The 238,527-nt window shown below is 42.3% G+C and overlaps 1 protein-coding gene across 1 annotated transcript; it reads right to left on the bottom strand.

Moving 5' to 3' along the window:
- Nucleotides 1-64,912: 64,912 nt before the first annotated feature.
- LOC309551103 (putative cation-transporting ATPase 13A4) lies at nt 64,913-214,064 on the bottom strand. Its single transcript, XM_082251549.1, has 30 exons — nt 213,928-214,064; nt 184,627-184,800; nt 184,312-184,455; nt 169,655-169,725; nt 161,755-161,835; nt 160,143-160,212; nt 159,914-160,048; nt 148,491-148,563; nt 147,932-148,063; nt 146,349-146,519; nt 144,666-144,823; nt 139,990-140,178; nt 136,905-136,966; nt 135,857-136,007; nt 135,631-135,714; nt 133,590-133,749; nt 132,797-132,914; nt 107,114-107,238; nt 101,316-101,482; nt 99,442-99,564; nt 99,186-99,265; nt 98,877-98,919; nt 97,011-97,120; nt 94,104-94,200; nt 93,731-93,803; nt 85,705-85,879; nt 79,260-79,447; nt 71,901-71,989; nt 70,025-70,105; nt 64,913-65,492 (listed from the first exon to the last, which is right to left on the bottom strand). Exons 1-30 carry the CDS (start codon nt 213,988-213,990, stop codon nt 65,256-65,258), a joined length of 3,624 nt encoding a protein of 1,207 aa, XP_082107675.1. The 5' UTR covers nt 213,991-214,064; the 3' UTR covers nt 64,913-65,255.
- Between the last annotated feature and the right edge of the window lie 24,463 nt (nt 214,065-238,527).

The following is a 238,527-nucleotide window of genomic DNA, read 5'->3' as shown; positions in this document are numbered from 1 at the left end:
TTTTTTTTTCCAAAGGTATTTGATCACCTCAGAGGTTTTTATTTAATGCGCTATAAACAAAAAAAGCCTGACAATTTTGAAAAAAAAACACACAATTTTTCTTACTTTATGCTATAAAACACATCCAATAAAACAAATGTAAAAAATTTAATTTCTTCATACATTTAGGCCAATATGTATTCTGCTACATACACTGCTCATAAAAATTTAAGGAACACTTTTAAAACACATCAGATCTCAATGGGGAAAAATATCATTCTGTATATCTATACTGATATGGACTGGGCAATGTGTCAGGAAGGAAAGGATGCCACATCGTTCGATGGAAATGAAAATGATCAACCTACATAGGGTTGAATTCAAAGACACCCCAAAAACCAAAGTGAAAAACTGATGCAGCAGGCTAGTCCATTTTGATGAAATTTAATCCCAGCAACTCAAAATAATACTCATTAGTTTGTATGGCTCATACATGCTTGTATGCATGCCTGACAACGTCGGGGGATGCTCCTAATGAGACAACGGATGGTGTCCTGGGGTATTTCCTTCCAGATCTGGACCAGGGCATCACTGAGCTCCTGAATAGACTGAAGTGCAACCTGGTGGCGTCAGATGGACCGAAACATAATGTCCCAGAGGTTTTCTATTGGATCTAGGTCAGGTGAGCATGGGGGTCATTCAATGATATCAATTTCTTCATCCTACGGGAACTGGCTGAATATTCTCGCCACATGAAGCCAGGCATTGTCCTGCACCAGGAGGAGCCTAGGATACCTAATGGCAGTCAGGGTGCCATTGTCTTTGCATCCCTCCATAGATATGCCTTCCCAGACCATCACAGACCAATCACCAAACCATCATGCTGAACGATGTTACAGGCAACATAACATTCTTCAAGACTTCTCCAGACCCTTTCATATCTGTCACATGTGTTCAATGTGAACCTGCTCTCATCTGTGAAAAGCACAGGGCATCAGTGGAAGACCTGCCACTTCTGGTGTTCAATGGCAAATGCCAATTGAGCTCCACGGTGCCGGGCAATGAGCACAGGGTAGAGGATGTCGGGCCCTCAGGCCACCCTCATGAAGTCTGTTTCTGATTGTTTGGTCAGAGTCATTCACACCAGTGGCCTGCTGGAGGTCATTTTGTAGGGCTCTGGCAGTGTTCATCCTGTTCCTCCTTGCACAAAGAAGTGGATACCTGTCCTGCTGATAGGTTAAGGACCTTCTATGGCCCCATCCAGCTCTCCTAGAGTAACTGCCTACTTCCTGGAATCTCCTCCATGCTCTTGAGACTGTGCTGGAAGACACAGCAAACCTTTTAGCAATGGCACCTATTAATGTGCCACCTGGAAGCTTTGGACTGCCTGTGAAACCTCTATAGGGTTCAGATAGTGCCTCATGCTACCAGTAGTGACACTAACCCTAGCCAAATGCAAAATTAGTGAAAAAAGTCAGAAAAAATGAGTAGGGTAAAAAATGTCAGTGGCCTCCACCTGTAAGACCATTCCTGTTTTGGAGTTTGTCTCATTGTTGCCCATGTAGTATACCTGTTGTTAATTACATTAACACCAAAACAGCTGAAACTGATTAGCAACCCCCTCTGCTACTTAACTGACCAGATAAATATCCCAGCAGTTTAATTGACTTGATGCTATACTATTAAAAAGTTTTCCCTAATTTTTTTGAGCAGTGTATTTTTGGTTAAAAAAATCCCACTAAGAGTATATTGATTGGTTTGTGCAAAAGTTATAGCGTCTACTATTTATGGAATTTTTTCATGGAATTTTTCTTTTTTTTACCAGTAATGGCGGCGATCAGCTGCTCATAGCGGGACTGCGATATTGCGTCAGAAAAATTGGACACTAAGGGGTTTATTTACTATAGCACATGGGGGAACAAATGGTCACAAGCGACTAAAATTCATAGAAAACCACTAAATCTCATCAAAAAAGGAATTCGCTATAGCATGAGATGAATACTGAGGTAAATCAAATTCACTATAGGTCACATAAATGAGTCATCGTCTAAATCAGTAGATGTGGTAGAAGCACGTGAATTGCATGTGGAAATAACGTTTAGAGCTTAATCTCATAGAATATATGGTTCCTAAACACGTGGTATATTGTTTGGAGATGATCTGCTTTGAAATTTCTTGAAATATTGTTGTGAAAGCAGAATATGCTTAAAAGTCTGAGAAGAGATAAATTCACCCTGTTTATAGAACACTGTACTGACAAAACTGAGCATGCCCAGACTAGAAAACTAGTCACAAACTTACACTCATTTCATTTTAGCCCGTGCTATAGTGAATTCTGAAATGTATGAATGCCAAACAGTGTAAATTTGTTGTCACCTCAAAATAACTCAACACACAGCCATTAATGTCTAAACCGCTGGCAACAAAAGTGAGTACATCCCTAAGTGAAATTGTCCTAATTGGGCCCAAAGTGTCAATATTTTGTGTGGCCACCATAATTTTCCAGCTCTACCTTAACCCTCTTGGTCATGGAGTTCACCAGAGCTTCATGGGTTGCCACTGGAGTCCTCTTCCACTCCTCCATGACAACATCACGGAGCTGGTGGATGTTAGAGACCTTGTGTTCCTCCACCTTCCATTTGAGGATGCCCCACAGATGCTCAATATGATTTAGGTCTGGAGACATGCTTGGCCAGTCCATCACCATTACCCTCAGCTTCTTTAGCAAGGCTGTGGCCATCTTGGAGGTGTGTTTGGGGTTGTTATCATATTTGGGTTATTTTGAGGGGACAGCGCATTCACACTGTTATACAAGCTGTACACTCACTACTTTACATTGTAGCAAAGTGTCATTTTCTTCAGTGTTGTCACATGAAAAGATATAATAAAATATTTACAAAAATGTGAGGGGTGTACTCACTTTTGTGAGATACTGTATATATATATATATATATATATATATATATATATATATATAAATGTGAGGGGTGTACTCACTTTTGTGATCCCGCCGCCTTCCGCCGCTCTGCCCGGGTCTCCCGTCCAACCAGGAGACCCGAGCAACCAGCCGGCGCGTCCGCTGGCTGAATGGAGTCCCGATCTAAGCCGGAAGCGGCTTCGATCGGGTCTCCGATGACGTAACCCGGAGGCGGCGTCCATGACGTCACGTCCCGGTTACTCTGCTGCAAAAGGCGGCAGATTTAAAAAACGACTGTATTCAAAAATGCAGTTTTCGGCGTTTTGAATACATGGAAGTGTAGTGGTTTAGGCTCTTTTAGACCCTCGATCCCTCCATAAAGAGTACCTGTCACTGCATATTGGTGTCACAAGGGATGTTTACATTACTTGTGACAGCAATAAAAGTGATCAGATTTTTATTTTTTTTAAAAACCTGTGATAAAGTTAAAAAAATAAAAAATAAATAGGAAAAAAAAAAATTTAGCTGCCCCCATCACCGTTAGCTCGCGCACGAAAGAAAACGTATACGGAAGTCGAGCCGCGAATTAAATCGCTGTTCAAACCACACATGTGAGGTATCACCGCGATCGCCAGAGCATGAGCAATAGTTTAAAAAAAAAGAGCTACACTCTAACTCTAAACTGGTAACCGTTAAAAAAATTTAAAACGTCACCTATTGAGATTTCTATTGACCGTAGTTTGTCGCCATTCCACGGGTGTGCGCAATTTTAAACCATAACATGTTGGGTATCTATTTACTCGGAGTGACATCATCTTTCACAATATACAAAAAATGGGCTAATTTTACAGTTTAGTTTTTTTAAATGCAGTGAAATGTGATTTTTCGTAATTTTTCCAAAAAACATGGCGTTTTAAAGACCGCTGCGCAAATACCGCGTGACAAAAAATATTGCAATGACCACCATTTTATTCTCCAGAGTCTTTTCTAAAAAAATATATATAATGTTTGGGGGTTCTAAGTAGTTTTCTAGGAAAAGATACTGATTTTAACTTGTAAATAAATAGGCCTGGGGCTTAAGTGGTTAATCATTGTACTACTGTATATTCTAAGTTTAACTGTGCTCTTGTTGTGCTCTTACTGGGCTCTTACTGGGCTCTTACTGGGCTCTTACTGGGCTCTTACTGTGCTCATCTCGATGGCTTAGTGGGTAGCATACCTACCTAGAAACACTCAGACCATGAGTTCAAATCCCAAGCATGGTATCACCTGCTTAAATTGTAATCAGCAGAGTAAGCTGAAAATAGGTGAATGCCTAATTGCCACTGCCACAACAGCATGGTTGTTCCCATAATTTGCATGGTATGGTATTTAGCAAAAATATTCTAGTGTGGAAACACAATAATCAAACACTAGTCAACACGCAGAGCTTGGATGGGATTTGAGCTCATGATCTAAGTGCTTTTTGTTCATGAGTGCAGACCTCAAAGCCTTTGTGCTGAGCATGATTAGACTTGCATAATAGTTTAGTATGAATAAAGAAAGAACATAGATAATTAGAACTCTATAGTCTCCTAAAAAAGAAATCTAACATTAAATGTATTTTAACATATAACAGATATGTAACTGTAAATGATAAATACATGTAACATCATGGAATAGCAGACATTACTCTGTAATAATCATTCAGAACAGCATTCATTAGCAAAAGAAGAAAATAAACTATGCACAATAATTGTAATATAAATAAATAGCCACACACAAGGTGCAGAACACCCCATGTTTATTGGCATAGCTAAATATTGCAGTGCAGTTCCATATAGGAAACTCGTTGGCATTTGCCACTTATGGAACCGCGACTATGCAGAATTTACTAATGCATATTTGCGTATTTGTACTCACTTTTCTGTTCCTATGTTCACCTAGTTGAGGTCTCAATTGTTTTAATTTGGAGTAATTAAATGTAGAGTTACTATTTCTTCTCCTTATTCTTAGTGAATTAGGCCCTAAGTGACACTTTTGACACTTTTATGGGGACTAGTGATACCAATACAGTGATAATTGCTAAAAAAAAATATACACTGTCACTGTACCAATGACACTGGCAGGAATAGGGGTTAACATCAGGGGCGATCAAAGGGTTAAATGTGTCCCTAGGGAGTGCTTTCTAATTGTGTGGGGGATGCTTTAACTGTGGGAGGACAGAGATCCGTGTTCCTGCTTAGCAGAAACACAAGACCTCTATCTTCCCTTGTCACAGAATGACAATCTGCCCTGTTTACATAGGTAGACCGCTGTTATGCCTCTCTCGGGAACGATTGGCAGGTCACGGCAGACATTGGGTCCCCTTGACCTGCCGATTGGCTCCTGCTGTGTCAAATCACAGTGGGAGTGGGTCACCGGCGGCGCATTTGAGCAAATTAATAACAATGTTTTTTAAATGCTTTTGACAGTCGTGTGCACTCTAATAAATACAATATGGTTCATGAAAGGAAATTCAAGTTGATTTTATGTTTTTTTTGAAATGGGAAAGTGTGTCTTTTTCCAAATGCAAGGGACGCAGGCATTTGTCATGATCACGATTAGCATAATTACATATCCCTGTAGAATGTGCTGACACATTTTTTCAGGAAAAAGATCACTGGCACCTTGCATGTGTGCTACAAAGTAAAGTCAGCAATACATAATGCAAGTGTAAAAGTATATGTTCATTTGCATTTTTAAAACACTGTTGGAGTTTGCAAGACCGGTGGCACCAGTTCAATGTTAGTCTAGCGAACTGAATAAATACTTTAATGGTATGTATTTTAACTCTCTGAAGAAGCTTCTAGGGTATTTCTGCGAGCTTGTTATGGAAAGTCAACTACAAAAACTTAAATACTTTACTGGCATAGAATGAGTTATAAAAAAAAAAAACACATAACCAAGTCAATGCAGGTAAATATTCAAAAGTTTTATCCAAGGGCTTGTGGTCAAATGCCTGTCGAGTATTTAAGGTCTGTCACCAGGTAACGTAGAGGGTCAATTAGTCTTTGTTCAAGACAAATGTGTTCCCGCTTTGTACTGTCAATTTCTTTGGGTTAAGGGTGTAATAGCTTGCAGTAAATTTTGGAAACACTTATTGTTCATCTGCAGGTAATTCCTAAAATTGTCTGGGTTATTCTCCTACAACTGTCTCGGAAGAGACATATCAAAGTACTTCTGACGATTGCGAAGCCATTGCTTGCACTATGTCCTTCTTTTTGGCTTCTTCTTGTTAAGGACATTGTTGGTAGGCAATATTCCCTGGATGGAAATTGAAAGTGCGGGGTCCTACATTTTTTCTGTCCAGTAATCTATTTGGAATGTGAAAATGAGTGAATACACGAAGAATGAATTAACATGCGGAGAGTGCACAAATACACCACAACAATCCGAATGGATATAGTAACAAAAGGGTCACATGCACATGACATCACTTCTGATTGCACGCTAAAACGAAGCTACGCACAAGGGAAGTTGTAAGAGAAAATTTGTCTGCCTAAGTAGCATTCTCTAATGCGATATTAGAGTAGCATGCAAAAAAAGACTAATGATTAGTTGTCCAATTTTTTCATTGTGTGTACTAGGCTCAAGCTTTCCAGTCTGCTAATTAATTCAGGATCTGATAGCTGATTAGATAAATATAAAATATACTGGAGGTCCATCAACTTTGCCCCTTTTATGATTCTTCTTGTTTTTGTTTTTTTGTTTGTCTTTTTTTTTTTTAATCTTTTTGGTCTGAGTATAAATCAGTGTTTGTCCCAAGCAAGCCTAAATTTACTTACTGTTGAGTGACTCACTACTTCTGCTGGAAGTTTTTTTCAAGTCTCATTTGCTCTTTTGTTAAAAACACTTTCTAGGGTTTGGTTTGAACCTTCCTCCTAGTTTGAGTTCATGTCCCGATGTTTTTTTTTTAGCTTCATAATGACCATACTTTATTCACACTCCTAATGTATATAAAGGTTTCAGTCATGTCCCCCTTACCCTTTTTTCCTCTAGACTGTACAAGCTATGTTCCTGCAGTCACTCCTGATATACTGTATTTTCAGACCTTTCACTATATTTGACCCTGTCTCTGGACTTATTCTACTGTATGAATATCTTTTTAGAAGTGAGTGCTCCAGAACTGTGAAGTCTAAGGATAGCCATACATGCTTAGCCTGAGCTGTGGATGAGGGACAGCATTGATTGAAGAACTGCTCACTATTGTATTCAAGTTAACAAACTGCTTGCCCAGGGTGATGTTATCCTGGATTTAAAATCCGGTTTTGTATATCTTAGCCAATGCATTTGGCGGGATGACTCGCTTCATCAGGGCCTCAGATCCTCTCAAATACTGTAACAACATGTATAAGATATGACATCCACACAGGAGCAAGGACGATACCAAATATCTGAATGTTGGAAATATATACTGTAATGTTATAGTGCACCGCAAGGGCCATAGAGAGAAGAAAAAAATGAATAAATAAATATGAATAAATAAATAAAAACAAAATAAAGAAGAGGGGATGGAGTGTGGGGAGGGGGAGGGAAGGAGAATAGGAAAAATAAAAAGAGGGAAAATACAAGAGGAAGGAAAAAGGGAGTGGGAGGGAAAGAGGGAAGGGGGGGAGGGGGGAGGGAGGGAGGGAGGAGAGAAAAGGGGAAAGAAAGATAGAGTCTGAGGGAAAAAAAAGGAGGATGGCAGTGTGGCGGCTTCGACGTGGTCCCTGGCGTGTTTTGGTCTGGCTTTTAGTGTAGTTGGGGTCACTGGACCTCAGTATTGCACAGGCATTGCTTCGGGTCTAGTCGAGGATGCAGCAGAATCGTGACAAGGTTGTGCGGCTTTCGGGTCGCACGGTAGTGGATGGGACCTCAATATTTTTCCATCCAATGTATGCCAACATTTGATAATTCACTGGGTTGGATAAGTATTTGTTTCTATTTATGTATGTGTATAGGTGTAATTTCAATCCTCTTTCATTTATATGATCAATTGTGTATACATATTTTGTTTTCAGTGATGGGTGGTATGCGCCTGGCCCATGTCTCCCCAGCTTATTATGGGCCAGGGGACACCTTTCTTGGTTCGACCGAGGGTTGTTTTCAGGTCGCCCATAACCTGAACATTCCGGCTTCCGGAACGCACACAGTGTAACCGGAAGTAACACACCTTTTTTCCGTGTCGCTTCCATGATGTGCTTCCAGGCTGTGGAATGCACAGTATCCATGACAACAATGCGGCCCAGGGACAGCGACTTGTCCAAAGGCCGCACAACAATCCCACCCTCTACTATTGGCTGGATCCTCCCCTTGGAGAGGTCCACACAACACGTGGTGTCCATTGGCTTAAAGAATTATCAGGAGATGGAATGCACCAGTGGTGAGCACTTTTACTGTGCAGGCCATTGCACTATGATCTTGTATACTGGATCATGTTACAAGTGCTTGTTTATTGGGAATTATGTACATTTTTTACTTTTTAAAATACATTTTGGAGATACAGTTTACACTATGTGGAGCCTTTCTCTATCTTTATGGTCCAATGCACTGTTTTGACACCAATCTATGTGGAGCGGTTGTTACATGTGGAAGAGTCTTCCAGTACCACTCCTGGACACATTCAAAATGTGGTTGAACCAGTACCTGTATGGGTAACTGAGTCCATATGTTCTGGTAAGTAGTCATTTTTACAAGTGGTGGAAGGTTTTCACATTGAGAATTGGAGCACAGAAGGTGGTACGACCCTGTTCTGCGATTATTCACTGCACTGGGATATAGGTTTTCTATTCTGCGGACTTTATTCCCTTGGACTGCACTGTCATTTCATTATTGTATATATATCTTCACATTTTTTGTTCAGTTTATTATGGGATATTTATTTTGGGATTTGGTTTAGCGCTGCACTTTCTTTGATTATATGTTTTTTGCAATGACATGTCCATTGTAGTGCGAGCAACTAGAGATACATTGGAATTAGCGCAGTTTATGCACATTTCACACTCATAATTATCAAACTTAAGTTAATAAATACCAATATTTAGCATAATAGCTTAACCTTCTTACATATGCTAACTGAATTACACCTAAAACTCCCAACAGTTAGTCAGCAATAAATTACAATTACATTAGTACCATCAACTCCTAGTAAGTGATCACCATTAACTGCTTGCCGACCGCCGCAAGTAGATTTACTGCGGCGGTCAGCCCCTGCCAGGCAGAGTGACGTTAATTAACGTCACTAGCCTGGGAGGGTCTGGGGAGCGAGCGCGCGCCCGCGGAGGCGCGCTCCCGCTCCCGCGCGGTCACGCACCCCCCCGCGCGTGTGACCAGCGGACCCGATGTCCGCCGGCCACTCGGCGATCGTCGGGGGAAGAGGGAGAATGTCAGGCAGCTTGTGTAAACAAGCTGCCTGTCATTCTCATCGCTGTAAAGACACTGATTACTCGGATCTAGTATGTAGATCCGTTGATCAGTGTCCTTACAGCTAGAGCCACAGCCAATCACAGTAAGAATCACGCCCCTAGGGACACACACAGCCCCTCCCTCCCAAATAAAGTTAACCCCTTCACTGCCAGTGTATTTTTACAGTAACAGTGCATATGTATAGCACTGATTACTGTAGAAATGTCACTGGTAACCCCAAAAGTGTCAAAAATGTCAGTCAAGGGTCCGATCTGTCCGCCGCAATGTCGCAGTACCGCAAAAAAAATCGCAGATCGCCGCCATTACGCGTTAAAAAAAAAAACAACAAAAATGACAAAAATCTTTCCCTTTGTTAGTAAACGCGATAACTTTTGCGCAAACCAATCAAAATACGCTTTTTGCGATTTTTTTTACCAAACATAGGTAGGATAAAACAAATTGGCCAAAAATGTTAAAAAATTTTGATTTTTACTTTTTTTTTTGGGGGAATTTCATATAAAAAAATGTGAAAAATATTGCTATTTTTGCAAAATTGTCGCTCTTTTTTTGTTTATAGCGCGTGATCAAAAAATCGCACAGGTGATCAAATACCACCAAAAGAAAGCTCTGTTTGTGGGAAAAAAAGGACGTCAAATTCGTTTAGGTACAGCGTCGCACGACCGCGCAATTGTCCGTTAAAGTCACGCAGTGCCGAATCGCAAAATACCCCCTGGTCTTTTAGCAGGAAAATCCTCCGGGGCTTAAGTGGTTAACATGAACACAGCAGAAACCACTATCAAAAGCCTCTATGCACTCCTTTTCTATCCTACTTACCTCTGTAGTGAACCAGTATAAGCCGACCCGAATATAAGCCGAGGCCCCTTATTTTACCACAAAAAAATGGGAAAAATGATTAACTCGAGTATAGGCCTAGGGTGGGAAATGCAGCAGCTACTGGACCCAACTGGACCACCACGAGACCCAAAACAGGGGCTGCGAGCATGGTACAGGAGAATGCAGGGTTGTGGGTATGGTACAAGAGATGCAGGGCTGTGGGCACGGTACAGCATAATGCAGGGCTGCAGACATGGTACAGGAGAATGCAGGGCTGCAGGCATTGTACAGGAAAATGCAGGGCTGTGGGCATGGTACAGTAGAATGCAGGGCTGTGGGCATGGTACAGGAGAATGCAGGGCTGTGGGCATGGTAATGGTACAGGAGAATGCAGGGCTGTGAGCATGGTAATGGTACACGAGAATGCAGGGCTGCAGGCATGGTAATGGTACAGGAGAATGCAGGGCTGTGAGCATGGTAATGGTACAGGAGATTGCAGGGCTGTGGGCATGGTAATGGTACAGGAGAATGCAGGGCTGCGGGCATGGTTATGGTACAGGATAATGCCGGGCTGTTGGCATGGTAATGGTACAGGAGAATGCAGGGCTGCGGGCATAGTACAAGAGAATGCGGGACTGCGGGCATGGTAATGGTACAGCAGAATGCAGGGCTGTGGGCATTAAAAAGGTAGAGGAGAATGCGGGGCTGTGGGCATGGTAATGGTACAGGAGAATGCAGGGCTGTAGGAATGGTAAGGGTACAGGAGAATGCAGGGCTGCAGGCATGGTAATGGTACAGGAGAATGCAGGGCTGTGGGCATGGTAATGGTACAGGAGAATGCAGGGCTGTGGATATGGTAATGGTGCTGGAGAATGCCAGGCTGTGGGCATGATAATGGTACAGAGGAATGCAGGGCTGCAGGCATAGTACAGGTGCACCATGCCCGCAGCACTGCATCTCTTGTAGTATGCCCGCAGCCCCGCATAATGGCAGGTAGTGAGGCTGTGAAGGAGTCTCACTTACCTTTTCCTGAGGCGCCTTAGATTTAAAAATGGCGCCGCCCGGCGCCAACACATCATTGCACATGTGCCGCCGCCGCTCGGGAAAGCTCGTATATGTTCGGCTATTCCCGAGAATAGCCGAACGTGTATGGCCTTTCCCGAGCGGCAGCGGCGCATGCACGGTGACATGTTGGCACCGGGTGGCGCCATTTTTAAATCTAGAAACATAGAAACATAGAATGTGTCGGCAGATAAGAACCATTTGGCCCATCTAGTCTGCCCAATATATCTGAATCCTATGAATAGTCCCTGGCCCTATCTTATATGAAGGATAGCCTTATGCCTATCCCATGCATGCTTAAACTCCTTCACTGTATTTGCAGCTACCACTTCTGCAGGAAGGTTATTCCATGCATCCACTACTCTCTCAGTAAAGTAATACTTCCTCATATTACTTTTAAACCTTTGCCCCTCTAATTTAAAACTGTGTCCTCTTGTGGTAGTTTTTCTTCTTTTAAATATGCTCTCCTCCTTTACCGAGTTGATTCCCTTTATGTATTTAAAAGTTTCTATCATATCCCCTCTGTCTCTTCTTTCTTCCAAGCTATACATGTTAAGGTCCTTTAACCTTTCCTGGTAAGTTTTTTCCTGCAATCCATGTACTAGTTTAGTAGCTCTTCTCTGAACTCTCTCTAGAGTATCTATATCCTTCTGGAGATATGGCCTCCAGTACTGCGCACAATACTCCAAGTGAGGTCTCACCAGTGTTCTGTACAGCGGCATAAGCACTTCTCTCTTTCTACTGCTTATACCTCTCCCTATACATCCAAGCATTCTGCTGGCATTTCGTGCTGCTCTATTTCATTGTCCTCCCACCTTTAAGTCTTCTGAAATAATTACTCCTAAATCCCTTTCCTCAGATACTGAGGTCAGGACTGTGTCAAATATTCTATATTCTGCCCTTGGGTTTTTACGTCCCAGGTGCATTATCTTGCACTTATCCACATTAAATTTCAGTTGCCAGAGTTCTGACCATTTTTCTAGTTTTCCTAAATCCTTTTCCATTTGGCTTTTCCCTCCAGGAACATCAACCCTGTTACATATCTTTGTGTCATCAGCAAAAAGACAAACCTTACCATCGAGGCCTTTTGCAATATCACTTATGAAGATATTAAACAAAATTGGTCCCAGTACAGATCCCTGAGGTACCCCACTGGTAACATGACCTTGTTCTGAATGTTCTCCATTGACTACAACCCTCTGTTGTCTGTCACTCAGCCACTGCCTAATCCACTCAACAATATGGGAGTCCATGCTCAATGACTGCAGTTTATTGATAAGTCTTCTATGTGGGACAGTGTCAAAAGCCTTACTAAAATCTAGATATGCAATGTCTACTGCACCTCCACCGTCTATTATTTTAGTCACCCAGTCAAAAAAGTCTATAAGATTTGTTTGACATGATCTCCCTGAAGTAAACCCATGTTGTTTTTCATCTTGCAATCCATGGGATTTAAGATGTTCCACAATCCTATCCTTTAATAGGGTTTCCATTAATTTGCCTACTATTGATGTCAGACTCACTGGTCTATAGTTGCTCGATTCCTCCCTACTACCTTTCTTGTGAATGGGCACGACATTTGCCAATTTCCAATCTTCCGGGACGACTCCTGTTGCTAATGATTGGTTAAATAAATCTGTTAATGGTTTTGCCAGCTCACCACTAAGCTCTTTTAATAATTTTGGGTGTATCTCATCAGGACCCTGTGACTTATTTGTCTTCACTTTAGACAGCAATCTTAGAACGTCTTCCTCTGTAAAGACACATGCATCAAACGATTCATTAGTCATCCTTTCAAGTGGAGGTCCTTCTCCTTCTTTTTCTTCTGTAAAAACTGAACAGAAGTATTCATTAAGGCAGTCAGCTAGCCCTTTATTCTCTTCTACATACCTTCCGTCCTTTGTTTTTAATTTAGTTATTCCTTGTTTTAATTTCCTTTTTTCATTTATATATCTGAAGAATGTCTTATCCCCCTTTTTCATAGACTGAGCTAGTTTTTCTTCTGCCTGCGCTTTAGAAGTTCTTATAACTTGCTTGGCCTCTTTCTGCCTAATCTTGTAGATTTCCTTATCTTCATTGCTCTGGGTTTTTTTATAATTACAAAATGCTAGCTTTTTATTTTTAATGATTTGGGCCACTTCTGCTGAGTACCACAGTGGTCTCTTCCTTTTTTTGCTTTTACTGACAAGTCTAATGCACTTTTCTGTTGCCTTCAATAATGCACCTTTTAAGTAGTCCCATTTCTCCTGGACTCCATGTAATCCGTTCCAGTCTGATAAGGACTCATTTATGACTAATTTCATTTTTGAAAAGTCTGTTTTTCTAAAATCTAAAACTTTTGTTTTTGTGTGGTGCGACTCTTTCACAGTTCTTATATTAAACCACACTGACTGGTGATCACTGGATCCCAAGGTTTCGCCTACAATGACATCATATACCGAATCCCCATTTGTGAATACCAGATCCAAAATGGCCTCCCTCCGGGTTGGCTCCTCAACCACTTGTTGCAGAGACAACCCCAGTAGGGAATTTAGAATATCTGTACTCCTGGTAGAACTTGCTATTTTGGTTTTCCAGTTTATATCTGGAAGATTGAAATCTCCCATAATGATAACTTCTCCTTTCATTGTCATTTTAGCTATTTCTTCAACTAGTAGATCATCTAGTTCTTTAACTTGACCAGGTGGTCTATATATCACACCTACACGAGTTACTGCATGATTAGCAAACTGCAACGTAACCCAAACTGACTCTATGTTGGCCTCACCAACTTGTATTAGGTTAGATTTAATGCTATCTTTCACATACAGGGCCACTCCTCCTCCTTTCTTGCCTTCTCTGTCTCTTCTGTATAAAGAGTACCCTGGTATGGTTATGTCCCAGTCATTTCTTTCATTAAACCATGTCTCCGTAACAGCCACTAAAGGCGCCTCAAGAGCACATTGGGCTGGCGGGGGGACATTTTTTTTTTTTATGACTCGAGTATACGCCGAGGGGGACGTTTTCAGCATATTCAGCCTATTATATTCAGCTTGTACTCGAGTATACAGTATACAGCAGTTCACTATTTTTAAAATGGATGTTAGCTTTATGCTTTTTTCCACATATAACAACCCTTCTGTCCCCTGTTCCTATTCTGTCTTTCCTTTATTGTGTCTACCCTTGTATAGTTATTTTGCAATCATTCATATCCCAGATTCGAACCTTGATACCTAAACTATGAGCATTAGTGCACATGACATAACAAACAAAATTGCTATGCATTGTCAGATTTTTAGTACCAGAAACATTTACTGTGTTAACTCCCCATCTGCCATGCCCTTAGAAACAATCCCTCTGATTTATTTTTACCTGTCGTGAACAGAAATGTTTCTCATCAAATAAATCCCTGCCTTATTTCCCTAATATAATTATTTCCTTCAGCAATTCACACTTATTTCAGAGCTGCCAAGGTAAGTCACAGGTACCAATGGAAGAAGGTGACCTGCAGACAAGGGCCTTGCGAGTAAAGACTTCCCACAGGGATCCTAGAGACTGTTGCTGTTGGAATCCCCCTCTGGGTGCTAAAAAGTTAGAGGGCTGGGTGTAAGCTAAAGGGGACACTGGCTAGTGTCCTGAAGATACAGAGCTCACTGAGCCTGCTGCTAACACAAGGAAAGGACTTATTCTTCCCATACGAGTGCTGTATGGTTCAGCAGAAGATCTGCTATTCAGTTCCACTAAAGTGAGGCCAAGTGAGAGTTGTCCTCACCTGTACATAGTTGGATTTGGCGTATCCTAATAATCCCTATCCAAGTTCTCCAAATAAAATAACAAAACAAATCCCCTTGACTGGTCATTGAAGACAACGAGTGAAAGTGTGTGTGTGTGTACCTGGCAGCATATGAAAATACTCTGTATCTGGCAACAGAATAATCAAAGGGAGACCCAAGATAGATCCATACAGGGCAGTGCTACACTTACCACCCCTACTACGGTTAGTAGTAGTTAGTCACATTAAACTGGACTTTTCCTGTAATGTTGAAGATGTTTTACTGCTTCAGTTCTTCAGTCCAGTTGTGACTAACTGCTATTAACTATGACATGAACTGAACAAATGACAACCTTTACAGACATACCCCTACTAAAGGTTCTCATGTCTGGTGAGCCCTACATTTACCATTTCACAAAGCACAAAAAAAAGACAATTCCACCATAATACAAGTGCCAAAACAAACATGATATATCTAAATGTTTTTCTAAGGTCATTGCTAACACAATCAATATTAAATTGACTTTAGAAAGACTTCTATAGAACTAAACTGGAAAGGAATTGCCTCATAATCAGTTCTATTGAAGCATAATTTATACATACCTTACAAGATCCATTATTTTAAGAGAGGAGTCACCTACCAAACCAGTTTCATTTTCATAATCAAAAAATAATAGCTGCACAAACATTTGATTGTTCAAGTATATATATCAGATTTCCTCCTTTCAGGTGTTTTTTTTTTCTTCTGTGTTTTCTAGTTCAGAAAAGCACTTGTTAAATTCTTGAGTGCGAATTAGTGCTAAGTCACGTGTACTGTATTTTAACAGCCTAACATCTATAAGCACATTATGAATGCATACCTATCTAATCCTCAAAGCTACACCCTTCTTTCTGCTCATTGCCAAAGCAGGATTTTTGGGAACAACTGCAATAAATAGCTTGACCCTAGACAGCTTATGTTAGAAATAATATGCTTAATTAAAAAAAAAAAAATAATAATAAAACTGTCACTTGCAAAACAATAATTTAAATCTTGTCCAAAAATCTGCTCTCTCTGAATAAACTCAAGCTGTCAATACAAGTGTTGAGCGAACACGGACTGTATTATTCGTGTTCGTACCGAATAATTGGATTTTTGTTACCCGAACACGGACCCGAAAACTTTACTGTATGTTCGGGTTTAAAATCCGTGTTCGGTCATTTTATTTCCGGGTTTGTATGTAATGGCGCGCTTTTAATGGCGGGCTTTCAACAGCCAATCAACAAGCGTTTAACTGGTGTGCCTTAAGCCATCCCAGCCATGCCTACTAATGTATTAGTAGCTGTGATTGGCCATCTGAAGCATGTGACCATGTTTTTATAAGTTCGAGAGCCCCAGCGCGCCGCATCATTCTGCTGTAGATTGGGGAGAGAGCACACATCATACGTGCTGGCTGCTGATTAGGGACAGACAGTGAAAAATTGTATTGTGTCCGAAAAGAATGCAGGGTCAGGTCGGAGTGCAGGCAGGGCGAGTTATTAGGGCATTTTAGGGCGAGGCTGGAGAATAGGCAGGGTCAGTGTTTTACATCGATTTTGCTTTGTGGGGGGTTGGTTGTGCAGTGCCAGTGAAAGATCTTATCGACAACATTAGGGCGAGGCTGGAGAATAGGGAGGGTCAGTGTTCTACATCGATTTTGCTGTGTGTGGGGTGGTGCAGTGAACACAATCTTTTTACCCGCTGAGGAGGGAGAAAAAAGTCTATTTTTATCAGTCAGTTGTGTGCAGCGTTTTTGCTTCAGTGCTGACTGTGATAAGACACTGCTGTGTTCACATGTGCTATTATTGACTGATTTTAAATTTTATACACTTTTGTCTATTCCACTATTCAATATACACCCTTTTGGGTTAAAAAAATAAATCGTGGCATAGTCTGTACTAATCTATTTAAAAATTACAAACTTAAAGGGGAATTTTCTTTTTTTTTTTTCATTTCATAGCCTGCAGCAGAGCTGACTGACATAAAACACTGCTGTGTTCACATGTGCTAGTGATTTTCAATAATCTACACTTTTTTCTATTCCACCATTCAATATACACCGTTTTAGGTTAAAAAAATTAAATTGTGGCATAGTCTGTACTAATCTATTTAAAAATTACAAACTTAAAGGGGAATTTTCTTTTTTTTTTCCCTTCATAGCCTGCAGCAGAGCTGACTGACATAAGACACTGCTGTGTTCACATGTGCTAGTGATTTTCAATTGTATTCCACTATTCAATCTACACCCTTTGGGGTAAAAAGAATTAAATTGCGGGATAGTCTGTATCGGTACGTGTGAGATACACCTTTCCAATTTTTGGGGCTCATCTTACACCGCCAAGGATTGCAGGGTGTTTCAGTTTGCCTCCTGCCTGTTCCGAACTCCTCCTACTCCTCATCCTGCCTTTGGGGTACAAAAAATAGTAATCGGGGCCTAGTCTGGGTCTGTAAATGTGAGATAGATACACCTTTTGATATCATATTTTCTATTCCGCTATTTAATCTACACCCTTGGGGTAAAAAGAATTAAATTGCGGCATAGTCTGTATCGGTATGTATGAGATACACCTTTCCAATTTTTGGGGCTCATCTTACACCGCCAAGGATTGCAGGGTGCTTCAGTTTGCCTCCTGCCTGTTCCGAACTCCTCCTACTCCTCATCCTGCCTTTAGGGTACAAAACATAGTAATCAGGGCCTAGACTGGGTCTGTACGTGTGAGATAGATACACCTTTTGATATCATATTTTCTATTCCGCTATTTAATCTACACCCTTGGGGTAAAAAGAATTAAATTGCGGGATAGTCTGTATCGGTACGTGTGAGATACACCTTTCCAATTTTTGGGGCTCATCTTACACCGCCCAGGATTGCAGGGTGCTTCAGTTTGCCTCCTGCCTGTTCCGAACTCCTCCTACTCCTCATCCTGCCTTAAGGGTACAAAATATAGTAATCAGAGCCTAGTCTGGGTCTGTACGTGTGAGATAAATACACCTTTTGTTATCATATTTTCTATTCCGCTATTCAATCTACACCCTTGGGGTAAAAAGAATTAAATTGCGGCATAGTCTGTATCGGTACGTGTGAGATACACCTTTCCAATTTTTGGGGCTCATCTTACACCGCCGAGGATTGCAGGGTACTTCAGTTTGCCTCCTGCCTGTTCCGAACTCCTCCTACTCCTCATCCTGCCTTTAGGGTACAAAAAGTAGTAATCAGGGCCTAGTCTGAGTCTGTACGTGTGAGATAGATACACCTTTTGATATCATATTTTCTATTCCGCTATTCAATCTACACCCTTGGGGTAAAAATAATTAAATTGTGGGATAGTCTGTATCGGTACGTGTGAGATACACCTTTCCAATTTTTGGGGCGCATCTTATACCACCGAGGATTGCAGGGTGCTTCAGTTTGCCTCCTGCCTGTTCCGAACTCCTCCTACTCCTCATCCTGCCTTTAGGGTACAAAAAATAGTAATCAGGGCCTAGTCTGGGTCTGTACGTGTGAGATAGATACACCTTTTGATATCATATTTTCTATTCCGCTATTCAATCTACACCCTTGGGGTAAAAATAATTAAATTGCGGCATAGTCTGTATCGGTACGTGTGAGATACACCTTCCAATCTTTTGGGGCGCATCTTCCACCGCCGAGGATTGCAGGGTGCTTCAGTTTGCCTCCTGTTCCGAACTCCTCCTACTCCTCATCCTCATCCTGCCTTTAGGGTACAAAAAGTTGTAAACGGGGCCTAGTCTGTGTTTTTACGTGTGAGATACACCATTTTATAAATTTTTTTCTATTCCGCTATTCAATATACACCCTTTTTGAGTGTAAAAAATTAAATTACGGCATAGTCTGTATGGGTACATGTGAGATACACCTTTTTAAGTTTGTTTGGCGCATCTTCTTCCACCGCCGAGGATTGCAGGGCGCTTCAGTTTGCCTCCTGTTCCGAACTCCTCCTACTCCTCTTCCTCATCCTCATCCTGCCTTTAGGGTACAAAAAATTGTAATCGGGGCCTAGTCTGTGTTTGTACGTGTGAGATACACCGTTTTATAAAATTTTTCCTATTCCGCTATTCAATATATACCCTTTTGGAGTGTAAAAAATTAAATTACGGCATAGTCTGTATCGGTACGTGTGAGATACACCTTTTAAATTTGTTTGGCGCATCTCCTTCCACCGCCAAGGATTGCAGGGCGCTTCAGTTTGCCTCCTGTCTGTTCCGAACTCCTCCTACTCCTCATCCTGCCTTTAGGGTACAAAAAATAGTAATCAGGGCCTAGTCTGGGTCTGTACGTGTGAGATAGATACACCTTTTGAAATCATATTTTCTATTACGCTATTCAATCTACACCCTTGGGGTAAAAAAAAATTAAATTGCGGGATAGTCTGTATCGGTACGTGTGAGATACACCTTTCCAATTTTTGGGGCTCATCTTACACCACCAAGGATTGCAGGGTGCTTCAGTTTGCCTCTTGCCTGTTCCGAACTCCTCCTACTCCTCATCCTGCCTTTAGGGTACAAAAAATAGTAATCAGGGGCTAGTCTGAGTCTGTACGTGTGAGATAGATACACCTTTTGATATCATATTTTCTATTCCGCTATTCAATCTACACCCTTGGGGTAAAAATAATTAAATTGTGGGATAGTCTGTATAGGTACGTGTGAGATACACCTTTCTAATTTTTGGGGCGCATCTTATACCACCGAGGATTGCAGGGTGCTTCAGTTTGCCTCCTGCCTGTTCCGAACTCCTCCTACTCCTCATCCTGCCTTTAGGGTACAAAAAATAGTAATCAGGGCCTAGTCTGGGTCTGTACGTGTGAGATAGATACACCTTTTGATATCATATTTTCTATTCCGCTATTCAATCTACACCCTTGGGGTAAAAATAATTAAATTGCGGCATAGTCTGTATCGGTACGTGTGAGATACACCTTCCAATCTTTTGGGGCGCATCTTCCACCGCCGAGGATTGCAGGGTGCTTCAGTTTTCCTCCTGTTCCGAACTCCTCCTACTCCTCATCCTCATCCTGCCTTTAGGGTACAAAAAGTTGTAATCGGGGCCTAGTCTGTGTTTTTACGTGTGAGATACACCATTTTATAAATTTTTATCTATTCCGCTATTCAATATACACCCTTTTTGAGTGTAAAAAATTAAATTACGGCATAGTCTGTATGGGTACATGTGAGATACACCTTTTTAAATTTGTTTGGCGCATCTCCTTCCACCGCCGAGGATTGCAGGGCGCTTCAGTTTGCCTCCTGTTCCGAACTCCTCCTACTCCTCTTCCTCATCCTCATCCTGCCTTTAGGGTATAAAAAAATTGTAATCGGGCCTAGTCTGTGTTTGTACGTGTGAGATACACCGTTTTATAAAATTTTCCTATTCCGCTATTCAATATACACCCTTTTGGAGTGTAAAAAATTAAATTACGGCATAGTCTGTATCGGTACGTGTGAGATACACCTTTCCAATTTTTGGGGCGCATCTTATACCATCGAGGATTGCAGGGTGCTTCAGTTTGCCTCCTGCCTGTTCCGAACTCCTCCTGCTCCTCATCCTGCCTTTAGGGTACAAAAAATAGTAATCAGGGCCTAGTCTGGGTCTGTACGTGTGAGATAGATACACCTTTTGATATCATATTTTCTATTCCGCTATTCAATCTACACCCTTGGGGTAAAAATAATTAAATTGCGGCATAGTCTGTATCGGTACGTGTGAGATACACCTTCCAATCTTTTGGGGCGCATCTTCCACCGCCGAGGATTGCAGGGTGCTTCAGTTTGCCTCCTGTTCCGAACTCCTCCTACTCCTCATCCTCATCCTGCCTTTAGGGTACAAAAAGTTGTAATCGGGGCCTAGTCTGTGTTTTTACGTGTGAGATACACCATTTTATAAATTTTTATCTATTCCGCTATTCAATATACACCCTTTTTGAGTGTAAAAAATTAAATTACGGCATAGTCTGTATGGGTACATGTGAGATACACCTTTTTAAATTTGTTTGGCGCATCTCCTTCCACCGCCGAGGATTGCAGGGCGCTTCAGTTTGCCTCCTGTTCCGAACTCCTCCTACTCCTCATCCTCCCTTTAGGGTACAAAAAATTGTAATCGGGGCCTAGTCTGTGTTTGTACATGTGAGATACACCGTTTTATATCCTTTTTTCTATTCCGCTATTCAATATACACCCTTTTGGGGTGAAAAAAATTAAATTTGCGTCATACTTTGCATATTTGACTGTGAGATACACCCGTTGTATTTGTATACTGTTTTTCTATTCCGCTATTTAATAAACACCCTTTTGGGGTAAAAAAAATTAAATTGCGGCATAGTTTGCATATTTGACTGTGAGATACACCCGTGCGATACTGTTGTTGTTTTGTTCCGCTATTCAATAAACACCTTTCTAGGGCAAGATCATAGATTACAGAAATATGAGGAGACCGTCAAATAGGGGCCGTGGCCTGGGTCGTGGTGCTGCTGGTAGAGCTCCTGTTGCAAGGAGAGGACGTGGTCAATCTGTGCCAGCTACACGCACAAGTGAAACACCTTCCTCAAGTGTGAGTAGGCGACAGAACCTGCCGCAGTATTTGGTAGGGCATCATGCGCCTCTAGAAGTGATGAGGCCAGAAGAAGTACAGGCGATAGTAGATTGGGTTGCTGACAGTGCCTCCAGTTCCTTCACATTGTCTCCCACCCAGTCTACTGCAGAAAGGTCAGAGTTGGCACCTGCAGCCGATGTCCAACCGTCTTTCACCTCACCCCCTTGCAAATCAGGCAAGCAGTCTGAGCCCAAAGTCATGCAGCAGTCTCTTCTTCTTTTTGATGACTCTGTCAGCAGGGTTTCCCAGGGCCATCCACCTAGCCCTGCCCCAGAAGTGGAAGAGATTGAGTGCAGCGATGCCCAAAAACTTATTTCTCAAGATGAGTACATGGAAGGACTATCGCAGCACATCTCCGATGATGACGAAACGCAGGTGCCAACTGCTTCGGCACTCAGAATTGTGGAGACCGACAAGGAGGGCAGGGGTGAAGACTGGGTGGAAGATGATGTGGAGGACGATGAGGTCCTCGACCCCACATGGAATGAAGGTCATGCAGGTGACCTGAGTAGTTTGGAGGAAGAGGCGGTGGTCGCACAGAGCCACCAGCACAGCAGAAGACGTGCCCTAGACACTACGCCTGCTACTGCCCAACGCAGCAAGGGACCGAGCGCACCAAAGCCAGCTCAAAGGAGTTCTCTAGCGTGGAAGTTCTTCAGACAATGTGCTGATGACAGGACATGAGTGGTTTGCACCCTGTGCAATCAGAGCCTGAAGCGAGGCATAAACCTTCTCAACCTGAGCACAACCTGCATGATCAGGCATCTAAGTGCAAAGCACGAGCTGCAGTGGAGTAGACACCTTCAAAATCAAGAAAGGTCTCTGGCTCCTCCTGCTTCCTCTTCTGCTGCAGTCTCGGCCTCTCCGTCCACCTCTGTAGTGATACCGGCACCTGCCACCCCGCAAACAGACGATCTGTCAGCCACACCACCACCTGGGTCACCAACCATCTCCACAATGTCCCGTGGAAGCATTCAGCTTTCCATCTCCCAAACACTTCAGAGGAAGAGGAAGTACCCCCTTACCCACCCGCGATCCCTGGCCCTCAATGCCAGCATTTCAAAATTCTTGGCCTTTGAAATGCTGTCATTCCGTCTGGTGGAGACGCACTGTTTTAAAAGCCTTATGTCGATGGCTGTCCTACAGTACGTCGTGCCCAGCCACCACTACTTTTCCAGGCAAGCCATCCCTTCTCTGCACAACCAAGTGGGGGAAGAAATCAGGTGTGCACTGCGCAACGCCATCTGTGCCAAGGTCCACCTAACTACCGATACGTGGACCAGTAAGCACGGTCAAGGGCGTTATATCTCCCTAACGGGACACTGGGTAAATGCAGTGGCGGATGGGCCAGAGGCGGATAGCAATTTGGCAAATGTCCTTCCACCACCGAGGATTGCAGGGCGCTTCAGTTTGCCTCCTGTTCCTAACTCCTCCTACTCCGCTTCCTCATCCTCTACCGCCTCCTCATCTGGTCAGCGTAACACCTTCACCACCAACTTCAGCACAGCCAGGGGTAAACGACAGCAGGCAGTTTTAAAACTTGCCTGTTTGGGGGAAAAACCACACACAGCGCAGGAGTTGTGGAGGAGCATGGAACAGCAGACAAATGAGTGGTTGCTGCCAGCGAGCCTCAAGCCCGGCCTGGTGGTGTGCGATAACGGGCAAAATCTCATAGCAGCTCTGGGCCTAGCCGGTTTGACGCACATCCCTTGCCTGGCGCATGTGCTGAATTTGGTGGTGCAGAGGTTCCTTAAAAATTACCCCGATATGTCAGAGCTGCTGCAGAAAGTGTGGGCCATCTGTGCGCACTTTCGGCGTTCTCACCCTGCTGCTGCTCACCTGTCAGCGCTGCAGCGTAACTTCGGCCTTCCCGCTCACCGCCTCATATGTGCCTCATATGCGCCTCATATGTGTCACTTACTGGAGCGCGATCGCAAGATGCGCGAGTACAAGCGCACGCTGGCTGCTGGCATTCCCACCTGACAGCGGGCCACAGTGGAAGCACAAGGCCAAGGCAGAGGAGGAGGAGGAGGAGGAGGAAGAGGTCGCCAACGCAACCAGGGCACCGCCAGCACCTCAGAAGGCAGGGTTAGCATGGCCGAAATGTGGAAAAGCTTTGTCAGCACGCCACAACAAACAGCAACACCAGCAGCTCATATGGAACATCTTAGCAGGAGGCAGCATTTCACCAACATGGTGGAGCAGTATGTGTGCACACGCCTACATGTAGTGAATGATGGGTCTGCCCCCTTCAACTTCTGGGTCTCCAAATTGGGCACATGGCCTGAGCTTGCCCTTTACGCCTTGGAGGTTCAGGCGTGCCCTGCAGCCAGTGTATTATCTGAACGTGTATTTAGCACGGCTGGGGGCGTTATCACAGACAAGTGCAGCCGCCTGTCCAGAGACAATGTGGACAAGCTCATGTTCATTAAAATGAACCAGGCATGGATCCCACAGGACTTTTCCGTACCTTGTGCAGAATAGAGATGGATACCGACCTTACCCAGCCATTGTTCTATTTTTGATCTTTCTCACTCTTTTGGGGTGTACCCTCATTAAAAAATGACTGAAAAAAAAGCAGTGTTGGCTACCTCGTCCTCCTCCACCGCCGCTTCCACCTACACCGCCTATAGGTGTGCGCAGCCTATTGCATTAGGGTGTGCACCCCAAAGTTTAAATACACATGCATGTGTTTGCCTACATGTATATGGCCCCGGTACATTACTCTCCCTACTGGCAAAGTGAAATAGAAGTGTGTGGCACTTCTCTTATGGCAGAGCAGGTCCGAGGGAGATCTTTACCATCTCCTCACTGGCAAACAGAGCGATAATGCTAATGTTCCCTAGGTGATTAGGGTGTGCCCAGGCACACCCGGCACACCCTGTGCGCACGCCTATGACACCGCCACATCCACCACCACCTCAACCTCCCTCCTACTCCATATGGGCCTCATCCTTCACAGATGAAGAACATTGTTTTATTTTTCTGTTTTTTTTTTGTTGATTTAAGTTATTTCCCTATCCACATTTGTTTGCAGAGCACTTGCCATGCTCTTAACTACGTTTTGCTGCCATTTGCAGAACTCTAGCCCTTTCCATTGGTGTTTTAGAGGCATTTTAGTGCCTGAAAGTTCGGGTCCCCATTGACTTCAATGGGGTTCGGTGTCCGGGTAAAGTTCGGAAAATGTCCGGGACACGGACCCGGACTTTTTTTTCAAGTTCGGCCAAACCCGCCGAACACGGACATCCAGGTGTCCGCTCAACTCTAGTCAATACGTGAGCAGATCAAACTGCTTTTCTTTCCACTGTGAGCAGCTTAATCTGCAACTTTCCCATACTTTTTTAGGAGGCAATGGATGTACAAGACTATATTCAATATTATGGTGCTGAAATACTTTCATTTATTTTACCATGCTGCAATGATATCTAAACAGAAAAGTAAATAGCAGAAATGTTTTGGCCTATTGTGTGTAGAGAAGGTCTAAGGAGTCATATGAGTATAAGAACTTTAATTATGGCAACCCAGAAAATTGTGTGTAAACAGATTTTTATCTTTAAGGTTGAACTCTACTTATTATATGTATATTGCACATATATCAGTAAACATTTATTCAACTGATCATTCACTCTGTCCTTAACCACTTAAAACCCCCAAATATCATATATATTTTTTAAGCAGAGGCCCTAGAGAATAAAATGGTGAATGTTGCATATTTTTATGTCACACGATATTTGTGCAGCGGCATTTTAAACACAAAAAAAAATACAATTTAATGAGTTTTTATGCGCAAAACATATTATAATACCCAATTGCTAGGTAAAATGTAAAAGATGATGTTACACCGAGTAAATAGATGCCAAACGCTTTAAAATTGCGTATGCAGCAAAACTATAGTACCCACAAATTTCCATAGGTGAAGCTTTTAAAGGCTTTACAGGTTTCCAGTTTATAGTTACACATGAGGTCTGGTGCTAGAATTAATGCTCTCACTATAATGTTTTTGACAAAACATGTATGGTCCGAACACCGTTACCATAAGCATGTGCGACCTCCATAAGCACTTGCCTTTTTCTTTTTACACGGTTTCTTTCTTTCTATTTTTGTATCAAGTTTATTGCTATTACAAGGGATGAACAACATCAGAGAGCATGGGCCATAACAGGTTTTCTTAATGGAGAGATCTGCGGTCTATTAGACCCAGATCTCTGCTCTGGCCTCCAAAGCAGCTTATCAGACACAGATCAGTCTGAACCGTTGTTTTATTGGCCGACACCTGGCCAGTAACCATAAAAACCATACTAGAATTGACAAAATACTTGTTTCTTCTGGTTTCTTCCAGTCCTTGATGATCTCTATGGTCAGCAGGCGGAAACGCGGCTGCAATCCCAGGTTCCCTAGTGGGACAGGTGAGCCCGGGAAAGTGGCGGAAGGCGGCAGGCAGCAGGGAAAGGGACCCCCTCCTGCCACCTGTAAAAGCGCTCCAGTGGCTAATTAGCTACTAAGATTTATTTTACAAAAAATAGAATTTCCGGCAAAAAAATAGATACTGCAATGATGCCTGTAGCTTCAGGCATCATCCCGGTAAAACCACTGCAACTCAAGGATGTACAGAGACATCATTGAGCAGCAAGTGGTTAAATAAAACTTCTATTGCAGGGGTGTCTGTAATCTGACTTGTATCTCACTACACACTTTTAGAAAAAAACAGTAAGCAAATTAAACAAAGAGGAATTAAGGAACACTGCACACAAATGTGTAGGCTGTGCATGCTGTTAGCAATGTTACTGCCACTCATGTGGGTTCAGTTCTCCCTAATAGCTGAAGGCCATATTAATTTACTTGGCCCCCACATTGGAAGGATGAGATCCTTTTACCTGCCAGTTACACTTGCTCCAGCACTGACTACAGAGTCATTTGGAGGGGAACAACACAGAATCCCTTTTCTTCACACAACAGTTCTCTATCTTCAGCCCATAGGCTTGGTGTGAAGCCACTGCACATACTGTATACTGAGAGGACACACATACTGTGGTTTCAGACTAGGTGCCTGAGACCAGTTCATTTTGCAGCACTGTCACTCATGTGAGTTCAGTTCTCCCTAATTGCCGAAGGCCATATTACTTTACTGGGCCCCACATTGGAACACCGAGATCCTTTCACCTGCCAGTGAGACCTGCTCCAGCACTGACTACATTTTCATAGGAACAGCACTGAATCCCTTTTCACCACACAATTATCCATTTTCGGCCCATAGGCCCAGGAGTGAAGCCACTGCATATATACTGAGAGTCCACACATACCATGGTTCCAGACTAGGCCCCTGGGAACAATTCCATTTGCAGCAGGCCCTAAGATTGTGGGGCCAACCCCTCGGCAGGTGCACCAAGTGCCAGATCACCCTACCTAGGGGATCTCTGTCTCCCAGCCACCACTTCTCCCTCTTCTGAGTTGGCTGTACCATCTTCCAGTTACTTTACACACTTCATCACCCAAATGGTTAACTTGAAGGTTCACACCTTGTTCCCAAGATCATATTCACTGTGAGTTCAGGCACTTCTCCCCAAGAATCTGACCAGATGTTTTCTCTCAACCAGTAACACCTTTACTTGTGCATTAACATCCTTTACTGCACAAACAGTTCTTTAACCTAAGGTAAAACTTTTTTTTTTTTAGTTTTGGATTGGCGAGGGTTTAGAACACCTGCCAGTTTTTATTGCTGTCTGTGTCCCTGTCGGAAATAATCACCCTCTCTATTTTTCTGTTTACTGTTATCTTCAAAAGTGAATATAAAAGAAAATCCCATATCTTGGGATGACACCAGAACAGTAGGGGGAAAATCATCCAATGGGGACCCTGATGACACCCTGGGATTCTTGCCCTTTGGAGTGATTTACTCTCATTTCCGGATTACTGTATGGGAGAGGAAGTGAAGGGAAACATCCCCTATGGAACATACACTATATTGCCAAAATTATTGCCTGTTCTGTTCTTCCCAGAGTCAGATGTATTTGTATGCATATGTATCTGTCATGGATGTCACCCTTACTTTGTATTTATACTGCCAGGACACATAGCTCTCCAATCCTATACATACAATCCTCTGCATACATATATATTAATTATTGGAACACCTGCCTTTACACGCACATGAACTTTAATCACATCCCAGTCTTAGTCAAGTAAGTTCCATAAAGACCTTGGATAAGCGAGTTTGGGGTGGAGGAACTTGACTGGCCTGCACAGAGTACTGACCTCAACCCAATAGAACACCTTTGGGATGAGTTAGAGCGGAGACTGCAAGCCAGGCCTTCTTGTCCAACATCAGTGCCTGACCTCGCAAATGCACTTCTTGAAGAATGGTCAAATATTCCCATAGACACACTCCTAAACCTTGTGGACAGCCGTACAAGAACAGTTGAAGCTGTTATAGCGGCAAAGGGTAGGCCCACTCAATATTGAACTCTATGGACTAAGACTGGAATGCCATTAAAGTAAATGTGCATATAAAGGCAGGTGTCCCAATACTTTTGGTAATATAGTGTAGATGGCAAAAAAAAAAAAATTACTGAATGGGATTATAACCCTCCTTTACTCTATCAAAATGAAAAAAAAAAGTTGTGCCTTTACTGGCAACAGGGGGAATCTATTTTTAATCTGCACTGTGAGGACTGTCATTGTGCTGACCATAAAGTAGGCTTGTGTAGTAAGCTGTTAGGACTATATAACATATGCCATGGTGTACACAGTGCAGTCAGAAGGGAGAGTTCATCACTATGTAATGCATAGCACAGCTTGCCGAGTCCGGTGTACAGAAGTAAGTTTTCTTTTTGTTGGTGGTCAGTGGTAAGTGCCCTTTTAAATGTAAGTGGTGGTTGTGCCCTAAAATGTTGGTGGTCAGTGGCAAGTACCCCCTTAAATATTGGTATGCAGTGGTATGTGTGGCCCCACTTGTGTTCAGGTGTCTGAACAACCATTGATGACCAATGATCTTTACTTTTATTAGTGGTTAGTGGTCTGTGCCCCCATTGGTGGTTAGTCATCTGTACTCATATTGGTGTTCAGTGGTCTCTGTCTGTTAGAATATGTGACAATTTATAGGCAGCAAACAGGCAATCGTTAAAGCATGTGCACAACAAATGGGTGGATGGGCAGTTGTAACAATGTGCAGGCAACAAATGGGCAAATGTGACAATACGAATACAATGAACAGGCCATTCTGACAATATGCAGGTGACAAATGCGCTATTTATAAAATGTGGCAACAAAAGGCAATCAGGACATAATGAGGCAATTACAGTATACTGTATGATGTAAAACCAGTGGCATAGTGACAACAAGCATGACAATAGTGACATTAACAGTGAAAATAACAGTGGTAAACTTGGACTCATACTGCTTCTCTCCTTTTCCCCAGTGCTACCCCTCCCACCTCATAGCTGATAGAGGTAGCTACACTGCTTTTTTCTTTTAAGTGCGTGGTGGTTCAAAAAACCTAGAACGTAAAAACTCGTAAGTGTACGAAAAACGTGCATGTGAACACACACTAAAAAGTACACTTAAGGTTGTGCCCTGATCCCTCTGGGGCGCAAGGCTCCTGACAGGGATAAAGGGTTTACATGGTCTGCCTAGCCAGAGGGCCTGGCAGACCCTGTTATTCTAGGCCAGCCGAAGCCGACCCTGAATACTTGCCTTTTTCCCGAAGAGAGACCCCCCAGAGGCAGGGGAGGAAGGAACCTGAGGGCCACACATCCTCCCCCTAGACATCAGGGTAAGCCCCAGAACTCACACCCTTCATCCGTGAGAAAATCACACACAAAAGTGAAAGAGTGACAAAACGTGGGAGAAAAATAAATAGAGGATAAAAAAAATGGCAGTGCCAAATGTGCATTGGCCGAGGCCCTGAGGCCTGGCAGACAAAAAATGTCCCCCGGAATTAGCCAAAAGGTCAGGCCCTAAAAGGTGCAGTGCCAAAGGAAAACAAATTTGGTGGCTGTGACCCTGTGTCTTTTCACACTGTGGGGTCCCACACCCAAGTGTTACTAAGATCACACCTAGACACCGCAGACCTTCTGCCCTCCCGGCCCCTGGCCATACAAGGTAGACCATTCAAATCAGGAGGTAATGAGTCTTCCAGCTTTCCTGGAGAAAATACACCCATGCCTCAACTGCCCGGTGAGCGCCCCAGTTTCTATTCCAGCTGGTACTAACCTTCCAAGCCCCCATCCTCCAGCTTGTTTGCATAGCTGCCACCCAACCTTGGTCAGGTCAGATGACAGCACAGCGCCCCCGCTGGATCACTGATAAAAACAGATTTTTTTTTTCTTTTTATGTCCTCAGTTTATAGGCACAGTAGGCATTGAATCCATAAAACTTGTCACTGTAACCTACACATCATCAAACATTAACAGACATTAAAAATACAATTCACACACCAAAATAGGCAAAAGTACACATCAACAACCCATTCACTTCTAATCCAGAACATCCCGCCCCCTCCTCCTCCATTCCCTGAACATCAAACAGAAAAACCACATGCAGTCTGGCAAAAACCCACTTCAAAGGCTTAGCAGCAGAAGTACACTTCTTTCTGCCGACATATAGGTTCCTGACATCCCAGATGACCTCTTTCTTTCCAAACAACAGAAAAAAACCTAAATCTTTCTGGGATTTCCCCTTCCCTCCCTGTACCTCCTAAACATCACCAAATACTCATTTATCCCCCCCACACCCAAAACCTTCCAGTAAACATTCCTCAAAAATTTTAAGCACTCCTGCGCATATGGACAACCCCAGAATACACGGAACACATCTTCCACCCCTCCACACCCTTCCCTCGGGCACCGTTCAGATCTCACCAGGTCCTGCCCCTTAAGATAAAGCATAGTATATAAACAATTCATCAACATCAACCATGTAATATCCTTCTGTCGATTACTTACTTCACCAACCTTCATATTCCTCCACACCTCCAAACTCTCCTGATCCCTCAAAAAATGAATCTGGTTAGGGAAACACTCACCTCTCACCCATACTTTTAGTTTAGCCTTGTTTACTCCCGAGGCCCCCCAAGCCTCCAGACACACCACAGTTTAACTAGAACCAAGTAATACTGAGGGACGGCCCAGGCAGATGGCCTTCTCAAATCCCTACCACATAGGCCCCACCTAGAAAAAAGCCTCCCTCCCTAATATCTGTCCATATTCATACCCAAACCACCTTTTAGGACCCTCATCACCGTTAAACAATAATGCAATTTAAGAAAAACTCCAATGTCCGGAAACCCATAGCCCCCTTTTCGACTGAGGTCTAAGCACTTTCTCTCCCAACCACACCCCCCCCCCCCCTTAGAAGAACACAGAAACATAAGACAGATCATCTGTCTCACCCAGACCTCAATGCTCAGAAGACCATTGACACATAGAGCAGGATTGGAAGGATCACTGACCTAACCACTACCACCTTCCCTGTCAGGGACAAATCAAGCATCTTCCAGAACCCCGCTTTCTTCTCCACTCTCTCAGCTACTTTCACAAAACTCTCACGTCCTCTCAACTCACGATCAAAACTGACACCCAAGACCTCAATCTTTTCAACACACTGCACCTGACCTCCATCCACTTCCACCTCATGCCCCACACAACACAACACTGCAAAACATCTGCAGCTGCAAACCACCTCTTTGCGCATCATTCACTCCCCTGCACATCAACACCACATCATCCATACATGCCAACACTTTCACACACCTGCCACCACTCCCTGGCACAAAAACACCCCTATACACCTTTTCCTTTCAAATCGCATTCAACAACGGTTCCATAACACATATGAACATTAGAGGCGACAGCGGACATCCCTGTCTTACTCCTGACATCACCAGGAAGCTCCCCCCCAGGGTACCATTGACCAGCACTTTACTTACGATGTCATGAGGCCCCCTGATAATTTTCACCAGCTGGCCCGGAAAACCCCAGGACTTCCAATACCTGGAAAAGGAACTGGTGTGAAACCCTGTCGTACGCCTTCTCCAAGTCGATTGACTCCAGCAGACACACCAGATTATTCAACTGAGCATAGTGCACGACATCCCTCAGTAACACCAGGTTATCAGGAATCCGATGACCTGGAAACCGCACACTCCTGCTGCTCACCAACCACTGTCCCAATCAGACCCTGCCTGCCGCCAACTGGGCCACTAGTCCACATTTAGCAAAGTAATTGGCCACCAATTCCTGATATCTCGCTTGTCCCCTTTTTTATAACTTAGGGTAATTATTCTCTCCCTCAGGGACTCCGGCATACCTCCTCTCTCAAAAACCAGCCTCACTAATTCACACACATCCAGCTTCATCAAATCCCACACCTACAGAAAAACACAACTGTCCAATCCATCCTTACCCGGTGTCTTATTCTGGTTTATACTCCCAGGCATTCTCCTTACTTCCTCCTCAGACACCCCAGCACACAGCGTCTCCCACTCCTCCTCTGCCAACCTCACCTCCACACCTTCACAATACTCCAGCATCTCATCCACTCCAAGACCCTCACATCCACCTTGAAACAAATCCTCATAAAATGCCTGTACCGCCTCCTCCATTTGCTCACCTTTCACTTCCCGACCCTCCACCAGCACTGATTTAATAAGATCACGTCCCTTTAAAGCTTTCTTAAAATAGAAACGTGAGCAGGTCTCACCATCCTCTACCTGATTTACTTTGGCATGAAAGGTTAAATTCTTCCCTTTCTGAACCAAGGTCCTCCTATTCTCTTTCCTTAAGCACTCAATTTCCTTCTCCACATCCCATCCACCCTGCCTCAGTTAAGCAACAACCTTAATCTCTGTATAACCTTTCCCCTCTCCCTCCTCTCTCTCCGTGCCCTATTCACTCTTCAGTTATAGAAAAAGGACTTAATTTGGCCTTTAAGCCAATCCCCCCACTTAAAAAAATCCACAAAATCAACCTTCCTCTCAACCCACCTCCCATAATGCTTCTCAAACTGGTCCAATACTTTCTGATCCTCCAAAAGCATCAGATTTATTTTACATATCCCCTTACATCTCTTCACTCCATCATCAGTTTTGAAACTCCCCACCAAGGCCTGACGGTCCGAAAAAAGAAAAAATCGAATTGTCCCCATCCTTCCCCAGAAATTGCTTCCGAAACAAAAATAAAATAAATGCGTAATTAACAATACCTTTGTCAGAAAAATAGGTTGCAGGTGCTTTACCAGCTTCCCCCTTCTCCACAGCACCATCCTTTAACTTAAAATCCAGGATAATCTGATTCAGTATTGTATTTGTACTATCTGTTTTACTCTCATCCGACCCCTCCCTATCCCCCGAGACTCTAATTACATTAAAGTCCCCCGTCACCACCAAATTTCCTCTTCCCACCAATTGGAATCTCAGGATCTCCAACAACTCCTTCTGTGTAATCTTCTGTGCTGGGGCGTACAGACAAATTAACTTAAAATACTCCTCCCATAACATAAATTTCACACATAATATCCTCTCCGCCAGCACCTCTTCAGTTGACATTACCCTCACAGACGGATTTTTAAACAAAACCCCAACTCCCTCATTCCTATTCTCTGTGGCACTAGACCACACCGCTGGTCCGTGGGACCACTCATCATGCCCTGGTGCATTCAACAGACCACACTCCTGCAGACACAAGACATCACAATCAACCTTTGCCAATTCATTCAAAACAGCCGCTCGAAGAAACACAGCCCCAATCGACCTCATAATCATACTACATATAACGAGAGCCATAATGAGGGTGAAAAACATCCCACAAACCACTTTATACCCCTCCATCATTCAAATTTTCTTGCCGGGAGTCTAAAAAAACAGTATCCTTCATGAAGGAATCCACAGTGATTGTGTCACCCTCAAGATAATTAAGCCCAGGAGAGCTTACCGAACTCATAGGGGATCTCCCCACACTAGAAGGGCCAGCTTCATCAATATCCTGGCTGAGACTGGGTATTTCTAACCTGCCTCCACTGGGACTCGAATCTGTGTCTATATTCCATTCAGGCTTCTTTCTACGCACCTCTATCGCCTGCTCCACCTCAGGAACTGGCCTCTGAGCACATTCTAACAGACTGTTTGTTACAGTCTCTACCTCCTGCTTGGAAGCCTGAATTTCCATTTCCCCTGCCCAGTTAATCAGCTTATCTCCATAAATGGTTTCCTGCTCCTCCTCCACCACCTTCACAAGCATCTCCATAGCCACACTTAAGCTCTCTCCTTCATTCCCCTCCCCCACTCTCAACTTCTCCTCACCCAGCTGATCCTCATTAACACTTCCGGCCTCTGCCTCATTAATACTAATTTTCACTGCTCCCAGCAACCCCTGATACTTCTGTCTGCTTTCCTCCTGAGCAGAAACAGGGATCACAGCATCCGAGGGAGCAGTCAACACACCCCCAATTACACTGGCAGGCTCAGTGCTCACCCCTTCATCCGCTCCCGCACCGCCTTGCCCAGAATCACGGCTCACAGTCTGCCCAGAAAACCTCTACTTTGTGACAGCCTCAGCATAGGAAAACATTTTCGGGCCAACATTTCTTTGACAGTCTTTAACCCTGTGTTCCATGGCTCCACACAGGTCACAGCATTTCTCTGTAGAATCCGCCGCATTATGCCCAGGTTTAAGGCACACACGGCAACAGTGTTTTGAAGGACAGTCCTCTCTTATATGCCCAAACTGAAAGCAGCCTCTGCAATAGCGAGGCTGCACAGTATAAAACAGTTCACCCCTCACCTGCGATGGTGAACGATGGGGAAGAGGGACAAACACCACAGTACCCAGACTCATCCTTCTTAAGTCTAGCCTTAAACCTTAAATTCCCCCTATACATCTCATACGGGTTATAGAGTCTTTCCCCTGACCCAACCTCCACACAATATTTCATCCAAAAAAGTCTCACCATATAGGGCTCAATAAAGGGGTTATAAGAATGGACAGTCATAGTCTTCACTCCTGGATTGAACAACAAAAAAGCATCCAACTTCTTAGTTAAAGCATTGCCAGCCAGATTCTTCTTCAGGAAATTCTCATACGCTGCCTCATACAAGTCCTCTAAAAAAAAGGCACATTATAAGTCCCAGATGCAAAAAAATCTTGTAAGGTGAAGGTATCGCTCACCTTCTGGTTCAGGAGCTTCTGCAGAACATCCACCGCCACTTTCTTTAAACCGACAAGATAGTCAGGCTTAACCTGTAAACACAAAGAGTTCCGCAAATGCACAGAACCTCTTGACATTTTGCCAGCAGCACCGCACCTTCACAATCGCCCTCTCACTAACCTTAGGTAGCATCCCACCCAATAGCAGCAGAGGGTGCAACCTAAGAAAAACACCCACAGGCCGGAAGGGACTGGTATAGTCAAAAACCCTTCAGCCACAACACAAGATCGCAGCCAAAAGGCCGAGAAGGTAGCTACACTGCTGTTGCTACACCTCTCAGCCTATAGCATCACAGCCAGAAGTAACTTCTGGTGACCCAGTGACTCTGCTCTCAAACTGACTCACTGGGTGAGATATGGAGAGTTCCCATCTAAAATGGTTGCTATGAGTATAAACATCTACACACATGCAAGGATGCCAACCAAGCATAACCTAATATTGTATGCCTGTTCTTTCAGAAAATCTTTATTTCAGAAACCCAAACACACTTTTTCCAAGAAAAAAAAAAATAATTTTTATTGAGTTAAAAAAGATATGCAAGTTGCAGTAAAAATCAACCCTCCTCTACACACAGTGTATAGACTAAGGCCTCATGCACACAGACATATGAATTTATGCGCCAAATATGCTGCCAGAGGTTTGCAGAAAAACTGCCTCTACTCTTGTGTATTTACGCATGTACATGTGCATATTTATGCGTGTACTTTAGTGTGTTTTCCGGTGTAAGGCACTTATAAGTGTATCCGTGTAAATTCATTCTATTCGCTAGAATATTCATTTATTCTAGCCACTAGAATACATTTACATGCATAGGTGTTCATGCACATATGCACAAAAACTATGCTTATACATTCCTCTCCAAATACAGATTTGGCGTACAAATATGTACACCCTTGTGCATGACCACATTAAATAACATTGTCCATTCATGGACATAAAAAAATAAAAATAAATTCCAACAGAAGCCCCTATCAGCATAATTTTTTTTGTTTTTTTTTACCCGTGTGCTTCAGCCCTAAGACACATTTTATTTTTAGATAAAAAAAAAAAAGAGAAAAAGTTTTAAAGACAGTGACCGATGAACTAAAAAAAAAAAAAATAATGAGGATTTACTGACCTCTACTGGTAGTAAAATGCTAAATCCCATAAGTAATCATATAGTTGTGTTACATGTTGTAATTTGTTAGAGAAAGTTGGACTGATTGTTATAGAGATCAGTCAATACATTTGTGACTGTTCTGTAATTACTTACAGTATATGGATGACAGAAGCATGTACAACACCAATATTTAGGGCACTATTAAAGATCTCTATTAAAGTGTATATCCAACCAAAATGCATTTTTTATAACTAGTGGTTAGAATGAGAAATTATTAAAAACCCTGTCAGGTATTTAATGTTATCCAGGCATCCATTAGCAACATTTCCTCTTATTCACTTGTAGCCCTACCCCTGTAGAAGCTGCTTGGTAATTTGGGTTCCTCGTTCTGTGCCTCGACTCCAAGAATAACCTCAGCCCTTCTGGCACACCTGGTTGACTGAAAGTTACTGCAAGCATTTATATAAACAGAGTAAAGATACATTTAATGTGGCTATAAATTAGTATCAGCAAATAGACACAAGACCATTTAGTTATAAATTAACTCAATGGAGGAGATTTACTAAAACGGGTGCACACAGACTCCGGTGCAACGGTATATAGTAACCAATCAGCTCCTAGGTTTTATTGCCAAAGCCTAATAGAACAATTTAAGTTAGAAGCTGATTGGTTACTATGCACAGATGCATCAGATTCTGTGTGCATCAGGTTTAGTAAATCTCCCCAAATGTATTGGTACAGGTTAGAATAAATGATGGTTTGAGCATAAATGAAGACAGAAGGTAGGTTCAGATAGATTCTGCTACACAGTATAACCACTATGCCACTAATCACTTATAATAGAGTTCTGTATCACTAGACTGGGATTAATTTATGAATCAGCAAAGTCAGCAATAAACAGAGCATCGCTGCTCTATCTCTCCCTCCTCACTGATTCAGAGACACCAGTGGGAGCCATTGGCTCCTGCTGCTGTCAATCACAGCTAGTGGGAGGGGGGGGGGGCTGGAGGCAACAGACACGCAGAGCCAGCTCAGAAGCAAGCCAGCATGAGTGCCACCATAGCAAGCGACTTTCGTTTAGTGCACTCAGTGGGAGGGGGAACCAGGAGAACCAACAGGGAACCTGAGAAAAGGAGGATCAGGGCTGCTCTATGTAAAACCATTGCACAGAACAAGTACATATACAATGTTTTTCATTTTAAAAAATTCCTTTGCAATCACATTAACTGCAATGTAAATAATAGTTCTATAACTAGTTTAGAACGCACTCTAGGAGAATAGCTAGGATATGGTGCAATGTCCCCTGAGATGCACCTCATAGCATAAGCAATAGGTAAAGGTCTCTGTATAGCAGCTTTAAAGGGACAGGCTTTAGTCCTAACTTTTCTGCTGGCTAGCGTGTTGTACTGTTAATGCACATTAGAATAGCCCCAGTCAAACCTGCAGACAGCAAAAAAGCTACTAAATGGCTATATGGTCAGTTCTTAAATGGCTTGGTCTCTATTTCTAGCAGAAATAGTAAATCCCCACAGCAGCAGCTCACCAGTCCCAGTGATATTCCAGCTCACCATAAAGTCAAACACAGCAATTAGTCCACTCTCTGCCCTGCACCCAGGTGAATCTGGCTGTCTGCACCCCCAAACTCAGCACTCCTGATCCCGCTCGAGCCACCAATATGCAGCAGTGATGGTGCCTCCTGGACAGCGATGTGAACTCTCTGGTCTCCCTCACAGCAAGAAGAATCAGTGCCCTGTACAGCCCAGGAAACTGCATATCTTTCTTCTCTTTGCAGCAATCTCCTCCCTAGCTTTGTAACATTTGTTTTTTTTCCCATTAGTACAGAATGAATATGAGGATATATGCCCCTTACACTGGTGGCCAGTTCAGTGTCTTCATTACTTTGCTTTTACTGGCAAACAATACATATGGCCTTACTGCTTTGAATAGTGGGCATGACCTTATGAGGTATGGTTAAACAGAACATAAGCCTATTTAATGTATACACTGGACGCATATGCCACAGTCCTTCTACCTACAAAATATGCTTGGGCCACAAATGAGTCTTGCAGACACAAATAAAGCTCAAGGCAATAATAATTTTTCAAATATGTAAGAAGAGTAGGATTAACCAAAAAAAGGGAATTTAAAATCCAGTGCAGGAATGCCCTGTGCAGGCCTTGCTGTATGTACATACACGTTGTAAGTCCCTATTAACCAGAGATGTATAGTAACGAAGTAGAACTACTTAAGTACTGTACTTAAGTACCGAAATGCGGTATCTGTACTTTCCTAGAGTAGAATTTTTTTCTCCTACTTCTACTTTTACTTCACTACATTTTTTCGATGATTTCGATACTTCTACTCAAGTATTTTTTTTTTGTGCTGCATAGTTACTCGTTACTTTTAAAAAAATTACCACTGCCAGAACAGTAGATGGCAGGTTGCATAAAGCTCAAAAAAATGTGTATAATGTCATTTGTAAATCAGCGCATACGAAAATAAAGGCTGTGTATAATAAAAGCTGCTATACCAAATCTTTCCAATAAAAAGAAAATATGAAACAAACAAATAAATGGTGCTACAGCGCTTAAAGTGCATCAAGAAACTACTAACAAACACAGGTTAATCATTTGAATAAATCATTTGAAATAATAAAAAACAATATGATGTTCAAACTTTTGACTTCTTTCTTTAATAACTACATAACACAGTACTTGTACTTCTACTTTCAGTACTTGAGTAGAATTTTTTTTTCAAAACTACTGGTACTTTTTACTTTTAGTACTTAAGTAGCAAATTTTTTGAAAAAACTACTTGCAATACTTAAGTAAAAAAAATGTTGAATACTTTAGTACTTCTACTTAAGTAACTTTTTCTGCGAGCACTTCCACTTCTACTCAAGTCACTTTTTGATCGAGCACTTGTACTTTTACTCAAGTAGAAATTTCGAGTACTTTATACAAGTCTGCTATTAACCACTTACCGACCGACTGCTGCAGTTTTACGTCGGTCTTTTGACGCTAAATACCGGGGTTATGGCAGCAGATAGCTGTCATAATCTCAGATTTTTGAACACGGCGGGCGATCAGCTTTCAGATAAGGGTGGTCCCAGTAGCGGATTCACTGCGAGATCACCCTTCCGGTGCGGCGGAAGAGGTGACCCCCTCCGCCGTGTCCCGGCTGTTTTCCCCGCTTTTCGGACCCCCCGACAGCGGGGAAAACGATCCGGTCCCAGATCCTTTGAGACAAGAAGTCAAGTGAGGGCAAGATGGCCCTCACTTGACTCTATGGTCTTGGAGGACCAGAGCGATGTCAAACGTCTTTGCCTAGCAACCGGTTGAAAGGGCCAATTTTTTTTCAACACTTTTTTTTTTCTTTTTTTAGTGTACTTGTGAGGTCTGAGGTATTTTGGACCCCAGATCTCACAATAAAGAGGTCCTGTCATGCCTACTGCTATTACAAGGAATGTTTTGGCTTTAGATATAATTTAGGAAAATTAATGACTGAAAGTAAAATGTTCTACTGCTAACCTTGTTTATTATTATTATATTTTACCTGCTATCCTTCGGGATGGGAACATACAATTTTCACACACAAAAATTTATTTTTAGTCTAGTAATACTTCCATAACATGAAATTGGAGTACAGCCAGACTGTGAGGTACACCTCATTTCACTTGATGAAAAGGTCTTGTGAATCAAGCTGTAATTAGTGTTAAATGGCAGAGGTATATAGACGATATACTGATTATCTGGAATGGACCTGAACACATGATCCACGACCTGCTAAGAAAGATGAATAAAAACAATTACAATATGTTTTTCACAATGAACTACGACAAAAATAAAATCTCATTCCTGGATACCTGGATTCAAAAAAATTCCACTGGCAGAATATCTACTACCCTATACAGGAAAGAGATAGCAGGTAACACAATCCTGCATGCATCTAGCTTCCATCCAATCCCACTCAAGAACTCGATACCCTACAGCCAATTTCTGCATCTGAAAAGGAATTATACGAGCCAAGAAGACTTCCAAATGGAAGAAAATGCACTGACGAACAGACTTCAAAAAGAGGGTATACAAAGACCACATTAAGGAATGCCTTCAATAGGGCAAACAAAAGAGAAAGGGAAGTACTTCTCTTTTTTTTGCCTGCCTCAAAAGAACCCAAAAAAAATGCCAAAAAAACGCTAGCGTCAAAAAAAGAAAAATGCCCAGGTGTGTTTTTGCTGGCATTTTTTGGGGGGTTTTGGAGGCAGGCAAAACATCTGAACTTGTGCAAAGTACCACTATACACAAGTTCAGATGTTTTTCCTGACTACAAAGAACCCAAAAAAATGCCTGCTTTGAAACCGGCAAGGTGTGGAGAGAAGCTAACCCCCTGAGCTGAAAGTTTTCTAATACATACAATCCTTTTTTTTCTGGTTCTGGACATGCTACAGAGCTGAAACTTCACAGGTACACCTTTTAGACCCCCCAGACACAAAATCACACAAAAAAGTTCTTAAAAATTGTCATTTTTGATAAAAAAGCCAATTTTTGAAAAAAAAAAAAAAAAAAAGAGATTTTTTGATTTTTACTTTGGATTTCAGATCTGGGGGGTCTAAAAAAGTGTACATGTGAGGTTTCAGCTCTGTAGCATGTCCAGAACCATAAAAAAAAAGATTGTTTGTATTAGAAAACTTTCTGACAGGGGGTTGACTTCGCTGCTGTAACACCTTGCCGGGGTTTTTGGAGGCAGGCAAAACATCAGAACTTGTGCACAGTACCACTATACACAAGTTCAGATGTTTTTCCTGACTGCAAAGAACCCAAAAAAATGCCTTCTATTAAACCGGCAAGGTGTTACAGCAGCGGAGCCAACCTCCTGTGCTGAAAGTTTTCTAATACAAACAATCTTTTTTTTCATGGTTCTGGACATGCTACAGAGCTGAAACTTAACATGTACACTTTTTAGACCCCCCAGATACTAAATCCAAAGTAAAAATCAAAAAATCTCTTTTTTTTTTTTTTAATTTTTCAATAATTGGCTTTTTTTATCAAAAATGACAATTTGTAAGAACTTTTTTGTGTGATTTTGTGTCTGGGGGGTCTAAAAGGTGTACCTGTGAAGTTTCAGCTCTGTAGCATGTCCAGAACCAGAAAAAAAGATCATATAGGTGTTGAAGTTAAAGGAGGGTCCTGACCCACATCCCTGTTCTACTGAAAAATTATCTTTTTTTTTTTCATGGTTCTGGACATGCTACAGAGCTGAAACTTCACATGCACACCTTTTAGACCCACCAGATACTAAATCCAAAGTAAAAAAAAAAGTGATTAATAGTTAATGGGGCATGACCCAGAACCCTAGGCACTTTTTAGGGGCATTTATTGGGTTTTAGGGCTTAAAAATGGTGTTTTTTGATTACCGAAGTTCGGGTCCCATTGATTTCAATGGGGTTCTGAAATCCGAACCGAACTTTTAGGAAATTCGGGTGTTCTGGTCGAACCGAACTTTTCAAAAGTTTGATCATCCTTAGCAAGGAGTCCGTTGGCCCCATTATATGGCTGCCGTCTCAAACTACAACTCCCAGGATTCTCAGTGCTCTGTATTGACGTCTTTGGGATTGCTTGGCTTTAGCTCTTCCCATGCTAGGGAAGGAGAATGGTGCAGCAAAACATTAGTACTTCAGTAGATGGAGAGAAGAATGAGTGAGTACACCCGTAAGTCAAAATGTCCAAATTGTGCCCAATGTCAATATTTTGTGTGGCCACCATTGTTTTCCAGCAGTGCCTTAACCCTCCTGGGTATGGAGTTCACCAGAGCATCACAGGTTGCCACTGGAGTCCTCTTCCACTCCTCCATGCAGACATCATGGAGCTGGTGGATGTTAGAGACCTTGCGCTCCACCACCTTCTGTTTGAAGATGCCCCCCAGATGCTCAATAGGGTTTAGGTCTGGAGACACCCATCACCTTTACCTCAGCTTCTTTAGCAAGGCAGTCGTCGTCTGTCGTCTAGGTGGTGTGTTTGGGGTCGTTATCATAATGCAATACTGCCCTGCCACCCAGTCTCTGAAGGTAGGGGCTCACGCTCTGCTTCAGTAAGTTACAGTCAATTTTGGCATTTATGGTCCCTCAATGAAACTGTAGCTCCCAAGTGCCGGCAGCACTTATGCAGCCCCAGACCATGACACTCGCACCACCATGCTTGACGGTAGGCAAGACACACTTGTCTTTGTACTCCTCACCTGGTTGCCACCACACACACTTCACACCATCTGAACCAAATACGTTTATCTTGGTCTCATCAGTCCACAGGTCATGGTTCCAGTAATCCATGTCCTTAGTCTGCTTGTCTTCAGCAAACTGTTTGCAGACTTTCCTGTGCATCATCTTTAGAAGAGACCTTCCTCTGGGATGACAGCCATGCAGACCAATTTTTTGCAGTGTGCGGCATATGGTCTGAGCACTAACAGGCTAACCTCCCACCCCTTCATCCTCTGCAGCAATGTTAGCAGCACTCATATGTCTATTTCCCAAAGTCAACCTCTGGATATGGCGCTGAGCATGTACACTCAACCTCTTTGGTTGACCATAACGAGGCCTGTTCTGTTAAACCACTGTATGGTCTTGGCCACCATGCTGTAGCTCAGTTTCAGTGTCTTGGCAATCTTCTTATAGCCTAGGCCATCTTTATGTAGAGCAACAATTATTTTTTTCAGATCCACAGAGAGTTATTTGCCTCGAGGTGCCATGTTGAACTTCCAGTGACCAGTATTAAAAAGTGAGAGCGATAACACCAAATTTAACACACCTGCTCCCCATTCACACCTGAGACCTTGTAACACTAACGAGTCACATGACACTGGGGAGGGAAAATGGCTAATTGGGCCCAATTTGGACATTTTGACTTAGGGGTGTACTCACTTTTGTTGCCAGCAGTTTAGACATTAATGGCTGTGTATTGAGTTATTTTGAGGGGACAGAAAATTTACACTGTCATACAAGCTGTACACTCACTACTTTACATTGTAGCAAAGTGTCATTTCTTCAGTGTTGTCACATGAAAAGATATAATAAAATATTTAAAAAAATGTGAGGGGTGTACTAGCTTTTATGAGATACTATATATATATATATATATATATATATATATATATATATATATTTACTGAATCCAAAAGTAATATACTGTACCGGTAGATAACAGAAGCAAAAGTTGCCAATACACATCACAATTGTGTATAACTCACAATTGTGTATAACATGTAAGAGTGCAATGATTTGCCAGTTTGTAGTGCACATTACACATGCTTAAACCTTGTAAAAACACAATTGCAAATTACAAGCGACTAAGATATCCACATTTCTCTCTTTATGGAGAAAATGCTTCATGACAATTTTTTCACAGATTGAAAAACAGCCTTAAAATTTTTACACAGGTGGCTTTCACATACTGTAAGTGACGGTTCACATATATGCAATGCGGGAACCCTGCAAATCCACTGCGGGTTCCCGCATTGCATTCAACTCACAAGCAGTTCACACTGCCATATGCAAATCACTGGGGTTGTCAATACAAAGTTAACGACCAGGCCCGTTGCTACCAGGCAGGCAAACCAAGCAATTGCTTGGGGCCCCGAGCTGGCCTGGGGCCCCAAGACAACGACTGGTTAGGAATAAATGCAAGGACACTGTGTAAGGCTGTGAGCGCCCCTTTGATCGTCAATGCAGTAAAGTGCAATGACACTGTTATCGGGATCTCCCTCAAGGGGCCCCTCTCTGCCTCAACAGGTTTGTAAAAAGTCTGATAAGATCTGCAGACACAAGAGAGATCCCTGGCCTACCAGCTAGACTTTATGCAGAGCATGGACAGTGCAGACTGACAGCTCCTACTGTATACAGATAGCATGGCTCTAAATGCAATTACAATTCCTGCAGCCAGTGTGGATGAGTGAGGAGCAGATAGCATCAGGGTGAGTAGCTGCTAGGACCCTCTGCTTCTACATCTGCCGAGTGCCGACAGGTCTGAAAACTTCTTTCTTTTTTTTTCTATCTCCCTTCTAATCTTAGTCTTCCTATGTCTCTTTTTGTTTATCTGTCCCCCTCCTCTCTCTCTCTCTCTCTCCTTTCTTTCTTTCTTTATTATATCTATATCTATCTATCTATCTATCTATCTATCTATCTATCTATCTATCTATCTATCTATCTATCTATCTATCTATCTATCTATCTATCTATCTATCTATCTATCTATCTATCTATCTATCTATCTATCTATCTATCTATCTATCTATCTATCTATCTATCTATCTATCTATCTATCTATCTATCTATCTATCTATCTATCTATATCATATATGTAAATATATATATATATATATATATATATATATATATATATATATATATAGATAGATACTTAAACTGTATGGCTATGCTGTGGTTCCTGTAGGCTTTGCGTGTGTGCGGGGGGTCGGGGGGCCTCCGTGTCCATTCTGCTTGGGGCCCCCAAATTCCTTCAAACGGCCCTGTTAACGACACCCCAAGATCAGTTCGCATATCGCAGTGCGAACTGTCAGCTTGGACATGAATCGGATTGCATAGGTGTGAGTTTTGTCTGAATGCGATGCAAATTCAGCCATGCAACCTGTATGGCTGAATTCGCATCGCACAGACATCGCATGTGATTTTCAGAGCAGTGTGCTCCGAATCACATGCAATGGCTTAGCACTGAAGTTTTAAATTATATTGTATAAATGTGTGTTTTCCCTTTATTTTTATGCAGTTGATTGCTAATATGTGCACTTTATCCATGTGTGGCAAAGTTACCTGAAAGTACATGTAGATACTTCTAAAGGATTCCACAGCTATCCTTTAAGGACCTTCAAATCCATACATGCTCCCCCATCAGAGTATTATAGATGTATTCAAATAGCACACCTTTGTAAAACCTCAGAATATCCCTCTGATGACTAACTTAGGTACCATAATATCTCAATTTTATGATCCAGCTCCACCTTTAAAAAGGGGTATTTCCCTCTTTTATACACAGCTCCCATAAATCTGTTAAATTGAATATGATTTTAAAGTGGGAGCACGACTTGGGACTAACTTTCCCAGATTCCTCCTGGCCCGCAGCCATCAGGGCAACCTGTAAGGTCTAGTTCACACCTATGTGTTTTTTGATGATTTTTGCTTTTTGCAGAAACACACTACAGTTCATTTAACATGGTTTCCTATGGTACACAATGCTTTTTTTTCAGCCACTGCATTTTTGGAAAAGGCCAGGGACTTTTTTATACACAAAATGTTGAATTTTGTGCTTTTTTTTGTTCAATAGACTTTAATAGAGAAGCTGCAGAAAAGTATGTAGTGCTCTTTTTCTGCAATTTTGCAGCCATTTTACCACAATTTGCGTTTTGCGTTGTTTTAATCTGCACAACAACAAATTGGCAAAAAAAAGCATAAAAAAATGCAAAAAGCGGTAAAATTGAACACAGCAAAAAGTACTGCGGAAACAATTGAATGCAAACTGAATAGGTGTGAACTGAACCGAAATACACACAGTGTACCATTCACTGAGAAGTGTTTCAAAAATGTTTGCTTCAGTGGTACACTTTAGCAGAATGTGAGCAAAATTGTGGAACAACAGGCTTTCTAATACACATCCTGTGGTACTGCCAGTCAGTCAGATCATACTGGAATCAAGTCTTTAAACTAATCTCAGAATTTACTCCAATACCCCCAGCCCCTTTTGCAGAAATTTCTCCTCTTCGTATTAACATAGACACCTTACAGGACAGGAGATATATAAAAATACCCAGTCTGTCTAATATATCGAGAGATCTGAAACACAAATGTTCCTTGGTGTCCCTTCAGCTTGTCAGCCGCTGAGGACTTCTGGGTTCTGGTGACATCACTTCTTAGTTAGAGCCTCTTGGAGCTTCCCCATCGTGGCTGGCAGCCATCCATCTCCCTGTCCTCGTTGGATGTTTAACTGGAGATCTGCACACTACATCTGCTCTCAACCTGTTAACTTTTCATCACTGCCTGGGAATACTGCTCTGCACCATGTAGGATTTAGTTGATAACTTCAATAAACTTGGCATCTTTATTGGACATTATTGTTTTATGTGGAGCTTCCTTTAGCTTAAGACTGTGTGCATATGCCTTGGGTCCAGTTTTTAGGCTCCATTCACACCTGAGCAAATTGTTTTCAGGCATTTTTTAGGCATTTTTTGCAGGCCTTTGGAGCAGGCATTGACATCTAACCAAAAACGCTTGTATTCTGCCAAAAAGAAGCTCATGTACTTTTTTGAGCTTCAGGCATTTTGCTTCAGGTGACAAAACGCTCATATGTGAACAAGGGCCATTGAAATGAATGGGATCTTGCTTGTTGGGCACTTTGGAACTTCAGAGATGAGCATTTTAGGAGCTGAAAATGCTCAGGTGTGAACAGGGCCTTTTATTCCCCATACATAAAACAGTTTTCTGAGTTTTTTACACTGGAGCACCTGTCTAGTTTTCTTTCTTGCCATTTATCTGTTCCACTACCCTAGTGGCCACTTTCAAGGCTGCCTGGAGCTATTTGTGTACCTGGCTGTTGTGATAATCATTTACGTGCTTGTTTTCAGCACCCAGCTTTCTGTTTAGTTAATGGAATTGTGCCTTAAGCTTGTTAGTCTCACCTATAGCCCTCCACTGTTACACATTGATACTCTACAGCAATAACTGCTTTACTCACTTTTTTTTTAATTCTTTTTATTTTGATATGTGCATAAAAACAAACAATCAATATGTCCTTTCTTTTTTTTTTTTTTTTTTTTAATAAAACTTTATTCAAAACCAATGAGCGATACATAAAGAACGCAGGAAAAAGGAGAGCAACACATTTTTACAGTTAGTAAATTATCATGGGATTAACATGCAGCGCTACTAATTGGTACATTAGGCGAAGATAACCGACAGTAATCCAATTCAAAAGAAACTAGAACCCTAGTTGGATGGATCATATCTATGTGTCTTCAACAACATCCTATGTGTCAAGGATTAAGGTGTGGGGGATAACAGGGAACAACAGATAGGGAGGGGGGGGGGGGTGGGTGGATGATCCAGCACATTTATGTCCACAACATTAAGAGACTCTACCCGGGGGGGAATAGGTGAAAGAGCAAGCAGACAGAGTCGGTCTCTCGTCCCGGGGTAGTGATTCCAGGTAATCCTGCCACTTGTCATAGAATCGATCAGAGGAGGACTTGGATTTAAAGTCCGTGTTGATATGGTCCATGGTCACAAGGTGTTGAAGCTCACGGTGCACCTGCGTGATGGATGGACCCGGCTGAGAAATCCAATGTCCCATGATGACCCTGCGTGCTACCAGCAAACACGTAAGTATCCATACTCGGGGATACGGGACAGGGCGACTAGTCCAAACCTGGAGTTGTTTGTCCCAATAACCAAAAATGAGGAGAAGAGGGTCTTTTGGTAGATGAATAAGAGTCACCCGTGCGATAAGGGAGAGCACTTGGTCCCAGAAGGTGGATATGAAGGAACAAGCCCAAAATCTATGTTGCAAATTGGGTCGGTATTCCGCACAGAACGGGCAATTGCTGGCATTGGGATCATCCTTACAGGGAAGGAACGGGATGTAGGCCCTGTGCAGGATCTTTAATTGCGTTTCTCGCCATGTCTCATTGGGGGTTAAACGTAGAACGCTGCGGTATCCCTGATAAAGTTTGTTCACCAAGTCCTCTGTTGGAAAGGCTCTAGCCCAGTGGGCCGCTGTGTCGCCAGCATGATGAGACGAGACAAGCCGTTGAAAGGGTTTATAGAGTGCTGAGATGCTGTAGGACCCATCAGCCAGTACCGGATCAAGTAAGGGATCATGGAATCTCTTGAGCGCGCGTTGGCGCGAGTCCCGGAGGAAACTTTGACATTGCAACAGGTGAAAGATATGTGTATGCGGGAGTTCGTATCCTTCCAAAACTTCTCGTATTGGGCGAAGCTGGCCCGTGATGGGGTCACATAAGTCCGAAAAGTATTTCAGCCCCTTCTGTTGCCAGAGATCAGGGAACTGAGAGTGTAGTCCCGGGAGAAAGGCAGGATTTCCTTTGATAGGCAAGAATTTGGAAATATAGAAGGGGAGCCCCAGGCATTTCCTGGTCTCTCTCCATGCAAGTACCGTGTCTCTCAACAGTATATTATGTTGAAGCCTGTGCGGCATAGCTTTCCATTTAGTGTGTAAGAGCGCCGCCAAGGAGTATGGGGCAGACATTTGTGTTTCCAGGTCGTTGTTGGAGTAGTGGGATGAGTCGGTAACCCAGTCCAGTGCTATCCTAAGAAGGCATGACAAATTATACATCCTAATATTAGGAAGATTTGCTCCCCCATCGCTCCTGGGAAGACTTAACTTAATGCGGGAGATACGTGGTCGCCTGCCCTTCCATATAAATTTGGAAATAGCGCGGTTAATTTGCTTTGTATCAGAGTGTTTAAGTAGAAGCGGAACAGTTTGCAATGGGTACAGTAACCGGGCGAAGCTGACCATTTTCACCAAGTGACATCTTCCCAAGAGCGAAAGAGGCAGATCCATCCAACTATCTAATTGCTGGTATACCTTTTGGAAGAGAGGGGGGTAGTTTAGGGTATAGATAGAGGAAGGTAGTTTACCTATCTTGATCCCTAAGTACGTGATGTGAGACGCAGCCAATGTGAAAGGGGAGGAGGGGGCCCAAGGTGGTTTAGGAGCTGAACCCAAGGGGAGGATTTCGCTTTTTGCATAGTTAATTCTGAGGCCCGAACACAGCTTGAATCGATCAAACGTGTAAATTATGGTTTGCATGTCTTTGGCTGGATTGCTGGTAAAAATCAGCACGTCATCCGCAAAAAGAGAAATACGGAGTTCCCGTGTCCCAACCCGAATCCCGTGTAAAGGAGCAACCTCTAAGAGATATCTGGAAAGGGGTTCTAACGCCAGGTTAAAAAGCAACGGGGACAAGGGACAACCCTGCCTCGTGCCTTTGAACAGCCTAAATTCCTCGGTGAGGGACCCCGCTACCCACAATCTGGCCGCTGGAGAAGTATACATGGCCCCGACAATGTGAGTAAAGGGCCCGAAAAACCAAAGGTCTGGAGCACCATGGAAAGCCATTCGAAGCTCACATTGTCGAAGGCCTTCTCCGCGTCCAGAGTAATGATCGCAAGGTCCGACAACGAGCGATTCTTGGCCTGGTCCAAAGCTAGGAGGACCTTCCGGATGTTGGAAGCAGCCGACCGTCCCTTGGTAAATCCGGATTGGGCCGGATGTATCAGGGAGGGCATCATCAGTGCCAACCTGGATGCAATGATTTTTGAAAGGATCTTTACATCTAGATTTAGAAGGGAGATCGGACGGTACGAGCCGGGTTCAAGGGGGTCTTTTCCTTTTTTGGCAAGGAGTTTTATGGTAGCCTGATTGCCCGTGGGGGGATACGAGCCTCCTTGCCATATCGCCAAATAGACTTCCAGGAGAGTGGGACCTACAGCTTCCAGGGCGGATTTATAAAATTCCCCAGTGAGCCCGTCCGGACCTGGGGCCTTGTTGGGGGCTAGCCGTTTAATAGTAGATTGTATTTCTGGGAGGGTCACAGGAGCGTTTAGCACTTCCAGCTGATCAGCTGAAATCTTCGGAAGGGTTATGCTGTCAAGGAAGAAATGGGCCTGGGTGGGATCGAAAGGGTCTAGGGAGTATAAAGATGCATAGAATTTTTGCATGATTGACTTCACCCCCGATGGTGTGGAGTCAATTCTTCCCGAAGGGTGTCTAAGAGATGTAATATGCGTGGGTTTGTAGGGGGCCTTACACAATCTCGCCAGCAGTTTACCCGCTTTGTTTCCATACCTATGCAACGTGGCCTGAAAGTGAGCACGCTTAATGGATTCTAGTTTATCTGCCCAGGCGTCAAAGGCTAGTTTGGCCTGAGCCCACTACTGTCTAGATACAGGGGAGTCCGCTAACAGCAGAGCATGTTGAGCTGATTGTAGACGCGCACTGGCCTGTAGGTAACATTTGGACGTCGATTTCTTATAAGCAGAGGCGTAGGATATTATTCTGCCCCGTAGGTACGCTTTACCCGCCTCCCAGAATAAATTTGGGTCAGTTTTGTGGGATGCGTTGTCCAAGGCATATTCAGACCAGGCCTTAGCCACATAGGCGTGGAAAGCAGGGTCGTTTTGTAGATAACCTGGAAATCTCCACAAGTGGGATTCGGCTTGCCTATCAGGGGGATCGAACGACAGGGATATGGGGGCGTGGTCGGAAATAACAATGTCGTGAATTTCTGTATCCTCAATTCTGTGGATGGTAGCGTCTGAGCAAAAAAAGAAATCTATCCTCGTAAACACGTTATGAGGGTGGGAGTAAAAGGTGTATTCCCTATCTGTGGGGTGATGGAGACGCCAGATGTCTGTGAGGTGAAGGGAGTCAACCAGGTTCACCAGGGGAGACATGGCAGAGGTCAGGGGGAGAGCACCCCTTCGGCTCTGAGAGGACCTATCCAGTAGGGGGTCGAAGGTATAGTTAAAGTCCCCGCCAATCAGGTGCGGAGAGTCGGGGAATGTCAGAAGGTGCTTAGAGAGTTTTCGAGCAAAGCCTTGGTCAGGGACATTGGGGGCATACACGTTGGTCAGGACCAGATCCTTATCATTTAGTTTGAGATGAGCAGTCACAAAGCGACCCTCATCATCTGAGACAAGTGATAGTATTTCGCAGGAGAGGCTTTTATTGATTAGGATTAACACGCCCGCTTTACGCCCAGATGCCGGTGAGCCCAGGACCGTACCCACCCATAGTTTTTTCATTCTGGGAAAATCCTCTAGGGGTAAGTGGGACTCTTGGAGCAGTGCAATGTCGGTTTTCATCCTTTTTAGGTGACGGAGAACTTTCATCCTCTTATTAGGGGACCTAAGGCCCCTGACATTCCATGACACAATCTTCATGGAGGGTCAGGAGGCACCGGTGGTATTGCTGAATTAAGATACACGTTATTCCCGAGTAAGGCAGGGGGGGCAAGTGTAGGACGTGTGAACATGATAGTGGAGAGGTTAGCAGAGGTAAAGCTGTGGAGCCGTGTTTGGTTAGGTGCCAGACACAGGACCAGCTGGGGGGGGATGGGGGGGGTGAGCTCAAACAGGGAAAGAGTGAACCAACAGACAGGAACAAATATCAACAGCGACTTCTCTTTTTTCCGCATGCTGTAACTGGGAGAGACGGCACAGCCCCTGGCAGTGGCTCAGCAGGTCAGATCAGTGACCAACCGATCACGTCCCCGGAAAAGCAGGCGAAAGCGACCGGTGGGCCCACGACAGAGGCCTCCCCGTATTCCCCAGCGGCAGCATGGCACACATACAATAAAAAACATGGTCCATAAGGTCAACAAAGTGCACAATTATGTATAACATTAAAGCAGAACATTATTTCGCTGCGGAGCAGTGATATTACCCGGCAGGACAGGGGTCCGATAGGGAGATCAAACGGCTGCAGAAAAGTGCCTAAAAAACAAAAGTAAGATAGTACCTATATGGTGGAGCCTACACCAGAAAAGAGAGTCCTCGTACAAGGTCGGAGAGGGGTCAGCGGTGAGGAGTAGAACGGAATCCAGTGACCACGTCGGAGTACTTCTGTCGTTTAGGCGATTCCTTGCGTGGACTCATTTGAAGTAGAGGGCGCGGTGCTGCGGAAGGCTTTGCGGCCCTTGAACTGTGACCATCCACATGGAGAGAGCGCAGGAAAGGTTCCGCTTCCGATGGATCATGAAAGGACAGCTGTTCGCCGGATGGTGAACGTAGCCGGAGGACAGCGGGGTATGCTAATGTGAACTTGATTTGGGCTTGGTGTAGCTGGGAGCATACTGTCTGGAACGCTTTTCTTTTCTTTGCCACTTCCACCGAATAATCAGCAAAGATTAAAATTTTTACTCCATCGACCTGAAAAGCCTTTGTTTGTCTGAATTTTTGTAAGATGGCCGATTTATCGGCGTAATTGAGATATTTGGCAATGATCGGTCGCGGGGTGGATCGTTCAGAGTTGTGCATCCCTATGCGGTGGGCTCTTTCTACCACACAGACGCCTTGAAGACCCAGAGCCTCAGGTATTTTTTTGGCGCACAGTTCAGGAATCGCGGACGGGGGCATAGATTCAGGCACCCCGATAAATCTGAGGTTACTCCTACGGGCCCTATTCTCGAGGTCCTCCAGCTTTTGAAGAATAAGGTGGTTCGTTTTGTCTTGAGTTTGCTCAAAACTCTGAGACTGGTAGAGTTCCTCTTCCACACTAGCCACCCGGGATTCCACCTCTTGCAGCCTATGGGAATGGTCTTTCAGTTGCTTCTTAATCTCCTGCATGCCTTCAGCCACAGCGCTTTGTACAGCTGCCGTTATGGTTGGTTTAAGCAGCTCTACCACAGCCTGTGCTATGTGAGCAGTGTGCGGGTCTCCCATTAGGGGCAGTGAGGAGACTGGGGGGGCCGCAGTGTCCATGTTTGCAGTATCCGCCTCTCCAGGCGGGAGGGCCGAGACCGCGGCCTCGATTTGTGCCTGGCCCGGCGGTCCGCGCGGCACGTTTTTTTCCAGGAATTTGTCCATAGCGGCGGAGCCAGAGGGGCCGATCCGTTGTTCGCAGGTGTGGGAGCTTGCCGCCGGACCTGGGGAGGCGATCGGCTGGTATTAAATGCAGGTTTTGTGAGCCTGCCGCGGGAGCCGAGGGGATCTGCGCCTACAGCATACGGCGCCGGAACCGGAAGTCCCAATATGTCCTTTCAACAAAAGGAACAAAACAAAATTACATAATAAAAAACTGTTCAAGTATCCAAATGGCGGCCTGTTTACTTTATATTCATAACCTCTTTATGCTAATACATATCCATGTCCTGGCGTGCCTCAACCCCTCGCTCCATTTCAATCATCAATTCAATACCTCAACATCATAATATTAATAAGCAAAAAATTTGGGGGAGCATACCCATGTATTTCTAAAGCTGGTGCAGCTATGAACCAAAAGACATGTATACTAAAAAAGAATAGCGCACACATGCAAAAGAAATTACCAAATTTGAAGACAATCCATAAATAAAAATGGGGATTTGGTCCCACCATATGGCCATATAGTGCTCAAGCCCACCACTACGTCAAAGTACCCCATTATCAGTGGGTCCTACACTATCCATGAATAAGAGATGAATCCAGCCCTTCTAACCCTTGGAGACAACACTCCTTGCTGGGAAAGATGTGCAAATGCACTACAGGGGACTCCTCCTATATCCACTTGATAGTGGACACTGATGGAGTACAGGTGTGTGTGGGGGGTGGGGTGGGTTGCTCAACCTCGGTAGTCTGGTCAGACCGAATACATAATAAACAAGCAAAAAATTTGGGGGAGCATACCCATGTATTTCTAAAGCTGGTGCAGCTATGAACCAAAAGACATGTATATTAAAAAAGAATAGCGCACACATGCAAAAGAAATGACCAAATTTGAAGACAATCCATAAATAAAAATGTGGAATTTGGTCCCACCATATGGCCATATAGTGCTCAAGCCCACCACTACGTCAAAGTACCCCATTATCAGTGGGTCCTACACTATCCATGAAAAAGAGATGAATCCAGCCCTTCTAACCCTTGGAGACAACACTCCTTGCTGGGAAAGATGTGCAAATGCACTACAGGGGACTCCTCCTATATCCACTTGATAGTGGACACTGATGGAGTACAGGTGTGTGTGGGGGGTGGGGTGGGTTGCTCAACCTCGGTAGTCTGGTCAGACCGAATACATAATAAACAAGCAAAAAATTTGGGGGAGCATACCCATGTATTTCTAAAGCTGGTGCAGCTATGAACCAAAAGACATGTATATTAAAAAAGAATAGCGCACACATGCAAAAGAAATGACCAAATTTGAAGACAATCCATAAATAAAAATGGGGATTTGGTCCCACCATATGGCCATATAGTGCTCAAGCCCACCACTACGTCAAAGTACCCCATTATCAGTGGGTCCTACACTATCCATGAAAAAGAGATGAATCCAGCCTTTCTAACCCTTGGAGACAACACTCCTTGCTGGGAAAGATGTGCAAATGCACTACAGGGGACTCCTCCTATATCCACTTGATAGTGGACACTGATAGAGTACAGGTGTGTGTGGGGGGTGGGATGGGTTGCTCTACCTCGGTAGTCTGGTCAGACCGAATACATAATAAACAAGCAAAAAATTTGGGGGAGCATACCCATGTATTTCTAGAGCTGGTGCAGCTATGAACCAAAAGACATGTATATTAAAAAAAAAATGGCGCGCAAATGCAAAAGAAATTACCAAATTTGAAGGAAATTACATCGTCATTTCCTGTTTGACGATACGTGTAAGGCGCAGTGGACCGGACGCCAAGCACGCGGTATGCCGCAGCTTTTAAAACTTATTCATGCCTTTTATCATCAGATTCATGTGAGTGTTACTTCTCTTTTAACAATAAAAGTCCTATGCGATCTGCACTATGTTTTTGTCCATTCCTTCTGAGGTAATCTGATACTGGGGAAGTGGAGATTATACAAGTGTTTACAGATATACAGCCTGGAGGGAGCATACTGTTTTGCCTGCACAGTTTGGTTTTCTGCTCAGGAAGTTTTATATCAGCTACTTGGAATGATCCTATCACCTTGATTCATACCTGCTGTTTTTGACTTCTCTTTATGGGGGTCAAACATTTCCGGTAAGAGTTTTCTCTGAACATCACGTGTTTGGGTGTATTCATCTGACCTTTACCACTGGTGATTGGGATCCCCTTTGAAGCTCCTTTGCCTCTACTATAAGGATTTTTTTTGGACATTTTTATATTGCTTTTTAGGACTTTTTATCATTAATTTATTGATTGGCGCTGCTTTTTATGCTCTATTTGTTTTCTATAGGTTTTTGTATATTGCCTACGTGGCTGGCTGCTTTTCTATCCATATTCATTTATGCATTATTTTTGTATTTATCACTAAGCGCATATATCACTCTCCTTTTAATGCATTGCATAAAGTCTACTTGGAGAAAGATATGATTGATGTAGCATATAAAGTTGTATTAACCTATTATTTGCTGCTGGTGATACCTATAGATGGGAAGAGCATGCTTTTCCCAAACTTCATCAGTTAAATTGGGAATTATTTACTGCCATTTTATTCTTATTGCCAAGGGGTTCATTCCTGAGTTAAGCCCCATACACACGTACCGATCGTCGGTCGAACGATCGGCCGTCTTTTGTCCAGGGCTGTCGTGTCTGTTGAAAACTGCAAAAGACTGCACACGAATTTTGTCAGCCAACAACAGCCGACTGCAGAAGTGATGTCATGTGATGGTTAACTTTCCGTGTGTTTTCTCTTCTCTGAGCATGCCCAGTCTTGCAAATCTGCTGTCTGTCGGCCAAATTCTGTACTGACTGGCGAACAATCGGCCGTTCTGGTGTCGGCATACAAAAATTTTAATGCTTGCACGACAGATTCTGTTCGGCCGAAAGTGCGCTGTCGGCTGTCGGAAGCATCATACTAACAAGCCGAAAATCGGCCGATCGTTTGGCGGCCGAACAGTTTCGGCCGACAATCGGTACGTGTGTACGGGCCTTTAATCCTACTTAAGTGTGCATATATCTCAGAAATCAGCCCCTTAGGGCTTTGGGATTTCAAAATACCAATCATTGGATATCTAGAGATTTTGGGTCCCAGACCACCAAATTGTGCTTGTAGTGCATGTCGCAGCTGTAAGTATCTATACAGTGAAGTATGTGGTATATCATACTTCATTTGTATATCTGAAAAAGAGTACATGTGAGTTATATCATACAACCTCTTGTACCACCTGCCCCACCCTTTTAGATTGTAAGCTTTTCTGAGCAGGGCCCTCTTAATCCTCTTGTATTTTATTGTGTTGTAACTGTATTGTCTCCCTCTAACATTGTAAAGCGCTGCGTAAACTGCTGGCGCTATAGAAATCCTGAATAATAATATATCTGCCAAGACTAAAATCCCCTTATGTTCCCAGAACTGGTACTCTACCAATTGTTTCAGGTGGACAAACATTGGGTTTCGCCATAATGGGAGATCTATGTTTATCTGAGTATTTTCTTCTATACGTTTTACCTCTCTCCCTATTGTACGGGCTAAAGTTAACATTGGTATTTGCTTGCATTTTAGCTTATTCAAAGGAGCTTCTAGGGCTATAAGTAAGTTATAAATTTGTAGAACATGAGCCAAATGTGATTCCCAAATGTGGTGTTACTGGTATTATCCATCCTGTGAAATGTTTAAGCTGGCCAGCGAGGTAATACCTATGCATATTAGGGAGTGCTATACCTGCTTCTGTTTTGGATCTCTGAAAGGTGGTTAATTTTATTCTGTTTATACCCTTTCCCCAAATTAATGTAGTAAATAGAGCATCGATTTGTTGAAAAAAAAAGTTTTAGGAACTGGGACTGACATGTGTGTAAAAATATATAGACATTTAGGTAATAAAACCATCTTGATTAAATTTATTCTACCTGCAACTGAAAGTGGTAATTTAGCCCAGGTAATCAATTTAGTTCTAATTGCTGTCATGAGTGGCTTCAGGTTTGCCTGTAAAGCTGCTTGTGGTGATCATGTGATATTTATTCCCAAATATTTAAAGGAGGACACCATCCTTAATAGATTTGAGACCTTGCTTAGCGTAAGTAATTGTGGCTGTAATGGCATAAGGGAGGATTTTTGCCAATTAATTTTGAGGCCTGAATAAGAACCAAATAATTCTATAATTTTACACCAGTATATTTGTTGAGGTCAATTTGGCACACCAGGACACAGTGACTTTCAAGAGCAGAGAAAATAAAAGATAAAAAAAAATTATGAAAATGTATTCAACCATTACCAGAAACAGGCTGCTCCTGTTGGTTCACTGTTAAACTGATAGGCCAGATGTTTAGTATTGTTTAGTATTGTTTAGTATCTGATTTTGTAAAATTCCTTGTCTCAATGCTTCCATCCAGCATGTTAACTTGTTGAAAGTGCTGTGCCTTGACTTTCTTCCTTTCTCTCTCATCTGTTCTGTAAATGTTTCCATTATGTACCACCTATTTAAACTTTAATAAAAAATAATTGGAATTAAAAGATTCCACAGATTCCTTTGTTCTGGTTTTCGGCTATCTTCATTGGCTAGCGTGGTATGGCGTCCCTTCTGTGGATGCACAGGAGCTAGTCATTCTGGCAAAAAGGGATTGGTCCAGCCACTGTAAGTTGAGCTGCACATGTGGATGTTTTGTCTTAACTTTGTTAGTGTGTACAAGTTTGCTTCATTGGTTGTTAGTATGCAAAATGCAGACAGGCAGAGTCATTGCAACCACTGTTGCAGTGCACTCCATGGTCAGTCAGCTGGGAGGAGTCAAGGAGGAGGAATTTTCCTGTGATGTGAATGGAGCCTGATAGTAATGTTGAAAGAATAGTTTTGCATCAGGTCTGCCTCTATTATGATTGACTGTGGTGGTGCAGTGAGTGAATCCATAGCCACTTCATAAACAGCTAGTGGTTATTGAATCTGCCCACTGCAGTGCGCTATCAATTACAAGGCAGGTGGACCTAATGGGAAATTTTCTTTCAGAGTTCTCCAGGTCTACCTCCATTGTGATCAGCAGCGGACTGCAGTGGGTGGATTCTGTAGCAGCTAGTGGGCTGTCTAATGGCTATGAAATCAGTTAATTGCTGTTCACTGTCAATCACAAGGGAGGTAGATCTGATGGAAAACTAGTCCCGCAAATTTCAGAATCAGGCTCTTCCCACCCCCCAACAAACTTGTCAGGGGATGCCCCTGTGTCACAGGTGCACTGACTGAGCTCAGAGCTTAGTAATGCTGAGCCTCAGTGCCAGGCGCCTCCTGGAACAAATTTAAGGAGTTGTAAAGGCAGAAGGTTTTTTATCTTAATGCATTCTATGCATTAAGATAAAATATTTTCTATGTGCAGCGGCCTCCCCAGCACCCCCTAATACCTACCTGAGCCCCTTCTCAGCCCAGCGATGTCCACGAGTCCCTCAGCCATTCGAGACTCTCCCTCCTGATTGGCTGAGACACAGCTGCAGTGCCATTGGCTCCTGCGGCTGTCAATCAAAGTCAGTTAGCCAATCAGGAGAGAGAGGGGGAGGCCAAACCACAGGTATAACGGGGCCCCAACGCTAACCTGCTGAAGAGCTAGGACTAAACACTACCTCCTAAAAGCTGCTACACAGAGAACTTTACCTATTGGTTATGCTAAAAGGTACCCCCTAGGTGACATTGCATCACACCCTAGCCATTCTTCTAGAGTGCATTCTAAGATAGTTATAGTATTATTATTCACATTGCAATTAATGTTTATAGGCACTGTTTATTACTGATGTTGCTGATTTATGTGCTTATTCCAGCCTAGTAGTACAGAACTCTATTCTAAGCTACTTTGGCATAGTGACTATACTGTCTACCCGACTGTCTCTTAACCTACCTTCTGTGTGCTCATTTATGCTCAAACCACCATTTACTCTAACCTATACCAATACATTGAGCTAATTTGGGACCAAACAGTCTTTGCCTAATTCCTAGTGCTAATACACAGCCAAGTTAAAGGTATCTATACTTGTTTTCTTAAAAGGGCTTGCAGTAACTTTCATTCAACCAGATGTGTTAAAAGGGCTGAGGTAGTTCTTGGAGTCAAGGTGCCAAAGAGAGTCCCCAATATACCAAGCAGTTCCTGCAGGGATAGCACTACATATAAAATAGAGTATGTTAATAAAAGCAAATGAACTTATTTGCGCAGTAAGGTCTTGTTCACATGAGCTTCGGCTTGTATAAAAGCATTGTGTACAGGAAGCTTTTGTAAAGTATTTGTAAAAGTTTTAGCAAGCTTTGAGCAGAACCTTTAAAAAACTTTCAGCATGGACATGTTAAACATGGATCTTAAGGCTCAACTGAAGTATATATTTCAATCTATCTTCATGGCATCTAAAAATTCAGGGTGCAGCAAGACAATAAATGATCATAGTCTAGCCATTTTTTCTTTGTAAAGCACCCCCAGTACCAACCTACAATCCATTGCAAAGTCTGGAAAATGCTCTCTGTGTGAAAACAGCGGTATGACATGTACTTTGCTTAGTTAGTTCTACAGCTCCAAGCTTTGTTCTGGTAACAAAGGTTTCACCAAATAGGTGAAAAAATGCGTAGAGTAGGGGAAGGCTAAAACAGCTATTTATTGCTGTCCGTATTCCCAATGCAGATTTTCCCTTGCTTTCTGTTAGGCAAAAGATCACCTCAACAGTAAATGAGGGTACATTTTTGTAGTGGAACACTGGATAGCTGCAAAAACATAACGGTTCTAATCCTTCCCACTCCAAAACCCTTAAAAAAATGTCTGTATTTAGAATTTAAGGCTGGGTTTACACCATTGTTTGCTTCAGTTTGCACAGTGTTTTGCTAGGGTGCTATTTATTCCTGATGGCACCCCCACAAACCTTGTCAATGAACCTGTTTTGCGGTGGACAAGAAGTCAGAGTAACACACTATGATGCATTATGGTGCATTGCATTACAAAAAATACTACATGCACTATTTTTAGAGCATTAGGAGCCTATTCAAATGAATAGGCACTAGTGGTAGTGCAGCATGTGGTAATGTATACAGATGTGTTAAACCAGCCTAGGATCTACATTTGATATTAAAAAATGTTAATAAAAAGCTGTTATTGTGGGAGCTCGTATAAAATTAAATTCATTTTTTTTTACATTTAATATCCTCATACTAGACCTGAAGTTTTCTTTAACCACTTTACCGCTGAGTACTTGAATAGTACTGCGGCAAAGTGGCTCGTTCCCGTCTGACGACGTAGACCTACGTCGCCAGACTCCTCCCCGCGCTCCCGCTGTTTTCATTCACAGCGGGAGTCGGGCCAGGGGAGGAGCAGCGGCGATCGCCGCTGCTCTGCCCCGATCGTCGGGGATCTAGTGTGGAGATCCGCCCGCCTGTGTAAACACAAGCGGGCGGATCTCCTCAGTGACAGGGAGTGACAGATCGGACTGTTCAGCATAGCTGGACATCCGATCTGTCCCTGTCTCACTCAGTCACCTCCCCCCCCACATGTCAGTAAGCACCAGGCATACATTAACCCCTCCCTCTCCAATAAAATTAACCCCTTCCCTGCCAGTGTCATTTTTACAGTAACAGTGCATATATATAGCACTGATTACTGCAGTAATGTCACTGGTACCCCCAAAAGTGTCAAAAATGTCAGTCAAGGGTCCGATCTGTCCGCCGCAATGTCACAGTCCCGCAAAAAAATCGCAGATCGCCGCCATTACTCGTTAAAAAAAAAAACACCAAAAATGACAGAAATCTTTCCCTTTGTTAGTAAACGCAATAACTTTTGCGCAAACCAATCAAAATACGCTTATTGCGATTTTTTTTACCAAACATAGGTAGCAGAAAACAAATTGGCCAAAAATTTTTAAAAAAAATGGTTTTTACATCTTTTTTGGGGGGAATTTCATATAAAAAAATGTTAAAAATATTGTTATTTTTTCAAAATAAACACTCTTTTTTTGTTTATAGCGCAAAAAGTAAAAATCGCACAGGTGATCAAATACCACCAAAAGAAAGCTCTGGTTGTGGGAAAAAAAAGACGTCAATTTCGTTTGGGTACGGCGTCGCACGACCGCGCAATTGTCAGTTAAAGTTGCACAGCGCCGAATCGCAAAAAGTGGCCCAGACGTAAGACAGCAAAATGCTCTAGTGGTAAAGTGGTTAAAAGTCTAGACCAGCTGCCATTCCTTTAGGATGGGAGCTAAAAAGCTCAGACATCTTCACAGCTCCACCACAGGTTGTGTCTCCCTCTGCCATTTGTTTGACAGTCCAGGAGGGAGCTGTAATATGATTGGCTTGCTGTACAGGGAAAGAGGAGTGTGAAAGAGAGAGTAAAAGAGGTTGGGTGTGAAGAAAACCCGGAAGAACCTGTACAAGAAAGGTATTGTGTGGCCATGGAGAGAGGGGGAGAGTGCTGGGCAAGGAGGAAGAGAGTGAACCCTGAGTCACAGGGGATCAGAATGTGTCCAGGCTGGTACCAAAGAGATCCACACATGACCTGACCTGAAGTGCATGGTATGCGTTATGGGGTCGCCCCATTACCATTTGTATCAGACCCTCATCTTGAATAAGGGTCTGGAATAGATGGATGGAATCCCCAACCACGTTGTTTGCAAACAGAACAAGATTGATGGTAATTTAAACACACTTTTTTATTGTAAATGTCAGTTTTATAGTAAATGAATAACAAAAGAAGGAGGAATGGACCCCTACCAGTATAAAGAGTGGACTTTGAAGGATGTGGGGTTGTCACTTGTGATGAGCACACAACAACAAATCATACAGTATATAAAGGTATATTTTATTATACAAAAGTTGTTTTAAAATCTTAATATAAAAAATACATATACAAAGAGAAGCAGCAAACCACCTCATTGTATGTACAGTGTATACATTGACAACTAGTTATTGAGGAAACTGAAGGTCCGTCGCGTTTTGCAGAACGCACTTTTGTTTCCACCTCGCTTCCTCAGGGACCCTCAATATTAACAAAGTTGTCACAAAAACTTGGAAGAAAAGAGAAAAACACATTATGCATATAAGATCGTATCACATATACAAACTTTCTATCTCTGCTGAGACCATAGCTGTGCTCACCAACTCCACAATAGAGAAACCACTGAGCCATGCAAACATGTATGGTACACACCGGGGTTGTATGGTGTGATGGACACTGGACCGCGCTTGCAACAATCAGACGAGTTGGGTGAGAACCAAGTACTGAAGCAGAGAGGCAATGTAAACTGCGCCACTGGATATATCAGGAGTCCCAACTCTAAAAAAAAATAGTAAATAGAACATAGGTAGTCAATGAAGTCAAACATAGAATGCAGCCAACCCCACATACAAGAAAAACAAACTCAAAACTATCGCCTCCAAACTGTCACCCCAAACTATCGCCCCCCCCACCCACATATACCACACAAACCTAATGTATCATCACAATCAACAATTGTATAGGGCCAATCATCCCAACATGCCACCCCCCCCCCCCCCCCCCAGCTTAATTCCACTCACCTCAAAAGTAAACCCCAATACAGAATAACAGACATATGTTCAAAACATACATTCAACCAAAGAACCTCCTCCCAACCACCACACATACACCCCCCCCTTTCACCCATTCCCCCCCTTCCTAATTGTCCTAACATATAATTAGTTCTGATCAAACATACCTAACATACACCCCAATCCATACTCCCCTCCATGGCATCCATGCAATGCATAAACCTAGCAGGGGCCCAAGGGCAGGTCCAGCCCACAGCCCGGGCAGTGCTGCACATCAGAACAGGAGACTGCTAACCCATTTGTGGAAAACCAACCCCCATCACGTCTCCAACAGCACACAATGGCCCCTACCATAAGCAAACCAGGGAAATCCCCTTCCTGCTAAGTACACATTCATAATGACAATATAGTATAATATAATAGTGTGCCTGCACTCTGAGTCTTCCGGGTCGGCTGACTGTAGGACCAGCTTGGACCGCAACATAGACAGTGCGTGATGTCGCCAAACAAGCGGAAGGGAACCACAATGCATTTCAGAGCATGCTCGACGGCCCCACTGGGCATGTGCACTCCTTTTTCAAGTGTCCAAGCTGGTCCTATAGTCAGCCGACCGGTAAGACACAGAGTGCAGGCACTCTCCTCGCCTCCAGCCACCATCTCGGCTCCGGCTTTGGATCCCGGACACACCACACCATGCCACCACCAGATCCTTTTATCTGATGGGCTTTTAGTCAACTACTCCATGTGAGTGTGTATTTGTCAAGTTTATATGTATAATAAATACTACTGCACTTAGAGGAGCTCTTTCTGTCTCTCCATTGGTTTAGAATTGGGGTCAGTTTTTATTTTTTTTTATATAGGGGAGTTTGTTTGTTTTGTATGTGGGATTGGCTGTATGGTATGTTTGACTTCATTGGCTAGCTAAGTTCTATCTACTATGATTTTTACGGTTGGGACTCCTGATATATCCAGTGGCGCAGTTCAAAGTGCTTCTCTGCTTCAGTACTTGGTTCTCACCCTAACACATCTGATTGTTGCAAGTATAGTTCAGTGTCCATCAGACAGTACTGCCGGGTGGATATATACGGTCATTATACAACCCCAGAGTGTACCATACGTGTTTGGATGGCCTAGTGGTTTCTCCATGCTGGAGTTGGTGAGCACAGCTATGTTCTCAGCAGAGATAGAAACTGTGTATACGTGATACAATCCTATATGCATAGTGTGTTTTTTCTCTTTTCTTCTATGTTTTTGAGGAGGTTTGCGGCTTCTCTTTGTATATGCATTTTTATATTGAGATTTTAAAATGACTTTTGTATAATAGAATTAACCAATATAAATGATTGACTGTTGTGCACTCATCACAAGTGACAACCCCCACATCCTTCAAAGTCCACTCATTATACTGGTAGGGGTCTATTCCTCCTTCCTTTGTTATTTATTTCATATCAGTATTAGGATGTGGATGTGGGACGTTGTCTCTGGAACTAGTAAACCCTAATTTAGTCAGTTTTGTATTAGTAGGTTGTATACATTGAACAGATGCACCACTTCAGGAGCAGAGGCAGGGCTTCCCCCAGGCATGGTATTTAAAGTGTAAGGCCACCCTAAAACTAAAATCCCTGCATCTATAGACCTTCACAATCTATGATTAACCTATCTAGCCCTGTAAAGAAGAAATCAGTAGACATACCATTTTTGAAGCTGATCCGATCCAGTCTCCAGCAGGGGAAGCTCAGCAGAGGACACGGCCGACGAAATGGCTGTGAAATGGATGGGGAGTGACATCACCCATAGACTTACAATGGAGCTTCCGTTGTTGGACGTGTCCGCTGCACCCACCTCCACAGCGAAGCTGCGGCTGACAGATCAGCGTGGGATCGGGTCGGATTGGCTTCAAAAAAGGTACGTTTACTGATTTCTTTTTTACAGGGCTAGATAGGTTAGCGTTAGATCGTGGAGGTCTGAAGGTGCAGGGATTTTATTGTTAGGGTGGACTTCTACTATGTTTGCCAAACCTACCCCAAACTGAGGTACTTATCACTAGTTTTGAGGGTGAGCACTCCAACATGAAATCAAGAGCCCCACCATCAGCAAACGTATTTGTTATTCCACTGGTCAGTGGTTAGATAGGGCCTGTACACAGCAACTAGGCTGCACTGTTTTTATTTGCATTACCTTAAATTACAAGGGTTTTCACCTCAGTTACAACAATTGTTAGTGTGTTAAATATGTTCCCTTATATTTCATAGGCAGCGAGGGGAACAAACAGTATTTACTTTGCCGCAATAACAATAATACTTGTTCCAGTATTTGATAACAGTCAATCCTATAATTGTTGAATCTGTTCAATGAACATTTCCCTTTTTAGGGCTTGTTCCAGCTTTAATAAAGCTGGCTACACATTATACAATGTTCTTGTTCATTTTCCTTTAGATTCGACTTTGTGATGCAAGGGCCTGCCTGATTGCATACAATTTGAAAGTGTTTAGGTTTTATCTCATATTATATGGTTTTGGTAAATCTAAAGGAAATCTGTACAAGAAAATTGTATAATGTGTAGCCACCTCAAAGCCCACGTCATCACTACTGCTGTGTTGGTGAGTTGTCAGGTCCATTTAAGGGCGGGTCACCACTAAAAAGAACCCCACTAGCAGCACTAGAAAAAACATTGGTAATATTTATAGAAAAGTGATCTCTTACTAGAATGGTTGTAGCTGATAATCAGTGTTCAAGTAAGATTCTGATATTTTTAAAAACATTCTACTGACATTACAAATGTTTGATAAATGTTCTTATAGGTAAAAGAAAATTATCCAGCATAATACCAAATGTCAAATTTAAAATTTACTTTTTTAATGAAAAACAACTTAATAATTCATGTATCTCTACTTTTAGGGCATCATTGTTTTTAGGCCCAGGACCAGAATATACGACAATTGTGATGGATACCACATAATCACAGTTTTGTTAGAGAGTTATGTAAATGCACATTTGCACAGACATTTCATTTTTATTTTCTTTAGTAAATGTCAAATGCTGAGATCAGTGACCCATTGACTTTAGAAAATCAAGCCCAGTATGCTGAACATGTAGAATGACAGCTGATATTTTAACATTATTTAATGTTAGTAGCATAATATTTCATGGGTAGCAGCATACTTGGATCTTGTAATTTACTCTCCACACTACAGCTGTATAGATCCCTTTACTGCCTTCTTTATTTCTTCTTCCTTTAACATCAATGTATCCCATTCCTTCCATTTGAAACAACTTCTTCATGCTCATAGGCTGGGTTAGTGTACATTTTAGAGTCTCCATTGGTCAGTTTATTGTTCTCATACACTGTGTCTCCAATGGGTGGCCACTCTTTTTCCTCCTCCAGTATAGCTCTTAATTTTTTGTAGTTACTTCCAGGTTTTAATTTTAGACATTTCTTCAAGGCCAGCCAGAGGGCTCTGTTATCCAAAATAAATTCCTAGAAAGAGTATTGAAATATATGGTGTAAATATAGTAACTTTGATTATACACAGTTTACATGTCTTAAACGATTTTTTGATTTACAGCCAAACCATACATTGATTTGTCTTGTTCTGTTTAATTGATTGATTATTGATTTAAAAGCAACTGCTGGTATTTTAGTTTTAGATAGGTTAACATTTAATGAACTGTAAATCATAAAACACTAAACATTAAGAGTAGTCCATCAGTGACAAACAGTTGATATAAAGACATGCTAAAGGTACAATTTATTGTTAGTTATAGCAAACAAGCAGCTTAAAATTCATTTCTACAGTTCAGAATTAAACATAAATCAAGAAAGCTGATTGTTTGCTTTGGCCAGACAGAAATTTTACCTTTAGCACTTTCATCCAGCTTCCTGTTACAATAGAGGCTCTGCCCAAATTTTCAATAGGGCTCACAATTCTCACACTTAGTGAAACTGGCTGGGCATTACAAAAGTAAAGGAATACAGCCACAACAAGTAGTTTCAGTTTCTGCTAAATTGCAAATGGCCACACATTGCTTTAACAGTAATGATGGGCCAAACACCCCCCTGTTAGGTTTACACCAGAACATCTCGAACAGGGAAAAAGTTCTAGCGAACATGCGAACTCTATTAAAGTCTATGGGACACGAACATGAAAAATCAAAAGTCCTCATTTTAAAGGCTTATATGCAAGTTATTGCCATAAAATGTGTATGGGGACCTGGGTACTGCACTGGAGGACATGTATAAATGCAAAACATTTTTTTTTTAAAAGATCATTTTTACAGCAGCAGTGATGTTATTAATGCTCAAAATGAAACAATAAAAATGAAAAATTCCTTTAAATATCATGCCTGGGTGGTCCCCTTAATGTGCCTGTAAAGTGGCAAATCTGTACGATGTATGTAGCCTGTTGCAGCAATACTGACATTTCTAAAGGAAAAAATGTCATTTAAACTTGCTTGTGGCGGTAATGTATTGTCAGCTCCCAGCAATACAGAAAAAATAAATAAAAATAAAAACAGCATAGGGTCAACCCCCCCCCCCCTCCCCCAATCCATACCAGGCCCTTCGGGTCTGGTATGGATTTTAACCACTTTAATACAGGGCACTTCCCTCCCTTCCCGCCCAGGCCAATTTTCCCCTTTTAGCGCTGTTGCATTTTGAATGACAATTGCGCGGTCATGCAACACTGTACCTTCACCAAATTTATGTCATTTTCCCCCCACAAATAGAGCTTTCTTTTGGTGGTATTTGATCACCTCTGCGATTTTTACTTTTTGCTAAACAAATAAAAAAAGACCGAAAAGTTTAAAAAAAAAAAAAAAAAATTTTGTTTATGTTATACAATTTTGTAAATAAATAATTTTTTTCCTGCACTGATGAGCACTGATGAGACTGCACTGACAGGCACTGATGAGGAGGCACTGATGGGGTGGCACTGATGGGGTGGCACTGATGGGGTGGCACTGATAGGTGGCACTGATAGGCGGCACTGATATGCGGCACTGATAGGCACTGATATGTGGCACTGATAGGTAGCACAGATATGCAGCATTGGTGGGCACTGATAGGCGGCACTGCTGGGCACTGATAGGCGGCATTGATGGACACTGATAGGTGGCACTGACGGGCATTGATAGGTGGCACTGACGGGCACTAATGGGCACTGATAGGCGGCACTGGTGGGCACTGATGGGCACTGATGGGCGGCACTGATCGGCACTGACAGGCGGCACTGATGGGCACTAATGGGCACTGATAGGCGGCACTGGTGGGCAATAATGGGCACTGGTGGGCGACACTAAAGGATGGCAGTGATGGGCACTTGTGGGCAGCACTGATAGGGAGGACACTGGTGGGCATCACTGATGGGGAGGGCAATGGGGGGCTCCCTGAGCCCTGATTGCCATCCCTGGTGGCCATAGTGGGCATCCCTGGGGTCATAGTGGGCATCCCTGGGGTCATAGTGGGCATCCCTGGTGGATCTAGTGGCATCCCCCCCCGAGGGTCTGCACTGGTAATCAATGATCTGATTACCAGTGCCGACCCCCCCCCCCCTGTCAGGGGAGCCGCCGATCGGCGCTCCTTTACTCGTGCCTGTCAGGCACGAACTAAGGAAAGCCGATCAACGGCTGTTCCTATTTACTATGTGACCAGCCGTGATTGGACACGGCTGATCACATGGTAAAGAGCCTCCGTCAGAGGCTCTTTACCGAGATCGGAGATGCAGGGTGTCAGACTGACACCTCGCATCACCGATCGCCGCTCTGCGCGCCCCCGGGGGGCGCCCAGAGCGGAGTTATCCTGCCGCCGTCATATGACGTCCGGTCAGGATAACTCAACCACATTCCCGCCGTCAATCTGTAATAGGGCGGGCGGGAAGTGGTTAAGGAAAACGCCACGGCCAAAAAAAAAAAAAAATGGTGTGGGGCCCCCCCAATAATCCATACCAGACCCTTATCTGAGCAAGCAGCCTGGCAAGCCAGGATGGGGGGGGGGCGAGCGCCCCCCCCCCTGAACCATACCAGTCCGCTTGCCCTCAACATGGGGAGGGTGCTTTGGGGTGCCCCCAAAGCACCTTGTCCCCATGTTGATGGGGTTAAGGGCCTCTTCCCGACAACTCTGGGCTGTGATTGTGTGGGTCTCCCATTATGGGATACACAAGCGTAATGAATTACATTAATCTCTAAACTATGGTCCTCATTTACTGTTTTTTAGATTTATACTGCACTCTGACAGTGCTCCTCCCGGTGTGGCTGCTCTGTGACTTTCTGGCTATGCCACGTCTGCTCCAGTTATCTTTGACGGACCATTTATATACAATGTTTTATTTGGCAGATCCATTTGTGCAATTGGGTCCCTTTTGATGTACCCCTTATGGTTCGGGGACTGTTTTTTCATACAACAGAATTAATGCACTATATAGCCTTGTACCCCTGAAGAGGAAAAAACGTTGACTTTTTGAAACGCGTTGGGTGTCTATCTCTGTTACTAACAGCTCACTTAGGCTACGTTTGTACAACTATTCATATACAACCGCATTGTTTTAACTTTGTGTAAGTTATATGCAATAAAATTTGGACTCTTTTTAAACTGACTTTGATCTATGCCCTAAAAAAATCCCACCAGAGGAGGTCTTGTACACATATTACACAGTACACAGACTTACGTTCGGCTCGAACATCAAGCCCATCCCTATTTAACAGTGACTTTATTCAAACCCCTCTAATATGAGTACTAATGCAGCCCTTTCAATCTCTCCACCTCCAGCCTCCATGTTTAGGCTATTATGCATAATAATGCTAGTGTGATACTAAGGATAGCCAGTTGTCTAGGATTGGAGAGAGACAGCACTAGACAGTTGGCCTAACGGCGCAAAAATATAAATCCATTCCTGCACGCATGCCCATATCTTCATAAATATGCATGCTGAGTATTACTCCATTTTCTATACTTTAGTAACTTATAATTAAATGTTATAGATGAGATTATAATTTAAATATATTGCTCCTTGATTATATAAGAATATCCCAAAGTGGCAAAACAGAGTTGGCGACTTTCAGATACAAACAATCAAAAACAGGTTTTGAGCATCTCAAAGAGATACAAAACTGGTAATTATAAAGTTGCTTTATGCATAGAATGTTAGTAGAGCATGTTAATTACACAAATTTAAATAATACAACCACAATTAAAATGGCATTAAAATAAAGATATCATATTTTGGAAACCCTGCCTGTCTGCTCTTGTAAATTAACAGGGTGCACACTTAGGAACAGGCTGGTGCGGAATGTCATGCAAATAATCCCATGCAAGTGCATATCCTGCTTTCCACATTAAGTTCAGTTTTGGTAAATCATGGTAAACCGTCCATGCTATTTAAGATTGATTGCCCAGGGAACAAGCTTAAGACCTAATATAACAGTGTCTACTGTATTTGTGGTGGAAGCTAAAACCTGAATTGTAAAGGGTGGGGACACCTACCATAATTAATAAAGACATCAATATTGAAGTCACAGAAATAAATATGCAGTCTGATAGACTTTATACTAGCAACCTCAACTTTCATACTCTTTCCTACTTTCCTGTTATGGCAGTTGCGCATGTTGGGTAAATATGATCATGCAGCCCAATAAATACCAGAGTTAGCTTGATATGCCCTCTCTTTCTTTGCCTGTACAAGTCTGTGTAAGGACAAGGCTATTACTCTGCTATTCCAGCAAATAGTACTGGAGATTGAGGTTGGGAAGCAATATTTTTAGAGAAAAGGATATTAAGACTATGAAGAGACTTCAGTTGGGCTTTAAGGGCTCACTTCAATTAGTTTGTTCAGTAATAAAATTAAGAGGAATAGAATAGAAAGTGTTTTTTTTTTTTTTTTATTCCTAAGTATCCAACGATATATCATTGAATGGTAGATGATTAGGCCTACAAGAGAATACTCAAAGCTAAAATCTATTTTCATATTAGTGTAATATTCTACATACTGTAAAAAATTAGTTCACAGTGATACTCACCTCCACCACAAATGATACCACAAGACAAATGACCAGCATGACCAACATGTGGATTCTCCAGCTGGTTGGTGTACAGACAAGCTAGGGAAAAAATGATAATATTAATTTTCAGCAGACATTCATCAAGAGGTATTATTGACATGAAGACAGTAGTCAAATCCTGTCCCTACCATTAGAATACGATGTATCACACTCTCAGCTTCACCATGCACAGATATTTTAAAATCTGCAGGAACACATTCTAAGAGCCAGCAGTCTGAGAGTGATTAACACTGGGGCAGTTAACCCTTTACACACACAAACAGTAGCTGCCACCATATGTTGCAATAGAAACATGTGTCATTCACAGTATTTGCTTTAACCACTTGCCGACCGGGCCATAGCCGAATGATGGCTACAGCGCGGTCGACTTATTCTGGGAGGGCGTACAATGACGTCCTCCCAGAATCGCGCTTTCCGTGGGCCCCCTGGGGCATGCACACAGGAGTGTCCGTGCTCGCTGGGTCCCAGGGACCCGGCGCATCACGGATCGTGGTAAAGGGCCAATGAAAGCGGCCCTTAACCACGTGATGCTCCGTCCAATGACGTCCAATGCATTAGACCCCAAAGCAGATCCATCGTCAATCAGGCGACATACCACCAAACTCGAAAAAAAAACCTCCAACCTTATCGAAACTCCCCGCTGAATGCCAGCTCCTCCGCCAGACATCTCTTAAATAGGTAAGGGGGGGAGACATCCGATGACATCAGTGGATGACCTCTCCCCCTTGTAATGTCATCAATCCAACATGCCCCAGTCCGTGATGTCACAAGGTACGTGCATGCTCAGGTAAGGGTCTGGAATGGATTTTGGTGAGGACCCTACCCTGTTTTTATTTTTCTCCTTAGAATCCATATCAGACCTGAAGGGCCTGGTAAAGATTATGGGGAACCCCGCGCAATTTTTTTTGGAGTTTTCTATTGCCAGCATTCTTTTGTTTACATTCATCTGTCAGCAGGGAAGCCTGCTGACAGCTGATGAGTCATTGGTTATTAAGGACTTGGCGGCTTCCCAGCCCGCTGCTTAACAACCAGCTATTCTTCACACAGAATTCAAATCGATCAATCATTTTTCGACCGATCCGAATCTGAATTGTTCCGGAAATTTGGAATTTGTTAGAAAACAAATAAACAAAACTAAATTAAATGAAACTAAACTAATTCTGAAAAGAAATAAACTAAATGAAATTAGAAACATAACGAATCTAAATAAAACAAAACTAATTTTGCCATTCTGCAAATGTCTATGAATAGATTTTTGCTCTGGTATTAAAAAACACCAGATCAGAAATTACTACTGCTTTAAAAAATAATTAAATTATAGAACTTCATTAGGCTTTCCAGGCTCTGGACTAAAGCTTTTTATGATAATTTTCCATTTACGACCAGGCTCAATAAATGGCTGTGTAGATCCTAGCTAAACAGGATTTTTGAAATGAACACTCTTCTGCTAAAGCTGGCCATAGACAGGTTTTATTGTTCCCTCCTGCCAGGGCATTGTTTTTCGACAGCAGGACAAATTGGGCAAAGTCGAATGAATGATTGACATCTGTCAACCAGGGGACATCACACAATGATCGAAATTCAGTCAGTCACTGCTGAACCATCCAAATTTTGATCTATCTTTGGCCAGCATTACAGAGTTTAACAGGATTTATAATTTGGATAACAGGATTTGCGTATGAAGCTGTCTTGTGAATTTTGAAGAAATTAGGGTGGCACTGTGTTCTGTGTGAATCCCCTTTTTCGCCACTTAGTGTGGAGCTTTTTAGATTTCATTACCATCACAATAGAACATTCAGGTAAGACATTACTTATTTTGTGATAATACACCTACCTCTAAAACAACATACATATTCTTGAAGTCAGCAAAAATGAAGAATAGGGTGAGAGTAAATTCTACCACTAATGTAGCCACAAAAATATCTGCAGAGAGAAATGGTGTAAGTCACTGTGTTTCATATTCAGTGCTAAAAGAAATATGAACAAATGAACAAGGCAATCCAAATTCAAAATTTACTGTTTTCAAAATACAACAATTCAAAACACGATGGATAGAGCAATTTACAAAAAAAAAACAAAATTAAATTGAAGACCACCATCTACCTTTCACTTTGCAATAGAGTAAACAAGCGCTCAGACTGTCTCACAGGGATGGTAGGTGCACTTTATGAATGATTCTTAATATTCAATCAAGGAAAACAACGTGGGCAGATATTGCGCACATCAGTGTTTTTACAATGATAATAAATTTACTGATGGCTACACAGGTACTCTTCATCTCATCTGCCACATTTATTATCACAGATATGAATAATGTGTGAACAGTCATAACTGTTAACAGTACTGCAAGCGTCAATATTTTGTGCAGGTATCATAGACATGCACCAACTTTTTAATTTGATATAAAACAGAGAGTTTTTTAGAACTTCCGGTTCCGGCGCCTGATGAGCTAGGCGGCTGTAACGGCGGCTCCGGGAAACATCAGACTAAAAGATCCGGCTTACTAGCTCCCGCGATCGGCGGCTCGCACCTCTTCCACCTCCTACACTTCAGGGGACACACCAGGTATGGACCGCTTCGTAACCCACGGCGCTCCGAGCCCTGGAGAGATCCGCTCGGAGGCGGACTCTCCCGCCTCACATGCAGCCAACATGGCCGCGGCCACCTCTCAACAACACGCAGGCTCCCCGGCCCCCCCGGTTCCTATGGCTGCGGCTCTCCCATGTTCAGAGGATCAATACACTCGCATAGCCCAGGCAGTGGCCGCTCTGATGCTGCCCACCATCACAGCTGCAGTGGACAAGGCTGTCACGGATGGCATTACACAGATCCGCAGGGAGGTGGGGGAGCAGGCTCGGAGGCTCACAGACTTAGAGCACAGACTATCTGAGGTAGAGGACGAGGTCCAATCAAATCTATCCAATGACCAAAAAACGGCACAGACTCAACAATACATATTGGATAAGCTGGAAGATCTCGAGAATCGCTCGCGCAGAAATAACTTGCGAATCATAGGAATCCCCGAGTCTGTTACAGCTGCTACTCTGCCTGACATGTGCTCAAATCGCATTCCCCAGGCACTGGGGATTACAACACCATGCACAGTAGAAAGAGCACATAGACTGGGTCCGCCTTCCAATGATAGGCGCTCACCGCGCCCGGTGATCGTGCGTTTTCTAAATTATGCTGACAGGAATGCCATTCTTAAATCGTACCGCAATGCCAAAGCGTTGCAATTGGAGGGCCACAAGCTGCTTTTATTTGCGGATTATTCGCAAGAAGTCGCAAGGCGACGAAAGGCTTTTCAGCCACTCTGTTCCGCACTGTACCATAAAGGTATTAAATTTACCTTGGCCTACCCTGCGACATTGAGATTTAATACCCCTGCGGGAGATTCTAAGTCTTTTACACACCCTGACGAGGCTTCTGAATTCCTCCAAGCGCACATGCAGGTGGCTATGGAGACCCAGGATTCGTTCCCTGTCTCCCCTTCTTTGGGAGCCAGGGACGCACGTAATCCACGGAAGGATTCATCTAAAAGAGCAAGATATGCGCACAAATCAAATGGAGACCGTCAGCGCTGACTGGATACATGATGCTCCCTCATATGGGATGTGTCACTCGAAATACATTGGCTCTACTACCCCCCAGGATTGTGGTTAAGGCTTTTGACATAATGCCCGGATGACCCCTGCTCTGTAACCTGCTCCTGAGTTCTCATTGTTAGGGCGTTGTTATCCTTCCTCCTATGATCCCTTCCTGGGGTAAAATTAAAATTAAAATTCTTGGCTTCTTCACAGATTTTGCAGTTTTCAAGTGCTCATACCTGATGTTAGCTTCATGTTATCTTATTGATTTATCTTTGTTTTTACTGGTATATGGTTTTCTTACCACTTGTTGTTTCTTGTTGCAACCAGCATCTCCCCACACTTGCCTTGCCGGACGGGCCTTACTGGACACCACTCAGGTTCCAGTGAGGTTGCGGCCGTAGCTACGCGGAGGTCCCAGAGTTTTTATCTGGCTCGCCATGTCTGGACCCGGCGACTTCCGGTTCTCCCACAAGAGGGCTTTGTCGCGGGAGCTGGCCCATTGCCTGCTAGTTCCGGTAACGCCGTGCTGGTGTGATGCGGCTTGTCAGGAAGAAAGCGAAGTCCCAGACTTCTATGGTACGTTTATTTGTATTTCTTTTGCTTTATATCCTTATTATATGTTCGTTTTTTATTGGGAACACCTATCTGTGTCTATTCCGGCAGAAGACAGGCTCTACTACTAAGATTGGCACTCACCCTAGGCCACGGCACCACGCAGACTCCCTCCCCTCTCAGCTATTATTAACCATGCAACTATGTATTCCCCTCCTGTTTGACCCTCCTTGATGTCAAAATAATATCATGGAACGTCAAAGGGCTCCGCTCCCCCCATAAGAGAATGGCGATACTACGACACTTAAAAAGACTAAAGGCAGACATTGCCATTTTGCAGGAAACTCACCTCCCTTCCTCTGATTTCCATCGTATGCACAAAACTTGGGTAGGACAGGTTCGCGGATCTGCGGCAGTCAACCATAAGGCGGGGGTTATTACACTGATTCACAAAGGCCTGCCTTGTGAAATTGTTGCAGAACATACTGATAACGAAGGCAGGTTGCTCACTTTGACCCTTAAGATCAGAGACTCCACTCTGGCTTTAGCAAATGTGTATGCCCCAAATTCCCCCTCCAAATCATACTTTCAATCTCTTACCTCCTCCCTAGCCCCCATAGCCCACCTCCCTCTTTTGGTGGGGGGGGACTTCAATTCGGTGATGGATACCCTAGAAGACAGGTCTAGGGATCAGGGCAAACTTTCCTCCCATCAGTTACAGCCACTTTACCTACCTGATTTTGCGGCTTCTCTAGACCTGACTGATATCTGGCGTCAAGCCAACCCGCTAGGCAGAGAATACTCATTTTTTTCCCACCCGCACGATAGCTTATCTCGCATTGACTACTTTTTCTGCAATCGCTTTTCCCTCCAGAGGTCATCCATTCCCCTAATTGGGGACATGGCGATTTCGGACCACGCTCCAATTTCTCTTGTATACTCCGATTCCCGCTCGCCTAATCCCACTAGAACATGGCGGTTCCCCTCCTTCCTGGCCAAAAACGTAGAATTGCAGTCCCTTCTGAAAAAGGTCTGGACAGACTTTTTGAACGACAACGCGCAACATGCACATGATCCGAATCTCCTGTGGGAAACGGGAAAATCGGTCCTGCGAGGCCACATAATCGCTTTTAGTACGGCTTATAAAAGACAGACCTCAGCCCGATACCATCAAGCCAGCGACACTTTGAGACGAGCACAAGCTAACCTTTCCCTCTCTAACACGTTTACTCATAGAACTGAATGGAAAAAAGCGAAACAAGACTTTGACCATTGGGCTGAATTGTCAGAAAGTTTTCGGCACTCCCTTCAAGACCTTGCACTACACAAATTTGGTAATAAATCCGGGAAACTTTTAGCTCAGCTTTGTAAATCTCAATACACCCCAACGCACATAGCTAAAATCAAAAATTCTAGAGGCGAGATTTGTGTATCACAGGAGGACATCTCTCAGACGATGCACGATTTCTACTCCTCCCTGTACGGCCCAGAACACATTGACCCACAGACGGCGGACACTTTCCTGGGGGGAATTTCGCTCCCCAGGATGGCTCCTGCTGCCCTATCAGAGCTCAATGCCCCCATCACAATTGAGGAGGTCTCCGCTACTATCCACGCTCTCTCCCCTGGCAAATCACCCGGCCCGGACGGGTATACCTCTGATTTTTTTAAACTTATCTCGGACGTAATCTCCCCGACTTTGACGGCGGTGTATCAAAATATCCTAAATGGCGGTCCCTACCTACCCTCTGGTTACCAAGCCCATATTAAACTGATTCCTAAACCAGGCAAGGATCCTCTGGAACCTGGATCTTACCGACCCATATCTCTTTTAAACCTAGATTCCAAACTACTCTCAAAAATCATCGCAAACAGACTGGCGAAAATTATGCCGGACATTATCCACCCGGCTCAAGCCGGGTTCACGAAAGGACGCTCGGCGACCTCTAACATCAGGAAAGTCCTTTCTGTACTGGAAATGGCAAAATCAAACCCTCTACATGACATGGCCATTATTACGCTAGATGCAGAGAAGGCCTTCGATAATGTCAACTTCACGTGGCTTTTTAAAGTGTTGGGTGAACTAGGATTCGACGGGCCTTTTCTGCATCTCATTAAATCTATGTATTCTTCCCCTAATGCTATGGTCATCACGAATGGCCACTCATCTGCATCCTTTTCCCTTTTTAAAGGAACCCGACAGGGCTGCCCCCTTTCCCCCCTGTTATTTAATTTGGCCATTGAGCCGTTATCCCGTTTGCTGACAGCTCACACTGGTCTACACGGTGTGCGAGTGGGAGATCAGGAAGTGAGGTCAGCCATGTTTGCCGATGATATCCTCATCTTCACCTCGAATCCTGCCAAAGACATCCCTCTAATCCATAACATCTTTACAACCTTCCGTTCTTGCGCGGGACTGAAAATTAATTTTTCCAAGAGTGAAATACTGCCTCTCGGACGAACTGATCCACCCCCCTGGGCGTCGGAGTCCGTATTTAAGATTACCAAAAGTCACATTAAATATCTTGGAATTAACATAGGTAAAACCCCCTCATCTATATACACTTTAAACTTCCCACCGGTACTTAAGGACATCACAAAAAAGTTGGAAGCGTGGTCTGGGTTGCCATTGTCTTTGTTGGGTAGATGTCATCTCTTCAAGATGATGTGCTTCCCAAAACTCCTATACCCATTGCAAACGATCCCACTATTATTAAAACACAAAGACACACAACTCCTATATCAATCACTCCAAAAGTTCCTCTGGAGGGGAAAGCGACCTCGAATTGCTCTCAAAAAATTGTTTCTACCAAAATGTGAAGGTGGGGCAAACATCCCCGATATCAGACTTTACAATGTAGCCTGTCTTCTCCGAATAGGTTTAGATTGGGTGTCGGGCCATTCCCACTTCTCAATTTTAGATGTAGAAAAGCAAATGGTTGCCCCTTACACCCTGGGGGCTCTCCTGCACTGCTCCCTTTCAGCTCTGCCAGCTACACTCAAAAACAACCTGCTCCTCAGAGACACTATAATTGCCTGGAGAGAAACGTGTAAATATCTTAATTTATCTACCAGATTTTCAAGATACCTACCCATAGTAGGTCATCCTATGTTCCCTCAACCTCTCCAATATGCTCCATTCCTGCGCTGGACTTTGCTCGACCTAAGGAACTTTGCCCAACTTTTTGATACATCCTCCGGCCGCCCTCTCCCCCTGCAGGAGATCTGCTTCAAGTTCCACATTCCGCTTTCTGATTTTCTCCATGTGCATCAGGCCATTACCTTTGCTTCCCATCTCTGCCGAGATCTCGCCAAGAGCCTTAAACCCTCTCTATTGGACACACTCGTGGGCATTCCCAAGCCAAGTATTTCTAACATATACAAGCCACTCCAACGCCACCGTCTTCTGCAAAAAGCATCGCCATTTACATCACCTTGGGAAAAGGACTTTCACTTTGCAAACCTGTCATCCTGCATCCTGGCAGGATACAGGTCTACTTGCTCTATCATAACCAATGAGTTCTGGAAGGAACAGCAACTGAAAATAGTCCACCGGGCTTATTCTCCCTTCACTTTCTCCCCCACCGCCAATGCTCCGCAAAAATGTGCATGGTGCTTGACTAACAGACCAACTTTATCTCACAGGTTTTGGTCCTGTCCCGCCACATCGAAATTCTGGAAGGAGGTGGAAAGATATGCCCAACGGATCACAGGCCTTACACCGACTGGACACCCGCTTTTACTGCTGTTTGGTTGCCTAGATGGTTGTTCACTGGGCTTAGCCAAGACCCAAACCGAAATTCTTTCCGCAAATAAAGCTTGGCTGTCTACCTACTACATGGTAGCCAGGAGAGCCATACTTCATAACTGGATTAATTACAGCCCTCCTACCCTGCAAGAGGTCACTTCGGAACTTACGAAGCTCCTCAATAGAGACACCATCGATGCTCGGATTTTCACAGGCCTCAATAGTAAATTCTTCATGAAATGGGACACATACATCACTATCGAATACCCAACATACTCCTGCTCCTCCTGGATAGACTCTTTTTTCCAAGCAACTCTTTCAAAATCTTTATCTGACTCCAGTCTGCCTACAAATTCATCTACACCAGCCATTCCGCAATGCCCTTAACTTACTGTGTTATAGCCCTCATACGTTGCCCATCTTTGAGTCTGAGATGGACTTTAATACGCTTGCCGGTAGCTGATGAGTGACTTTAGCCTGAGTGCCCCTAACCTGTTGTGCCCTAAAGTGTGGGTGCAATCCATCGTGCACCGGCACTTTACACGTTCATGATGTAGAGTGCTCCTGGGAGTGCCATTCCCGTCTCTATTTCACCTATATGGGACCCTAGGAATGCAACATAATGCTTGATATTTTGGTTACTTTTCAGGTGTGATTGCGTTCCTCCTATATTTCTTCATAGGTTCCCACCTTACCCTACCACCTTACCTTCTCCCCTCCTCGTTATTACTTGCCTTGCCTTTCCCAACCCTTCCCTCCCCCCCCGCCTCTTCTTCTACAGTCCTAACTTCCAATATCCCTCCTCCTCCATTTCTCCCCTTACCCCCCCCCCCTTTTCACTGCTATCCTTCCCTAATCACTATGGTAATTTGTTTGGATTTATCAGTCTTTTCTGGTTCTCTTGTTTTAAATAGCAGTTTTCAAGTCAACCGTTTAGATGTTGTTTTGCTGAACCTTGGCTATTCTGTTATTTTGGAAAATTTCAATAAAAACTTTATTTGAAAAAAAAAAAAAACAGAGAGTTTTCAAAATGTGGGACAAATTATGTGCAGGTCTAGGAGAATTCAATGCAACACAAAGAATGTCAAACGAGAACACTCTGTGCAGCAATGTATATGGTACACAATCTACAAAACTGTTGCAAAAGTTGTTGCGTGGCCACAGATTGCTAATGCAAACATTTTGCCATGCGCCAATTACACAGCTCCCTGACAGTCTTACAAAACCAATAGAAAACACTATGACCGTTAATGATTGCTATGATGGTTGATCGCATTAAAACCAAAGCCATCAATGAACTCACAATTCGTATACAGTGGTTTACGAAATGGTTTTCCCTTAGAGAAGATGAAGGCTAAGATGACCAGGTGTACAGCAGTGAGGAGCCACAATGTTGTGTTCGTAAAGCTATTATAATTCTTCGTAGATCTTTTGTGTATTAGTATATAAGTAAGATTTTCGTTCAAGCTTTTATTCCCTGGATAACAGGCACTGCAAAAGAATTAAATAATAGTTAATAATTTAATGCATGTAGGTTAGTAAAAATATCTTTGTTAGTAACTGTATACATGAAATGCTACCATAAAAAATGAATGCCGCTAAATACAGAGTTTAAATAATAATAACAATAATAATAATGACCAATTAAATAAAATATTTGGGGCTTTTAAATGGTGCAAAAACACACAAAAAATGTTTTTATATAGAAAATTCAGGTATATTTTTTTATTGATACAAAATATAAAAATATCAAATGTAAAAAATTACATTTTACATATTGCTGAACAGTAGATCCAATACACTCAACATGTTTCGCTATCACATATTAGCTTCTTCAGGAGATGATTGGAAACTACAAATGTAAAATATCACAGGTCACCTGGGGAGAATCCTATGACAGAGATTAGTGCTAATGCACAAATTGGAATGTTTTAAGAAAAACCTAGGCTTTCTATTCATAATCCTGCCTGTGGAGGGACATCAGCAGGGGAAGGTATCGGACCACCAAACAATCCTTCACTTTCAATACAGGATACAGTAGGACCACAATCCAATCATATCTGACTATTACAGGTAATGACAAATCTTCCTCCTGATGTAGGGACTGACCACAGGAATTCCCATTGAGTCACTAGGTGTCTCTCATTGCACTAATCCTCCTCCATGGTTGTTGCCACAATTTTTTTGTGATTTTTTTGTGTTTTTGCACCATTTAAAAGCCCCTCGTCTTTCATTTAATTGATCATGTTTAATTGAGGGGCATGGTGCTGAATGACCTTCAGACCCCCATCTCTTTTTTTTTTGATCAATAATAATAAGTAAACTGTTTTCAAAGGATTTGTAATTCTGTTTAGCTAGTCATATGATCCATATATCCCTTGCCAGACAATGCAGCCAGGTCTTTGACTCCTCTGCAGATTGCACCGCAAATGCTGCTTGGTATTGAACAATGAAGGAGAAAGAGAACCTAGATGAGGTTTGATTAACAACACTGTTCATAGTAATAGAGCCCTAGAGATAAAATACATATATGACACATGTTTTACCTGCTGAAAACATGTTTGTATTTTGTCTATTTCTAAAATCTACACAGATCTGCTGCACAGCACAAATCTGTCTGGCAGGGGAGGGAACCTGATCTTTCATTGCTGCAGTTTCACTGTGCCTAAACAATGAAAGTAACATACTGATGAGCTAATTTCTCTGTCATTCCGCTGTATCCTCCTATCAGCATGCTTGTTGCACTGCTGCAGAATTGACTGTTTCCTTGTACTGCTACTCCCTCCTTCAGTCTAAGCCCTGCTGTACAGGAATTGCAAGATGCTAATACCTAGTCAAATTAGGGTTCTTACAATGCCCATATTTGAAAAAAGATTATATTTACTAATGTAAATTATACAGCATATATAAAATATACTGTGCTGTAAAGAAAAAAAGTTTTCAAAAATATATATTTTGTTTATTTTTAGCAATTTACAAAATGCAAAGTGAGCAAACTAAAGAAAAATCGAAATCAAACCAGTATTTGGTGCCCTTTGGCTTCAAACCAGCGTAACCTCAGGTAGGAGTCTAATGTCACTACTTGTTGCCATGTGATCCACCCTAAGGTTTCATCTACCGGTAGACGAAACATCAGAGCAGAACGCACAGCAACAGGTTGTGATGTCAGACCCCTACTGGAAGTGAAACAATGGAAGTTATACTAGCAGGGATGTGGTGAGATGCCGAAATATTCAGTTCACAAACAGAGGGACCTAACATTGAATCACTGTTTGGGACCTTTTAGATGGGCTTGTTTTTAATTATGCTTGTGAGTAGTATTCTAATTGTGGTATGAATAAATGCAGTCTTGTTTTACAATATTACACTATTGGAGTTTTTTTTTATTTTTTTTTATTTTACATGAGCAACCAATGGAACCCCTTATTGGGGAAGAGGAGCAGAGATTGAAATGCTGCATCTATTCAAATGAGCTCATATCATTAGTTTGAGAGGCATTGAGAGTCTGTGAGTGGATTTAAAAACTGGCAAGTGGTGTCTATCACATTATAATGATTGAAGAATATGTTTTTGGATGAACTCGCACAAGGCTGACATGACACTGGGAAATATCACTGGTGTACCAACATTATTAACCTGAATGGACACTTATTTAGATGGACATTAATATATAAGTTGTTAATGGTGTACTTGATTTGTTTACTTGATTTGATTTTTCATCACTTCTTTTGTTTGTAAATTACCACTGTGCTGCCTCATATTCAATCTTACTGTGTTTTGATGAATATGATACAAATGAAGACATGTCATGCTTACTTCCCTTCAACATCAGAAGATGTCCAGCAGTGCAATTAGCACAAAACTGGTGGAAACCAGTGGGACCCAGGTACACTCATCTATCTGGAAAAGTCTGACCAGAAGCAGTTTCAGGTCAAAATTGTGGCCAAAAAGCCATACCTCTGACATGGAAACAAGGCTATGCAACTCAACTGTCGTTGAAAAAATTGGAACTGGGGTACAGAAATATGGCAGCAGGTGTTCTGGACTGATGATGGGTCAAAATTGTATATATTTGGCTGTAGCAGGAGGCAGCTTCTTTGCCGAAGGGCTGGAGAGCTGTACAATAATGAGTGTCTGCAGGCAACAGTGAAGTATAAGGGGGAATCCTTGCAAGTTTAGGGTTGCATTTCTGCAAATAAAGTTGGAGATTTGGTAAGGAAGGATCAATGGTGTCCTTGATATTAAAAAATACAGGCAGATATTTATCCACCATACCATCAGGAAGGTGTGTGATTGGCGACAAATTTATTCTGCAGCAGGAAAATGACCCCAAACATACAGTCAATGTCATTAAGAACTATCTTCAGTGTAAATAAGAACAAGGGGTCCTGGAAGTGAAGGTTTGGCCCCCACAGAGATCCAATCTCAATATCATCGAGTCTGTCTGGGATTAGGAATGATCGAACTTTTGAAAAGTTCAGTTCGGCCAGAACATCCGAACTTCCCGAAAGTTCGGCCCGGATTTCAGAACCCCATTGAAATCAATGGAACCCGAACATCAAAAAAAAAGATAATTTTTCAGTAGAACAGGGATGTGGGACCCTCCTTTAACACCTATATGATCTTTTTTTCTGGTTCTGGACATTATACAGAGCTGAAACTTCACAGGTACACCTTTTAGACCCCCCAGACACAAAATCACACAAAAAAAGTTCTTAAAAATTGTCATTTTTGATAAAAAAAGCCAATTATTGAAAAATGTTTAAAAAAAGAGAGATTTTTTGAAGTTTCAGCTCTGTAGCATGTCCAGAACCATAAAAAAAAAGATCGTTTGTATTAGAAAACTTTCAGCACAGGAGTATGGCTTCGCTGCTGTAACACCTTGCCGGTTTAATAGAAGGCATTTTTTTGGGTTCTTTGCAGTCAGGAAAAACATCTGAACTTGTGTATAGTGGTACTGTGCACAAGTTCAGATGTTTTGCCTGCCTCCAAAACCCCCCAAAAAATGCCAGCAAAAACACACCTGGGCATTTTTTTTTTGACGCTAGCGTTTTTTTGGCATTTTTTTGGGTTCTTTTGAGGCAGGCAAAACATCTGAACTTGTGTTTAGTGGTATATATACACACATAATTATATGTATATAGACACCTAGCCATATATAGGTGTGATAGTAGCAGAAATATATTACTGTAAATGATTTCATTAGCGCAAGCATATATTTCTGCTACTATTACACCTATATATGTCTAGGTGTGTATATAAATATATGGATGTGTGTATATACACCACTATACACAAGTTCAGATGTTTTGCCTGCCTCAAAAGAACCCCAAAAAATGCCAAAAAAACGCTAGCGTCAAAAAAAAAATGCCCAGGTGTGTTTTTGCTGGCATTTTTTGGGGGTTTTTGGAGACAGGCAAAACATCAGAACTTGTGCACAGTACCACTATACACGAGTTCAAATGTTTTTCCTGACTGCAAAGAACCCAAAAAAATGCCTTCTATTAAACCGGCAAGGTGTTACAGCAGCGAAGCCATACTCCTGTGCTGAAAGTTTTCTAATACAAACAATCTTTTTTTTCATGGTTCTGGACATGCTACAGAGCTGAAACTTAACATGTACACTTTTTAGACCCCCAGATACTGAATCCAAAGTAAAAATCAAAAAATCTCTTTTTTTTTTTTAATTTTTCAATAATTGGCTTTTTTATCAAAAATGACAATTTTTAAGAACTTTTTTGTGTGATTTTGTGTCTGGGGGGTCTAAAAGGTGTACCTGTGAAGTTTCAGCTCTGTAGCATGTCCAGAACCAGAAACAAAAGGATTGTTTGTATTAGAAAACTTTCAGCTCAGGGGGTTAGCTTCTCTCCTCGGTTTTCACACCTTGCCGGTTTCAAAGCAGGCATTTTTTTGGGTTCTTTGCAGTCAGGAAAAACATCTGAACTTGTGTATAGTGGTACTGTGCACAAGTTCAGATGTTTTGCCTGCCTCCAAAACCCCCCAAAAAATGCCAGCAAAAACACACCTGGGCATTTTTTTTTGACGCTAGCGTTTTTTTGGCATTTTTTTGGGTTCTTTTGAGGCAGGCAAAACATCTGAACTTGTGTATAGTGGTATATATACACACATAATTATATGTATATAGACACCTAGCCATATATAGGTGTGATAGTAGCAGAAATATATTACTGTAAATGATTTCATTAGCGCAAGCATATATTTCTGCTACTATCACACCTATATATGTCTAGGTGTGTATATAAATATATGGATGTGTGTATATACACCACTATACACAAGTTCAGATGTTTTGCCTGCCTCCAAAACCCCCCAAAAAATGCCAGCAAAAACACACCTGGGCATTTTTTTTTGACGCTAGCGTTTTTTTGGCATTTTTTTGGGTTCTTTTGAGGCAGGCAAAACATCTGAAATTGTGTATAGTGGTATATATACACACATAATTATATGTATATAGACACCTAGCCATATATAGATGTGATAGTAGCAGAAATATATTACTGTAAATGATTTCATTAGCGCAAGCATTTATTTCTGTTACTATCACACCTATATATGTCTAGGGGTATATATACAGACATATATGTGTATATATATACCCCCTATACACATGTTAAGATGTCATGTCTGACATCAAACATGTCCTCAAAAAAGCACTGGCAGTGGCAGCCCCTGCAGCATAAAAAATGCTTGGCTGGTGAGAAGCCATATTCCAGTTCCGAAGCAACTCAGAGAAATGATCATTTCTCTATAGCGGTCACCCTGCTATGGAAGGGTTTTGTCACCCTGCCATAGCAGTCACTGCCAGTTAACCCTACACTACACTACGGCCCCCTGACACTTAACACTTTCCCTACAGAAACTAATTTTTTAAGCTAACTTAAGTGTAAAGGAGCACTCTAACTACACTAGATATCCCTTTCCTCACACTAATAAATGGCTAAATGACACTTTTAAAGTAAAATTAACAGAACTGCTTCCACTCTCTTCCATGTCCAGTATAACAATGCTAGGAATATGGCGGGGGCGATCTTATATACTGGGGGGCGTATTCACTAATGATTGGTCTAGGGACCCCCTAGTCACTCCAATCACATTCCTAGCATTCTCCTGCCCCCTCAATTGGCTTTTGCTAATGGTTCTGGTCCAATCACAGGCTTTTAAAGCCCATTTCCTGAAGCATTGCATTTTGGTCGGTTCTGGTTGCCGAATTCCGAACTTTTTGGGCAAAAAGTTCTAAATTCGGCCGAACCTCGAACACCCAATGTTCGGGCCGAACCGATGGTCGACCCGAACCGTTCGATCATCCCTATCTGGGATTACACGAAGAGACAGAAGGATTTGATGCAGCCTATACCCACTGAAGATCTGTGGTTAATTCTCCAATATGTTTAGAACAACCTACCTGCCGACTTTCTTAAAAACTGTGCGTAAAAGTATACCTAGAAGAATTGATGCTGTTTTGAAGGAAAACTGTGGTCACATCAAATATTGATTTGATTTGGATTTCTCTTCTGTTTCTTTATTCTCCATTTTGTTAATTGATAAAAAAAAAAAAAAAAAAAACTAATATCACTTCTGTTTCTGAAAGCACTGTATATGTTTGTCAAGAGTCATGACAGAAATATAGGAACCCAATTCCTAATTTATGTAAAGAAATCGAAGATATACCTATTACTGTTAGAATCCATTTTATTATTTCATATACAAAAATGTAGTTAAAAGTTTACCTATAAACATCATCTGTGCTGTACCATGGCTGCTCCTGGATTATAAGAAATGCATATGTCTGCATGGCTATCGTAAATAGAACATTGTACATCACTGAAAACAGCATAGATGGAGAGATCAGCTGCCCTGGTGGTCTGTATGGTGCCAGTTTATGGTATGCAGGAGTTGAACTCACTGAAAAAAAGGACAGGGTAAGCAGAGATTAGCAGCTGCTTGTGTTCTAGGAAGTCTACTGTACTTGCCTATTGTAATACAAAAACTTCCAGTCATAAGTCTAGGAACACCTAGGAAATTCATACAAAGTTATAACAACATGAAAAATATTGGTGGGGACAGATCTGTTGACCTGTTATAAAGGTTATGCCTCTTATGATAAACAGCAGGCAGTGGGCAGATCCATAGCAAATAGACAGCCTGTTATTGGCTATAGAATCCTCCCACTGCCTTCTGTCAATCACAAGGAGAGAACGGATCTGATAGGGGACTATTACTCGGCTTTCCCATCAGGCTCTACCCTATGTCAGTGTCACTGAATGCTAGGAGCATCTTTAACAGTCAAGGACAGGTGAGAAGGGGAGGAGGTAGCAACAGCAAATATGCCACCAGTTATGCAGTCTGTCTGTCTCTGTACAGTTGATGGTAATTACATCCAGCTTCATTATCTCCGAATTGGAGGTAATTATTTTTGAATCTGGTGCATGATTAGCGCCATTTTGTAAAAGTGGCCTTAATAGGAGCTACCTAAATCTGCAATATATGTTGATAAAGATACCGAAATGGGCTGAATAGATGTTGGAACCTAGCACAGGCCATTGTCAAGGTTTATCCCAGTAGAAAAGTGTTGTTAGCATTTTATTGACCACCCCCCCCCCCTCCACACACATACTGTTTTCTATGAACACACACCTCAATAACATAAAAACTGCAAAATCTTTACTTTAGGTGAATTTCAGAAAAAAGTGGCATTTATTTAGAGGTCATACAGCCCATTACAAAATACTGATTTTAGAGTAAGGGCTGGTTCACACCATACGTGCATGAAAACTGATGAGAAAACCATGCAGATTTCACTTGCAGAGACATGCATTTACATCAGTTTCCCATCACTTCACATCAGTTTTCATGCGCATTTCAGTGAGTTTTTATGCATGTTGACATCAGTTTTCATGCACATCAGTTTTGTGCCCTGTGTGTATCATGTCAGATTCCTGCACAGAAAAAATCTACATGTGATACCAATGTTGTGGTGTGAACAAGGCACATAGAGAACAATTGTTTTTTTGTGCCCTTGCAGAATGCGTGAAGAAAAACTTCCCTGCACATGGTGTGAACGAGGCCTAAATAGATATGTTTGCTCTACTCTTTTACAGGAGAGCTATTGTCACGTACCTGGGAGGAGTCTGAGTTGACGAGGTCGGCCTCTCTTATATCTCCGGCCCAGACCCCACTGAAGGTGAGACAGAGGGTGTCAAAGGCCAGGAGGGACACGAGTGCCTGTGGTTGTTGATGGATCAGGATAGGCTGCTTGTCCGGATCCCGGAAACTGGAACATGCAATGAAGTATGGAACAGGTGCAGCAGATAGCCAGGCAAGCACTCGGGTAGTTCTGAGAGAAGAGGTTTGAGACAGAGTCAGAGTAGTAGGAAAGCCAGGGTCATCAACAGGCGGTGCAGCAGGGTACCAAATCGTAAGCAGAGCCAAAGTCAGGGACAGAGCCGGGTCAGGTTTAGCAGAGAAGCAGAAGCAGAATCCAAGTCCAAGTTCAGAACAAGCCAGGTCAGCAACAGGGAAGCATACAGGTATCATCAGGTCACAGGAAACAGCTGAAGATCAGTCAGCACAGGAAACAGGATTGAACTTCCTTTAAATAGCCTGTCTGGCGCCACGCCCATTAGTCATTCTTCTGGGAATAGCCTGTGCACGGCCACGCCCCAGACGTCTCACAGGGATTCCCTGACATTGCCCCCCCCCTTAAGGGCAGCCTCCAGATGCCCAACATAGACCGTTTTTCAGGATGTTGAAGAAGGTAGGCTCGTAGCAATCGAGGAGCATGGACGTTTGAAGCAGGTTCCCAGGAATTATCCTCAGGGCCATAGCCCTTCCACTTGATAAGAAGCTGTGTCCGACCACCCCTTCTTCTACAGTCCAGAATAGACTCCACCTCAAATTCTTCATTACCTTCGATCAAAAGGGGAGCAGGAACTTCAGATCCACGATCTGGGAAGGGGTTGGGAACTGCTGACTTCAGTAAAGAAACGTTGACACACGGGATGGATCTTCAGATTACCTGGTAAGATTAATTCGAATGCCACAGAATTGATCTTCTTCCTGATAGAAAATGGACCTAGGTATCTTGGGCCAAGCTTTTTTGAGGGTCACTTTAATCTCAGGTTTGCTGTAGATAGCCAGACCTTATCCCCCCGTTTTAAATTCAAATTCCCTCTCCTTCTTTTATCAAAAATTTTTTTATTACCAGCATGTGCCTTCAAAATGGTTTCCCGCAAAAGCTGACTGTTGGCATTAAGAAAATTTAGTCTTTCTTGTACAGCTCGTACAGCAGATTCCATAGGTAACTCAGGTAGGAAGGAGGGGTGATATCCATAATTGGCATAGAAAGGAGACTGCTTGGTGGCGGAATGGACGGAGTTATTATAAGCAAATTCCGCTAAAGGGAGGAGTAACACCCAGTCGTCTTGAGAAAAAGAAGAGAAGCACCTTAAATATTGTTCAAGAGTTTGGTTTGTCCACTCGGTCTGTCCGTTTGTTTGTGGGTGGTAGGCAGAAGACAAGCAAAGTTCAATGTTTAATGCTTCACATAAAGCTTTCCAAAACTTGGAAGTGAACTGCACCCTACGATCAGAGACAATGCTGGCTGGAATGCCATGCAATCTCACCACTTCTTTGATAAAGGTGGAGGCAGTTTCGGAGGCAGAGGGAGTTCCTTTCAGAGGTATAAAGTGTGCCATCTTGGAAAGACGATCAACTACGACAAAGATTGTGGTAAACCCTTCAGATGGAGGAAGTTCCACAATAAAGTCCATAGAGATCATACTCCATGGTTTTTCAGGTACGGGGAGGGATTCCAACAGGCTCCAGGTCTTGGCCCGATCAGACTTGTTTCTGAGACACACAGAGCAGGATCTGACATAGTTTTTACAGTCCTTTAACCAATCTGGCCACCAAAAGGAACGGGAGACCAAATCAGAGGTTTTATGGATACCAAAGTGTCCAGCCAGAAGATGATCATGACACTTCTTAAGAATGGTGACCCTCAGTTGTTCGGGAATAAAAATTTGTTCCTTGTGGAAATAAAGTCCATCCCTCTGCTGGAGATGCAAGTTCAGAGGAGGTGGGGAGTTTGCAACTGTCCCCTTGATCTGTGACATCAAGTCTGTTTGCAAGAGTAGGAAATTCTTAGCTGGCAAGATGGTGTCAGGTTCAGGAGGTAGAGCTGGTTCAGGAAACATGCGAGAAAGGGCATCAGGTTTGCAATTCTTAGAGCCCGGACAAAAAGTTATATGGAACACAAATCGAGAGAAGAAAAGTGCCCATCTTGCCTGTCGAGGTCTTAATCGTTTTGCGGTTCTTAAATATTCTAAGTTCTTATGGTCCGTAAAAATAAGGATAGGGTGTGCAGCCCCTTCCAGTAGGTAGCGCTATTCCTCCAGGGCAGCCTTTATGGCTAACAGTTCACGATCTCCTACGTCATAGTTCCTCTCAGAGGAGCTTAATTTTCTGGAGAAAAAGGCAATAGGGTAAAGTAGGGACTTGGCTCCTTGTCGTTGGGACAGTATAGCCCCGACCGCATTTTTCAGAGGCATCCACTTCAAGTACATAGGCTAAAGCGGGATCTGGGTGTTTTAAAATGGGAGCGGAAGTAAACAGAGTCTTTAATAGTTCAAAGGCGGCTTGAGCCTCTGGAGTCCATTTGAATGGGGTAAACCGTTTGGTCAGCTGTGTGATGGGGGCTATGATGCCAGAAAAGTTCTTTATAAACTTCCTGTAAAAATTAGCGAAGCCCACAAAGCGCTGTACTGCTTTCTTGTCCTCGGGGGCAGGCCATTCCAGTACGGCAGATACCTTTTGCGGGTCCATAGCAATGCCATCCGCAGAGATAATGAGTCCCAGAAATTGGATAACCTGTTTTTCGAACTCACATTTCTCCGCCTTTGCGTAAAGACGGTGTTGGCGAAGTCTGTCCAGTACCTTCTTTACATGGTTTCTGTGTAGGTCGAGAGAACTAGAAAATACAAGGATATCATCCAAGTATACGATGATAAACAAATCAAGATAGTCCCGAAATATATCATTAACAAGATGTTGGAATGGGGCTGGGGCATTACAAAGACCGAATGGCATGACCAGATATTCGAAATGCCCAAAGCACGTTCGAAGCGCGGTTTTCCATTCATCTCCTTCACGAATTCTGACTAGGTTGTAGGCACCCCTCAAATCAAGTTTGGAGAACACCTTTGCCCCTTGTAACCTCTGGAAAAGTTCGGGAATTAGGGGAAGAGGATAACGATTCTTGACAGTTATTTTATTGAGATCGCGATAATCCACACAGGACCTAAGGGTATGGTCCTTTTTCTCAACAAAGAATATGCCCGCTCCTGCGGGTGAAGTGGAGGGTCGGATGAATCCTTTTTCCAGGCTTTCATTAATGTAGTTACGGAGAGTCTCTAATTCGAGCTCAGAGAGAGGATAGATCCGGCCAAAAGGTATTTCAGCCCCTGGCAACAGTTCAATGGGGCAATCGTATGTACGATGGGGAGGAAGAGAATCAGCGCTCTTTTTATTGAAAACATCCAGGTATTCGTGGTAAACTGTGGGTACCAGTTTCAAGACTTCGGGGTCCGGATGGATACCAAGGAGAGAGGTAACAGTAAGAGACTCCTCAGGAACACAGTGTGCCCGGCAGTAGGGAGAAGAGAAGGAAATCTCACCCATGACCCAATTGATGCTAGGGTTATGGGCCTTCAGCCAGGGTATACCAAGAATGACAGGAAACATTAGTTATGTTATAACGTCCAGGCAAAGGAATTCTTGATGACCAGAGGAGGAAGAGCAGAAAATTGGAGCCGTCTCTTGTGTCACTGGACCAGACTTGATACCAGAGCCATCAGCCAGGTGAACAACAAACCCTTGTTTCTTGGTACAGAGAGGTAGATTGTGTTGGGCTGCAAATGTCACATCCACAAAACAGCTACAGGCCCCAGAGTCTATAATAGCAGGAACAGAGATAGTCTTTTCAGGAAGTTTCAGATGGCAAAGCAAGGTGAGATGTGTTTGATTAGTCCCGGGTGGATGCATCATAGAAATCCAGTTAGAGGGGGTTCTGCAAGGCCTCACAGGACAAGTCTGAATGTGGTGACCGACATCGCCACAGTAGAGGCAGAGATTAGAGCGATACCGTCGAAGACGTTCCGATGTGGACAGAGGGGATCTCTGGAAACTCTTTCGTGAAGGGTAGTGAGGTACCTCTGGGGGGTTAACGGTAATGAGAGGAGTATCAGCCCCAAACTCCGGGCGGACCAAAGGAGCCTTGTTAGTTCTTTCGGCTTGCCTCTCACGTAGCCTCCGGTCAATCTGGATGACAAGGTTCACCAGGTCTTCTAAGGCCGTTGGTACCCCCACCCTGGCAAGTTCATCCTTTAGGGCATCAGACAAACCAAGACGGAACTGATGATGGAGGGCCGAATGGTTCCACAGAGTATCGGCACTCCATACACGGAAATCTGTCACATAATCCTCCACAGGCCTTAGGCCTTGCTTTAACTTGCTAAGCTTTGATTCAGCAGTCAGATGACAAAAAGGATCTGCGTATAGCTGGGACATGGCAGAAAAAAAAGAATCCATGGTTGTCAAGGCTGGATCGTGTTGTTCCCGAAAATGGAAAGCCCAGGATTGAGGCTCATCCTGAAGGAGCGAGATAATGAACCCCACCTTGGTATCTTGTGAAGAGAAGGTTCGAGGCAACAGGGAAAAATATAGTTCACAAGAATTACGAAAAGTCCGAAATTTTCTTCAATTTCCAGAAAAACGTTCAGGAATGGGAACCCGAGGTTCCGGGTGGAAATCCGCTGCACAGGATGTGCTGGGCTCCATCAGAGAAGAGTCATTTTTGCGGGCCGATAATTGATCTTCGATGCAATCCAATTTTCCTTGCATGCTTTGTACCATGTGGGATAGTGCAGAGATCGATCGGCAAACGTTCTCCAGTGGAGAGACCTCCCTTTCAGACTCCATAGTTGGCTGACTGATACTGTCACGTACCTGGGAGGAGTCTGAGTTGACGAGGTCGGCCTCTCTTATATCTCCGGCCCAGACCCCACTGAAGGTGAGACAGAGGGTGTCAAAGGCCAGGAGGGACACGAGTGCCTGTGGTTGTTGATGGATCAGGATAGGCTGCTTGTTCGGATCCCGGAAACTGTAACATGCAATGATGTATGGAACAGGTGCAGCAGATAGCCAGGCAAGCACTCGGGTAGTTCTGAGAGACGAGGTTTGAGACAGAGTCAGAGTAGTAGGAAAGCCAGGGTCATCAACAGGCGGTGCAGCAGGGTACCAAATCGTAAGCAGAGCCAAAGTCAGGGACGGAGCCGGGTCAGGTTTCAGAATCCAAGTCCAAGTTCAGAACAAGCCAGGTCAGCAACAGGGAAGCATACAGGTATCATCAGGTCACAGGAAACAGCTGAAGATCAGTCAGCATAGGAAACAGGATTGAACTTCCTTTAAATAGCCTGTCTGGCGCCACGCCCATTAGTCATTCTTCTGGGAATAGCCTGTGCACGGCCACGCCCCAGACGTCTCACAGGGATTCCCTGACAGCTATGTATGAAGGAACTTTCATGATGCCAGGTTATGCGTGTTTAGGTTACAAATCATCTTCTGCAGCTAAAAGGCAAGCTTCAAGTTTTAAAGAAAGAGAAAATCAAGAGAAAATGAACAAGTATCATGCCATTCCTAACCTCTTTTTAAAAATGCTAGTTGCTTGACTTTCAGTTTCATTCTTCATTACTGACCCCCAAACAAGCATGATACACGTGATGTTAGAGTGAACTCCAAACTACTTATCAGCATACTTGTTCCGGTGTCATTCAACCTGGAAGACTGAGGACATACTGTGAAATGTGAATTCATTAAGCCCTTTTTAAACATCGTCATGTGAGCCCAATCTAATGCCCCATACACACGCATCGATTAATGGCCGGGAATTTTCGGCCAACATCCGATCTGCCGTTTTTCGGCTTGTTAGCATGATGCTTCTGACAACCGACTCCGACTTTTCGGCCGAAAAAAATCTGGTGTGCAGGCTATAAAATTTTTGTTGGCCGTCAACACAACGGCTGATTTTCCATCAGTCAGTACAGATTTCGGCAGACAAAAATCTGATGAGCAAGACTGGGCATGCTCAGAGAAGAAAAAACAAACGGAAAGTAAACCAGCACATGACATCACTTCAGAAGTAGATTTTTGTTGGCCGAGAAAATTTGTGTGCAGTCTAGGCACATTCCAACCAACAAAACACCACTCTGGACCAAAGTCGGACGATCGGTCGGCCGATAATCGTTGCGTGTGTATGAGGCATTAGCATTAGCAAATGACCGCCAACTGCCAGAGAACAGGCGAAGAGGAAAAAGACCCAGCACATCCCATGACCAACCTGGAGACATCTAAAGGTGACGATAAAGAAAATTAAAAAAAAGAAAAATATACCGTGGAGCGGCTGAATGCAAAGTTGGGCCAAAAATGTGTGAAATTTCATTTAGTACAACAGCTAGTTAGTGCCTGGAAATCCCAAAAGTGGAAATACGTTTTTTTTCTTGAGCCAAAGCTTCATAAAACATTTTTTCCCCAAAAGCACAGGTAACTATCAATCAACATTACAGTACTGGTATTCTTTATGACTAGAAAAGTGTTAAAAAATAGAAATATTTCTCCAAGCAACTGTATTCTATGTGTTCCCTTCTATATTCTTATGTACATAAAAATTAGTTATTAATGTATGTCAGTTGTACTCACTTGTAAGGAATATTACAAACATGATGGCAAAGTCATGGACAAGGAACTGATTGTTTCCAAAGATATTTTGTTGCTGAAAAAGCACAGAATACATCAAGAAATGTTACTAGCAGTACAATCTCTATTGCTCTCATTAGTTATAGAGGGGTTTATTTACTAAAGCTAGAGGGGGCAAAATTTGTCACAATTCTGCAAAGAAACCAATCATTTTACAGGTTTTATTTCTAAAGCTTAAATAAACAAGCAGAGGTTAGAAGCTGATTGGTTGCCCTGCAGAGTTGGGACTCATTTTGCCCTTTCTAGCTTTAGTAAATAAACCCCAGAGTGACCATTTTTTTCTATGTTCCATTGATAGTAAAAATGAATGCCTTACCCAGTATAGCAGCAGTGTGTTGATATATTCGATTAATCCAAACATAGACATGTATTTAAACATGCAGAAAGATGTTACAAGTGCAGCTCGTCCTTCCCTGAAAAAAAAAAATAGTCACCGGTATAATCATCAACTATCAAAACTACAGTATTTCCAGATATACAGCAAGTAGTTTGCCGAAGGCAGCTTAAACAAAATTTAGGATATAGCCACACAGGGGGATTTTCATATCCGCAGTCTGGTCAGATCCCACCAACAAGAGGATCTTATGTAGGAAGCAGGATGAGGGTAAGCTCCTCATAATACTACAGTAGGCATGTAGACCTAGTATGGTGTGCACTCCTCCCGGGACCCCCCAAAAGTTATAGGATGTGCAATGGTGTGTGTGGAGGAGAAATAATATACCTGATCTTTTCTGCAGTGAAACCAGAAGCATTTTGCCCTAAGCATTTCCAGGTTTCGGGTTGTCATCTGACAGCCAGCTGCTGCTGTGTTGGGAGCTGTTTAGGGTTTTTCTATCCCCAATCAGTTCAAGAACAGTGCAGGAGAGACATAACATACCCCTGATGTCCCCATAGAGACAACCTGTCTCTGTACAATTCTATCACACATGTGTCTTATCAGCCCCCTTATGCTGTGCTAATAGTCAAGTGAAGGTAAAAAAATTAAAAGTGAAGATAAAAAAAAATTAAAAAGCTGAAAAAAATCAATCAAAAAATGTTTAAGGCTCGGTTCACACTATTGCGATGCGGGAAGGCTGCGAATTCGCAGCCTGTTCCCGCATCGCACACGCACCCCCGGCAGTTCACACTGCCATATGCGATCCGCTGGGGGTGTCAATGTAATCTTAACGACACCCCCAGTTTGATCGCATATCGCAGTGCGATCGTGCAGTTCGCACAGGATCAGATCGCACAAGTGTGAACCGCTGTGCGATCCGATCCTGATGCGGCAGCAAAAATGCCTCCTGTGCGTCTTTGCTGCGGGTGCGGTGCGAATTTAGCCATACAAACTGTATGGCTAAACTCGCACCGCACAGCTGATCGCATGTCATGTCGGAGCAGTGCGCTCCGACATGACATGCGAACCCGGCACACGCAGAAGTGTGAACCGGGTCTAAAAGCCTCTCAGTGCTCACTGAAGAGATATAATTATATGGCCATTGTGTATGGTTTACTCTAAACTGATGTGCTGCAAAAAATGTTAATGCTTTGCCTAGAGAGAATACATTTTGTGGGTGGCATTGACATGTTTGGTATCTAATTACTTGAAACAATCTCATATTTTACATTTTAATAGAAAATGTGGATGTTATGTGTTTGTATGCACAAAAATGTATTTTAGTAATTTTTTAAAATAAAAATATAGTTTGATAAACAGCTGCACAAATATCATATAACCTAAAATGTTGCATCTATTATCTTTTTATTTTACAAGTTTCTGCTTTCAGAGAATAAAGATCAAAAATTGTCATTTAAATGTGTGTGTGAAAAATAAAACCCCAGTCAAAACCATTCTGTGGATACCCTTCTAAGCTTTTTTCATTGTCTCATTCTCTTCTTATATTTCAGTGACAGTGTGGTTAAAGTTCTAACAATTCCCATTCTCTGCTAGAAAAAAAGAAAGAAAGAAAGGAAAAATATTGTTTTGTCTTTCTTGGAGATCTCTAGGACAGCAAATTAAGTGAAATCACCCAGCAGGAATTTTGTAATGTTTTTGTTTTGTGCCTTTTTTGCATGGCTTACTTGCAAACTTTTGTTATAAAATAGTATGGGTAGGGTATCCGAAGACATACCAATGCAAAAAATAAATAAAAATACTGATTTATGGGTCTATGGGGAGACGGTTGTTTATTGCAGCTTAAAGGGCAAAATTTAAAATAGACAAGACCTTAAAAAAAAACATCTTTGGGTATACATGAAAGCTGTATATAAGGTTTCAGAATTGTATGTTTTAACCCTTTAAAAGTTTGTTTACAGGTAGCACTACTGTAGCAAAATGTCATTATCTTATCTGGCCATTCACATCACCCAGCATCCCTGGCCGGTTTGGTTACAAACAGAAGCCAGTCAAGGATCTGTCATTCTGCAGTGGTAGTCTGGAGTGATGGAAACATTGTCGGGCAACAGGGAAACATTATTGCGTGGCAGGGAATTATCATTGGGTGGCAAGTTGTAATGAATGATGTAGATCTGCATTTCAAGACGATGTGATTGATGTTAGATTTACATATGAGGACTCTAACTACTGTAGGGGAGAGAGCTGGATAGCTGGATATCTGGGTCATCCCCCATGTCCTTTCTCTCAAAAGGGATATGACAGTTTGGGGACTTATCAGAATCTAGAAGCCTCCCTTATAATAATGGGACCCCAGATATCCAGCCCTACCCCCTACAGGAATAGGTATTAGGTGCATTACCCCTTTTAAAGCATTTCCTTAAAAAAGTAAATAAAGACACCCACACTGTGAAAAGGTCCACCCTACACAAACAATAGTGTCCCATATTATAAATCCAACACAAGTCACATCCAGAGTTGTATATCCTAGTCAATTATGATGATGCCTGGCCAGTTTCTGTTTTTAAACACACCAGCTGGTATCTGTCATTTAGTAGCAGCAGTGCTACCTTCTCTAAACGAGAATACCCATCCTGAATTCCAAGAAAAATTATCCCTTAGGCTCTGACTTAGTAAAGCCAAAATAAAACAGTGAGACAATAATATTTCATTATATAGGGATTCCATTTTTTTATTTTTAACAAGCTGCATGTAAAAAAGCAGTAACAGTAAGCTGTAAAGGCAAATTGTTGAGGTCTAGGTTAATATAAGTAAAGTGCTGGCTCATCCTTTAGTTTCTTACTATGTGATAAATAAGTTATGTTAGTGACTTGCCAAATAAATACTTACTTTAACAGTTCAGAAACACATTGGATATTTGTGACGTGAGAGTTAAAAGGTGCAGCCACAGATGCTTCTTGTACTGATAGAGAAACCCCAGCATTTGCCATCTTCAAAGCCTTTAAGTAAATGTAATAATCATTAATAAATTAATAATGTGTTGAAAAGCAGGCTGATTTTGGCCTAGACCATATACAATAAGTATCACTAAATCACAGTACACATACAGTGCATACAAGCTTGCTGACAGAATGCACATTTCCAAACTTTTGCTATTGGACAACTCTGTTCAATTTGATTCCTCAAGCAAAGTATCCTAAAAATGTCACCTTGCATTAAAATAAAACTTGTGCCATCATAGGATACATTTTATTCATGAGGACACATTGTGCGAGAAGGATAACAGTGGTTCAGCTTGGCCCCATTTATATCTCATACCTGAGGGTCAGCTTATGAAGCTGACAATTACTGTAGTAGCCAGTGCTACTAAAGTGATAGCCACAGTCTCCTGTGCTGAGCAGCTTCCCCTCTGCACACTGACCAATGTGGGTCACTCATTCTGCACCGCCACCTGTCACAGAATGACTTGTAATTTTTCAGTGAATACACAGTGTTCTTTGATTTGACGAGGCGGAAGTCACAACATTACCACCCCTCCTTTCCACCTTGTCAAATCAGAGAATGTCTTGTATTCCTTAAAAACAAATGTTCTGTGAATGGTGGCAGTGCAGACCCTCAGGTATGAGATATGCATACTTACATTGGCCCAAGCTAGATCACATGATCACAGTAAGTATGTAAAAAGATCCTACCTGTAGTTCAGATTTAAACTATGCTCTACAGCAGTGTTTCTCAACCTTTTTTCAGTCAAGGCACCCTTTAAAAATATTGACTATCTCAAGGCACCCTTTAAAATTATGGACATTCTCAAGGTACGCTTTAAAATTATGAACAGTCTCAAGGCACATATTTATAAAATGTAAAAAACTATTCTAATAATTTTACAAATTGTGGCAACATGGACACTAAACATTACAGGTGATTTATTCTTCCAAAGCTAATACACTTTTGTACACTGGTACAGACTAGTATTCCAGTATTTCTCCTCTCCCTCCGTTTTTCACCATCACTCAACTAATTTGACCCCAGTGCTGATGGAGAGGGGCAGGGGAGGGTCAAATAAGGATGCTGTGCATATGATCAACACCCTTCGTATCAACACTAATGACATCACTGGTTGTTAGGATGCCGGTGGCAGGAAGGTTGAAATGGTGCACAATAAAAACCTGTGGCTTTGTGTAACTAAAAATTAGGGTTCATCCACTTGCTGGCTTGTATACATGTTTGGACAATGTTTAGGTATGTTGCCAAGGCACCCCTGAAGAAACCTCGAGGCACCCCAGGGTGCCTGTGCACCTTGGTTGAAAAAGGCTGCTCTACAGCTTTGCCATTTCTGAATCTAGACTTCCAAATATTTTTTCTATATTCACAAAAACCTCTCCTTACACAAAAATAATACTGTAGATGAAGGGTTGGACCTATTGTTTAGGCCTGTTAGTGTTGGTAATCTAAAGAACATGATGTCAAAGTTCCTGTTGATGCACAGTAGTGAAAATGCTGGAACAAATTTCCAAATAAATGGTTGTATGTGGAACAGAAGAGGATAAGAAAAGAGCCTACTGAGTTCCTAATGGAAGCTGAATCTGACCAAGTGGCATGAAGGTTAAAGGACATAAATGTACTATATGGAGCAATAATGATGGATAATAAAGGGTGGCTGCAGACTTTGAGTAAGTGCCCTGTACAGTATGTAACCACCCATGATTCAATTTACTAAAAAAAAAAGTACTATATAAATGCATATAGTATACTTACAGCACAGTCATTGGCTCCATCTCCACACATTCCTACATAATAACTGAAAAAATATAATTGGTTAAATATTATTACACTTATCATTTTGCAGAAAAAGAAAAACAGTCACAATCATTTATAAAATCATATATTATAAGTCTTTTACTATCAGGCTGAATTTCATTACATACGTTAAATGGACTGGAATCTCTGTGCTTTCAGATAATTTTATATACATACACTAAATAACATTTATATACATTCACTAAATAACATTATTTGAATTATTAAATATAGTTTTTAGATTTACAAATATTTTCTAGTACTTACTCTAGCTTTCGGAATTCATCTATAATTGCTGATTTTTGTCCAGGAGACATTCTTGCAAAAACTGTTCCATTCATCAAAATCTGAAAGTAAAAGAAAACGTATGAAATGTTGGACTTTATAAGTATTGGCTTTTAGCCAAAATGGGATCTTATGCTATGTAGTAAATATACATGCATTGTTTGATTAAATGTATTGCAGTAGTAGGCACATACACATAAACATACATAACACACTTACATAATACAGAAACACTTACTTTCGGTAACAAATCTGGAAAATATTTCTCTAGATTTTCATAGGTTTTTCCATTCAGTGAAAAATGGTAATTATTGCTCTGTTTTTTGGCAGCCAGTATATTATCAACATCAATACTAATATCCTGTCATTGAAAAAAATATTCATGTTATATCAGTCAAGAAATAAAAAAACACAACTGTTTCCTATTGTGATACAGTGGCTAGGCTTTCACATTTTTATTTTTATATACAGTAAAAATGTATATCCACACAAAGCCTTAGTATTCAGAATGATTACTTATTAACTAATAATAAGTGATATCATTTTTCAATTATGTATTTAAATATATGTAGCACCCTACAGGTAGGTGCTAGGTAAATGCATATTGGGCTTTGTCTGCCTAACAGCAGGGCCATAATTTCTTTTTAGTAGGGTGTCATGGTTTCCAGGTGTGTCTGCTGAAGGGGGAGTCTCCCCACTGGCTCTGTGAGAAGCTTTTCATAGGGCAGTGGAGGAAACCCAATCAGGGATACTTTCAGGCTTGTAACTACCCCAGAAGGCAGATTCTGCCGCAAAGGATTCTGGGAGTGGGTATAAGTTTGAAGGAGAGAATGACTCATTGTCTTTGGCTGGAAGCAGAGTCCCAGGATGGAGAGGACGGCTGTCTCTCCTCCTGTCAGAGGAAGTGGATGTCTCAGGTGCTGCCTGAGAATCCAGAGAGTGCTGAGATGAGCTGAGGGGGATCCGGTGTGCCGAGAACCTGCCAAGAGCGAGAGGGGTCCAGTCCAAGGAAAGCCTACATGGGTCTTGAGTACTGAGGATTGCCCCTGGGGGTCTGCCTAGAGTCAGTGGGGTTCATTCCGGAGAAGGTTCTAGGATCCAAGTGTCAGCTAGTGGAAAAGGGGGTACCTAGTCAGAGGACCCTGAAGTGGTAGAGGGGGGTAACTAGGTTGAGGACCCTGAAGCACTAAAGGGGGCGCCTGCAGTTTGGGCCCTGAAGAGTTAATGCATAGTGTGAGTGTATCAGTTGAGAGTTGCACCATACAGGATTTCACAACAAGTTACCTCAAGCCAGAGGAAGGCAGGAGGGGGTAGTCAGTGACTTTTGAGTGCAAGCAGTGTCAGAAGTCCCTTATGCTACAGTCCTGGATCTTCTGGACTTAAGTCGGAGTTCCAGCACAGCTTTCAGAGTTACAGTGTGTTTCAAGTGTCAGTCAGCGTTGGCTAGCGTCGGCTGGCGTCAAGAGAGCACCAAAGGGCATTTTTCTACAACAGTCCCAGAATTGTATATAGTTGAGCCAAAGGAGTATCCCACTCATTCCCTTCTCCCATCCCCTAAAACTACAATAAAACAACCAAACAAAGATGCCGGAGTTGTCAATGTGTCAGTTCTCACACCCAGGGTCGCAGCTCACATGGGCTGGAGAGGTAACCGGTAACGATGGCAGACCCCCATCATTCCACAGGCCTGGAAATCTTGCTACATATACAAGGAGGAATACTAATATTTCCTAAATTAGACCTCACCTCTCTTTCTCTCTCTCTCCACTGCACATTTCCGGTCACAAATTTATACAGTATATGTTTAAAGTAATATAGATCCTCAATGCTTGATTAGCATAATTGAGGGTTTTTATACACAATATTGGAGAGTGCCAGCTTAGTGTCTACATCAGGTCCTTGTAGCTTTTATTTACTTAATTAAATAATTATCTTTTTTTATCAATAGTAATACTATACTGATATTTGAAGTGATACTTAATTACAGAAACCTTACAATTTTAGAATATCATCAGAAGCAAGTTACTCTTACATAACATAGGATCAAAAAATGTGTACATCCTCGAAATACATTAAAGAAGAAAATGTTGATTTATAGAATAATTTTGATACCTGAATAGTTTTATTTTGTCCAGTCTGTGGGTACTCCATAAGTTTCCAGGTGACAGATGCTGAAGAACACCCCTCAGGTTTACATGCTTCCACTAGAATCACTTGACTGTCATCAGGAATCATGGCACAGTTTTTGGCAACTGTGGTTGCTGTTTGTATGTTGTCCCCTGAATGAAAATTATATAATCACAAAACTTATTAAAAAAAACTTGTTAAAAAAATTCAACCCTATCTTCATATGAACTCCATACTATGATATATATTAGACAAATGCTATATGTTTTTATATGTTAGATGGACAATACTTCAAAGTAAAGTGTATAAAAGTACAAGTATTAGTTAATATGCATAGGGAAATTCGCCAGGCTTAGATCTAGAAAATTAGTGGGTACCTTGAACACCTTAAAAATGTATGGGCATATGGGCATATAGGCATATAGGCATATAGGCATCACAGTGGTGTAGTGGTTAGCACTTTCGCCTAGCAGCAAAAGGGCCGCTGGTTCGAATACCAACCATGACACTACCTGCCTGGAGTTTGCATATCCTCCCTGTGCCTGCATGGGTTTCCTCTCACACTCCAAAGACATGCTCGTAGGTTATTTAGATCCTGTCTAAATCGGCCCTACTATGTGGGTTAGGGACCTTAGATTGTAAGCTCCTTGAGGATAGGGACTGATGTGAATGTACAGTGTATATGTAAAGTGCTGTGTAAATTGACAGCACTATATAGGTACCTGCAATATATATATATATATATATATATATATATATATATATATATATATAAGCAAATATAAGGTGTTACCCAATGACAGAACAATCAAGTCAAGAAAAAAAAAATGGAGTGTAAAAAATACCCATTTCTCAAAGAGTACTTGTTTAGGCAGCATTTCCTTATCTATTCTTAGGTGCCTCAAAATCCTGCAGGCTGGCCCATATGACAAGCCACATGACTGGACTGGATAAGGCAGTGTGATGTATGATAGGAAAATGTAAAGTGCTGACAAATTAGAAACAGTGACCAGTCATATTTCATTTTACAGTCAATCTAAATGTAGCAGACCAAATTTACATACATACCCCTAGGGGATTGGGCATCCAGTTTGTAAATACAATGTAGTTCTCACTGTGACAACCTGTCAAGAAAGTTCCCATCTCATTTGGCCTGTTATATAGCAATGAAACATAGCTGGGATAAATTATAATTTGCTTCTGCAAAATACATTGAACTGGTGAGAAAAATCCATACAAGTAAATGTCACTTCTGTATCTACTGATGAAAGCTCTTATTGTTTAGACCAACATAACCTAGCCCACATAGGCATTTCAAAAAAGATATGACTTTGGATGAGCAATAGTTAGAGCCAGTCATTTTATTTGTGCATGATGTATATCAAATTTAAAGGAACAATTCAAAAAAATAATTTACAAAATGGCAACTACTTTTTTGCCAAATGGATTAGTCTAGCAACCCTTCGGAAAGGGCAGCAAACAAATCAATGTCATGTGATAAAGTTTGTTAAAAAGTAAACTGAAGAAACACCTCAGGGACCACCTATCCTCTGTAATGCTCAATGCTCAGTCTGTTCAAGTGACAGTCACCTGACCAGCACTTCTGTGGTCCTCTGCTATAGGTGCTCTAAAAATCTACACAATCAGTTGGTTCATTACTTCCACCTCCAAAAGCCATATTCTTATTCAGTCACAGGACATAGTGTAATTTTGGAATGAAGCATGAACATTTTAATCACATAGGCAAAAACAAAATCCCAATTAAATTATTTTACAATTGTAGCTCATCCAACAACATGTATCTTTTAAAATGCCCATGTGGGCTAAGTTATGTTGGTCAAACCACATAGGAAATAAGAGCTTTCATCAGTAGACATAGAAGTGACATTCATGTATATGAGTTTTCATCACTGGTTGCAAGGCATTTTGCAGAAGCAATTTGTAATGCATCTAAACTTCTTTTAACTCTTTTCATAGGGTAGCATTAAAGAACATGTAGTAAAGGCCAAACAAGGTGGGGAGCTTCTGGACAGGCTGTCATAGCAAGAACTACATTGAATGCACAAATTGAACACCCTATACCGTGGGCACATTAATATTAAGTGTGATTTATCCGTTTTCTGTAAATTGGGTCTGCTATATTTTAATTGATCATAAAATTAAATATTGCATTATGATCACTGTTTTTAATGTGTCAGCACTAGGGCTGAACCAATGTTATGGGACTTTGGCTGCCCATTTGGGAAAAATAGGGAGCCGAGCATCATATACAGAAGCAGTATTTCTACTGCTTCTATATATGACAGCTTCCCTCAGACAATCATTTCTAAGGAAGCAGAGGACGCTGGTGCCTGCTGCAACCACTTCTGTCACTGATACATTGCTTAAGCAAAGGGGCGGGGAAGCAGGGACATCAATGCCCAAAAAATGGTCACAAGCTAGATATGCTCAATGATGTCACTATCATCCCTGGTCCCCTGGGAGGACTCTCAGCTTTTAGTGTTGTTATAGGATGTGCTACAACAAAAGTGAAATTTTACCTGTAGCACCCTCCCAGGTAGGTGCTAGGCAAACTATAAAGGGTTTTTTTTCTGCTTATCAGATGGGTCTTGATTGTTCAGCTAGGCTGTCATGTGTTCCCAGGTGTGCCTGTTGAGCTTGGGGAGTCTCCCCACTGTGTCCAATGGGGACTCTCATAGGACAGTGGAGGAAACCGACCAATAGCACACCAGGGCTTGTATCTATCCCAGAGGGCAGAATATGCCGCAATGCATCCTGGGATGGGATATAACTCTAAAGGGGAGCACATGACAGAGCGTCTTTGGTGGGAAGCAGAGTCCCAGGAGGAGGGTGACGGCTGTCTCTCCTCCTGTCAGTGTGAGGAAAGTGTCCTGGGTGGTCGGCCTAGAGGACAACAGGTTGAGCTGAGCTGCAGAAAGGGATCCAATGTGCTGTGGATGAAGTGGAGTTGTTGGGGCAGATGTTTCCAGGAAAGCAGTGTCGTGAGAACTGTAAACTGCCCAGGGGTCTGTCTAGGACAGGGGACCACTCTAGAAGGTCAGAAGGATCCAGGAGCCCGCTAGTCAGTAGAGGAGGCTTAGAAAAGGGGGTGCCAGAGTCTAAGCCCTGAAGAGAAGTCTGTAAAGAGGGTGTCAGTGAGGGCCCTGAAGAGTTAAGAGTTGCAGCAGTGTTTACAAGTAGCTACCTCAGCCAGGAGGGCTAAAGGGAGCAGTAAAAAGGACTTTGTGTCACCGGGGAGTTTCAAAGTCAGTTAAGTGTTAACAGACAGCAAGTCAGTGTTAACAAGCACCAACCAGCATTCAGCCGACATCAAGTCAGCGTCAAGAGGCATTTTTACTTTGTCAATAGTTGAGCCAGACGAGTATCCCACTCCCATCCAAGTTCCTAAATAAAAACAAAACCCAAAGATGCTGGACTGCTTCCTGTCTCAGTGCTCACACTTGGAGAACATGCTTAAATGTGCTGTTGTTGCTAGCGGTAACCCTGGCAGAACCACATCCAGCAAAACGGCTGAGAATCCTGCTACATACCGGAGAAAAATTATACTGTTTAAATTGCCAGCAAATGCCATTTCTTTCTTTTTAAATAGCCAGAAGAAAAGTGTCATTCACCAGCAAAATAAAAACATTTTTCCTATAAAATGCCAATGCTTTAAAAAATATCTTTGAAGTTAGCTGAACCCTGCTTCATTTATTTTTTGAGTGTTGCGTCCATCACCGTAGGCAGTTCTGTGTCTTGGCCTAGGCCAACAAGGCCCAGGCCTTGGGCGGCACTTTGGGAGGGCGGCAAAAAAGCCCCCCAAAAGGTCCTCCCGAGTCCCGGCTCCTGCGGCCACCTCCCGCACACATACAGTCCCGTCGGCTAGTGGCTTGTAGCGCAATATTTGTTATTATGGGCAGTATGGGGCGTAACTGGTGACTGGCCAGACTGGCTGCACTTAATTCAACTTGCGGAGGAGGACCCTAATGCTTCACCTACCCTCCTCTGTGCGGCATTCTTCTTACACATTGCAACTTCTCCCCCGGGGCAGGGTCTGTCTGTGTCGATAGGAGGAGAGAAAGGAGGTTGAGGGAAACCCCAGGCCAGGACAGCAGGTATGAATCATGATTAATAAGTTACTATTACTCCAATTAAATATAAAGTGCTTAATATGCAATAAATTATTATACAGATCATAATTGTAATAAAGTGTTCAATGCTACAAGCTCATTAAACAGTCCACAGTCAGTGAAAATTCATGTAGTGAAATCTTTGCAGTACATACATTTTCACTATACGTGGACTGTTTATTGTGTTTGCATTGATTCCGACATGCATGGAGCACTTTGCAGTGCATGAACTTTTACTGAATGTGGACTGTTTAATGAGTTTGCATTGATTTTAGCATGTGCAAAGTGCTCCATGCTGAAATCAATGCAAACTCATTCAACAGGCAACATTCAGTAAAATGTCATGTACTGCAAAGTGTTCCGTGCTATAATCAATACATAACTAATATACACTAATAAGCTGTGATATTATAAAACTGATGAGGCTGTACTGATTGCCACTGATGAGGCAGCACTCTTAAGCTGCACTGATAGGGCTTTACTGATATGCTACACTGATGGGCACTGATAGGCTGCAATGGTGGCCCCTAATGAGGCTGCACTGATGAGGCCACTCTGATGGCCATTGATGAGGCCACACTGATGGCCACTGATGAGGCTGCACTGATATGGCAGCACTGATGGGACTGTACTGATTGGCACTGATAGGCTGCACTGATGGGCACTGATAAGGCTGCGCTAATGGGCACTGATAGGGCTGCACTCCTAATCCGCACTGATAAGGTAGCACTGATGGACACAGATAGGCTGCACTGGTGACCCCTGATGAGGCTTCACAGATGGCCACTGATGAGGGTGGGTCCTAAACAGGAAGGGGTGTGGCCTTGACATGAAGGGTGGGTCGTATTTAAATTAGGGGGTGCACGAGTTTAGTCAGGCCTAGGGCAGCACAAAATCGAAATACACCACTGTCCGTAGGTCCTCTCCAGGACATAATGATACTCTGTTCATTTGCCTATTTCCTGCAAACCTAACTTGTTGTTTACATACCCCTTAGGGGGAGCATCATCATGCAGGTTGAGCTCCCACATGAGTCCTGGAGACCTGCACTGCCAGAAGAATAATAGGAAACCGTAGTAAGCTTACTGGACCAGCAAGAAGACTTCAAGGCAAAAGGTTAGTATAGAGGTTCAAAAAGAAAAAAACAGGGGGCCTTTGGGGGGGGGGGTCCTCACACATAATGTCTGGTACCATAGAAATATTTATTAAATATAAATAAATGCACACCCGTGTGTGTTCCTTGTTCTCAGACTCTGCTTTCAATTTGACAAAGTAATCATAGGGTTCTAGTCAAGTTAACTAAAAGTGGTCTCTCTGTCTCTTAGCATCCTATCCTATTAGCATGTTCCTTGTTATTATATGAATTGATTGACTCCCTGTGTTGGTTCTTCCTCTCCCACTCTGATCTTTGCTGTACATTCAGATACCCACACTCGCATTTAAATCATACATTGAATGATCTAATAATGAATACAGAAGGAAGTTCAGCTTTAAGCACCACTGAACTATATCTAAGTAACGTATATATACACTAGAAAACGCATCACCGTTATGATTTATGCCTTGTTTTACTTTTGCAACAATGCCTGCCTACTCAGCAGCAAATAATGTCTGTTCCTTATAACCTGTAACTTATGCAATGGAAATTTTCACCTGTGATCATTACAGTCCTGATATTGGCTGCATTGAGTTCCTCAAGGATTGGTTTGGTCTCTGGTTTTAGACGATTTTCTAATATCAGCAAACCAAGAAACTCCATGTCACATTCAACGTCTTCCCTTCAGGAACAAAAATAGATTTTATTGGAGGTTTGGAGATTAGAAGATGTTTTATAACATTTGATAAGATAAAATTATAAACAGTGGTTAAATAAATGTTTTAGTCCTTTTATGCAGTACATCAATTCCAGTCTACACGAAGCAAAAAATGTTTTTGTTATTGTAAATTTAAATGTATTACTCACTTGCCACAAAGTATATAAAACTGCTTTGTATGCACTAAATGCCTTTGCTTTTTTTTTTTTTTTTGTTTTTTTTTGTTTTTTTTAAACAACCACTGACGGAAAGAGGGTAGATCCGGGTTTCCCCATTTGACTGGAATCAGAGCTTTTGCCGCATTGAGTAAATGTGGTAAGATGGATTGTTTATATGATTTTAGGGACTGTGTGGTACAATGAAATAAAACCGTCCATGGGTCTCTCGATAAGTAGGAGCCCATAACCTTCGTGATAGCGTCCAGAATAGTTTCCCAATATACTTTAATTGGACACTGCCACCAAATATGTGCATGTGTTGCCACCTGACCACATTTTCTCCAACAGAGGGGTGATTGTGCTGGAAACATAGCGTGCAGTTTTGATGGCGTGTAGTGCCATCTCGTTAACAATTTATAATTCACTTGTGCTGTTTTAGTTGAAAAGGATGAAGACACCGCCATCTGGAGAATCCTGGCCCTCTGATTATCTGACAGAGGTAAAGCCAAATCATTTTCCCATTTTGCCAGATATCTCAGATAATCTGGATAGTTCATACACAGCAAGCTTTTATAAAAAACAGATATAGCATGCCAAAGTGGTTGCTGTGTATGCAATATCACTTCGACAGGGTTAAGATCTGATATTTCAAGTATCGGCTGTGGGAGAGAGCCTAGGAAACTCACCAGTTGGCCGTATCTCCATCCATCCATCTGTGTTGCTTCCTGTGGGTACATGATTTCTCTAAGCGTTTTAATTTGATTCTCTTTAAATACATGATATATACGGAGCTCCTCTCCTGGCTTCCACTGTCTAAAACCCTTATCCGTAAGACCTGGAATAAACAAGGCATGGCCTGTTATCGGCATAAGGGGTGAATTATAGGCCCACTTACATTTTTTATGTATTGAGTCCCATATAGCCAATGTAGATATAGTAATTTGCGAAACTGTAGGCTGAAATGACCTATATTTATTTGGGATCCATGGGGATCTAGATAAGTCTTCTCCACTTAAATCACGCTCAATCTCTACCCAGAGTTTATAGTTGTTCGTTTTAACAAGGTCCGCTATTCTAGCTAATGCTACTGCCTGATAATATAGTTTTAGTTGGGGAAGGGCAAAGCCCCCTTTTGTTTTGAGACGATAAAGGGTCGCTTTAGCGACTCTGGGTGGTTTACCCTTCCATATAAACTTTGACAGTAACTTTGAATAGTTGAGAAAAAGCTCGTTGGGACTCCCAATGGCAGCATCTGAAAAATAAACAAAATTCGAGGCAATATAGACATTTTAATTATATTGATTTTTCCCAACCACGAATGTGGAATAGATGACCACCGTTGGAGCAGATCTTTAATTCCATTTAACAATGAGATATAGTTATATCTAGTGTTGAGCGAACACGGACTGTATTATTCGTGTTCGTACCGAATAATTGGATTTTTTGTACCCGAACACGGACACGGACACTTTACTGTATGTTCGGGTAAAAATCCGTGTTCGGTCGTTTTATTTCCGGGTTTTGCATGCTTTGGCGCTCTTTTCATGGCGGGCTTTCAACAGCCAATCAACAATCGTTTAACTGGTGTGCCTTAAGCCATCCCAGCCATGCCTGCAAATGTCTCAGTAGCTGTGATTGGCCGTCTGAAGCATGTGACCAAGTCTTTATAAGTTCGAGGCAGCCGCAGCGGCGTCATTATGCTGCTTAGATTCAGGGACAGAGCACACATCAACGTGCTGGCTGCTGATTAGGGAAAGATAGGCAGGAAAAAACCATTTGTGTCCGGATAGAATTGAGGGACAGGTCGGAGTGTTTAGGCAGGGCGAGTTGTAGGCATTTTAGGGATAGAGTCTGCTGAATTATATAGGGTCAGTGTCTTCTACAAACTACAATCGATATTGCTGTGTGGGGGGTGGGGTCTGCACTCAATCCTGATCTACGATCTCTTCTCAATCCTGTTAGGGACAGAGTCTGCTGAATTTTAGGGAAACTGTGTTCTACAAACTACAATCGATATTGCTGTGTGGTGTGGGATTGGAGATAGGCAGGTGTCAGTGATCCACATCCATTTTTCTGTGTGTGAGCTGCAGTGAACACAATCTTTTTGGGCTGCAGTGAACACAATCTTTTTGGGCTGCAGTGAACACAATCTTTTTGGGCTGCAGTGAACACAATCTTTTTGGGCTGCAGTGAACACAATCTTTTTGGGCTGCAGTGAACACAATCTTTTTGGGGTGCAGTGAACAAAATCTTTTTGGGGTGCAGTGAACACAATCCTTTTTGGTGTGCAGTGAACACAATCTTTGTGGGGTGCAGTGAACAAAATCCTTTGTGGGGTGCAGTGAACACAATCTTTTTGGGGTGCAGTGAACAAAATCCTTTTTGGGGTGCAGTGAACAACATCCTTTTTGGGGTGCAGTGAACACAATCTTTTTGGGGTGCAGTGAACAAAATCCTTTGTGGGGTGCAGTGAACACAATCTTTTTGGGGTGCAGTGAACACAATCTTTTTGGGGTGGAGTGAACAACATCCTTTTTGGGGTGCAGTGAACAAAATCCTTTTTGGGGTGCAGTGAACAAAATCATTTTTGGGGTGCAGTGAACACAATCTTTTTGGGGTGCAGTGAACACAATCTTTGTGGGGTGCAGTGAACACAATCTTTTTGGGGTGGAGTGAACAACATCCTTTTTGGGGTGCAGTGAACAACATCCTTTTTGGGGTGCAGTGAACACAATCTTTTTGGGGTGCAGTGAACACAATCTTTGTGGGGTACAGTGAACAGAATCTTTGTGGGGTGCAGTGAACACAATCTTTGGGGGGTACAGTGAACACAATCTTTGTGAGGTGCAGTGAACACAATCTTTGTGGGGTGCAGTGAACACAATCATTGTGGGGTGCAGTGAACTCAATCTTTGTGGGGTACAGTGAACACAATCTCATACTGAAGGTTTGAGGGTGCTGCCTGTTCCATACTCCCCCTACTCCTCATCTAGCCTTTTAGGGGTACAAACAATAGTAATTGGGGCCTAGTGTGGTTGTGTACGTGTGATATACATACACTTTTTTGGGATCATATTTTCTATTCCGCTATTTAATCAAAAACCTTTGGGGATCAGTTAAATTGGGGGATAGTCTGTGTTGGTACGTGTGAGAGAGATCCACCTTTCCAAGTTGTTGGGGTTCATCTCATACTTCTGAAGGTTTGAGGGTGCTGCCTGTTCCATACTCCCCCTACTCCTAGCCTTTTAGGGGTACAAACAATAGTAATTGGGGCCTAGTGTGGTTGTGTACGTGTGATATACATACACTTTTTTGGGATCATATTTTCTATTCCGCTATTTAATCAAAAACCTTTGGGGATCAGTTAAATTGGGGGATAGTCTGTGTTGGTACGTGTGAGAGAGATCCACCTTTCCAAGTTGTTGGGGTTCATCTCATACTTCTGAAGGTTTGAGGGTGCTGCCTGTTCCATACTCCCCCTACTCCTAGCCTTTTAGGGGTACAAACAATAGTAATTGGGGCCTAGTGTGGTTGTGTACGTGTGATATACATACACTTTTTTGGGATCATATTTTCTATTCCGCTATTTAATCAAAAACCTTTGGGGATCAGTTAAATTGGGGGATAGTCTGTGTTGGTACGTGTGAGAGAGATCCACCTTTCCAAGTTGTTGGGGTTCATCTCATACTTCTGAAGGTTTGAGGGTGCTGCCTGTTCCATACTCCCCCTACTCCTAGCCTTTTAGGGGTACAAACAATAGTAATTGGGGCCTAGTGTGGTTGTGTACGTGTGATATACATACACTTTTTTGGGATCATATTTTCTATTCCGCTATTTAATCAAAAACCTTTGGGGATCAGTTAAATTGGGGGATAGTCTGTGTTGGTACGTGTGAGAGAGATCCACCTTTCCAAGTTGTTGGGGTTCATCTCATACTTCTGAAGGTTTGAGGGTGCTGCCTGTTCCATACTCCCCCTACTCCTAGCCTTTTAGGGGTACAAACAATAGTAATTGGGGCCTAGTGTGGTTGTGTACGTGTGATATACATACACTTTTTTGGGATCATATTTTCTATTCCGCTATTTAATCAAAAACCTTTGGGGATCAGTTAAATTGGGGGATAGTCTGTGTTGGTACGTGTGAGAGAGATCCACCTTTCCAAGTTGTTGGGGTTCATCTCATACTTCTGAAGGTTTGAGGGTGCTGCCTGTTCCATACTCCCCCTACTCCTAGCCTTTTAGGGGTACAAACAATAGTAATTGGGGCCTAGTGTGGTTGTGTACGTGTGATATACATACACTTTTTTGGGATCATATTTTCTATTCCGCTATTTAATCAAAAACCTTTGGGGATCAGTTAAATTGGGGGATAGTCTGTGTTGGTACGTGTGAGAGAGATCCACCTTTCCAAGTTGTTGAGGTTCATCTCATACTTCTGAAGGTTTGAGGGTGCTGCCTGTTCCATACTCCCCCTACTCCTAGCCTTTTAGGGGTACAAACAATAGTAATTGGGGCCTAGTGTGGTTGTGTACGTGTGATATACATACACTTTTTTGGGATCATATTTTCTATTCCGCTATTTAATCAAAAACCTTTGGGGATCAGTTAAATTGGGGGATAGTCTGTGTTGGTACGTGTGAGAGAGATCCACCTTTCCAAGTTGTTGGGGTTCATCTCATACTTCTGAAGGTTTGAGGGTGCTGCCTGTTCCATACTCCCCCTACTCCTAGCCTTTTAGGGGTACAAACAATAGTAATTGGGGCCTAGTGTGGTTGTGTACGTGTGATATACATACACTTTTTTGGGATCATATTTTCTATTCCGCTATTTAATCAAAAACCTTTGGGGATCAGTTAAATTGGGGGATAGTCTGTGTTGGTACGTGTGAGAGAGATCCACCTTTCCAAGTTGTTGGGGTTCATCTCATACTTCTGAAGGTTTGAGGGTGCTGCCTGTTCCATACTCCCCCTACTCCTAGCCTTTTAGGGGTACAAACAATAGTAATTGGGGCCTAGTGTGGTTGTGTACGTGTGATATACATACACTTTTTTGGGATCATATTTTCTATTCCGCTATTTAATCAAAAACCTTTGGGGATCAGTTAAATTGGGGGATAGTCTGTGTTGGTACGTGTGAGAGAGATCCACCTTTCCAAGTTGTTGGGGTTCATCTCATACTTCTGAAGGTTTGAGGGTGCTGCCTGTTCCATACTCCCCCTACTCCTAGCCTTTTAGGGGTACAAACAATAGTAATTGGGGCCTAGTGTGGTTGTGTACGTGTGATATACATACACTTTTTTGGGATCATATTTTCTATTCCGCTATTTAATCAAAAACCTTTGGGGATCAGTTAAATTGGGGGATAGTCTGTGTTGGTACGTGTGAGAGAGATCCACCTTTCCAAGTTGTTGAGGTTCATCTCATACTTCTGAAGGTTTGAGGGTGCTGCCTGTTCCATACTCCCCCTACTCCTAGCCTTTTAGGGGTACAAACAATAGTAATTGGGGCCTAGTGTGGTTGTGTACGTGTGATATACATACACTTTTTTGGGATCATATTTTCTATTCCGCTATTTAATCAAAAACCTTTGGGGATCAGTTAAATTGGGGGATAGTCTGTGTTGGTACGTGTGAGAGAGATCCACCTTTCCAAGTTGTTGGGGTTCATCTCATACTTCTGAAGGTTTGAGGGTGCTGCCTGTTCCATACTCCCCCTACTCCTAGCCTTTTAGGGGTACAAACAATATTAATTGGGGCCTAGTGTGGTTGTGTACGTGTGATATACATACACTTTTTTGGGATCATATTTTCTATTCCGCTATTTAATCAAAAACCTTTGGGGATCAGTTAAATTGGGGGATAGTCTGTGTTGGTACGTGTGAGAGAGATCCACCTTTCCAAGTTGTTGGGGTTCATCTCATACTTCTGAAGGTTTGAGGGTGCTGCCTGTTCCATACTCCCCCTACTCCTAGCCTTTTAGGGGTACAAACAATAGTAATTGGGGCCTAGTGTGGTTGTGTACGTGTGATATACATACACTTTTTTGGGATCATATTTTCTATTCCGCTATTTAATCAAAAACCTTTGGGGATCAGTTAAATTGGGGGATAGTCTGTGTTGGTACGTGTGAGAGAGATCCACCTTTCCAAGTTGTTGGGGTTCATCTCATACTTCTGAAGGTTTGAGGGTGCTGCCTGTTCCATACTCCCCCTACTCCTAGCCTTTTAGGGGTACAAACAATAGTAATTGGGGCCTAGTGTGGTTGTGTACGTGTGATATACATACACTTTTTTGGGATCATATTTTCTATTCCGCTATTTAATCAAAAACCTTTGGGGATCAGTTAAATTGGGGGATAGTCTGTGTTGGTACGTGTGAGAGAGATCCACCTTTCCAAGTTGTTGGGGTTCATCTCATACTTCTGAAGGTTTGAGGGTGCTGCCTGTTCCATACTCCCCCCTACTCCTAGCCTTTTAGGGGTACAAACAATAGTAATTGGGGCCTAGTGTGGTTGTGTACGTGTGATATACATACACTTTTTTGGGATCATATTTTCTATTCCGCTATTTAATCAAAAACCTTTGGGGATCAGTTAAATTGGGGGATAGTCTGTGTTGGTACGTGTGAGAGAGATCCACCTTTCCAAGTTGTTGGGGTTCATCTCATACTTCTGAAGGTTTGAGGGTGCTGCCTGTTCCATACCCCCCCTACTCCTCATCTAGCCTTTTAGGGGTACAAACAATAGTAATTGGGGCCTAGTGTGGTTGTGTACGTGCGAGATACATACACTTTTTTTGATCATATTTCCTATTCCGCTATTCAATAAAAACCTTTGAGGATCAATTGAATTGCGGGATAGTCTGTGTCGGTACGTGTGAGAGAGATCCACCTTTCCAAGTTGTTGGGGTTCATCTCATACTTCTGAAGGTTTGAGGGTGCTGCCTGTTCCATACCCCCCCTACTCCTCATCTAGCCTTTTAGGGGTACAAACAATAGTAATTGGGGCCTAGTGTGGTTGTGTACGTGCGAGATACATACACTTTTTTTGATCATATTTCCTATTCCGCTATTCAATAAAAACCTTTGAGGATCAATTGAATTGCGGGATAGTCTGTGTCGGTACGTGTGAGAGAGATCCACCTTTCCAAGTTGTTGGGGTTCATCTCATACTTCTGAAGGTTTGAGGGTGCTGCCTGTTCCATACCCCCCCTACTCCTCATCTAGCCTTTTAGGGGTACAAACAATAGTAATTGGGGCCTAGTGTGGTTGTGTACGTGCGAGATACATACACTTTTTTTGATCATATTTCCTATTCCGCTATTCAATAAAAACCTTTGAGGATCAATTGAATTGCGGGATAGTCTGTGTCGGTACGTGTGAGAGAGATCCACCTTTCCAAGTTGTTGGGGTTCATCTCATACTTCTGAAGGTTTGAGGGTGCTGCCTGTTCCATACCCCCCCTACTCCTCATCTAGCCTTTTAGGGGTACAAACAATAGTAATTGGGGCCTAGTGTGGTTGTGTACGTGCGAGATACATACACTTTTTTTGATCATATTTCCTATTCCGCTATTCAATAAAAACCTTTGAGGATCAATTGAATTGCGGGATAGTCTGTGTCGGTACGTGTGAGAGAGATCCACCTTTCCAAGTTGTTGGGGTTCATCTCATACTTCTGAAGGTTTGAGGGTGCTGCCTGTTCCATACTCCCCCTACTCCTCATCTAGCCTTTTAGGGGTACAAACAATAGTAATTGGGGCCTAGTGTGGTTGTGTACGTGTGATATACATACACTTTTTTTGGATCATATTTTCTATTCCGCTATTCAATAAAAACCTTTCTAGGGCAAGATCTTAAATTACAGAAATATGAGGAGACCGTCAAATAAGGGCCGTGGCCTGGGTCGTGGTGCTGCTGGTAGAGCTCCTGTTGCAAGGAGAGGACATGGTCGATCTGTGCCAGCTACACGCACAAGTGAAACACCTTCCTCAAGTGTGAGTAGGCGACAGAACCTGCATCAGTATTTGGTAGGGCATCAAACGCCCCTAGAAGTGATGAGGCCAGAACAAGTTGAGGCGATAGTAGATTGGTTTGCTGCTGACAGTGCCTCCAGTTCCTTCACATTGTCTCCCACCCAGTCTACTGCAGAAAGGTCAGAGTTGGCACCTGCAGCCAATGTCCAACCGTCTTTCACCTCACCCCCTTGCAAATCAGGCCAGCAGTCTGAGCCCCAAGCCATACAGCAGTCTCTTATTCTTTTTGAGGACTCTGTCAGCAGGGTTTCCCAGGGCCATCCACCTAGCCCTGCCCCAGAAGTGGAAGAGATTGAGTGCAGCGATGCCCAACCACTTATTCCTCAAGATGAGTACATGCAAGGATCATCGCAGCACGTCTCCGATGATGACGAAACGCAGGTGCCAACTGCTGCGGCGTTCAGCATTGTGGAGACCGACAAGGAGGGCAGGGGTGAAGACTGGGTGGAAGATGATGTGGAGGACGATGAGGTCCTCGACCCCACATGGAATGAACGTCATGCAGGTGAACTGAGTAGTTTGGAGGAAGAGGCGGTGGTCGCACAGAGCCACCAGCACAGCAGAAGAGGGAGCAGGGTGCAGAAGCGGAGCGGCCGTGCCCTAGACACTACGCCCGCTACTGCCCAACGCAGCAAGGGAACGAGCGCACCAAAGTCAGCTCAAAGGAGTTCTCTAGCGTGGAAGTTCTTTAGAAAATGTGCTGATGACAGGACACGAGTGGTTTGCACCCTGTGCAATCAGAGCTTGAAGCGAGGCATGAACCTTCTCAACCTGAGCACAACCTGCATGATCAGGCATCTAAGTGCAAAGCACGAGCTGCAGTGGAGTACACACCTTCAAAACCAAGAAACGTCTCTGGCTCATCCTGCTTCCTCTTCTGCTGCAGTCTCGGCCGCTCCAGCCACATCTGTAGTGATACCGGCACCTGCCACCCCGCAAACAGACGATCTGTCAGCAACACCACCACCTGGGTCACCAACAACCATCTCCACAATGTCCCGTGGAAGCGTTCAGCTTTCCATCTCCCAAACACTTGAGAGGAAGAGGAAGTACCCCCCTACCCACCCGCGATCCCTGGCCCTGAATGCCAGCATTTCAAAATTATTGGCCTTTGAAATGCTGTCATTCCGTCTGGTGGAGACGCACAGTTTTAAAAACCTTATGTCGGTGGCTGTCCCACAGTACGTCGTGCCCAGCCGCCACTACTTTTCCAGGCAAGCCATCCCTTCCCTGCACAACCAAGTGGGGGAAAAAATCAGGTGTGCACTGCGCAACGCCATCTGTGCCAAGGTCCACCTAACTACGGATACGTGGACCAGTAAGCACGGTCAGGGGCGTTATATCTCCCTAACGGCACACTGGGTAAATGCAGTGGCGGATGGGCCTGAGGCGGATAGCAATTTGGCGCATGTCCTTCCACCACCGAGGATTGCAGGGCGCTTCAGTTTGCCTCCTGTTCCTAACTCCTCCTACTCCGCTTCCTCATCCTCTACCGCCTCCTCATCCGGACAGCGTAACACCTTCACCACCAACTTCAGCACGGCCAGGGGTAAACGACAGCAGGCAGTTTTACAACTTGCCTGTTTGGGGGACAAACCACACACCGCGCAGGAGTTGTGGAGGAGCATGGAACAGCAGACAAATGAGTGGTTGCTGCCAGCGAGCCTCAAGCCCGGCCTGGTGGTGTGCGATAACGGGCGAAATCTCATAGCAGCTCTGGGCCTAGCCGGTTTGACGCACATCCCTTGCCTGGCGCATGTGCTGAATTTGGTGGTGCAGAGGTTCCTTAAAAACTACCCCGATATGTCAGAGCTGCTGCAGAAAGTGCGGGCCGTTTGTGCGCACTTTCGGCGTTCTCACCCTGCTGCTGCTCGCCTGGCAGCGCTGCAGCGTAACTTCGGCCTTCCCGCTCACCGCCTCATATGTGACGTGCCCACAAGGTGGAACTCCACCTTGCACATGCTGGAAAGACTGTGCGAGCAGCAGCAGGCCATAGTGGAGTTTCAGCTGCAGCACGCACGCGTGAGTCGCTCTGCGGAACAGCACCACTTCACCACCAATAACTGGGCCTCCATGCGAGACCTGTGTGCCTTGTTGCGCTGTTTTGAGTACTCCACCAACATGGCCAGTGGCAATGACGCCGTTCTCAGCTTAACTATCCCACTTCTATGCCTCCTTGAAAAAACAATTCGGGCGATGATGGAAGAGGATGTGGCACAGGATGAGGAGGAGGAGGAGGATGAAGAGGTAACATTTCCAAGGCTTTCAGGGCAGTCATTCGCAAGGGGCTCCGAGGGTGGGTTCCTGCACACGCAAACGCCAGGGACGCAATTGTCCAGCAGGGGCACAGTTCTGGAGGATGAGGAGGATGAGGAGGAGGAGGAGCTGGAGGAGGAGATGGAACCATGTTCACAGCAGGGTGGCACCCAGGCCAGCTCATGGCCATCACTGGTGCGTGGCTGGGGGGATACAGAGGACACGGACCATACACCTCCCACAGAGGACAGCCTTTCGTTGCCTCTGGGCAGCCTGGCACACATGAGCGATTACATGCTGCAGTGTCTCCACAACGACCGCCGAGTTGCCCACATTCTAACTTGTGCTGATTACTGGGTGGCCACGCTGCTGGATCCCCGTTACAAGGACAACGTACCGTCCTTAATTCACTCACTGGAGCGCGATCGCAAGATGCGCGAGTACAAGCGCACGCTGGTAGACGCCTTGCTGCTGGCATTCCCATCTGACAGCGGGGCCACAGTGGAAGCACAAGGCAGAGGAGGAGGAGGAGGAGGTCGCCAACGCAACCAGGGCACCGCCAGCACCTCAGAAGGCAGGGTTAGCATGGCCGAAATGTGGAAAAGCTTTGTCAGCACGCCACAACAAACAGCAGCACCAGCAGCTCAGATGGAACGTCTTAGCAGGAGGCAGCATTTTACCAACATGGTGGAGCAGTATGTGTGCACACGCCTACATGTAGTGAATGACGGGTCTGCCCCCTTCAACTTCTGGGTCTCCAAATTGGGCACATGGCCTGAGCTTGCCCTTTACGCCTTGGAGGTGCTGGCGTGCCCTGCAGCCAGTGTATTATCTGAACGGGTATTTAGCACGGCTGGGGGCGTTATAACAGACAAGCGCAGCCGCCTGTCCAGAGACAATGTGGACAAGCTCACGTTCATTAAAATGAACCAGGCATGGATCCCACGGGACTTTTCCGTACCTTATGCAGAATAGCAATGGATACCGACCTTACCCACCCATTGTTCCATTTTTGCTCTTTCTCACTCTTTTGGGGTGTACCCTCATTTAAAATTTGTGAAAAGAAGCAGTGTTGGCTACCTCGTCCTCCTCCTCAGGGCCAGATTAATGTAGGGGCTATTGGAGCTGCAGCTCCAGGCCCCTACCTTTTATATAGGCCCCGGGTTGGCCATATTCACTGTTACCGCTCTTCTGTCACTTGTAAACACAGAAGTCTGGCTTCTATGCTCGCTTCCCCAGGCAGCACCCTCAGAACCTCCCCACACAGCGTGAAGGCCGGACAAGGAGGGACAGTTGGCGATGCATGGATGTGTTTATGGGCTTCAGAGACAGCATCCCATGTTGAATTAGGCATGCATGGCTGCACCCTTCCTCCTCTGGGTGCATGGCAAGGCACGGCCCTAAGGCCCTTCAAAATCCTCAGCACCAAGCCCATGATGCTGTTAATCCGGCCCTGGTCCTCCTCCACCGCCGCTTCCACCTACACCGCCCATAGGTGTGCGCAGCCTATTGCATTAAGGTGTGCACCCCAAAGTTGAAATACACATGCATGTGTTTGCCAGCAGGGAGAGTAATGTATCGGGGCCATGTACCTGTAGGCAAGGAGAAATAGAGCAGAGCAGGTCCCAGGGAGATCTTTCCCATCTCCTCACTGGCAATGCTATGTGCCCTAGGTGATTAGGGTGTGCCCAGGCACACCCAGCACACCCTGTGCGCACGCCTATGTCACCGCCACATCCACCACCACCTCAACCTCCCTCCTACTCCATATGGGCCTCGTCCTTCAGAGATGAAGAAGAACATTGTTTTATTTTTCTGTTTTTTTTTGTTGTTTTAAGTTATTTCCCTATCCACATTTGTTTGCAGAGCACTTGCCATGCTCTTAATTACGTTTTGCTGCCATTTGCAGCACTCTAGCCCTTTCCTTTGGTGTTTTAGAGCCATTTTAGTGCCTTAAAGTTCGGGTCCCCATTGACTTCAATGGGGTTCGGTGTCCGGGAAAAGTTCGGTAAAAGTCCGGGACACGGACCCGGACTTTTTTTTAAAGTTCGGCCGAACCCGTCGAACACGGACATCTAGGTGTCCGCTCAACCCTAGTTATATCTATACAACATTGAAACTCTGGGGGTTAGAAAAACACCCAGATATTTCAGACTTTTTGTTTGCCAACGAAAGGCAAAAGATGATCTGAGTAGAGCGACATCCGAAGGGGACATGTTTACATTCATTATTTCAGACTTATTCATATTGATCTTAAAGTTAGAAACCAGCTGATAATCCGATAATGCTGAAATTAAGTTAGGTAGGGAAACGTGAGGATTCTGGATGAAAAAAAGAATATCGTCCGCATAGGCGGCATATTTATGTGTAGACTGTCCTATTTGCACCCCTTGAATATCTACATTGTTTTTAATTGTGGCCAAAAAAGGTTCTAGAGACAGAACAAATAATAATGGGGACAAGGGACAGCCCTGTCAGGTTCCGTTATATAGATGAAAAGTATCGCTAACTGAGCCATTGATTTTTACCCAGGCTGTTGGAAAAGAATATAATGCTAGTATCCTATTCAGCATCCTAGTTCCAAGTCCCAGGTTTTGAAGAGTAGCTTTTAGGTAATCCCAGTCCACCCTATCAAATGCCTTCTCAGCGTCTGTTGAGAGAATAAGGGTGGACTGGGAGCTTACCTTAACATAATGAATCAGGGAGACAGCTCTTAATGCATTGTCTCTAGCTTCTCGTCCCTGTACAAAGCCCGATAGCTTGAGCGAGACCCATTTGGGTATCAGTGGCATAAGGCGATTGGCTAAGACCTTCGCCATTAACTTAGCATCACCATTTAACAAGAAGATAGGGCAATAACTAGTACAGCATGAGGGGTCCTTATCAGGTTTTGGCAAAACCACGATGTGAGCTTCCAGTGTTTCCTTTCCGAAGCTGAGGATGGTCAGATACAGAATTAGCATATGCAGTTAAATGGGGGAGAAGAATTGAACCAAATGTTTTATAGTAATTTATGGTAAAACCATCTGGTCCCGGTGCCTTCCCTATAGGTGTAGTTCTCAGAGCCAACACAAATTCTGATTTATTAAGGTCTTCCTCCAATACCGACAGCACCTGAGCAGATAATTTCGGAATTTTAGCCAAAGTCAGATAGGAATTAATTTTTTCTAATTTAGTTTCTTTTGAGGTGTATGGCACACCCCCTTGTACATTATATAGGTCTGCATAATATTCCTGAAAGACTTTGGTAATCTCCGGGGTAGAGTGTACCCAAGTGCCCACCCACGTCTTGACCCGGGGTATAGAAGAGGAAGTATGTTTAGACTGTAAAGAGCGGGCCAATTGCCTGCCGGGCTTATCCCCCCATTCATATATTACGCGTGAGATCTTATGTGCATGGTTCTTTACTTCAAGGTCAAGGAGCGACCGGAGTTCATCTCTTTTATTTTCCAGTACCTCTAAATGTTTAACCAATAAAGAATGTTTATGTTGTGTTTCCAAAATTTTAATCTCAGACAAAAGTTTTTCCATTTGTTGAGACCTTTCTTTTTTTTTCGGGCCTCCAGCTCTAATAAGTGACCCCTTATACTAGCCTTATGGGCTTCCCACACAACTGAGGGTGATAAATCATCACTGTTATTTTCTTTAAACTATTGTATCAAAAGAGAGGATATTGAAGCCACATCCGTTGGGTTTGCCAAAAGTGAGTCGTTCAATCGCCACTGATATTGTTTCCTTGTTACAAATGGTGGTACCAATGTAATTTGTACAGGTGCGTGATCTGAGATTGTAAGCTGGCCTATAGATGCTGCACGCACCATTGGAAGGGAATGGTGGTTTATAAATATAACATCAATGCGAGAGTATAGATTATGTGTCTTAGAAAAGTATGAATAATCCCGGATTCTTGGGTTTAGAAGACGCCATACGTCCATCAATTGAAGCTCATGTAATCTCTTTCTAATAAATGACAGTTTTTTAAAAGATATGTCTGAGTGACCCTGTGATGTATCTACTAATGGGTCTAGTGGTAAGTTAATATCACCCGCCAATACTAAAACCCCTTTCGTAAATGTCGCTATTTTAGCAAGGATTTTTGACATAAATGATGTTTGATGGACATTAGGGCAGTAGATATTCACAAATGTGTATATGGAGGAACCAATAGTCCCCCTCAAAAGTAGATATCTACCCAGATCATCTGCTTGCATCTCCTCTAACTGAAACGCTATGTCTTTACTAAAACCTATAGCCACCCCTTTAGCTTTATTGGCATCCGATAAGCCGTAATACCATTTTGGGAAAAAGGGTGAGGACAATCGCACCGCCGTCTGATGTGTTAAATGTGTTTCTTGTAGATAAACCACAGAACCTCTCAGTTTCCTTAATTCCCGCATAACCAGGTGACGCATAGTGGCAGTGTTTAAGCCTCTTACATTATATGAGATTAAATTTAAAGTTGCCATAGCCTTAACCAATATTTCATTTCCTCCATATAGTATACCTTTTCCCCGTCGCCAAATAGTACATCATTACATCTAGTCAGACAAAAGCCTAGGACATAATAACCAACACTGGAGAGACAAAAAAAAGAAAAAAAAGAAAACAACAACAAATAAAAAAAGAAAAGAAAAAAATAGAAGCAACAACCCAATCAAAATCCAAAAAAAAGGGTAAAGGGGAGGGGACACGTGTAAAATGCACGTGTAAAGTATGGTCCCGGCGGGTCGGAACGCGTCCGCGTGGACAGCCCCAGCACCCATAAACAGCTGGGCACAGCATGCTGGCCACCCGGGTATGGCCCATCCCACCATGGCCAGGGCGTGGTGCTCCATCAACCTGCATGGAGCAAGCAAAGTCCCTAAAAAACATGTGGCTGCCTATCCTATATTCACATCATTTATATTTTCCCTGTATCCACCATAGAGTAGAAAAAAAAAAATTTCTCTCACCCTCCCTCTCCCCCCCTCCTCTTTACATGGTGTCTCCACTTCCCATATCCATCTCTATATATCCTTCATAAACACCTCCTATTATGTAAGGTCAGAATACCAACAAGAAGGGATAGGAGGGATAAAAGAGAAAAAAAAAAGGGGGGGGAAGTGAGAAAGAAAAAACAAACAGGGAAAAGGCGAATACATGATAAAGTGTGATATTAATTACAACACTATGCCATTAGAGCCAAGGTGCTATTTCCAGTAACTACGAAAGATCTTTCAATCTCCAGAACAAGAGGAAAAAAAAATTCCTTCTTTTCTCTTTCCTTTTCCTTCCCCCAGGAAGAGGTGAAAATACCAAAAAAAAAAAAAAAAAAAAATATATATATATATATATATATATATATATATATAGATGTGGGGCAATCACTACTCAAAGTTCCTAATCTCCTTATTCTGCCCCCAACTACAGTCCACAGCAGCCCCTGATATCCCCAGAAAAAAAAGAAAAAAGGTTCTAGACGGGTCCAGGAGGCTCTATGCGATTCCTCTTGGCTGAAGTCTTCTGCCATGAGGGGTCCAAATGAGTCCCAATCTATGGTATGTCATCTTGCCATCCTGGAAGTTCCAGGATCTTTAGTTGGAAAGTCTGACAAAGGGTTTTGACATCTTCAGGGAATCGCAGTGTGCAAGATTTACCCTCTTTGGTCGCTGTTAAGCGGGCCGGAAATCCCCATCGGAAATCCCCATCTATATGTAATTTCATTAACTTTAAGGATCTCCAATAGTGGTTTAAGATTTTTCCTACGCTCCAGGGTGTCTTTAGCCAAATCCTGAAAAATGAGCAAGGTGGCACCTCCAAAGGTTACAGGGGGAACGGTACGTAGTTTAGCCATAATCTTACTCAAAGAAATGTAACCGACATAATATGTCCTTGGGAGGCTCAAATGGAAGATTGCGTGGACGAAATGTCCTCCAATTTATAAAGAGTAGACCTGTGTGCTGTGGCTAATTTGATTACCGACTGCTGCAGTTCTTTAACAGCCTCCTCCTGGGTATCATGACGGCTTTCAGACTCCTCCACCCGTTTTAAAATGTGGGACATGTCAGCTCTGACTGCACCCAGCTCCTTTTTAATGGATCTTTCCATATTGTAAAACATACCCGCTATCTCCTTCTTCAAATCCTGCATAAAAGCTGGCATCTCTGTACTGTTATGCACTCCTAAGCCTCCTGAATCTCCTATATCCCCTTCCAGCTTCTCCATAAACTCTGAATTAGACAGATTGGACGAATCAGACGATAATACTGAAATACTTTCTCCTGCCTGTGGTGGGTGAGGAGAATGAGGGGAGCAAACACGTACCTTGCTGGTTTCCCCAGTGATGTTACTTGTAGCTTCTGTAGCTTCTGTAGCGTCTGACTCCGTCGTTTCCAGGATCAGATATCTTGTTATCAGGCTGGTGCTAGAGCTGGAGCTTTTAGGGAGTGGTCCTTGCGGCTTGCCGGGCTTGCCGGACTTCTTTGTTCTGGAGGAGGGAGAGCGGGTATCGCTGACGCTGCCGATGCTGCCGGTAGGGCTGGATCGGGTGGAGTGGGTGAAGCGAGTCAGGTAAGTCTTGAGACTTTTCGTAGCCTTCGCTGGCATCGCTTCCGATCAGCAGCCGCATACAGAACCCGCTTAGACGCGGCTTCCCCGCGCCATGCACATACCACGCCCCTTCCGCCGGAAGAGGGAAAAAAAATGCCTTTGCAAATCTAGTTATTGTCTTGTAAAAGTAGTGGTCACATTATCACTGTACAGCACATAGCCTGTGCAGAGAGCAGAGCTGTGAAAGGGACCCAGTAACCTAACCCACTACAGGCTGCCTGCAGAAAAACTACAGGATGGAGTTGCATACAAGACCAGTCACCAGTCATTCTGTATAAACTGCTTGTAAGCAGGTGGTAGTACAATTCCTTCTTTGGCCACTAGGTGGCACTTCCCCTAATAGATATATAGTGAGTCATAGGGTAGGTAGAGTTGGGGTGGAGAAATAGAGAGAAGAGGTCCTTGTGCCCTGCATAGAAGAGAATCAGGGATAGGACATTGATTGCCCAACCTGGGAAGGTGCTCATGACTGCAACCATAATGGTGAGAAGTTATAGACTAGTGCTCTAAAGATGTATGCCCTGAAGTTAATTGAGGTGAAATGTCTACCTTGAAGCTATAGAATTAAAGCCATTAATCGTTACAGTAGTTGGACCTGCTCTATCCTAAGAACTTGTACATGGTCCTGCTGAGAAGAATTTGGAGTGAAGAGTCAGGCATAGTAATGTACATGTGTCTGTGACTGCACAATATTTGGCTCCCTCTGGCAGTGATGACTCAAACTAACGTGAAGTTAAAGCAAGAGGCCTGTTAGTTGTGCCCATGAATGGAATGTTATGCCCAGGTGTGGATGGCCTTGCCTACATTTTGGGATAGTCGACAGGATGAAGCCAAATGAAGCAATAGCAGTGTAAGCCACATGATCTCCCTAGTCTCCTCAGAGGGTCTGGATCCTCCAGGCCGATATGGATAATTAAAGTCACAGTCCTTTACCTTGGGTATGTCTCACTACTCAGACAACATCCTATTATGGGTAGGGTTGAGCGAACCCGGACTGTATTGTTCGGGATCGTACCAGACTTTTGGGTATTCGGAACCCGGACACGGACCCGAACATTTCACTGTATGTTTGGGATACTGTCCATTGTTCGGTAATGTTATTTTGATGTTTTGGCACGGTTTTAATGTTTTGGCGCAGTTTTAATGGCGCGGTTTCAACAGGTGCAAGGCAGCCAATCAGCAAGCGTTTAACTAGTGTTCCCTTAGAAGCCATCACAGCCATGCCTACTAATGGCATGGCTGTGATTGGCCAGTGCAGCATGTGACCCAGACTATATAACCTGGAATCACATAGCGCCGTGCATCACTCTGTAATAACTATACTAGGGAGAGGTTCCTGATGCTGTTTCTGAGGGAGAGATAGGAGATTATTGTAGGGGCAGGCTGGAGATTGCGTTCATGGAAATAATTGGAAGAATCTTCTTTAATCAGACAGCGATCTACATTGATTTTATTTTGTGGGTGGGTGCAGTGCACAATCTTTTTGCCCTGAGGGAGAGATAGGAGATTACAGTATTGTAGGGTCAGGCTGGAGATTGCTTTCAGGGAAAGAATAGGAAGAATCTTCTTTAATCAGACAGCGATCTACATTGATTGTATTGTGTGGGGGTGCAGTGCACAATCTTTATGCCCTGACCTGAGCCCAGTGAGGAGGAGGAGGGAGAAAAAAAAAAAACTTTTATCAATCTGTTAGGTGGGTGGCGTGTGGTGTGTCGCGGCCATGTAATACAAGCTCAGGGCATATGTGTCTACTTAATCTGCATTTAAAAAAGAAAAAAAAGTTTTTTTCTTCATATTTTACTTTGACACATATTTTGTTTAGACACTGCTTTTTCTAATCTGCTCTTCAAAAAGCACCAATGTAAGGGGAAAATAATTATTTTTCAGTATTTAGGGAAAGAAAATATTTTTCAGTTTTTCATTCAAATGGGTTTTTTTTTATTCAATAGCGGAATAGAACAACAACAGTATCCAACCTGTTCGTAGGGATGATCGAACTTTTGAAAAGTTCGGTTCGACCAGAACACCTGAATTTCCCAAAAGTTCGGTTCGGATTCCAGAACCCCATTGAAATCAATGGGACCCGAACTGCGGGAATCAAAAAACACCATTTTGAAGCCCTAAAACCCAATAAATGCCCCTAAAAAGTGCCTAGGGTTCTGGGGCCTGCCCCAGGGACTGTGAATCAGGCAAGAAAAGTTCTTAAAAATTGTCGTTTTTGATAGAGAGCCAATTATTGGAAAAATGATTGAAAAAAAAATGAGATTTCTTTGAATTTAGTGTCTGGGGGGTCTAAAAAGTATACCTGTGAAGTTTCAGCTCTGTAGCATGTCCAGAACCAGAAAAAAAATATTTTTTTCTTAGAATTTCAGTAGCGCAGGGATGGTGTTACCCTCCTTTCACACATGGGCGTTTTTGTTTCAGGCGTTTTTTGAAGGCGTTTGGAGACACACACACACACATACATACATACACATACATATACATATATCTATATATATATGTATATATGTATACCCCTAACCCAGAATCTGCATAGTGCGGTCACCCTGGCATGCCAGAGTCAGGTCACCCTAAACTACACTACGGTCACCCTGACATGGCAGAGTTCGGTCACCCTGTCATGGCAGAGTCAAGTCACCCTAAACTACACTACGGTCACCCTGGCATGGTAGAGTCAGGTCACCCTAAACTACACTACGGTCACCCTGACATGGCAGAGTTCGGTCACCCTGACATGGCAGAGTCAGGTTACCCTAAACTACACCACGTCACCCTGACATGGCAGAGTTCGGTCACCCTGTCATGGCAGAGTCAGGTCACCCTAAACTACACTATGGTCACCCTGACATGGCAGAGTCAGGTCACCCTAAACTACACTACGGTCACCCTGACACTTAAAATTATCCCTACAAAAACTAGATTATTGAATCTAACTATAGTGGTATATAGTACCCTAACTAAACTGCATATCCCTTTCCTCACACTAAAAGAACAGCTCCATACAGCAGAAGATAATTGCAAAATGACACTGGAGCTTTACAAGCAGCAGGAGAAACACAAATGCTTCCACTCTCTTCCACAGCATCTGTATTACAGTGCTAGAGGTTTGGCGGGGCTATGTTATATACTAGGGGGCGTATTCACTCCTGATTGGCCTCTGGACCCCGTAGTCACTCCAATCACATTCCTAGCAGACTCCTGCCCTCTCAATTGGCTTTTACTGACGTTTCTGGGCCAATCACGGGCTTTTAAAGCCCAGTTCCTGTCCCATTGCATTTTCGGCGGTTCTTTTGACCGAATTCCGAACTTTTACCGCAAAAAGTTCGGAATTCGGCCGAATTTCGAACACCCAATGTTCAGGTCGAACCGATGGTCGACCCGAGCTGTTCGATCATCCCTACCTGTAAGGCGTGCGCTGTGTAGCAACCATGTAATGCAAGCTCAGTGCATATGTGTCTGCTTAATCTGCATTTAAAAAAGAAAACAACTTTTTTCCTTCATATTTTACTTTGACATACATTGTTTAGACACTGCTTTTGTAATCTGCTCTTCAAAAAGCACCAATGTAAGGGGAAAATAATTATTTTTCAGTATTTAGGGGAAAAAAATATTTTTCAGTTTTTCATTCAAATGGGTTTTTTTTTTTATTCAATAGCGGAATAGAACAACAACAGTATCAAACCTGTTAGGCGTGCGGTGTGTAGCGGCCATGTAATGCAAGCTCAGTGCATATGTGTCTGCTTAATCTGCATTTAAAAAAGAAAAAAAACTTGTTTCCTTCATATTTTACTTTGACATACATTGTTTAGACACGGCTTTTTCTAATCTGCTCTTCAAAAAGCACCAAAGTAAAGGAAAAATAATTATTTTTCAGTATTTAAGGGGAAAAAATTATTTTTCAGTTTTTCATTCATACTTTACTGTGACACTGTCATACAGCGTTTAGACACTGCTGTTCAAATCTGCTCTTCAAAAATCACCAATTAAAGGGAAAAATAGGAATGTTTCATTCATACGTTACAGCGAGATACACCCATTGGATACTGTTGTTGTATTCCGCTTATCAATAAAAACCCATTTAGGGGAAAAAAAATTTATTGCGGCCTAGTCTGCATATGTCACAGTGAGCTACACCCATTGGATACTGATGTTGTATTCCACTTATCAATAAAAACCCATTTAGGGGAAAAAAATGTAATTGCGGCCTAGTCTGCATATGTTACAGTGAGCTACACCCATTGAATACTGTTGTTGTATTCCGCTTATCAATAAAAACCCATTTAGGGGGAAAAAAATTAATTGCGGCCTAGTCTGCATATGTTACAGCGCAACAAGGACACAGGTATCGCATGGAGGCCCAGTTATTGGTGGTGAAGTTGTGCTGTTCCGCAGAGTGACTCATGCGTGTGTGCTGCAGCTGAAACTCCGCTATGGCCTGCTGCTGCTCCCACAGTCTGTCCAGCATTTACAAGGTGGAGTTCCACCATGTGGGCACGTCACATATGAGGCGGTGAGCAGGAAGGCCGAAGTTACGCTGCAGCGCTGACAGGCGAGCAGCAGCAGGGTGAGAACGCCGAAAGTGCGCACAGATGGCCCGCACTTTCTGCAGCAGCTCTGACATATCGGGGGAATTTCTAAGGAACCTCTGCACCACCAAATTCAGCACATGCGCCAGGCAAGGGATGTGTGTCAAACCAGCTGGGCCCAGAGCTGCTATGAGATTTCGCCCATTATCGCACACCACCAGGCCGGGCTTGAGGCCCACTGGCAGCAACCACTCATCGGTCTGCTTTTGAATTCCCCTCCACAACTCCTGCTTGGTGTGTGGTTTTGCCCCAAACAGGCAAGTTTTAAAACTGCCTGCTGTTGTTTACCCCTGGCTGTGCTGAAGTTGGTGGTGAAGGTGTTACGCTGACCGGATGAGGAGGTGGTAGAGGATGAGGAAGCTGAGTAGGAGGAGTTAGGAACAGGAGGCAAACTAAAGCCCACTGCAATCCTAGGTGGTGGAAGGACATGTGCCAAACTGCTATCTGCCTCAGGCCCAGCCACCACTGCATTTACCCAGTGTGCTGTTAGGGAGATATAACGTCCCAGACCATGCTTACTGGTCCACGTATCCGTAGTTAGGTGGACCTTGCCACAGATGGCGTTGCACAGTGCACACCTGATTTTGTCACCCACTTGGCTGTGCAGGGAAGGGATGGCTTGCTTGGAAAAGTAGTGGCGACTGGGCACAAAGTACTGTGGGACAGCCACCGCCATAAGGCTTTTAAAACTCTGCGTCTCCACCAGACGGAATGACAGAATTTCAAAGGCCAGGAATTTTGAAATGCTGGCATTCAGGGCCAGGGATCGTGGGTGGGTAGGGGGGGTACTTCCTCTTTGGGAGATAGAAAGCTGAACGCTTCCACGGGACATTGGGGAGATTGTTGTTGGTGACCCAGGTGGTGGTGTTGCTGGCAGATCCTCTGTTTGCAGGGTGGCAGGTGCCGGTCTCACTACAGAGGTGGATGAAGAGGCCGAGACTGCAGCAGAAGAGGAAGCAGGAGGAGCCAGAGACCTTTCTTGGTTTTTGAGGTGTCTACTCCACTGCAGCTCGTGCTTTGCACTTAGATGCCTGGTCATGCAGGTTGTGCTCAGGTTGAGAAGGTTTATGCCTCGCTTCAGCTTCTGATTGCACAGCGTGCAAATCACTCGTGTCCTGTCATCAGCACATTGTCTGAAGAACTGCCACGCTAGAGAACTCCTTAGAGCTGGCTTTGGTGTGCTTGGTCACTTGCTGCGTTGGGCAGTAGCAGGCGTAGTGTCTAGGGCACGGCCGCTCCACTTTTGCACCCTGCTCCCTCTTCTGCTGTGCTGGTGGCTCTGTGTGACCACCGCCTCTTCCTCCAAACCACTCAGGTCCCCTGCATGACGTTCATTCCATGTGGGGGTCGAGGACCTCATCGTCCTCCACATCATCTTCCACCCAGTCTTCACCCCTGCCCTCCTTGTCGGTCTCCACAATTCGGAATTCCACCGCAGTTGGTACCTGTGTTTCGTCATCATCCGAGATGTGCTGCGATGGTCCTCCCATGTACTCATCTTGAGACATATGTGGTTGGGCATTGGTGCACTCAATCTCTTCCACTTCTGGGGCAGGGCTAGGTGGATGGCACTGGGAAACCATGCTAACAGAGTCATAAAAAAGAAGAAGAGACTGCTGCATGACCTGGGGCTCAGACTGCTTGGCTGATTTGCAAGGGGGTGAGGTGAAAGATTGATGGTATCGGCTGCAGGTGCCAACTCTGACCTTTCAGCAGAAGACTGGGTGGGAGACAATGTGAAGGAACTGGAGGCACTGTCAGCAACCCAATCTACTATTGCCTGTACTTGTTCTGGCCTCAACATTTGTAGAGGCGCATTAGGCCCTGCCAAATACTGCTGTAAGGTTCTGTCGCCTACTCGCAGCTGTGAAAGGTGTTTCACTTGTGTGTGTAGCTGGAACAGATCGACCATGTCCTCTCCTTGCAACAGGAGCTCCACCAGCAGCACCTCGACCCAGCACTAACATGGTGGATCAGTATGTGTGCACACGCCTAGACATACAGAATGAAGGGTCTGCCCCCTTCAACTTTTGGGTCTCCAAATTGGGCACATGGCCTGAGCTTGCCCTTTACGCCTTGGAGGTGCTGGCCTGCCCTGCAGCCAGTGTATTATCTGAACGTGTATTTAGCACGGCTGGGGGCGTTATCACAGACAAGCGCAGACGCCTGTCCAGAGCCTATGTGGACAAGCTCGCGTTCATTAAAATGAACCAGGCATGGGTCCCACAGGACTTGTCCGTACCTTGTGCAGAATAGACATGTATACCGGCCTTACCCAGCCATTGTTGTATTTGATCGTTCTAACTCTTTTGGGGTGTACCCTAATTTAAAAAGAAATAAAATTAAAAACAAAAACCAGTGATGGCTACCTCGTCCTCCTCCACCGCCGCTTCCACCTACACCGCCACATCCACCGCCACCTCAATCTCCTACTCCATATGGGCCTCGTCCCCCTCCTACATCATTAAAGATTATTATTTTTTATTTTTCATTTTTTTATGCTATTTTAAGTTATTTCCCTATCCACATTTGTTTGCAGATCACTTGCCATGCTCTTAAGAAGATTTTGCTGCCATTTGCAGCCCTCTAGCCCTTTCCATGTGTTTTTTAGAGCCATTTTAGTGCTCAAAAGTTTGGGTCACCATTGACTTCAATGGGGTTCGGGATCAGGGTAAAGTTCGGGTTAAGTCCGGGTCACGCACCCAGACTTTTTTAAAGTTCGGCCAGACCCGCCGAACCCGGACATCCAGGTGTTCGATCAACTCTAATTATGGGTCTAGGGACCACTGTCTTCTTTGTTTAGTTGGGGACCAGTTTGGCTTGGATGCATTGGATGCTGAGACTGCTTCTCAACCCTTTGAGAAGCTGTTCTGCAGAGAAAATTGGGATCTTCCCATGGACTGCACCTGCTGCTAAGCTTCTGGAATATGTTATGTCAGTGTCATAGAAATCACTTGCGGATCGGACTGTTCTAGTTTAATTTCCAAACATACTTTTCACACATTCAATTCAACAATCATTTCTAATGTGCAAATGAAAAGTGAATAGTTTTTGATACAAACTGCATGACATTCCTGGAAGCCTGGAACATTATAAATGCTGCACTTGGCTTAAATTCAGCCAGATTACTTATGGCTCGTTTCCACTGAGCGTTATGGTATGGTTCGGTACGGTACGGTATGCAATTTTTGCCGTTTCCATTGTGAATGGTACCCTAATTCCGAACCGTACCGTACCACTTTTTTGGTACCCTTTCGTTGGGATACCAAGCACATTAGTACCGTACCAACAGGGTGGAGCTACACTCTGTAGAACTTTGATTGGTTGACAGAGAATCGTCCATCACAGCTTTCTGGCTACACCACGCCTATCATGAAAGGGTACTATTGGAAGTGGAAACGCAAGGTGTACCGTTCTAAACCATACCGTACTAAACCGAACCATACCGTACCACTCAGTGGAAACGAGGCATTAGGCACTAAGATCCTTTGAGACAGCTTAGAGAGGATTTCCACCTTGTAAGTGGAGTAAGGCTTGTTTCACTTGTTTTATACAATAACAGCATTTGTAATATATTTTTATATTCCTGGATGAAATTTTATAACAGGCAGCCAACCCTAGCTAGCTGCCTGTTATAACATTTGGTACAAAATAATCAAGGCTAGATTAAGGGAAACTGATGCCCTAAGCATAGTCTGGCAATGGTGCCCTCCTCAGCTCCTCCATTGCTTAAATGACAAGACAGCCCCAGGACAGCCCTAGGCTACAACCCACAACTATAATAAATAAAATTTTTTTTTATTTATTTAATAAATTGTGCATGGATCAAGGTGCATTACAGCCTGGTGGGAGATGAAAGTGAAAACCTATGGGGCCAAAAAAATTGTTGGTCTTTAACTTACCTTTCAGTACTCTCTAAATCATCCCTATTGGCATTCCGAAGAATTTTGTATGCTACTCCAATGACTCTTAACCCTTGAAATGTGTAGATTTCCAAATTCTGTAAAAATTCTTCTGGAACTGCAAAGAAAATCACAAGGATGTGAATTTTAACTAAAACAAAAACTAGTCTAAGCTTTATTACACGCTTAATTTCATAGTACACAGTAGATTTTTGCATTTGTATTTACCTTGAAATTTGAGTTCTAGATTATTTACATTTTACAGCTTACTTATGCTATGTTTCTTTAAAATAATCACTTAGTATAGTAAACACAGAAAATGTTTTGAGACTGAGAATAGAAAATGTTTAACATAAAATTTAAAATGCACAAATGCATCTCTTGTAAGTGACTGGTTAGTTGCATTTATATTCAGTGTATAAAAAATAGTAACACTTTGTTTTCTAATCTTGTTTTGAGATACATTTGCACACAGAGCATGGTTCAACATTTTCCTAATGAAACTGGCTACTCTATTGGAAGTGACTTTCATGGTAATCATAAGAGCCACAAGCCCCTTTCGGCAATGGCCTAGTGGGATGAAATACAATCCTCCACAGGTGGGTGTTGGGGTAAGGAGAAATGTTTATTAGTAACTTTTAGTAAAAGATTGAATTCAAATGTTTTAATTGTTAAACACGGTAGATGCCAGTGCTACAAATAATGATTACATGAGTGTATAACACCTTATTTTTATATTGTTACAAATGCTATTTTAAGCCTAGTAACATTTAAAAAAATACATAAAATCTACCTGTTTCTGGCCTGCAGAAACGGGCCACCATCTCTGGAGCTCCCTTCATGTAAACAGATAATTCACCATCACCTCCTATAACCTCAGTAATTACAGACATACGTTGCATGGATGAAGAGAATGGGTACTGGAACAAAACATTCACTCCAAGCACTGTGTTCTAGGAGGAATGAGATAATGTACATTATTTTCAACAAAGTATTACTTTCAACAACCAATATTTGATCTACTCTGAGAGTTCAGTCAAACAATACCTGAGCAGAAAATAAACTTTGGATGTGATGCAATGCCCAGTTAATATTAAGGTTTGTATGAAAGAATATTGTTAACTAAAACTCATGATTCTTTACCTATTTTGTAACTGTGATCTGTCTTAAACACTGAAAGCAGGGGTGTAGATAAGGGAAAAACATAGGGGGGTTCAGCCTCTCCCTTCCCCCCACCTTTGAGCATCCGCTGCCACCTTTCAGACAGGGAGTTCCAAATGGGGGAGCTAGGCAGTACAGAGCAAGGGAGGCTCTCCTTAGCTCCTCTTCAGCTTAGGTCACATGACCCAAGGGAGGACTTCTCACTCTGAATTGCCTTATCCAATGAGTGTATTACAAAATGCTATAAATAATAAGAAAAGAGCTTTTAAAAAATATAAATATGAAGGAACACTATCATTGTTTAAATGTTACAAAGAATATAACAGAATATGTAAAAAGGAAATCAAGACCACAACAATTCAAAACAAATAACAATTGCAAAAGATAGTAGGACAGACCCCAAAAAATTCTTCAAATATTTTAATAGTAAAAAGGTTAGGTCTGAGCATGTAGACCCTTTACAAAATAAATGCAAAATGTATTAAATCCCTCCTTCAGCTCTGTGTATACAAAGGAGCATGAAGGAGCTCATGTCCATAATGGGAATGGTATTGACACAGCCCCAAACGATCCACAATTGCTCAAAATGTATATGGTCCAGAAATATTTAGACAGATAAAAGGTGAATAAAGATCCTAGACCAGATGGCATACAGCAACGAATCCTAAAAGAATTGAACTTTGTCATTTCAAGGCCATTGTTTCTAATTTTTAGGGACTCCTTATTGACTGGAATAATACCACTAGATTGGCATAAGGTACCTATATTTAAAAATGGTTTAACGTCTTTACCAAGTTATTCTATTGTTGGGAAGATACTGAAGAGTTTAATAAAAGACCACATAGATGAGTTCTTAGTGGAAGAAAATATTTTAGGCAACAGACAGCAGAGATTCATGAAAGACAGAAGTTGTCAAACAAATCAGATTTTTTATTATGAGGAGGTAAGTAAAACCTTGGACAGAGGGGTGGTTATACGTGGTATACTTGGATTTTGTAAAAGTGTTTGACACAGTTCCCAAGGGAATGGAGACAGAAAAGAAAGGAAGGCATAGCTGAAGAAAGTTCCAAAGAAAAGTGATTAACCTGTAAGCGTAAAGGGGTCCCCTGCTCTATGCACCTGATTTGTTGAAAGCCAAGCTACTCAAGGAGCTACATAGATTCCCAATCAGCCAACCAGTTGTAGAGGAGGGTGTATCTACACACAGAATGTTTTTCTGACTTCTAGCCTTGTGGGTTGTCTGAGAGTCAGGCTTTGAGAGTATGGGAGCACCTAGTGCAGAAGTAGATGCAGGAGAAATTCTGACACCTTAACCAGAGTGTTCAGAGCATCTGTATGGAGATCAGGCCTATGCAGGACATAGGTTTAGATTCTTGTGACAAGCATAACAACTGAAACGAAGGAACCCTTGCCTCTTTGAAGAAAGCTATAATTTTTTAATGTCTGTTACATTCCTGTCTATGCATGGCAGTGAGGGTCTCAGACATTTGCCACAGTAAATGTTTTACCTCATTGACTAAAATAAAAGAAAAGCCACTTTTCAAAGTGAAAATTCACTTTGAAAGGTAACATGACCCTAATTCTTTGGTGAATCAGGGGCACTATTTTGTCTTTAAATTACAATAGATTTGGTGTTTACACTCAATTTTGTTCAATTACATTCAGAGACATACATTATAGGATCCAGGCTGAGGTCGTACAACCATATTCTGGGTTGAGGATTCCTCATTATCACATGTACCAGCATCTTCTAATACCTGTGTAAGTGAAAAATGCATTCAATTAGTGGTACTATTTACGTTTTTTACTTGTGTGTAAATATATATATATATATATATATATATATATATATATATATATATATATATATATATAAAATGTTTATACTGTTCATATTACCCAGCCAGTAGCTTCAAACATTTTCAAGTCCAGAGGATCCCCTTGTAAATTCCCATCAATCATGATAAGAGAGTGACAACTTGCCATTGCTCCAAACAGGGGCCCCCAGGATAGCTCACTCATCTGGTCATGCATAAGAATTTCCTGGAAACTGTGATCAAAATAACAAATAATGAAAAATCAAATAAGCTAGTATTGGTATAAAATTCTTAAGCTTTTAGGCATGCTAATCCTCCCTTTCAGCAGAGATCACCTTACTTAACACCTCAGCTTTGAAAAAAGCTTTGAAAAGATGGTTAACATAACATTGGATTAATGTTACAGTATAGGTTTAATTTAATGACACTTAACCACTTCCAGCCCAGAGGCCTTATATGTACAGCCTAGGGAGCAAGTGGTTATACCAAGATCATGGCTGCAATTCCTGATCCAGAGATATGCATCTCCTAAAGGTTATATCTCATTATCTGTGAATCACCGCCTACTCCTCTGATTAAGCCCAAAAGTAGATGTTAGCCTCATGGATGGTTTGAGCTGGCAACATTGTAGTCTGTATAGCAATTTATTGGTGACTAGTTACAAAGGAGTGGCACCGGTCACCATTAAATTGCTATACCGACTAAAGTTTTGTTGGCTCAATCCATCCATTTGTCTTGTTTTGGTTTGTATGGACACAATGAGCCCAGGCACCTGTGTGTGGATCTTGCAATCAGATCGGGTGTTCCTCATTGTGTGCGCTACTCCTCTCAGACTTCAATCAATAGATGTTAGCCTTATAGATGACTTTAGGGATTTGGTTTAGGCAGCACAAACCAAGAGGCAGGGATGGGCAGGGGCATCAGGACACATAACTCGGGGGAATACTAATATCTAGATTGATACAGATAATTTTTCTTATTATGTCCTAACCTTCCCCCTCCTCCAATCTTTATATGTGTTTTTCCCTGAATAGACCTATAAATCTTTCCAATATTCCAGCATTGTCAGGTGCTATGTACAGTAAGCGGCAATGAAGCATCAAAAAAACAAACATTCATATGAAACCTACCAAGTTCCCCCTGATGGTATAATACCCATTAAATCAAGTCCATCTTCTGTTAAAGTGCCAGTCTATATGGAAGTCAAAAAATAGATTAGTGCTAAAATGAAAAAAAAAGTATTATAAATATTGTTTAGTAGTTCCATTTGACATTTTTTTTATTACCATTATTTGGTGATAGCGTGATTTTGTAATATTAAACTTTGTTAAGGATGATTTTTCATGGAGTGTAACCAAAGTTGGACAAATACTTAAATTGCAACCTGTTAGAATGCAATCTACCTGACAACATAATCGTTCGCACATACACACCAATGTCAGCATTTATTGGCCATCAATAATGGTTTTTATACTAATCTTTGAGTACATGAAAAATAGCAAAAAATAGCAAATCTGTTTTTTTGCAACGTTTATTTGTACCTATCAAGTCATGGATTTTTTTTTATGTTAAATTACAAGCATACTATGTAAATGGATACCAGAAAAGTAATAGAATAGCATATTAAAGATATACTGTATTCTAAAGCTGAAGTTTAGTTAAAATTATTTTGGGAACATAGCACCAAGGATGGAACGTACCTCAAATGAAGTGAGTCCTAAATCTTGCTGGCTGCTGATTACTGTAAAAATCCTCCCTTCAGTGATGCGGGACACTCCCCACAGCAGAGAACTTTTGGTGCTGCCTGAGTTAACTTCTAAGGCTATAACAGTGAATGATCATTCTGCTGTCCCTCCTCTTTCACCCCACTCATCCAGTCACAAAACTCCTTATATTATCTTCACAGAATGCAAAACATTCTGTGAATGGGGGATGAAGGACAGGATCCCTTTCCAACATTCACATGATTCTTTGTGAAATATAATAAAGAGTTTAGGGAATGGAGGAGGAGAAGGGACGGGTGGAAGAGAAAGGGTGCATGAGGACAAGAAGTTCACCACTGTAAGCGGGATCTGGTATCACTAAAGGCAGGATTTGTGCAGTAACCTCCAGTCAGCAGGATGTAGGACTCACATAACTATTAGAGGTAAGTTTTGTCCCTGGTGCTGTATGCTCAGAAACATTTTTTAAACCTCAGCTTTAAGTGAAGGAAGAAGGTTTTACTTCCCAGAAATACTGACCATGAATATACAATATAGAACAAATTATGAACTGGCACATGCTATCTACAAACAATACCTCTCATTGCTCACTGGAGCAAATACAGGGAAAATGTGAACTAAAAAAAGTAATAAAAGAAGAGTAACTGGGCTCCAAAATTAGCAATATTGATTGATTTCAATAGTAATTGCTAAAAATAGTTTCTTTGAAAATAACTTGCCAGAATAGCAATATGGGATCTGCCATAGCCGACATGTTTTTAAAGATACAGGCTTTGGGTCCTTGTTTTACAGAGTAAGTCGCCAACCCAATACAAGCAGACATCCTGTAAAGTATCAGAGTACACGATAAAGACTTACTTTTTGATTTTTCTTTCAGGTTGCAATATACAGCATATTCCAATCTAAAGTGTATCTTAAAGTGTACACAAAACCAAACTTTGGGTTCTAGGAACTGTAGAAACTGTATAAGACCCCCGTCAGATTTTTTAGATAGTTAGCACAGAATAGGTTTCCAGGTCGGTCAACCTTAAATTGATGAATTTCAGATTATCTTATGTAATAGAGACAAAAGTGAAAATGACTAACAGAAAGGATGAAACTCCCCAGCAGGGACACAGAGCAATATATACCCTATTTTTTTAACCCTTTCACACACCATCAGTCAGTGTGGGTTTACATATACTTTAGCTAGCTTTAGCACTAGTAGAATTTTGAACAAACATTTCAAATAGTTGCACAAATATTCGTATGAAACTTTTTGTACATTTCATGACTGTATGAATAACGTTCGAAAGTAGTTTAAAATTATGGTTCCTTTTAACATTTGAATTTGGAATATAATTTCACAAACAAAAATCGCATACGTTATTGGAAATTGGTAATTTGAGAAACATCTACCATCCTGCTTTTTCTAAACACTGTGGTAAAAAATGAACATCAATATGACACAACTAATGATTAGAACATCAAACAAAGGTTCTCAAAACCAAAAAGTTTGAATTTAATTATTCTAGGCTATAGCAAGGTTAAGGCATTTACACTTGAGCTGAGTATCTTTGGTCATTTTTACAGGCTCTTTTTTAGCGTTTTACAGGCATTTTCATAATTTTTACTTAAGCTTTTTTTTTTGTTAGTCAATGTTAGCTACTAGGGAGGTGGAAGGACGTGGGTGTTTTTTCAGGTGTCCCTATTCAGGCCAAAAATTCATGAATCTTGAAGCTCAGAAAAAGCTTGAAGCTGAGAAGAAGCTCATGTACTTTTTTGATCTATTGTACAAACTTCAAGCTACAAAAAACACTACAGGTGTGAACAGGAACAAATCATGGGATTTTGGATACTGAGCTTTTTGGAACTTCAAACTTTAAAACACTAAGGCTCCGTTCACATGTAGGCGTTTTGGGGCGTTTTTGGGGAGTTTATCTGCTCTAGGATCAGCTCTCAAAACGCCCAACAAGACAAATCCTATTCCTTTCAATGGCCCCTGTTCACATCTGAGTGTTTTGACGCTGTGAGCAAAACGCCCAACGCTAAAAAAAGTACATGAGCTTCTTTTTGGGCAGATTACATGCGTTTTCCATTGGTCTCTATTCAATCTAAAAACGCCTGCACAAAAAACGCCTGTAAAAACGCCTGTAAATCGCTGTAAAAATCGTGGTAAAATCGCGGTAAAAACGCGCGAAAACGCTACGCTCAGGTGTGAATGTAGCCTCACTATTATAAGTGTGGTCATTTTTTTCTACATTGGAGTTCACCAGTCCTTCTTATCATGATTGCTAAATGGTATAGCTCCAGTGTCATTTACATCCCAGTTCCTACCAACATCATATTGTTAGATTTCAGAAAGTGAAGCAATTCAAACAAAAGCAATGGGATTGTTATTAATTCACATTGTGTGCTGTTGATATCTTTTTTAAAGTAGTAATGTTTTTAAAGCACTAATATGTTTTTTTTTTTAAGTAGTAATGAACTATAAAGATATATTTTTCATATTTACTTTATCAAAACAGAACAGGTTAAGTTGTCCACACATGTTTATTCTGTCTGGACTGATGCAGAAGATGCTCTTCTTCTTTAGTCGACTTTGAGCGTATAGAATCCCAACTGTCAAAGCTGCTGGAATGATTGGACAAATTGCAGAGGTCAAAAGTACTAGAGATTCCACAATTATTCTCCAAGCAGAAACCTACGATCAAAGAAATATATTTAAAACATTTACTAATTGAAGATGGTCAAGGACAAAGGTTCTCAAAGTGCTTATTGGACTATGTATATGAAGCTTTATTTTAGGCCTCTCTTTTTTTTTTGGTCAAATGCACAGTAGTATAGATGATTTATGCCTAAGGTGAGTTACTGAAGGCCAGTTTTTATACTGGGTTGACTGAGTTGCACAGAAACACCCAGCCAAGTTCAGGGTAAATGAAAGACAGTAATTACAAAGCAATCATGCACCTCCCCAGTCAACAAGACCTTATTTATTTAACTAATGCAAAAGATCCAGCTGGTGAAAAATTTGTAAAAGGTTTAAAAGCAGGTAATGGGTGTGCCATGTGTTCCTATGTGCCAGGGTGGCATTTGAGTGAGTTAAGATATGGATTTTTCACATAAGAATTTTGTGGTTGCTGAGAATATGCTAAGGTAGAGAATGTCATGGTAGGAAAAAGTGAAACATTTTTACAGAACCATAATCAAATGCATTGTTGTCTATGACGCAATACACACTGCTGTGTAAATATCAGTACAGCAGCGCTGGGTCCAGAGCCATGAAAAAAAATATAACTTTTTACATTTAAATACAGTATTTACCTCTATGCACTTGTATACTGAAGTACATGCACACAAAGGGTACAGGTGTATAGACATAAATTACAGCACTGGCTGAATATTTAATTACCGTGTTCCCTCCCACTTGGCTACCTCTCACTGCCTCCTCTGATACTTGCTGGAAGAGAGGGTTGGAAAGAGAAAAGGTTGTTTCGAGCGCCTGGATAGGGGGGTGGCACAATTACTGAGACTGATCCCCCATGGCACCTTTGCAGTGCAGCCGGCTTCTCTTCCTCGCCCTCCCACCAGCTTTCAGCTGCTGCAGGGGGAGTGCCGCAGGGGGATTGGATCTAGTAATTGTGCCACCCCCCTACTTCCTGCCGCTCCCACTACCCCCTTCACTTTCCACCCCCCTTCCAGCCGCTTCTATTTACCTGTGTGCCCCTCTGCATTACTGCCAGCTTTTCCTTCTCTCACCCCCACCGGCTGCAGCTGCTGTGGGGCACAGGGAGATTGAGTTCAGGATGTAAAGCCGAGGGGGGAAGTCAGTAAAATATTTACTAGCTCCTTCATTTCCTAGTTGCCAACAGTGAGATATCAACACCAATCGCATAACTGAAGCATAGTAAACTGTGCTCACTGTGTTTCAGTTTTGTTAAGAGGAAGCCACTGTACAGAGGGCTTCCTGTTCATTAATCTCCAGTCCAGCTGTGGCTGTGGAGAAAGGAAATGAAGACTTTGTGTCCTCAATTCCTTTCTCTGTCTTAAAAGTGAGACATTAATTGGACTGCAGATGTCAGCCACCAGTGGGGTTCATGCAAATGGAGATGCCTGTTAGGCTTGGTTCACACCCACAGGTTCGACCAAGGTCTGCCGCGTTTCTGGGTGCTTTTTGTACAAAGGGCAGCCCATTTATTTTTAAATGGGCAGCCCTACCAGTGGAAAAAAACACAAAAGAAGCTCTTGACTCTGTTCCAAAAAGTGCACTGTACTAAACCACATGGTGCTGTGGTACCATACGGGTTTGCACACACAAAATGCCTGCATTTGCAGATGCGTGGGGGAGCCATTACAATTATTGGCACCACTGTAAATCTACTAAATGGCAGCTCATTTCTATGTGTGTCAGATTTAGGCTTACTCTATAGGGAGGCAGTGACTGTACAAACCCAGCTGTAGCTCCTAATTTGACAGGTGTTCAGGTGTAAATGAGCAGCCCCAAATGTACACTGGCTGTGTTCGGGCTATACAATTGCACCCATACACCTGGGGGAACTCTTTTGGCTGTATGAGGCCCCAAAATTTTTAACAGCAGCACTGATTGTTGGCATTGTCGGTACCGAGACCTGCTTGCAGAGGAGCAGGCTGGAGAAGGCTGTGAGAGCAGGAAGGGGTAAGAGCAGAAATGCCCCCCTTGGTGATCAGTGTCAGATCTCCCTCGGTGATCAATGTCTGCTCGCCTCCTTGATGTTCTGTGTCTGTAGCCCACTTTGGTGGTCAGTGTCTGCGTCCTTCTTGGTAGTCATAGTATGCGTCCTCCTTGGTGGTCATTTTCTGTGGCCCCACAGGGGTAGTAGCTCTTTCTCAATTACCACCAAGGGGTAAAAAAGGAGTTAAGAGGTAAAAAAATTGGGTAATAAAATCCACCTCTCTCAAGAACACTATCAAGAGCAGAGAGCAGCAACATGCAAGGAAACGGCGCAAAGCAGAACAATCTGGGAGCTAAAAGAGGGTTTACTTGTGTATATGCATACGAACTTTCATGCGCATTTACACAAGGTCTTTATGCAATATCTTTACTTAGAATCTTACTATTGACAAGTTCCTGACTATAAAGATCAGTAAATTTTTACATCCCTGTGCAAGGGGTCTTAGAAAACCAAGATGATATGATTTATTAAAAATATATTGTGCACTTGTTACTGTAAACCAGGGATCTCCAAACTACAGCTCTCTGACTGTTGCAGAACTATAGGTCCCATGAGGCATTGTAAAACTCTGACATTCACAGACATGTCTATGCATGATGGGAATTGTAGTTCCTGGACAACTGGAGGGCCATAGTTTGGAGAATTTATTAAATTATGATGATTGGATACACCAACTAGATTATAGGCAGTCACAAAAATCCTTAATAATATATATGTAAGGGGTGCACTGGAGTTCATTTACTAAAAGTGTTGAGGCTATTCACTTTGCAAAGTTAAAAATGTGGGGGGGGGGGGAGGATTTTTACCAACAAATGATTGAAGGATTGAAGTCAGCCTAGCTTCACCTCATTCACTGAGCTACAAATTAAAAAGGTACCTTGCTAAGTGAACAGCCTGTTCTTTAGTAAATTAACCCCATTAATCCTTAATTTACAAATGATTGTGTGAACCACCATACATCATTAGGGTTTTTTAAATATGATTTAATGTTAGTCAGAAATCATAATTGCCTAATGATCCCTATACTGTAATTCATAACAGATACACATTTTGACAAATAATTACAAAATAAAGACAACAATTTTCATACTTACAATTTATAGAAGACAAAAGATACATCACTAATTTAAAAATAGAAGTAGAAATCATTTTTTTGAAAACAGGATTTAAAAAAAACAGGCAGAAAATATGATTATAAATTGACCAACAGAATCAACTACATATGGGGCTTGCTTGATGTAGTTGTAATGTCTATAGCCTGCATAGCACAGGCTGACAAACACAGACAGGCACAACTTGACACAGACATGACAATTTAGCATAGATTTATAGACAATGGTGGGCAACTGCCAACTGTAAAAAGCATAGGTTAATAAAATCACTGGTTAATTTGGCTTTGACCATGGTACATCAAGCTGTGACCCCTTTGGTGAAGGCAGAGTTTTCTTCAAAGTTTTGGGTGTGGCCCTATCCCCCTTGCTGACACACCATATAAACTTTAAAAATAATACTTGTGGTTGGAAAAAGTTACATAAAATAGCTATCTTTAGTTGAGTTTCTTTGGTGCAGGGGAAACTCAACAAGATCCTGGAGAATGCCAAGAACTCCAAATTTTAAAAGAAACTGCTGCAGCATAGAGCAGGATTGTCTGCTCAGCAAGATTGAAGCTACTCACCATTTCCCAGGACCTTGCAAGAAGGGGGATTACATCACCCCCTTTTTACTTTACCTAGGTGTTTTTTTTTTTTAAGTTTTATTCCGTGCTTCAGCAAGGGAGAAGGGACCACAATTAAAAAAAATTAAATAGAACAGACCTTGATGTACTTCCTTTTGCTTATCAGACAGGAAGTGAGCAAAAATTAGTAAGAGAGACACAGCCAGAAATAAAAACCTGACAAGGAGGCTTTCCCTACTTTAAAGTATGCTAGTATTTCTATATTTTCTGTCAAGAATATACAGTTTTTGAAAATTAAAGCATAAAAGCTTATAGCTGGCCATACAAAATTTGTCTGGTTCAGCAGGACCCGGGCAAAATTTAGATCCACGTATGGTCAGGCTGGTTGTTCAGAAGTCTATCTTCTGTACAACCTCTGTGTTGGAAAATTTCTGCACGATCAGTACCACCGATGATAGCTGGCAGTGCTTATCAGTGTATTCTGAGAGAGAACAGAAGTCTCCCCATTGTCTACAATACCTCAGTGGGAGTAATTTCCCTATCCAGACACTTAGTGAATTGATGGGTTTTTTTTTCTGTTTGACCTACTGAAAAAAAAATGAATCATGTAAAAGCTTCTTATGTCAGAGATGATAATGCTTATGCCTAATTTTATTCTTTCTTCTCAAACAGAAACTAAAGAAAATTCTAAAATAACATAAATTGGAATACCACTGACATCCCTCGTATTCTGCTGCAAAACAAAAAAGTAAGTATATATATATATATATATATATATAGTTATATATAGTTATATTGTAGTACCTTTCTCATTGCAAATATGATGACAGCATAGACAATGCCGACAACAGCAAGAAATCCCAAAAATATGAAAAACCATTTTACATCTCGGTGTAGTTTGAAGTTCAGAGGTTTGGGATACAATATAGATCTCACCATGTCACCTTTAGTTGTGTTAAATCCTAGGATAAATTAGAGTTAAGAAAACATAGTATTATTTAACAACAGAGTTAATATTTCAGTTTCACCTATGTATTATACATTTAATATGATATGCATATGAAATACACACCTCATATGTGCATTAAATATTTATACACAAAATGAATAATGCGTTTTTATATTTTTATATTTACTCAAACAATTGTCAGCTCAGCATTCTCTGTCATAGCAGTAGTGCCTTAAAAGTCTTGGCATAGTTGACATCTACACAATTGCTTTTGTGGTGACAGCTTACAGAGGTATAAATAATGCTATTGGCAATTTGGGAACACCGCATTTTCACTGTTTTACAGCAATTAAAAGATAAAGGGACGATAAATCTGAAAGTAAATGGTAATTATGGAAGTGGGTGCTATCACAAGTTTTGGACATTGTTCAAAGCAGATGTTTTTATTTTAGTCATCTGATTTCCTTTTACTTCATATTCCTTAGACACAATGAAAGCGATAAGAAACCTCTCCAGAGTCAAATAAATTAGACAGTTTTCTCTATGACAAGTGTCATCAAGGGAAAGTTTTTCCCTTTTCTGACAAATTAAAGTTTTTGGTTTCACTTCACTTTTGTCTTACTAGGACGCGTAGGAATTTATTTACTAAAACTCTAGAGTGAAAAATCTGGCATACCAGTCAGCCAGTCAGAAACCAGTCAGCTTCCAGGCTGACGTTAGGAGCTGATTGGTTACCATGCACAGCTAAGCCAGATTTTGCACTCCCCAGTTTTAGTAAATGATCCCCATAGAGACCAGCAAGGATACAGGCAGCAAAAATACCTGACAGCATTCCTAATCCTTCCCTACCCTATCCAAAACTTAAAAAAAAAACAGTTTCAGATTTAGATACAGTTTAATTAATCATGGATAATTTGATAGTTAGGCCTGCCGGTTCAATAGAAACTGCTGATCGTCTTTCTGTCGAAGGGGCATGACCAAAAAAGTTTTGCCAATCAGCTCTTGATCAGTGCTCTCAGCCAACGGCTGGCGGGATTTTCTAGCGGGGGGGGGGGGGTCCCCTGTCAGAACACAATAGAGCAGCAGGAGAGATCACTGTACTTATGTCAGATAGATAGTACAGCGGCTTCTCCTGAGCCGTCAGTTTTTTTTTTTTCAGCCCTGCTGGGTTTAAAGAAAAAAAAAGTACTACTAGTGTGTATGAGGCTTTGGAGTTGCTAGATTATCTGCGGTTAGTCATTGTTAATTATCAACTTAATCAGCAATCCTGTGCAGTCAGTTGCAGATACAGAAAAATCACGCCAATGCAAAAAGCAGTACAAGTCAATGTATTGAAAGTACACTCAACAGTCTTGGACAGTTTTCCATTATGTATAGTCAGGCCTATGTCTGTATGGCAATAAACAAAACCGTCATAGAACTGGACAGTTTAATCTTTGTTTAATATTTGTCAGCTAAATCAATGAGAATGTGAGTTTTGAGTACTCAGCTCCATTTTTCATTTAGATATTCTGGCAGTACTTAAAACCCAGACCTACCAGTCCTTAACACTACAGCTCTGGCAGGTCCTTGCGCAGTTGATTCTGCCCTTATAATTTCTGTTCCACAGAATAAGACGTGACGCTTATAATCTTCTCCACTGTACTGTTTCCAGGGCATTGTGTTATCCGTGTGTGGCAATTGCGTTTTTGTTACAGGAATGCATTCCCCTATAAAAACCCAGAAAAATAAGGATTAGGCATAGGTTGCAATGTGCAAAGATCTGCCCAGACAAGCTAATAAGATTTCATCCTCAATTAGTTTAAACACCAGGTGTATAGACATATACACAGCATTATTACATACAAGCAATTTTATCTTTAAGGCTCCGTTCACATCTAGGCGTTTTGGGGCGTTTTTGGGGCGTTTTTCTGCTCTAGGATCAGCTCTCAAAACGCCCAACAAGACAAATCCTATTCATTTCAATGGCCCCTGTTCACATCTGAGCGTTTTGACGCTGTATACAAAACGCCCAACGCTCAAAAAAGTACATGAGCTTCTTTTTGGGCAGATTACAGGCGTTTTCCATTGATCTCTATTCAATCTAAAAACGCCTGCACAAAAATCGCGGTAAAAATCGCGGTAAAATCGCGGTAAAAAACGCCGCAAAAATCGCGGTAAAATCGTGGTAAAAAACGCGCGAAAAACGCTACGCTCAGGTGTGAATGTAGCCTCAAAGGTTTTGCATTTTTTTCCATCCAGATATGAGATGGTTAAGAACTGCCTTGGAGGGTTAAATTAAGATTTTGGTTTAGAATGAGGGTTAAATGTTAGGCCCCTCTCACACAGGCGGACGGCTCAGATCCGCCTGTCCATCTTTCAGGCGGATCTGAACGGATGCCCCATGCATTTCAACGGGGCATCCGATGTCAGCAGAGACATGTCCGCTGACATCCGATCCAATGTGATCCGTCAAATCTGGACGGATGGAAACCCTATTTTCCATCTGTCCAGCGGATCAGATCGGATGGGATCGGATGATAACAGACAGACGGTCCGTTCCCATCCGATTTCCCCGTAGAGAACAGCGGCCATCTGACAGCTCTGTCTCCGCACACACAGCGCGGAGACAGAGCTGCCATCCGCCTGCTCAGCGAGGGATCGGCGGATCGATCCCCCGCTGAGAAAAATGGAGTCCACCGACGGACTCCCCTGTGTGAAAGGGGCCTTAGGGTTAACTTGATGTTGGAGATACTCTTGTTCAATTTGTGTGTTTATCAGCACCAAAAATCCGCATACCGATAACTATTAGTGCTAATCTGCCTTTTCTTGAAATTATCGTACTGTGAATATAGGTTGCAGCGGATATACAACTAGCATGAAAAAATCAAAATGGTGGACAAGTATGCATTACCTGTCGATGTGTTTTATAAATAAATATATAAAACTAACACTCTGGGCTACCAGTTTAAAGTACATAACATTTTTTTTTTTTTTTTGTTTTTTTTTCATGATTGAGTTGATATTTAATGGAATTAATTACAATAGCTTTGATAGTATATACCCTACCTCTTTAATGTAGCACAAGTGGACCCAAACAGAAGCATTGTACTGTATTTGTCCTGTAAATAGGATTACCCACCTGTTAACATGCCTTCATTCACAATGCATGTCCCATTGATTAAAATGGCATCACACGACATGAAAAAGTTTTTGCCGGATAGAATAATAATATCTCCTGGTACTAGATTGCGAGATTCTATTTGGCTGTATTCTAAAAGAAAATAAACCATAAACATTGCTTAAGAAGAAAATAACATTTATGTAAGGTTCTTCTTATATAAAAGTGTATACTTTATATTAGTTCACCTTCTTATAGTCTGCATTATTCATTTGCAAATGATCCAACTGCAGAAATGCAAACTAGGAGAATATTTTTAACCACTAATACTATATAAACTATCACCCTAAAAATGCAAAATGAACAGTAGATATATACTTAGAAATACAAATAAAACAATGAAATGTTTCATAATACATCAGTTATTTAACTATTTAGAAGGTTATCATTTTTGTAAACACCATTTATGTAAAGGAGAGTATACTTTTGTTATAGCATTCCTGCACTGATGACTGTACTGCTATATACCTTAATTTTACACCATAATATTCTTGGTTCAAATGAGCAATTCTTAGCTTACCTGCATCTCTACGACTCACAGTCACCTTCATATTATTATGAGCTTTCACCAAATTATCTAGCTTTGTGGATTGCTGTAAAATGTAATTATAAAATGCATTTCAATATTAAAAATATTAATACAAATCTGAAAATAATGAATTCACTTTATAGGCATTGTACACGTTCAAATGTTTCCATTGTTTTAACTAGGTATATTCGTGTAGTTTTTTTTCTTGTGTCATTTGTTTGTGTTTCCTTGTAATGAAGGGTTCCTGTGTCGCAGCTGCAGTGTTGTAGTCTCAGGGCTGTTCAATTTCCCTATGTCCATGTATTAATTCAGCTACTCTGCACCTATGTTCTAAAGGGACAGACAACTTCTGGTTCCAGGTCACATAGAGTCAGTTGCATGGCTTGCCATTTCTTTTGTGTTGCAGTACAAATGTGGGAGTGCTAATGTGGTGAATCACTGCAAGGTGAGCTCTCTGTTATTTGCAATACCTGTTTGTCTCTGTTTTAGATCTAATTGCTGTTTAGCTCTCACTTGCAGAACACTAGACTGAGAGACCCAGGGATTGAGGGATATGTACTTTCCTCATAGGAAATGTCAGTTCTCACACTACAGACAGAAGTCATATAATAACCTGTGCAGTGTCATGCCATATGCCTCATGTTTCTACACAAACAGAAATGTCTGACACCACAATGCATAGATGTCTATTGTGCCTTTAGGTAGGAAGTAGTACAATGAGGTTCCAAATATTTTTACTTCTTGTATTTTGTTGATGTACATTACTAAAACCAAGAGAACAGAAACAAAGGCAGCCAATCACAATTAGGTTGGAGATTGATTTTAAGCCCCAACATTTTTAAGGATGTCCAAAATTTTACTTGTTTTAAACAAAAACAAAGGCATTCAGCAATGAGAGTGACAAGCAACTATGGAATTAAGCAAGATGTGATTGTGATCAATACAATCTGTTCATTTTCCCTAATAAAGGAAACAATTCTCTCATTACACGTATAACAAGTAAAATGTTGCACAAGTTCAGATGTGAAATCTTAGTGGCCTCACATGCTCTGTGATCAATGATGGGCAAATATCATAGATACCTAAGAAATCATCCAACTCTAACCAACCTCAGCTGGAGGCAAGAAATACAACAAAAAGAAAAGGGGTGCACCGACCTAGTGCATTACCACTAAAACCATTTATTAAAATATTAAAAAGTATACATTATACTCACAAAGCAGGTGTGAATGAACACACATCAACATAATGTACATAAAATCTCCAAGGTAGCCAAGGTCCCACACAAGGCTGAATGACATGCAGTGTGCCAAGGGGGCTCGACCCTGAAACGCGTCAGCCCAGCCACAGCAGCCCCATGCGGCACACTGCATGCCATTAAGCCTCGTGTGGGACCTTGGCTACCTTGGAGATTTTATGTACATTATGTTGATGTGTGTTCATTCACACCTGCTTTGTGAGTATAATGTATACTTTTTAATATTTTAATAAATGGTTTTAGTGGTAATGCACTAGGTCGGTGCGCCCCTTTTCTTTTTGTTGTCTTTTTCCCAGTTGGTTCTGGATACCCTTGATCCTGAGGGGGCAGCAAGACCATAGGCTTTATCCAACCGAGTCTGAAGTATCTCCCTTCCCTCCGTCATATTTCACTCAAGCGCAGGAGAATTGTTCTACTACTGGAGGCAAGAAATACACCTGGGTGAATATTTTTTTTAAAGATCTGTGATATCTATGATACATTATTGTTTACTTAATCTTAAATGTTTATGCCTTATGAACTAATTGAGGTGGAGCTAAAAGAGAATTGGTTCACAGGTTTTGGAATGCATTTGCAGTTAAGTCATATGTGACTACTCCTAGGAAAGGATTATTTAATAATTAAAGCTCCTCTCATATCATTAAAAAGGTGACACCTAATCTGTCAACCATACTTTTGAATTAAACCTGTCATAAGAGAAGTAAGAAGGCTATCATTACCGATTTCCTTCAGAAATTGTAAGTTGTCTGGCTGTTATTCTGAGGCTTTGATGTCAATACTTAATTAGTCACTGACCCAAACAAGTATACAGATCAGGGAAGACACAGAAACATCAGAAGATACTCATTCCAAGCCTGTGATTCAGAAAGTGCTGAAGCCAAATGGGCTTTACTAAAGGCAAATATGCAGTTCGCTTTGAAAGGGAATTAGCACTTCACAAGGGAACTTTCCCTCTGCTTAGTGAATCTAGTTAAAATTCACTTTGGAAAGAATACCAGAACACATCAAAGAAAAATAAAAAAATAATATTTTTGTTTTGCACATTATTGAATGATAGAAGTCAGCTGAGCTTTGCCTCTTTTACTAACATAGGGGAAAATTCCCTTGCAAAGTTAACAGATTGTTTTGTTAAACTTTCAGTGCGAAATAGAAATACATTTTTATTATTACAGGTCAAGAATTGTGAACTTTGAGGCCTCCATTGACCTTGCTACATATTGAGTCAAAACTCTTTCAGTTTGAAACACACATTGCGTCCATTGTTGAGATGGTTTTGTTTGCATGTACTTTGAGATAAAAAGCTGTGTTATCTGCCCCCCGAAAGGAAAATGTGTTTGACAAACTTTTAAATACAATACTCAGAAAGACAGATAAATAAATCGCTTATCACAGGTGGATCGGCCTTTGGGGGAAAAGGTTTACATAAGACATCCTTCCCCTGGTCTTGAAACACGAAAAACCAGAGAGGTCGTAAAACTTTATGTTCAGGCCATGACTCACACAATGGGCGAAACTCAATTTCAGGATAACACCTGTGTTCACCCATCCACAAGCAGGATAAGCTATTGTCTATATCATGAGGAGACAAACAAACGGAAACGGACAAAGACTAGAATCTGTCATTTATTTACCTAAACACAAACAGGGGGATAAAGTTGTTGAAATCTACACGGAGTCACATAAACATTGTCACTTAGATTGATGAGAACTGCAAATCTCAAAATGAATTTCAGAAAATCATAAATTGATATCTTTGCCCCATCATATACAAAAGGTGTTATGGAACTATGATGTTATGACAACCTCCTACTGAGAAGTACATTATATTCTATCATATAGTAGTGTCAAAGGGTCAGACATTTCGCCCATATTTTATAATCCAGTCCCCATATCATGAATGTACTGTTGTTAACATAATAATGCCTAAATGGATAATATATTATGATCAGAAGTAACCATGTATAGGACAAGTTACATATACAAGCTGTTGTGTATCAATATATATATAACCGTATATTTTTCGATATAATTCTTACTGCTACTAATTGAAGTCTTGGGTTAAAGAGTAAAATCCAATATATATATATATTACATAAGAGATATTAAATATGAGAATGGTGGTATCCAGATTAATCTTTATTCAGATACCTGGTGGATTAAATGGACGTCATAGATGAGAGCATGATTACATTTATGTTTTTTATAATAGTCTTAAATGGAGAAATCTTTAATTAATTTTAATATACTGGTTAACCAAGAGGTGTCACCCTATGACATCACCAGTTAATGAATAAGATGTTCCAACCAATAGGAATAATGTTCCTCCCACTGGGTTTGGCTTATGATAATTTTTACTGCCCTTTTGTTCAACACAAAATAAAAAGGAATCAGAGATGTAATAGACAACACAACGGACACAACACAACACAACACACATCATATCTTGCCCAATATACATCACACTTACAACATACACACTACTAACAGCCATGCACAGACTCATCTACACAGACGACTCCATTTCAATCTGCCATGTATCTGAACCTTTGAGGGACGCCAAACAAAGCTCCTCCCTAATTGGCCACCATCTTGGAAATGCAGCCATCTTAAAGGAACCTGGTAACTACTACTCTAAGCTAAGCGGCCATTTTAAATATGGTAATTATGCCTTGCTGTTATTTGATTATTATTCAATATTGTTTATGTACTTCCTTAAATGTTTTACATTTCGTATTTAAAGGGTAACGAAAGTACAATCCCAGCCGTATAAACCATATGTAGATTTTTCTCTAAAGAGATGATTTTTGTTTTTATAACATTTTTAATATCAGATTAAGCGCATTATTTGCGATTTTACGTCTTCCGTTTTGCATGGCTTATTCTCACTTCATCTGCAGTGGAATGACTTTCGGCCATGTGATTCGCAGACTATTGTGGTCTGATTATATAGAATATTAATTTATGGTTCATACTACACCTGGGAAATACATAATCTTGCTTTATTTTACTTTCATCGTTTAGCTAAATATCACATTGCATTTATCGTTTTAAGTTGGTATTTTATGTAAGGTTATCTCTTTGTGTCACTCAAGTATGATCATTTATGGTGAAAATATGTCTTGCGAATAAATATTCTTATATATATATTCCCTACTGTAGACTGCTTCACTAAGATTGGTATATGCTTTTAAAAAGAAATTAACTGATATAAAAAAAAGAACTTGGGAAAATTGCGTGGTATACTATGAGTGTCTGAACAAAATTAATTGGGTTTTTTTTCTTAGATATTAAATTATTTGCCGTAATCGGCTGGAGGCACTGCGTCATAATTCTATTGATAGTTCAGACACCGCCTTTTAGTAATAAATTAAAAATAGTCAAATTTTATACCAAAACGCACAACATATTAAATGGAGGCACTGCTGAGATATCATTGATTTCTTACATATGCCAATCATAATTTTGATCATGGTGACATAATTAATAACTTTGCAAAAAAAAAAAAAAAAAGAGAATTTTTTTTTTATAATTTTTTTTTTAATTATTTAATTGTGAATATTAATAGTAATGCCCTAAAATGTCTACATAAGGTAAGGTTCACGCTGCCAACTCTGGCTAGATGTTAATCCCACAGCCCCAGTAGATTCGGCACAGATCTAGAATATGTAGAGACACCTCTCTGAGTCTAAAATGGTGGTGTATGTATAGGCTAGTTGGAGTCATACCAAAATCCTCAGAAAAAGTCGGGCCAAAAATGGGCACCAGACGTGGGTAGGGGAAAACCTGATGTATGAACTCACCGAAAGCTTCTCTAACCCCAAAGACGTCAGGAAGCGTGATCACATACTTTTAGAATCATGGCCAATCTTACTGTATCTCTGTGAGGAACTGCACCATAAGGCTCAGCAAAAAGGAATTTAGTAAAGTTCTAATCTCCACTCCAAATAATAAGAAGTGAGATAAGGAACCTCCTTGAGCAGGTGAAAGTGACCTCTATTGGGACACATAGGTTAAGAGAATGTAGCACGAAACTGTAGGAAAAAGTAGAACTGTGGCAGAAGTTGTATTCAGAAAGCTGTAATATAAGCAACCATTTGAAAGAGCAATGTAAACGATTAATGCAAGAAGTAGGAAGTTTTGAGCAAGGAAATGTTTTTTTTTTATTAGTGGAAGTTGCCAAGTAACCAGCAGTTGAAAATTAAGTTGCCGAGTAACCAGCAGTGGAAAATTTATAAATAAATAAATAAAAATAAAAATGTAACAGTTCCAGTAAGGACAGGAATTCATAAATAAATAAATAGGAAAGTTCAAAAAGGTTATGGTGTCCATACAAAAGGGTACTGCTTATCAGTCCTGCATTATAAATAAAATGAAGTAATTAATTAGACCCAGATATGACTCCCAGTCTGATGGTTAAGACCCAGACAAGGGGGGGAGAGTTAGGCAAAGAGTCCACGTCCTACCCCAGCCATATTCCTAAGATAGGAGGGCAGAAATTGGGCAGCCATACATAACTAGGTATGAGTCATATCGGGTCACCGCAAAACGACTAGCACCCCTAAAAAGATACCATACACCTCTAGAATTTAAAAAGTTTGTTTTAAAAAGAGTACTGTCCCGATTTTTATTAAGACAGGGTCCTTAGATATTACTAATCATTTTGAGGCCTATGAAAACAGCCTTTCTGTGTTGTGCCTCAAGGATGTAATTTAAAAGTCGGCCCACACATAAAAAAAAAAAAAATCCTTAACGCTGCTAGAGCTGCTATATATAATTTAAAAGGTACACAGCACCAAAGCCCACTGAATTTTTGCTGTACTGTACTCAAAAGTGCCTAACACCCTTCAATGGAGGAGCCTGAGTACAACTATCCAGAATTTAAAACCCTGTGCTTTGAGGCATCGGCCAGGTACAAAAAAAAAATAAGTTTGGCCAGGGACTACAAGTTGGGGTGTTCACTGGAATGGTTGGTAAAAGAGAGCGACAATTTGCACTCCATCCAACAGACCAGTGAATACAAAGAAAGGCATGAGCCTGTCACCAAAATTGTGGCAGAAACACACCTTTCTCCCCAACCTTAACAAAAAAAAAAAATAAATAAATAAATAAAAAAACAAAAGGAGCAAGATTTTATACCGGATACCTCAAGGAGGACACCGGACACCCCACCAATAAGGAGGGGGGAACAGAGGCCATTTTAGGATTTCTTTCCAAGGGGACAGGGCCCAAGGTTTAAAAGAATCTCCAGGGAGCATCCCCAAAGAGCCCAATTCACCCTTGAGGATGGAAATCCTCGCTATGCCAAATATCCTCAACAAAAGGGGGGACCCCACAAATAAATAGGGATTTGCCCTATCTTAGGGCTCCTCAAAACCCTCGGGAAGATGAAGAGACATTGAGGCCCAGACCCCTGCCAGAACCGAGCAAATGGTTCTGAGGGGGATCTGTCCCATCTGTCTGTACCCGAGAGACAAAGGCACCGCAGGAAGCGGAGCCAAATAAAAAAAAAAAAAAAGCCAATAATTCTATTTCTGAAAAGATTTTTCAGCAGAGTAGATGCCAAGGTGGATCGGATGATCACTTGGTTCACTCAGGGCACTGTAGCCCGAACTAAAATAATTCCTCTTTAGGAACAAATCTTGTGGCCAGCCAAAGGCCACAAAATCCTTAAATGCCCAAATAGCAAGGGATCAGAGGGACACACTGAATGGATGCATAGGAGACAGAGGTTCTAACACCATTTTATCCCCAGGTCACAGTATTGAGGATCCTGAAAATCCCTGCCAGGGGGATCTTGGTTGTTAGATAATAACTACTCTCCTATTTTTCAGTGGTCACTTCATCCCTCTGACTCAAACAGGTCGCTCAAAGCGGGCACATTTCGAAAAATCGCCAATGGCGGTGATACAAGGAGGATCAAACCCTAATGACGTAATGAAGTCAAGAGATTAAAGGTGGTATTACGGTAACCAAGAAAAATCCTCAATGTCAGGTAGTTTTGTTGCCTACCATGAATTGCATTGATGCCCCAAAGGGGGGATATTATATTTTTTTTCCTCCCAAGTAGAAGGTAAATTCTAACAAAATAGTATATCACTGTTCAATTGTTCAATGTGTGGTATCCATGGTGATGAATACGTCCCCATGTTAATGGGCCCCAGAAGTCAGTCTCCCCTGGGAAAGGTTGCATATATAGTCTCACCATCCATGGTGGTCAGATAAAAGGCTGATCACACAATGGAATAAAAGGAGGACTCTGAGGAAGCTCAGGATACCAACCTCACATTGAAATCCCAACTAAAAGTTATGGCTGAAAACTGTATGTATCATTTTCTCATGGAATCCATTTCCCTTTATAGGACTAAAAGATCCAGGAAGTAAGCAGAAAACCGAGAGTCTGATGTGTCTGAGACACCCAAAGGGGGGTACAGTGTGAAGGACCCCGGGATACCCCTGATGGCCAGTCTACCAAGACGAACCCGTCAAGACAGCCAAAGGCAAAAGTGCCCGGAGAAATCCACATTCCACTGGCCAACAGATGATAACCCTTGGATCCACACCTCACTCGGAGTCACCATGCTTGTTTACTGAAGTCACTACACCTACTTGCAGGTGTCTACACCCCATTCAACTATTCCATACCTATCTACAAAGCTGTCAAAGTCCGATTTAAGCCCTATTTCTTCAAGAGTCTGCCTTGGAAAAATGTTTCAAATGGCTACGGCATTTTTTTCACACTTTTTCCAAGGAGGGGGGATTTGTTAAACTTTCAGTGCGAAATAGAAATACATTTTTATTATTACAGGTCAAGAATTGTGAACTTTGAGGCCTCCATTGACCTTGCTACATATTGAGTCAAAACTCTTTCAGTTTGAAACACACATTGCGTCCATTGTTGAGATGGTTTTGTTTGCATGTACTTTGAGATAAAAAGCTGTGTTATCTGCCCCCCGAAAGGAAAATGTGTTTGACAAACTTTTAAATACAATACTCAGAAAGACAGATAAATAAATCGCTTATCACAGGTGGATCGGCCTTTGGGGGAAAAGGTTTACATAAGACATCCTTCCCCTGGTCTTGAAACACGAAAAACCAGAGAGGTCGTAAAACTTTATGTTCAGGCCATGACTCACACAATGGGCGAAACTCAATTTCAGGATAACACCTGTGTTCACCCATCCACAAGCAGGATAAGCTATTGTCTATATCATGAGGAGACAAACAAACGGAAACGGACAAAGACTAGAATCTGTCATTTATTTACCTAAACACAAACAGGGGGATAAAGTTGTTGAAATCTACACGGAGTCACATAAACATTGTCACTTAGATTGATGAGAACTGCAAATCTCAAAATGAATTTCAGAAAATCATAAATTGATATCTTTGCCCCATCATATACAAAAGGTGTTATGGAACTATGATGTTATGACAACCTCCTACTGAGAAGTACATTATATTCTATCATATAGTAGTGTCAAAGGGTCAGACATTTCGCCCATATTTTATAATCCAGTCCCCATATCATGAATGTACTGTTGTTAACATAATAATGCCTAAATGGATAATATATTATGATCAGAAGTAACCATGTATAGGACAAGTTACATATACAAGCTGTTGTGTATCAATATATATATAACCGTATATTTTTCGATATAATTCTTACTGCTACTAATTGAAGTCTTGGGTTAAAGAGTAAAATCCAATATATATATATATTACATAAGAGATATTAAATATGAGAATGGTGGTATCCAGATTAATCTTTATTCAGATACCTGGTGGATTAAATGGACGTCATAGATGAGAGCATGATTACATTTATGTTTTTTATAATAGTCTTAAATGGAGAAATCTTTAATTAATTTTAATATACTGGTTAACCAAGAGGTGTCACCCTATGACATCACCAGTTAATGAATAAGATGTTCCAACCAATAGGAATAATGTTCCTCCCACTGGGTTTGGCTTATGATAATTTTTACTGCCCTTTTGTTCAACACAAAATAAAAAGGAATCAGAGATGTAATAGACAACACAACAGACACAACACAACACAACACACATCATATCTTGCCCAATATACATCACACTTACAACATACACACTACTAACAGCCATGCACAGACTCATCTACACAGACGACTCCATTTCAATCTGCCATGTATCTGAACCTTTGAGGGACGCCAAACAAAGCTCCTCCCTAATTGGCCACCATCTTGGAAATGCAGCCATCTTAAAGGAACCTGGTAACTACTACTCTAAGCTAAGCGGCCATTTTAAATATGGTAATTATGCCTTGCTGTTATTTGATTATTATTCAATATTGTTTATGTACTTCCTTAAATGTTTTACATTTCGTATTTAAAGGGTAACGAAAGTACAATCCCAGCCGTATAAACCATATGTAGATTTTTCTCTAAAGAGATGATTTTTGTTTTTATAACATTTTTAATATCAGATTAAGCGCATTATTTGCGATTTTACGTCTTCCGTTTTGCATGGCTTATTCTCACTTCATCTGCAGTGGAATGACTTTCGGCCATGTGATTCGCAGACTATTGTGGTCTGATTATATAGAATATTAATTTATGGTTCATACTACACCTGGGAAATACATAATCTTGCTTTATTTTACTTTCATCGTTTAGCTAAATATCACATTGCATTTATCGTTTTAAGTTGGTATTTTATGTAAGGTTATCTCTTTGTGTCACTCAAGTATGATCATTTATGGTGAAAATATGTCTTGCGAATAAATATTCTTATATATATATTCCCTACTGTAGACTGCTTCACTAAGATTGGTATATGCTTTTAAAAAGAAATTAACTGATATAAAAAAAAGAACTTGGGAAAATTGCGTGGTATACTATGAGTGTCTGAACAAAATTAATTGGGTTTTTTTTCTTAGATATTAAATTATTTGCCGTAATCGGCTGGAGGCACTGCGTCATAATTCTATTGATAGTTCAGACACCGCCTTTTAGTAATAAATTAAAAATAGTCAAATTTTATACCAAAACGCACAACAGTTTGCCCAAAGAGTCAGTATGAAACGTAGGCAACTGCCATCTTTAGAAGGAGCTGAGCTTCTGAGCCTGAGCTTCAGCAATAGGGATGACCTGAATATTCCTGGGTTTCAGTTTGAAGCAAGTTCACAGAATGGGAGTTCAGAAGTAAAGAGCTAAAGCGTAAAGTAAATAAAGTAAAGAGTAAAGTAAATGGACTTTTAAGGTGCCCCAAGAAATATACAAATACCAAAGATAATTTTATAAAATAAGAGGGAATATGTACTCCACAAAATGTATATGTTTAGATTGTTAAAACTTTGAAAAATAAAAAAAAAACATAAAAACCTCTCTACATAGTGAATTCCTCTCTGATTTGCATGGGGTCCCACCCAAATTTCATAAAAGGGCATGAATTTTAGGGGAAACCCTATGCAAAATGCTAGAAAAAAATATGGAGCCCCCCCCCCCCAAAAAAAAACATTTATAGTGGACTATTATCCAAGCCTGAAATCTGGCAGGCCAGGAAAATTCTAACCCATACAAGGCTATGTGCCCCCATGTTGATGAGGAGAAGGGCCTGGTCTGGCCTGGTGGTTACAAGCTCCCCTATGTTAAGTTCACACAAAAATATGAACAGTAAATAAAAACACTGTTTCCCTTGCCATCACTCCCCCTGGAAATCAATCTGCAGCAGAACCCTTTTCAAAGGTGTCGGTCAATATCACTGCCCAGATATGGCCACATAGCCATGTCTGGGCAAAAATGTCAGTCTCTATCCCTGCCCCTTTCTTTACATGGCCAAGGATCCTCGATCAGCAAATGAATAAGGTCAGGTGATGTCACTGGTTGCTAAGGACATGGTGGATCACTTACAGTTGCAATTAACAGTATAGTAGCGGTAGAATGAATGCTACTATATATGACCATTGGCTTCCGCCGAACAGGCTAACATTTTGGCATTTGGACAAACACACAAAAAAAAAAATCATTCGGTCCAAACCTGGGTTCTGACTGAACTGGGAGCTCATCCCTAGTCAGCACTGGCAACCTTCATGATTTTTTTTAAATACAGTTTTCTAATAATTTTCTCAAATATTGCTGTAGTATTTCTGAGAAGACATAAATGTGATAACATTTACCTGTCTGAGCTCCATAAGAGATATTGTTATAGTACAGATACATAGGAGAAGGATTGCAATGGCATAACCCAAATAGCCCTCAGCCAGCCACAAGACCACCGTGAAGAACTGGTACAAATAGAATAAGTTTAACACCTGTGCACAATAAAAAAAACATAGAAGTAAGACCATGAAAAGAAATAAAACACAAACATCGCAATAATAAACTTGAATACCAATGTGTACACACCTTATTAATTAATAATTTCCAGAGCGGTGCAACTTCAACTTCAATAGTGTTATGTCCACACACTAATTTCCTACAAACAGTAAAAAAAAAAGAAAAGAACATTATAAGATATTTATTTAATATTCAGCATTATATAAATTAATTCCAAACTAGTATATTCTAAACCACATGATATTTAGTTAAAGCTGATTTTATCAATTATTTTGGGAAGCAAAAAATATTAAGGTTTATGGGAGCTGATTACAAACTATAGAGAAGCAAAACATGATATTGATCTTTATATCAACCATTTACAATTCAGTCTCAATTTTTCTAGCACAATCAGTAAGTCTGAGTGCCGGTTCACACTGATGCGGCTGCGGCGTTCGCATGTAATGTCGGAGCGCACTGCTCCTTCATTACATGCGATCGGCTGTGCGGTGCGAGTTTAGCCATACACTTTGTATGGCTAAATTCGCACCGCACCCGCAGCAAAGACGCACAGGACCCTTTTTTGCAGCCGCATCAGGATCGGATCGCACAGCGGTTCACACTTGTGCGATCCGATCCTGTGCGAACTGCAAGATCACACTGCGATATGCGATCAAACTGGGGGTGTCGTTAAGATTACATTGACACCCCCAGCGTATCGCATATGGCAGTGTGAACTGCCAGGGGTGCGTTTGCGATGCGGGAACAGGCTGCGAATTCGCAGCCTTCCCGCATCGCACAAGTGTGAACCGGCACTTACAGTCCCTTAAATGATACATCCTCTCCTTTGTATTAAAATGCTTGGTCATAACTGAGATTTAAAGTGGCTGTAAACAAAGTATGTTCCATGTTAATATAAATGACACCCTCAGAAAAAAAAAAAAAAAAAAAAAAAACCAAGAAAGAAATGCAATCAATAAATAAATAAATACAATTCAATGTAAATATCATATATAAAACTAAAATGTTTACAATAATTTGATTGCAGCAGTTTGGTTCTCATCAATACAACAAGACCCAAACAGTGAGAATGGCTATAGCGATTTTTATATCAACCATTTAAATTTCAGTTTCAATTTTTCTAGCATAATCAGTAAGTGTGACAATCCCTTAAATGTTACAAAATTTCCTTTCCTTGGTTTTCTGGTATGTTATAATGTATTTTACTAGATTATGTATTAGAGTCTCTCCCATCTAATGAGAAAGGCAAAAGTGGACAGAAGTGGTAAATCTACTAAAGTGATTAGTAGAAACAAAAATGAACCTAACCATTTTTAGTTCTCAGATTAGACTGGTGCTAACCACAAAGTTACCTGTGTCACCCAGTCTGGATGAAATAAACTTTATGTTATGGTTCTGGGTGGTGATATAGATCATGGTAGGTGTTTCTGAATGATCTGCATTACATTTTAACAACTTCTTCACTGGGGAAGTGTAGAGAAAATCATTTAAAACAATTAGCCAAGAAGTGGTGAACAAGTCCAGTTCAGATGTACTGTACTTGATCCTGTCACATCACTTCTTGAGGGCCCAGTCTTGACATTATTTTCAAGCAAACAACTATAACTGTTGCCATGTAGCTCAGTATACAAACATATCTATACTACAATGAAAAGCAAGTAAATAGCAAGGGACTGCTCACCTAATATCTTGCTCTTCTCTAATAAGACCAGATCCGTACTTTGAATGTAGGCTATAGCAGGAGTGTTCATCCTCCAAAGTTCTGAAATTCCACAAACCATTGCATTGAAATAGGTTCTATGTATATGAGCTTTTTTTTTACATAGGCACATCAAAAACTATGAGAATGTGTTCCTCTACATTTAATCTTGTTTGAAATTCAGTAGTGCATTAACTCAATAGTGAACGAAGAACAGCAAAGTATACAAATAAATACAATTTTCTAGCATGACACCAAACTTCACATCAAATACATATTTTTAAAGCAAATTCGGTATTTAAGTTTTGAAATCAACGCAGAATCAATGCTAGTCACTGTGGGGTGGATTTACTAAAACTGGAGAGTGCAAAATGTGGTGCAGCTCTGCATAGAAACCGATCAGCTTCCAGGTTTTATAGTCCAAGCTTAATTGAGCAAGCTAAAGTTAGAAGCTGATCGGCTACCATGCAGAGCTGCACCAGATTTTTCACTTTCCAGATTAAGTAAATCAACCCCTGTGTGCTATGCATGTGGGTGCATTAGGTCAGCTAACCTAATAGGTCAACTTAGCAGATGAAGAATAAAGTGGCAGAATTTTACTGACAATAAGCATATGTTGCAGTACCAATGGACCAGCCATGGGTATAAGTATTAGTATACAAACGTAAACATAATAGGATGTAACAGGTGATGGTAGCATGCAAAAAACGTTGACAGTTCTTAAGGAAAAATACCCTTTTTCCACAGAAGGAAACTGCTTAATGTGTTACTAAACCCAGGAGCCTGCATTCACTATATCTGGTCTCCCACAGTACACAGAACATGGAGATGCAATTGTTTTAGCAAATATAAACTGCTAAATACCTTTTCTCATCAGCAGTTAGAGCAGTCTTGTGACTTTGATCAGTGTCTTGTTAAAGCTTGTAGGAGGAGTTTTCATTCTCCCCTGGCTGCCCTTTGAGACTGCAGGACCCCCGACCCTCTGTCAGGACAGTGCTGATTGGCCCTGTGCTAATCACATGCACTCTCCCAAGAAAGAAAAAAACTAGCAATACACAACAAACTAAGCATGTGCAGCTTGTCCTCTGACTCTGTTTTATTAGGAGATGTATTGGGGACAGACGAATAAGGGAGGATCAGAGAAGACAGGATCAAACAGCCTTATTACACAGTGCAGAGGATTAACCCCTTAGGTACCACAGTGAGTATAACAAGAATGCTTTACTGCATATACAGACTGATTTTACTGTTGTGGGTTTGGTAAGACTTTAAATGTTGGCCATTAAAATAATATGACTAGGTAAACATAACCATTATATCTTCATCACAACATTTCTTGTGACAAATTACTTTTTTTTTGTATTAAAACAACTTTATTGCAACTGTTTTGACCACACATTGAATACTGTCCCCTATTGAACATCACCATTCATCTCACAAAGGGCTTGTTTAGACTTGCTTCAAAATATGGCATTGAGCAGGCTTTTTAAAAGCATTCTAAATACAAATCAAAGAACCTATCACTAAATAAAATGATTACCTTATAGTCCTGTTTACATGTTGTGTTTGCTTAAAAAATGATAACTCATATGACTTCCTTGGTGCTTCAAAGCATCTCCAAACCCTTTATAGAAGTCTATGAAAAAGTTTGCTTACAGCACCTGAAGCTTTTGGGCTTCAGCTTTAGCTTTGCTTTGGGGGTATTACAGGTATGAGATATCCCAGAATGCACTGGGAAACCAACAAGGGAATCAGAAAGACATCATCATCAGTCACTTCAGGATCATGTATATATATTCTGGAAGTGTCTGGTGCAGACGTCACATTTGGTGTGCAGCGTGGAGCAGTAGGAAGGTGAGCGGGATCCAGACCGGAGAGAGCAACTATCAGATGACACTTGTGGTGTGCAACATGGGAACACTATAGCAGAAAGTAAATGGAACTGGAGAGTGAGGACTGAGTGGCAGAGGATCAGCAGAGCTGAGGAATAAGAGCAGGAGAAACTAGCAGATGTCACACGTGGTGTGCAGCATGGGGGCAACATAGTAGGTGGTGAGTGGGGACTGGAGAGAGAGAAGGATCAGAAAACCAGATGATCAGCAGAGCTGGGGGTTACTACTAAGTGTGGGCTTAGCATAGCTGGGAGTTACTACTGAGCAGGAGATCAGCAGAGCTGGGGGTTACTACTTAGTGTGGGCTTAGCATAGCTGGGAGTTACTACTGAGCAGGAGATCAGCAGAGCTGGGGGTTACTACTGAGCAGGGTATCAGGAAAGCTGGGGGTACTACTGAGTGAGACATTAGCAGAGCTGGGAGTACTACTGAGCAGGAGATCAGTTGAATGAGGGTGCTATTAAGCTAGCGGTCTGCTGACTGAGGGTACTAATAAGCTGTGGATCTGCTGAATGGGGATACTGATGAGCTGGAGTTCTGAAGAACAGGGGTACTAATGAGCTTGGGTTCTACTGGGCTCCTTTAAAACAAACTGAAAAGCAACACACACACAGGGCCTTTGCCAAGCTACACTAAAGCTTCAAAAAAGCATCACTGAAGCATCACAGAATAATCACAGGAGCATCATCAAAGCATCACTAAAGCATCACCAAAGCATCACCAAAGCATCACTGAAACATAAAAAAGCAGTTTGAAGCAGTAGGTGCTTTAATGTGTGGAAGTCGAAGCAAGTGTAAATGATCCCTGAAGAAGAAGGCTGAGAGGCTGAGTTAGCTGCCAAGCAGGCATCTGAATGGATCCTGACATTAAAGTCAGGATCCTTCCAGTGCCTGGAGTGGCTCTGTGATGTCAGCAAGCAGCAGGCCTTAATTCCACTGTTGGAGGAATCTGGGTCACAGGAGTGCAGAAAAAAAGTCCAGAAGAGAAGTATGGCCAAAAAAGCTTTAGCCACACTTTTCTTTTAAGGCAATCAATATGGTCTTTGATGCATTTGCTTTTCAGTCCAGTAGCTTGGATTCACATTTGTCAAGGCCCCTTGTCACTTTTCTCACTTGAGCTGTGAGCTGCTTCTCTTTCTTGCTGTTATTTACTCACTCCCTTCAAATGACTTGACTCACTGTGCCGGCAGAAGCTGTAAACTGTCTCTATTTTATCTGCCAAAATCATGCTTGCTAGTAGCCCAAAAACTCTGATAGGAGCTGTCCAAGTGCATATACTGTATGAACTAAGGGTAGCAATTCATTTGGCCTAGTTTCACCCCAGGCCTTTACAGGCCTTCATCCTTCATTCTTAAAGTGAGAAGTTGGCTTTTTGGACAGGTGATTTGCCTATCACTGAGGCTTAGGAGTCCAGCTCTGGAGCAAGGAAGTCCTCTATTCCTGTTGGTTCATGATCAGTCTGCGGAAGAGGCCTAGACTACATTGATTACAGGGGCCTTGATTGTCTTTGATGTCTTGTTTCCAAAAGTAACATCAATTTTCAGGTGGATACACGGTTTTGTTGTAGAAAAAAGATAAAGATAGATTGGTATCCTTGGGAAAAGGTCAGGCTCCAGCTGTTAGGGGACGAGCTGGAGAAGATTGGCTCAAAATCCTGGCACACTTGTCAATGCCCAGCATGATCACAATCATTTACAGTAAACAGATGTTCATTCACGATGCACGGTTGTGCTCAGTGACATGTGCAATTGATCTTGGCACCCTCTGGCCTTCATAAGGATGACAGTTGCTCACAGACTTTGCTGATTGGTCTTAAGCCCCCTGTATATATACAATGATACCAATCCAGGTGTAATTTGAATCTGCCATCCATATCCCGGGTACAATTTAGAAGCTCGTATTCACAGAAATAATTCTAAAGTTTTTAAAAGAGTCCAAACACTAAACCAGCAGGAACATTTTTGGCATATTCAATGCCCAAGGCATTTCTCAAAGTAGCCATCCCAATGGCCTACAGTGGTATTAAACATTTTTTATATTGCAGCTCACCAATTCTTAGATGTGGTGGGTGCATTCATTTTCTTTTTAAGGCTCTCTTTCCTTTATTTTCACCTGGTGATCCTGCCAGTAAGTCTGATGTTTTTCAACAGAACAAGCTGTCTTACAGATGAAGCAGTTATTGTCGACATTACTAGTAAAAACAATAAAAATGACATAAATCTTTCCCGTAGTTAGTAGACGCGATAACTTTTGCGCAAACCAATCAAAATACGCTTATTGCAATTTTTTTACCAAAAATTTGTAGCAGACAACAAATTGGCCTAAAATGTTAAAAAATTTAGATTTTTACATTTTTTTGGGGAGAATGTTTTATAGCAGAATGTGAAAAATCTATAATTTTTTTTCAGAATTGTCGCTCTATTTTTGTTTATAGCGCAAAAAATAAAAATTGCAGAGGTGATCAAATACCACCAAAAGAAAGCTCTATTTGTGGGAAAAAAAGGACATGAATTTTATTTAGGTACAGCATCGCATGACCGCGCAATTGTCCGTTAACATAATGCAGTGGCGAATCGCAAAAAAAAATTGGCCTGGTCATTGAGGGGCAAATCCTTCCGGTCCAGAATTGGTTAAAGTGGATGTAAACCCTCACATATACCTAGTGAAGTGAACAGCCTCAGAAGATACACAGAGATGAAACAAATGTCCCTACTTACGTTTTATTTGTATATCTGCGTTCTTCAGGTTTCTACACTGTTTAGAATGTGAACATCGTGTTCAAATGTTTTCTTCCTGTTCCAACACTGGGTGTGGAGTCTTGGCATACACTGTGTGACAGCTGATTGAAATAAAGGCACCCGCCCCCCCCCCCTCCTTCCACATAGCCAGAGGAGGGAAGAAACATGCAGAGCTGGACTGTGAACAGACTAGCCCTCTGCTAATCTATCTCTATGCACCCATCCCGACACAAACTTCCAGCTGCTTTTATTTCCTGTGTGCTAGAACTTGTCTGAAGTTATCATTCTGATAACAGAGGAATAGAGAAGCAGAAAGACACTGGACTTAGGGCTTTGGAGATCGATAAGTAAACACTACAGGTATATGTGCCCAGGTCAAATTTCATAAATGGGATTTGCACCCACTTTAAGTATTAGTCACCAATGTTACAAGGCTTTCCTGTCACACTACTAACAAATGAGAGATATTTTATTCTCTCAGAAAGAGCACCAACAGGAAAATGAATACGTTGAATAAACAAATCAATCTTTTCAGATTAACATACATATAAACAACTTAAGTAATTATAGCGTACATTAAATGGCACATAATATAATAGCAGAGAGTGGATTAAGACCTTTACATTCTTGTGTTAGGGCGTACCATCTTTGTTGAGAAAAACAATACTACTGAATTATGTACAGTGCTGTGAAAAAGTATTTTCCTACTTCCAGATTTTTATTTTCTTGCATGTATGTCACACCTAAATGTTTCAGATCAACAAAGATAACCCGAGTAAATAGAAAATGCATTTTTTAAATTATGATTTCATTTATTAAGGTAAAAAAAAGCTGTCCAAACCTGCCTAGCCAAATGTGAGAAAGCAATTGACCCCCACCCCCCCCCCTTTCTATGTCATAAATTAAATTTGATTAACCACATTTTTTGAAAAGCTGAGTTAAATTTTACTTGCTACACCCAGGCCTGATTACTGCCAGACCTGATGAATCAAGAAATCACTCAAATAGAAGCTGAGAAGAAGATCTCAAAAAGCAAAACATTCAAGAACAGAGAGAAACAAAGTATTTGACATGCATCAGTCTGGAAACGGTTACAATGCCATTTTCAGGGCTTTGGGACTCCAGCAAACTATGGCGAGAGCCATTACCTACAAATGGAGAAAACTTGGAATAGTGGTGACCCTTCCCAGGAGTGGCCAGCTTACCAAAATTACTCCAGGGGCACAACAATGACTCATCCAGGAGGTCATAAAAGAATCCAGAGCAACATCTAAAGAACTGCAGGCCTCACTTACTTTCTTTAAGGTCAGTGTTCATGATTCAACAATAAGAAAGAGACTGGGAAAAATGGCATTCATGGGAGATTTCCAAGGTGAAAGCCACTGCTGACCAAAAAGAACACAAAGGCTCGTCTCACATTTGCCAGAAAACATCCTGATTATTCCCAAGACTTTTGGGCAAATATTCTTTGAACTGATGAGACAAAAGTTGAACTTTTTGGAAGATGTGCATCCCGTCACAGCTTGTATAAAACTAACATAGCATTTTATAAAAAGAATATCATACCAACAGTCAAACATGGTGGTGGTAGTGTGATGGTCTGGGGCTGCTTTGCATATAATTTGTCATTTGTCATAATACTTGCCATAATTGATGGAAACAATGTATTCTGCATTTTACCAGAAAATTCTTAAGTAAAATGTCCAGCCATCAGTTTGTGACCTCAAGCTCAAGTGCACTTGGGTTATGCAGCAGGACAATGATCTGAAAAACATCAGCAAGTCCACCTCTGTGGCATGACCTTACACAGGCCGTTCATGCATGAAAAAAAATCCATTGTGTGCTAAAATTCCTCCACAACAATGTGAAATACTTATTGGCAGTTATGCTTGATTGCAGTTGTTGCCACCAAGGGTGGCACAACTAGTTATTAGGTTTAGGGGGCAATTACTTTTTCACAGACAGGTTTGGGCAGACTTTTTTTCTTAAAAAATAAATCATCATTTAAAAACTGCATTTTGGATTTATTTGGGTTATCTTTTTGTAATATTACAATTTGTTTGATGATCTGAAAAATTTAAGTGTGACAAATATGCAAAAAAAAAGAAATCAGGAAGGGGGCAACTACTTTTTTACAGCATTATACATAGAAATAATTTTAGCTAAATGTCATTTCAGAGTGCTACCCGATAATGTCTCTTTGGGACTGACATTTTCAACCACTTGAAGTTCCTCAGTCAATTCCCTGCATTAAACTAAAAAAAAAAAAAAAAACATAATCGACTCACCCCTGTCCCTAAACACTTACCTGACAGATTTACCAATTCAGCACTGTCCTGACTGCAGCACAGCCCTTCTCACTTATATAGCTTACCGGCACATTGTGTGTCTATGGACACACAGCCTGAGTTGGGATCGTGCCCACATGGCTGCTCCCTTAGCACCTGGCTTGGTGAGGGGGCACCCAGAAGAGAATAGGTGCAGACAGCATCAGAGCGGGACTGAAAAATGAGGTAAAAGACTACTCTGTGCCATATCGTTGCACAGAGCAGGAAGGTATGTCTTTTTTATTCTAATTAAAAAATAAATAAATAACAATAATAATAACCTATAATATAACTTTAATACCATACAATGTGCAAATGACAAAAAATCTTCTACTTGTTGACCTCCTTTTTAGTTTTTTTTGGCATTAACTTGCTTCCAAGTTAAACTGAGTTGATTCTGAGTTAATTTGACCTGCTTTTGCATTCATTTTGATTTGTATTGAGAAGAAAACAGTTCAGTTAAAACTAGAAACCTTTGGGTTGCTTTTTTAAAGGTTGCACTTTGCAAGGGGATTTTTTCAAGAGCTTGGAGAATGTTGTGAATTTTTGCTTTGCAAAAAATAACCAATTATGTGCAAGGAATATAAAATAAAACAGCATTTTTGCTTGCACACAATTGGATGAAGGAAGTCAGTGCAGCTTCACATCATTCACTAAGATATGGGGGTAACTTGCTTGCAATGTGCAACTTCCCTTGCTTTTCAGTTTTAAAAGTCAATCTGTTATTGGACATAGGATGAAAAATGCATTTCTTTGGAAAAAGTTATTTGTTATACCATTTTAATAGAACTGTTGAAGAACTAAAAGGTAAAGTCTTAACTGACTCGTAGTCAGCAAGTGTGCACTACAAACCAGTGTACAAAGTCCCATTTCAGAAAATATCATTTTAAAGGTGGAATGTGTTCTTTACATGTTCTTAAACTTACCCAATTTTCTGAAATTCTTTTTTGTAGGTGTCCCATACATATCGAATCTTCTGTACCCGAATGAATTTTACCTTTAGAGAGATATTTTAATTTTAGCATTAAAGCACCTGCATGTAAACGTGACAAAAAATAACTGATCCATTTACTCTAATGTATACTGTATTGGTAGGTGTGGTATCCATGGATATTTATATCCACAACATATATTAATCGTCTAACATGATGTGTCACATGTTGGTAAAATGTCTAGTTACTGTACTGGGTGTATCAGTACTCTTGTTCTACAGAGGGTAATAAAACCCTCTATCGTAGCTTAGTAATAGGTAGATTGTACAATGTACAATATAACACTGACTTATTGGCTTTTGTAAAGCTTCCAGTGGCTTACCTCATTGGTCAGTGTAGTGGGATTCTGATATTACCCATATGTTTTATAATATTGATAATAATTAGCACCTGCCTTACCATAACTATTATGATGATGAGGATGATTATTATGAATATTATTATTTTACTTATAATAATGATAAACAGGTTAGTTTTATTCTTGCAGGATATCTCACTTCATATTACAGTATACTCTAAATATAAAAGAAAATAGTCTTCTAACTGGAAGAACAAACTTCATAGAAATGAATTAAAGTCTTGTGCCTGTAATACATGGAGAAACCTACCATATGTACTAATTACCTGGCATAGAAAAGGTTCTCCCATGAACTTTGATGGACACTTTGAAAATATAATCTGAATGGGATATGCTTTGTAGAATATATACACTGGGAAATATTTTGCTATTAGTATTGTACAATGTATTGCAGTGAAAAAAGTAGTAAGAAGTAATTAAATCAAGGGAGTAGTCATGGGTGCTAATATGCACAGAGTGTGATTAACATCTTTCTAAAAAATGGGAACAGGAAGACATCTACACCAAGAAATGGCCTCAATTAAAATTATAAAGAAATACATTGATGGGGCATTGCCAAGATGCAGGGACTATAACTGAAGCCTCTACTAGTTTACCATTGGATGTGGTTGGTCTATGTGATGTGCGCCCCCTAATTTTGCTATTGTGGTTGTTCCATGGATTTTAACATGCTTCTGGAGAGGCTGGAACCCACTGTGGGAAGAGAACAATTGAAAGGAGACATGGAATAATTTTTACACATAGTCATTATATGGTACTATTGTTCAGTTTGGTATAAGAAGAGCCTGAAAGCCTATATTCTTTCCTGTTGTGCTTATCCCCAGCTAGCCGTATAAACCTGTATCATCTGGGAATGGCCTGCCTTCAAATCCTTCATTATTTCTTCTTCATTAGGCTGAGTTGGGTTATTGTGACACAGTAAAGCCTTTATTAACTCAAGCAGTGCATACCTGCATTTTTGTGCATTGTACCAAGATCAGCCAAATGGAAGAAATGGTTCAACTCCCATGGAGAGCATTTTATGCTCCTCTTTGCATTATATATGAAAATATGTGTGTAGTAAGTATAAGGTGTAAGTGTAATAAGAAAAAAAGTGTGTAAGTCTGACTGCTTGGTTAGAAATGTATGTCAATTGATGTAAACACATGTAAACTCATGGTGTTTTTAGTGGGGATTACCATTGCCTGGAACCCCTCTAACATTTACTAGCAATCATCTCTATACTTCCTTATGCTCATCTTTCATATATGTTAAGTCTTTCTTAAATGAATCTGCATTCATAGCTTCCCTTCCTATTAGGAAAGTCAAACAAACTATACAGTAGATATATGTTTCTGGACATGCATGCATAGACAGGTAGCAGTACATTTACACATTTAAAAGGGAGTCATCAAGAATGATAGAACTGGCAGACTCTTCCTATGATTATTCTATTCAAAAGGCCAATGCAAACTGTAATGAGAAAAATGTTTATTGGTCAAATGGGCAATTGTTTATTTTCATAAGAAACAAGGGTTCTAAACACTACATCTGGCCTAATTGTTTTTTTTTTTCTGTAACTGCAGGTAGGGTCTTTTCATCTTGTTTAACAAGCTTGCATTCTACACCTGTCTGCGCAAAACTTATAATTACATTTAATTATTAGTCAGCAATATTATTTACACTAACTACTGTGAGAAAGTGTTTAGCTGCACTGCATTTTTTTCTGTCCCAATAGTCATAGTGCCAAGAATAAGTATCCTCCTGACAACTGAAAGGATACCTTCTTTTCTATGTTCTTGTATCCCTACATAAAGGTAGATGGGAGGAAAAAGATCAGGAACTTGAAAATGAAGGAGGGATGGTTTACAGTGTATTGGTGTATTTTCTTGTGGCTAACAGTGAGCAGTTTGTTTTTCTATGATGTTTCCAATATCTCATTATACCTGAGACAAAGGTCAGTAACTATATACTCTATTGGATTGATTGTGTTGGTTGGTTCTGCAGCATGAGCAGTTAGAATATTTTCAGCACTGCCTATTTTCACAACAAATTGACAATTAAAAATGGGAATATACTATACATTGTGTTGTGACCACGATTTTTCCCATTCCTTTTGTTTGTTTTATTGTTACAACAAGAGTTCTTGCAAGAAACAGGCCGATATATGAGGTTATGGTTAAGCAGATACTAAATTTAAGCTTTGTCCAAAAGAGTAAGAAAAAGTTGGAAATGGCTGGGAAGCTTTAGATTATTCTTTATATCAGTTATTTGAAAACATTAGGTAACCATCAAGTAATGGTATTCTACATTAGTGTTTAAATGCATCCTAATAATGAAGGAGGTGGGAATCAGATGGTGAGCACTCTATAGCATCTTTGGAATCTTTCTTTACAAAGTACTGCATTTGTTGCTGAAATGGATAAATGGAAACTAAACTGATGTAAGCTTATGTCAGTGCATGCAAAAGCATTTGCAGTAAATCGACATACAAAAACACATAAAAACTATGGTTGTAATCTACCAGCACCACGTAATCAGTTGGCACTTAATAAAAAAAGAATAATATTATTTTATCTTGCTTGATACCACAGCTAAATGGTCTAGTTAATGATTCTGAGACTTATTTTATTGTATACTGCCATAACGAGTACCTGGCTAATATGAGAACAATCTGGGCAGTCCTTCTACAGTGTTGCATTCTTCTGCCAAGTAAATCTAGTTTGTCTTGCTGGCAAACAAAGAGCTTCTTAGTACCTGCTCATACCATGCCAAGATTTCCAATTCATATTAGGTTTAGCCAGGTTACAGCCCAATATCTATCCACCTGACACAATTATACTTGAATGCTTGAGCTTGTCATAAAAGCTTTTGTTGGACTCCTATCTTAGAAAAACAATCATTCATGATCTTTACCTTGGTATTGAGAAAACAGTGTTTTCTGGCATGCTCTTATGTTGCATACACTTGATACGAAATAGTAACAAATACTTTGTGACCCTTATCTACACAGATTTCTTGGACAAACAAATCAGATAAAACACCTCAGATTAGCAGTCGCTACACTACACTGTACAATTGTCTTCTGTGCTTTTTGAAAGAACTAGGGCACCCCGAGGAGAGCAATGATGCAAATGGTGGGTGTGATTAAATTGTGCTAACAATGGGGGGACCTAAAGGGATATGGTTAAAAGAAAAATCTAAGCCTACTCTGCTCTGGGTTAGGAGTAAGTAATGCTTAGATTGTAGGGGACAGGAGTGCATATCACAAAGAGTGCAGGGTCCAAGGATATGTAATGCACAGGGTACATGAGTCAGGAGTATGTAACACACATAAAGCAGAGGTCAGGAGTAAGCAACACACATAGTGCAGAGGTCAGGAGTACCCACAGAGTTCAGAGGACGGCAGTTTGTAACATACAGTGTTCAAGGGTAAGTAACTCGCAGTATGCAGGAGACAGTAGTAAGAAATGCAGCAACTAAACTAAGAAGCATGGAGGAAAGTGTAGCTGAACTTATTTTATTTTCCCTTGAGAAGAGATGATTGGGGGGATACGCTCACCATGTATAAATACACAAATTACGATATACAGTAAAATTGAAGGAGAGTTATTGATTTTAACTTCCTTGCAAAGGAGAAGGGGGCACTCATTGTATCTGGAAGAAAATATGTTTAATCTGCACAAACGAAAATGCTACTTTACAGTAAGTGCTTTGAAAATGTGGAATAAGCTTCCTTAGAAACCAGTTAAAGGCAGCTTAGTAAATTGTTTCAAAAAGCTGGATGCATACCTAAAATGCTTAGCATAAAACTGGATATTAGAATTCATGATAATAACACCAGTGATAGTTGATCCAGGCAATATCCAATTGTCTTAGGGAATCAGAAAAAAGTTTCTTTTCCCCTGTTGGAGCAAATTGGACCATGCTTTATAAAGGTTTCTCAGTCTTTCTCTAGATCAATTTTGGTTACTGTTTATGGAGGGTTTTCTATTTTTTTTCCCTGTGCAAAAAAGAGATAGCAGTGTGGGATCTTCATTAGAATAATGCAGTAATTTAATTCATAAAAACAAATAGTACATTTATGTAGCACCCTACAGGTAGGTACTAGGTAAAGTATAGTGGGCCTTGACTGCCTAACAGCAGGGCCATGATTTCTTTTGTTAGTCAGGTTGTCATGGCTCCCAGGTGTGACTGCTGAGAGGGGAGTCTCCCCACTAGCCCAGTGAAAGGCTTTTCATTGGGCAGTGGAGGAAACCCAACCAGGGACACATTCAGGCTTGTATCTACCCCAGAAGGCAGATTCTGCCGCAGAGGTTTCTGGGAGGGGGTATGAGCCTGAGGGGGAGGGGCGCATGACTCAGCATCTTTGGCGGGAAGCAGAGTCCAGGTAGGGAGAGTACGGCTGTCTCTCCTCCTGTCAGGGGAAGCGGGTGGCCTGGGAATCCAAAGAGAGTGAAGCTGAGCTGCAGAGGGATCCAGTATGCCGAGAACCAGCAGAGACAGAGAGGGGTCCAGTTCCAGGAAAGCCTACAAAGGTTGTGAGTACTGTGGACTGCCCCTGGGGGTCTGCCTAGTGTTAGAGGGAAACCTGTGCTTTCTACCAAGAATGTAATATGTAAATGTACTATTTGTTTTCTCAAATAAATTACTACATTGTTCTAATGAGGATCCTGCACTTCTTTCTCTTTGTAGTTTAGGCTAATGGAGGTTACGCCACTCCTGCTGGGCTTAGACCAAATAGGGTTTGTTATGGGCTGCCAAGCTCCTGATGGGACTAGGAAAATGATTAACCTAATACAATTTGCAGAATTAATAAAAAAACAAAGTGTATTCCTGGCACTCAATGCCGAAATGGCTTTCAACAGAGTGCACTGGGGGTATTTATCCCAGACTCTGTTGAAGTTTGGACTTTATGGTCCTATCCATTTGGCAATTATGTTGCTGTACACTACCCCTACAGCCAGAGTCTACAACTCGGGCATGCTTTCTGCCAACTTTCCACTAACAAATGGTACTCGACAAGGTTGCCCTCTCTCTCCACTGATTTTTTCCTTGGCCATTGAGCCACTAGCGGAATATATTAGATCTGATCCATCCATTCGTGGTATCAAAGTGGGCCTGAGAGAACATAAGCTGGGTCTCTGCGCTGACGATATTATCTTAACAATAACCAAACCCAATATTTCTCTTCCCGCTATACAAAAAGGTCTCTCCTGGTTTGGAAAAATTTAATATTACAAGGTTAACATAAAATGTTATGCTCTTCCAGTTAACGTGTCTAAGACACAATGTGTACTACTAAGTCAGCTGTATCCATGCACCTGGGACTCCACGTCAATTACACATTTAGGCATCCAATTAACGTCACTTGTATCAAACCTATACAAAGTAAACTGACCCAACCTTCTTGAGTAAGTCTCAATTGAAATAGCACAAGTAAATAAAGTCCAACTCTTCTGGGTGGGAAGAAGAATAGCGGCATACAAAAGGCAAATGCTGCCTAAATTGATATACTATTTTAGGTCTCTCCCTGATATACTGTTTTAGGTTGCTCCCTATTTACAAGTTAGAAGATTTAGTAAATATAGATACTACCGACGCATATAAAATGCTCCAGATAAAGCAATTTCAGAAAAAGAATGAAGTACAGTCTATATCAGTACCTCAGAAAATATGGAAATTTCTGACGAGCAAGCTTTATAAAATGCCAAAAGGAATATATTTTTTGTATAAACAGTGCAACCATAATTTCCTAGGAAAAAAGTCAAACTCTATGCTAAGATGGGAACAGGAAATCAAAGGTTCTCAATTACACAATGGCTACAAGCCATTAAAATAAATAATAAATCATCCGCATGCATGGAAAATTGGGATAATTCCCAAAAAACCCTGCATAGGTGGTATATGACCCCACTAAGAATCAATCTTATGCATTCTGAATCCTCCCCACTCTGTTGGAGGAATTGCAATAAAAAGGGGAATTTATTACACATACTATGGAGCGGTGATATCCTTTGAGGATTCTGGACAGAGGTTTTCCTTCTCATTTCAGACCTCACGGGAGTGCGGGTACACTCTATGCCAGCTCTAGCCATAATGCCAGAACTGTGGTAGCAGATAAACTCTTTGCCGCTCGAATGACAATCGCTAAAGAATGGAAATCCCCTTATCCACTAAAACTAGAGTCAGTTGTCTTTAAAAATCAACATGCAATGTCTGATGGAAAAAATGTTAGCGTATAAAGATCAAAGAGCACACATCTACCATAGACGTTGGGATATATGGAGAGACCACAACCTAGCCTTGGTACAATTGTGAATATAGTGTATGCTTGCTAGCTAGTATTTGGGTTAGATAGAAAAAGAACAAGGAACAATTATTTTGTTACCTATTTGTTTCAGGTGGCACAGGTTCTTCTTACCTTCTTAGGGTCCTTTCACACGGGCGGTCCAATCAGATCCGCCTCTCAGTTTTTTAGGTGGATCTAATCGGATCCTCCATGCATCCCCATGGGGCAGCGGATGTCAGCGTAGACATGTCCGCTGACACCCGCTGTCATCCGCATCCGATCCTGTCCGTGAAATCCGGACAGATGTAAACCCTATTTTCCATCCGTCCAGGGGATCGGATCGGATGGGATTGGATGAGAGCAGACAGGCGGTCCGCTCTCATCCAATTCCCCACACAGTGCGGAGACGGAGCTGTCATCCGCCAGTTCAGCGGGGATCGGCGGATCGATCCCCGCAGAGCACGGTTCGCAACGGAATGTGGACCGTGTGAAAGGACCCTTAGACTTAGAGAGAGTAATAAACATGGGAATTTAACACTATCAACTCTCAAGAACTTACAGGAAGGTAGTAGCAGCATAAGGTACAGCAGTCTTGCCTGTTCACAGTGAGGACCCATTAGGGGTGATAGGCCTAGTGACTAGGGTTGAGCGGACACCTAGATGTCCGTGTTCGACGGGTTCGGCCGAACTTTAAAAAAAAGTCCGGGTCCGTGTCCCGGACTTTTACCGAACTTTTCCCGGACACCGAACCCCATTGAAGTCAATGGGGACCCGAACTTTAAGGCACTAAAATGGCTCTAAAACACCAAAGGAAAGGGCTAGAGTGCTGCAAATGGCAGCAAAACGTAATTAAGAGCATGGCAAGTGCTCTGCAAACAAATGTGGATAGGGAAATAACTTAAAACAACAAAAAAAAACAGAAAAATAAAACAATGTTCTTCTTCATCTCTGAAGGACGAGGCCCATATGGAGTAGGAGGGAGGTTAAGGTGGTGGTGGATGTGGCGGTGACATAGGCGTGCGCACAGGGTGTGCTGGGTGTGCCTGGGCACACCCTAATCACCTAGGGCACATAGCATTGCCAGTGAGGAGATGGGAAAGATCTCCCTGGGACCTGCTCTGCTCTATTTCTCCTTGCCTACAGGTACATGGCCCCGATACATTACTCTCCCTGCTGGCAAACACATGCATGTGTATTTCAACTTTGGGGTGCACACCTTAATGCAATAGGCTGCGCACACCTATGGGCGGTGTAGGTGGAAGCGGCGGTGGAGGAGGACCAGGGCCGGATTAACAGCATCATGGGCTTGGTGCTGAGGATTTTGAAGGGCCTTAAGGGCCGTGCCTTGCCATGCACCCAGAGGAGGAAGGGTGCAGCCATGCATGCCTAATTCAACATGGGATGCTGTCTCTGAAGCCCATAAACACATCCATGCATCGCCAACTGTCCCTCCTTGTCCGGCCTTCACGCTGTGTGGGGAGGTTCTGAGGGTGCTGCCTGGGGAAGCGAGCATAGAAGCCAGACTTCTGTGTTTACAAGTGACAGAAGAGCGGTAACAGTGAATATGGCCAACCCGGGGCCTATATAAAAGGTAGGGGCCTGGAGCTGCAGCTCCAATAGCCCCTACATTAATCTGGCCCTGAGGAGGAGGACGAGGTAGCCAACACTGCTTCTTTTCACAAATTTTAAATGAGGGTACACCCCAAAAGAGTGAGAAAGAGCAAAAATGGAACAATGGGTGGGTAAGGTCGGTATCCATTGCTATTCTGCATAAGGTACGGAAAAGTCCCGTGGGATCCATGCCTGGTTCATTTTAATGAACGTGAGCTTGTCCACATTGTCTCTGGACAGGCGGCTGCGCTTGTCTGTTATAACGCCCCCAGCCGTGCTAAATACCCGTTCAGATAATACACTGGCTGCAGGGCACGCCAGCACCTCCAAGGCGTAAAGGGCAAGCTCAGGCCATGTGCCCAATTTGGAGACCCAGAAGTTGAAGGGGGCAGACCCGTCATTCACTACATGTAGGCGTGTGCACACATACTGCTCCACCATGTTGGTAAAATGCTGCCTCCTGCTAAGACGTTCCATCTGAGCTGCTGGTGCTGCTGTTTGTTGTGGCGTGCTGACAAAGCTTTTCCACATTTCGGCCATGCTAACCCTGCCTTCTGAGGTGCTGGCGGTGCCCTGGTTGCGTTGGCGACCTCCTCCTCCTCCTCCTCTGCCTTGTGCTTCCACTGTGGCCCCGCTGTCAGATGGGAATGCCAGCAGCATGGCGTCTACCAGCGTGCGCTTGTACTCGCGCATCTTGCGATCGCGCTCCAGTGAGTGAATTAAGGACGGTACGTTGTCCTTGTAACGGGGATCCAGCAGCGTGGCCACCCAGTAATCAGCACAAGTTAGAATGTGGGCAACTCGGCGGTCGTTGTGGAGACACTGCAGCATGTAATCGCTCATGTGTGCCAGGCTGCCCAGAGGCAACGAAAGGCTGTCCTCTGTGGGAGGTGTATGGTCCGTGTCCTCTGTATCCCCCCAGCCACGCACCAGTGATGGCCATGAGCTGGCCTGGGTGCCACCCTGCTGTGAACATGGTTCCATCTCCTCCTCCAGCTCCTCCTCCTCCTCATCCTCCTCATCCTCCAGAACTGTGCCCCTGCTGGACAATTGCGTCCCTGGCGTTTGCGTGTGCAGGAACCCACCCTCGGAGCCCCTTGCGAATGACTGCCCTGAAAGCCTTGGAAATGTTACCTCTTCATCCTCCTCCTCCTCCTCATCCTGTGCCACATCCTCTTCCATCATCGCCCGAATTGTTTTTTCAAGGAGGCATAGAAGTGGGATAGTTAAGCTGAGAACGGCGTCATTGCCACTGGCCATGTTGGTGGAGTACTCAAAACAGCGCAACAAGGCACACAGGTCTCGCATGGAGGCCCAGTTAAATTAAATAGCGGAATAGAAAATATGATCCAAAAAAAGTGTATGTATATCACACGTACACAACCACACTAGGCCCCAATTACTATTGTTTGTACCCCTAAAAGGCTAGATGAGGAGTAGGGGGAGTATGGAACAGGCAGCACCCTCAAACCTTCAGAAGTATGAGATGAACCCCAACAACTTGGAAAGGTGGATCTCTCTCACACGTACCGACACAGACTATCCCGCAATTCAATTGATCCTCAAAGGTTTTTATTGAATAGCGGAATAGGAAATATGATCAAAAAAAGTGTATGTATCTCGCACGTACACAACCACACTAGGCCCCAATTACTATTGTTTGTACCCCTAAAAGGCTAGATGAGGAGTAGGGGGGGTATGGAACAGGCAGCACCCTCAAACCTTCAGAAGTATGAGATGAACCCCAACAACTTGGAAAGGTGGATCTCTCTCACACGTACCGACACAGACTATCCCGCAATTCAATTGATCCTCAAAGGTTTTTATTGAATAGCGGAATAGGAAATATGATCAAAAAAAGTGTATGTATCTCGCACGTACACAACCACACTAGGCCCCAATTACTATTGTTTGTACCCCTAAAAGGCTAGATGAGGAGTAGGGGGGGTATGGAACAGGCAGCACCCTCAAACCTTCAGAAGTATGAGATGAACCCCAACAACTTGGAAAGGTGGATCTCTCTCACACGTACCGACACAGACTATCCCGCAATTCAATTGATCCTCAAAGGTTTTTATTGAATAGCGGAATAGGAAATATGATCAAAAAAAGTGTATGTATCTCGCACGTACACAACCACACTAGGCCCCAATTACTATTGTTTGTACCCCTAAAAGGCTAGATGAGGAGTAGGGGGGGTATGGAACAGGCAGCACCCTCAAACCTTCAGAAGTATGAGATGAACCCCAACAACTTGGAAAGGTGGATCTCTCTCACACGTACCAACACAGACTATCCCCCAATTTAACTGATCCCCAAAGGTTTTTGATTAAATAGCGGAATAGAAAATATGATCCCAAAAAAGTGTATGTATATCACACGTACACAACCACACTAGGCCCCAATTACTATTGTTTGTACCCCTAAAAGGCTAGGAGTAGGGGGAGTATGGAACAGGCAGCACCCTCAAACCTTCAGAAGTATGAGATGAACCTCAACAACTTGGAAAGGTGGATCTCTCTCACACGTACCAACACAGACTATCCCCCAATTTAACTGATCCCCAAAGGTTTTTGATTAAATAGCGGAATAGAAAATATGATCCCAAAAAAGTGTATGTATATCACACGTACACAACCACACTAGGCCCCAATTACTATTGTTTGTACCCCTAAAAGGCTAGGAGTAGGGGGAGTATGGAACAGGCAGCACCCTCAAACCTTCAGAAGTATGAGATGAACCCCAACAACTTGGAAAGGTGGATCTCTCTCACACGTACCAACACAGACTATCCCCCAATTTAACTGATCCCCAGAGGTTTTTGATTAAATAGCGGAATAGAAAATATGATCCCAAAAAAGTGTATGTATATCACACGTACACAACCACACTAGGCCCCAATTACTATTGTTTGTACCCCTAAAAGGCTAGGAGTAGGGGGAGTATGGAACAGGCAGCACCCTCAAACCTTCAGAAGTATGAGATGAACCCCAACAACTTGGAAAGGTGGATCTCTCTCACACGTACCAACACAGACTATCCCCCAATTTAACTGATCCCCAGAGGTTTTTGATTAAATAGCGGAATAGAAAATATGATCCCAAAAAAGTGTATGTATATCACACGTACACAACCACACTAGGCCCCAATTACTATTGTTTGTACCCCTAAAAGGCTAGGAGTAGGGGGAGTATGGAACAGGCAGCACCCTCAAACCTTCAGAAGTATGAGATGAACCTCAACAACTTGGAAAGGTGGATCTCTCTCACACGTACCAACACAGACTATCCCCCAATTTAACTGATCCCCAAAGGTTTTTGATTAAATAGCGGAATAGAAAATATGATCCCAAAAAAGTGTATGTATATCACACGTACACAACCACACTAGGCCCCAATTACTATTGTTTGTACCCCTAAAAGGCTAGGAGTAGGGGGAGTATGTAACAGGCAGCACCCTCAAACCTTCAGAAGTATGAGATGAACCCCAACAACTTGGAAAGGTGGATCTCTCTCACACGTACCAACACAGACTATCCCCCAATTTAACTGATCCCCAAAGGTTTTTGATTAAATAGCGGAATAGAAAATATGATCCCAAAAAAGTGTATGTATATCACACGTACACAACCACACTAGGCCCCAATTACTATTGTTTGTACCCCTAAAAGGCTAGGAGTAGGGGGAGTATGGAACAGGCAGCACCCTCAAACCTTCAGAAGTATGAGATGAACCCCAACAACTTGGAAAGGTGGATCTCTCTCACACGTACCAACACATACTATCCCCCAATTTAACTGATCCCCAAAGGTTTTTGATTAAATAGCGGAATAGAAAATATGATCCCAAAAAAGTGTATGTATATCACACGTACACAACCACACTAGGCCCCAATTACTATTGTTTGTACCCCTAAAAGGCTAGGAGTAGGGGGAGTATGGAACAGGCAGCACCCTCAAACCTTCAGAAGTATGAGATGAACCCCAACAACTTGGAAAGGTGGATCTCTCTCACACGTACCAACACAGACTATCCCCCAATTTAACTGATCCCCAGAGGTTTTTGATTAAATAGCGGAATAGAAAATATGATCCCAAAAAAGTGTATGTATATCACACGTACACAACCACACTAGGCCCCAATTACTATTGTTTGTACCCCTAAAAGGCTAGGAGTAGGGGGAGTATGGAACAGGCAGCACCCTCAAACCTTCAGAAGTATGAGATGAACCCCAACAACTTGGAAAGGTGGATCTCTCTCACACGTACCAACACAGACTATCCCCCAATTTAACTGATCCCCAAAGGTTTTTGATTAAATAGCGGAATAGAAAATATGATCCCAAAAAAGTGTATGTATATCACACGTACACAACCACACTAGGCCCCAATTACTATTGTTTGTACCCCTAAAAGGCTAGATGAGGAGTAGGGGGAGTATGGAACAGGCAGCACCCTCAAACCTTCAGTATGAGATTGTGTTCACTGTACCCCACAAAGATTGAGTTCACTGCACCCCACAATGATTGTGTTCACTGCACCCCACAAAGATTGTGTTCACTGCACCTCACAAAGATTGTGTTCACTGTACCCCCCAAAGATTGTGTTCACTGCACCCCACAAAGATTCTGTTCACTGTACCCCACAAAGATTGTGTTCACTGCACCCCAAAAAGATTGTGTTCACTGCACCCCAAAAAGGATGTTGTTCACTGCACCCCAAAAAGGATGTTGTTCACTCCACCCCAAAAAGATTGTGTTCACTGCACCCCACAAAGATTGTGTTCACTGCACCCCAAAAAGATTGTGTTCACTGCACCCCAAAAATGATTTTGTTCACTGCACCCCAAAAAGGATTTTGTTCACTGCACCCCAAAAAGGATGTTGTTCACTCCACCCCAAAAAGATTGTGTTCACTGCACCCCAAAAAGATTGTGTTCACTGCACCCCACAAAGGATTTTGTTCACTGCACCCCAAAAAGATTGTGTTCACTGCACCCCAAAAAGGATGTTGTTCACTGCACCCCAAAAAGGATTTTGTTCACTGCACCCCAAAAAGATTGTGTTCACTGCACCCCACAAAGGATTTTGTTCACTGCACCCCACAAAGATTGTGTTCACTGCACACCAAAAAGGATTGTGTTCACTGCACCCCAAAAAGATTTTGTTCACTGCACCCCAAAAAGATTGTGTTCACTGCAGCCCAAAAAGATTGTGTTCACTGCAGCCCAAAAAGATTGTGTTCACTGCAGCCCAAAAAGATTGTGTTCACTGCAGCCCAAAAAGATTGTGTTCACTGCAGCTCACACACAGAAAAATGGATGTGGATCACTGACACCTGCCTATCTCCAATCCCACACCACACAGCAATATCGATTGTAGTTTGTAGAACACAGTTTCCCTAAAATTCAGCAGACTCTGTCCCTAACAGGATTGAGAAGAGATCGTAGATCAGGATTGAGTGCAGACCCCACCCCCCACACAGCAATATCGATTGTAGTTTGTAGAAGACACTGACCCTATATAATTCAGCAGACTCTATCCCTAAAATGCCTACAACTCGCCCTGCCTAAACACTCCGACCTGTCCCTCAATTCTATCCGGACACAAATGTTTTTTTCCTGCCTATCTTTCCCTAATCAGCAGCCAGCACGTTGATGTGTGCTCTGTCCCTGAATCTAAGCAGCATAATGACGCCGCTGCGGCTGCCTCGAACTTATAAAGACTTGGTCACATGCTTCAGACGGCCAATCACAGCTACTGAGACATTTGCAGGCATGGCTGGGATGGCTTAAGGCACACCAGTTAAACGATTGTTGATTGGCTGTTGAAAGCCCGCCATGAAAAGAGCGCCAAAGCATGCAAAACCCGGAAATAAAACGACCGAACACGGATTTTTACCCGAACATACAGTAAAGTGTCCGTGTCCGTGTTCGGGTACAAAAAATCCAATTATTCGGTACGAACACGAATAATACAGTCCGTGTTCGCTCAACACTACTAGTGACAGTAACAAAGGTAAAACCAATAATTGTTAACTATTTTCCCAAGACCTGACAAAATATATCTTCTGTTTTGTTGTATCAATATACCTGTGGCACTAGTTTATTTGTGTTAGTGAATGATATTCATGAAGTCACTACTATAAATGTAATAATTTTTGTTTGTTATTCAAATACTCAATAAAAACAAAATGGTTATAAAAAAAAAAAGGAATCGTTTTGACCCAAGTCCATTTCATGCAGAAGCCAAAGACTGTCAACTGTATTACCAGTATTAACAATTGAGATATAATAAAAATCATTAGTATTGCTGAGTTCATACATGCTATTAAGGAATTATACAATAACTTACTTTAAGATCTGGTCTTCTTATAGCTCTATTTACTGTGGAGTTTTCATCAGACATGATGGAACATGGCGACCCACTCAGCAAATCTTTAAACTCATCTAACATAAACCAGCGTACTTTCTTCCTAGTGTATTTCTTCCTTTCATCCTAGATAAAATGGTGGAAATGCAGATGGGGTGAAATGTCTGGTAACACTGCCAACAATAGAAAGCAATGAGATTATATCTAGTTGGTGTATATAAACAGCATTTGCAGTTAAACGCTCATAATAGATTGCAGTTTTATATACCTGGACATGGAAATAGAAAATGTACTTACAGTTGTTCTGAGTAAAACCACATTGGCTTTCTCCAAAGAGGATGGAACACAGTTCGCCCACACACTCCACTCTGGCTTCCAATAAAAGAGCAATAGAAGAATCCCTCCTGACAGGCAGTAACCAATCACACACAGGACAATCCAAAGTATGCTCACTCTATAGCCAAAAATTTCCTATTGTCAAAACACAGTACACAGAAAGATTTAATTCTGAATCAAAAATAACCATAACCAACCACAATAAATATGTAACTGTTTTAAAGAGTATCTATATACCTGTATACAAAACCAGCTAGCTGCTAATTGTTGGTACAATTTTAAATATTAGCACTAGTGTTTGGCGAGCAGTTCAGATTGAACATAAGTTTGGCCCAACACCCAAATTTGCGGGGAGCTCGTGGGATGTTCACCTGCTGAGCACCCCACAATGCACTGCATGCTGGTCCACTAGTGAGCACTGGTCAGGTTCAGGGCACAGAGCACTGTCAGAGCCCTGACTGGACAAAGTCACGATGACTTTGCCCAATCATGGCTAAGTTCTCATAGTCACACACCACACTATAAAAGGTTCCTCCCCACAGGAACCTTTTGCAGTGTGTTGTCAGAATGGAGCTAGATAGAGCAGGGCTCGGTTAGCTTCTAGCTAGTTAGTGTCAGTGTAAAATGTCAGTTGAGTGTTAGTGTAATATTAGTGTAGTGTGTCAGTGTAGTGTGAGTATAGTGTAGTGTCGGTGTAGTGTGAGTATAGTGTAGTGTGGAGTATTTGGTTCCACTTTATTGCATGCTGTATTTGTCCATCTACACAAGTCCTAAAGGCATCTTATGGTGCTGGGCAGGACTTGATTTGTTAAAAGTTTAAAAAGAGCACAGGTTCACTTTAAAATAAAAAGCTGTGTCAAAAGCTTACAGTGCATATCACTGATTTATACATACAGTGCATATTATGGGCATGATATTTTTGTATATGGACCGTCCATACAGCCACTAAGTCTTTACTGCGTCAAATTTCTCTTTGAGGTCAGTCCTGGGAAAAAAGGTTTAGGGACAAAGAGAAAATCCCAAATAGCCTCATCCCACCAGAAGTCTCTCTTGGCCTCTATGTTCAACATGACCTCCCTAGGAGCGTATGGATAAATATAGCCATACTTCATAGCTACCTTGCGTTGCATCCATCGCTGCATTCTTGAGAGCCTGGGAAGGGTCTTCCTGTTGCCTCTTCCAGGCAAGTTACCTCTCTGTTGATCAGGGAGCTATACGCTTCATTTTGGTCCTGACTCCTGAGCCCGGGCATAGTTTGTAGGAGGGGTGAGGTCTGGGACCCTTTTAGTGTAGGCCTCACAAAACCCCAACTTTTCTGCCTGCTCCCCTCTTTCAATGGACTCCTGAGTCTCTTTATCAGGCACATTACTGGTTACAGGGCTTGGTGAGCTGCTCCCAGCTTCAGAACCCTAATCCCATTCCATTTCATCCTCGGATCTCCAATCATCAATCCCTTCCTCAAAAGATCCGTACTTATACTGAAAGGAGAAAGAACCCCAGCTTCTTCCTTACTACTCCGACTGGTCGGTGAGGCCTTAAAGGCCACAGGCCATTTTTGCTGAGATATAGGAACACGGGCAGACCTTCTTTCTGCTGCGGTGGATTCCTGTGCATCCTCTGGCCACCTCCCGGCCTGCTGAGCTAACTAAGTCTCCTGTACTAACAAAGCTGGACTACTGTCAGTCTGCATGGTCTCCAACTTCATCAGCACTCTGATCATGCCCCTCCCGCCTCCGCGGAGGAAAATGGACTCCGTACCTGTCACTTCCTGAGTGAGCCCCGACACCCAAGCCACACACATCTGCCTGGGCCGGCCTTCACTCTTCTCCGCCTGCAGCAGCACGTAGCCGCAATGCCCACACTGACTCCATGCTTGCACCTTCTTAGTGACTCTCTCACACTGAGGACATACCGTGCCAAGGTACTCCAGACCTCCTCCTGTGCACAGCGCCAGTCTTCCTTCAGGCAGCATCCATATGCCCGTGTCCCATACGAAAATGGGGTTCGACTTCCCGGTCTGCTCCTGGATCTGCCCAGCAGGTTCTCCGCCAGTGGGTGAAGCGATCATGGCTGCGCACTTTCCCTCTCCAAGCAACTCCATGGTGCTTCTCCTCGCATGTGTCTCCCTCTCAGCCACACCCGAAGGGGGGAGTATTATTTGGGCTCCCCTAGTCACTCCTGATTGGCTGGGCGCGACCGACGTCTCAACCCATACTCCTGGTTTGGCGGTCGCTCCTCCTGCCAGGCAGTGCCTTCTGTTCTGGATCGCACTTTCCCACGCGGTGCAACAACTCCTCCCATGCCATGCCCTCTCTCTCTAGCCTGCAGGGAAGTTGCTGCAAAGCGGACCATGCCCCTCGCCAGACATGCATCCACTCTTCTTACTTGCAACAGGGCCCCAGCTGCGCCTCCCTCTCCTGGAGACAGCTTTCCCTCTTTGCCAGGCAAGAGAATTGTCCCGCGGTCACATGCACGGTCAACAGTCCTCTCCCCGGAACATGTGCAAGTGAGGCCCATCATACTGTCTCTGAAGATAGTCCCACTGCCCCTCCCGGCATGGCTAACTGCAATCTTCACAGTATCACTGCAATTGCTGTATACAACAAATGTCCCGCTGTCATAAGCATGGTCAACATCAGTCTATATAGCCTGCACACACACCTGGCCCCTGGCACCTTGCTCCTCGTGCCCCTGGTCACCATTTTCTTTGTCCACTCCTGGACATTTCTCTGTTAAGCAGCTGCAGCTTTTATTCACTGGCATACACCTCTTCCCTGCTCTCCAATACTTGATAGCAGAGTACATCTCATAACTGAAGTGGAAGGTTCCCGCCATTTTGCAGTATTGACTGGAACATTTCCATTGCCACGGGCAACCTTCCATGTGCACATCAATCTTCATCCCACTCTCCCTGTCTCCTGCAGAGCTGACCTCACACTTGTCTTGGGTTTTGGAGTAAAGTCCCGGGCACAAAAATGGAGATTTTGACTTTCTGTTGTGGCCGTTGCTGTTAGCAACCAGCCTGGTAACCCAGGGGGAAATCCCGGACAAGCCCCCAAATGTAGCAGGATTCCCAGCCATTTTGCAGTATTGACTGGAACATTTCCATTGCCACGGGCTACCTTCCATGTGCACATCAATCTTCATTCCACTCTCCCTGTCTCCTGCAGAGCTGTCCTCACACTTGTCTTGGGTTTTGGAGTAAAGTCCCGGGCACAAAAATGGAGATTTTGACTTTCTGTTGCGGCCGTTGCTGTTAGCAACCAGCCTGGTAACCCAGGGTGAAACCCGGACAAGCCCCCAAATGTAGCAGGATTCCCAGCCATTTTGCTGGATATGGGTCTTCCTGGGTCACTGGGTGCAACAAAAGTACCTTTGTGCATGTTTCTTAAAGTGTGAACACTGAGACAATGACCAGTCCAGTATCTTTGGGTTTTTTTGTATTTATTGAGAACTTGGATGGGAGAAGGGAATGAGTGGGATACTCCTTTGGCTCAACTATGCACAATTTGCTAGGTACAACTGTGAAATGCCGATTGGCACTGACTTGACGCTGGCTAGATGCCGGTCAATGCCGGTTGACGCTGGTTAACGCTGGCTTGCTGCCTGTTAACTCCAAACTGACTTTGGACTGATTTCTTGCATAAAGAAGTCCTCTTTAAGCTCCCTTAAGCACTCCTTGCTGAGGTAGCTACTTGTACTACTGCTGCGCTGCTAAACACTTCAGGGCCCGCACCAGCACCCTCTTTCTCTCACTTAACTTCCGGGCTTAGACACTGGCACCCCCTTTCTCTAAGCCTTCTCCACTCGTTAGCTGGCTCCCGGATCCCTCTCACCTTCTGGAGTGGTCCCCTCTCCTAGGCAGACCCCTGGGCGGTTTTGAGTACTCACAACACTGTTTTTCCCCAAAATTTTTGCCCAGCAGCTCCACTCGGTCCACAGCACTCTGGATCCCTCCTCCGTCACCCTCCTCCTGGGACTCTGCTTCCCACCAAAGACGCCCTGCCCCCCTCAGACTTATAGCCCATCCCAGGGTGCATTACAGCAAACTCCGCCCACTGAGCCCTGGTGTGCTATTGGCTAGGTTTCCTCCACTGTACAATAAGAGCCCTCATTGGAAACAGTGGGGAGACTCCCCAGGCTCAACAGGTCACACCTGGAAGCATGTGACAGCCTAACTAAATGATCATGCCCCCCTAAAATGCAGACAGGGCCACCCATTTGCTCTCTCCTAGCACCTACCTAGGAGGGTGCTACAATTCTAAATTAATTACTTTGTTTACACCTACTGTATCGCCTTCTGGCAAACATAGTATTGCTTGACAATTGTCAGAAAAGCAAATGCACAGAGCCAGGACCTAAAGCTGTATTAAACCCAAAAGACATTTATTATATTGCAGGTTGCAAATTTTCAAATGTGATAGCTGCATTATTTTACATTTTTGGTTTTGAGTTTAATACTGCTAAAAATTTAACATTAGGCACATTAAGCCTGTGCCTGCAGACAGTACAAACTAAGGGATGACTTTTCCTATATACGCAATTTTTCTTTTATTATCAGCAGACATACAACCATGTCATGTACAGCCATGGCCAAAAGTTTTGAGAGTGACACAAATAATAATTTTCACAAAGTCTGCTGCTTCAGTATTTTTAGATCTTTTTGTCAGATGTTACTATGGTTTACTGAAGTATAAGTACAAGCATACGTGTAGTTTTGCATATGTTTCATAAGCGTCAAAGGCTTTTATTGACAATTATATTAAGTTTATGTAAAGAATCAATATTTGTAGTGTTGCTCCTTCTTTTCAAGATCTCTGCAATTTGCCCTGGCATGCTGTCAAATCAAATTCTAGGCCACGTCCTGACTGATTGCAGCCCATTCTTGCATTAACAATGCTTGGAGTTAGTCAGAATTTGTGGGATTTTCTTTGTTCACCCGCCTCTTGATAATTGACCACAAGTTCTCAATGGGATTAAGGTCTGGGGAGTTTCCTGGCCATGGACCCAAAATTTCAATGTTTTGTTCCTTAAGCCACTTAGTTATCACTTTTGCCTTATGGCAAGGTGCTCCATCATGCTGGAAAAGGCATTGTTCGTCACCAAACTGTTCTTGGATGTTTGGGAGAAGTTGCTCCCAGAGGATGTTTTTGTACCATTCTTTATTAATGGCTGTGGGCAAAATTGTGAGTGAGCCCACTCCCTTGGCTGAGAAGCAACCCCACACTTGAGTGGTTTCAGGATACTTTGATGTTGGCATGACACAGGACTGATGGTAGCGCTCATTCAAACCAAATAAGAGTTTACCAATTCTAGAGACAACGTTTCACATCCCAAAATTAACCACTTTAAGACTGGAAGGATTTGCCCCCTTCCTAAAGAGGCCCTGTTTTGCGATTCGGCACTGCGTTACTTTAATGGACAATTGCGCAATTGTGCGACGCTGTACCCAAATAAAATTGATGTCCTTTTTTCCCACAAATAGAGCTTTTTTTTGGTGGTATTTGATCACCAGTGCGATTTTTATTTTTTGCGCTATTAACAAAAAAAGAGCGACAATTTTGAAAAAGAAAAAAAAAACATTATTTATCACATTCTGCTATATGACATTCTCAAAAAAAAAATTTAAAAATCGAAATGTTTTAACATTTTAGGCCAATTTGTTTTCTGCTACATATTTTTGGTAAATAAAATCGCAATAAGCGTATTTTGATTGGTTTGCGCAAAAGCTATTGTGTCTACTAACTACAGGAAAGATTTATATAATTTTTATTGTTTTGTTTTTTACTAGTAATGGCGGTGATCTGCGATTTTTTTGCGGGACTGCGACATTGCGGCAGACAGATCTGACACACTTTTGGGGGGACCAGTGACATTACTACAGTAATCAGTGCTAAAAATATGCACTGTTACTGTAATAATGACACTGGCATGGAATGGGTTAACATTGTGGGTGATCAAGGGGTTAAATGTGAGCCTAGGGGAGTGATTCTAACTGTGGGGGAGCGTGGCTTCTGAAATGACCATAGAGAAATGTGATCCTAAATAGAAGGATCACATGGGCTTTATGATCATTCCAAGGAGAAGAACGGTCAGCTGTGTTTATAACAGCTGACCGTTCTTCTCCCTCAGCGGGAAACGATCGCGGATGTCAGGCGGCAATCGGAGCCACCTGTCTGCTGCATCGGCTTCCCTGCTGACGGTGGGTGCTCGCCCCCTATCCTCATGCTCGCGAGCACCGTACATGTACAGCGATTTGCCTGGGAGCGCCTGCCTGCCGCCGTATAATTGCGAGGATGGGCACTAGTAGAGTGTAATATTGTGTTTCCAGCAGTTTCCTTGCGATATAGAGTGGTATATAAAGATCCATCCGGATTTAGAAAAAGGCTAATATCCAAAAAGAGAATAGATTGTGTGTCAAATTGCATTGTAAATTTTAGATTAAACTGGTTTTTAGCTAGAAAAGTCATGAACTGTGTAAGTTCAATAGGGGTCCCCGTCCAGACGACCAGCACATCGTCGATGTAGCAATGCCACAATCAAATGTGGCAAAGATAGACTGAAGCAGCGTCGTCTGAGAAGAGGGACCTTTCCCAACCCCCCAGGTACAGGTTGGCATACGATGGGGCACAGCACGTCCCCATCGCAACCCCCTGCACCTGGAGGTGTGTGGTTCCACTGAAAACAAAGATGTTGGATTTGAGGACATGGTCCAACAATATGATCACAAAGTCTGCCAATGGCCAATTTCGAACAATCCTGTTCCCGAATAAAAGTGGAAATAACTTCCACTCCTTTATTGTGGGGTATACTCGAATACAGAGCTTTGATATCGATAGCTACTAGTAGTGCTCCTTCTGGAACAGTTAGGTCTTTAACAACCTTCAGAAGTTCCAATGTGCCTTTAAGGTAAGAGGGTAATCTTACTACATGAGGTCTAAGCTGCCTATCCACAAATCTACAAGCCATTTCAGTTTGACAGCCAATACCCGAGACAATTGGACTTCCAGGGGGTTTGTGCAGACATTTGTGCACTTTTGAGAGGGAACAAAATGTGGGTGTAATAGGCCATTTCACTTTTAAAAATTTATAGAGATCTTGGTCAATTATATGTTGATGGTATGCATCCCCAATGAGAGACCTAAAATGTGTTCCCATGTCATCAATTAGGTTCTGGGACACCACCTTGTACCATTCTGAATTTGACAGGAATGTAGTGCATATGTTCTTATAATGACCTCTGACCATACCGACCACATTGCCCCCCTTGTTGGAGGGTTCAATAACAATCTGGTCATTATGGATAAGGTCATCAAGGGCCCTCCATTGTAATGATGTGAGATTGGGGGTAGGATATGATCGCAAGGATTCGTTATCTATTTCTTTCACTGTTTGTTTCAGAAATGCCCATACTGCAGGACAGGTCTGAAGTTTAGGATGTTTTTAGATTTAGCTTTGAATTTCACAGGGCTTGGCTGGGGGTGTGAGTCCTCATAACTTGAAGAAGAGGAATCTGTCTCTTGGTTTGTTTTGCTCTGTTCATTCTCATCTAGGAGTTGGATCAGTATTTTTAATGCATTTTTTAATTTAATTTTTAATGGACTTTGAAATCTTTATACATGTCCTCATCTCGAGTAAAAGCTGTTTCTCGCTCCTTGTCAAATATGTATTTAAAAGTCAAGTTCCTTGCAAATAGATGTAAATCCTTGACTAGTTCGAACTTATTAGGTCTTTGAAGGGGGCAAAATCTTAAGACAAAAAAGAATGACCGCACTTCTGATGAATTTTCAAGGAAAGGAGTATCTTTATTCCACATCAATCAAATGGCAGGTACAGGTACACACTGTGATTGCAGGACAATCGGTGGACGCGTTTCACGACTGGATATGTCGCTTATTCATCACCAAATTCATTCTGGATGTGTACCGACCATATATACTCCCCATACATGCAGCTGGCAACAATTAGAGTCATCAAACTAGTTGTCCCTCCCATCGGTCAGCTGTTGGGAATCCATGGCCGGATTGCACAGGCAGAATGACCCCAGCAAATACAAACTTGAACACACTTGTGCAAAAAAAACACATTTTACATTTTCATATGTGTATAAATAGAATAAGTCTTCTAGTAATAGAGTGTTGAAGTGAAAAACAATCAAGAATAAAAAACAATCCAAAATGGACAACATATTCAATATTAGTGATGCATTTTATCATATATCATGTCTGATATATGTATATCTAATATAGATAAAAGAATATGTGTGGAAAGCTTTGTGAAAGTGACTTTAAAGTGAAAATGGTGATTATTATCATAAAAAGATAAAAAGTAAAAGTGTATATTGTTGAAATAATTATTTGTTATATGTAAAGTGTCACAAAAAATCTTGATTTCTAAAAAATTAATTAATCTGACCGATATTTAAAAAATATGTGTAAATGAATGAATAAAGTGTATTTCAGAAAGGGAGTGACATGGAAGCAACTCCTATCTGTATTTTCTGCCCAACAATCATATGTGAAACAGTATAATGATGTGGAAAATGAAAAAAAGAGGAAAAATTTCTTCCTGCATAAATTGCCGTGTGTATGTCTCAAAAGTACATTTTCCATGAAGCACATATGGGTGAAAAACACTAAAAAATATATCGATAAAAATACATGAGAAAAAATTCTCTCGTATATATGGTCCATGCATATTCGAGAAGCAAAATAATGATCTCGGCATGTGAACAGACACGCTTAGTTCACGATATCCAATGTGATATGTGTAAAAAATACATGGTGCATGATGATAAAGCCAGTGTTCCTCTCAGTAGCAATATGTATCAATTTAAATGTTACATTAATATATCATGACAACACATTGCTATATTAGGAACAAATACAAACACTGGTATACACTTGCCTTCACTATGCACTTAATATATCATGACAACACATTGCTATATTAGGAACAAATACAAACACTGGTGTGCACTTGCTTTCTCATGGACTGAAATTTCCTATATAGTGTTTAAAACCAAGTTCTCTCTCTGTATAAAAACCTCCAAAGAAGGTTTTCAAAAAAAGAAAGAAAAATTATTTGGGAAAAAAAAAGAAATACAAAACAAAAACAAAAACGGGTACGGTTAACTATATATCTATTGGCTGAATCTATCTAAATATGGTTTTCCATTTGTGTTGGAATAGTCAACCATTATTATAGAAAACCCGATATGTTAAAATCGGCCAGTGTATGGGCAAGTGTGGGAATTAGTCTCATCTAACTCAATCTGAGCAAAAAAATAGATAAATGTTATATGTCCGCTATAGATGCTGACATAACCCACAATTCCCAAAAGCAGGGGAAAGAAAGTTTGGAAAAGAACCTCCAATATGTTGTTTTAATCTGTATTTTAATATTTTAATATTAAGGATCCGTGACAGTAAGGATGACCTCGGAACATGCAGCCGAATGTACCAGACAATGTATCACTGGTAGATCTATATACTATACGAGCATACATGGTCCGAGGTCACTATCCTAACCGTCATTGATCCTAAGAAAAACTTTTAAGTGTCATCAAAGCTCTTATGTGTATATAAACACATCCTGGCTAAGTAGAAACAAAGATCCGATATTTTTTAGAAAATTAATTGTCACAAAAATATCTGGTATAGTATTACCAAAACAGGGAAATATGTGTTTATTATATTTTGTGTTTTTACTGTTTGTATTATGATTATAATGATCATTATACTGAACAAAATTTAATGCTAATTAATGTTAAGTATAAAAATGTGTTACGTCCCACTCAAAATTCATACCTTTAGGTAATCTTGTGTGGAGTTTAAATATCCAGAAAACTTCACGTTTGCAAAGTATCTGGAAAGTATCTCCTCCTCTTTTAGGTTTTAGGATTTTTTCGATAACCTGTACCATGACCAGTGAAATATCTCCTCCATGCAAGTCATTAAAATGACGGGCGACATTGGTCGATTTAAGACATCGTATGTCACTTAGATGTTCTCTAAACCTGTCTTTGAGTCTCCTAGTTGTTCTTCCGACATATTGGGTCAAACACTTTTTACAGGTGATCAAATATATAATATATTCAGAATTACAGTTGAAGAACTTATCTATTTTATAAATCCTACCACTAACCGTGGATTGAAAATGGGGACTTTTTAGAATGTGGGGACAGGTGACACAATCCTGTGCCCCACATCCATAATTTCCTCTGCAATGTAACCACGTAAGCGATGGAGGGATTTTTTTATTTTGATACATACTAGGGGACAATACATTTCCCAAAGTGGCCGCTCTTTTTGCCACAATATTGAATCCCTTCCCCAGGATTTGGTTGCATATATGGTCTAGATGTAAAATAGGTAGGTGTTTTTTAATTATAGATTTTATGTTGTTAAATTCTAGACTATATGGTAGTACCAATGTAACTAAAGGTGTAAATTTATCTTTCTTATTTTTTCTTTTTCTTTTATCTTGATTGCTGGGGGGACTCTTTTTCACCTGTGCAGTGTTTGAATCAGATTTCTGGTTTGTGGGTGCAGTATGGTTAGGTGCAGTAAGTTGTAAGAGATCGGTGCGATTTCTCCCGAGAGCTATTCGATAGGCTCTGTCCAGCATCCACCTAGGATAGCCTCTTTGGAGAAAGCGTTGATATAGGGAATATGATTCCTCTGTAAAGGTGTTACTGTCACTGCAAATCCTCCTAAGCCTCAAAAACTGCCCCACAGGGATCCCTTTTATTGTGTGGAGAGGATGTCCCGATCTGGCATGTAATAGGCTATTGCCCGCCTGAGGCTTTCTATATAGAGAGGAAACAACTTTTTCACCTACATGGCTTAAAGTTATGTCCAGGAACGTGATTTTATCGGGACTGGAGACACCCGTAAATGAGAGGTTCAGGTCATTACTGTTCAAAAACGATATAAATAATTCAAAATCAACAGACCGGTGGCAAATAAATAGTAAATCGTCAATGTAGCGACGGTATAGAAGAATATTATCCCGGTGTGGATTACTACCTCCAAAGATGCGGGACCTCTCCCACCAACCCATATAAAGATTGGCTAGGGAAGGTGAGAACTTGGCTCCCATCGCTGCCCCGCATCTTTGGAGGTAGAACACACCATCAAAAACAAAATAGTTATGTGTCAATAAATAATCAAGAACTTCAATCAAAAAAGCCTGTAAATTCGATGACAACTCCGTATAAGTTTCTAGACTATAGCCCACCGCCTCCAAAGCTAGAGTGTGTGGAATAGAGGAGTACAGGCTGGACACATCACATGTGATCCAGCTGTATTCCCCAGACCACTCAAAAGAATCCATAATTTTTAACAAATGGTTTGAGTCTTTCAAGTAGCTTGGAAGGACCTGTACTATGTGTTGGAGTTGTCCATCCATCCATTCTCCTAGTCGTTCGTTCAGGGAGCCAATGCCCGATACAATGGGGCGTCCATGTACTGGATCCAACCCCTTATGTATCTTTGGCAAATGGTGAAAAATTGGGTTAATCGGAAACTCTGGAATCATATTTTCAAATTCCTTGATGGAAAAAGCACCTAAAGCTGCCCCTTTCTTGACAAGTTGTTTTAGGACATCTTTAAATTTATTGGTTGGATCACTTTTTAAAGGTTGGTATGTGTTAGTGTCCATTAGTTGTCTCATGGCTTCCGTTTTATATTGTGTTTTATCAAGGACAACTACGGCTCCCCCCTTGTCCGCATTTTTGATGATGATGGAATCATCCTCCTGTAGCTGTTTCAACGATTTCCTTTCATTCAAGGACAAATTGTCTGCATTGATGTTAACATATGTAGGTAAATCTGAAGCCAGTTTAAAAATGTCCTTTTCAACTAGTTTTTGAAACTTGTCCATTTCAGTCGATCGGGATTGTATAGGGTAGAAAGATGATGGTATGTTTAAATTAACCCGTTGTGTTCCCTCATCCCTGTCGGGGTATGATAGATGTGATTCATGAGTTAACTCCTCCAATTCTGAAACAGCACATTGTTCACGAAACGATAGAGTTGGAGAGTGTATTTGATTAATATCGGGAGGATTAGAATCCAGGTCGATTTCCTCAATCATGTTTTCTTCTGAGTCCACAAAGAAATGTCTCTTTAGTGTTAGATTTCTAACAAATTTGTTAATCTGTAGTGTAGTATCAAACGGGTCAAAATGAGTGTGGGGACAAAAATTAAGCCCTTTAGATAATAAAGATGTTTCATCTAATGTAAGACTCCGCTGAGATAAATTTACTACATTGTTCTGCATCACTTGCGATGTGTCCTCAGGTTGTATTGGCCATTTGAGGTGTCGCCGGTTCTTCTTTCCTCCTCTCCTTGTTTTGGTTTTCTTGATATTTTTTTCTTTTTTGTTGCATTTCTGCCCCTTCTTGGTTCGTTTTTTGACTCATTAAAGGATCCAACATGTGATCTAGGTGTTTGTGTATAGTCAAGGGATGTATCGGATGATGTATAGGCTACTGAAGTGTCAGTGCCCGTAGCCTCAGGATCCGAAAAGCTGACTTTTTTCTTCTGGTAGTGGCGATTCCAGGTGTTAGTTTTTTTCCAAATATATACATTATTTGTCTCATAGTCAACTCTGTCTCTTGACAACTTTTCCTTTTTACCGCTGATCGTGTTGGTTTCCAATTTATTTATTTTGTCGTTTAATTTGAGATCCAAATCTGTAAACAAAGGGTTACTTTTTAGTGGAGTGATTTCTTCTTGTAGTTTTGAGATTTCATCTTGTAACCCTTTGAGTTCCAATGTTTTGGATTCCACTATGAGCTTCATAAGTTTGAAGGAACAATTAGAAAGTGTGTCAGTCCACTGCTTTTTCAGCTCTTCATTGAAGAGGTCGAATGTGGGAAACTTCTTTATTCGTAAACCTCTCGGGATACGCTCCAGGTCCAGATATTCATTGATAGTGGTCTTTTCCCAATACGCTTTTGTTTCTTTCACCATGAGTTTTTCTAGTTTGTAGAACAATGGTTTTATAGAGACTGAGCTGTCCTCCTTTGTTTGCCTTAAGGTTGCCTTCTGAGGGGATTCGTGTTCAAGTCTTCATTCTTTTTTGTCTGAAGCTATCCTGGATTGCGGATCGGACCTGCACCTGATCCTAGCCTCACCTGGAGCGGTCTACCCTGTTTGGACTTTGCCTATTCTTCGGCAAAATCTTAAACCAAATTTGAGGACATCCATTTTGTCTTGAGACAAATGATGTGTATACAGATTAATCACATCTAACGTGGAAAAAACTAAGTTTGAATATGTAGGAGTCCAGTGTTCCTGTTTTTTTCTCCTCTATAGGTGTCTGTGCTGGTGAGAGTGGGGGCATCTGTGTCAAACCTAAATGGAAGTCACTTAGATTAGTAGAATGTGATCCTTTATTGGATTTGGGAATCACACCTAATTCATGGTGTGCAGTCAAATTAGTGCCTAATTCACCCCCAAGCATGATGGTAGGTAGCCCTCACCTTTTCTTCTCCAGACAAGTTTTTTTCCGGATGCCCCAAACAATCGGAAAAGGGATTCACCAGAGAAATTGACTCTACCCCAATCCTCAGCAGTCCAATTCCTGTGGCTTCTTTGCTTCCTTTCCTGACACTAGGCCATCCTCCAAAACTCTACGCCTCACTGTGCATGCAGATGCACTCACAGCTGCCTGCTGCCATTCCTGAGCAAGCTCTGCCCTGGTGGTGCCCCAATCACACAGCTGAATCAACTGCAAATTGCCCTCATAAAAACTGAGGCAGCAGACTTTGTGAAAATTAATATTATTCTCATTCTCAAAACTTTTGGCCACAGCTGAATGCTTATATAGATATGGTCAGAATAGGGCAGAGTTGGATCAGAACAATTACAAAAGGATTTGTGTAAAGGGGGTGATCCTAGTAGATGCTATGAACTGGGTGAATAATTGTTTTTGGATTTATATGTCCCAGATCTCACCTCAGCATTTGTGAGGAAGTCCAAAAAGAATTGGCTAAAAATGTTGCTATCTGATAAAATATATTGAGTTAAAGTAGAACTATAGGCAAAACTTTTTTTTTCATTTTTGAATAGTGTAAGTGAGGGTTATAACCCCTATCAGATTTTGTTTTGCCATCTGTGTCCCATTGTGGAGCTTTCCCTTCATTTCTTGTCCCATTGGCAAACAGGAAGTGAGAGGAAATCTCTGTAAATCAAGGGAATTCCTTGGGGACCCCCAGACCACCAGAACTAGTGTACCCATTGGAAGATTTCCCCTCTATTACTTTCCTGGGGAAAACCCAAAATTTGGGAAATTTATTTTACTTTCACTTTCAATGATAATGAAATCTAATTAATGTGGCACACACTTAAAAAAAAATAAATAAACTGACAGGTGTTCTAATCCCTTTCCACTCTATCGAAAACTAAAAAAAACGTTTTGCATTTAGTTATACTTTAGGTTGGATTTCTATAAAATTCTGAAAGTTTGTGGGATCACCTAAGATTCAATGCATTCCTAAAATGTAAACAAGGTATATGAAATGTGGATTTTTTGTTAAACCTAGCCAAATTTCAAAGCTAGAAAAACATGGTTCACTCAAATTGTACAAACAGTCCATTAGTGTTACCTACAACTATGTAGTATAACAGTTTGCCTCACAGGGTATAAATTTAATAAATTATTTAGAAAGGCCATCATGCTACATAGTTATTAAATCCAAGGGAGATTGCATAGACATTGTATAATCAAATTGCAATGCGTGTGCCCCTTCTTAATATAACATACTTCTCATTATGTTTTCTTTCAAGCAATTTCCTTACGTATTTGTTGTAATACACTGCTCAAAATTAAAGAAACACTTTGAAAACACATCAGATCTCAATGGGGAAAAACCTTATGCTGGATATCTATACTGATATAGACTGGGTTATTTGTGGGGATTGAAAGCATGCCCCATCGTCTGATTGAAATGAAAATTATCAAAATAAAGAGGGCTGAATTCAAAGACACCCTGAAAATCAAAGTGAAAAAATTATGCAACAGTAATAATGTCCATTTTGCTGAAATTTCATTGCAGCAACTCAAAAAAGTACTCTTTGTAGTTTGTATGGCCTCCACATGCTTGTATACATGCCTGACAATGTCAGGGCATGCTCCTAATGAGATGACGGATGGTGTCCTGGGGTATTTCCACCTTAGATCTGGACCAGGGCATCACTGAGCTCCTGAACAGACTGAGGTGCAACCTGCCAGCATCGGAATGACCAAAACATAGTGACCTAGAGGTGTTCTATTGGATTTAGGTCAGGCACGCCTGGGGGCCATTCAATGGTATCAATTCTTTCATCCTCCATGAACTGGCTGCATACTCTCACCACATGAGGCTGGTCATTGTCATGCACCAAGAGGAACCCAGAACCCACTGCATCAGCGTAGGGTCTGACAAGGATTTCATCCCAATACCTAATGGCAGTCAGGGTGCTATTGTCTAGCCTGTGCAGGTCTGTGTGTCCCTCCATGGATATGCCTCCCCATACCATCACTGACCCACCACCAAAACAGTCATGCTGAATGATGTTACAGGCAGCATAACATTCTCTAAGGCTTCTCCAGACCCTTTTACGTCTGTCACATGTGCTCAGGGTAAAACCTGCTCTCATCTGTGAAAAGCATAGGGTGCCAGTTGAGGACCTGCCAATTCTGGTGTTCAATGGTAAATCCCAATCAAGCTCCATAGTGCCAAGCAGTGAGCACAGGGCCCATTAGAGAACGTCAGCCCTCAGGACACCCTAATGAAGTCTGTTTCTGATTGTTTGGTCAGAGATATTCACACCAGTGGCCTGCTGGAGGTCATTTTGTAGGGCTCTGGTAGTACTCATCCTGTTCCTCCTTGCATAGAGGAGCAGATACTGGTCCTGCTCATGGTTTAAGGACCTTTTACAGCCCTGTCCAGCAATCCTAGAGTAACTGCTTGTCTCCTGGAATCTCCTCCATGTTCTTGAGACTGTGCTGGGAGACACAGCAAACCTTCTGGCAATGGCACGTATTGATGTGCCATCCTGGAGGAGTTGGACTGCCTGTGCAACCTCTATAGGGTCCAGGTATCCCCTCATGCTGCCGGTAGTGACATTGACCCTAGCCAAATGCACAACTAGTGGAAAACATTCCGAAAAGATGAGTAGGAAAAAAAATCCCAGTGGCCTCCACCTGTAAAACCATTCCTGCTTTGGAGGTTGTCTCATTGTTGCCAATCTAGTGCACCTGTTGTTAATTTCATTACCATCAGGGCAGCTGAAACTGATTAACAACCCCCTCTGCTACTTAACTGACCATATCAATATCCCAGGAGTTTCTTTGACTTGATGCTATACTCTAATTAAGAAGCGTTCCTTTAATTTTTTTGAGCAGGGTATATTTTAATTTTAGTAGGAAGTGACATCACTTCACGTCTTGCATGTGTGTTCTCTTCTTCACTTTGTCTTCAGTGTGTGTTGGAAATCAATTACTTAAAGTTTTACTAAACCCAGGACCCTGCATTCACTTTATCTCCCACAGTACACAGAACATGGAAATGCAATTATTTTAGAAAATATAAACTGCTAAATACCTTTTCTCATCAGCAGTTAGAGCAGTCTTGTGACTTCTATCAGTGTCTGGCCGAATACTGGTTAAAAATTGTGGGAGGAGTTTGCATTCCGCTCTGACTGTCCTATGAGGCTGCAGGACCCTCTGACTGACTAGACAGTGCTGATTGGCCCTGTGCTAATCACATCCCCCACCCCCAAAAAAAAAATCTTTTGCAAAACACACCAAACTGAGCATGTGCAGAGTGCCCCTAAGGCTCTATACCAGGCATGTCCAACCTGTGGCCCGGGGGCCCCATGCGGCCCAGAACCACAGGCAATGGGGCCCACTGCCCCCTGACAATTTGTTTTTTTGCTGGGTAGGAAGGAAGTCGAGTCGGGGGCACAGCCACAGAGGTTTCCAACTAACTGTAGGCAGAGGCTGCCTCGGAGGGGATCATCCACTAGTTGTGTTAAATTAGCGCTGGGGGGGGCGTCAGCGCAGGAAGGGCGCAGCAGCGTTTTATTACTTATATACCTTAACTATAGTATATATTTTATATGCGGCCCGAGAAAATTTCTCTACGCTCAATGTGGCCCAGAGAAGCCAAAAGGTTGGACACCCATGCTCTATACTATCAGCAGATGAATTAGGTACTGTGGAAGAAGGGAAGGATCAGAGAAGACAGGATCAAACAGCCTTTTTACACAATGCAGAGGATTAACCCCTTAGGTTCCACAGTCCACAGTGAGTATAACAACCATGATTTATTGCATATATAGACTGAATCTACTGTTGTGGGTTTAGTAAAACTTTAATCCTCACTTGCTTTGTATGCAATTCATTTTTTTTGTACAGGAAATCCGTGGCATCTGCAGGTGCACATACCAGGTTCAGCAAAGTTGTCTGGTTGACAGGTAAAAAATAATGCATATATTGCTCAATGGCTGCTTTATTTGTATCAAGCTGATGTGCATTTATAACTTCATTGAAAAAGGTATTCCTTAATTACAATGATGCAAAAAAAAAAGAAAAAAATCTGATTCAGTGGCATTCAATTTATCTAAAAATGATCCTGAAAACATTTTCATGTGCAATGTATACCATGTCATACACATGTACATCATAGCCAGGTTTGGATGTCTGCACTACCAAATGAACGATCCTGAGAAAAGGTTGTACACTATGTAAGGCCCATAACAAGTCCCTTTCCATTATGTATGGAATATTACATTATGAAATGCTATGCAAATGTGAAAAAGGAAGTACTGCACTAATTACAAGGTGTCAAGTCCAAGAATTGTTCTATCTTCGTCAGTCGGGAGCCTACACCCTTTCATATACACATCCTTCAAGTTTATGTTCTTTGTCTTTACCACAAGTGCTCTGCTCTGTATGATTTCTTTGTTCTTCAATTGGGATTCCCACAGTTCAGTGCGAGTGTTCTGTTTTTTGTTAGGCAATTGACAACAATCTAGTTTGTTTTTGGTGCACTGGAATCGATTTTAGCTTAAAATCATAAATGGTGAATTTATATTGATTTTTAAACCACTATGTAGTCACATTATGGTACTGTGCTCACATTCCAGGATATATAGATTAAAATCAGAGCGCACAAACATGGGATTTTATATTGAGCAATGAGCACTCATACACTAAAAAAATGATTTTTATACAAAAATATAATTTTATTCGTACCTCTGTGTTCTTTAAAATCATTTGGGCATATCTATTTCCCAATAAAAACAAACTGTCAAGTTGCACTTTGAGAGATTGTTACTTGGCAAGACAGTTTTGCTGTGTAAATGCAATGAATTCATATCATACAATTATATATGGAGTATATTTGATTGCCAAATATCACGTTGTCCCTCTCCCCTTATTCATCTACCAGTCCTACTGCTTTCCTTCTTCAAACCCAATAAAGTCATTATTACTGCCCTTTTCTATCCAGCTGCCCCAACACACACTTTCACACTCTCATGCATCTCCCCTCCCATTCACTTTTTTACAAATTAATAATTATCTTGAGTTTATGAGACTCCTATGTGTAATGCAGTAATTATGGTGTGTTTTTCCAGCACAAAGGACTGTGCCAAGTGCAACAATGAGGTTTAATTGTCCTTTTGCCTTTTGAGCCATGAGGTCACTGTTTTGAAGGGGGCACGCTGGTCACTGTGCATTAAAAGGGGGCACACTTTTCACTGTGCATTGAAAGGGGGCACGCTGGTCATTCTGCACTGAAAGGGGGCATGCTGGTCACTATGCATTAAAAGTCGGAACTGGTTACTAAAATTTACTGTATATATATATATATATATATATATATATATATATAAAACAAGGAGTTCCACTTCATTCCACAGCCCATCTAAAATGTAGAAGCAAATATTAAAGTTGTTTAAAAAAAGGGATGATTTAAAATGAATTGTTACTGTTTGGATAACATCTAAAAAAACAATGCATCACTTTTATACTACACAGCAATTATAAAAATTTAGACATTTCATATTTTAAAAATACTTTCAATTTATATCTTTTATGAAAGAGTTATACCTAAAGTAGTTGTAAAGGCTGAAGGTTTTTTTACCCTTATGCATTCTATACATGTGCCCGCACAGCCCCCCAATACTTACCCAAGCCCCACCTCAATTCAGTGATGTGCATGGGAGCAACGGCTCTCCTGGGTCTCTGTTTCCTCATTGGCTGAGACAGTGCAATATGGCACTATTCATCATTCACGGGAGGGGAAGGGGTGGGTAATATGTTGAAAGAAGAAAAAATGGGTATCGCAGTTTGTTGTATATGGAGCTGCGTAGCCACAGACCAGTCAAGGTGCCCATGCTGACCCATGTCCACAGCTAAAAGTGCCCGGTCCCCCCGGAGCAATAGAAGAAGGTGGCCTAGTCTGATGAACTGTTTTCTACATCATATGGACGACTGGGTGCGTGTGTGTCACTTACCTGAGTTTTTTTACCCTAATGCATTCTATGCATGTGCCCCCACAGCCCCCCCAATACTTACCCAAGCCCCACCTCAATTCAGTGATGTGCACGGGAGCAACAGCTCTCCTGGGTCTCCCTTTCCTCATTGGCTGAGACACAGCGGGGGGGGATCCTTATTGGCTCCTGCTGCTGTCAATCAAAGGAAGTAAGGAACAGAGCGCACAGATCTGAAGAAGGAGGCTACGCCTCCGAAACGTTGTCCTTAGCAACCCCATGCAAGTCATGCTCTGGGTCCCGATCGGGGAGTCTCGCTCTGCTCAACCGCATTGTCAGTTTCTCTGAGCGGCTATAGCATCCGGCTCTTGGAGGGTGTGCGGCGGCGGCTGGACCGTGCGCAGGCTCACCACATCGAGTCTCCTTGAGTAATCCGAGGCGGTTGGCTTAGCCGTACGATACTCACTGACTAGTGCAGGATGAACAGCTGAGCCGCCGAGGCTAGGAGGAGAGAGCCCTGTAAACATCATCGGAGGATATTTATTTCCATGCATGACTTCCTATCTGTTTGTGAGTACCTGTTTTTATGGCTTCTATTAACTTCAAATAAATGGTGTTACACTAGGGCGGTGTGCGCTCTGTTCCTTTGTTTTTTGTACAGCTGCTTTGCCTCATATCCCATGGAGGGTTAGGAGAGCTGCCACGCTTCATTCATGTGTTTCACCACAGGCCATATTACAAGATTCCCCAGCTTGAGAATCAATCTCCAGGATCTGCGCAGGGACTGGTAATGTGTGTTTTCCCAATCAAAGGAAGTGAAGAGGGAGCAAGGGGCAGGCCTAAGCTGTGCTCTATGTGTTTCATTGATGTGTTTCTCAGGTGCCCCCATAACAAGCAGCTTTTTATGGGGGGAGGAGCCAGAATCACCAGAGGGGGACCTGAGAAGAGGAGGATCTGGGCTACTCTGTGCAAAACCAGTACACAGATCAGGTAAGTATAACATATTATTATTTAGAAAACTGAGCCTTTAATGTTACTTTAAATCTGCATTAATGGGGGTCGTGGCCAGGATGTGAGCCTGAATGGACGTGTGGCTGCAGAGCTCCGTGATCATCCATATCCATCCTCCTACTCTAGGGCGATTCTGTCCCCGCAAATTGGCTGGCAGGTATGCTCTTCTCCTCCGGATCCTCCTGGTTCTCCCGCCATGTCGGCCAAAACTAAGGGTAACCTGCCTTAAGACCCGAAACCTCCGCGCCCGGGAAAGGGGCGGGTCACATGTTCTCCCGGCGCCATCTTACCTGTATCCAATACCGTCCGGGCGGGACGCAGGTCAGAGGCCTTGGCAGGGATGCCTTCTTCCCCTGTCTCACAGACACCAGAGCAGAGCTCCCCTGCACCTGCGGACGTGACGGTGGAGGCAGCGGCAATCACGGCACCTATCCTTGCGGCCATTGAGGGCTGTAAAGCGTCCCTAATGCTCCACATTGACAGTGTGGCTTCTAAATGTACACTGATCCGCCACGACCTGGATAAAATCAGGGGCAGACTGACTGAAGCAGAAGGGCGGATTGGTGAGGTGGAGGACCGCCAAGGCTCACACTCAGCCCAGCTCGCGGACTTGCATTCCCTGGTCGCCACGCTTACTAACAAAGCGGATGATGCTGAGAACCGGCAATGCCTCAATAACGTACGTGTGGTGGGCTTGCCGGAGGGGGTGGAGGGCAACCACCCTGAGACATTTGCCTTTTTCAAATCACTGCTGCAACTGAACAACCTTCCTGCCACTTATGTGGTTTAACGGGCACATCGGGTGCCCACAGGCAGGCGCCCCTCTGGTGCTCCTCCCAGACTGTTCCTGGTCCGGCTGCTGAACTACCGGTACCGGGATATTATACTGGCTGCGGCCAGGAAACGTTGGGAGTTGCCCAATGAAAATACCAAAGTGATGCTGTTTTCTTCTGAGGTGCAGAGACGCCGTAGATCCTTCAATGATGTGAGATGTCACCTGCGGGAAAGGAACATCAAGTACAGTATGCTGTACCCCAGTCGGCTGTGGGTGGCACATCAGGGAACATTGCACTTTTTTGAGACCCCTTCGGATGCTGGTGACTGGATTGACGCCCTGGGCGCTGCTGCCTGATTGCTGCCTACTCCCTAGGTTTTCTCAGATGCGTGATGTCCTGGATACTGTAAGACCGTTCCTGAAATGACTCCTGCTTTTTCCTTTCATTTTTGTCTATACTCTGCTTCTCCTGGACTTGTTTCTCATGGGTCCTAGGACCTTGTCCCTTCTTACCTGCGGGGGAGGGGTGCACCTATATCCTCCTTTAGCCCTTATGTTCTTACTGACTCACCACGGAGCTCGGGTGGACTGTGTTTTTTTTTCCTTTTTGCCCTATATTTTTTTTTTGTTTTTTGGCTATTTTTTTGCCTTGTGTTGCTCTCTAGCCATTGCTGTAGGCTGGTGGACAATTTTTGACAGACTGTTTTTTACTTTTTTCTTTCTCTGAACTCTCTTGGGTTTTTTTTTTAGTGGTCTGAGGGGGTGGGGAGCGGGGGGGTTCCTTGGGGGGGTCTTTTTGAACTTTTTACCACCTTTATGGGCCGTTGAGGGCAAGCCCTCTATTTATTTGTGAGTTATGGGATCAGGTTGCGTGTATATGTTGTGGGTTTGTTTTACACTGTGGCAGGGGGGGTCTGGGGTGGGGGGGGGGTTCTTGATGGTAGTGCAGTGGTTCATGTCTCTCCTCGGTCTGGGTGCTCACTCTGGATTTTCTCCGGGGCGCGCGCTCAGTGCTTGGGTGTCTTCCCCCTTGCCTGGGGAAAGTTGATTATTACTTTTAATTTTTTGGATGGCGGGACCCGTGGTTGAGCTGGTGTCTTGGAATGTCAGAGGCCTGAACGACAAGTTCCGCCGGGCCCTGATGTTCCAATATATCAAATCGGTTAAACCCCATCTCATTTTTTTGCAGGAGACGGACATGGATGTTAGCAGGATACTGGCTTTGCGCCGCCCCAGAATACAGCGGACACTGCACACTACTTACTCCTCCTATTCTAGAGGTGTGGCTATCCTTATTAGCAAAGCGGTCCCCTGCACCATACATCAGGTTATCTCTGACCCTAAGGGTCGCTATTTGATTGTAATTGCCGACATTCACTCTTGTACAATGGTTTTGGTTAATGTCTATGTACCCCCCCCCCCCCAATTCCAGGGCTCTGTATTATGCAAATTGTTAGATAAGCTGGCTCCTTTCATGCACCTCCCCCTGATTGTGGCCAGAGACTTCAATGCCATTCTGGACGCATCCCTGGATTCTTCCAATCCTGCTAGACCCGCCTCGGTGGATCTGGTGATGTTGGCGGATATGGCATCCCTGACTGAGTTGTGGAGGTGGAAGAATCCAGGTAATAAATGTTTTTCTCACTTGTCCAAGACCCACAGATCTTCCTCCAGATTGGATATGGCCTTTGCTAATGCCCCCATGTTACGGCTCGTCAGGGGTGCCAATTATCTGGCGGGGGGTCTGTCGGACCATACCCCCTTGGCAATTCATATGGGTATGTCGTCTGGTCCTCGAGGGGGTGCATGGAGGCTGAGCCCTGGCTGGTTAGATTTGGAGTTAGTAACCTCTCAGGTCTCCCTGACTATTGAGGGATACTAATAACGAGTCCTCGGCTGATCCTCCAGTGGTTTGGGACGCCTTTAAGGCTTTTCTAAGGGGCCAGTATGTCTCAGCAATTAAACATGCCCGGATGCAATTTAATTCTGTACTACAGAAATTACAGGACAGGGAACGAGCATGCGAACAGGCCCACGCCTCTGATCCTTCCAATACTACTTATGTGGCACTGTTGGAGGCTCGGCGCCACCTGGCTTTGCACTTCACCAGTCTCACGCACACGTCTTGGACTAAACAAGCGGAAAATCTTTTTGAGAGGGGGGGACAAGAATGGCAGGCTTCTGGCAGCCCTGGTGGCTGATCACAGGGTAAAAACGAATATTCCGTGTGTCAGAGATGATGTGGGCCAGGTTGGCACCACCCAGGAGGGTCATGGATGCTTTTGTATCCTATTACACACAAGCATACTCGCCCATTCCCCCATACCGGCTGCAGGATCTTGAATCCCTTCTCTTGACTTTGGCTATTCCTACCCTTTCAGAGGAGGAGAGAGATGGCCTGGAGGCGGACATTTCAGCTGAGGAAATTGAACTGGCAATAAAAGCCTTTCCACCGCGTAAGTCCCCTGGCCCTGACGGGCTCTGTGTGGAGTTGTATAGGGCTCACATGGACGTGGTGGTCCCCTTCAGAGGCTCTTTCATTACTGTTTGGAGCAGGGGGTCCTCCCGGCTTCCCTTATGGAGGCTCAAATTGTTTTGATACCTAAACCGGGGAAAGACCCCCTGGAAAGTTCATCTTACCGGCCTATCTCTATCCTTAACCAAGATCTTAAAATTCTGACTAAAGTACTGGCTACTCGCCTGGCTGGTGTAATCACATCGTTGGTGAGTATTGACCAGACTGGATTCATCCCCCAGAAGTCAACTGATACTAACCTACGCAGACTGTTTACCCATTTACAGGTTGATCATGCGGCGGTCGGGGCTCGGGTGGCCGTTTCCTTAGATATGGCAAAGGCCTTTGATTCTGTAGATTGGACTTACCTTCTGACTGTCCTGCATTTTATGGGCTTTGGGGACAAATTCCTTAAGTGGATGGCCCTGCTGTATAATGCGCGACGGCTGCCATTCGTATTGGGGCGGCGGTCTCGGGGCAGTTCAGGATTGGGAGGGGGACTCATCAGGGGTGCCCTCTTTCCCCATCCCTGTTCACCCTAGCTATAGAGCCGGTGGCCATGGCACTGAGGGCATCCAGGGAGGTGCGTGCTCTGGAGGTGGGAGGGATTAGGGAGTGTATAGCTCTATACGCGGACGACATTTTGCTGTTCTTGCAAGACCCTGGGCAGTCCCTTCTTGCGGTTTACGAGCTGCTCTTGATCTTTGAGAGATTTTCGGGCTTCGGGTCAACTGGGAGAAGTCCTGTGTCATGCCCATAGATCTCGGAGCCAGGTCTCAACTTACTCCCGGGTGCCGTTCCCTTGGGTCACTGATTTCAAATATCTTGGTGTCCGGGTCTCCCCTAGGGTTACTGACTATATGCCCCTTAACCTTGCTCCACTACTCATGAGGGTCAGGGCACAGTTGGATGCATGGAAACAGTTGCCTCTCTCTCTGATAGGATGCATTAATCTTATTAAGATGAAGATTTTGCTGATTTTTCTTTATTTGCTGTGCAATTCTCCCGCCTGGGTCCCTGATTCCTATTTTAAGCGGGTGCATAGCATGTTTGGCTCCTTCTTATGGTCTTCCGCTCACCCTCGGATAGGGCTTAGGGCTCTTCAGGAACCGATTGGTCAAGGGGGTCTAGCGCTCCCAGAGTTCTCTAAATACTATCTGGTCGGTCAGATGGTGGTGGTTAGGCGATGGCTTCTTCGAGACGATAGTGATGCAGCCACGGTCCTTGAGGCGGTGCTTTTGGGACCGTATGAGAGCTTACACTATTTGGTATACAGAGGGACTAGAATAGCTTTCCCATTGACGAAATCAATGAGAGCTAGGATTCGGGCGTGGGATAGGGTGGGATCCTTGACTACACTTGATGCACAGGACTACTCCCCTGCTACGCCACTCTGGAATAATCCCAATCTGTCGTACTTCCGTATGCTTCCTGACCTGGTGATCTGGGCGAGGGTTGGTGTCAAACAGCTGAAGGATGTTGTGGGAGGAGGGAAGTTACTTACCTTTGACCAATTCAAATTTAAATATGATCTGCCCAATAGTTACTTTTTCCGGTTCTTGCAACTGAGATATGCCTTCTCAGCACAGTTTTTGTTAGGTACGGTGTCCTTGACCCGCTCTCCTATGGAGGACCTACTCCTCGATGAAACACTGAAGAAACCCTTATCGGTGGTATACAAGTAACTTTTTGGATGGAGGCCACCGGCGCTGGTGCCGTGCAGGGAACGATGGACTGCGGTGGTCCCCGACTTACAGGGGGAGGACTGGGATGACATCTGGGAACTGCCCTTTAGTATGCTGATCTCGGGAACGATACATTCAGTTCAAAATTGTACACAGGGCCTATTATATCCCGGCTAGGCAGTTCAGAATTTACGGATCGGGCTCTGCAGAATGCTGGAGATGCACGGCGTCCCCGGCTGACTTTGACCACGTGTTTTGGCTCTGCCCATTGATACAGGACTTCTGGAGGGGAGTCGTTGGACTCCTTAGTAGCCTGCTGGTGCTTGCGGTCCCCTTGTCTGTTTCGGGGTGCTTACTGGGACTGGTGGAATGCATTGCGTCTCGCCGATATCAGAGGGCTTTGCTCTCGGTTGCCCTATTCTATGCGCGTAAAGCTATTCTTCTACACTGGAAAAAGAACGCTGCTCCTTCCCTGTCCTTCTGGAAAGAACTGGCTAATAAAGTATTTCCATTATATAAGGCTACCTACTTGAGCAGAGGATGTCCCCACAAATTTGAGAAGATCTGGCAGTGTTGGCTAGACGCTTTGGAGTCTCTCACCTAATGTGCGGCTGAGTGCCCTGGAATTTACAGTGGGGGATTCCATGCATGGCTCAGTTTTTCTGATTGATGTCCTGCTGTACATTTGCTTCTCCTGCTTCTTGGAGTGTTCCCCTGGGGGGGGGGGGGGGAACAATGCAGAAAATATCTGTCAAATTTCCTAAATCCATATATCAATGTGTTTAAATTGCCTGGCCCTAGCTGGTGAATTAGTCCAAGAAGCTTCTGTATTTCCAACTCCCTTCTGCACTGCCAAAAACCTATATTAGAGCCTATTAGATCCTAAATACCCCATCTTAAACTTGCATAACTCCTCTGCATTACATGAACCCCTTGCGACCATTACATGGTTTCTGTAATATGAAATAAACTACTTTTCATTAGAACAGCAGTGTAGTCTTTATTTTTTAAATGCCATCATTATGGATCTGTGTGCTTAAAATGCAAGAGAAATACATAATATATTTTATAAATATGTCTTTAGTTACCTTTACCATTTATATAGGAAATATTGTAATTTGCACACTGCAAAACTTTATAGACAGAGATAAAACTATTTAGCATTTTGATAATATTAAAGTGTTACTAAACCCAGGAGCCTGCATTCACTATATCTGCTCTCCCACAGTACACAGAATATGGAAATGCAATTATTTTAGTAAATATAAACTTCTAAATAAATTTTCCCATCAGCAGTATATAGCAGTCGTGTGACTTCTAAAAGTTCCTGATAAAGCTTGAAGAAAGAGTTTTCATACTGCACTGAGCTGTCCTATAAGGTTGCAGGGCTCCAAACCCTCTGACTGGACATGTCTGAACAGTGCTGATTGGCCATGTGCTGATCACATGCAATCTCCCCAAAAAAAAAAACCTCTCTAGCAATACACACGATAACTGAGCATGTGCAGCTTGACTCCAAAGGATCTGTCTTATCTCTGTTTTGGAGTCAGTGGAAGAAGGAGAGGATCTGTGCATAAAAGATCAAGCTGCCTTTTTACACAATGCAGAGAATTAACCCCTTAAGTTCCACAGTGAGTATAACAAGCATGCTTTACTGCATAAACTGACTGATTTTACTGTTATGGGTTTAGTAACGCTTTAAGTACAGATTATTAACAAATGTTTTGTTTTTATGGATGTAATTAGCATTCAATGCTTTGTATCATTGGATTCTTTGACATTTTGCCACAATATATGATGCTTTAACCACTTGCCGACCACCCGCCGCAGTTTTACTCGTGAATTGACGTAGGGGTACGTCGGTTCACAGTAGCGCTCCTGGGGGCGAGCGCACGCTGCAGGTAGCATGCTCCCGCCCCCACTAGGCAGCGGGGATGATGATCAATGGGACTGGTGGCTGCAATTGCTGCCGGGCGCCCGCAATCGCTCCCCGCTGAGAGAGAAGGACGGTCAGCTGTTGTAAACACAGCTGACCGTTCTTCTCTCTGAAATTATCTCAGAGCGCCTGTGATCCTTCTATATAGGATCACAGGTCTCTATGATCATTTCACAAGCCCATCCCCCCACAGTTAGAAAACACTCCCCAAGGCTCACAATTAACCCTTTGATCACCCACTAGGTTAACCCATTTCCTGTCAGTGTCATTATTACAGTAACAGTGCATATTTTTAGCACTGATTACTGTAGTAAGGTCACTGGTCCCCCCCAAAAGTGTCAAAAATGTCAGTTAGAGGTCCAATCTGTCCGCTGCAATGTCGCAGTCCCGCTAAAAATCTCTGATTGCCGCCATTACTAGTAAAAAAATAAATAAACAAAAATGACATAAATCTTTCCCCTAGTTTGTAGATACAATAACCTTTGCGCAAACCAATCAAAATACGATTATTGGGATTTTTTTTTACCAAAAATATGTAGCAGAATACAAATTGGCCTAAAAGGATGAAAAATTTTGATTTTTAAATTTTTTTTTTTGGGGGGGGGGACATTATATAGCAGAAAGTGAAAAATATTGGGAGGTTTTTTTTTTCAGAATTGTTGCTATTTTTTGTTTAGAGCGCAAGAAATAAAAATCGCAAAGGTGATCAAATACCACCAAAAGAACGCTCTATTTGTGGAAAAAATAAGGACATCAATTTTATTCTGGTACGACCGTGCAATTGTCCGTTAAAGTAGTCGAGTCGCAAAAAAATGGCCTGGTCATTAAGGGGGCATATCCTTCAGGCCCAGAACTGGTTAATTGATGGATGATATGCAGAGCTTTCATTTGATCTGATCTGTTGTACAAAAGAGTTATTGTAGAGAAAAAAAAAGGCTGCATGTGCCACATTTTAATGACTTTTATTAGCCCTCTCATTTGGCTCTGGGTTCAGTCCCGCTGTTGTGTGCACTAACAAGTGTCTACAGCAGACCAGAAAAGGCATGACATTATTCAATAATCATCTGTTTGGTGCCTTGTTTGACAGCAGACAATACATAATCTAATTCCCTTTTTTTTTTTTTTCATTAATGGACACAGTGAGGCCATCCTCACCAAGTGGAAGAAGTGAGTAGATTTGGATGCACTAAATCATTTCTTGACAGGCTGTACCCATGGCAGAAGTAGCTGCCATAACTCCCTATCTTGTCCTACTTTGCTTCCAATTTTCAATTTGCATTTTTTTTTTCTGCAATCAACTTTGAAACACTTGCAATTATACAAGGTAGCCTATTATTAGATTGCAGAGGGATAAACTGGTCAGAATTTACAGACAGCTATACATTGAAGCCGAGCATGTAATGTTCTAATATGGTTTATTTAAATAACAACTTCTACATCTTCACTTTCTGATACATTACCTGCTTATGTAACAGGTGCCAGGGGAAAGGCATTGATATACATTACCTGCTTATGTAACAGGTGCCAGGGGAAAGGCATTGATATACCTTAACAAGCATATATTTTAGTGTATTTTTATGATCAATAAAGGAAAGTGTACCAGTCCCTATCCAATCATATTGGTAATCACATTTAAATATCAAAAATCCTATATTCACTATGTAGACTTTTTTTTTTAATTAACCACCATTTATTATTTATTGTTTCATTTAAAAAATTAAAAGTGCTAAGAAAAACATTACTACATTTCAATACGTTTCTCGCAATTGCATTTCTATCTCTTAAAATGAGTCCCCTGTCAAATGTTATTTAATAATAACTAAAAACAAGGTGGGAAATAAACTCACCATCTCATTCTCTTCTCCTGCACTAATAATTGCACGGTGGTCTTTGGGTAATTTTGACTTCATCTTTGAGGGTAGATGTTGCCTCAAATAATGAAACTCCAGGCAGTGACAGGGATTTAGATCCCTATTTATAACATCATCCAGTGCCTCTATCTTTCTCTATTTTTTTACGCATTGTACACACCTATTTAATTAATTCTAAGGAATGACTCACTACAGATCTATCGTCACCTAGGTGTTTATCTTACTGTTAATGCCAGAGATGTACCTACCCAGCCATTGTATCACACATTCTAGCTATGTACATAGCATAAGTACAATAGCCTGTGTATGTATGTTTGCACTCCAAAATAACTATGCAAATCACTCGGTAAACTGCAATCCATTAATATGCCAGAGAGGTAATGCAGCCAATAAACATCAATCTGTGGGTTTCATATTTTGTATGTAGGGGTTAATTTTATCATGATGAAATTTACCGGTATTGAGATTCTATTGAAGCGGCTGTTACAAAGGATAACTGCACAGAAAAAGTAAGATAAATGTGCGGCTTTTATTAATTATCACAAGGGTCGGGTTTTTTTTAGCAATCTGTAAAACATTTTCAAAGTTCTGTTAAGTGAAAGTAATACTTCCTAGTGTCTGATAACCATCTGGCATGCCATGTAATAATAATATAGCTCTGGTGCATTACTGCTGGTAGCCAGCTGACAATCAGTTTTAGGATTATACTTTTTTGCATGCATGTTCCTGTAATGAAAGGGATGTATGGCCAAAGCTTTTTTGGCTATACTTTTCTTTAGGGTCCCAGGAATGCACTTACGTGTACTTGTGCTCAGGTTCGCCATCACTGGAGAAGGCATGAGATCACATTTGGCATCCAGATCAGCATAAACAGTATCAAGACCACCTCAAGTGCTGCAGTGAGTAGTAAGTTTAATCTACTGATCTACATGAAACTGCATTTATGGCAGTGATGCTAGTCCTTGACCGACTGGATATGCACTGTCGAAAAGAAAAGGAGGATGGTAGCAGAGGTGACAAAGGTGGCTTGCAGAATAATTATTCTTTGTAATGTTCTTCTGCCAGCTATTGTTGGGTCCCCTCAAGAGTGTCGGTAAAGACAGTCCCAGTTAACATACATGCAGTATAGGTATACAGTACCTATATTGCATGTAGGTTAACTGAGACTAAATAAAAATTACATAAATCTTTTCCCTAGTTTGTAGACATATTATCATTTGCACAAACTAATCAAAATACGCCTATTGGGAATGTTATATAGCAAAAAGTGAAAAATATTGTTTTTTTTTTTTTTTCAGAATTGTCTGTCTTTTTTTGATTATATTGCAATAAATAAAAATCGCACAGGTGATCAAATAAGACCAAAAGAAAGCTCTATTTGTGGGAAAAAAGGACATCCATTTTATTTAGGTACTGCGTTGCACGACTGCGCAATTGTCCGTTAAAGTAACGCATTGCCGAATCACAAAAAATGACCTGGTCATTAAGGGGCAAATCCTTCCGGTCCAGAAATGGTTAATGCAGTCAGGATGTTATTATATTCATATTGTCAAAACACTAACCGAAGTGTCATTTTTCTTAAAGTTGCAAGGATTACTTTCTTTTAAACAATTTTTCTCAGTACAACAAGCTCTTAACCACTTAAGCCCCGGAAGATTTTACCCCCATTCCGACCAGGGGGTATTTTACGACTCGGCACTGCGTGACTTTAACTGACAATTGTGCGGTCATGCAATGTGGTACCCAAACGAAATTTACGTCCTTTTTTTCCCACAAACAGAGCTTTCTTTTGGTGGTATTTGATCACCTCTGCGCTTTTTATTTTTTGCGATATTAATAAAAAAAGAGCGAAAATTTTGCAAAAAAATGACATTTTCAACTTTGTCTTTTAAAAAATATCCAATATACTCAATTTATGTATTTTTTTTTGGCCAAAATATATTTAGCTACATGTCTTTGACAAAAAAAAATTCAATGAGCGTATTTTTATTGGTTTGCGCAAAAGTTATAGCGTCTACAAACTATGGTGTAAATACAGAAATTTACGCAGCTTTAATTTTTGACTGCCTATCTCATTTCATGAAGTGCTAAAATGGCAGGGCAGTACAAAACCCCCCCAAACTACCACTTTTTGGAAAGTAGACATCCTAAGGAATGTTCTGAGAGGCATGTTGAGCTCATTGAATATTTCATTTTTTTGTCACAGGTGTTTGAAAAATGACTAAAAATTTTTTTTTTTTTTTTTTTACACAAAGTTGTCATTGAAATGATATATTGCTCACACATGCCATGGGTATATGTGTAATTACACCCCAAAATATATTCTGCTGCTTCTCCTGAGTACAGGGATACCACATATGTGGGACTTTTTGGGAGCCTAGCTGTGTACGGGACCACAAAAACAAATCCCCACCATCAGAATTTCAAAGGGCGTACATTTTTCATTGCATTTTCTCACTACCTCTAACGGTTTAGGAGGCCCTGAAATGTCAAGATACCACAAAACCCCCCCAAATGACCCCATTTTGGAAAGTAGACACCCCAAGCTGTTTGCTAAGAGGCATGGTGAGTCCATGGAATATTTTATATTTTACCACAAGTTTTGGGAATATTACTATTTTTTTTTTTTATTTTTTTTTTTTACACAACGTTGTCACTAAAAGATAAAATTCTCACACATGACATGGGTATATGTGGAATTACACCCCAAAATACATTCTGCCACTTCTCCTGAGTATGGGGATGCCCCATGTGTGAGACTTTTTGGGAGCCTAGCTGTGTACAGGACCGCGAAAACCAATCAACACTCCCAGGTTTTCTAATGGCGTAAATTGTGCATGTCACCTCTGCACTACCTGTCACAGTTTCGGAGGCCCTAAAATTCCAAGATAGCACAAACCCCCCCCAAATGACCCCATTTTGGAAAGTAGACACCCCAAGCTATTTGCTGAGAGGCATGGTGAGTCCATGGAATATTTTATATTCTGCCACAAGTTCCGGGAAATACATATATATATATATTTTTTTTTTTTTTTTTCACAAAGTTGTCAGTAAATGAAATATTGCTCACACATGCCATGGGTATATGTGAAATGACACCCCAAAATACATTCTGCTGCTTCTCCTGAGTACAGGGATACCCCATGTGTGAGACTTTTTTGCAGTCTAGCCGAGTACAGGTCCCCGAAAACCAGTCCCCGCTTTCAGGCTTTCCAAGGGCGTAAATTGTTGATTTCACTCCTGACTACCTATCACAGTTTCGGAGGCCCTAAAATTCCAAGATAGCACAAAACCCCCCCAAATGACCCCATTTTGGAAAGTAGACACCCCAAGCTATTTGCTGAGAGGCATGGTGAGTCCATGGAATATTTTATATTTTGCCACAAGTTCCGGGAAATATATATATATATATATATTTTTTTTTTTTTTCACAAAGTTGTCAGTAAATGAAATATTGCTCACACATGCCATGGGTATATGTGAAATGACACCCCAAAATACATTCTGCTGCTTCTCCTGAGTACAGGGATACCCCATGTGTGAGACTTTTTTGCAGTCTAGCCGAGTACAGGTCCCCGAAAACCAGTCCCCACTTTCAGGCTTTCCAAGGGCGTAAATTGTTGATTTCACTCCTGACTACCTATCACAGTTTCGGAGGCCCTAAAATTCCAAGATAGCACAAAACCCCCCCAAATGACCCCATTTTGGAAAGTAGACACCCCAAGCTATTTGCTGAGAGGCATGGTGAGTCCATGGAATATTTTATATTTTGCCACAAGTTCCGGGAAATATATATATATATATATATTTTTTTTTTTTTTACACAAAGTTGTCAGTAAATGATATATTGCTCACACATGCCATGGGTATATGTGAACTGACACCCCAAAATACATTCTGCTGCTTCTCCTGAGTATAGGGATACCCCATGTGTGAGACTTTTTTGCAGTCTAGCCGAGTACAGGACCCCGAAAACCAATCATCGCCTTCAGGCTTTCCAAGGGCGTAAATTGTTGATTTCACTTCTGACTACCTATCACAGTTTTGGAGGCCATGAAATGCCAAGACAGCACAACCCCCCCCAAATGACCCCTTTTCGGAAAGTAGACACCCTGAGCTATTTGCAGAGAGGCATGTTGAGTGTTTTGCAGATCTCACTTTTTGTCACAAAGTTTTGGAAATTGAAAAAAGAGGAAAAAAAATGCATTTTCCTGTTTTTTCTTCATTTTCCAAAAAAAATTAGAGCTGCAAAATACTCGCCATGCCTCTCAGCAAATAGATTGGAGTGTCTACTTTGCAAAATGGGGTCATTTGGGGGGGGTTTGTGCAATCTTGGCTTTTTATGGACTTCAAAACTGTGATAGGTAGTAAGGAGTGAGATCAACAATTTACGCCCTTAGAAAGCCTAAAGGTGCGCATTGGTTTTCCGGGTCCTGTACGCGGCTAGACTGGCAAAAAGTCTCACACATGGGGTATCATTGTACTCAGGAGAAGCAGCAGAATGTATTTTGGTGTGTCATTTCACATATAACCATGGCCTGTGTGAGCAATATATCATTTACTGACAACTTTGTGTAAAAAAATAAAAAAAAATAAAAAAAATTTTTTTCCTCGAAACTTGTGGCAAAATATAAACTATTCCATGGACTCACCATACTTCTCAGCCAGTAGCTTGGAGTGTCTACTTTGCAAAATGGGGTCATTTGGGGGGGTTTTGTGCCATCTTGAAATTTCAGGGCCTCTGAAACTGTGACAGGTAGTCAGGGGTAAAATCAGCAATTTACGCCATTAGAAAACCTGAAGATGTGGATTGGTTTTCGGGGGCGCGTACACAGCTAGGCTCCCAAAAAGTCTCACACATGTGGTATCCCTGTACTCAGGAGAAGCAAAAGAATGTATTTTGGGGTGTCATTTCACATATTCCCATGGCATGCATGAGCAATATATCATTTAGTGACAACTTTCTGTAAAAAAACAACAAAAAAAAAAAAAAATAATAATTTTCCCGAAACTTGTGGCAAAATATAAAATACTCCATGGACTCACCATGCCTCTCAGAAAAAAGCTTTGGGTGTCTACTTTTCAAAAAGGGGTCATTAGGGGGGTGTTTGAACAGTTCCGGCATTTTATACTCAATCTTATCCACACATCACCCACTCTTCTAACCACTTGAAAACCAAGCCTTTTCTGTGCCTTTTTGTTTACATGAAAAAATATTTTTTTTTTACTAGAAAATTACTTTGAACCCCCAAACATTATATATTTTTTTAAAGCAGAGGCCCTATAGAATAAAATGGTGGATGTTGCAAATTTTTTTGTCACACGGTATTTGCGCACAGATTTTCCAAACGCAATTTTTGCGAAAAAAATACATTTTTTTTTAATTTATTGCACAAATACACTATATAATTCCAATTTTTTTGGTAAAATTTAAAAGATGATCTTATGCCGAGTTCATAGACACCTAACATGACATGCTTTAAAAATTGCGCATGCCTGCGCAGCGACAAAAACGTATGTACATTTTTGAAAACCTTTAAAAGTCTCTACAGGTTACCACTTTAGACTTACAGAGGAGGTCTACTGCAAGAATTACTGCACTCGATCTGGCGATCGCGGCGATACCTCACATGCATGCTGCAATTGTGGTTTACATATGACACTAGACCACCGCTTGCGTGCGCCATTGCGCGCAAGCACCGGGGGTAAGGGGGGGGGCTCAATTTTTTTTTTTTTTTTTTTTTTCTTTTGCTTTTTTATGTTATTTTGACACCTTTCCTTTAATTTTTTTTTTTTTTAAATCATTTTTATTGTTATCATAGTGAATTTAAATATCCCCTATGATAGCAATCTGTAGTGACAGGTACTCTTTTTAAAAAAAATTGGGGTCTTTTAGACTCTAGATCTCTCCTCTGACCTTAACGCATCTGACCACACCAAAATTGGTGTGATAAAATACTTTCCCAATTTCCCAATGGCCCTGTTTATTTCTGGCGAAACAGAAGTCATAAAATGCTCGTAGCCTCCGGCATCTTAGGCCATAGAGATGATTGGAGCCATTCTCATCTCCAATTAGCTCTATGGTTAGATAATTGAACCACCGGCTGCACTCTCGGGTTAACCGGTGGGACAGGAGAGCCAGAGAAAAACCATGGAAGGCTGCGGAAGGCGGCGGTGGGGGGGGGGGGAGGCCCCTCCCACTGCATGTAAAAGCAGTCTAGCGGCCAATTACCTGCTAGAATTGCTTTTACATGTAAGCCGACCGCTGGCTGTAAAAAACGATACCAAGATGATGCCTAAATCTGCAGGCATCATCCTGGTATAACCACTCAAAGTCCAGCAACGTACCAGTACATTGCTGGTCCTTGTTTGGCATATAGGTTTTTTTTTTTTTCATGCAGCCTGTGGGCTGAACGGAAAAAAAGAGAACCTATCAGAAATCAGCACAGGAATAATGCGTAGTATTACTCATCATTAACCGCCCAAACAACCACCCACTGAATTTAATGATGGGTATACACGACACTATCCACGTATACCAAAATAGGATTTTAACTGCAGTGCTGAAATCAGAAAATCACCACAGCTGCTATCAGCAAAGGTATCCATATATGCTGAGCGCAAACGCTGTTTGTGTCAGAATATATAAAATCAATGCGTGGTAGCCGACGAGGGACCTGCAAGAGAAACAGGTCACAAAAGAATGAAAAAACAAACAAAGGACATTGAAAAAAAGTATAGTAGGAAGGAGTAGAAGGACATATAAAATGACTGACAACAACAGTTTTTGGATTTTCATCATTAACCGCCCAAACAACCACCCACTGAATTTAATGATGGGTATACACGGCGCTATCCACGTATACCAAAATAGGATTTTAACTGCAGTGCTGAAATCAGAAAATCACCACAGCTGCTATCAGCAAAGGTATCCATATATGCTGAGCGCAAACGCTGTTTGTGTCAGAATATATAAAATCAATGCGTGGTAGCCGACGAGGGACCTGCAAGAGAAACAGGTCACAAAAGAATGAAAAAACAAACAAAGGACATTGAAAAAAAGTATAGTAGGAAGGAGTAGAAGGACATATAAAATGACTGACAACAACAGTTTTTGGATTTTCATCATTAACCGCCCAAACAACCACCCACTGAATTTAATGATGGGTATACACGGCGCTATCCACGTATACCAAAATAGGATTTTAACTGCAGTGCTGAAATCAGAAAATCACCACAGCTGCTATCAGCAAAGGTATCCATATATGCTGAGCGCAAACGCTGTTTGTGTCAGAATATATAAAATCAATGCGTGGTAGCCGACGAGGGACCTGCAAGAGAAACAGGTCACAAAAGAATGAAAAAACAAACAAAGGACATTGAAAAAAAGTATAGTAGGAAGGAGTAGAAGGACATATAAAATTACTGACACCACAACAGTTTTTGGATCCTTTTATTTTTCTTTCTAACTGTTCCTTTACTTCTTGATTTGGGAGGGACTGCGATCATCTGCGATCTTCTCTTCCAGCTTGGGTCTCTCAAAATGTCGATGGACATCCAACATCCTTCGAGACCCTGTGTTTATGTGCCCTACACTGTGTCGTGCTGTACCCTACGCTAATAATCCACTAGTGTATGGTAGCGCTCGAAACATTCCCCGATGCAGAGACCAGGTTGGTCAGGACATTTGGGACAATAATAACGGGTGTCACGCCTAAATCCGCGCTTGCTACAGACACGACATCTTCTTTGGGGCCATCTTTGGGTAGGGGTACTCGGGAGGACATGTGAAAAATGCCTCTCATGCAGCCGGCTCACTGCATCTGGAAGGGGAAGTTGGGCAGGCATGCCTCCTGGGTACAGGTAGGCAAGGATGATCTCTTCCTGGAATTCCCGGAAAGATCCAGTTCGTCCTGACGCCCTGTATAGGACAAAGGCGTTCAGCATAGCCAATTGGTATAGGTAAACAGACACTTTTTTGTACCAGCGTCTGGCTTTACGGGCAACTAAATACGGCGCCAAAAGCTGGTCGTTAAGGTCCACCCCTCCCATGTTAAGGTTATATTCGTGGACACAGAGGGGTTTCTCCACAACGCCAGTTGCCGTAGGAATTTGGATCGTCGTGTCTGGGTGAAGGGAGGACAGAACATAAACATCCCGTGTATCCTTCCACTTCACCGCAAGTAATTTGTCCGTTTTCAAGCAGGCTCTCGCCCCCCGACTAAGACGGGAATCTACAAGCCGTTGGGGGAAGCCCCGGCGATTAGGTCGCACGGTGCCACATGCGCCAATTTGTAAATCAAGAAGGTGACTAAATAGTGGCACGCTTGTATAAAAGTTGTCCACGTACAAATGGTACCCCTTTCCGGATAAGGGTGACACCAAGTCCCAAACGATCTTACCGCTGCTCCCTATGTAGTCTGGGCAGTTGGGGGGCTCCACACAGCTATCTTTTCCCTCATAGACCCGGAAACTAACTGTATAGCCTGTGGCCCTGTCACACAATTTATACAGTTTGACCCCGTACTTGGCACGCTTGCTGGGGAGGTACTGTTTCATAGCAAGGCGGCCAGTAAATTTAATCAGGGACTCGTCAACGCAGACAACTTGTTCGGGGGTAAACAAGGCTGCAAACCGCTGATTGAAGTGGTCTATGAGGGGCCGAATTTTGTGGAGCCGATCGTATGCAGGGTCTCCCCGAGGACGACAGAGTTCATTGTCGCTGAAATGCATAAATCGCAGAATTTGCTCGTATCTCGTCCTGGACATAGAGGCAGAGTACATGCGCATATGGTGAATTGGGCTAGTGGACCAATATAGCCGCAATTCACTCTGTTTAGTTATGCCCATGTGGAGGGAAAGGCCCAGAAAGATCTTAAATTCGGAAACCGTTATAGGTTTCCAGCCGAATTGTCTGGCAAGGTGTGAATTTGGGTTGGCGGCGATGAACTGTTGTGCATACAAATTTGATTGATCCACAATAGATCTGTAAAGATCTTCCGTGAAGAACAGCTCAAAAAAGTTCAGGGGCGTAAAACCAGCTGTCTCCACGTGGATTCCAGGTTGGGCGGTGAATGGGGGAAGTACTGGCGCTGTAGTATCGGTGGGTTGCCAATTAGGAAATGCCAGCGCATCAGGGAGGGCACTATGGGCTCTACGGGCCTGTCTTCGAATACGCGGTGGCTGCGGGCCACTACTTGTGCTAGCCACCGCACCAGCTTCAACTGCACTTAGGGGACTCGCCACGTCACCAGGTCTTACTGCAGTGCTGGTTGTACTAGGTCCAGGTTGTACTAGGCCGCTGGCGCTTGCCAGGTCGCCAGAAGGATGAGCGGCACTAGTACCCACACTCTGCTCCATACGAGCACCCTGCGATTCCTGCATCACAACAACTTCAGAATGGGGTCGGGTACGCCTGGGTCTAACAGGGACCCATCTGTCGTCGGAGCTATCTGTCAGGGAGCCGCTGCCGTCATCAGGTTCATATACTGACACTAATTCGGTCATTGTAGCTTCCCCTTCGCTATCAGATGACTCGGTCAGCATATAACTGAGAAGCTCTTCATCCCTGTACGAACGTTTGGTCATTTTGGCAACTAAATTTACTCGTACAGTGATGCGACTCACAGGTAATAAAAGCACCTGGTTGTCGAAGACTATTTCAAGCGCTACAAAAAAAACTGCTAATGCTAGCAGGGATCAGGCCTGACTCTGCTAACACAGCGGTTTTGTGTCTTGTGTTTTTTTGCAAGTGACAGTAATCTATTGATTACTACACTTGCCTGGGTGAAAGGGTTAAACGCAGGTGCTGGCCGGAATCAGTACTGATCGTGCAAACACCGCGTTTTGGGAACCCTAAACTATGGGGGCGCTAGTATAGTTCTGATCAGATCAGATATTGATCTGTTCAAACACTATACTAGAAATGGAAGTGTAGGTGCGTGCGTGCGTGCGTGCGTGCGTGTGTGGCAATCAAGGGGTTACTTCTAAACTATGCGCTGGGGATCTGGGGGGGGTGGCGGGGACCCTAAACCTCCTTTGGGAAAGAAACTAGCTAGCTAGCGCAACCTCAAGTCACAATGACACCAATACAAAATACAGTAAAAACAGTATATTATGTGTGTATTAGTGCTAATGTGACAGAGGGTGTAGGGGTTAACGGGATGTGATCAGGGGGGGATCAGGGGTTTAAATCTTTATTGGAAGGGACTGGCGGGTATCCTAAGGATAAAAGGAACGGTGGCAAGCGCTAAACCTGGTCACAAGTCACACTTATACGGGTATATAGAAAATGCTATATACTGTATACAGTGTGCGTTGTGGCAGGGGGTGTAGGGGTGATCAGGAGGGGATCAGGGGATTAAATCTTTATTGGGCGGGTGGGGGGGACCCTAAACCTGCTTGGGACACAAACTTAGTCGCCTGCGCTAATTCTGATCACAATGACACTAATACAAAAATACAAAAACACAGTATATTACGTTTGTATTAGTGCTGATGTGACAGAGGGTGTAGGGGTTAACTAGCGGTGATCAGGGGGGGATCAGGTGGGATCAGGGGCTTAAATCTTTATTAGGGGGGGGTGGCGGGTAATTCAAGTGGAAAAAGGGGGGTCGCAAGCGCTAGACCTGACCACAAATCACACTTATACGGGTATATAGCAAAATGCTATATACTGTATACGGTGTGTGTTATGGCAGGGGGTGTAGGGGTGATCAGGGGGGGGTCAGGGGCTTAAATCTTTATTGGGCGGGTGGCGGGGACCCTAAACCTTCTTGGGACAGAAACTTAGTCGCCTGCGCTAATTCTGATCACAATGACACTAATACAAAAATACAATAACACCGTATATTGCGTTTGTATTAGTGCTGATGTGACAGAGGGTGTAGGGGTTAACGGCGGTGATCAGGGGGGGTTCAGGGGGGATCAGTGGGTTAAATCTTTATTAGGGGGGGGTGGGGGGTAATTTGAGTGGAAAAGGGGGGGTCGCAAGGGCTACACCTGTTCACAAATCACACTTATACAGGTATATAGGTATATGCTATATGCTGTATATAGTGTGTGTTGTGTCAGGTGCTGTAGGGGTTAATTGGGGGGGCGATCGGGGGTGAAATGTGCCTATCTAACTGTGTGTGGGTGTGCTTGGTGCAGTACTCACAGTAAGATGTGCTCTCCTCTCACGCTGGATCCGAAAAGACCGTTGTGGGGGGAGGGCACATCTCCTCTAAGCCTGTGTTTACATTTCACAGGCTTAGAGGATGATCTGATTGGGCAGGACCGATCAACAGGTCCAGACCAAAAATGATTGGCCTGGACCTGATGACTGATCGGTTCTGAACCCAATCGAGTCATCATCGGCGGCGGGGACGCGCGGGAGCGCGCACAGGGCCGGCAAATTGTGCTGACGTAGGCCTACGTCAGTTTGCCTGGCCGGGGCTGAGTGCCGACGTAGATCGTCGTGCGCCGGTCGTAAAGTGGTTAAGGGTTATAGGAAGAGTCAGTTGTCCCCAGATAACAGGAGACCTATTTCAATTCCTTTATTAAAACAAATTTGTAATATAACTTCTTCAGTTTGTTTTTTAGAGTATGAAGCAGTTCTATTGAACACAGCTTTCGTTCTCGCTTTCTTAGGTTCAATGCGCATATCAGAACTGCTTCCACGTAATAAGTCTACTCTAGTTAGTCTTTTATTTAGACATGTGGTTAAATTAGATTCAGTAGTAAATTAGTTTCTTCCATCTTCTAAAACAGATACGTTTGAGAAGGGTAAGTGGATTTCTTTGTACACTTGTGGTGATCAGGACATTTGTCCGTTAGCAATTGTCAATAAATATTTAGCTGTTAGACCTAATGGTGAAGGAATGTGTCTTTTACATGCTGACTCTACTCCACTTACAAGGTATCAGTTTAATTTTGTACTTAAAAATTGCATGAAAAAGTTGGGTTTGCAGTATATGAGAGTCCCATTCATTCAGAATAGGAGTGGCTACAGAGGCTGGGAGGATGGGACTAAATTACTCTTATTATTGTTGTTACTATTAAGAGATTAGGGAGATTTGAGTCTCAACTGTTTTTGTTATATGCTAGACCCAACCTTTACTTTTGATATTATAGGTTCTACAATAATTATATAGATCCTTGGTCATTCTTTTGTATATTGGGCTAATAAGTGAGACAAGCTTCTTTGCTACACTACTAATTTATCTCTGGATCATGAGGAATTTCAAATCTTTTGGAAAGGCATCTGTTGTCTTTGTTGGGCTAATTTATGTTTTCATTTTTCCAGGTTATGTGAATTATAGCCAACACCTGATATTTCTATCGTCCATCTTGGGGGGGGGGGGGTGACATTGGTAATGTAAACACAAATTTAATGCTTAGAATGAAGTTAGACTTACATTGCTTTAAATTATCTTCCCCAAATACCAAAATCATATTCTCAGAGATAGTTCCAAAACTCTTATGGTTAGGCGATACTGAATTAAAAAAGTTGGACAAGATTAGACAACGCATAAATAGAAGGATGGAAAAATGTATGCCACTCATAGGTGGTATTTCATATAGACACTTTCTAGAAGGAAGTTATAATGGTTTATATATAGGGTTGAGCGAACACCTAGATGTCCGTGTTCGACGGGTTCGGCCGAACTTTAAAAAAAAGTCCGGGTCCGTGTCCCGGACTTTTACCGAACTTTTCCCGGACACCGAACCCCATTGAAGTCAATGGGGACCCGAACTTTAAGGCACTAAAATGGCTCTAAAACACCAAAGGAAAGGGCTAGAGTGCTGCAAATGGCAGCAAAACGTAATTAAGAGCATGGCAAGTGCTCTGCAAACAAATGTGGATAGGGAAATAACTTAAAACAACAAAAAAAAAACAGAAAAATAAAACAATGTTCTTCTTCATCTCTGAAGGACGAGGCCCATATGGAGTAGGAGGGAGGTTGAGGTGATGGTGGATGTGGCGGTGACATAGGCGTGCGCACAGGGTGTGCTGGGTGTGCCTGGGCACACCCTAATCACCTAGGGCACATAGCATTGCCAGTGAGGAGATGGGAAAGATCTCCCTGGGACCTGCTCTGCTCTATTTCTCCTTGCCTACAGGTACATGGCCCCGATACATTACTCTCCCTGCTGGCAAACACATGCATGTGTATTTCAACTTTGGGGTGCACACCTTAATGCAATAGGCTGCGCACACCTATGGGCGGTGTAGGTGGAAGCGGCGGTGGAGGAGGACCAGGGCCGGATTAACAGCATCATGGGCTTGGTGCTGAGGATTTTGAAGGGCCTTAAGGGCCGTGCCTTGCCATGCACCCAGAGGAGGAAGGGTGCAGCCATGCATGCCTAATTCAACATGGGATGCTGTCTCTGAAGCCCATAAACACATCCATGCATCGCCAACTGTCCCTCCTTGTCCGGCCTTCACGCTGTGTGGGGAGGTTCTGAGGGTGCTGCCTGGGGAAGCGAGCATAGAAGCCAGACTTCTGTGTTTACAAGTGACAGAAGAGCGGTAACAGTGAATATGGCCAACCCGGGGCCTATATAAAAGGTAGGGGCCTGGAGCTGCAGCTCCAATAGCCCCTACATTAATCTGGCCCTGAGGAGGAGGACGAGGTAGCCAACACTGCTTCTTTTCAAAAATTTTAAATGAGGGTACACCCCAAAAGAGTGAGAAAGAGCAAAAATGGAACAATGGGTGGGTAAGGTCGGTATCCATTGCTATTCTGCATAAGGTACGGAAAAGTCCCGTGGGATCCATGCCTGGTTCATTTTAATGAACGTGAGCTTGTCCACATTGTCTCTGGACAGGCGGCTGCGCTTGTCTGTTATAACGCCCCCAGCCGTGCTAAATACCCGTTCAGATAATACACTGGCTGCAGGGCACGCCAGCACCTCCAAGGCGTAAAGGGCAAGCTCAAGCCATGTGCCCAATTTGGAGACCCAGAAGTTGAAGGGGGCAGACCCGTCATTCACTACATGTAGGCGTGTGCACACATACTGCTCCACCATGTTGGTAAAATGCTGCCTCCTGCTAAGACGTTCCATCTGAGCTGCTGGTGCTGCTGTTTGTTGTGGCGTGCTGACAAAGCTTTTCCACATTTCGGCCATGCTAACCCTGCCTTCTGAGGTGCTGGCGGTGCCCTGGTTGCGTTGGCGACCTCCTCCTCCTCCTCCTCTGCCTTGTGCTTCCACTGTGGCCCCGCTGTCAGATGGGAATGCCAGCAGCATGGCGTCTACCAGCGTGCGCTTGTACTCGCGCATCTTGCGATCGCGCTCCAGTGAGTGAATTAAGGACGGTACGTTGTCCTTGTAACGGGGATCCAGCAGCGTGGCCACCCAGTAATCAGCACAAGTTAGAATGTGGGCAACTCGGCGGTCGTTGTGGAGACACTGCAGCATGTAATCGCTCATGTGTGCCAGGCTGCCCAGAGGCAACGAAAGGCTGTCCTCTGTGGGAGGTGTATCGTCCGTGTCCTCTGTATCCCCCCAGCCACGCACCAGTGATGGCCATGAGCTGGCCTGGGTGCCACCCTGCTGTGAACATGGTTCCATCTCCTCCTCCAGCTCCTCCTCCTCCTCATCCTCCAGAACTGTGCCCCTGCTGGACAATTGCGTCCCTGGCGTTTGCGTGTGCAGGAACCCACCCTCGGAGCCCCTTGCGAATGACTGCCCTGAAAGCCTTGGAAATGTTACCTCTTCATCCTCCTCCTCCTCCTCATCCTGTGCCACATCCTCTTCCATCATCGCCCGAATTGTTTTTTCAAGGAGGCATAGAAGTGGGATAGTTAAGCTGAGAACGGCGTCATTGCCACTGGCCATGTTGGTGGAGTACTCAAAACAGCGCAACAAGGCACACAGGTCTCGCATGGAGGCCCAGTTAAATTAAATAGCGGAATAGAAAATATGATCCAAAAAAAGTGTATGTATATCACACGTACACAACCACACTGGGCCCCAATTACTATTGTTTGTACCCCTAAAAGGCTAGATGAGGAGTAGGGGGAGTATGGAACAGGCAGCACCCTCAAACCTTCAGAAGTATGAGATGAACCCCAACAACTTGGAAAGGTGGATCTCTCTCACACGTACCGACACAGACTATCCCCCAATTTAACTGATCCCCAAAGGTTTTTGATTAAATAGCGGAATAGAAAATATGATCCCAAAAAAGTGTATGTATATCACACGTACACAACCACACTGGGCCCCAATTACTATTGTTTGTACCCCTAAAAGGCTAGGAGTAGGGGGAGTATGGAACAGGCAGCACCCTCAAACCTTCAGAAGTATGAGATGAACCCCAACAACTTGGAAAGGTGGATCTCTCTCACACGTACCAACACAGACTATCCCCCAATTTAACTGATCCCCAAAGGTTTTTGATTAAATAGCGGAATAGAAAATATGATCCAAAAAAAGTGTATGTATATCACACGTACACAACCACACTAGGCCCCAATTACTATTGTTTGTACCCCTAAAAGGCTAGGAGTAGGGGGAGTATGGAACAGGCAGCACCCTCAAACCTTCAGAAGTATGAGATGAACCCCAACAACTTGGAAAGGTGGATCTCTCTCACACGTACCAACACAGACTATCCCCCAATTTAACTGATCCCCAAAGGTTTTTGATTAAATAGCGGAATAGAAAATATGATCCCAAAAAAGTGTATGTATATCACACGTACACAACCACACTAGGCCCCAATTACTATTGTTTGTACCCCTAAAAGGCTAGGAGTAGGGGGAGTATGGAACAGGCAGCACCCTCAAACCTTCAGAAGTATGAGATTGTGTTCACTGTACCCCACAAAGATTGAGTTCACTGCACCCCACAATGATTGTGTTCACTGCACCCCACAAAGATTGTGTTCACTGCACCTCACAAAGATTGTGTTCACTGTACCCCCCAAAGATTGTGTTCACTGCACCCCACAAAGATTCTGTTCACTGTACCCCACAAAGATTGTGTTCACTGCACCCCAAAAAGATTGTGTTCACTGCACCCCAAAAAGGATGTTGTTCACTGCACCCCAAAAAGGATGTTGTTCACTCCACCCCAAAAAGATTGTGTTCACTGCACCCCACAAAGATTGTGTTCACTGCACCCCAAAAAGATTGTGTTCACTGCACCCCAAAAATGATTTTGTTCACTGCACCCCAAAAAGGATGTTGTTCACTGCACCCCAAAAAGGATGTTGTTCACTCCACCCCAAAAAGATTGTGTTCACTGCACCCCAAAAAGATTGTGTTCACTGCACCCCACAAAGGATTTTGTTCACTGCACCCCAAAAAGATTGTGTTCACTGCACCCCAAAAAGGATGTTGTTCACTGCACCCCAAAAAGGATTTTGTTCACTGCACCCCAAAAAGATTGTGTTCACTGCACCCCACAAAGGATTTTGTTCACTGCACCCCACAAAGATTGTGTTTACTGCACACCAAAAAGGATTGTGTTCACTGCACCCCAAAAAGATTTTGTTCACTGCACCCCAAAAAGATTGTGTTCACTGCAGCCCAAAAAGATTGTGTTCACTGCAGCCCAAAAAGATTGTGTTCACTGCAGCCCAAAAAGATTGTGTTCACTGCAGCCCAAAAAGATTGTGTTCACTGCAGCTCACACACAGAAAAATGGATGTGGATCACTGACACCTGCCTATCTCCAATCCCACACCACACAGCAATATCGATTGTAGTTTGTAGAACACAGTTTCCCTAAAATTCAGCAGACTCTGTCCCTAACAGGATTGAGAAGAGATCGTAGATCAGGATTGAGTGCAGACCCCACCCCCCACACAGCAATATCGATTGTAGTTTGTAGAAGACACTGACCCTATAATTCAGCAGACTCTATCCCTAAAATGCCTACAACTCGCCCTGCCTAAACACTCCGACCTGTCCCTCAATTCTATCCGGACACAAATGGTTTTTTCCTGCCTATCTTTCCCTAATCAGCAGCCAGCACGTTGATGTGTGCTCTGTCCCTGAATCTAAGCAGCATAATGACGCCGCTGCGGCTGCCTCGAACTTATAAAGACTTGGTCACATGCTTCAGACGGCCAATCACAGCTACTGAGACATTTGCAGGCATGGCTGGGATGGCTTAAGGCACACCAGTTAAACGATTGTTGATTGGCTGTTGAAAGCCCGCCATGAAAAGAGCGCCAAAGCATGCAAAACCCGGAAATAAAACGACCGAACACGGATTTTTACCCGAACATACAGTAAAGTGTCCGTGTCCGTGTTCGGGTACAAAAAATCCAATTATTCGGTACGAACACGAATAATACAGTCCGTGTTCGCTCAACACTATTTATATAGAAATGATGGTGTACATTTATCTTAGATAGGGTTAGATATTTTCAATTTAAGATTACAAACAAGTATCGAAATGGCCATGGTAATGGGGTAGGCTGGACTTGAGATGTCAAGTCAGGTGTGTGTGGAGGATTTGTGTTATATTTATTTTATTGGAGTTTGAGTCCTTTATGACTGAGCTATTATGTTTTGAAGTTTTGCAGTTTAAAAATAAATAAAAATGATTAAGGATTGAAGTGAATATTAAAAATATGTTAATTTATTTAATAAATCCACACCAATAAATGTGCCGCGGCCAATATTTTGCCAACAAACATTTGTGTGTCTCTTTTATTCAATAGTTATTTTGGTATTTGGGAGAGGGAATAAGGTGCGGCCTGCATTCCCAAGACTGTGCATGATCAGAAACAATAAACAACAAAAAAAAACCTTTGTCGTACGAGACATAAGAATTTTCGTTCATCGGTTTCGATTTGCTGGGTAACAACGAGGAAAATCGGATGATCATTCGCCTGATTTTCTTATAGTGTGTACCCTACTTAAGGCCTCCGTCAGAGGAGCTTTGCCATGCATAGATCTAATTCCTGTGGCAAAAATGAGCTGATTCTTGAGTGTGGGATGAACGGTGTATACAGAAAGCTGCAACTGCTCAGCCTTTCTAGAGACATGTACAGTATAAGTATAACTCGTGATTACCTGCAGTTAGGTATGGAGGTCCAAGCCTGGACTCAGGCAGATGCATTCAGGTTCATACATCTGTGAAAAGTAAAAAATATGTCATATATTTATCATAGTGATAACCATTTTTCAAAAGATATGTTTGCCTGTTTATAATATTTTTAGAAATGGAACAATTTCAGTGGTGTACTTTCCATTTTACCTGACTATAGTTGTATATTCTACAATGCAATTAAATGATTTTCAGCTTGGTAGCACCACAAAGCCCTGCTTTTCAGTGCAGGACCCAACATTTTTTTGCAGCTTCAGTTAATTGTTTGATAAGTAAAAGTCTTGTTTCTCCACACCCCACGTGACTGTGCAGTTTGGAGAAGCACCATAAGGATTTCACCACTCTGTTGTTTATTTTTTTCCCAACAATTTGGCTCCTTGTTTGCGTCACAACACTACAGAGCTACTGAATGACTCCTTGTTCCAATATTTTTTCACAATCCCAGTCAGAAAACACCAATAAAGGCACCTGCTAGAGGTCGCAAACAAAGGCAAACCTGTGTTTTAGGATTTAGATAGAGTGGTGAGGTGACAGACGCACAGTCAAGTTTTAATTGCTATCTGTGTCCCTGGTAGGGAGATTAAGTGTCATAACAAATATTATAGCAAATAAGAATTAAAGCAGTACTAAACCCAAACCCAACAAATGTAATATATTGCAACTTACCAATTATTAGATGTAAACATAGATAGCCCAAAACATCTACTTCATGCAAACTCAAAAAAAAAAAAATCACTTTTGTATTTGATAGAAACTAAGAGTTATGCCTCGTACACATGTACCGATCGTCGGCCGAACGATCGGCCGTCTTTTGTCCGAGGGCTGTCGTGTCTGTTGAAAACTGCAAAAGACTGCACACGAATTTTGTCGGCCAACAACAGCCGACTGCAGAAGTGATGTCATGTGATTGTTAACTTTCCGTGTGTTTTTTCTGAGCATGCACGACAGATTCTGTTCGGCCGAAAGTGCGCTGTCGGCTGTCGGAAGCATCATACTAACAAGCCTACAATCTACAGCCTAGAATCTTTTCGGCCGACAATCTGCACGTGTGTACGGGGCATTAGTAAGTGATAATCTGCCTAGGACTTCTACAAAAAATAAAACTTGCAATAAAGTCTTTCTTAACATCTTATTTTCAGTTTAAAGGGTAACTCCACTTTTGTGGGGAAAAAAAATAGCAAATAAAGAAAAAAATAATATAGCGTATACCAGGGATCCTCAAACTACGGCCCTCCAGCTGTTGCGGAACTACACATCTCATGAGGCATTGTAAAACTCTGACATTCACAGACAGGACTAGGCATGATGGGAATTGTAGTTCCCGAACAACTGGAGGGCCATAGTTTGAAGACCCCTGGCGTATACAATTGCGACGCAAGTCATATTGTAATTGAATGTTAATAAAAATTACCTTTTCTTTTCAATCTGCAGCCGCTGTAGTTTTTTAAAAATGTAATTAAATATGTCTACGTGGAGTTGTTCTGTACACAGAATGTGTACTGAACACACCCAAAAAAACATAATTTCCTGCTTGTGTGATTGACTCACCAGTTTTCCCAAAAGTCTGTCTAAGATACAAGTCAGATTTCAGGCTTCCCCTGCAACAAAAATGTCATTTTTGGTGAGATACTCCCATTAGGAACACTTGTAAAGGGATGCAGGCCCAGCAGATTTCCTCCTTATTGCTCTGCAGCTGCACAGCTGATTGATAGTTATGAAACCACTCCCATTAGACTCAGCCAGCACAGGGGCACAGGTAAACAAACAGGGATTTTTTTTCAGAATAACAAAAGGTAGGAATATGCAACAAAGGTTATTATAATCCTTGCAATGTACATAGATCACCCTGTGGGGAATGTTTTTTTCTCAACAAAAGTGGAATTACGCTTTAACTTAAAGTGGTTGTAAAGGCAGAAAGTTTTTTAAAAAAAAAAAAAAACTTCTATATGCAGCATTCCCCCTCGGTCCCACTAATACTTACCTGAGCGCCATCTCTATCCAGCGATCTTGCAAGAGAGCCTCGGCTGTCGGCCTACTCTCCCTCATTGGCTGAGACTCAAAGTCAGTGAGCCAATGAAGAGAGAGAGGGAGCGTAGCTGCGCCATGTCTCCATGTCTGAATAGCTGTGGCTCGGGTGACCCCCATAGCAAGCTGCTTGCTACGGGGGCACTCAGCAGGAGGGAGGGGCCTAGAGCACTAGGGGGAGACCCTGGAAGAGGAGCACAAAGCAGGTAAGTATAACATGTTTGTTATTTTTAAACAAAAAAAAGAGATTTTAACATCACTTTAAGACCCGATTCACACTAGCGCGACTTGTCAGGCGACTTGTCAGCCTGACAAGTCGCGCTTCCTCGCGGTCCATTGACTGCTACAGGACCCGTTCTAATAGGAGCGACACAAGTCGCTCCGACTTAGAAAAAGGGTCCTGTACTACTTCGGGGCGACCTCGGAGAGACTTGCATAGACTTCCAATATGTGAAGTCCATGCAAGTCGCTTCAAAGTCGTGGTGCATGGGAATGCACAAGTCGCCCCCGAAGTAGTAAAGAGTCGTGCCGCCCCAGTGTGAACCGACTCAAAGTTTTGCAAATGTTTGTTTTGTTTTTTTAACATTAAATTGGTTGTAAAGGCAGAATGTTTTTTTACCTTAATGCATTCTATGCATTAATGTAAAAAAAAAAACCTTCTGAGAGAACTTCCCCCCAGCTCCAATGAGCCCCATCTCGATAAAGCAATGTGCATGAGAGCAGCAGCTCTTCCGGGTCTCTCCCTCCTTATTGACTCACACAGCAGTGGAAGCCATTGGCTCTTGCTGCTGTCAATTACAGCCAGCGAGCCAATGAGGAGAGAGCGGGTGCGGAGGGGGGGCTGGGTTATGCTCTGTGTGTGAATAAACAATGTCCATTTACAGGAGCACTGCTGGGGGGGGGGGGGGCCTGCTCCAAGTGCCTCGTATAGCAAGAGGCTTTCTATTAGGGCACTTGGCAGGAGGAGGAGCCAGTGCCGCTGATGGGGGACCCAAAAAAAGGAGGATCGGGTCTGCTTTCTGCAAAACCATTGCACAGAGCAGGTAAATAAAACATGTTTCTTATTTAAAAAATAAGAAGCAACCTTTAGTATTTGAAAAAATATATATACAAAGTATATATTCCTCGTGCCAATGGAACTACAAGGGTGGTTTACGTAAATACAATTGTATGAACCTAGTGACCTAAAAAACAATATACTTTGCAGCTGCTGTATACAAAATAAGTAATGAAATAAAATGGTCTTATAGAAGACCAAATACAGTGCTTGCTAAAAGCAGTGGGTGCCAATAACTATATCGCTCTCTATAAATAATACAATTTCAGTGTGAACTAAACATCTATTAAAGTGATTCAACACATATCCATCAAAAAGGACCAAAAGAAAAAAACTCCCTCTAGTGGATACTTATATAAATTAATACATGGTGAATAGACGTACAAATACATCCAAATATAAATACTAAAATATTTTGAATATTTTAAATATTGTCAGAGAAAAAGTCCAAAATATATAAAGTGACTTCAGTGCTCAAAAAAAATGTGGGTAAATGTCCTTAGTGACAAATAAATCTTCAAATCCAAAAGTGCAAGTGCTCTGGTGTGATTTGTCGTGACATCAAATCCTTTTGTGAATAGGTAAACTGGATCACTTACCAGATTAAGTGGGTTCTATATACCATATGGCACTAGAACCTTTCACGCTTGAAAAGCCCCCTGGGCTTAGTAGATTTCCCCTTGGGTGGTCCTATGAGCTGCTGATGGCTCTTCTAGGCTCCAGGGTACTCGATTAATGTTGATATGTAAGAGGAGAGGGTTGCAGGAAGGGAATTTGCACAATTCCCCCATCAACACGGATAGTGCTGATAGGGCAATCCCCCCTGCTGAGCTTTTGTCTGCCCCGGGTGGGGGGGGGCAGGGGAGGGGCGGGGGAAGACGCCCTGCTCGGAAAACACAGTGATTATTGCTAGTGTCTATAGCAGCCACTAGCAATAAATATAGGAGAATCTGACAGGCTGGTTCTACCCAAGTTGATCGATCAATCAACTTGGTACATTCAGCCTGTCCATTAACAGTTCAAATCTTGGCTGGCTCTTGCTGAACTGGCCAAGATTCAAACTGTGTATGGCCAACCTTAGAGGCACTTTTTAAGGTTTTAAATTCATTTACAAACAAATTTGTATAGGGTTTTAGCGCCGGTTCACACTGGCGCGACACTACTTTCAGGGGCGACCTCCGAGATCGCGGTGCGAGCAGCGCGCCACGACCTCGGAGCGGCCGCCACAGACTTCATAACATTGAAGTCTATGGCGGTCGCCTCCTGGTCGCCCCAAAGAAGCTCCGGACCCTTTTTCTAGGTCGGAGCGACTTGTGTCGCTCCTATTAGAACGGGTCCGTAGCTTCCCTATGGGAGGCGACCTGCGGCGACCTGTGAGGCGACCAGGTCGCCTCACAGGTCGCCCTAGTGTGAACCGGGGCTAAGGATTAATATGTTTTTATTTATTTATTTATTTTTATTGGCATTGGCTTTTGCAATGTACACATATTAAAAGGTTATTATTAGCTAGATTTTGAGATCAGAGCCTAAGCACATAGGCACTAGAGATGAGATCCAGGTTGGGTCCGAACGCTGCTTGTTCAGGCATTCATCCCAATGCTGAACATTTAGCCTGTTTGGTAGGAGCCAAATATCATATATAGTAGTCGTTTTTTTTACTTTTACTATTTATGACAGCTTTCCTCTTCCCTGTCAGTGAATGTTCATAAGGCAGCATTGGTCATGTACTTAACAACCTGTGACATTACCCAGCCCCATTAATCCAGCCCGGAATCAACAAAGGGCTATGGATAGCAGCTGACATCATTGACTAAATTTGGCCACAAGGTCATTTATGAGCAATGACAATTACCAGATATGAACATTTTTAGTCAATTATGGCAGTCACTATCCCCATTCCATTGTTCATATTCTAGATACGAGCTTAGAGAGCTGTCATTTACATGCAGTAGTTGGCTAGGTCAGTGAGCATCGTTCATCATGAACGATGTAGAACCACATGGACAATATGATTGATGATGCATCTACAACAAGGGACATTTTGGAGTTTTTATTTTTTTTTAAATAAAGGACTTATCAAAAAGTGTGTGCCTTTATTTACTTTTTTTTTTTTTTTTTTTTTTAGTGGATGAGTAGTGGTGCTATGTACTCTTTACTCATTTATGTAGGGGAAGCAGTAACTAAGGAATCCTTAATGTTCAAATTACTTTGATGCAGGTGGTAACATTGAACATGTCTTGCAGTCTGTGATCCTAATGTGAATTCAAAAATCCCTGTTTATGCAAAGTTCTAGGAAGGGTGTATAGCAGTGTGCAGTAGACTCATTCAGAATTTTCAGTGTCCAAATTCTGATAAGTCCTCCAGAACTACCAGGCCAAGGCCAATAAAACTTGCTCTCATTGGCTGTTATAACACACATTGAAGCTCGCTATTAATCTACTTTGTAAATGAACAAAAGTAAATTAGTCAAGAATAGATGGAGAAAGGTGTAGAAAAAAAAAAACGAATTGCATTCAAATATGTAGACTGGACGTTCAATCTGTCATCAGAGCATTATAGACAGATTTGCTTGTCAATTAACTGGGAATGGTTTAATAATGATTGCATTAACTACAGCATCAGTGATTTGCTTAGCAAAAACACAATAGAAAAAAGTATTCTCAAGAAAAATAATAGATTAATAATGTCTGTACCCTCAAAAAGGACAGTACATAATACAAGCATTGTCTATTCTCGGTTATCTGCTGGTAAAAATGTTGTTTCTCTGTGCTATGATGTATCTGCAGAAACCTTTTCTACTGTGTAGTAAGCATTCTATGTAAGCATTCCTAAACAGCAACTAGTTAACAATCAATAAATAAATCTGAGATGAAGTCACATGATGCATGACAATGCATTGCATAGTAAGGAAATGTTGTGATGTAATTTCCAGCTGCACGGAGGACCCAAAATATTGGTACAATTTGGAACACCTGATTGATTCCTATGGGCTATGATTTTACTACCTACTCAAAAGTGAGTGCTATTCTTTGCTACTTTTTAATTTATTAAAACATTTTTTCACTATGGGAAGCCCCTCTGTCCTTTGTTTTATGGGAGTCTACTGGGCCAAGGGAACATTCAAGGGGATATATATCCTTGACCTGAGGAACGCTAAGAGACCTGGATCTTGGTTAGATCACAAGCACATTCGACCTGTATTGGGTCATATGTTGAGATGAGCATGCATGACAGAAGGTGGTGGATCACAGTGGTGGTGCTCACATAATACACACACACAGAGGTGTATGGATAAGGAGGTGGATTATCTGACTCAAGGGAAACCTTTTGACTTCTTACCTATTGTGGGCTATTTATTTATTTTTCAAGGTGGACATTATTGTGTCATTTTTATAATTGTGTCACTTCATATCATCATTTATAACACCACTACCTATGGATGG

This window comes from Pelophylax lessonae (genome assembly GCF_965119305.1).
Source record: "Pelophylax lessonae genome assembly, chromosome: 3".
Lineage (NCBI taxonomy): Eukaryota > Metazoa > Chordata > Amphibia > Anura > Ranidae > Pelophylax > Pelophylax lessonae.
The sequence above is the reverse complement of the archived record's forward strand: the minus strand, read 5'-3'. Positions and strand labels throughout refer to the sequence as shown.

Bases quoted from the DNA above. Each gene is read 5' to 3' on its own strand.
- LOC309551103 (XM_082251549.1), bottom strand. From the start codon at position 213,990: ATGAAGTCAAAATTACCCAAAGACCACCGTGCAATTATTAGTGCAGGA. The intron at 136,008-136,904 runs GTAGGTTTCATA...TTTTGATCACAG, and splicing joins ATACCATCAGGGGGAACTTG to TTTCCAGGAAATTCTTATGC. The intron at 97,121-98,876 runs GTAAGTATACTA...ATTTACTTAAAG, and splicing joins ATGGAGCCAATGACTGTGCT to GCTTTGAAGATGGCAAATGC.